Source organism: Neolamprologus brichardi, chromosome 18 (genome assembly GCF_056152115.1).
Source record: "Neolamprologus brichardi isolate AB-2024 chromosome 18, ASM5615211v1, whole genome shotgun sequence".
Lineage (NCBI taxonomy): Eukaryota > Metazoa > Chordata > Actinopteri > Cichliformes > Cichlidae > Neolamprologus > Neolamprologus brichardi.
This window is the reverse complement of record NC_142121.1, coordinates 11,222,378-11,507,323: the sequence shown is the minus strand read 5'-3', so window position 1 is coordinate 11,507,323 and position 284,946 is coordinate 11,222,378. Positions and strand designations below refer to the sequence as shown.

At 39.7% G+C, this 284,946-nt stretch overlaps 2 protein-coding genes across 5 annotated transcripts; one reads left to right on the top strand and one right to left on the bottom strand.

Moving 5' to 3' along the window:
• The first annotated feature begins 43,517 nt into the window (after window positions 1-43,517).
• Window positions 43,518-118,904, top strand: LOC102798007 (zinc finger E-box-binding homeobox 1-like). 2 transcript variants are annotated; one of them, XM_006807766.2, is made up of 8 exons: window positions 43,518-43,673; window positions 92,578-92,763; window positions 106,461-106,613; window positions 107,604-107,806; window positions 108,187-108,313; window positions 109,602-111,394; window positions 114,254-114,431; window positions 115,907-118,904. In XM_006807766.2, exons 1-8 carry the CDS (start codon window positions 43,616-43,618, stop codon window positions 116,611-116,613), a joined length of 3,405 nt encoding a protein of 1,134 aa, XP_006807829.2. In that variant the 5' UTR covers window positions 43,518-43,615; the 3' UTR covers window positions 116,614-118,904. The 2 variants fall into 2 exon arrangements, with proteins under 2 accessions (XP_006807829.2, XP_006807830.2); XM_006807767.3 differs by lacking the exon at window positions 43,518-43,673 and adding an exon at window positions 44,746-45,226.
• Window positions 118,905-164,405: 45,501 nt separating this feature from the next.
• Window positions 164,406-284,735, bottom strand: LOC102799097 (contactin-associated protein-like 4). Of its 3 annotated transcripts, none has more exons than XM_087831609.1 (24): window positions 284,576-284,735; window positions 243,716-243,826; window positions 229,351-229,544; window positions 224,029-224,176; window positions 222,222-222,428; window positions 215,673-215,848; window positions 215,390-215,536; window positions 212,692-212,959; window positions 211,229-211,378; window positions 210,764-210,935; window positions 198,877-198,983; window positions 196,550-196,669; window positions 194,831-195,031; window positions 193,323-193,485; window positions 191,830-191,957; window positions 190,959-191,129; window positions 187,112-187,330; window positions 182,120-182,359; window positions 180,043-180,267; window positions 178,547-178,680; window positions 174,484-174,571; window positions 167,819-168,037; window positions 166,575-166,646; window positions 164,406-165,539 (listed from the first exon to the last, which is right to left on the bottom strand). In XM_087831609.1, exons 1-24 carry the CDS (start codon window positions 284,658-284,660, stop codon window positions 165,343-165,345), a joined length of 3,942 nt encoding a protein of 1,313 aa, XP_087687735.1. In that variant the 5' UTR covers window positions 284,661-284,735; the 3' UTR covers window positions 164,406-165,342. The 3 variants fall into 3 exon arrangements, with proteins under 3 accessions (XP_087687735.1, XP_087687736.1, XP_087687737.1); XM_087831610.1 differs by lacking the exon at window positions 284,576-284,735 and adding an exon at window positions 249,707-249,796; XM_087831611.1 differs by lacking the exon at window positions 166,575-166,646.
• Between the last annotated feature and the right edge of the window lie 211 nt (window positions 284,736-284,946).

Sequence of the window (284,946 nt, the reverse complement as noted above, 5' to 3'; positions counted from 1 at the left end):
CAACCTGCGTGGTGCTGGACTGTGGGAGGAAAACCGAGTGTTGGAGATTACTGTTAAGTGAACAGAGTTTTGGGCAACATTACACTAAAGTCTTGAAAAAATATAATAACTCACCATAAAACTCAACCAAACTAATCACCTCAAAGCAACTTTGGCAGAGCGGAAGAGGAATTTAAACAAGAAATGGGAAGCGGAGAACAAAACCTGACATAGTAACTACCTCAACCTCATTTTTCACCTCTGAGATGGGAGATAACATGCTTGCTACAGTGCAGGAAGTTCATAAAGACTGCAGAACCTTCATCTGCCTGTTTGATTTATTAATCAGCATTGTTGAAAAGCTCCTTCTCTATCTCTCCTGTTCTTTGTGTTTCTGTATCAGACTGCTCCCTTTCTGTCATTTCAGCTCAGCGGAGCTCACATCAGCTTCTGGCCTTTGAAAGGCATTATACCTGCACTAAGGGGTATATGTTCTGTGGGAACTTGAGATTGACTTTATGCTTCTGTGTTTATGAGTAAATGATGATTAATTCATTTGTGTATTGCCATTCAAAATTTAAACTGCATGCAGATACCAGAACTGTAACTGAGATGTTAAAAGTATTTCACAAGTACAAGATATAAAACATAGAGGCTTTAGAGACAAGCAGAATAGGTGATCAGAGAAGTTAAGGCTGGGTTCTGAACACTATCCAATGTCCACTTGATGCTCCAAAAGACTTTATCAGGGGTGAAGTTTTCAGGACTCCGTGAAACCTCACTCAATACTAGAGTTAACTCAAAACAACCCATAAAAACTGCTGGGGTTGAATTCTTTGCTGAATACTTGTATTGTTTTGGTGCTATTTAAAGAAGATTTAATCAAACTAAATGGAACTAAATAACATAAGATTTGAAGAGGTTAACCCTACTCTAGTCCAACATTTGTACTTTTGTTTATGTCACATTAAAAAAAATTGAATTTGGAAAACATTCAAATTTCCATTTCTCTTCTCTTGGAATCAGCTGCAAAATCAGTTACACCTAAAAAATCTCACTGAATTAATTGAAAGTGATTTAAATGATCTGGAGCAAGCTGGGGTATTTTGCCTGGATATTAATACCCCTGGTTTTTGGCCTCTAACAATAACTTTTTGGGATTTTCCCTGGTTTTTTTCCCCTCTCACTCTCTCTCAGTCCTTCTGTCCCTTTCATTCTTCTGTGACGCTTCCTTGTGGGTCCACCTGTGGATGGAGTTTCCTTTTCCTGTACTTTCTCTCTCATCATCTAATCACTTGTGGTATTTAATGAAGGATTGGAGCTGCTGCTCTCCCTTGGATTGTTGTTAACATCAAGTTGGTAATTTGTGACGCTGAGAATTCAGTGAATAGTTTAAAAGATCGGCTTATAAAGTTCAAAGTTTCATTGACACAAACAAGCTTTCGGTCAGATTAGCAGCTAATTTCTTTCTTCAAGAAGTCCCCCGTACAGTAACAATTACAAATAATACTGTCTGTTTCAGGTGTTCACCTTTTTCTTCCAACTGATTAAAAAACAGTAAGAACGAGAAATATTTAGGGCCAAGCTGCTGATCTGGTGAACATTACAAGCCTGCCATGTCTGCACTGTGTATTATTAGGCCATGTTCATGTAGTCTGCACCATGTAATTATCTCAGCAGGCTGCTGACAAGAGGAGCCAAGATCTCTGTCCCATGTGGTGCAGATGTATTTATTTTTAAGACTGTGTTGTATCTTTAGGACTTTAGTAACAAAGGACAGAGACAAAGACTGTTTTAACGTCAGTTGAAGAAAACTTGAAAGCCCAAATTCTTCTTAAACTATTCTTACACTTTGCTCAATAATGCATCACATGATATCGACTCCCCTTTCTTCACTGTTTTATGCTGCTAGCTGCGAGCTTCTTTTTATTTATTTAGTCCATCTGGAAGCCATAATGAGATATTATCCAGTGTTTGAACCGTTTCAAAGTGTTGATTGCACTTTAAAAGCACATTTACTGGGTTTACAATAATGAAATCACTCAAATTTTTTGAGAGAGAGAGCTACAAATTTGAAGCAATAGGAAATGTGTGAAATAATTTGAAAGGTCCACTCTGTTTCTAAACATAATGGTAAATGGTCTGTATTTGTATAGCGCTTTACTTAGTCCCTATGGACCCCAAAGCGCTTTACACATTCAGTCATCCACACATTCACACACTGGTGATGGCAAGCTACATTGTAGCCACAGCTGCCCTGGGGCGCACTGACAGAGGCGAGGCTGCCGGACACTGGCGCCACCGTGCCCTCTGACCACCACCAGTAGGCAACGGGTGAAGTGTCTTCCCAAGGACACAACGACCAAGACTGTGGGAGCCGTGGCTCGAACCGGCAACCTTCCGATTACAAGACGAACTCTTGAGCCCCCTAAATTATGTTATTAATAAATCTTATTGATTGTAGCTGTAAGAGGTCAGTAAATAATTTATATATATATATATATATATATATATATATATATATATATATATATTAGGGGTGCAACGATACTCGTATCGATATCGAACCGTTCGATACAGTGCTTTCGGTTCGGTACGCATATGTATCGAACGATACAACATTTTTAATTTATTTTATCAACTTTCCTTCTGACGATGCTGTCTGTGTTGAGCGCTCAGTGGATCTGCGCTCGACAGTGCAGCCTAGGCGGAGTAGTCGAACACAGATTCACTGAGCGCAGGGCAAGCTAGCTAGACAAAAGTTAAGCTCGTTGCAACATGGCAAATTGAACCTCCCCCACCCTCATTCAGATCTGGCGTTTGGAACTATTTTGGTTTTCATGTGACGTATGACCCTGAAGGTAAGCGTGTCATGGACAAAAGTAAAACAGTATGTCGGATGTGCCAGCAATGCTCAATTGGTGGGAACTAGTGTGTTAGCGCAGTTAGCTCGTTAATGTGTTGACGTCTTCCAGCCCCACTCATGAGGTGATCCGCGGTAGCTCGTTAACGGAGATTTGCCGTGTTGTGACCTTAACGTCATTTCAGATTAACGCTGACAGCACTAGTGGGAACACAACCAATATGACTGCACATTTACTCCGACATCATCCTAGTGCAAAGACAAGTGGAAGCAGACAAAAACAAGCACGCATGCTACAAACTTTACCCGAGTCATTTAGACAGCCGTTAGCACATGATTCTCCTTATGGGGACCTGATATGTTTAATATGCTGCTGAGAATATAGCCCAGAAGAAGCGTATAGTATAGCTTTTATTTTGGAAAGAGACATTTCTCCATAATAAACTCTCTTTTCCAAAGATGAGTGATTCCTCAATCAGATACAGGGCTCGCAAAATCGCTAGCCCGACGTCCTGGGGCTTTTTTCCAGTCGGGCTACCAAAATCTATCTCTGCCCTGCCCGTCGGCCTATCGTAGGAAGGAAAAATATATGTCAATGCTTTTGCATTCTTTCGGAAATGTAGCTGGGTAATTATGTCATTGGCATCGGCCACTGTCAATATGTGACATACTGAAATCGCGTTTGAATTTGCGCTTGTTTTTTGCTTTCACTTTGCAATCGCGTGAACTGTGTATAGAAAGCTACAGTACTGATTGGTGAGTGATGATAATTTGCGCACCAATTCCTCTGACATCGTCTTATCAATCGTTAGCTTACTATGCAAACATGACAAGTGAAATCTCCTGCAGCTTAAACATGTGAGAGGTTGATCGCGCAGAGAATCGCTGAGCGTTATGTTAGTGCGTGTGTAAAAGCAGCAGGATATATATTTTAGTTCTGCTGAGCCAAATAAGACAGGTCAGGGTGAAGAAGTGACAGCCAAAGAAAAGCTTACCACAAAACGGAAAAGTTATGACAAATCAGACTATAAGGCAAAAATAAAGTGCAGCTTTATGGTTTCATGGACAAAAGAATTTCTGTGGCTGCAATATGACGAGCTAAATAACCAGGGGTGCACATAAGTGGTCCGCAGGTGCGCATTCGCTGTCAAAATAAAAACCCGCACAAGATAAGAAGTTGCAACGCGTGTTTGCGTACATAAGATTTTAAGGAAGAGGACAGACATTTGTTTAGAACTCTTAAAGATGTCGAAGAAGCTCCTTTAAGCAATTACTGTGATGTTCCTCCACCTCCAAAGAAATGTCAGAAGGAGTCCGAACCACAAAAGAAGCACGTATTCTCGGAAAAGTGGTTGCAGGAGGTGAGCTGGCTTCAAACAAATGATGAACGCACAGAGATGTGGTGCAGAATGTGCCGTGAAAATTTAATAAATGACAAATTAATAAAAAGGCATGAACATTTTTTTTGTATCGAAAAAATATCGAACCGTGACACCAAAGTATCGAACCGAACCGAACCGTGAATTTTGTTGTATCGTTGCACCCCTAATATATATATATATATATATATATATATATATATATATATATCTGTAGCACATGTCTCATACTATAATTTTCTTATGAAACTGGCAAAACAATCAAAAACCACAATCTGAGAGCTGCCTTGCTCTTGGACCTTTCACGGGAAACTAAATCCTAGCAATAGTGATTTGATTAACTGCAATGACCGGTGTAGAAAATTCCTTACGGAGTTCTTGATTTTATCAACACACAAAGGAAAAAGTTGGGCTCCAAAGTCAAACAACTTTTGATTTACGCAAGAGCGCTTTTCTTTAGTCTTTGTCTCATTCCTTGCACAGTGCATCCAAAACAAGCAGAGCCACCATACCATCTCCTTTTAATTCATCGAAAAAGGACACGAGGAAACAGTGATTGTAGAAACATTTATTCAAATCCCTCTGCGGCCCTTGTGTTTGGCAGTGGTCCTCGGGCTCTTGCCAACATGCAGACAGCGAACGTGTTAGCCTGCTTTTGAAAACAGATGATCAAAGATTTTCTGGTAAAAGTATAACAATTACATGTTTATCCCACACATTTTGTGTTTTACATTGTTCCCAGTGAGGCCTGAATAGGCATAGACATCATGTCAGATTCTGTGTTGCAACACTACTGCATGGAAATCTGTATTTTCATAGTTTAAAAAAAAATACATTTAATGTTAAGTATATGATACCGTACCGTGTATATTTATGTAGATTTAAAAAAAGCCCCCTGGCTTAACAGTGCAGTGGTTACACTGCATTAAGAGGGAGCAATAGGTTAACATCATGGGTGTTACTGTTTCTGTTTTGAGAGTAATGCCTCCTGCAGGATTTGAAAAACTCTGTAAAAAATTTGATAACTAAAGAAAAGCTGAGATGTTCTATTAGGAATTTTCTGAGAGGCTTAAATGGGCTTTTTATTGTTAGTGTGTTCAAAACCATTATGAAATCCATTTGACTTTTTTTTGGTTGCTCAAACAAAAGTGAATGAAATCATCAAACAAAGGAAAAGAACAAACTAACACTACTCAATCAATACTTAAAACAATACACATTTAGTGTTGCACTTGCACAAGCTTGAGCAACATCCTAAAGCTAAAGCCATAATTGTGGTTTAAGATGGAGTACAATAAAAAAAGCCATCAAAAAGGAGCTTTTAACATCATCTGTACACATGTAGAATTTAAAGACTTGCATATTTGCTTGTGCATATACTGTGCAGCAGTGGTGCTGCACATCATCATTGCAGAGATCAGTCCAGTGTGACCCAAATATCTAACTTTAGGCACCACATTTAAAACCTAAAGCTTCCTGAGTGTCAAGCAGAGTGGACCAGTGATTTGTACTGAATATCAAAGCAACAAGGTTCTGAGTCTCAACCCAGTTTGTGTGTGCATGTTCTTTGCCTTTCTGGCTTCTTTGACAGCCCAAAAACATGCATGCAATGAGGTTAATTAGTCATGCTAAATTGACTGTAGGTGTGAATGTGAGTGTGAATGGATGTGTTGCCCTGTGAGAGATTGGCAACCTGTCCATGGTGGAACCCAGCTTTCCCTATGACAGGTGGCATAGGCTCCCCTCGCCCCCTGTGACCCGGAATTAGGTAACTGGAAGTAAATGAATGGATAGATTTCCCAAACAGAATGGATGAAAGATTTGTTTCCAATCCTTTGTAGTTAAGCAATCAATACTAAACTCTTTTTTAGCGTTGATGTAATAAATAATAAACTTGAATTAAAACATGTTATTTCACTCTATCACTCATACTTAAAAATAACAATGAAAAAAAAACACAGAAAAATAGCCTGGTGTAAGCAGTGCGTTAGCAAGAGGATGTAGTTATCACCCAATGCTTGCAAGCTTGGTAAGCAAATTATATCAATACAATATATTGGTGTAACAAACTAAATACTTGAACATCACACACTAGAATTGGAGCACAAAGTTCTTGGGCTAGCTGATGATTTGCATTTTTAAATAATACAAAACTTACCCAGTTACGTGCCTGAGAGGTCAATTTCGGTGAGGCCCACTAAAACAGTACTGACCTAATTTCCACACACCTGTCACTAAATGTGGCTACATCCACTTGCACACAATTTAAATGGGTAAGTTATATAAAATTCCACCCTGCACGAAGCTGTTACAAGTAGAAAATTAGCCATAGATACAAAAAACGGCTTTGGTCCAAGCTGTAAACAAGTTTATTCCTACTGCTGAGAGTTACTCACTTTTTTGGATATAGCCTCAGGTGCCCGTTAAAAGAATTGCAGTTTTTGGCATACTTTTCAACCTCAGAGCACAAAAATTAGTTTATGTAAAGTTTACATCTACATCAGTATGAATTCAGCTTAAAGCCTTTTAATTTAGCTTGATATTGTGATTGAACTATAACTAGATTCTAGACCCTCACTTTCACTTTGTCAGTACATTTTTGCTGTTGTTATGATTATTTACATACTCCCACCGTCCATCTGTCACATCACAAGTAAAAGAAATAATGGGACGACATAAAGGCTTTTAGATGATTGTAAGTAACAGATCAACAGAGTGAAGCTTTATTTCACATTCAGATGTTAGTGCAGAAATGATCATGGATTACAAATTAGTAAAAGTGTTCAAATGTCTGGAGGTTTAGGTTGACCTTTTATGCAGTTTTGGGCTTTTCTTCCATGTCTTATTGCCATAAACTGTAACATTTGGTGGAATAATGTAATAACTTCATCTGCATACATTCTGTGCAAGAAAAATTACAAACTACATTCAAATAAAGCTGTTTGTGTGGACAAGATAACACAAATCTGGTGACAGTTAAGAGATAAAAGCTCAAGGGGAGAGAGAATACAGGGTTTATATCATATAATGAAGCTGAATAATCAGCTGTTTTGAATTTGTGTTGTTAAATAAATTTGGAAAGGGATAAAAAATCCTCAGGGGCAGCAAGATACCAGAATCCTTGCTTTTCACTTTTCACTTATTTTGGCAGCTTTTGTGTTGCGAGTCAGTCACGAGCGTCTCACCTGTACAGCGAGGAGCTTCTCTGGACTACATCTCCTATAAAAAATTAAACAGCACTTTTCTGAATAAGCAGACAGTGACTTAAGATGAATTTTTAAATGGATTACAAAGTGCGCCCTAAGGTGGCTGTGACTACGATGTAGTTTGCCATCACCAGTGTGTGAATGTGTGTGAATGGGTGGATGACTGGTTGTGTAAAGCGCTTTGGGGTCCTTGGGGACTAGTAAAGCGCTATACAAATAAAGGCCATTTACCATTTTAATGGAAACATACATTTCCAGAAAAATGTTGATATATTTTTTTTCTATGCTAATTTGAAAAATCTTTTGAGTCCTTGAATCTATATACAGCTGTCATGGTCTCGGTGTCTTAAGAGCTCATTTGTCAAATGATTTATGTTCTCCCTGTGACCCTGGATTAGATAAGCAGAAGAAGATGGATGGATTCATGTTGTGTCACATTTCCTGTTTTATTTTGGTAATGGACATGTAATGTGTTTTGTGTTGAGCTAACTTCCCCTGTCTCATTATACTGTATCTATATTGTCTTCATGTTGTCTCAGTCTCCTCTTGTTCATTGTTGTGTTGTCCCTCTGTGACATATGCATGGTTTGCATATGCCGGACTCTAAAGATATCCCCATGCCTAGATTAGAAGCTGGTGTTTTACACAGACAGTATGATTAATAATGAACAGAAAACAAAACAAATATCAAAAGTACACATACATAAGAAAAGAGGAAATTAATCCTATGAATTCAAATGTGCTTCAGAATAAAAGAATGTAACAACAGTTGAACTCGTTTTTAACCCTGTAAAGCCTGAACCATGAAATAACTACAAAATAGTTCAACTTTTTGACACAGGTATTTTTTAAACTTTAGACTCATTAAAAAAAATTAAATATCAATGTGCATGTATGAGTTTTAATTTAATTTTTTTTTTTTTTTACTTCAGCTGGCATTTTTGTGCAATTTATTGCTTGAAATTTTATTGTGCAATTTCTTCAGATTTCTCAGGGGGAAAATTCACACTAATAATGTAGAAGTCTCAAAAAAGTCATAAAAACTAATGTATTAAATATGATACACTTGGCATTTCAGCGTTATGGGAAATATTCATATAAGATACGCTTTAGATCTCTGGAGTAATTTCAGCGATTCAGTAAAATTATAAGAGCCATTAGTGTCATTTGTTTAATCCATACAATTAACCAAAAATCCATAAAATTTAGGAATTTCAGTGTGTCATTAACTTTCAGTCCCCAACAACAACTTCTGTTTTCTCTTAAGGGAAAGTAACTTTTCAGCCACTTACACCCGCTTTTCAGTGATTTAGTTTCTGAAAAGTGAATATTTTGCCTGTCTGCCCCCTAGTGGTTGTGAGGAGTCATTTTGCACACTTGCTTGGAATAAAAGCATTTAAATAATCTAAATACTAAATGTAAGCAAGTAAAGAACCCCTAACTATCCAAAGTACTGCATATATATTAAAATATTATATTATATTTGAAAAGACGGATTACTTCCTGTTTGAAAAACATACACACAACCTGAAAAGACTGCAACTAGAGACAGAGATTAATATAATGTAAAATAAATGGAGACACACACGACACACACATTCATTTTCAAATGCACAAATATCCATATTAAACACAACTAAACACAGACACAGCTTCCTTACTGCAGGGTGGCACCCCACCCATAGACTATTACCTGATTATACACACACACACACACACACACACACACACACACACACACACACACACACACACAAACACTTGTTTTTAATGTCCTTTCTCTCAACCTTTCCTTTCTGAATCAGGCCGATCACCCAAACATCAAAGGTTTTCTGCAGTGGGGATTCTTTTTGATTTTTGACTTCCTGTCGCCACATTTATCTTTAAAAATACATTATTTTAAACAACTGGAAAGCCCAAACTGATCCAATCACAGATGTGAAACCAGAAGGAACAAATTAACAATATTAATAAACTGGAAATGATAATGAAACTAAAGGAACAAACAAATAAAATGGTGCTTTTTGCATCATCTGGAAGATTAAACTCATTAAAGAAAAATAAAAGCACTAAATTAAAAAAAAATCTGTATGCAAATAGTTGATTTGCTGGGGACTATTTTCAGTAGCGGATAAACACACATCTGGGGAGAATTTCCTTGCGCATGATAATGCAGCATGTGGGACTAAATAAAAATAAACAACCTATTTGTTTATGCTTAGGATAATGTGACTGAGCTGCTCACTGATGTGTTTTAATCAGAGCCTGCCTCTCTGAGTTTAGAGACAACCACACCAGTTTGACGTATGTACCTCAATTATTTCAGTGGCATTTTCACTTTTCAGTGTCAAAATCCACTCATATGATTATTGCCTCTGACAGAAACAAACCATCCATGCTTGTTCTTAGTGTGTTTGAGATTTAAAGGGTTTTCTGGAGGACGAGCTCATTAGCCAAATGACATTATTAATAACTGATGGACAGATAGCCATGCCATTAGGTAATTTATCTCAGTAAAACATATCTGATGCTTATAATTCCTGCAGTGTTCACAGCTGTTTATTTCATACATATGTGCTAAACCTCAATTTTGTCTTTTTTTTTGCCATTTTATTCCTTGCTGTTGCTGCTGCTGCTGCTACCCAATTTGCCTACTGAGATCAGTAAAGTTTCATCTAATGTTATTTCTCAAACACACACAGCCCTGATGATAGCCATTTAAAATCCTTTTATCATTAAAAAAATCATCAGGCATTCAGATTATATGAGTCGACAATTACCTGAAATATGCACCCCTGCTGCTGGAAGGCACTTGGGTTAATAAAGGCTGATGTTCTTCGTATTGCAGATATGAGGTTCGGATCCATGAGGAGCAATAATGCTGTCTGCGCAGGAACATTATGTGGACTGTTTCCCAACCAGGTTTGATAGGTGGAGCTTTAAAAGACTGGGGTGCACAGGAGACGCCAGAAAATGGGCATAATCTAATAATCTATGCCAACACATGGCCGTCTCCACACACTTGTTACCCTGGAGCTGCAGTCGATACTGCTGAGCCAAAATCCCTGAGCTATTTAAAGAATATGCAATAGACTTCACAGGTTTTAACTATGTGTTATGCACACGTCACATCGCAACTAGCTGCATATTAAAATTTTGAGGGATTTTTATTTTTTTCCCTAGAAAACTCTGTTGTATCTATGTCTACAAAACAAAAAAATGTCAAGTTATGTATCATCCAATACAGTCATTGGTATCAAAGCTACATTAAAGCTAGTAAAGCTAGGTTCATGCTACAGCCGTTAAATCAGTCATTCCTAAAATGTGGGTCACAAAGGTACTCCAGGTGGTGCGAGGTAATAACAGATGTATAGTACATAGAGAAGTATGTACAGTTGCATATCTATATAAATGTATCTCTTTATATAAAAAGTTAAATAAAAGTGGAAATAGAAGGTTGTTAGTTTGTGATATTATTAATTACTCAAAATTTGCTGGCTTTTTATTAAAGTTTGTGTCCCAGTGACAGGTGTGTCACACTCAGGCCTTAATACTTTGCATATGACTGGATAGAATTAGCAATTTATAGCCAACAACGAATGTAGGTTATGTTTTTTGGATAAACCTTTCAAGGAAATACATAAATTTTTCTTGTATTTTAATTAAAGTGAATATTTAGGATTGGCTGGGCCTTGTGGGATTTTCTGGTTTTTAAGGGGCCGCAGCACTCTTGTCGTTGGGAATGACTGCTCTAAATGTTTACAGGAGACTAAACCTACCCCAGCTGATGATGGCAAGGGAGCACGTTACACCCAAGATGTTTCTGTTGAGTCTGTTGAAGTCTCAGACATGCTAACAACAGCACTTACAGCCAATTAGCAATTAACCTCTAGCTGGATCACCTGGAGATAAAAGCATGAAGGTTAATGCACCAGCCAATCAGATGATTTTAAACCTGAACGTGACGACAGTTCTAATCACTGCACCAGTGACACAGGATTGCATGTGTGAAAAGAAAAAAAACATTGTGGCATATTTAACCACTGTTGAACTTTCTATGCTAGATTATTTTATGGTAATCATGTGAAATTATTAGATAGTTACTGTAAACTGAATGTTTTTCAGAAGAATCTCAATTAACAATTAAAAGAATTGTATTTTTGTTCCAGCTCCTTATTTGTCTGAAAAGATCAAAGATCATGCACTAAAACAATATATCCTACATAGGCACACAGATGCCCCCCCCCCCACAAACACACACACACACACACACACAGGGTCACACCCCAGGCTGGCTTTAACAGGAAAAGCCAATCAACACAACACTGGCATTTTCTTCTCCATCAGCCTTGTGTGCATATGTGTGTGTTTGTGAATGTTTGGGTGTAGACTGAGAGGTCTGGAAATAATTAAGATAAGGGCAGGGGGAGGCTGACAGACAAGAATCCCTTTGCTATATTTAGCTGAGTGAGGTATTCAGAGACAAGTCACTTCTTCTGTTGCTGCTGAGGTGATTTTTTTTCTCTCTCTACCAACTGTATCAACAACTGTACCTGAAGTGATTCAATACAGTTTCCATCAGTGCACATAGTGAAAAAAAAGGTCGACACAGACTCCTGCATTAAACAAATGAGCAGATGAGATCAAACGTTACCCTCTGATACGACCTGAAGAGCTTAAAAAGTATCCCCAAAGTAAAGGTGTGTATTAATAGGGGCATCAGCTCTTTGATAGACAGCCACAGGGCCCTACCAGTCTAACACACATTGCTGTGTGATTAAACGTATTCTCGTTTTATTTGTATGTTAAAAACGTGGTAACTTGTGGTTTCTTTTGTGTAAAAAAGTGCATATATATTCTGAAAACAAAACAAAACCAGTGACCAACAGCCTGAAAAAAAATTCAAGGAGAAAGTTTCAATACTTTCTTGGGTTTTGTTTCTTTTGATCCTCTTATCCCTTTTGCATTTCAGTTTTTGCTTTAATTGTTGCACTTTATGTATTTTTTCTTTATTCATTCGTATTAAAGATCGTTTTTGCCTCTCTGCTTTGCATTTGTGTCCTTCCTCCAGCTATTTTTGACAAATCTGTTCTATTTTATTTACTGGAAAGGTTACTTGGCTTAACCACCATGTGTTATGGTAAGCCATAGATAATGTCATAGTGAAAAGCCCAAAAATGTAGCCCTCCTCCTCTGAAACATTTACACTCTACAAAACTGTCAAATCCTGACTGGACCATTCAGGACTCTATGTTTAGCATGAATGTTCTTATATGATTGTTTTTGTTTTGTTTTGTTTTTTTAAAGAAGACATTTTATAGAGTAGGTAGAGTCTTTCATTATAATAGCCACATTGCCTCAGAAGGTTTAAATTCTCACCTCTAATTAAAAAACATTGATGTTGAACTGCACTGCAGTTGCTGCTGTCAGCCCTTGTGTCTCTTCCTCTCACTCATTTAAACCTTAAAAGAGTAAGCCTGCAGCTGCTACGCTGAACACCAACACAGCTACTGTAAAATGCTTTGTGTAGTTCCATCCCAACAGTATTTTACTGAAACTTTTAGCTCCTACATTTCCAGTCCAGTCTTCCGCCCTCACCAAGTTGTTTGCTGCAGGCATGCTGAGTTCACTCCTGAGTGTCCCTATAAACTGTAGGGACTCTTTTCTACTTAATTCAGCACAATTCTGGTCTTTTTTAAAAAGAGGTTGCAGGTATTGTAATACATCATTGCTATCAGATATTGTGCACAGCAAAGCGTGTCTGAGTCTGTTTTGAGGAGCGGATCAACATGGAAATGGCGCGCCCTGAGGCATCGTAACCGGCACATCGTAAAGACAGACAACTCCGCCTCAGCAGCGTTGAAACTGAATATAAAAGAAACTGAGTGAACAGGGAGAAGATGAAGTAAACAGAGAGAGGTTATGGAAAAGATGGGAAGACAAGAAGACAGGTAGAGCTTGAAGGAAGAAGGGGAAAACAGACAGAGGCAGGAAAAAAATGCAGACAGGCTGTAGCTCAACACCAAATCCAGGTAGAGTTCATGTGTTTTCCGTCTGGGAAGAAAACTTTTATAATTTTAGTGTCTCTACAGTATAAAGAACAATATGCAGAAACAATAATAGTTAGATTATGTTTTCAAAATCATTGATTTGCAGACATGAATTTTTACCAGCTAATGAATGAGAAAAAGGCCAGGACCTCTTTCCAAGGCCCATTACAGCCCTATGTGTGTTTTTTTTTTTAATTGGCTTTGAGAAACTGTTGTCGACACGGCCAGACAGAATTTAATTGCATGATAGGTTGCTGGATACATTTCATTTCATTGTTACTTCTGATTACTCAACTATATCCCCAATTTAATCTGTAAATTTGCAGCAAATCTGCAAAAAAAGAAAAAAATGCCCACATACCTGTCTTTGCAATAGAGAAAGTCAGTGGAAAAACATTGAAAATAACTGCTGGAAAGAAGGTGAATATAGGAGATTTTCAATTTCCCAGTGAAAACATTAGTTTCCAGCCACACACTCACCTGGGAGCTGCAGGAAATGGGGAACGTTTCACATCAAGGCATGAGCCGAGAGTGGGGAATACAGCACAGGAAACGCAAAACTCAACCCCTTCCTGTCCAACTCTGAGTGTGTGTTAGTGTGTGCAAGTAAGGGAGAACACGATTATATCATAACCATCACATTTTTGGGTCTTTGTGTGAATAAACTGTATGACTACGACATACATTTTAAACACATCTGTGCAAAAACAGAGTTCTTTTCTTTTTTTAATGTTTTCACCAAAGCTTTTCATAAGAACCAACATGGTTGCGCGCTCATATTTCATTCACCATTCACAAGGGCAACAGAGGCAGGTATAACGGGCCATTTAATCTACAGCACACAGCTGCATCTTTCTAATGACCTGGAGAGGGAGCTGTTCTGGTTGCAAAAGCAAACCTGCTTATGTAGTAGTTGGATGGAAATACCCCCTTTGGTCCGTTTGAACTATGACCTCAATAAATTCTTTCCTCGGAAGTTCAAGGGTGTTATTTAATAAAATATTATGTTCATTTTGTAAATGATGGTCCTCATTAGAGTCAAAAAGGTAGATGAATATGGTTGGGCCTACCTTATGATGGAAAAGTTACTGTATGAGGGTGCATCATCCTTCAGTTTCACAGGTGCCTGCTCACACTGAGGCGTAAAAAAGGTACCGTACCCCCCCCGGCACCATACATTCGTTTGCAAACTTTTCTGACCGCTAATGGGGAAAAATATCAGTTTTTTCAGTTTTATGATTTCATTTTGTGTTATGAAACATTGCAATATTTTATAGGTACTGGTGAAGACTTTTATTGCCAATTTCTTTTAGGGTATGTTCCCTAATAAATACATGCAATGTAACCGCTGCATTTGGTGATTTTTTCCATCAATTACCATTTACCTCACCTGTTCTTTGGAGTCATCAAAGATTATACATTTCAAACAGGCTTCACGCACCTATAAATGTTTATAAAACCTCTGTGAGCCATCTAATCTTTTACACTGAGTAAGATCATATGGACTCATGAGGTTTCCATCCTAAGACAGCATTGTGCACATGTGCCAGTGTGAGAGCTGCAGGTATCACATGCCTGTAGGAAAGAAAAACATAGACATGTGGCTTTAATGTGGAGCAGGCCCGGAGCAGGGACCTCCATGCAGCCTGAGACCTTGAAAACACACCTCAGGATAGAAATCAGCATGGCACACACACATTCCTCCAGCCAGATATTTCAGATATGCATTGTGGTTTGACTTCAGCTCTTACCTGCAAGAGGCTGAGAAATGCAGCCAACAGTGCACAGGTCCTTTAATGATTTCAACATGGTTTCATTCCCACTCTTTGAGTAGACCTTGTAGGGCAATGAACAGAAATTCAAGGAATAGGAGCAGAATATCTAAAAGCCTACATCAAGATGCACAATTGTGTGCTAACCCAACACTTTAAAATGAATACAAGAAATTATTTCCATCTGTTCATCCTGAGGAACACTAGGATGCATGTTTGAAAGAGAAAAGTTTGTCTCTGTCCCGAGAGAGATCTGTTTTTCCTTGTCTGATCAAAACAATGGAGCAGTTATTTAAGAAGTGACAGGACTCCATGGATGTCTGTGCTATCAAACATATGCAATAGGATTACAAGAGGAAGTTGAATAGAAAAAAACTTTGATGAGACTGAGATTGTTCTGGGTCAAGGATTCAACAAAATGATAACATGACAGCATCACATAGATCTGTCGGCTACACATCAATGATGGGAATCTCCTCTTCTGCTACATTCCGAGGTCGCTCTACTGGACTGAGATCTGGTAACTGTGAAAGCAATTTGAGTACATGGAACTCATCGTCATGTTTAAGGTCATGAAGGACATGATCAGCAGCAGTAATCATGTAGCCTGTGGTCAGCTGGTACTAAGCTCAAAGACTGTGAGAAGATATTTCCCAAGAAAAGATAAGAAAAGAAAAGAAAAACAGTCCCAAGAAATCACACTACTATGAACAGCACGAACTCTAATCCCACTGATAGCGAGGAAGGATCCATGCTTTCATGTTGATTACTCCAAATTCTGATCGTACCATCTGAACATTGCAATAGAATTCGAGATATATCAGACAAGGACATTTTTTCCCCCAACTTTATCTTCTGTTGTCCAATTTTGGTTACCCCATGTGAATCGAGCTCCTAGTATCCTGTTCTTACGGGAGTGACACCTGGTCTTGCGTTGATGTACTCCATCTGTTTCAAGGTTCAACCTATTGTGCATTCAGAGACTCTTGTGCATCGCTTTTTTGTAATGAGTGGTTACTTAAGTTACTTTTCCTTCCTGATAGCTTAAAGCAGTGTGGCCTTTCTCTTTTGACCTCTAGTATCAACAAAGCATTTTTGCCACTCACTGGATATTTTCTTTTTCTGACATCTTCAAATGCCAGCATATCTGCAGTTTCTGAAATACTCCGACTAGAGCTGAGTTGGCGGATGTGACAGATTGCTAATGGTCAAAATAAAGTGAGATAATTCAATAACAGGATGTTAAAAATAAATTGAATCTGCACCTCAACATATAACAACTTGTGCATCACTTTGAAGTTAAAATGTTTGTGATGCAGTGCAACTGATCCATAATCATCAAGTGAGGAGAATATATTATTTATTGGTTTCCTGAACTAATATTTCTAAGTTAGAATTTAATGGAAGACACACTCCTTTATTTCATAGCTAATCGAAATGTAATTAGGTCAGTAAGGGCTACTACATCTAAAAGTTTAAGGATAAGCATTAGATTGTTTTGAGTCAGTTAGAGATGGTTCAGCATCTGCATCTGACTGGCAAATGTGGACTATAACAAAGAGACACTGAGAATGGATACAGTTGTTGCTATAAGTACACAACACAAGTTTAGGCATTAATATTTTAAGAATTGTGGTCCTTAGCTGAATCTCCATACCATAATTTTAGTTTTGGTGTCCAGGAAACCAAGAAGTGTTGCATACACAGAGAGTTTCTTTTAAAAACATTAGCTTAAAGGCATGCTACACTTGGAAAATACTAATAAAATGCTCCAGCAGGCTGGAATGACTGAATCATTTTATGACCCGTGTCCCTTCAACAGCAAGGGACAAAGTGCTGCAGCACATTAAAAAATCCATATAAATCCATCCAAATATCCAGTGCAGTAGATGCTTTGACCCAGAAATAAGAGACATGGTCTTTTTCTACAGAAAGAAAAGTTTGTCCAATTTACAGCAGGTTTCGTTATATTCAGGGATTAAGTGTGATACAGCAATAAGTGCAGTCAATTACAAAATAATGACCAGAAAAAAGCCTCAAAAAAAAAAAAGAACCAAAGTTTGATGAGTGGAAGTTGGCCGTAAGAAGTTTGTTACAAGTTTAGGATGCCATCAAGGAAAGGTCACTGTGACTAAAGGTGAGTGTGCCTCGTATAACGGGAACAACCTACACTTAACTTTTACAGCATGCGCTCTGTCTTACCTCTTAAATTTTTCCTTGAGTCTTCAAAACATCTTCAGTCCAACCTTAATATGGATCTTTGCAGAGCTATAATTAAAAGTTTTCACATTGTAGAGTCTCATTCTTTGTTAGTTAGCAAATGAAGATCCAGTGGTGAAAAGTGCAGCTGCTAATGCCATTTTGCTGGCTGCAAAGACAGTTAATGAGGCACCTGTGCTCCTATAATATCTTAAATATTGACCTGAGAAGGTCACAATCACTCAGATTCTATGTGGTTTGATCCCTTTTAATCTAGCGACACACTGCCCCCTTAGCAGACAGACACTATCAATAGGGCAAATGATTATAACGTGACTGAGATGAACTTTGAACTCATCATTGGTTCAACAGGAATGACTGATTGATATCAGGTGTGGTTAACTGCACAGCATTTGGGATTGTAGGATTTGATTAAAAGGGCATTTGGGAAGTGTGTGTGTAAGAAGGAGCAGGAAGCTACATGGTGGGACTGCATTCACCTTAGAAGGAGGGTGTCGTTCGCAGCTGGTTAGGGCTGCTGGGAATGAAGGCAGATAATGAAGGGGTCAGTGTTCCTGTATTAGGATGGGAGGCTTGTTGGGCTCCGGGTAGTAATGCATATGGGGCGCCGTTTGTAAAGTGAAACATGCTCAAATTAACGGCAACATTTTTCCACATTTAGCTCAAAACCTTACAAAAACATGGGGTTTTTTTAGTCATTTTTTCCATTATTTAGTAAAATATTTGTAACTTTTCATATTTAAAACACAATTTTAAATGCTAAATCTAAATATATTTAAATCTAAATCTAAATGTTAAATCTAAATATTGTATTTAAATCTAAATGTTAATTGTTAAATCTAAATGTTACAGAAAACTAAATATTTAGCCAACATGCAAATTTACTGTACGGCTCAACGGAAATACCAAAATAAAAGCTTTACAAAACCCTCCAGTGCAAAAGTGTGCCGGTAGTGGTCAGATTGTGTCTGCTCTCCAATGATGGTCATTTCTCATGAGCTGCTTCACTTCTTGCCTAGCAGCACGTCCAGCGATTTAGCTGAAAACATCAGAAGATCCGTTTTGTCAGCCATTCAAAGGTTCAGCAGTAGTGCACTCGCAGCTGCAGTCTCCACTTCACAATTGCTGCTAACATGAAATCAATTTGCACGTTAGCTTTAGTTTCCTGTAACATTTAGATTTAACGTTTAACATTTAGATTTAAATATAATATTTAGATTTAACGTTTAGATTTAACATTTAAAATTGTGTTTTAAATATGAAAAGTTTCAAATATTTTACTAAATGTTGTAAAAGATGACTCGAAAAAACATGTTTTTGTAAGGTTTTGAGCTGAATGTGGAAAAATGTTGCCGTTAATTTCAGCATGTTTCACTTTACAAACGGCGCCCCATAAATGCAACATACCATCATCAATGCTCCTTACTAGGCCTCGTCTGCTGCTTCCAAAATGCTGTCCTCATGCACTCAACACTTTTTTTATGTGGGAATTCATCTCTCTGACCATTTTTTAGTAATGTTAGGAAATGCTAAAAACTTGGGGGCGAGGTCTTGTATTTAACCAGGCAGGCAACATGTCCATCCTCCCCAGCTGCTATCTAACGTCTCCAGTTTAAAGTGTGACAGTTGTGAAATAAAGTGTGTTATCATACACAAATTTCTTGTGACAGTGTTTTGTTTTCAGTTCTCTGACAGGTCGCTGATTGTTACATTATGTTTTTGGTTAAAAATCCTCCCTACTATTAGTGTCCACCGTCCCTTAGTTTCTCCACCAGATACTCCCTTTGCTCAGCATGTCGTGTTTAAAAAAAACAAGCTGGTCGAGACTGGAATTCTTCACCGACTGACAAATGACGCCTTTTTTTTCTGTTAATGTGGTCTATGTTTAAAGCCTATAAGAGATTCAGTTTGATAAAACGTTCAACTCTGCTGCTCGAGTCCTCACTAAGACCAAAAAAGTGGACCACATCAGTCCAGTTCTGAGGTCTTTACACTGGCTGCCTGTCCGTCAGAAGATAGTTCTGATGCTGGTCTATAAAGCTCTGAATGGTTTAGAGCATCAGTGACCTCCTGACCCAGTGTGAACCTTCCAGATCCCTCAGGTCATCTGGATCCGTTTTTTTATCAGTTCCCAGAGTCAGAACCAGACACGGAGAAGCTGCATTCACCTTTTATGCTCCATATATCTGGACAAACTCCCAGAAAGCCTCAGATCAGCTGAAACACTCAGTTTATTTAAATCCAGGTTGAAGACTCACCTGTTCTCTGCTGCTTTTGAATAAAGCACTAAATCCGCACTGTTTTACTTGTAAGCTTAAATTTTAAAACTTACTCTTTTTTTTCATTTTAAATCATGCTTTTTATTTGTTTCTGTTTTTTAATGTCTCTGTGAAGCACTTTGAATCACCTTGCTGTTGAATTGTGCTTTAAAATAAACTTGCCTTGCCTTCAGATACTCTGATTGCGCCTCACCGTTTTTCCTGTGTTGGTTCAGCTAATGCTAGATTTTTTTTTACATTTGTATTTTTTAACAGCAGCGAACGAGCAGTTAAACTGTTAAATCTACCCTGTAAGACCGTTTCATACAGCTGTGTGAACACATCTTTTCAGGTATCTTGGCCGACTTTTTCACAATATACCCGCCCTATTATTTGCTCATCTCATAGCTGGCTCTATAATAGTAGTAGACAGCTTTGGCAGTATGTACAAAATAAGATACGGTTTAGCCAAACCTCCACAGTCTTATCGACCTGACAGCAGGGGAGAAATACCCAGCATGTGAGAAAGTGCAGTAATCATGAAGTCACCTCCGATTTTATTCTCAAGCTCTTGGAGTTTGACCAATCGTTTCTTCCTCTTTCCAGAAAGCACGGCATCAGGTGAACACATATGTTCAAGTCATCCGCTGACCTAACGTAGGTGTAAGGTTTCCTGCTGTTTGAAGCAAACACACACACACATTGAAGATTTCTCTCCATCCAGATGGAGATGATTAGTGTTTCTCCAGCCAGCAGGAAGTGAGCCATCATTTCAGGCTGACAGGTACATGGAAGGATCTCACCAGCTCTCTGCTCTGCCGTCCTGTTCGGACATCAGGTCTTTAATTCTTTACAGCATCCTGGCATTGACGCTGATCACATGGGTGATCAGCTGAAGGAGAACGGCATGCTTTATGGAGTCATTTCTGAGAAGATAGGATGTAGTCCAGCTGAAACAGCCTTTTTTTAAAACACATTTATCTGAGCAGTTCACTCACAATTGCCAAGTTTTACATCCATCCAGATCCCCACATGCCAGTAAAACATAATCTTTTGCTGCTCTGTCAGTGAAGCAGTCAGGGGTTATAGCCTAACTTTTCCACACATTGTTCCATCAGGACAATGGATTTAGTTCACATAACATCATAAATTAGAGATAGAACATGCCCAAATAGTAAAACTACAACACTGGCACGCATGCAATTGCTGCAGGAAATATAGAGACATACAAGAAACGAAATGAACTCTGGAAACAGATATCAGATACCTTTTGTACAGATACTTCTTCACACAGATCCACGCTTTGCCTCTCACACTCATGGTACACAGATTCTTACTTTACTCTTACCTTACTTTACTCTACATGTTTCCTACAGTATTGCAAACAGATGAATATATTTGGCCTTCAGTGTCATTAAATCCAGCACAGCCAATGAGCACCAGAGGATGAATCTCAATGAGTCGGTCATTCATATTTTCTATGTACCTAAACTCCTCCTTTAGATATTTTGTAGTATTGATTTTATTAAGCTGTTTTTTACTTTTTGCTTTTGGGTTAATATATATTTTTATGTTATCTTATTATGGAAAATTACTTATTGTAATTACTTAAATTATTGTACATGTTAATGTAATCCCTCAGTATCCAAAACCCACACAAACTAAAGTCATTAAAAAGTCTGGGCTTGAGTATTATTTCGTACTTACTGCTGTGTGGCTCCACTTCTTAGAAAGTCAAAGCATTCAGCTCCGAGACCAAAATACAAATACAAATTAATGTAACAAAATCACTCTGTAGAAGTGCTGAGGAGGAGCTTGTGTTAATACTGCTGTAAAAGTTACTTAACTGAATTAACATCACAATGACCAATGCAATTTGAATCAGATATAGTAACTATGAAAGTAATTTAAGGCAATAATCAAAATACTGGTTACATTTTTGGACATGCAGTTATAATACAGTAATATTCAGGCTACGTCCACACGTACCCGGGTATTTTTGAAAACGCAGATTTTTCTATACGTTTGCACCTTTCGTCCACACGTAAACGGCGTTTTTGGTCACTGAAAACGGAGATTTTTAAAAACTCAGTTTTTGCATTTACGTGTGGACGAGAAAAACGGAGAAAACGCAGCGTCAAAGGTGTGCGCCTTTTTTGACGTCACACTGTGCGCCACGTTATTGTTTCGGTGAAATGAATTTCTACAATACTGTTACTGTTAATTGTACTCTCTGCAGTGTTTAAATGCTTACATATACACGCAGTTACTGTCCCTCCACACATACGACTCGGTTCTGCTTCTATGCCCCAGCTTTGTTTACTATTTCCCACCGAGGCTTCTAGACTTCTGATTGGCCAACATTTCTACACGGATAGGAATATAGCGCCACCGGCTGCTTTGGCATGTTCCTAGCAGCGTTTTCCTTCATTTCTGCGTTTATGTGTGGACGGGATTATTTTTTAAAACGAAAAAGGAAAATCTCCGTTTTCAACGGACGTAGCCTCAGTCTCTCAAATAAATTTCAATGTATTTATCTAAAAGGAACAGACCATATTAATGGACATATATCAATGTAAATATGATGATTGGATGAAAAGCAATTCTTCAAAGGCGGTGCAAGAGTACGATGGAGGAGGTTTTCCTTTGGCTACACAGAATCCGTTTAGTTTACCTGTTTTAATTTGCACCTCGTCTCATCTGCCAGTAACATTGCATTGCTCTAAGCGACCCGAGTCTGTAACGTGAAGTGTTTCAAACTGTTCAAATAAGCCCAGAAATGTCCTATACAGGCTTTAAGTTTGTCCTCAGGTTTGACATTTTATCAATCAGTCTCACAGGGATTGCCAGTATTCCCTTGTAATATGATATTCAAACCCCTCTCAGATGTCATGAGGACAATATTGTTCATATTGTTTATAAGACAAACCACATAAATCCTCAAAAGTTATCATATTTCACAAGTTACATTTCTTTGATAAAGGAACTAAAATAGTTACATTAGTAACTGCATGATTATTTTGACAGTTCGGGACACTCTTGACTGTTTGGGTCACTAGTTCAGTGTGTTTGTATTCTACAGAGTGAAGCTTAATTTTAAAAAAAGGCAAATTAACTCACTGAGTACAATGTTATCATAACTTATATAGCGGAAGATATGAAGTAAAACATCAGTATTAATAACTCAGAGCTCATTCTTAAACACAGCCAGTTGCTCACTTTGTAATGTAATGTTGAAATATAGGTTTATGAATCTAATCCATTCTCCTAAAAGCTCTTCTTCATGTAAATGAACTGATCTGCAGCAACATGTTGACACATATAATATTACTTCTGCAGTTTAGTTGTTGTTCTGTAATCATTAATTTTGTCACAGACACTCCTGTGGCCATTAGGCAATGTCATTAAGAGAAAAAATATAACAGAGTTGAACAGAAAGGAGAAAGAGGGAGAGGACATAGAAAAAAAATCACGAACAAGCAGAACGAGTAATTTAGCAAAGATGAGCAGTGGGTGCATGTGTGTGTGTAGCGTAAACGCCAAATAATGTTTGTCACACCGGGTTAAGCAACTTCTAGCTTCCTTCCAAACATCTGACACCACAGATGGCTGAAAAAACAGGTGGTGCACACACACTCACGCGCACATCCTCTTCAGGAGGTCACAGCTGTCTCTTTGTATTAATTTGCCCGCGAATGCCAGTGTAAGATACAACGAACCCAAGGCAGAAGATAGAAGTAAAAGAATGAAGTGGGCTGCTCCTTTCATTACAGTATGCTAATTAGAAACCAAACCATTTGCGTGAATTACCTCATTAATCTGGAAAATGGGAATCTCCACCCACAGTTTGTTTGGGCACTCGTGAGCTGTCAAGCGTGTGCACTTCTTCCTCACAGACACAGATTACCTTTTTTCCACTTCTGTGCTCACAAGACTCAAAGTGGCAAACTGACCAGCAAGAAAGCGGTCAGAAGGAGGAGATATTACAAATGTCTGCTGCAGACAACCGGCGCAGGTGGAGGAGTGCTGGGTTATATGTATGAGTAGAGGACACAGGCTCTCAGTGTGTTAAAGTGTAGCTAACGATATTTTAAGGCACCATCGGCTTCATAACAATGTCACAGTGTTCACAGATGAAGATGCTGGTGTGAAAATCAAATATATACCCGACCCTTTAGTGGGACTGCTGCAGTGCTGCACAACACGTGATTAACTGAAACCACTGCCAGGAGAAGTGAATGACATTGATCATCTCATCATATGTGCTATATAAATGTTATATAAAATAAATTTATATATCTGCAGATTTAAGTTTCTACAAAGCACTTGTCTGCAAAATAAGCAGAAATGGGTTAAACATGTTTTAGCTACTCTCATCTCATAAATACATAAGCTATCCCACACTCATGCAAATGCTGCTTTTGACCAAACATGTCTCATACGTGCAAGATTCGCTCCACATTCAGGGAGGTTATTGCTTAAAAAATGTGAGAATTACATTTACAGTATGTAGGCCAGAATTGGACGAGCTAGTGTAACAGAGTTGTCTTTGGATGATGACATAAAGGTGTTTTTCTGTTTCTGTGCTAACTCCACAGTGTCCACAGTGCCAGAGGATTCAGCTCATAAATTAAATACATCCTCTGCCCAGACAGTGCTGACACCACATGCAACTGTGGTGGAAAACATGAGGTGTACTAGAGACTGAATAAAATCTGAAAACAAACATCAGCTTTCTGTTTTGCAGAAGGAGAAACAGCCACATCATCAGCTGGAAACTCAGGAAAAAGGCTTTAAAATCATGAAGCAAATCTGAACCAGAAAACACAGTACTTTATTTCAGAGTTGTATAGCCTAACAACTACTAGGGCAGGTCACTGCTGACCTTCAGGGTTTCCACATTATGACCACACTTTTCCTCCATTGTCACCACCAGACTGATGTTTTTGGCCTTCGGTCCCCTGTCTTGTCAGGCATTTGATTGATTGTCATGAAATTCAGTGCAGATGAATAATCGACAACAAAGGATGAATCTCAATGATTTTGGTGAAATATACAATTAATCCTATAAAATATGTCACCTTTCATAAACTTAAAGGTTTATTAGTTTATCCTTCTTCTCCGTCTCTTTCTTCTTCTTCTTCGACCGTTCCCTTTAGGGGTTACCACAGTGGCATCCATCTTGCTCTATCCCTAGCATCCTGCCTCTGTCACGCCAACCGTCTGTCCCACTTCACTACATCCATGAATCTTCCTTGTGGTCTTCCTCTTTTCTTCCTGCCCGGCAGCTCCATCTTCAAAACCTTTCAAAAATTAAAAATTCTGTGTTCACATTGTCATTGTAAGCTTGTTACCATGACAATGACAGCATTTAGCATGATTTTAGACTAAGGTTTAGAGCAATTTCCTATGCCAAAATTAATTGTTATATATACAGTGTTGGGAAGGTTACTTTTAAAATGTATTCCATTACAGAATACAGAATACATGCCCCAAAATGTATTCTGTAACGTATTCCGTTACGTTACTCAATGAGAGTAACGTATTCTGAATACTTTGGATTACTTAATATATTATCATGCTTTTTACAACTACATGAATGTACTATTGCTGTGAGTTATTACTGTTACTGAAGGTCTGCGGCTCCGAACCGTAGTAAAGGGACCTCTGGCTAATACGGTGGGTTCTGTGTCGGGCTCGTAGCCGAAAACTAGCTTTACTTTGTTGTCTGGGTCAACTTTGCTAGCGAGAGACAGAGAGAGCCGTTGAAAGGCTGCTCCAAAGGAACTTATTGTTTTTGGAGGAAAACACGAACACGGTGTACAGTCGAGTCTTAATAGCTTACTTACAACTGGGCTCGTCAGGCACTCTTCTTGGCTGCAGTGGTTATTATTATATTTACATGCTTCCAGCTCCCGTTTTTGCTCGATGACAGCTCGTACTTTTCCTTTTTCTCCCTCCCTCGCTCACAGACACATAACATGTATGGCAGTCCATTCTCCCTGCAGCACGGACTACACTGCCTATGATGCTACATTCTTTAGAGCTATGCCTGTAGCATTCTGCCTATTAGCTTAGCACAACAACAACAAAAAGGCCTCTCTCACCCAGGAAACACGCAGAGAGAGAGCGTCACCCTGTAACCATGGCAACCGTAACGCTGCCGCCTGGAACAACAGAACGTAGCTGTCAAACAAAACCCAAACAGTCCTGACCCGCCACAATATGAAACAGGGAAGTACCGCCGTGTAATCCATTTATTTCAACAAAGTAACTGTATTCTAAATACCACCTTTTTAAACGGTAACTGTAACGGAATACAGTTACTCACATTTTGTATTTTAAATACGTAACGGCGGTACATGTATTCCGTTACTCCCCAACACTGTATATATGATAATATAATCTCTCAAAAAACAAACAAACTAAGTCTTAAAGAGATCTGATTTGAGTCTCAAATTCAGGGCAGGATTTGAAAAGCTGCTAGTGTAACTGAATTGGGTGTGTAGAAAAAAAGTCTTCTGTTTAAAAGCTGATTATGATTATGTCTTCTATTTCTCTACAAAATACAACTAAACACAGAAAATAAAGTTCTTCAAATTTTTAATGATATGCCAATTTTAGTTAGAACTAAAAAGAAAATTACACAAGTGCTTGTGGCACTGGGCCTCTGCTCAGGATCATAGGGCAGCTAAAGCATTAATGTGATTGTTAACTTGTGGTAACAGTCAGCTATGGACTCCAGTGAAGCAAGTGAAAGAGCCAACTATTGCCTGTGAACCAGCACCTGTTATAAAAGTAACACAAGCGTACTTCCAGCTTGCAGTGTCCACTGTGTAATAAAATGACAGTTAATGGGATCGGTTGAGGTGAAATCTGTGGAGGAGGTGAATTAAAATGTTCAGATATGACTACAAAGAGTCACAGGAAGGTTTATCTGATACGGGACTGATGGTTCCACTCTGTGAACGGGTGGGTGGGGGAAAATGTTCTTCTTTGTGGTCACAGGGAACATTGCACCTGTAAAGAGAAAAGTGAATTCCATTAAATATCACATTTTGGATGTAAATGTCAAACAGTCACAAAAGTGAAACTGATAAGATTTTGACTTTAACAACAGGATGCTGATCCGAAGCAGACCTCTCAATCCTCCATGAACCTTTTCAGAAACACGAGCTTTTGGAGTCGATTTAGAAAGTCTGAAAACCCATAATTAGATTTAAACAGGCTATTATAACAATTTAATTTAAATAAATTGGCTTTACTGATTTTAGTTAACTAAATAAACTAAATCCAAATATTCAAATAAACACTTTAATTAACCAAAATGAAAATGCACTGAATGACTGAATTGGGGTAAAATACAACATACTGGAAAACACTTTTGTCAAGTCTGTTAATACAAACAGCCTGAAGAAGAGATGACTGTGTTTAATAGCACCGGGGTTTCCGACGAAGTGTCGAGTCATTACAGTAAGTTGTTGTGTTGAATGTGTTTTTCTAAACTGCTGAAATGTGACAAATACCACACGTATCATAATAACGAAAGCTAAAATGAATTCTGAAACCAGGTCTAGAAACTAACCAAAACTAAACTGAAATGAAAATGAAATTTAAAAGTAAATTGTAATATTAAAAAGAAGTACTGGAAAATATTACACTATAAAAACCTTGCAGAGATTACATGGAAGAGCAGCAAACTCTGTGTGTTTCACTGCAATCATGTCACTGACTTCTTTTCATTAAAAAAATACAATTTTCTCATTTACCCACCGTCACCTAAACATTTACACATCGCTGTCCCTTATAATGCTAAAGTCACATGTAACATTTTTGGTTTTGCAAAGGCCCGGTTTCCCTTTTCACCACAATCTGAATGATTAAAACGGCTGACCCAATCCTAGCCATGGTTCTTTTATGTTTATGTTTTATGTTTTTTTTCTGTCCTGTAAGCCATCATTTGCCTAATTCATTAAAAATGCCAGTGTGAGACGAGCCTCTTAAAAGCCCCCAAAGTGCAATTATCTGCAAATTAAATATGCTGTCGTGCTATTATCACAGCCATTTCTTCTGCCTCTCTGCATCTCCATTCATAATTTAATCCTTTATGCACTTCCCCTGTTCTAGGTGTTGCCAGCGCTCCTGGCAAGGTAGACATAGAAGGGCAAAAAGAAAAAGAAAAGCCAGGAGACATCCTGCAGGCCCGGAGATGGTGTCTGGCAATATTTTGGGTTAATTATGAGTTAAAGAGGTTGTTGGTCTTCTGGTGCTGTTTACATGTGGGTTGAGACTGAAACTAGAGAAAAAAGTTGGATGAAACAAAACACAAAGAGCAAAGGAGGACTTGCAAGCATTACTGTCTTTCCAGCTGAACTTTATAGAATTATTTCTCTACAACCAGACAGATACAACAGCATCACCTTACATTTTATTAGCATTTCACTAGCTGGGCCCACATCCTCGTTTTAGGTTTGACAGTGTTTTAGTAGGTAAAGGTGAATGCATGGACATGAATTGAGCTGCGGTTTGGGGAAGGCCTCGAAGGGGACTGGCGGCGGCTCCCGCGCCTGGCAGATCTCCGTGTACTAAATAGAAGTGAAGAAGTTAAAGAACTGAAAACAAGCAGGGAGGGTGGAAGGGTGGGGCACGTAAATGAGAATGAACAGCTTGCAGAACTGGGGGAACCTATGTAGATGACAACCGGAAGGAGCGTGTTTGGAGGCGTGGTCCCGCTCCTGAAATTCTGATGCATAATCTCCAATTGTCTTTTCAGCTATTATATGAGCCTACAAAGTGTACTGGCAGCCATAACTGCAGAGGCCAAATACAGTGCTAAACAATTTGGGTCCACGGTGATTTGCCCCTGGGGTAAAACTATTTAGAAGACAGAGGTGTCTCTGCCACTCCAATGACAGTATTGTTCTTATTCATATCGTCATATAGTCAGTCATATTTTCAGCTTTGTTGTATTCTTATTAAACACTTTATTACAACAGATGACTAGAAAGCACTATATTTCCAATTAAATGTTAGCAAATAAATAATGAAGCTCATTTCCAAACTTATTCTGAAATATGACTGCACGGTGTCCACATGTAGAAGACTGTGTGTTAGAGCATTTATAAGACTGACTGCAGTTCTGTAGGACAGCGGTCCCCAACCTTTTCTGCGCCACGGACCGGTTTATGTCGGACAATATTTTCACGGACCGGCCTTTAAGGTGTCGCGGATAAATACAACAAGATAAAACCAGTACCGGTACCAAAAAAAAGAAGATTTATTCATAGCACACAGTAAAAGACCCAGGGAAACTGTGTTTGCGATAAAAACGATAAAAAAAATAATGATAAAAACCCTGAAAACCATAAATTTCACACCCGAGCCTCAACTCTTGTGGCCTGGTACCAAACGACTCACGGACCAGTACCGGTCCGTGGCCCGGGGGTTGGGGACCACCGCTAACATCTGATCTTGCTCTTTTTACATTAAGTGAAATTCGTTTTTTGTTTTGTTTTTGTTGTTGTTGTTGTTTTTTAATCTAAAACAAGTTCTGTGTGTTTAAGATTCAATTTCCTGTATTTTGCTTCAGTGTGTGTGCACTAATGAACCATCGGAGATCACTTCACTAGTAGAGCTGCAAACACAGAGGACTTCCTCAAAGCTCCTGGAGAAAGATTCACTAAGAGCTCCTCGTGACCACTTTGAATTTGAATTCTAAGTCATAATAAATCTTTTGAATACTTATTTTACTCGGAAGTGCAGAAAATCAACACAACAGATAGTAAATCTTCATCTGCAGTAAGAGTTCATCACACACTGCTGGTGCTTTCACCCACTTTGAACGTGACCTGGAAGACTAAAGTGCTGTTCTAAAGTTGAGAGGAGCTGTTGCGGGTAGTGTGTGTGTGTGTGTGTATGTGTGTGTGTGTGTGTGTGGGGGGGGGGGGGGGGGGGGGGGGGGGTTAAGAGGTTTGAATATTAAAGTCAGCTTTTATCACATCACGCTACATACCTGTCTGATGTGTGAGATATGAAGCCCCTTTCACTGACTATCAAGTGTCAGAATGAATTTTGGGCTGAGTGGAGAAAACACAGCGAGTCAGTTTGATCTCGACAAAGTGCAATTAGTGTCAAAACAGTGAGGAGTGGAGGCTAGATGGCTTCTGCTGATCTGAGGGTGATGGCAGGGCGAAGCTGAGAGCAGGGGGGTGTTACCTCTGAGCTGATGAATCGTGCTCAGTGGATTCAAATACAGCAATTTAAGTGTGTTTACAAGTACCTATCAAGATCTAATGGGTGGAGGTAATGGAAATGACCCAAGCTGACTCTCTGTTGGTGAAAGCAATGTCAAAACTGTCTTAGCTTAGTTAGTACTGACAGATATAAACACTTCCTTTATAGAGCTGTATTTCTTCTATAACAGTCTTGGACAAGTTGTGTGTTATTTTGTGACATTTTAGCTTTCAGCATATAATTCATCGCCATGTTTGTTTGTCATCTTAACAGCACGTCACTGTGGATCAATGACAGCTCGTCCCACACTTCAGTCCACACTGAATTATCTCAAGAACTATGAGATAGACTTTCATGAGATTTAGTGTAAACATTAATTGCTCCTAAATATTGTTGCCTGTGACTCATAGCAACACGATCAGCTGACATGTAATAAAAGATTATTTACATTGACAATATGTTTGAATATGCAAATTATGTATTGTCCATTTTGAGTTAGCTTCCATACGTTTTCAGAACAATAGATGAAACTTTGCTGTGTCTGATGAGTCTCGATTTCTGCTGACATTCGTGCTAATGTCAGAATTTGGCATAAACAACGTGACAGCATGGATTCCTCCTGCCTTGTATCAATGATTCAGACTGGTGCCTGGTGGTGGTGTGATGGTTTCGGGGGATGTATTCTTGGCACATTTTGGGCGCCTTGGTACCAACTGAGCATTGTTTAAATGCCACAGCCTACCTCGGTATTGTTGCTGACCATGTCCTTCCCTTTATGACCACAGTGTACCATCTTCTGATGACTGCCTCCAACTCAAATACACTCTCCAGCTACCAGATCTCAATCCAGTAGAGCACCTTTCAAGCTTTCATGTCTATACAGACCAAAATCTCTGAGAAATGCTTCTTTGCCAGAAATAAGTAAATCTATTCTAAAGGCAAAAAGGCCCCAACTGGTGAAGAGCACCTAATGAGTGAGCTAGTGAGTTAAACATGTATTGTAAATAGCCATTCAAATTAATAAAAAGGAAAAAAAAGTGCAAAAAATTTAACAGATATCACCATAAACAATCCTCAGTTAATAACACAGTTGCATTAGCCTGTAGCTGAATAATTTGTTAACATCTGGGTAGAAAGTGAGACTGAAAAGATGACTGGATTTTTTTTCACAATTCAGATTTGTAGAAAAAATCTAATCATTGACATTAGACTAAAACTTAGCCATAAAAGATTACAGGCACTTGATGTTTATTCATCTTGCAACAAGTGAGGTCAGCCAGTAATTCTATTTACTGCATCAATAATAAATCAGGATGTTCTTTCCTTTCTTTGAACCCTTTCCTTTCCTTCCAGTAAATGTGAAAGTGTGACAAGCAGAAAGTCTGACTTTCATCTTCAATAATATCAAGTGGGATGAGTCACAGAGTGTGTCTGAGCAGTGACTTATCTGCTCAGACACTGAGCGCTGCTTTCTGTACCGTCATAGACTGAGGCAGAGGCAGGGTGAGATCATTGCTGGGACCCTAAGGGATGACTTTGGAATAATATATTAACCTCCTGAATTCTGGGAGAAAAAATTAAAAGGAACAAATACACAGAAGCACAAACAAATGTACAAAAAAAGAATCATTTAATGTGTCAGTGAAACGTGAAGAACCGAAGTCAGGGTAAAGATGTCACAGCTGTAATTCATTTCTATGGAAATTTCATAGATATGAGTGCATTTCACCAGAGTAAGTGGCTTAATTTGACATAGTTTTCATGCCTGTGTGCAAAGAGTATTTCATCTTCCCACGCATATGCCCACTGAGCTTATACTCGGTGTTAATGCAAGCTACTGCAGTGCAGCTGCGGCAAAAGGTCTAACATAGGGTGTGATTAAAATGCTGGCACAGGTGTCTTTGTGTACATTCATTGATATGGGACATTGCGCATTTGGACTCAGTAAAGACTTTACAATTAGATTGAAAATTACACAGCAAAGCGTTGACAGTGTGCTTTGTATAGCACACTGGGAAACAGCTGAAAAATAGAGCCCCCTCCCAAAAAATCACTGTCATTAAGTGTTAAGGTTCCAAAGCGTTTTGTCAGGTGTAAAAGGTCATCAATCTGTTTGAACACATGAGTGATTTTTCTTGTTTGTTTCACTTTTATTCATCAAATAGTCCTTTTTTGGACATTCTATACTTTATTAAATAGCACACCTGGTTGGCTGGGGCCTTTTTGTTTCCTCTGGGTGCTTCTGACTCCGAAGACATGCACATTAAGGTTAATTACTGATCCTAAATTAGCTGTAAATCTGGATGTGAATTTGACCGACTGTCTAGCTCTGCGATGGACTGATAACCTGTCCAGATGTGCCCCATTTCTCTCCCAGTATCAACTTGGTTAATTTCTAAACCGCCTGTAACACAACACCTCATTGGACAAGTGGTTAAAAATGGATGACAGATGGAAATTAATATATAATTTGCATACAATTTAAAGATTAATATCATTCTAAACAATGACAACGGAGTTTTTTTTTTTACTTTTTGGCATTTTATTTTTGTGGTGTCTTATAGTCATATGATAGCAGCATGCAGATTGGGGGGATGCAGCAGAACGAAAATCTTGCTAGCTCTAAAATAAGTGGGAGGAGTTGACCTCTAAGCCAGGAGGATGGTGGGCAATGACTGGCCATTAGTTGAAGGACATTGCGGTTCATGGTTGAAACATCCAATTAAGGTTGGAAACCACCTGATGATATCTTCACCTGGTTGAAAACTACAGTCACAAGCAAAGTTTTTGTGTTTCTACTTTCTCCTGTTTCCTCTGTTCCCCTGTCTTCATAATCATTTTTAGATTTGGACTACATGCATCATTGTTTATGTCCCACCTGGTCACTTCCTGTTTTATTTTGAAAGATTCTTGTGTGTCTTACCACAGCTTTACTTGTTGCTGCTTTATTCCCTTGCTTCAGTAGTTTCAACTGTATTTGATTCATTCATTCACTTGTTGCCTGTTTGCACCTGTGTCTCCGTTAACTCCTGCTTGTGGTCTGTGGTTGTTTCAGATCAGATTCTTTTTCTTACGTTTAACGTTTCTACTTTTCTGAATAACAGTCAAATAAAGGCTCACATTTTATTATATCACCTGGGTTGCTCTCCTGACTCCCTAGCAGGATGTTTTTTCCATTGATCAGAACATCAGAATTTATCTGTACAATGACAGCTTGTACCACTGACTGTGATCTATTGAGTGTTTTTCTATAGAGATGTTTCTAAACACATGGTTTGTGCATGTAGGCTTTTTTTTGTATTATTATTTATTGGTAATGTGTTTTTCCACATAGATAGAGAAGCTTTCTAGGGTCAACTGTAAATATCTTATGAAAATGGGTGAAATGGTGAGATGATTATAACAAATGTAAAGAATTGAAAGTGATTATTTCTGAGCTGAAGGACTTTTAGAGTGCAACATCCCTGTTAATAAGGTTAATGCAACCTGTGACAAGGGGCTGGATGGTAAACCTGATAAATATAGAGAGACAGAGAAAGTGTAGAGGAGCTTAGGTTTCCTTGCACAAAGCTCAAAATGGCCACTTTCATAATACTGTGGGCAGGACATTCAGCAAGAGCCTTTTGCTCCATATGGAGTCAGAAGGGCTTAATCACATGATTTCCATGTGTCCAGAGATGCGTGCTACAATAAATGAGGTCAGCCTCCAGGTATGGGCTTGAACAGCAGGCAGAGCCTCAGGATGAGCACTGCTTTACACACACACACATGCAATGAACGCAAACTAATGCACATGTAAAGGCCCACACAGTGGCACGCTAATACATGCACAAAAAACACAGACTGTCTGGCCCCAAAGAAAATGAAGTGATGCAAAATGACACGAGTCGCTCCCGCTTCCGCATGTGACTCATTACACTGGCTCTAAAGATTCACCATTATCTCTGCTGAGAGCAAGAAAACAGGCCAGGTTATCGCCACACACATCACCTGAAGTGCACATGAGTCTATTGATCACCAGTGTGATGTGAGGAGGACAGGAAATGAATGTTGTGGTGTTGATGTATTGTGTGTGTGTGCGTGTGTGTGTGTGTATTTGTAACCACAAAGCTGCACTGATCCATTTTTCGCTGCCAGAGGGCAGAAAAGCACAAGAGCACAACCCCAACACAGCATAAACAAATATGAGCAAGTTTTAAAGGTCTTAGCTAATGTGTTAGCAAACAATCAGCTCTTTTCACTGCAGACATGGAGCTTTAGTCTTAGTTATAATTTTAATTTTTGCTCCCTAACTCCTGAGAAAATTATCTGAATATCTGGCTCTGCGTTCACCAACTATAGCTTTGAACTCTGCTGGTCTACTTGTGCAGTGCTGCATAAGTCCATGTACAATGAGCAAATTATAAGACAGCAGGCCCCTCCTCATGGGATGGTAAAAGATTCCCCACCTTCCTACACAGAAGCTGGACTCTGAAACTAGAGAGAAGGTGAGAATGAGCAACAAGGATGTAGCTGTGTATTTGGGTTTGTTTAGTGTCTTTGTCTTAAAGCTTTTAATCTCCCTGTGATCTGCCTGCGTCTTTCATCGTTTGTGGTTTTTCTCACACTAGTTTTTTTCCTGCTGCTCTGTGGTCATTTGGAGTCCTTGGTGCCTTCTTTTCTCTTTCTGATTGTTTTTGCAATATCTTTGGAGTCATTTTGTGTCTATTTGTGTTTGCTTTATCGGTTTTCCAATAAGAAATGTTAATTTTAAACAGAGGCTTGTGTCTGGTAGGCCTTACCAGTAAATCTTCAGTGTGGGTGCACAGTGGTTTTAGAGCAATGCCACCTTACACGCATTGTTTGCAGAACTGAAAGGACCAAACCCTTGCTAATTCATCCAACCACTCATTTTCTGCTGCTGACCAGATGAGTGTAAATTGTGTAAATTATATGAGCTACTAAGGAGATGGTAGAGTCTTTAATAGCAAAAAAACAGTGAATCATTCAATTTTAAAAGCATTACTGACTGAATTTAAGCATATGTTAAGATTTTATTTGCATTGTTGTGCAGGTAATGATGGCATTTTTGTTATCAAATATTTGGGGCATTTTAATAAGTAAATGATAATGAATTATAATAATAATAATAATGGATTGCATTTATATAGCGCTTTTCATGGCACCCAAAGCGCTTTACAATTCCACTATTCATTCACTCTCACATTCACACACTGGTGGAGGCAATCTACAGTTGTAGCCACAGCTGCCCTGGGGCAGACTGACAGAATTGGCCATCAGACACTCCCAGTTATGCTCCCAATAATAACATTTGTATAATACATCATTATTCGAGCTATCTTGTTGAAAAGGAAAACAGGACCTGCTAAGCCTGCTAATATGCAGCCTATAAAACAAAATGGAAAAAGACCTACAAGTGGATTAAAGGTCTAAATTCAAATTTTACTTGGAGAAATTAATGCAAACATCTTCATTTTTATGTATTTGTATTTGAATAAACTGTGTGTTTGTGTGTTTCAAGATATTGTGGCATCTGAACCCATCATTTGTTTTCCTGATGATGTTTAAATAGTTGTGACATTGATGGAAAATATACAATAGCACAAACATAAACTCTACACATGCACACACACACACACACCTGGGTGAGCACTCAATAAACTGACCCTGGTTTACCTGTCTGTTGCCAAAACGCCCCTCAGACTTTGGCCTGTCAAACAAGCCCTTATCTCAGGTAACATGAGGAAATCTGACATGCGGGGGAGAAAGAATTTAAACTCTTAACTGTTTCAGTCAATGAATGATCAATAAAATGATGTTTTCTATTTCATGGAAAGCAAGTAATGAAGCTTTAGAAATACCCCAGGTTCCCTTCAACAGATTAATGAATCATTGAAAACGACCATTACAGCCATATCGCTCGGTAAAGACATTTATTACAAGGTTATATCTCCACCGAGGCTTCGAGAGGAAGCCTTTAATTAACCTTGTCATAAAGTTAACGTTTCTCAGCAGCTAGTTCCCTTTATTTCACGTTCATGCCCGACTCTTCATTCATAATGTAATGCAGCTTTGTAGTCTTTACAGCTTATCCTAAATGGAAAGACTGACCAAGAGATAGGATGAATAATCTTTGTCTCTCCTCCTGCCATATAAACTCTGCGTGAGGACTCACCATTATCATCTCCCCAGCTACTCATCGAGACGAGTGATTTGTACTCACATCACTCATCATGACAGAAAAATTACATTATTCATCTTTTGGACATGAAACCCCCTCAACAGTCCTGGACTGGAGGACAGTAGAGTCAAAGTTAATTGATTTCTTCTGAGGAAATGCTACATGTTTGGGTCGATTAACATATCAAAGACAGAGCTATGGAAAACCTTTGTCTTTTCTTACACTAACCTATGTACCACACATTAAAATAAAACATCAAGTAGTGAACAACAGACCTGCTTCAAAGATGAACCCTAAGAGGACCAACATGTGACGTTAGAATAAAATAGATCTGGCATCAAAGGCACCAATGTAGGTTTATTGCACAATTTTAGCCCCTGTTGTGTTGGTGTCAGCTTTTAACATTACCATTGCATTAGCATTTCAAAAGTGCTCCACAACTTTTAACCTCACTTCACATGTTTCCATTATTCACCATTAAAACCATTAAGGTTGTGTGGTATATATATAATTACTGTTATAATGATGGATGCAAGTGATCCAAAGGCTCAGGCTTCACACCTCTCTAAACACTTCATTCACACTTTCTGGTAGTTTATTTGTACATTTAAGCTCATCACACTGATCAGAGAAGATGCACCTTCAGACCTTCTTTTTGCAAGCAGCAGTCAAACAGAAAAAGTTTGTTTTGATTCAGATGGCGGATAAATTGAGGCCCACTATAAGACTGATAAGGATTTAAAAAAACAACAACTTTAAATGATTCAAATGTACTCTAATAAAATCAAAGAATACAAATATGGAGGTGGAAATGAGCAAAACAGGTCCACTTTAAACCTATACCAAATATAAAAATTCATGCTTCAAAAAATCCGTCTTACAGGTGAGGTCAACATGTCATTTTCTCGTTTATTAGGTTTTTTGCCTGCTACCTCCAAATCTGACTATGAATAAGCAAAAGATCAGAACTGAATGAACTTCTAAATATCTTTATTGAAAGTATACTTGTGACTTTATTCATACCTGGAGTGTACAATCTTTTCCCCCTGACTATACCAGCTAAAGGGCAAGTATTCCTAATCTATATTATTACCTCAGTGCAGAAAATTGTCCATGTGCAAACAGATGGTTAGTACTATAAGTGCTAACAGGTTTAGGCCTTAAATTCCTTGTATATCTCAGTGAGATCCACAGCCTCGTTAACCTTTAGCCTACCTGCAACCTGACAAAGGAAACTGCTGAGGAAGGAATAAAGAGACGTTTAGCCCGAAGGGTGAAATATTCTTCAAAGAACGATGCTCACTAGTTCACTGGCTGACTTCTCGTTGAGGCGGATTTTCCAGCAATATATACATGAATTTACTAGAGAGAAGAAAAGCTCAAAATCCCTTTGAGCCCAATATTCATGCCAGTCCCAAATTAACATTGAATAATGGCATCCGTATTCTCTTTTATTTTTCAGGCAGCAGGACATCAGTGGCCTGCAGAGACATGATGATGTAGCAGGGCAGGACTTCCTGGATAGCAGACAACTCTATACCAATTCACATCCCGCTAGTGGGACATTCTGTTGCTGATGTGGTAAAGGGTGTTTTAAACTGTTAAAAGGTTGAGTTCGCTAGCAGATCAGCGTTCCATCAAAACTTGGTGTCTAGTTGTATGAGGCACAGATCTTACACATCTGACTTTCTTTCTTTTAAGAATTCATGTCAGGTAAAAAAATCACCTCCTTCAATCTCTACAACCCGAGTTTTAAACAAAGGTCTGAAGAAATTTCAGAGGCTTTTTTTGGACTTTGCAGTTCTCCCCCCAGAGGGTATTTCATCTTGATAATAATAATGTACACTTTATTGATCCCGTGGGGAAATTACTTGCTTTTCAACCCCGGGGAGCAGTGTGTAGGGACGGTACCTTGCTCAGGGGTACCTCAGGGTAGCCGTTCAGTAGATTCTAACCCCAACCCACTGCTCATGGGGCAACCACTCCTCCTACTGAGCTATCCCCTGCCCGCTAATCTCCCCACGCATATGCCCATATGCCCACTGAGCATTTTGCTTTGTAGTAATCCTCGTGATTAGTAAGTTTTGTAGTAGTAAGAGGACAATAAATAACCCTTTTGCCTTAGAAGCTTGCATTTTATTTACACTCATTGACACTGACTACTGTCAGCAATACTTGGAATTCTTGCTCAAAAACACTTTGACATATCAACAGTAGGGGTTGGGAGTTAAAACACCAAGCCTATGATTAGTGAATCACTTAAACTGCAAATGCCGGACTTGTAAATAAGTTTGTGTACCATTTGAAAACTGCAACAAAGGTCAGTCTGTTTGCACAAATCTGCTAAAACCTAACATTTGTGCAAAACAAAATCTTTCCAAGCTGAGCCCAATCTGTGTTCTCCCTCTATTCACATGTCCTCCCAACATGATTATCTCCCACTTTAGTATTTGTATAATCTGGTTTGACATAGCAGGAAAAGTGGAGGAACCATGTAATTAATGATGATAAAGTCAGTGCACACAGTTTATTGTGATTGTTTATTAAGGGTAAGTTAGTCTGTCCCCATAGATGTTAAAAAATATTTATCTTTGGCCATGAATCTAAAATGTTTGAAAGGCACAAGTAGACTGTTTTTTAATTATTACAAATCCATTTGGATAATGTTAAGGCTTAAATCAGAGACATGGTCACTTTCTTTGACATACAGCGCATGCTGATATTGGTGTCTGTAGCTGATTGTTGTCTGCCGAGCTTCACCTCTGCTAATTAAATACACTGGAATTGATCTTTTTACCCTGTTCCCTTGGTGCTTTTTGGAGCATGGAAGTCTAAGACAAATAGTATGTCTACCATCGGTTTTGTGGAAAGATATAACATAGCATGCAATTGGTCTGTTACTTCAAAAATTAGCAGGCGTGTGTGTCCATTTATGGCACTCATATACTTTATGCAGCTTCCATTATCTCATACCTTAGCATTTTACCATCTACTCTAAGTGTAGTGACTTCTGGCTTTACAAAAACCCAATATGAAAAGTGCCATTAAATTGAGGCTTCACTCGAGAAAACGGATGTGATGGTGGCTACTTCCTTCTTTTATAGAGAGTCTATTATGATGCATTGTTCAGGGTTATGACAGAAAAACTGATGTAATGCAGACATTTTGATACACAACAGTAAAACATGTAAAAACTACATTTTCCTTTAGGTGCTTCGGTTTCTGAGTTTTTAGCTCATGGTTATACTAACATGCTTTACTGGAACACTCAGATTGACCCCATCCATTGTTAATGCTGCTAGTGTGGTTTTCCCACTATGACTAGTCACACTGTCCGCTGTCCAAAGGCTCATATTGCCTCCCAATTTCACTGGTAGTTGTTTAATTTCCAGTTTGAGGAGATTAAGGCACTTCAGCAGGAAACTAAAGCTATTGAGACACATTTAGTCTGTAAAATGAACAAAAGGAATGACACAAAGACTGATCACAAATTTGCAATTGCAAATTCAATCCTACAAGTAAAATGTATTATGCACCAATCTAGTAAAAATATGCAGTGCATGACAGAAAGGGGCACTTTAAAAGGGGATTTGTAGTCACGTGACATTTCCAACACTAAATACGTTACACTAATACACAAGTCTTTATTATTGCACTGAATTTTGCTTATGTAATCTGAGGAGGTTTATTTTTACACAAGGACCCCGGGGCACACCTGAACGCTTTTCTACAGTCTTTACAATACAGCTTTTCCTATTTTACTCAAGTGATGCTTTAAGTAGTGGTTCTTCAAACAAATACAGACATAGCAGCAAATTGAGTTATTTAACAGATGAAAAAGTATGACTTTCATACTCAGCAGTCATTCTCGACCACTATAATAGCCCTGCCTCTTTATCTGCTGCAGGGTTGTCAAGTACTGAATTGTATTTTGCATTCAGGGCAAAATCTCGACATTTACAAACATAAGTTCATGGAAATAGAAATCCTTTCCTTATCTTCAGGCAACTAATTTACAAGAAACTTTCATTAAAACAAACAAACAAGCAAAAATTCTACTTTATTATAGCACATAGAATATGTTGCTGTGAGCACTGAAGGTTAAGACTTCAGACTACCAAGTAACTGTGGTCTGTTGCAACTGCATATCAACTCTGTATTGTTGTTTTGATTGTTCTCGTGTTTAAATATTGTTTGTAACCGCTGTTTCCCTGTTATTCTCCTTCAGTCTAACTTGATCCACCGTCCTTCACACGCTGTCGGTACATCCAGAGGAACCTGACTGGTTGAGAGAGTCTTGGTGTTCAGCAGCACCTGGTATGTATGAACTGGAAACCTGATCGTCACCAGGTACAAGAATAGCTCGAGTGGACCTTAAAGGTCATTCCTCTGACCTGCTGCAAACTGTCTATGAACTTCTGTCTCTGCAGAGAAAACTCTTGCTCTACTTGCATTTTTTTTCAGCCATAATATTTCTTTTTCTTAGCTCACAGGTTTTGATTTTAATAACTAGTTGTTTTTAACTACAAGATGCTATAATTAATTAAATAAATAACAAGCACATTAATTTGGGTCAGGTTTACATAGTATTTTACTCTACATGTCTTGAAAGAAGATTACTATGACACTGTGCCGGGGTATGGTTTGTGGCTCAGCTGCAGGGGAGGGCTGGAACAGTGGGTTCAGGGTGCGGTGTCAGGGGAGGCTGACACACACCCGAGCTCCATCATCTGATCATGGCTCTTCTATAAAAGATGTGCCGGGACCTGAGGTGGACAAGTGTGTGTGTGCTACAAACAGGGCAGCTGGAAAGTTGCACAGTGAAAAACAGAGCAAAAAAAGCGTGTACAACTGTAAATGATGTTGGTGTCGGGTCTGTCATTTCCACAGACACACAAGACAGGGAGAGGAGAGTCTTCTTTTAGTGTAAATAAATATGGAGGTGTATTTGAGTTTATATAAATAAGATACAAGAAGTGGTCACAACAGGTGATGCAACTGAGTAAAACCCCATGAGTGTCCTCCCTTCGCCTCTCTTCATGCACTTGTCATAGGCTGACAGGAGCAAGAAAATCAGAAGAGATTAAATCAAAGTGCATTAGTGCTTCTTCCTATGAGGTATTAGCTTGCTGCCTTTAGGTGATAATCATCTGTCTTTGCAAAGGGGCTTGCAGATGCATAGCAACTGCATGCCTGGTGAAGCAGGTTAATTGGCAGGTCCTTTGTGACTTTGTGTAGAAGGGTATGAGATGATGAATTCACTGATATGGGCTGGCACTGAGATCAGATTAACTTTGCTGGCCTATGCTTTCCTTAGTAGTAGTACTAAATAAATACAATAAATAAATAAACTTTTGCATAATAGTTATGTGTTCATCTCAAAGTCAAATAATCAAAATATCAAAATAAAAATATATTCCCTCATTTTTTATATTTTGTTACCATGCAGCCAGTCTTTTCTATTCTTCTATTTTTAGGTGGTCTTGAACAAAAGCTCACTAGAATAGTTTTTCTTTCCTCATCGGCTGCTTTTTCATTCATTTTTAGTACAGTCCTTGCACCTGACTGCTTTCAGAGGAATCTCTGTTTTTGTATGTAAAGCACTTAACCTGTGGGATGAATCAGTGTAGTGTCTACAAATAACAGAAAACTTAGCAAATAGCCAATTTTAAATTCTATCTTTAGCAATTTTTTTATTATCAGACTTTTTTCCCGTTTCATGTAGTTGAATCTAAAGAAATGTCAACGATAACACAGTTTGGCAGACATAAAATAGTATACCTACAGCAACAAGGTGATTTTCAGCTATCAATGGAAAAATTGGCATATCCCAACATGGTATGAAGTTTGTCCTTAAAAAAATCATTACAAATTGTGCAACTGGAGGACATAAGAAAAACTGAAAGTCTAAGCAACTATCCATAGCAGATGAACAGTATCTGAAAGTTGTCTTCATTTGAAAATCTGAAAAAAGATGAAAAATACAGCAAAGACCTCATATGGAACCTCAGAGTTAAATCTGGTCCTTCATTTGATCTATCTACTTTTCTCTGAAGCATCATGAGAAATGCTCTGCAATACCATAAAACAGCAATTTCAGCATGAAAATAATCCCAAACACACTGTCAATGCACTAAAAGTATACCTGGATAGAAAAATACACAGTGGAACACTATCCTGAATCTCAATATTACAGAAGCACAGAATGAAACAAATTGCAGCCGACAGAGAAGAACTCTGGATGTCCTTCAAGAAGCCTGAAGAACTGATTTTAAAGACCACTTTAGGAAATTACAAGAAAGCTTAACTGAAAAAGTTCAGGCACCACTGAAGAATAAAGGTGCTCGTTAGAATTGCAAAAACTCAGTTTTCATCTTATATACTGCATTTCCATGTATGTTTGCAGATATTTCAATGTTTTACTGCACTTATTTCCCATCATCCCACAGCACATTACTGTTTTTATATACATATGCACATGCAAATGACATTACTGAAAAAGTCTCAGTCTACTATATTCTAACATATAACACATGCACTTACAACATGCTTCATTTATTGATTAGACTATAGTTTGCTTTATTATCTAAATCTGCAGTGTAACTACAGGTATCAAGCACATGCAATGAGCTAAAAAGTACAATGTTTACCAGGACTTTAAGAACACACTTTAAAAACACACCATGCAAGCTACACTGTTACAGTTAAATTTAAAAAGGTAAATTAGCTTCACCTCAGCAACACTGTAGACTATTTATAATGACACAACAATGTAATATACAGTAAATTATGGCTTCTGTGTGTCTCTGATAACACTACTAAAGTTGAATATGAAATACTCAGGAACTTTGAGTACTAATTTGAACTTGAGTATTTCCATTATCACCTACTACTCCAGTGTAACTATCAATTGTAACTAATCAACAATAAATTTGCCACTTTGCTGATAAAGTGTGAAAACTGAAACCCAGCTGACTTCTTAATTAATTAATTAGTTCATGGCTTTGACTTGTATGTTTCCCAGTGTTCCTCCAGCATTTCTTATCAGTGACTTATTGACACCCCCCTTAGCTCTTCTGTGTCGCCACGTTTCTACTTTTCCACCTGCAGAGAAACACCTTACTGCTACACTTTTCAATCTCCCACTCAGCAGTCAGGTGGGTGGCACAGCCAGCGTGCGAGCAGGACCCACTCTGACACAGCAGCAGTGTTAGCAGCAGCAGCAGCTGAGCTCCCAGCTCGCCCATGTGCGGCCAGTAGGAGGGGCCATGTGCTGAGGTGTTTGAGAAGGTGATGCCGTAAAAGCGGGCAGTCTGTCGCAAACCAGGTGTTTCTGCGAGGAAGAAGGTGATGTCGTAAAGTGGATGGGAGGGGTGAGGAAGAGAGGAGGTGGGGGGAGGCGGGAGAGACAGGAGGAGGAGGAGGGAGGGAGGTGACTTGCGAGCCGCTGCGTTTCAGACTCAGCGAGAGGATCATGGCGGATGGCCCCAGGTGTAAGCGCAGAAAACAGGCGAACCCGAGGAGGAGCAGCGGTAAGTCCAAACTCCGCCGTAACCGCTGCTGGTCGAGCCAGGCGGGCTGTCGATGAGCTGTCCGCCTCTTCTGGGGACTTTTGGAAGTTAGTTGGAGCACATTTCAGGGAGTTTTGGTTCGTATTAGTGCGTTCATATCCCAGTGTGGTGGTGTACCGTTATACCTGGCTGGCTTCTCTCTCTCCGCCTAGCGGTGCATGGGGCAAACCCGACTGAGTGAACCGTTATCTGCCTGCTAGAATAACCCGAGGAGCGCTTTTAGACTTGTTTGCATTTTCCACTTTGCTCTTTGTTTTTTCCACTTTTTTTTTGGTCAGTTTTGTAACGACGGCAGCACTTGGCGGCAGGTTGCGGGGCTTTCGCATAACAACGTGGCCCGCTGAGCGCAGCTTGTAGTTGAGAGTGTGAGCTTTTAGGGCGAGGTTGTTGCGGTGTTAGTTAGTTTCATGCTAACTTGCTGCTTGCTCGGTCCCCCCTGACGGAGCTAGTGGTCGCACTCCGTTGAAGATAACTTTACTTTATGGGTGTTGTTTTGATGGCCGGATGGTGGATCACGCTGTTGTGGTGGATTCATGGGACTTATTTATTTATTTATTTTTGTGCTGCTCCGGTGATGGCAAAGGCATGGGATGTTTATTTCAAGTCCACTTTACCCCTCCCTGCTCCAACTGCAAGTACACATGCTGTCTTACTTAAGGTAAGCGTGTATATTGTATTGTTTACTCTGCAGAAGTAGGTAGGTTTGCAGAAGAGTTTGTTTTCACGCGTGCATGCATTTTGTCTCCGTTTGAACCAGCGTACCTTTATTCATTTAGCATTTTCTCCTTATTCGGCTTGCTTTTTCTCGATTCCCTCGCAGATTGCTTCAATTACACGTTTTCGACTTTTGCTTCTTTTCCTGGTAAATTCGGGTTTGTTTACACGCCACAATACTGGAAATATATATTGTTTTTGCTGCTTTTTATGTATTAAAAGGAAATAATACGTAATTACCGGTTAGCTGCTTAGTGGTGTTTATACAGGATCGCGGGGATTTATCTCACATATCTCATTATGAAAACGATCTCATTCTTTTTACGAAGTAAAGAAAGTGTAAATAGAGTTTGGCTCCAAAGGACTGTCTAAATTTAACGTTATTACACCCACCTACATCCGGACTCCCTCATTGGCCAGTTCCTTACCTGTACTCTCCCCCTCTTTCGTTGCATCCACCAATAAAAAAAGTAAACCCATAAATATATATATTTTTGGATACCGTTATGAGGCATGGTGTGTCTGTGAGCCGAGGGGCTGGAAAGCACCTTTTTTCCCCCTCCTGCTGACGACACGACGGTGACTCTGCGCGTCTACACGGGAGCCATCATCATCATCACCATCATCATCATCATGTTTACCTGAACGCGGATAACGGGGCTGACCAATGGCCTATAAATAAACACAAATAACACCTGCGGCTCTCGACCGATCACGGAACAGGATCTGCTCGCCGTTTCCTAAAAGCTCTGCGTGTCGTGAGGAGCCAGAAAAACCGCTCCAAATGTCAACTTGTGCAGGTAGACGTGATTATTTAAATATTTATTTCTGGTACTTCTCACCGTGTGCACCATGCCAGCTTCGAATGGTTGCTCGTCTCCCCCTTTTTAAACAACCCCTCTTTATTCTGGCGGTGTTTATGTCATCGACACGTTTTTCTGACCCACTTGAACATGATTTATCCCCCTTTTATGTATTTTTTGTGGGACCGGTTGCCTCGTTTGTTCGAGTGCACCCCACAGCTCTCCGTGTGCGTGTCTGCTCTGGGAAATGAGCGGGGCATAAGGTGGCTATTCTTCCCCTATTCCTCACCATGTGCGATAACAGTGTTGATTATGTGGCTCACCGTCAAAACCTCCCGTGTCCATCCATTGTGCTGATAGTTCGTTATACAATTTCCCGAGCAGCGTACGGAAGGGAATGGCGGTCAGTACCATTACTGCAGTGAAGGCGGGGTTGCTGCTTTTTTTCTGGACCGGAGACAGCCAGGTACGCAAGGTGATGCAACACCTATAAAGGTGTATTTTCACCGATTTTCTCGTGGCGATCTCGGCGTTTAAGCCACGGTTTTTTGATGGGAATGCTTCTTAGCTCCTCATTTCTGTACATCCTCTAAAATTTGAGGTGAAACGAGCCTGTAACGTGAAAGGAGCGCATCCCGGTCCGTGTAATGGGGAGCACAATCAAGATGGCAAAAGGTGTTGTGATTCAGTGCGCAGCGCTTTCATGTGCTGCAGGTGAAACTCATCCGCCTTCTGCCTTTCGGTTCGTTTCCACCCTTCCTCTTTACACGTGCGTGTTTTCTTTTTCGTTTCCTGTTACCTTTTGATCCAGGTGACACACACGATGTTTATCCTCAGCTATCTTTTCGATTTTTAAAAGAGCTGATGTACCAAATATTAGCCTGTGCTAATGTACCATGACCTCCAACCGGTCGTCGTCACCGTGATGTAGCAACCAGCTGCTGATTTAATCAACTACAGTCCCTCAAAAGCTTCTTTCTTTGTCACGTTAAAATGCTCACCTTACCTGATACTCATATAAATGGACCCTTTATAATTAAATAAAGCTGGATTACTTCCTCATTCTTGGTCTTGCAGGTGATAACTCAGGTTGCTTAGGTAATTTTTTTAGATTTTACTCATTAAGGAGGATGACATCTTAATTAGGTATATGCAGATTCATGTTGTGATTAAATGCTTGTATATTTTCCCTATAAACTATCACATATTTACCAAAGATGCTTATTATAATTTCACTAATCTCCAGATAACATTTTCAAGTTGCTGACTTTGTACAATTGGAGTGGTTTATGTTTTTTTATGTTGTGTACATATCAGAAATATATGTGGCATTCTACAGTTATTGCATCAGGTAAGAATGAAAACAGAAGCATGTTTTTGATCGGTCAGATATGTATGTACAGGTTTTTGAGGAAGCAAGGAGATGATACACCTGTCAGATTCTGTCTGGTATGAATGTCCATTAGATGTCACTTACATCAGCAGCTGTAATTATTTGATCGATTGGGTTCTGATTGCTTTATTAAGTCCCCGGTCTACTTTATGTTTGGGAAGACAAGTAGATTTTTAGCATCCGTGCAACTGCTTTGTTATCACTTAGTCTGATTCTAGTGCAGAATCAGAGTAGGACAGAGCATTGTGTGTGACTCAGGTGTACCAAAGCTCCACTGCCACAAGTTTGATGTCTCTGTTTTGCAATAAACAACTGCCAGAAAAGCAGTAAGCTGTAAGTTTGTGTGTGTTTCTGGCACATTAAACAATTTGCCACAGCTTTCCAATCCCATCACTAGCTTGTTAATTTTTTTTTTTAAACGCTGTAGATCAGCAAATGCTTAACAATGATAACAATCTGTCAATTTTTGGTAAAGCACACAGTCTCTATACTACTGCAGCCCTATTGCTGTGCTCCACAAACAGTAGAGAGAGAACCTAGATTAAGCTTAAAAAGCAAAAGCAGTCATTTCAGATGCTGGAAATAGAGGCTGTTTACTTTTTATTAATAATATAACCTAATCAACTAAAAGAATATGAGAATGGTTCTTCGATTAATTTTCTGTCAGTAGAACAATCAGGTAATTGTTTATAGCTCTGCTCCTAACAACTCACATTTGCCTGGGTCTTGTCTGTCTTGTTCCCTTTAATTAAGTTTTTATAATGAATCATAACACATTTTACAGTTACACGTTAGGATGACTGAAATCACTGATAGCTGTATTGTACATTATTAGCCTAATATCTGCTTTGTTTATGTTTTAAGGGCCCATTTACGCCTTCATTTGTCTTCCTCTTGCTCGAAATCTCCAGTTTGATTTTTTGCATTTCTTTACTTTGGACAATTAGGTTTTACTGAACCAGAGCGCTTAGCAAAAACATTAGCAGATCGTTATCAGATGGAGCAGGTAATCTGTCACTGATGGAAGTCAAGTTGGCGATGATAGCGATCTGCTTCCAGGCCTTGTAATTTAAGCTAATCATTGACTGTGGTCTTTGCTGCAGTGCCTCCTCTGGAGCTAGTTAGGAGCCAAAAGATAAAAAAAGGACATAATTTGATTTGTCTTTTGGCTCATATTATTTATGTATGAGCAGCACAGAATGTCAGGTTTAACATCTTCACGTCTGCTTTTTGTCATTTTCTGGAGTTGTGCCTTCATCCATTAATAACAAGCCACATGGCAGTTTGCTTGAAAGAGCACGGGGTCTCATTTCCACTTGTCTCTGTGCTGTGATATTGTGCCACCCAACTTCAAATAGCATTGTTCTCGCCTATCTAAACAAACTAAACCCAACCTGTCTGGTTTTAATGATAGCTGGCAGAGAGCTGGCCTTCCTCTGCCTCTCAACATAAATGATTTTCCACCAGGCATCAGCAACTGTGAACATGTCAATGCAAAAGCCAAGCAAAGACCTCCAGTAACCCTCATTTTTTTCCAAGATGAAGTTAATCTGTTCATTTAGTGCACATAAAACATATATACTATTTTTTAAGTATATGATACAGATGCAGGAAAAAGAGCTCAAGCTAAAGTGTGAAGTTGTTTTTGCCATGCTAACTGTCTGCAGTACAACTGTAAATGGCAGGTGTGTGCCCTCCATGTGCCCTGCCTGTTGCTGCTGCTGCTTTGGTCACGGCTTCATCATCCAGCGCCTTTAAAGTGCTGCACTCTCAGCTGGGCTGTAATCTAACACTGCAATTTAGGGACTACAGGAATGTAGCCTGGTGTTAACATACCTTGACAGGATAAACACAGCGGCCTACTCCCAGGCTTGGATACTCATACTGTACGTAAAAGCGAGCCAGGACTCTGCCGTCACCACCGTCTGTACTCTGGAAGTGAGAGTTGTTCTTGGAGTGATTGCTGATGGGGTTGTTTTTGTTTAGGTTGCCATTTTGATTTCAGCTGTACCTCTAGAATTGATGTTGCGCTAATGCAAATATTCTTAGTCATAATCAATATTTAACTGGCAGATGCGCATTTGGAGAAATGACATGCAGCATTGCCAGTAGAATCAATGGTGCTGCAGTGACAGACAGCTTTCAGTGACTCTTCTCAGTGACTGCTCTTTAATATCAGGTCAACAAAACAGACTTTTCTTGGTGTGAATCAGTGAATGCTGGGCCTCTTTGATCAGGCTGCTGTTGTTTGATGTGTGGATGAATGGCATTTTCCTTCTCCCTCGTATTTATGAGCACTCCTCTCTAGTTGCCATGTTGCACTGTTAATGTCTTGCATGTTGTACCACCAAGCTTCACCTTATTGTGAAAGGACCATAGCTGCTATTTAATTGAGCTTATTATCTGAAATCACTGCTTGATATTTCACTGTGCAGGACTGTATTTTTGGTGCAAAGCAACACAGAATAGCTGCACACACACTTTTGTTACAGGAAGATGGGTTGCATATAAAAGTGGCAGCCTGGTTAATAGGCCTCTGTTATCTTTATATCTGAACTATATTCTTGAGGTCACCCTCAGGTGCTCCAGTTGCAGCTGTCTTTCACACAGTCCCACAGAGTCATGTGAGGCCTCAGAGGTAATGCTGAACATTTATTTGCAAGCTAACTGGCTGTTACACTCATTAGATTAGCTGGGTATCAAATGATTGACGTTATAATGGCTTATAATTGCATTTAGCAAATGGAATTACACAAAATCCAAGTTGTTTCTGTAATGCAACCCTGTATTTTTATCTGGACATGCTCCAGCCAATGCAGTTGTTGCATGTAAGGCTATTATTTTTAATATTACTTGAGTGTTATGTGAACACTTACTCGCACAGCCGCCTCTGCTATTTGTGAGGGAGATGAGCGCTTCAGAGGGAAGTGGTCTGACTGGTATTAGAAGTGGTTGTGGTCAACATTAGCTGTTAATTGATCTATGGCCAGTGATCATTGAAGTTACTTTCTCCTTGTGCTAAAAAGCCTGAAGCTGTGTGTGTGTGTGTGTGTTTCCTTTGCACAAATGGGGCTATGGAATGACAAAGCACTACAGGATGTCTTTAGCCGCTGAGCTTTAGCCCCTCCCTATCGCTTTTTATGGTCCGGAGGGGGAGGTGCATCAGGGCTAACTGATGCTGCTGCTGTGACTAATTGAGCTCTGTGTGTGTGTGCATTGTGTATTGTGGGGATGTTAGCATCAAGGTGGGAAGCTGCTACTTTCCTCCAGGCTTTGCATGACAACACAGACTTGCTTGTTTGGATTTACATGCATTAACAAAGTGCCTGTGAGGGAACATCAGCGGTTCCCGCTGAATGCTGTTGCTTCAATTAGATGACGTGTGCTGATAAAGGCACCTTGACAGATCAGGCACGGAAAGTGAAGGCAGCCGACTCAGTGTGGCCTAATCGAGGCGTGTGCATTAGATTTGAACGGCTGTTTAAGCTTTTAAGCTTTCTGAATTGTACAGTGTTTCTGTAGTGCTAGCTTTAAATCAGATAAAAGAGTCAGAGAGTTTATTAGGTTGAAGTTTGTATGGTGTGTCTGTTGGTAACAAATGTAAACATCAAAGTTAAATGTGAACACGTAGATGAGTTTATCACAGTCAGCAGGAGGAAACACAAATCACATCATGAAGGACAAAAAAAGCTGCCAAATCATGTGGGGTTACCATCTTTGGTGAACCTTTCTGAACAAGAGAGCTGCTGAACGTAGCTCTTTCTATGAATCGGTAAATATAAAACAATCAAACAACAACAAAAAAGCTAACACAGTCAGGGATTTGATAGCTATACTGTCAGTTTGCTTCATTTCAAGTCACTGTTACAATTATTGCTTTGGTTGTATTCATGTTTTATGCACATTAAAAAGCTGATCAGATACTATATTCGAACGAATGGCCCAAACAAGGAAAGTACTGGAAAGCTGATAGTTTTTAATGCTGTCTATCCGTGATCAGGTTAATAAAACACGAGTCCTTTTTGATAGATATCCAGCAGTGACTCATGTGCTCCACTTAGATTTGTGAAGTCAACACAGAAATCTGTTGAAGTAGCGCACCACGACCTTATCGGAAAGCAGAGCAGCTTCTCCACCTTTCAGCGGACGTTATTACCTCATCCTCTACATTTGTGTGTGACCGACATAAGAAACATTTTCTTTTGTAGCAGCTTCTTTTGATGCGTCGCATTCATGTAGCCTTACTGTACATGTGTGAAGGCTCTGAGGTAAACCCAATATAGCAGCAACAATCACAATCGACTTATTAGCTGTGCTGGCTTGACAGACGACTAAAAACATGACCCAGCCCAGCCGTGCCTGTTGTCATGCAGGTGTGAGCGCTTTGCCCCTGTAGCTCGTGAACACTCAACGTGAGACTTATTTTTAGTCAAGGTGAAAAGGAAATGGTGCGGCGCCCTCTGATTTAACATGAAACTGAGAGCAACTAATTGTGTCATTCAGGCTGCAAAGAGCAGAGTTGTCTAAATAAAGAAAAAAAAAAGAAAAAAAGATGCAGGCAAATTCTGTGTCCTTCACGGCGAGGTCAGAGGTCAGTGGAGCAGCCCTCAAGCTGTGTTATAGCAGACGGCGTATGCTGAGAGAAACTGGCAGCAGCGACCAGAATGAGGATGCTCAGAGTTTCGGTGTTAATTTCTTTCTGTTCTGCATGAAGATTACAAGGAAGTAGTCAAAGAAAAGGCTGTGAAAACTAAACTGTGCCTGTTTACTAACGTCATTTTGAAAGAGCTCGCTTTAAAATGTGATTTTGTAGGTGTCCATCATCAGTGCCACGGCGTTTCTGCATTAGCACTAAATAATACCTTCGTTCTGTTAGTTGCTACTGTAAAAGCTTCATTTACTTTAGCAGATTCTATATTCCTTTCAGTCATCCTGTGCTCCATGCTGCTGAAATCTTATCTCAAAACCCTCTCTGAGAAACAGTATTGATGATAATGTGCTGAGGAGGCTTTTATATTGAGACATTTGAAAAAGCAAGAGTGTAGTCATTATTCTTCCCAGAAAACAAAATGTTTTGAGAGGCACCAGAAAGCTCATTTTCTGCCGTGTCATATTAAAATAAGATTATAGTTAGGCCAAATCCTTCTGACTTTATAGCGCCGTTACAAATCGATGTTTTGAAGACAAAGTTTGCTCTCTGCCACCTACGCTCTAAACAAAGCCAAATGTGGAACCAGAACTGAAAATTACCTCCAGCGCCACCAGTGCATAAAATCTCGGAGGAACTGCCAAACTTCTTACAGGTGGTCTAACCCGTTTTCACAATTAACACGCTTTGCTGTTGCCTTTTTTTTGTTCCCTTTCTGCCACCTGAATATTCATGCATTCGAGAGGTTCCCCTAGCAGCTAAGACTTTAATCTTTACGGTGGGAGGGAGGCCGATCTTCTGCTGCTGCTGACCACAGCCTTAAAATAATGCATACGCGTTCATTTATAAGAGCGCTTTAATGCACTCAGATATTTAATGCATTAACTCTTTTGTGAGATTTTGTGGGTTATGTTTGTGTGTATGTGTGTGTGTGCAGGCAAGTGTGTTCAAAAGAAAGAGTCCCATTCAAAGTCCTGGGAGAGGGGGAGCACTTGTTTCGCACTCAGCCGGTGGGAAACTCCTCTCCTTCTCCTTTGGCGGTGGTACAATTTGCATACCCTGCCATCCTCCATTCTCTTTTCTTCTTCTGCCGGCGGAAAAGGAGAACAGAGGAAATCAGTGAACGCCGCCTCCAGGCAAAGTGCCGACCCGCAGGCGAGGGCGCCGTACAGTAGAGATTAAGCTGATTTGTAATTTTTTGCGTGTGCTGGTCACTGAAGTGGAGTGCCACCTGCCTGTGATAGGCTATACTCGCTTTGATTTACTGTTTAAAATTGGGACACTTCTCAAAGGTAAACCAAAAAGCGACAGGTGAGGGGAGGCTGGTGCAAAAAATGCACGCAGAGCTGAGAGCAGAGTAAAAGTGGAAATGAATAAACTAAAGTGCAGTAAAGTGCACAGCAGTGGAATCATTAAAAAAATAAGTTCACTTCTGACCTCCACATTTGACACAATACAGAACTAAAGAGTTTTTCTTCTCTTACTACCACTGAGTCATAGCAGCAAGCTGAGCTGTAGTGACTGTTTGAGTAATGAGCTGGTCAGCTGACTAAACATTAGACATACACCAATGAGTCAGGTTTTGTAATGCCAGATTTGCATTATGTATCTCCGCTCCAGAAGTGGAAAAAACCTTTCAGACACCATATTCTTTAGTTTGAATCTGAAATGTGCTTCCCTTTGTGTTTCTTTGCTTATTTGAGAGCAAATGTGAGTATTTTTTTACTTTCTGTCTGACGTCACTGTGATTAATTCCATTTCTGTTTTCATTCTTCATAGTAAGCCACTTCCATCCAAACCAAAAAAAGAAAACAATATAAAAAAAATAACTGTAGGAGTAGATGGGCGACATCCTGGCAGCGCTTCTGGTCTCAGGAGACATAAATCCAGAGCAGTGGACAGGTGGGTTAGGAATGGCCCGACTCATTAAAGACACTCCTGAGACTCAGAGGAGTGTCCCAGCAGTCCTGCTGTGCTGCTGCTGGGACTGGAAGAAAGATTGGAGAAGAGAAAGGCAAAGCTGAGCGATTTATTCTCACCTTTCACACTGCTGCTTGATTTTAGATCTTAGATCTTAGAAATATAGGCCTAAGTCTCCGGTGTTGACTCATAATTTTGAGTCTTCTTGTAGAAATGGGTGTTTTTAGGCTTATTGATTATAACACATGTCTGCTCGATCAACAGAAAGTTAATTGGAAACTAAACGACTCATATTTGTTTTCTTTTTGGAACAAAAATGCATTTGACAGTTTAGACTTCTCAAATCCAGAATGAAAATGTCTCTTTTTTTGTCATTTAATCTGAAAAGGCTTTGGTTTTGATCTGTTGTTGGGACAAAAGAAGCTGCTTGCAGGACACATCTTTCATTGGTTGTGTTGCCTGTAGTTTTTGTGGTTAAGCTAGTCTTTATTGTGGGGTTCACTCCCTTCCTTCACTTGCCACATAGGAGGCATAGAAGCTGAATAAGTTAGGAGAGAACAGAGGATTTGATTAGAGATGTGGATTGTGAACTCTGTCTCTCATCTGTTCCGTATCCCGTAGGCTTGATTTGCTGTCCGTGGAGCCAGCAGGATGATGTATGAAGCTTGTGAAAGCGAACACCAGAAGGTGGAACGCACCTCGCTTGCGCACACGATCTGAAAGTCTATTCAAATCTATTAGACTGTCATTGTAGATTTAGATTAGTTTGTTGATGCAGGAGAACATTAAGCGCCGTTCTTTTTAAATTATGCAAGCAAATTCACAGTCGAAAGAAAGAGAGAGCTGGAGTGGCTGAAAGAAAGGGAGTGTTGTTATTGAATTACAGGTGATGGCTGCTAATTGGGCCCTCCAGAGATTGTGTGTGTGTGTATGTGTGAGGCTCTAGGGATGGAGGGTTGATGAAGCTGTTAGGGTAAAGTGCGGGGCCCCTGTGTGCTCCCTGAATGCTGTGCTTGAGAGTCTGTCCCGTCCCTGCGGAGGAGTGCTAATGGAGGCCACACAGCCCTCATGAATTACTCCCAGACTGGAAGGATGAAGGGCCGATGGAGCTGGAGGTGACGCTGCCGTAATTGAGGTGGCTTGCTGCGTGAGAAGATCGCACGGGTTTTGATGGGCTGTAGGCAAGAAGCAACACGTTTGTACCGAAGCTGTGACAATAACCACATTAGCACTCTACAGTGGTTCTTGGCAGGGTGTCAGCGCTATCTGAAAGTCATACTCTGCAAGCATTTTATTTGAATATGTGTTTTCGCTGCCGTTATTGAATCACGCCATGATAGCGACTCCAGCCTATGGCGACTCTGTGACAGTTTTGCACAGATTTGGATTCTATTCCTGGCAGTAGCAGTGTTTGTGTCTTAATCTCCAAGTGCTTTGTGACAAATATAATTGAGGAATTTAATGAGCTTCCTCTCGTCACGCAGGCACACTGTAATTCCACACTCTTGGTCCACAGCTGCTATTTTTTTGTGCTACTTTGAAGCCTTGGGGAGCTCGGTGTGGTGTCACATGAAGCAGCTAGCCACCTCCAGACGTTTCTGGTAAGAGCGACCCTTCCCTGGCTCGTCAGAGCAAAAGAAGAACTGTCATCACCAGGTGTAGTCCAAAACTGGGATTCATCTGGAGGAGGAGACTAAGTTATATCGAAGATCCAAATAAAAGCAAGGGGATTTTCCACTAGCATACCAATTGTGGTAGTCATCGTTTTAACGGACTGATGAAAAAACAAAAAATTTAAAAAATGCAAAAATGACTCATCGAATGGTTGATAAATGTGCAAAATATTTCCTGGTTCGACCTTCTGGGATAGAAGTGAGTAAAAATACTTTCAAATATATATATTTAGGGTTTAGGATTGAAGGTTGTCAGCAAAGACACTTTTTAACATTAAGGGGCTTTTTTGATCAGCTTAACCAGTAGTAACTCTCTCCAGATGCAATCAGTTAAATTCAATTGATTTATATAGCGCTAAATCACAACAACATTTGTGTCAAGGCGCATTATATTGTAAGGTAAGGATCTTAATTTTGCAGTGATTGGACCCCTCAGGAGCAGAAATGAGCGCTACAGGAATGAACAGAGAATAAACATGAATATCTTCGTGCAGCATCCATACTTGATGAGGACATTTGGCGATAGTAGTTTTTAATCAAACGGCGCTTATAGTGTGATTTTGTGTCCCTCATTTGTGTCCCAGGCAGTAGCAGCTGAAATGTTTTGTATTTCATATCCTCGTGTAGATGTAGAGCTGAAACAATTTGTTCATCAGGTGGTTAACATGGAGCATATTCAGCTGCTCAGCTGTGAGGCTTTTGTTTGTTTCACAGGATATTCATTTTTGACATTTTATTGATCAAATTGATTCAGAAATTCAGCAGCAGCTGTTGTCTAGTTTCATGGTTGAATATTAATTCATAAAAAACTACAGGTCATTGGAGTAAAACTTGAGTAAAAATCGTCTCCTTCCTGTTTTTACTGCTTTTATTCTTTTCTGGATTTATGGTTATTTCCCGTTCGCTTTGTTTTTTTGGTGACCATTCGGGATATATAGGACACACAGTCTTCTCCGTTGCCGCTGAGAACGCTGCTGTGCTTACGCACTTATATTTCTGTTGATCAAAGCAGTTCTGGTGTCAGTGTTGCTGTTGCAGCGTGATTGCTGAGGTGTCAGCTGTTGAGTTGACAAGAGGTGGAGAGTGGAGCAACGACAGCGCAGGCTTTCTCATCTTTTTGTTTGCGTGTTTGTGTTGCTGTCTCTCTGTGGGATTTTGGCTTGCTTTGCGTTCACATAAGAAGACACGCTTGAGAAGGCCACCTTCATTGGCTTTAGAGTCTATATGTACAGTGCGCTCTGTGTGCAAACATTAAAAAATGGCTTTGAAGATGGAAGCTGTTAGCCATAAACATACATGTAGGTGTGATTTTGTGGGGTGTTTGCTTATAAAAATGTGTCACTGTAGCAGGACCTCTGTGTCCTCCCAGTGTTTCCCCTCTAATTTTGCTGCAGTATATATTGGGCTCATTGCATAAAACTGTAGTGAGCCTAGGATTATTTTGCAGCGGTGTCTTAATGCTGAGGTAAGGTGCTGGGAAGCTGTAACCTTTACACCTGTTGATCATGTGCTGTGAAGTATAAAAATCAGATGTCAAACCACAAAAGCATTCAGAATAGGTTGCAGTTTATACGAACACTATTAATGTCTATCAAAAGTGACAGTTTTAGGTGGAAAATGAGGCAATATTTAGTTTTTGGATCAAGTTTTTTTTCCATTAAATTTAAAATTTTAAAATTAATCTTAAAAATAGGCCATATTGCTTCAGATTAGCTCGTTTGGGTCCATATATATGTCCATAGATATGTACACTGTGTCCAGTTATTAGTCCAGTGAATGAGGTGGGAGGATTTATATTGTCAAGCAGTTGTGTGGGAAAGCAGTGCACCATTACAGGAATACTTGCCCCTGTAAAGCCTGAACTATGAATTAATTACCAGAAAATTCACATTTTTTGAAACTACAGTGTTTATTGAACCTTCTGAATAAAAAAAAAATGTATATATAATATCAATTTACATATGTGAGTTTTAACTTGTATCAACTTTTGCTGCATCTGGCGATTTTAAAAGTAAGTAGTTTTACATTGCATTAATCCATTAAATATTCCTATTGAAGTATCAGTAACAATCTTTCTTACTCTGGCAAAGATATTCTTGAAAAGTCACTTGTGGGTCACTGACTGACAGCAGCCATTTTGGATGACTCAATAAAAGAGCCTCTGCATGAATTACTGATCCCTGGTGGATTATCTGTGCACTGCATGTGTGTGATTGTGGGAATCAGGTTTTTCAGGAAAAAAGAAAATCATGCAGATAAAAAATGTAGAGGTCTCAATAACTCACATATCAAGGTTGATGCACTTGTTACAGGATTCAAATGTATGTTCCCGTCTTGCTCTAGTAAAAGCAGTATGTTGGGATGGCTCCACATCAGTGTAGACTTTAGGGAGACTCTCCCGCTGTTAAGAGAAGAGAGGTTATTTCCCATTTCCAGCATGAAGAGCAAGTAACACAGCCTCTACCAGCCAGAGGACATCTGATGGTGGTTAACCTCCTTCATTCCAACCCTAACAAAAGTGACAATAGGTAAATAATATACTTTTGCTAACTTGAGAGTAGAGCAGGGCGATATGACCAAAAATATTTATCACGATATACATTTGAAAATTTGCGATAACAATATAACTGACGATATAATTGACACTAGACAAAATACTTTACAACTCCACAACTTTATTAGTGCAAAAAACCCCATCAATGTATTTTCACTTAAACAAGCAGCTGTTTTTTTATGTGCATTAAAGTTATATAAAAATGTAACAGTGCAAATTCCTCGCTGACAGTTTAACCAAAAGGCATTTCCAGTGGAAACTGGCCGACATATCCTCAGCATAACCATGTATAATATCCACAAAACCTAAAAAGAGGTTATACACACACAATACGGTAATATTATGTTGAAGCACAGTACGTATCACTCTGCGAGGTGATACGTACTGTCGGAGCCGTAATGCTCCGACAATCCATCAAGCGGTGTTGCTTCGTAGCTTAGCAAAGTCGTACTGAAACATTTGACAGATTTTCGAGCGCCGTGTACATAAAATCGTTTCCAGGTCAGTAAACACAACCAGAGTTCATACATAAGGCACACGGGATTATAAGGGGCACTGTCGATTTTCAGAAAAATCAAAGGATTGATTTTAAGTGTGCCGTATTTTCCAAACAACACGGTAATAACGACGGCCCGCTAGCATGCTCTACCAAAAATAGTGCTTTGTTGTGTATCTGACGGACGAAAGCTAAACCAGCTCCACCACTGAAGCTGCAGCATTTTTACAAACCAATTCTGGTTCATCCGTTTCATTTAACGATCCGCTTTTGCTCTTCTCATTCTGCTTCACCGCCATGTGCGTATGTAAACATAGGCAGTGCGCATGCGCGTTTTACCCGTATTCTATCGCGATATTTCATTTTCCTATCGCTGCCCAAAAATTACACCGGTATTACCGTGAACGGTATGATATAGCCCAGCCCTACTTGAGAGTTGTTTTGTTTAAGAAAATCATTTTAAAAATTCTCCCAAAGCATGGCGAGCTGCTGGGCTTGAACAGAAACTGTGCTTTAAATGATGGGTTTCCTCATACAGACTGTTACGGGAATATCAAACTGACGATAGAAACCAAGCAAAATAAGTCGACACCTCCGGATTAGCTGCTGGCTTTTGGAAACTCAGCCCCTCTAGTCAATGGGTAAAAAGTTTAATTTCCTGCTTTCATCATGTACGAAACTTAAGCACAAGTCTGTCTGAGCTGCAGTTTTTCTTTTTGGGTTAGAGGTACGAGAGATTTAGCACAGGTGCAGCTCAGAGGCTGCAGCTTTCACGTCTTGACTTGATTTCATCCACACGGTTTGTTTTTCCTCTCTAGTCTCATGCAGCAGCCATCTTAATGTGAGCTCAGAGGTGCTTTGAGTTAATCTCACCAACCTTCAGTTAGTCTGCCTTCTCTAATTTGAAGAGGCAGAAAAGCCTTAAGACAAGCCCAAATACCACTTTTATAGGAAGCCATTATTAGTTTATTCTATTGAGCTTCATTATCTTTACAATGCTTAAATATATTTATATGTGTATTTTACTTTTACTCTGACAAAACAACAGTTCAGATGTGTCATCGTGTTCACTGATAAATGTTAAGTCGGTTTTTCAGGGATTAAAGATTGAAAAATTATCGGCAGATTAATAAAAATTATTACTTTAAACACTGGTTTCATTTTCGGCTGGATGATGATTTGACTTGAAAAACGCTGCTCCATTGAAAAAGGGAAAACAGTTTCTGTCACACTGCTTTCTCTCAGACTGAATCCACGTGAAGACTTGTTCTGTTTTTATTTGTGTACATAAAACCCTCAGATTCGTCAAGCAACCGAGCACCGAAATGCATCCAAACAACAGCTAAAAACAAGCGGAAACAAGGAAACTGAAGGATTTGCCGCCAGTGAACGTGTATGTGTGCTTTTGTGTGTGCGTGTGTGTGTACCCTTCCCAGCATGGCAGGTGTGCCTAGGCTTCAGCGCCATTACAAGTCTCATAAATACCACCTGACACCGTTACAGCAGGCAGGCTTCGATATAAAACTCTCCTCCTGTGGCGTGCAGCCCTTCAGCGCAATTATATTATACCACACTTCAGGGGAAGAAAGCTAGACTCCTGCCCAGTACCTCTTAACAGACCGAGCTGGTCTGAGTAAACATGCTTTCTCTCAAGTAGAGTCTTCGGACTGTTTTTTCCCCTCATTTCTTTAAAATGGCCTCATGAATTCATTAAACTTGACTTTTTAAAACAGGATACTTCTTGAATTTGCAGTGTCCCGTGCCACACTTTCTTATTTTTAACTCCAACCCTGTCCAAAACACATACTTAACTTTACTGCACACACTTCCAGAAGCACTGTGTGTAAATCCCATTCAGCCATGCTGGAAATCAACACTGTGCAGGCCTAGGTGTTTGGAATTTTTAAGTCTCTGAATCCATAAATTGTTAAAGAAATTCAAGTACATTATCAGTCAGAAGGTGTTATAATTCTAAATATTTGTCTGGCATTCGCTTTACGCAGCTCCATCTCTGCACTGTTTGTTGCTCTGCTACCTCGCCTGGATGGCATTTCAGTCGAATGGCGTTCTGAATGCGCTTGACATTTTGTTAAACTGCGTTCGGAAGGTCCTGCCTGTCCCTGTGTTTTCCTTCCCCTCCTCCCTGCATTGTGCGACTGGGTAAACAGGCAGGCACTCACGCACGCACACACAAACCTCACGCGTGTATCCTCACACACTACCTATACATCTGGGGAGTTTGCTTTGTGCGGCTGCAAGCTGAGGATTATGCCTTTGTCTTTACTGCCTACCACGCACGGAACAGCTTTGAGTTGTTTATTTTTGATGTTTTCCCTAAACACACCTGTAAAAGAAAAGTAGGGTAGCATCTCATTATGCTCTCCAAACAAAGCAGTATTTTCCACAGGCTATACAGGGAGGATCACTGCTCAGTCCTTCCTGTGTTCAGACATTAGCTGCAAATCGTAGGCAGAACTAAGTTTTAAAGCACCAAATTCGACTTATTGATCTGCTTGTGTGTACAATAATAGATCATCTAAGACACTTGAAATGTTCTCAGACAGTGCTGTGAGAACTGAGCCTTTCGAATTTACACTAAACACACACAATTGGAAACACTTTAATAAAGTACTTCCCATTCCATCTCCCTCCATCCGAGAGGTTCAGCTGAACTTGAAATCTAACAGTGGAAAGCATATGGGTGTCGTTGCCTCGCTTGATTTTACTAACACTCAAACATGAAGCTGTCCTCAGCAGTGCCAGCTTCTCTGGTGCCTGGGCACAGTCTCATCTCCCAGCTTGACGCGCCCCTCGCTGACAGCCGTTCAAACAGAGCTAGCTAACCGTCCGGCATCCAGACGGCAGCGGCTGGTCTTCATTTAGTTTGGACAGAACTCCCATGCCAGGCGAGGCTACGTGCCAGATTGCTGCCTGCAGAGCTTGCAATGGCTGCTGCCAACCCCTGACATACAGTAGATGGGCGGTGTTGTGCTGGCTGTGCCAAAAATACTCCGGGCTGATTAAGTAATATGATGTAAGATGGTGGGATGGTGTGAAGCAGCCTGCTGGATGTGAAAGATGGAGATATGGTTAGTAGGGAACGGATGATGGAGCTGGAGCTGCGTCCATTCTCCATCTGCACTGATTATGAGATTAGGCTGCCGACTAGATACACCGACCCATTCACCAGGGCTTAATCTGCGAGGAAGGTGGGACTGTGCAATAACACAGATGGACTAGTACAGTAGCTAAAGTGAAAATGCTTTGCTAGATGATATTTATATTATATTTTATATTGAAAATGTTCAAATTCAAATCTGTAAGAGTGGTTGTAGTTTGCAAAACAGGGTCTAGCCTGTTTAATAATCACATTTAAGTAAAGATCAAAACTGCTTTTTTCCCCCCCAATGTACAGATGTTTAAAATGGTAAATGGCCTGTATTTGTATAGCGCTTTTCTAGTCCCTAAGGACCCCAAAGCGCTTTACACAACCTGTCATCCACCCATTCACACACACATTCACATGTTTAACTACACATTTAATCCCTGAGATATCTCATATAAAAATAATTGGTGCCGTCATTTGTTTGTCTGTCAGAGCAGCTCTGACTGGTGTTTACAGCACCGTGTGCAGCATACGTAGAAGAATAGTATCACTGTTGAAGTCGAGTAAACTTTTTCACGGTAGGGTGATAACTAGTTGGGGGAGTTAATAAAAAGTGAACTCAGCATTTTCCATTTGCAACAAACCCCTGAATTAGCCAACTGCATGCTGATTAAGACTATCAGTAAATATATCAGGGGGAAAAAAAAGATTTGGATTACCCTCCAAATATCCAGTAACAGTTGAACAAAGAAACAGGAACAGTGCACATTAATCAGCAGAACCGTAAAACTGCCTGTGTTAGCCAAATGCCTCATTTTCAACGCTTGTCCCCTGGCCAGATGTTAACCTAGCCATTTTAACAACCTCCTTATGTTACTTTACACTTAAGGAATTGGTACGAAGCTAAACAAGCTCATTTCTCATCGAGAAGACTGGTTGCACGCTTATTCCAAAGCAAACATTTTGAGTGATGTTACCTTAACGTTGACCTTCATTTGCCCAGATATCTGAGGGCAGCGGTGTGATCCAAGAATATTTCTGACATGACAGCAATAGCCATGTGTGCTTCGGCATGCTTACCCTGAAGCTGAGGCCAGTCCCACACAATGACTGTCTCAGTGTTAATCTGGGCGCTTAGTTTAGCATAGCTTAGCCTAGTGAAGCACAGCACGGATACAGAAATTGCTTGCGGCAATACACCCCTCTACCCTAAAGGCTAGCTCTCACAGAGACACAGCTAAACACACAGATGTCATGTTTGCACATCATAGAGCTCAGATTTTGCTGATGCTAAGCAGCACTTTGTAACCAGCACAGTTCTCCGACCCATTTCCGAAGAAGTTTTGTGCCAGTGAGGGAGAGTGTGTGATTTGAATACTGAGCAGGTGAGAAGGAAAATGTTGGGAGAGCTAGTGGAGAGTACAAGATGACCACAGCAGTGCAGTGGTACCTGCTGGGGCATAAATCAGGCTCACAGATATTATTATGGATAAGATGGAAGTGTTTTTCCTGGTAAAACTCAGTGACCAATGTGAGGCAAGGAAGGACATGAATTATGAAGGCAGGACTTTTCCAAGTGTACAGACTAAAAGCAAGGTGAAGAGAAAAAAGATTTATGGCTTAACTGTAAAATAAGATCCTGAATATAAATACCTCATGATTCTTTTAGGCACCTGTGGTGAATCACACAGTGGAGGAGAAAATGTTCCTGTGCGTTGCGATATCAGCTGTGCTACAAGCTCGTCAGCCAGTCAAGAATAGCGATGGGTATCATTTAGGTTTTATCCGATACCGGTGCCAAACCAGTACTTTTGAAATGGTGCCGGTGCTTAACCTCCTAGGACCTTGCGTCCACATATGTGGACATCACATTTTGGGTTATTTAGACCAAAATACTCAATTTTGCTCTAGAAGGGCCCGATATCCACTTACGAGGACCCTCTACTGCTACTGTTCTATCAAAATTTTATATGAATATCCTCATATGTGGCTCTCATTTTTCTTAGAAACAAAAATTAGGTAAAAAAAAAAAAAATCTGGCAATTCTTTGTTTTTACATTCATAAGGTCTCAATCAGCCCAAATATCAAAGAGAAATTAAAAATGCATGCCGTGGAAGAGTTCGGGTCTTAGGAGGTTAAACAGTGCTTGAACCGGTGCTTAAAGAATGGAGAACGCAAATTTTGTCCAAAAAGCTCTCATGTTTTTATTTTTAGCAGTCTCTTTTTTTCTGCAAAATGATAACCAAGTTACCCTTTTCTGTTGATACAACATACCTCCTTGGGTTGGAACCGGTGCTTAAACAATGGAAAACACAAACTTTGTCCTAAAACCTCTCAGGTGTGCTCAGTGTGAGGTCTCGCAGCAAACTATCAAATACCGTGCATTTCTCGGCTTTTAAAAAAAACGCTATGCGTCGCCAAGTGTTTCATCAGATTCGAGGTGTTACCTCCTTTGCACAGTATCAGCTTAAAGCACTTGTTGCAGGCTGCTGAGTTTGCGTCTTTTGCTGTGAAGTACATCCAGACTTTGACCGCTTCGCCTTGGGCATTTTTAATCTGTAGCTCTGCTCTAAAAGAACGTACGTACCTGGGCCCGTCTACTATCCTTGGAAAGGTAAAATGATTGGCTAGAATCCAAAGTGTATGACATCTCAGGGAAAATAAAGCACCGAAATGTGCGCTGCTTTTCGGTCTTGTTACTACCGTTTATGTCAGAATCGGTGCCATAATGGCACCGGATACCGGTACCCATCCCTAGTCAAGAATAGGTTTGACAATATAAATATTTGCATTGCAGCATCTCCATGAGAACAGATGCTGGAGTTTTATTGATCAATGGTATGATTAGCTGCATGTTTCAGCAGTAGCTGGTTTGGCTATAGCTATAGGATATCCTTTGTCTTGCACCAGTAATACAATACCAAGGGCCTAATGGATATTAAATTTGTCCCTCTATAAATTGGAAATGAACCACACCATGTCTTACAAAACGGAAGGCATGGATTTAAAAACAGGCCATTTTGCAGGTAAAAGAGTCCTCCAGGTGGCACATGTTCAAGAAGCTGTCAACTGCAGATTTTCCCATTATATTTAATGGTAATTATTACCTTATAAATGTTTCTAATGCTGTGGCAGGCAGGGAGAAGAGCGCTATAGGCGATTGAAGACTTAATAGGTGAACCTTAATGACATTTTGAGTGCGATAACCCGCAGCAGTCTTAAAAGGAAAGGTCAGTGGAGACAGTATTAACATGTAAAGGAGAAACCAGCAGAAGTCAAGTGTTTTTCCATCCGTTGTGTTTTTACTTTCCGGTAGCCCTTTGTAGCTTTTCCAGACAGCCTCACATGAGGCCATAGATGACGGGCGGCTTGATTGAGAGGATATTAACCTTGCTGCACCTACCAGAGACTGAACAACCCCCCACTCACAGGGTAGAGTGACAGGAAAGATGGAAGCAAAAGAAAGGGGGCTGGGCTTTCTGTTAAAGGGTATAAGGAAGTACTGCACGGACAGTTTGAGGCACAATGAATTGCTCTTCTGGCACATGGAGGTTACAGGTCAGCAGCAGCTGCATAACTGCATCTCAACTGGAAGAAGAAGAGATTTTCCATCAAGGACACTTAAGCAGGTTGGGTGTTTGAGGGGTTAAACCAGCTGTTTGGGTTTCTCCCAACAACGTATCTCCACTCACAGTCCAATTCCTGATGGCTGTGCAAACTGGCAGACAGTAAAGAGAGAGACGGAGCATGAAGAGAAAGCTGCAGGAAAAAGCTTGTTTCCAAAGAGCTAGTGAAAGTATGAGCCAGTTGTGTTGTTGTACCAATGCATGTGCATAACAGAGCTTCATGCTTAACAGGCATTATGTACTTTTGTCGCGTTCCACATGCATTATTATCAGCATCAAATTCACATAAATGATTGTACAAAAGTACACTAAAAGAGTCATTTGTGATCACTGTGGATGCAGACCTGCCTGAAAGTACAAAGATGAATATCTCCTGGGCCAAGGAACAATAAATGATGCACAAGAATAGAAAATTATTTTAATGTGTGGCTGGCTTTGGATTTTTTTTCTCTTTTGTTTCGAGCAGGCAGAATTGCTCCATGGGAATTTTTTTTTTCCATTTTCATTCTTCTCCTGAATCCCTGCTGAGTCACACGTAATATTGTTGTTGTGTATTTGAGTTGTTGTAGTTTAGTTTTCAGTTACAAATCACGTATACTATTATACAAGCTATCGATTGAGTCTTTCTTTAAATTCATTCCAACACACGGACTCATCGAGACCTGCGCAATCAGTATTCTGCTTCTCCCAGCTGCGATGTGATGAACCGCTCTACAAATACTCCTCTTTTTGGAGTCTTTCGTTTCGGTTTTATTGTCATGGAAACGAGGACTGAAATGTGATTAGCTGTCGAAAGTGGCAGAAAAGTTTCACCTGACTTTACTGATATGAGACACGATTCATCACTCTGTTGTTCTCAGGGTGAATCCAGAGGTTGAGAGTCAGACACAAAAATTTGAAAAACACCGTGGGGTGAAACTACTGGGTCAAACACTAATGCTGAGCCTCGAATACACAGCGATGACCTAGATTTACTCTCACCAGTATCTGTCACTCCAGCAGAACAACAGAGGCTCCTACGGGATTGCAAAAACAAAGGACAAGTCCAGGGTACCTTCAATTCTTTATGAACGCGTCGTCTGCTACACAGCTGCCGGTTTGTTGTGTGTTTTGCTGATCATAATGCGGCAGCTGTATGGAAGGGAAACTGTTGGATATGCACATTTCATGAATCTGAGGCTGGAAAATAATAAAGTAGAGGACTTTCTCTTCATGTGCACCAGAGGCTGCATTACAGAAAGGTCCTATGACAAGTTAAGGTCATTCAGATACTCAAATCATTTCATTTCAGTGAATAAAGACTTTTATTCACAGTGTTTTGTCTTAACAATAACCTAATGTTAGGAAGAGTATGTTAGCTACAATACTGCTGGCCAAAAAACATTAAGAGAAAAGATCTTTATCCTCTGGAACGAAATGAGTGAGTGTGAGACCTCGGGATAAGAATCGTCCAGTGCACTGGAACAGCACGTGTCCAGGCTTATCAATTGCTTTTATCAATTCTGACATGTTTTTCTGGCACACTGGAAAACATGCAAGCCTCTGTTTTACTGTTTCTGCACTGTGTTCATACTCAGAGGTAATGAAACAATTAAATCAGTGCCAAAACCTGTGTGGGCCTAATTCTTTACAAACACAAAATTGATCAGGAATCGATTTGGGATTCGATAACGAATCTGGCCCTATTTCCAAGTCAGAATAATTGCTAATGGTTTGAAAGAAGCACTACCTACCAGGGGCGTCTGGTTAATGTATATAACCTGTGGCGATGGTGTAGTTCATCAGGTGCTGCAGGAGGTAAATTTGCCTTTTTATGTTTTTAAATCCAGATCTATGTGCGTTTATCATGGTAATGAGTGCTACTATGATAAAATCTGTACCACACACCCTTAGTGTCTGTGCAGCTTGCTAAAAGGAGGAATACCTTTGTGACGCTCTTCATAAAGATGAGGGTTTTGTCTGTATTTTTTCTGAAACCAATTATCCGACTTCACATCATCAGTGTTTGTCAGGGTAGCTGAGGTGAGAAAGCAGGCTGAGTTTAAATTTTTTAGTGTTTGTGCACTTTTCATGTGCACAGCCCTGAGCAATGCTATCAATGTCTCTCTGGGGAAACTAACTGGAAACATGCTATTATCCCCAAAAAATGTAGGCTTCATCATGTCTGTCTACTCTTTATGACAGGCGGCCTTTCACTCTGCCTTTGAGTGCAGCTATTTCGATCAGATATAAACACGTCTGACATCACTGGACAGCATGTCTCAGAAACTACTTTTGGCAGAGCATGAACTGGCTTTTAGTCACTACATCCTACTCTTGCTACATTTGCTTTGTTTGAAAGCACATGTACTCTTTGGATCAGTCGATGGTAGCTGTGTAGAGAAATTTTGGCCAATGTGGTGGGAGCAATAAAACAGGAGCGCTTTAGAAAGCCTGCGTATCATCCTCTGGCCCAGTGCATCCCTGCTGTTCAGTACATGCCAGCTTGATGTTTTCATTAGTACTAAAGTAAATACACATGGTCCCTGCTTAATGTTTGAAATTGTAATTCAATCTATGCTTAGGAATATTATAATTTCAACATTGTGACATTTGCGGGTGTCTTTCCAGCTCGTTTTGGCAGACGAACCCGACTGCTTGGGCTGGAATAAAAAAAAACCTCATGTAATGCAACAGTGTAAATTACATCTGTGCCGGTGCCACTGGGGAAGATTCCCCGGCGTCTGCTGGAAGATAAACTGATTTATATTCAAATGAATGGATTCAGCTCCAGCTCAACGCATTTCTGAATTTTAACCGCAAGCTAGCTGCCCAGCTTTCTTTTTTTCCTCAGTGAGTGTCATGTGGCTAAAGGCCATGCGCTTAGTTTCTCCACCCTCCCCAACACACTAACCTGTCCTGTCTCCTCCTACTCCGCCTGCAGCCTCCTCCTCCTTCCATGAGATGGCCTCTGCATGCTTTGTCACTGCTCGTTTCCAGTCAGTGGACGGCAACGGCTGGGTAGCGACCTTTCCGACCTCTTTAGAGCGAATGGACGCTGTGTGGCTCTGAGCTTGGCTGCGTCGTCTTCTTTCTGGCCTCTGGTCTTACACTAAAACGAGGCTGCTCATTGGGGGGTGGCAGAAGCTGTTGGTAACCATCAGCATGGTGGTCACCATCTGCACTTCATCAATGAGTGCACTCAATTAATTGTACTTAATATGTTTCAAATGTTTTTTATTGTATTGTAATTTCTCTACTAAGCAATGAAAGCTAAATGAGTGTGCTATTCATTAGTAAGAAAACCTGACACGGATGGTTTAAGAACAGCTACAAACAAGGAGGAAAGGTTTTTCATGCAAAAGTCTTTCAAGTCTTTAATATACAGAAATCACCAAGAACTAAGAAGTAAAACTACTTAATTATCGACACTGAAATGAAGATTATTTAACACAATTAAAACAAATTAAAAAATAGAGACAAGACAAGACAAAACAGTTGCATCACTGCAACACATAAATGTTGACATCAAAACTGTAATTTAAAGTCACATTTGATTAGCAATAAGTATTCAGTTCTGCACGCAAGTGACACTTTTTTGTGCTAAGTGAAGAAATCTGATTTGTAGTCATTAAATTAAATGTACTCATTTGTAATCCACTGCGTCCTGCTGTAGACGGTCGGTGACTGCGAAGTCCTGGGAAAGGACTGACCTCATTACCTCACAAGAAGGTCTTGTCAGTCCACCAAGCGGAATACAAATAATCAAGTCTGGCCTAATTAATCACCCGTATTGATCTGATGGTGCAGGGATCGGCAGAACACACGAAGAAAAATGATTTAAATGCCGATTCACTACTGAAAGATTGTCCTCGACATCCCTTATGTCCTTTGCTATTTCATCTAAACAGGGCTTATCTCTGCACCTTTCTACACCGCTTAAGCAAGATATAAATGTTGGACAGCAGTAATATGCTGGGTGGTTTTGCTCAAAGCGAGGCCTCTGTATTCCCTGACCTTCTCCTGCTCTGGGTGTCAAGGCTCATCAGCTCTGACGAATAATTAGCCTCAGCTCTGGAACTGTGTTTTCAGTAAACTCGTGGACTGGTATCTCCAGCTTGGGTTCTCTATGAGGAACCTATTTATCTGTCAGTCTGGTGGTCATACTTGTGTTACATTGTAGAGGGGGTCTTCTGGGTGAGTCAGGTTTTTATAGACAGAGTGTAGTGGAGAGGCGAGAGACTTGCAGCTCTCCAAGGAGCACAAAGCAAAAGAACGAGTATCACGATTCAGTATCATATTGTCATACTGACACATTAGTGTCTGGCACTGTTTACAGATTTTATTATCACATCCGGCTTGTTTTTCCAGAATCATTTCTTTTCCCAAGTAACAGGAGGATTTTTTTCCCTAAAATCTAATAATACATTTTTAACGACTCAGCATGAAGAACAGTTGAGAAAAAAAGTGCTGGGAGCTAAATGGAGCCAAGCCTGCAAGATAGTTCAGGCAAGTAACTCGAACTGTGCTGTGCCAAACACACTTACATGCTTCACCCCAGGAATACACTGTGATGTCTCAGATGCAGATTCGATTCCTTTGAAGAGAATCAAATCTAACCGGGAGCATTTCTACCTTTGGTCTTTTATTTTGGAAGTTGACTGGTTTCTTTATGCAGTTCCTGTTCCTGTGTGCGACTTCCTGCCAAGGTCTACTGGCACAAATAGACCTGCCCCTATTTTTAAAGGTGATGCAGAGTGGAGAGGTGCTTCTAGTACGCTGAAATTGCAGCCATCATCTTGAATAGGAGTGGTTTCAGTTGCTATATTGGACCCTAAAATGATCTGTCACCTAAAGGCGCTGGCGGATATTTAGTCATCATACATCATCACATGTACTATATTTGTGTATATAATAATGAGCTCAGAGGATAGAAACCAAACTAATTATAATCTACTTCTGCATTAGTTATTTTCACGCTTGAGTTGTCTGAACAGAATATAGTTTATTTTTTAATATAAGACATTTAAGAACATATATCACCTGATTCAGCATGTGATTGATCAACAATGCTTGTGCCGAGGCCTGTTCATAAACACTTTGTGTTGCCTTCTGGGGTGTTTTCAGGAATCCAGACGCCTCCAAAAACAAGTTAAACCAGGGAGAGCAGAGACTGCAATATGACATTCTATATCAAAGGTTATAATGGCTTTTAACAAGCAAGTTGTTTAAATTTGCCACATTAAACTGCACACTGCACTAAAGTGGAGGATGAGCCTTAACTCGCAGGCTATAAACGGTAATATAAAATGAAGAAGCAGCTTTCTGTAAGGAACCGGTTTACTGCGGGTCATGCAGCTCATGCACCGCGGTCTATTTGTGCTCATAATAAAACCAAAGAGTCACAGGCAGGTGATGTATGCATGATGTATAGCCCGCCATGAGCCTGAGCACTGTGAACGAGCATGCGCACACACGAGTCGTTTAACAGACCAAAAAGATTTAATGTCTTAGCCTCAGATCTCACGTCTGCCAAAGTGGAGACCTACATAAAATGGAATTACATAAAGAAAGAGAGAAGAAAGGAAAGTGCTAGTATGGCAGTTTTTCTTGCCATAGGCACACACGCGCGCACACACACACACACACACACACACACACACACACACACACACGTCTCCTCCCTCTCCCTCTCACTCAGTAGCAGCTGGGTTTCTTAGGTAAATTCAATCAGTTGCTCCCCGGTTGCTCTGGCTCTCATGCGGCCCCTATCATGGAAACTCAAGCTATCAGATTGATTTTCGCTCTCACAGTCGGCTTCCCCTCTGTTCTGCCTAGTGTATCAGGGATGGTCTGACTATTTGAGTAGATCCAGCAGAGCTGAAAGTCTTAGAAGCAGGTAACTTGGGGCTGCCTGCAGAAGTCATTAGAGCCCCTGCTTATCATCACTATTATTTTCGACTTATCTCACTTCCTACCATGTAGTAAGTCTGCATAGTCAGTCAGTCTTTCTGTGGCAGTGACAGCGGATGCTGTATGTGAGGGTTTCTCAGAGTAAAGCTTATGTAACCTCCCTTCTCTTTTATTCCCACGGGTGTGCTTCATAGACTACTAGAAAACAGGGACAGAGCGCCTCCTCTTAATCGCTTATTCTTGGCCAAGCAGCCTTGAGACACCACACACACACACACGTCTTCTTGAGCTATTTTCTGCCTGACTTCAGGTCCTGCCCTCAACCCTGTCCTCCAACTAAACCTCCGGATTCAGAAGATGATTAAAGAGATATTTCACCAAAATTCAATGTCTTGTTTCGCAGGCTGAATGTCAGACTAAAGGGTCAGGCAACATCACTCTGATCAGTTTTATATCCTCTTACTCATAGGTGGGTGATTGTAGCAGAGAACCTATCAGCTACAATGTTTGTCCTAAATAGTATTTTTAAAGGTGTCCTGAGACTTTAGTATAGGGACCTATAGTGGTGTCCCAGTGTTTGTCAGGCTGAGCTGAGAAGCTGTTCGGCTTATAAGAAAAAAAAAAATCCCAGTTTACTTAAAACAGTTTAATTGTTTTGATAATCTCAAATGGACAGATTTTCTTGAATTCCCAGACCTTTTGTGCTTGATGGTAATTTTTGCTGTTGTTTTCTGTCTCGAGTTAAATGTCAAAAATGTAATGTTTAAAATCATGTGTTTAAAAGGAAAAAATAATGGGTTTCAAGGCAGATCTGGGGCATGTAGGGCACATTTAATTAAAAAAAAGTAAACGGCTTTTATTTTAGAATAAAAATAATTGTTAGTCCTGTTATTTGAAGTCAGATATCAGAAAGCTGTCCAATTTGCAAAAAAAGGAGGGCTTTTATCTACACATTTCACTTTTCGCGGATGATTTACAAAAGGCCTGTTTTTTTTACAGAACACATTTTGACATGTCAGAGTAAGAAAAGTACAGATGTTAACAATGAAATTATTGTAACACTGTCATGGCTTACTGGGACACTTGAATGGAATAAAACCATTGTTAAAGTTTTTGTAACTCCTGTTATGACAAGTCAGAATGTCTGCTGTGAAAAAAGGCCTTTAAACAGGAAGAAATCCTCCCTGAAAGAGGCAGAAACTGGTTTCTGTACCCCATTAATAATGAATTAAGTAGCTGAAGCCAGAATTACACATGCTCATGTCTTATCAATATGTATGTTGTGTCTAAATAATTTACCAGAAGTGTTTGTGTCCTCAATTTTAGTCCACTGTTGAAAGTAATTCTGAAAAATGTAAGAAATCAGATTAGCAAAGCAGAAGTTACTTTGATAGACAGACACTGATCAGTTCTAGTTCCCTTAAAAACTTTGTGCTTTTCCTGTTTACTTATGTATATTAGTGAAACCACATTAAAACATAGAAATCTCAGTTGCTAGATAAGGACTTCTGTTGTAAAATATAACGTAAATTATTCACTGGTCTACTTGTCTTTTTCTGGCCCGCTCTTTAAAACAAATAAGTAAGAAGTGACCTTCCTGGAACCTGAGGGGAAATTTTCATCTTGTAGCTGACTAAATACAAAAACTTTAAAAAATATTTTATTTAAATGATAAAAAAGAAGCTATAAATCATATAACTTGACAAGCTGTGACGATTATCAGAGCAGTGGCTGATTAATCAGCTTGTTTCAGCTCTGCTGTGGTGCTTCACACAAACACATTTGGAAATGTGTCGTTTTTTCAGTTCGTTCATTCTTGTGCTTCATATTTAACAACTTTCAAGTTCTATATTTTTCATCTCAATTAGCAAACTGAAGTGAACTGTGTCTTTAGATAACATAGAAGATGAAGCCAACTTCCTGGTCTGACCTGCATCTTTTCCACTGGTCAGCAGGGGGCGACTCCTCTGGTTGCAAAAACACTTCTGATTGTATTGATATGTATGTGAAAATGGCTGTAAGAAGAAGAAGTAAGAAGTAAGACGACTTGTCACTCACAAGTCGTTAGTCAATGAGTGTGTGAAATTCAAAGCTTCATAACAGTATCTCACTAACCACATGGCTACAGCCATCTTTTATACTATGCTATGCTATGTTAAATAGACCTTTTGTTGTAACCTCACTACATTTAGTCAGAATTCATCTTGATGAAAGTGATTTCCTCTCCTTCCTCTGGACATTTTGGGATGTTGACATTTTTGTGACATTTTCTGGACCGAACAATTGAATGAAAATGTTGCTGCAGCTGTCTCATTAGTTGTGACCTTGTTAGCCTATGTCTGTTCTCATCACTGATTTAATTGCCACACAAGAGGTAAAACCCTTGAGTTCAGTGCACAAACAGTAGCTGTATGCAATAAATCACCTATGATAGATTACTGTATGAAACCATTTAATCCAGGTGTAGAGCTGGTATGGATGGCCTTCTGGCAAGGGAAGATTAGTGAGTGTGTGTGCCTCCTGATGCAGCAGATTAATGCATGTACTGTAGTATTAAATTAGATTTAAGCTCTCCGCTGCAGCCTCTGTAGTGAAGAAGAAGGGAAACGCCCTGCCAGAGAGGTTGTATGAGCGAGCACTCGTGTGTGTGTTTGTGTGTGTTAAAATAGAGAAAGTGTATGCACATGTGTGTGGGAGGTGGGAAATTTGAGTGAGTATGACAATGCAGGTTATATGTTGGACGACCTGCCTCATCTCTCACTCACTTTACTTCTCATGCACAAACACGCCAACAGGCTGCAGGCTGTTAGGTACTCATTGTTTTGAAGTGAGTACTCTTGTTTCTCCTCCCATGCATTTAAAAGAACTGGACCGGCAGCAGGGAGTTTCCAGCATGTGAGAAATCAGTCTGTGAGAGCTGAAAACAATTACACATGCTCATCTGTAGCTCTTGGTTTTTGATGAATCGATTTACTAATAAATCGATACCGTTGTTTTGCGGCATATCAGACTGTGTTTTTGTGAATGGATCCTGGTCATTGATCGTATTTTGAAAGAACTTAAACCATCTTCAGCTTCTTAGCTTCTTATGGAAGCAAAGGAGGAATTGAGGGATGTCATCAGAGTGGATGGATAGTTTCATCAACACAAGGAATTTTACCTAAACCATATCAAGTAAGGTGACATTCCTGCCAGTGGAATGGACCCTGATCATGGACTGCATATAAAAGATGAGCACAGCCCCCATGACCTCACCCATTTTGACAGCATTTGAATTGCTACCATATACGCTACCATATTTGGTTAGCATACTGCAGCTGTAAGCTATGTTGGTGCATCACACAGACATACAAACCCAGTTACAAGTGCGACATACTAGATTTTTACTCATCAAAACAGAAGCACAGCCTCTTTGTCATTACAGCTCAGTACATTTATATTACATTTGTACTGCGATGTTTAAGACTGCACTGAAACAACAAAAATAGAAGAGAGGATCAGCTGGGAAGCTGTTAGCAAGCATGCTATTGGATTATGTTTTGTAAAGCCACAGACCAGTCCAATACAGTGGGTGGGCACTGAAGCTTAGCCTGAGCCAGACTGGAAATCTGCAACAAAGGGACAAGAGAAAATACAGTATTTTTGTCAGCTTTCATATCAGATTCAGTCACATTAATGAGTTTATGATGGACCAGCAAGTGAGATTTAAGTGCAAGGTTTAATTTAATTTTGAGAAAGGGGGAGCATTGTTGTTGCTTTGCTACCAGCAGATAGATATGCTGAAGTATCATCACTGAAGCAGAAGACTGAAAACAACAGTAGAAATGTCCCAGAGATGTAATCATCAATTATTACTTCTTTCTGAATTTAGGATTGAAAAAGAAAAGGAGCAAAATGTCAGTTTGGTGTTCTTGTGCAGTTAAAAGTACCTGGACAGCATTTCTAAAAGCTCTGGCCTGGATCTAGTTTGCCCAACTCATCTCCATAATACACAGTCCTGCAGATACTTTATTCACTTCGTTGTTATATCAGTTAAACCAAAATGTTGATGCCTTGTGTGGCTAAAACAGAAAGCATCTGCTGATTTAAGGAGTGAAGGCAGAGCAGAGCTGAGAGTAGAGGACTGGGTATATAGAGGAAGACTCGAGGGGGGAGGTACTAAGGTAAACAGGAAGTGACCACTCACCACGCAAACCCCCCACTTCCCAATATGTCGCTTCCTGAATGTGAAGGGCTGCTTATTGTAAGCGCGTTCAGGTTACATTTGTCACAAATGGTGAATGCGCACATCTGTAGCAAAAGTGTGCGTTGGTTGGAGTGTATGTGTGATATGTAGGTCAAAGCTGTGTTTATACTGTATATTTAAATGCATGTATTGGAGTGAATTCCCAACCGCGTCATGTTAGCGTGTGACCCAGTTGTTGTCAGGGTGAGTTAAATCCTGCTGAATGTACACCCGTCAAACAGTCTGGACTCTGAGTTTGTTAGGCAGGCAGCGGTAAGCTAGTATGGCAGGTGAATGTCAGGCACGCATCTAGGCTGTGGATCACTTTTTACCGACTTACAGGCTCAGTGGGACTTGGGGCAAATCTCCAAATCCAGCTTTGCTTTCACTGTGAAGCTGCACTTACAAAAGCACAGTTTCTTTTGTCTTGCATCCCCCCCCCCGTAGGATCAGAGGTCAGAAGGCCGGGTCACATGCGGAAAAACGCCTTCAGTCTGGCGTCAGAAAAGACCTTTCAGTTGAAAACCTTCAGTTATTAAGCGTATTGTTTCACCTCTCTATGTGACACATTCACACGAGAAGAGAGTTTGACTTGACGGTGAGGAACAGGCTCTTTGTGCTTTCCTGCACCATTAATTCAACTGTTGTCTATCTTCAGCGGCTATTTTACTACAATCCCAGACTCCCAAAGTTCTCAAAGTGTTCTCAAATATCAAAAAAATACATTAAAATAATCATTTTCATTTTAAACAGAAATAATACTTATGAGCTTCCTTATTTAGAAACATTAAAGAGATGCTAAAGCTTCTGCTTTAGGTCATTTATAGTAATTTATTTAACCTATTTACATAGGTTGGTATACTTTTTAAATAATTATTTTGTTTATTATTTGCATGCATCAGTGGAAGGCTGTTGAATGAAGATATTTGCCCAAAACATACACAATAAAAGAAGAGTCAACAAGCACATAGGCCACGTTTTATTGTGTTGATATAAACTGTATTTATGTTTACTTGATGTATGAGTCCTTTGGTCCATGGGACTGATCTTTAAAAGTGTTTCCCAGTCTAGTGTAGAAACTCTGTCTCTTCTCGGGTCTTCTGCCTTTTTTGCAGTGCAGTCTTATGATCATCTAACTGTTGCTTAATATGTTTCGGCTTAGCTCGGGGCTGTTGGTATTGTTTGGAGAATGTGACTCAGCTGAACACTGTGGCATAATAACGCCAGTATAACAAATAGAGTTTTGGAGGGTTAATTGCAGATTGCAAAAAATAAATTTTCAATATGTTTGATGATGTTGATGGTGCACAGCTGTCAGTTTTGAGGTGGATTTGAGTAGCTCTGTGTCATAACATGGAACACTTTATTAAGTGTTTTTAAATAGACAGTTTTATTCTGAAAATAAATGGAAATTTCTATTAAAGAAACATTCCGAATATGCTTTTTACGCTGTATGCACATCATAGTTATTGCCTTTTTGCGGTTTGTGAAATGTCCTTTAAATAGCAACACTAGTTCGTCTCAGGCGGTTTCCATCTGAGTTGCGTCATTAGGTTTGCCGGTTCCACATTTCAAAGCATTCTTTGTAAAACAAGAAGATGACTTGCTGTTGTTGACTCTGGCCTTCTGTAAACAGAGTGCTTATTTACTGCTTTTTTTTTTACTTGTTGATTTCATTTTTTATTAAAGCTAATCTGACCTAACAGTGACACTCAGACACAGATTGCTCAAATGACATTCTTGACTTGAAGCCTCACTTTAGGGAGACTGATGACACTGGAAGACTTTTATCTAAAATCTTCCTCCAGAGCAGCTTTGGTGCATACCTCATCACCCATTAGTGTTGATATGACTCACCGATGAACTGTACTTGATTAGACAGATTATGATGTAGAGCAGAGGTGCAGTCAAACTGCTGGTTTTTCCAGGCAGCTATAGCAGCACTGAGATCTGAGCTGAGAATGTTACGTAATGCCCCGGTGCACTGCCACCCCCTGTGGAGCATGACTCATTACACACATACACTGCAGAAATTCAGCATGTACCACTGGGCAGCTCATTAGCCTGATGCATATTAAAATTCACGATTTGATCATTCACATTTGTCATCATTTCATTTTATTTGTATCATTTATTTGTATTATTTATGTACGGTTGTGTTGGTGTGTATATGTAATGCACGTATACCACCCAGTGATTTATTCCACAGCTACCCTAAATTAAAAATATTGGTAATTACCAAAAATCCAACAGTAAGCACAAGCTTTTTAATCATAATTATATTTGTTATGCTAAAATATAATTATTGTTGTTGTCAATGAATTTTCTAATTTAGTGTTTAAAAAAAAAAGGCAGAACAGAAAAATTAACTTTAGTGGTTTCATTAATTTCTGACTTCTCAGAGAAGTCCAGCCCAGTGGATTTAGTTTGTTATTTACTTAAATAATAGCACAATAGCAATATAACTTTTGGTTTCTACTGGGTTTACATATGTTAGCATGTTTTGTTCTTCTGCTGTGTTTGCTGTGTCTGACAAACAGCTTCTAGGTACATTACCAACACCTCCTGGCAGTAGTAGTGTATTGCACCAGGTGGCAGTAAAAACAAATACAAATCTTTATTTTAAGATAAAGACATATATTAATCACTCTTATAGCTGGCATGCATTGGACAAAAAAGTATAACAACTAATACTACTTGTCCTTGGTAACTGCTTTCTGTGTGCACACCCCAAGTTAGTTAGGTATAGTTAGATATATAGTTGTGCCTGTGATTCCTAAACAGTTAATGTACTTTTGTTAAACCTGTTAAATTAAAGCTAAATATCTGCACTTCATTCACAACTTGATTGTTTGCGCGCTACCACAGTGGATTTGAAATCAGCGGCAAACTTACAAAAATAATTTCATTGTCTGAATACTTAAATGTAACTGTAGACACAGATGATGACCCAAAAAGATTTACTTGTGCTCAATGTTCCAGTTGTCCATGTTTGAATTTTACACTTATAATCACACAGTCTGAATCTGCCTGGGCCAATTTAATCAGCCACATTTGTTTATATCTAAATTTTAATATTCCTTTACATATATATTTGTCACATAAATGCACATAGTGGACTGAAAGACTATTTTTATTTGTTTATTTATTTTAACCAGTAAGTGAAACTTTTGAGATTTAGAATATCCTTTATTATTATCCTGTTAGCCTCTGTTTTCTTCTGAGGCCAAGATAGCTCTTATTAAATTACCATATCTTTTGATAAAGAGTGATAAAGTGATAAAGGGGAGCTCCCAGAAAAAAACAAAAAACCCCAGGGCCTTCTTGGTGTGAGGACTAATCAAAAACTGAGTCACCAGTTTAATTGATCTCACTGCACACCACCCCAAATATGGAACTGTGTTCAAGCACAACAATATTAAACAATTTTAAACAAATGTATTAATACGTTTCTTAACTACTAAAGTCCTCCAATGCTTTATTTAAATTACGATCATGTGTTGCTTCCGTCAGTCACTAGTGAGATATACTTTACAATAAATGTAGCTTCAGGTGGAAATGACATCACCCATGGTTTGTACCACATAAGCCACCCAACATCATCTCGGAAGATTACGAGATTAAGGTATAAGAGTCACTCGAAGTCGGTATTTGTCTTCTTTATGAAGAGTGTGCAAGTTTTCTAAATGCCAAATATTCAAAATGCACTCTGAAAAACGGTAACGTGGTTACGATTAGAGTTATGAATCATTTGTTATGGCTAAACTTGTTATTTGGGATTTTATCTCTTTTGTGAGTTTGTACCTCTTGTATGATTAATGTGAATGTTAGAATTTGATTTTGGTCGAGTACTTGACTTTTTTTTTTAAAAGGCTTTTTCCGATATGACATTGGATTTTAAGCTCCGTCCTCTAGTTTGCTGTTAGAACATGGTGCAGTTGACTGATAACAGCACTGCGAGTTTTCTGTTATTGGATATGATGTATTACACTTTTCATTTCCACATGAATTATGGGCTAGGAGCTGTATACTCAGGTACATATAATCAGTTTTGTCAGGAGCTTAATGGATCACAGTGATAATGAGAAACTTTGGTTGGACACAAAGTAATGGTTGACCATTGACTGCTATTTTTTACCAGTAATAAGGACAGACTATGCATCTTACGTTTTTTCATTGGTCAATTTTTTTCATATTGTTCTAATTTAACAGTTAAAAGGACTAACATCCCATACCAAGGTTTCTTCATGGATTAAATCTCCTTACGCATCCTGATTTCCTCAAACGTTCTCAAACAGAATCTCATAGCCACGCAACCAAAGCATTTCTACGTGCTTTAGATCTCTGCTGTGACACTGAAATGTGAATTTCTCATAGATTTTCCTTTGCCTCCAGAGTGCAATGAAACTTTTAAAATCAATCGCTCACACTTCACACTCATGGAGCTCTGCTAAAAGGTCTACCTTGTAAAGAGGATCCTTGATCTCAGTGGGACTAACCTAGATTCGTGATGATTCTCTCACTCAGAAAGACAAGAAGAGGTAGATCAGGTAGTCAACTCTCACTCCCTCACTCTCTGAACATTTTCAGTACCCTGCTAAGACTGTAAGACTGGTAAATAGTAGATAAAAAAACTGGTACTTTCCTTTTTTATGCATTCATTAAGTTGTTCTGTCTGTGGCGAGATATTGTGTCCATCTTTAAATACTGAAATTAATTTTGAAGTTTTGATTATGTATGTTACAAACCAGATTTGTACTGTTGCAGACACATTTCTTTCTCTACTGGTCAGATATCTTGAAAACAGTGTACTAGAAAGAGCTAGTGCTATTTCCAAGGTGAAGGAAGGTCACATCAAATACTGATTTGATTTAGCTGTTTTCCATTTACTGCACTTTGTATGATGTTAACTACAGCTTTTGCCAACAGCACGCTCAACCTGAATCATAGTTTTTTTTCTCTGTTATATTGTAAGGACTTAGCATTAGGGTCCTGAGAAGATGCTAGCATTTTCTAGCATATATATTTTAAGTTGGGGTGTCGCACGTCCCTACACAGGCCAGAAACAACCCTCTAAGTTGTTTACTCAGCTTTACTGGATGGTTTGTGGATTGTGCAGAGAAAGAGGGTATTATTTTGGACATATGTCACCATAAACCATAATTGTGTTGCAAGTTCATGATATATCATCAAGAATGGAGAGTGTTCGTAGAACATGAATCTTAACAAAGACATAACCAATAATCTGCCATACCACACCAAAATAAGAGAGGATAGGCTGATGTGATCTTCAGTAAAAGTTTTTGCAATGACAGAAGACTGATTTAATCTTCAATTAAGGTGAGGCTGGTGATAATCTGTTTTGTTCTCTGAAGCTATGTAAATATTTTTTAATTTACTTGTATTTTATGGAACATGTAGAAGTCTTTTTCTTGTAGGTTACGCAATAGTTTTACTGGTACAACCCAATTGAGATTGAGTCACACTGTGAACTTTTTTGGCTTCTGAAATGGAGAATGCTAGAAAAAGTTTGAGAACCACTGGGTTAGAAGATGCTATGCTATACAGAGCCCAGCCATCATTACTTTAGCTTATCATAAAGACTGAAAGCACAGGTAATAGATATGCAATAGTTTCTACAATAGTAAGTGGTAAATTGAGAATTCAGAATCATGCAAATGTCATTTTATGGATATGTTAAAGGAAGGTAGTGCACGTGACTTATTTGGTTCAATGTGAAATTAGATTTAGGACACAGTGTCAGAAAAGTAGCCGTTTACCAAAACTAGTCAAGCCTTCTAAATATGAGCTCAGCCTATATCCCATTTAAACTCCCAGGCTGTTCTCTCTGTGTAAGCTGTAGGCCTTGTGCCGAATACAGAGGTCGTGCAGCTTTTCTTTACTTCGTGCTTACTGAGTAACCAACTTGTCAAAGAAAGAGAAAAATGTCTGATTGAGCACCTGGGCAGTGCAGGAAGCAGCTGGACAGTCCTGATTACTCTACATAGACGTTCTCATGCACAGTTCTCAATGCAGGTTAGCCCTCAGTGACTTATAGAGATTCACTGAATGGTTATTAATCACACCCAAGCCCTTAAAGGTTGCCTCCCTCTCTCCGTCACAGTAATAAACACACATATACGAACATACACGTGGCATATGCTCTATCTCTTTTGGGGGGAGGAGGGTGGGAGAGTCCCTGGCTTGTGACTTACATTGCTGGCTGGAGCCAGAGGGGCTTTCCTGAGTATGTGTGTGGAGCTGCTGCGTTTAGCGTTGTACAGCGCATGCTTGTCCAGAGGTTGTCAGCTGTGTTAAAGCAAGGTGGGCATGGAAACTCGCCGTTGTGTGCCAGGGAAATACGCGACCGCGCCTCACCTCCATCTGTCTGTGTCGATGACGCAGCCACAGTCTTACCTCATGATGCCCGTCTTTAACAGAGACTTCAGGAACATGACTCAGTGCTACATAGTTAACTACTTCCAGTCATAAAGTGATGACTGTTTTGACTTTGCTATAACCACTTTGTAGCCTGGAGCCCTTATAGGCATGCAGCATGCTGAAAACCAGACAAAGCACTTCATGTTCATTCTTTTCAGTAAACAAAGTCAGGAAAATAACAACCTCTTTTCAGCAAGAGTTGATGGGATTTATAGAAATGGTACCTTATAAATGATACAAGTAGCATTTCTTTCTTCTATTCAGTCTTTCCTTTGCTGCAGATTTCATTGCTGAAATGTTATGGCTATAAATTGTTGCAAAATAAAATGAAATATTGGCAGTTAGCCCAAAGCTTAGCTTGGTTTATTCTACTAGCAGTCCAAAAATGGCAACTTTTACTGCTTGGTCAAGCAATAAAAGTTGTTCCTTATGCTAGAAGTGTTGCTGGAGCTTCAGTCTGTTTAGATTTTATGTTCCTCTTCGTGCATCTTGGAAGTTAAGTGTAACCATGCCAGAACCCGGTACTCTGAGCAAACGTGCTGTTCAAAAACCAGGATTTGTAGAAACAAAGTAGTACTTGGAGTCCTATAGAAGTCTGTGGGAAAACAGCTTTGTGGCTTCACCTCTGTGAACACTTTTTTGCTGATCTCAAATACTCGTTTTGAATTCTACTGAATAAAAAAGTAAGTCTGTTTTGTAAGTCTTGGCCGTTTGACTCTGTGGTACTTTCATTGGCTAGCAACTCTTGAATGTCAGACCTGCCCCTTATTGTCATATTCGTTCTTTTGCAACCAAGATGGCGGCGTCAGAATCGCTCATCTCGAGGCTTCAGAACAGGATTTCAGAAAGCAGTGGATGATTTCACGATAGCTACGTGCATCTGTTATGCGGTCTAATCTTTTATAGCAGGGGTCGGATGATTGGACAAAAATAATCAGCTATCAGATTACAGTCGGGTCCATCACGATTTGTGGGCTGTCTTTTTTTTTTGGGGGGGGGGGGGGGGGGGGGGTTGCCTGATTTTCGTATTTGCATTTGCTAATTGCTAACTTAATTCAGTAAGTAATTTATCAACAGCAACGCCTGAATAGTGCACCAAGGCGTGTTTCCTTTTTGTTGTGGTGAGCTGGATGATACTGTTGAGCTTCTCATTATGAATGACTCGCATTGCTGTGGAGATAAAATAACAGAGATGACAAGATAGGTGTGCATGCTAGGATCTAGGCAGGCCAGCTGCATGTTGCAGCTTTCCAACACACGCCACTGAATGTTATAAATTAAGAACCCTGAGCATTTATTTATTGGAAAAAATAATTTTATATAGGTATCTTCTATGTCATCCTCATTTAGAGTTTAAATATAGATTGTCTCTCACATAAACTACCATAGTTGTCGACTACAAAGGAAAGAAAATGTGTGACTGCACCTTTAAGTGGGCTGCCTCTCTCTGCAGCTGCTCACCATGTTAAAGTCTGGTCACATCTAGTAGCAGACAGGCAGCTTTAGTGATGTACACTCCTCTTTGGCTGTCTCACACACACACACACACACACACACACACACACACACACACACACACGCACACACACACACACAGTGGGGTAATTGTCTGTTAGAGGTTTGGCAAAGATCCCAAGCTGCACAGCTGCACTGGGTCAATACACACACACACATGCACACACCCACCAAGCAAACTAGCTGCGGTTTTGTCACAGTGTGATGTTTTGCTCACACATCTTTCTTTAGTTGGGACTTTTTTAAAAAGTGATTTTTTTTTTTCATTCATCCCCAGTAGTACTTACTCAGCTGGAGTCTTTAGTCTTTAGTCATGTGTTGACAATAATGAGTAATATAGTAGTATTCAACTTAAATATATGCCAAGACACATTGATTCATTTGTTTAGCTAAGGGAAGATCTAAAGACGGAGTGGGTCAGTCAGTTTATGACTGTTCCAGACTCAAATGTTTTGGGGTCTGCGATTTTGTGGGCTGCAGTGACCGTTTAAACCAATAAAGATATGGTGTCTGGTAACCTCTGTACAAACGATCCTTTGGATTTTTCTCTAGTATCATTATGAGGTTGATGTGTGTGGTTTTAGTGAAACTGATCAAAGTTTTTTACAGACATTCATGTCCCCTCAGAATGAATTGTAATATGTAACAGAAGCCTTCTCCTAGAAAAATGACCTCACAGGTCAATCGAGCAAGCTTTTATTACAACCTCTAATTTAGTTTTAGCGTTAATTGACAGCTAGTGGCTGTGTGAATACGTGCAAGTACAATGAGCTCTGATGTTATCACCTTTAGACTTTAGTAACCTAGAAAATGGGAATTTCTCATAGTTGTTTGACAGCATAAGGAGGGATTTTCACCTGCAGTAGAACTCGATTAAATTTTCCCTAATCCTAACTTAGTAATCAAACTTATACCAGCCAAACAGCGAGTGAAAACGAAAATAAATTGAGTGAAACTGAAACTGAAGAATAGCTTCAGACATGAGTCAGGCATGAATGCACATTTACAGTGGAAATGACCCTATTTATCATATCAGAAGTCCTTACAAGAGTTATTTCAGGAAGGATCATTTAATTAGAGGACTTGTTAAACAACGTAACTTAGTTAGTACAGCCTCACATACATGCACATACTTATATAGTACTGATAAATAGCATAGTACTGATAAATCACATATGCAGACTGATAGTAGTCTATTTCTAGCTTTTGCTCTCCCTCCCCCTTCTGTCCCTGCACAGCAGCTGACCTTTAACCCAGATACCAGACCATGTGGTCCACTTCGGGTTATGTTGTGGTGTGTCAGGCAAACATGATTTCCTCTCCATGGTCACGTGTCTTGATGTGGGTTTGGCTGCCTGATGCTAAAACTGAGGAAATCAGTTGCTGATCACTCAGTGAACAGTTGATGTTTTTTGCTTTGCGTATGTTTTCCATAAAGCAAATGTTGGGAGAAATTTTTCATTTACTATTTTTTCAGTTGCTGAACGATAAATAGAAGGCTTTGTATAAAGGGCAGTAGCTGTGGCTACTGCAGTAGCATTAAATGGATACATAATTTAAAAATGCAAACATAAATTCCAAGATATTATAAATTCCAACCTGTGACATGTTGTTTCCACATCTTTGTGTGTACCTCACTGTGCCAGCAGAGTGCTATTGAAATTAAAGTTGGTCTTTTTATTCAGTGGTGGCACGCAGTCCTTGCTGTTATTGAATATAGGCCATAATATCAATATATGACTCTTAACCTGTTTCATATATATCTTACAACAACGTGTAAGCTTAGAAAATGTGCTTGAATAAGGTGAGAAAGGATGAAAACCTTGCACTTGCTCTCCACATTATTATTACCTATTTATTAATTCACTGATGTTAAGCTAAGCTGAATCATATGGTACATAAAGTTGATATTTTAAGTAAAATATGTGGCCTTCTGCAAAGAGTCCATTGCATTTTATAAAGAAAAATGATTTCATTCATGAACAGAAAGAAAGCAGGAAAAAAAATCATGTATTTTTGTGCTAGTTTTTAAACTCAAAGTGGCAGAAAACAAAATCAGAAAAAAACATTAGTTTGGAGTAGTAATGAAGGAGCCTGTTATGAAACAGATTTAATCAGAGAGATGGATGGCAGGAAGGGAGGAATGCTTTTGTCTAGACTTTTCTCTTCCTCTCTTAGCCGGCCTCTCCTCTTCACAGAGCTCCAGATGGGGGATTAACAGTTCACTTGACGCATTGTCATGATGATGTGGACAGGTCTCTGTGTCTCTCTCTTTCTCCTACACAATAACCCTCTCTGGCTTACCTATTATGTTTTTGTCTGTCCTGCTCTGCTCAGTGCTGCCCCCTGTCCGTTGACTTTGTAACAAAACTATGTAAAATACAGCAGAGGAGGAACAGGGTCTGCAAGAATTATGAGTCTCAGGATCATTTGTATTCAGGGCGTGCTCCGCTCAGCTGCTGTTTGGTTATAGGTTTTCATTAAGGTGTCTTCAGAGCAATAGTTGGACCACAGTGAAAGGCAGGTCTGCCTTTCAACATTGCATAAGGATGTAAACGTCTCACATCACAAATCGTTAAACTAATCATATTCAACCACACACATCATGCAGATTTAAGGTGCTGAGTTCAGCTTTCTCAGTGCAGAGTTGTACCTCCTTTAAAGTTTGTTGTGTTCTTATTTCATCTTTGGTAAATACCCAAAAATTATTTGGGCAAACAGGGAAAAGTGTATTAAAGTGTACCTTAATTACATGAAATGAGACATGTCTGTTACGGCAGCACTTCGAGACGGTACCTGACAGAGAGGGTGTTTTTCTTTTTCTTTTTTTAAATTTTTATCAGTGCAATTAAATGAACGTCGACAAGATCACTCCTCTCCATATCAGGGATGTGCACTGAGAGCTACTCGACTTTTCTGTCAGCTGTATTTTATTTGATCCCCTCCCACCTCAAACCGCTCTCACTTGACTGTGAGAGTGTTGCAGACTTGTGACAGTGTCGCTTTATCTGACAGAGTGTGCACTGGATCTCATTTACATTCATTTGCATCCGTTTTCTATTTCTGTTGTTTAATGGTGATTGACAAACAGTCACCATTAAACAAGCACAAGTGCTCCCCTTCTGGCAGTAATAATGAATTACATTCTCCCAGAGGTGCACACATAGCCACGATGGAGCCACAGAAGGAGCCCTGCGTGGGGGTTTAACCTTACTGTGACCTAGCATCGCTCATCACTGAGTTAGCGTGCTAACTAGACACCAGAAACAAAGTACAGAGTTAGATTTAGGAATGCAGTTTAAGAAACTACATTTTCATCTGCTAATGCACATGATTTGTCACCTTCACCATGGTGCTCCCAAGATTAATTCTGTTAAATTCAACGCGCTGACTAAAATCCAGGAAAAAGAATTTATGTGTGTGATGCTTAAGCAGTTTTATCAGGGGCTCAGCTGCTCGCGCTTCCCTCCAGCCAGTTCTGTTAAGAATCCCTAACCATTTTGCAACAGGCAGCCTCTGGTGTGTAGGAAAGAAGAAGAGCTTTCTGTTATCGGAACTGTCACAAGCCTGCCTGGTTAATAATGTGACTTGTTGTTTAAATGAAGAGAGACACAGTTTGTTGACTTTTTATGTAGGAACTTGCTGCCTACGGTGGTGTGTTTACGCTGAATGCCTGCGGTGTGGTACTTAAACACATTATTAATCTGCATCTAGCCAAACCACAGTGGTTCACCTAAAATACCATTAAGGTTTTTGGTCACACTGTATAAGACTAATCATATTTTGATGCCAAGATTAGATTAAATAACAACAATGTGTTTAAAGTTGCTGAGGTTGAGGTCAGGAAAGAAAGCATTCTTTTTATAAGACTGAGCGGCAAGACAGCAGGTAGCTAAACCGACATTTTTTTTTTATAAATAATTTTAAATTTGGTAACAGTTTTGTCTGTTTAACTTGGACGACCGCTAAAAAAATTTTTTAGGACCAAAGAGCTAGACCTGCATTGACATGCTAATAACTGCAGTGTCTTCAGTGGCCACTAGAGGCTGGTTCAGTCAGTCCCGATAGACTCCTATGTTAAAATTAGGGGTGGGTTTTTATAATCGATTTATCGATTAAAATCGATTCTGGCTTGGATAACGTAAAATCGATTCATTAAAATCCTGAATCGATTTTTTAATATAAATTTATTTTGCCCGAAATGCCAGAATCTCTGGTGAAATCTCACAAAATTTCAACAACCACCAAACAGCTAAGACAGTAAATGAGAGCAGGAACACGGATTCTGCACAAAGACTTAAACACACAGCGCGACCCGCGGATCAGAATCAGTTAGATGTCGCCTTTCTCACGGTCGGGCTGAAAGCCGACAGCTCGCTGATTCTGATCTGTCGGCGGTTCAGCGCTTTGTGTTCACGCCCTTTATGCGCTGATTCTGAAGCTGTTAGTTTGATGTCTCTCCAAACAATATTGACCGAACCAGCAGCAAAAGAAGATCCAAACTACGCTTCACATAAACATCATCATGTATTCACTCTGACTTTTCCTGTTTTGCTTCGACCACAGCTCTCTACCTCTCTCTCTCTGTACTGTTTTCTGCATTATTCGGTTGCTTGTTACGCACAAGACTACCGTTGTTCACAGCGCTGTCGGCCGACGTTTTTTTTCCCGTTTTATATACTTCCGAAAAGAAAACCTAATTTCTGCCGTTCAATACTGAACAAATTTAAACTTTTTTAAAATTATGCAAAATGCAAAACGCTCAGCTGTGTCTCTAATAAAACCGCTGTAACTTCAGAGGTAATGTTCATGTGTTGATTAATGGTTTTCTTTCGTTTTTGATGTACTGCAGAATATTTTTATAAAATCCCAGGCCAGGAAAATCGCCTTCATGTTTTTCTGTGTTTTATCCTCAGCTACTTTGACACAAAGGCAGTCTTGCGTGTGTCAGCTTCCTTTTTATAGATACAAAAATATGTAAATGTACTGATCTGAATTATAATATTTCTGACTGTCAAAATTTCCCAGATTCAAATCGAAGTGAATCGAATCGAATCGAATTAAATTGAATCGTGGATCGAATCGATTCGGGACCTTGTGAATCGGAATTGAATCGATTCTAGAAATCAGTGACGATACCCAGCCCTAGTTAAAATGTCCACCTTAACAGCATTAAAAATGTATCGCCTTGAGGCGACATTTGTTGTGATTTGGCGCTATATAAATAAAATTGAATTGAATTGAATTGAATTGAATTTGTGCTGTTGGTACCTTTTGGAGCATTTTACTTGCATTATTTCACAAATAATATACCCTCATGTCCAGTATGAGGTATATCCATGAAGCTTCTGCTTTGTTTTTAAAATCGTATTTTTTATTTCTTTGGTCTTTTACTTCATTTTTCACCCCACCGTCTTGTCACAAGTCCTCAACCATTGGTTGACGTCCATGTTTTATATATTGTTGAGACACTTGAGTAATGTGAATGGGAAGTGAAGTGCTACGAGTAATAAACTCATGATGAGCTCTTGGTGATGAAGTGGGACTACAGCTCAGTGTTGGGTGTAATGCGTTACTAAGTAACGCGTTACTGTAATTAAATTACTTTTCCACTGAAAAAGTAGAGTAACTAATTACTGTTCATTTTTAAGTATTTTAATTACAGTTACTTACAATGTACTTGCGTTACATTGTAAAATAATTAAACTCGCTGAATATCATTATTTAATTTCAATAATTTGTCTTCTAAACGTAAAAGTAAACTCTGCCGCTTTAACGTCGCTGTAGTGCACGTGCGCGTCATTTCGCGCCAGTTTGCTGCATAGTCGTATTCTAAAGCGGAAGATGTCGGACTCAGCTGAAGCGAGTGGCTTTTCTGAAACAAGCAGACAAGAATATTACAGTAATATGTAAGCTATGTCCTGGGAGAAAAAACTATCTACTGAAGCGCCTGACACGAGAGCATAGACGAACACGTCTGAGTGATCCTTGTTCATCATCCACGGATAACACCGCGGCAACTCCTGCTAAGTAGGCAAAACCTGATTTTACTTCAGCAGCACAGAAAGCGTCTGAAGGTGAGCTTAAAAAAGTGATTGCAGGCTACATTGTGGAAGAGATGCTACCGCGGCGTACTGTAGAGTCTCCGTCTTTAAAAAAATTTATTTATTATTTAAAGAGTTTAATTTCTATTGTTTGCCCACTCAAGGTTTATAGGGATTTTAAGAAGTATTTAGTTAAATGACTTATTTAGTAAATAAGTTACTTTTCTGACACAGTAATTAGATAAGTATTTTAAATACAATATTGACGAAGTATTTAGTAATTAATTTCTTTTTTAAAGTAACTTACCCAACACTGCTATAGCTACACAATAGTGACACACAGCTTAACTGACCACCCGAACACTAAAAAAAACTCAGTGATAAATCGAACACAGGAAATGGGCACTGCAGTTTATTTATAAACAGCTTCAATGAATTTTAACAGTGATCACTTTCACACTTTGATGCTTTCACTATCCAGAAACCATTTCCCACAGAATAACCGGTCGCGACAGATGGCCGCCCTCCCTGAGCCTAGTTTAAAAGGAGCTTTTTTTCTCCCTGCTGTTGGAGTGTTTGCTCATAGCACATCACTGGATCATTTGGTTTTTCTCTTTTTTGAACAAAGATACAAATCCGTGTATACATACAAAGCTCCAGCTTGCATGTTGAGTCCAAACATGGGTGTTTGTAGGTTTTACCGACTCTGTTTGCGTTTTAGACTATTGGTCAGATAGATATGTCTTTAAATCTTTTACTAAGTGTTTACTAACCCGAGGATTTAAATAATTACAGATATAGTTGAGGTCACCAGCTTCATCACAGTGTACAGATGAGATATTTATTCATTTTTGTTGTTGCTCTGCTCATCACAGATACACGATGCCATATGAAAATTATTCCTGTATTGCTTTTTAACGTAAACACATTCAAGGATTTCTAACACCAACCTTTAAAATGTTTTGAGTACTCGTATTTCCATCATTTGGTTGGTGTTACATCATAAACTGAAGCGCCAGCAAATGTTTTTTATGACTCTCCAGCCTCTTACATCGATCCAGACAGGCATCGACCTCACACCATAAACACACAGACAGGGCTTTGCATTCACAGCTCTGCTCGTCTGCCTGGAGCAGCGACTGAATTGTCTCCAGAAAGCACCACCTCACTTCTTGAGGGGTGGTGTTGGAGTCTATGTGTGTTTAAATAAAGCGTGTGAGCTCAGTAGGTGTCATAGGCTAAATGTAGGTGGGTATCAGTAGGTGTGTGTGATCTGGTGTGCAGTGTTTGCATGCAAAGAGGTATGAGGTAACGGCACAACCTGAACTATACATGTAGAGCTTGTCTTGTGGTTGAAGACGTGCGTGCATTTTTTATGTGTGTGTGTGTGTGCACCTGTCACCTGTGAACAAACAGCCCGAGCTCTTCTCCTCATTAGGCGTCTTCAGCACCTCTGCAGAGACGTACATCTTCCCTGTGGAGCGCACACACTTACACGCAGCTTTATTCACTTATATACACACTCTCGTGTGCTCGCTCACGCTCGTTTGTGTTTTCATGCTGACAGTTAAAAAGCCACTGCAGCATATTTCGCTCATCATCACTTACTTGTATGCATCCGTGTCTCGAGCATCTACAGCTTTGTGTTAAATCCCCCCCGCACACTTCTCGCTCTTAAGTTCATTCAGATCGGTCCAGTTGGTCCGTTTTTCACGCCGAGCTTCCATTAAGAAGTCGTATCCTACAGACAAACTCACCGACTGCAGCGCAGTGTGAAATAGATTTGCTTTCAGAGGCTGGTAAACAAGTGATTATTTTTACCCTCGGCTGCCATTTGTCCTTTTTTAATATCGTCTCCTCGTATTTGGAGATGAAAATTGCACGTGCATGAAGTCGATGGTTTATTTTTGTTGATGCAGGTTTTAGGGCAGCAACGAGTTTGAGGATCAGATTTCAGGATTTAAAGATTAAGATATGATAATATAGTCTGTTAAAAAGGTTTCTGCAGTGTTCACAGAGAGAAGGCACTAAAACCTCAAATAAAATACATTTGTTTTGTCACATTTAATACAAACATGTTCAAAATAATGGATTTCTTTCTGTATTCAGTGGGCATTGACATTTTATTGTGTTTTATGTTAGCAGTGTGGGGACATCTCATTGACATAATGCTTTCCCTAGCCACTTACCCTAACCGTAATCATCAAAAATGAATGCCTAACCCTAAACCTAACCATAACCTAATTGTAACTCTGTCACTAAAACCACATTTTGAGTCTCAAAAATGCCTTCAAACTTGTGGGGACCGGGATTTTGGTCCCACAAATATAGTAAACTTCCAATTTTTGGTCCCCACAAAGATCTTAATACCCGTCCACATATACACACACACACACAGTCATTTCACTTATGAATGCGTTTCACAGATTTTACAGGCTTAACTTGAAGGTCAAAATATTACAGTCAGTGCTTTCCTGGAAAAACAAGAGTCAGGTGCTGCTATAGCTTACCTGGTTGAGCAGGTGACCCACATACACGGAGGCGGAGAGGCTGCAGGGGCCAGGGTTTGATTTTGCCTCAGACCGTTTCCTGCATGCGTGTCCCCCTTGTTCCCTCCCTTGTGTCTAATTCAATAAATGCTAAAAACAAAAGAGTGAACAGACAAGAAAATACAGCATATTCTTCAGAGGCAGAGTCAGGGTTTCATATCAGGGAGTGATGCGTTTCCTGCTGGATAGCAGGGTTAAGCTGGGCATACACTGTGCGATTTTTTCAGTCGCGTTATTCAGCTTCTGCTCAAACTGCACGATTGACTCGCAGGGGTTAGAAGTTCATAGGTCACGATGCAGGGTCTCACACTATACGGCCCAATGCTCTGATGCGACCTGAGTGCTCACACTGTGCGTCCAGAAAATGAAGGTTATAACAGAAATTCTGTCGCTCGCTCTCCCTCTCTGTCTTTCACACCACCGCCATCAACTTTGCTAAATCTCTCATGAAAAACATTGATCAGGCAGCTGTGTAGATCCAACTATTTTCACGGTTGTTGTGGTTGTGATAATTTTGTGAGGCCACATGGAAAAGGCTCGGATGAGCTTGCCATAGTTCTACAAGTTGTGCCTCCATCACTTGTGTCCAGATCACACGCTGCACTGCCGTGCTACTCCGTCTTTTTCGCTGACATTTGTGTTTACGCGTGCGCAGTGTGAGAAGTTGCGCTGACAGCCTCACGACGGTTGCGAGGGTTTGAAATCCTCGCGACCAATCGATTGATGATCGGGAGCTGGTCGTGAGGTGTTAATCGCTTCTCGTTACCCCACGTATACTACACGATGCATGACGCACGATGAAGGCCAAAAACGGTCGCACGACTCAAAAATCGGCTCAAAATGGGCCAAAAAATGCACAGTGTGAGCCCAGCATTATGTCTATACAGGATCACAGGTGCTTGCAGTAAAAATGAAGTAGATGATTTAATGTCAGCATGGCCTGTTATGTAATTTTGCAACACATACATTTCAACTTTCTGTTTTGTTACACACAAACTAGAAGCATAAGTTGAATTCAAGAAGTTTCTTTTATGATGTGAAATGTATGAATGGGAGACATTAAGGGGGCACATAGAGGCTTTTCCCCCATGCAGCTCAGATGCTAATCACACTGAAGTTAATTGCCTTTATTCTGTTCACCACATGTGAATCAAACACTGATTACAGCAACAGGGTGCTGGCTTTTCAGTGCTGGGGTTGAACAACAAGTTGTTATCAAGTGGTTAGATCATTTCAAAACACTAAATCTTTTTTTTTCCTTGCAGTGACAAACTTCAACAATGGCTTGGAGGCCAGCTCAGACTCCGATGACGAGGACAAGCTACACATTGTGGAGGAGGACAGCCTGCAGGAGCCTGAGGTTACAGATGCTGATGGAACCACATCGCTGGACAGCCATGACCATGACGCCACCGTAACAGTATTACCCCACAACGGGTCCTGGAATGGAGGTGAGGCACGAGCCATGAGGAATGTGTGTTTAGCACGGTAACAGGTGCTTTTCAGGGTGTTTTCACACCTGCAGTGTTTAGTTTGTTTGAATCAAACTCGGGTGCGGACCAAAACAACTGCATCGAGACCTTTTGGAGGATGTGGCGGAGGATGTAGGTGTAGCGGTTCTTTAATAACGTGAATGTGATCTGAACCAGCTACCACATGTACGTCGCAAATTTAAGGTAAAAAACTTCCTGTAGCTTTGTATGCTTTGTTTTTTGGGATGCAGAAAGGTATTATATATCTGTACGGGCTAAAATAGCTCTAAAATTAATATTAATATAAGTTCTCCACCTTCTGTTTACTTTTGTTGCTCTGACCCCAGACACATCTGGCCAGTGAGCACTGAACATTCTCACGTGGTTTGTAGTGACGCATTTTTGTTTGCTTAGAGTTTATTTGGGTTTTAGAAGCCAAATGATGGGGAAAAGCTGGAAAAAAGTTATAAACTGACTATTAAACTATTAGTATGTAGGTGAGATTAAACACAGGTACCAGGTCCAAAGTGTTTCTAGGAGCCAATCTTGCCACTTAGCAGCCATCTTCAAAAACCTCCGATTAGATAATTTAGATAATACATTAAAAATCCTTTTATTTCATTGGTCACTGCATTTTATTTCAGTTCACTCTCTGATTGGCATTTCTTTCTCTCATAATTTCTCTGTTTATATTTATACATCTTAAGACTGATCTTATTATGTTTTAAACTGGGACAGTTTCCTGGGCATGCTTGCGCTTTCTTAGCATCTCATCCAGGAGATGCTCGCTACACCCACGGTCTTATACAAGCTGTTTCCACACAGATGTGTAGCACTTCACGGGAAATACGTTAGACGTTTACTCAGCTGTATCTTGGTAAGAGTAGTTCATGGTGGTTTCAGTATAATTCTCTGTAATTCATGCAGCCTTTCTGCAGAATTGAATCAACAAATCTTGACCCCAAATGCCTTGAAGTCAATTATCACACTGGAGGGTAACAGCCAGTATTTTTCACAAAAATGTCTTTAGGGCTGGCATGTGTAATTTGTCCTTATTGCTGTTGTAAGTGAAGCTTAAAAGGTGCATTAATACAGCAACGGGTCCGCTCAGTACTCATATTTATGTAATCAAGTGTTGGCTTCTGTGTTTCAGGAGATACTGTATATTAGCGCAGGTGGGGAGATTACCCACCCAACTGTTAGCAAGTAAATCCAAATCAGAGCAGCAGTAGCGTTATGTTCACTGACTTTGTTGTGGATCATTGTGGAGAAGAACTGTACTAACTTAAGCACATACGTAGTGCTTTTATTGAATTAAGTGATCTGAAGGGGGCACACACATGAACACAGGAACCAAGCAACCTGCATGCGGTGCTGGTGGGAGTAAAATCTGGAGGCATGAGTCAGCTGAACACGATCACAGCTCAGTGTGGCGTGCCTTTTTCAGATCAGGAGAGAAGTAAAGAGTAGTAAAGAGTAACCAGAAACCAAGAATTTATAGCAGCGAGAGAGAGGATGCAAATGAGGAAAGAGATATATAAATAAGGAGGGGAAGTAAGCTCGTCTGAGGAATAGACATGTTTCTGTAACGCCCTCATTAATCCTTAATCTAGCCGGCAGTCTTGCAGAGGTTTCTCTCTATAATCTCCAGTTCTCACATCCAGCAAACTTTAATAAATCCCATCTACTCCCGAACTGGCAAAGATTCCTTTTAATAATACAATGCTCTGCCTAAGGGCGGTTCTTTACATGCAGTTTATGCTGCATCTTCTGTGCTTGAACATTTTTGTCAGTGCTGTAATACTTAAAGCAACATCTTATTCCCACATTTTCTGTAACCTTTTGCTTTTTTGAAAACAATTTTAACCTCAAAAATTGGCCCTTTGCGTTTTAACATTTTCACTTATTAACTTGTTACGTATAATACAGATAAGTGGTATCCATTTCCATATGCTGCTTTACACACGGCATGCCGCATACTGTAAACACAGTAGATGCTCACGTGTGATTTCAGCTGAGATTAAAGTGACGGCTGGTGAAGTGAGACTCAGAGGGAAACTCTAACCCAGTCGGAGATTTTCAGAATGTTTTGCTACGCTGATAAAATGTGTTGATTGCAAGTAGATCAATTGTAAAAATGGTCAATGGTAAATGGCCTGCATTTGTATAGCGCTTTACTCAGTCCCTAAGGACCCCAAAGCGCTTTACACTACATTCAGTCATTCACCCATTCACACACACATTCACACACTGGCAATGGCAAGCTACGTTGTAGCCACAGCTGCCCTGGGGCGCACTGACAGAGGCGAGGCTGCCGGACACTGGCGCCACTGGGCCCTCCGACCACCACCAGTAGACAAACATGGGGTTAGTATCTTGCCCAAGGATATTTGGCATGCAGCCAACCAATGTGGTAATAATATTAGGGATGAGTATTCAGATGTTTAATCAGTCATTTCTTGAAGAAAGTCTGCTGTATTTCAAGCTTTGCACATCAACTTGTTCTTTGCTTTAGCATCTAAAATGTGGAAAATACCTAAAAAAAAAAAAACCCTACAAGGGTTTTTAGGTCTAACGGCCCATCTAGTGAGTTGTGAGAATTTCCAAAATAATCTAGGGAGCTTGGAAAGAAAAGCAACTGGACTGGAGTGTGATGTGTGTTTGTATGTATCTTAATGTAATTAACTAACAGAAGTTCAAAGCAACAAGCAACTATATATAAAATATAAACTTTACCGCTCTGTGCATTCAATCACAAGATTAAAATTTCCTGCAGCATTATTCTCTTGTGTTGTTTGGAACTGTGTTGGGTTTTTCTGTTTCTGTTTTTTATTTTCTTTATAGATCTAATAATGTCTCTGATTGGAGTTGGTGGCACTCGGGGATATTTTTTTGCAGAAGGATCATATGACCTGTGAAATGCCCCATTTTATGTGAGCACGCACAGCGCCTGAAGCAGAAAGTCCGGTTTAGAAAAGGATGTTAAAAACCACCACCGTCATACCCATTATCTCCAACTGGGGTTTCAAGTTTTGTAATGCAGCAAAGGGAAAGAAAACCTGGTTATGTTGAGCTTTGTTCATAGAATACCCCTCAGAACAGCAACTGAGCTCTAAAAAAGTGTTTTATGGAGCACAGGCTCACCGGGACCAAGTGTTGCTAGTGTTGCTGATTGTTACAAGCCACACATCCTCTGCAATTCCTACAAGAATAGCAGCAGCACAAACAAGGAGCTGTGTTGAAGAAGGTTTTGACAGTACAAAAATTGGGTGTGCGTTTATGTTATATATTGCCTATTTACTGTATGGATGAATTTTTATTCATGTTGGAAATGTACTGGCACATTTTCAACCATTTTCTAGTAGTACTAACAAAGAAGATCCTTACTTACTAACCTTTGTGCCATCTCATTTTGACAGATGCAAAATAAATTCTGTCAGTGTGTATTTAATGCTTTATTTAGCTTAAGCGATCAAATCTTGAAATCTGAGCAGATTCGTGTATTTTTTGCTTGAAAACAGACTGCCTCCTTGGACTGCACCTTGAAATCAAATAGAAATGGTGCAAATATGCACCTGTAACTGCATACAGAGACCTTAAATGTTACACCTTGCGGTTTCGTAATTAGCCTTGGAGAGATACATTCGGTTGCATTTAACTTTTACGGACATAAGTGGATTTTTATGGTACCATTGTTTCTGATGGTATACAACCCACATGTATAAGCTAACCAATCAGCATGAGAGCCTGTGTTGCAGATCTGCATGCATTTGTCCTTCCTTTTTAAATCACAGAGCCTGTATCCACTAGGTATCCATCACACAATCTGATATGTTCAGATATTGAGGTTCTACTTCCAAGATTTCATTAGCACCATCTTGCAGTGTGACATGTAGAAAGACAGCCATATTGCTGATAGAGACCTGTTGTATAAGATTGTTTGTCTGTACATCTCATCTCTCTCTTTGATCGGATTAGTTCATCCTCCTCCGAGCCTCGGGGAACGCCTGTTCGCCCGCCACAGCCAGATGTTCTGCTCTTTCTGTCTCGCACTTGTAGGTCGGCCTGTATAACACCACATCCTAAAGGCTAATCTAACTATGACACACACACACATCCACCAACACATCCACTCTCTCCTCCCTCTGAATCGAATTTCTCCCTCTCTATCCCTCTTTGATAAAACACAGAGACAAGCTTCATCATCATTCCTTGTCATCTTTCTCCTCTGACTGGTGTCTGACTGCTTATCTGTTCTCCAAACAATAAGTGCTCACTGATGGGTGACGTGCCAGAAACATCTTGAATTTCTTTCTGGTGACAAAATGTACATTAAAATGTAAAAAAAGAGCATTTTTTAAATATCCTTTCATGTCATCACTGTGTGTCTATAAATTAGATAAACACTAGACGCAGTGTAAGTGAAAGCCCCGCCCACTGGAGGGGAAAAGAGTTGTTAACAGATATGCTGCAGAGTGCTAAAATACTAATAACATGTTTCAAGGTGGCTCAAAATATTAGTGACGTTCACATATTAGGCTACGTTCACACTGCAGGCGAAAGCGTATCAAATCCGACTTTTTTGACCCTATGCGACCCATACCCGATCATGGTATGACAGTTTGAACACCACAAATCCAATATTTTCTAATATCACTTTCGTATGTGGTACTGAATCCGATACATATCCGATGTTTTAGAAAGCGACTGCTGTTTGAACGGTCATGTCACATTAAATCCGTCTTTTACGTCACTGGCACAAGACAGACGCCAATTATCAACGCCGGAGAAGACATCGCGAACGCTTCCTGGCCATCCAGTGAAACTGTTGGGAAGACAATGTTGGAGAAATGTGAACATTTTATTTGTACTGTATAATCTGCAGATTCTGACAGAAATTTCCAACTATCCTTTGAAGCACCGCTCCTCTCTAAAACAGCAATAAGGATCATTATTAGGTTATCTACATTATTATGTAAATAACAAAATAACTTAAAGCAAAAATTGGGAAACGTAAAGTCCGAAGTCTTTATATTAAGGCCATCAGTCAAACAATACTGTTTGCTCTGGGTCTAAACAGCGCGTTGTGTGTGACGTCTTCTTTTGCGCATGCGGGCCGCTTTGAGCGTTCACACTAGAGCGCGTTTGCTGTCACATTTTATTTGTAGTGTGAACGAGCAGACAACAAATCGGATTTGATCAAAAAAATTGTAATTGACCATTAAGACCTGCAGTGTGAACGTAGCCTTAGATTTGTCAGTGACAACATTTAGCTTAAGCTAAATAGACAGTCAGGATCTCAGTGTTTTCCTGTTCTTCCTGCTGATGTGTCACACCTTTCAGTCAGGACTGCTGGAGTAAAGGAAGAATTTTCTTTCTTAATTATATTTTGAAGTATGAATCTGTTCCTTCCACATGCATACGAGGACAGCATGAGGCAAGGAGAGATCAGCAAGACCCGCACAGTACAGAGGATATGACAGTAGTGACAACAGACATTAACCATGTCAGATACAGCATAAAAAGAAGAGTTGCGATGGTGGTGGGTTGCTAAGTGGCTTGCAGATGCATAGCAAATGTGGGCAGGCAACAACGCCACGTTCCCTATGTCAGACTTTAACAGGCTCTGTCTGTAGGCTCTTGCAGTTGACCCTTTGCTGCATTAATATTAATTAGGAAAGACCAAATTATATAATCACCTCATTCTAATTTAAATATTGTGCTCATTTACATAAATGAATAATTGATTGAATATTATAAAATCAGCTTATCACTTCAGTTCTACAGTGCTATTTCTATAATTCAAACGACATAAAAACAAGACATTTGGTTTATATATTAGTGGAATAACAGCTTAATGAGTTCCCTCATTAACACTGCTGAGATGGTGTGTGACTGTGTGGAGTTGAGTCAGCTGAACTGCTTGTTGTTTCCCTTTGCAGACAGGGTTTTTGTGCGCCGCACGTCCGCTGGGAACCGCGGAACAGGTTTAGTCATATCAGATGATTCACATCTGATGCAGTCAACAGTTTTGGACCTAAAGTTGCTCATCCATCCACTTCCTGCCGTCCTTCTTCCTACTCCGAAGTTCTGAAGTTTCACCAGCTGCAGGAAGCGCAGACAGAAATAGACTTTCTAGAGACTTTGTGTTTATTTTATTTTTTTAATTGGTTTCCACTCCACATTCAGGCAGCATGGCAAAGCTCTTTAAAACTCTTTAAACCTCAGGATACCCCGAAGTAAGTAAGTTTGCAGGATCAGCGCTTACCCGTGCTCGCACACTTTCAAAAACATACCTCAGGATCCAAACAAAACAGCAAAGGTGTCACAAGCTTTAACGAGCAGAAGCAGAACCAACTCTGCATTCAACAGCCGAAGTTGATTGGCTTGTGTTTACGCCGATTCTCAATGCCCTTTTAATCCTCGATTCCTCTCAAACAGCTCAGCCTACGCAAGCATCTGCCTTCATCTCGACAGCAGTTAGTTACAGCCAAGCAGGAAATACTAAAACCATGGAGACGGCGAGAATGTGACACTCAGAGATATTGCTCTCAAGGCTTGTTTCATTGTTCCTGAATAAAGCCTTACATGGTGTGAGCAGTGCTCATGAGTGCTGCTCACACCATGCTTTATTTCTCTCCCTCTTTCTCTCAGCTCTATCCTTTCTCCTCTGTACTCACTACTTTTCTGCAGTCACTGATCCCTTCTCATTTCTTTGTATTTTTCTGCCAGGCTTTCGTCTTGCTTTCTCTTGCTTTTGTTTCCCTTCTTCTTCGGCTGAGCATCCAACTACAGATATTGTAGGAAAGCCTCCCCACAGTGTTTGAAGTGATAGGTGGTGCTCTGACTTTGGATATTATTAATTATCCATGGAGGTTTTCCTACGCTTGTTGTTGTTCAGTAAAGCTCAACTTTTTGGGACAAGCTAAAACTTCTAAGCCTTATTCTCACAATAAACTAGCACGTCAGGTGAAATAATACATTCACTTATTAGCCTGACATCACAATAGTACATATGATTGTACACCCAGACTACATAGCAAAGGTTTAATAGGTTTGGACTGTTCTTATACAGCAGTTTTCCACTCAAATACTACTACAAGTCACGTTTATGCAGGTCTGAATGTTTACTGTCTATCTAACTGTCACACATATACTCAGACAGCCCACTCTACCACCTGATCTGCAGCCTGTATATTTATTTAAACAGGTCTGCATCAAATATTCACAGTAGTGCGGGGTTTGATTGGTATTTTAGAGGGCTTTACAGAGAATAATGATGGAAATACATGTGATACTGTTACCACTGGGCCTGACTTTAAAATTTCCAGGCATACACATTTGTGTTCATGATCACCAGCTTTGACTGTGAGCACAGAAGCAGCACACACCTTTGTATTCAAAGCTTCTGTTTGAAAAGGGCAGCCAATCAGAGTGATTTAATTTATTTATTAATTTCTGGTAATAAAAAGGTGTGTTTGGTTAGCTAAAGCGACTTTTTTTTAAATACCTAGATTTGTACACTTTTCTTAATAAAATCGAACTTTTTTCATAGCTTTAGATAAACACTTTGGTTAAAGATTGCAATGTGAGAAAAACATGCAGCGCTGAGCAGAGAGAGACTTCATTTATTGACTGAATGGTCTGTTTTTTTCACCTTTGACCGGTCCTGTCAGGTGCCTTTTTGTTGTAATAAGGTAGGATGGTGAACTTGTATATGTAGTTATGCACTAGTTCTCTTGACTTTACAGTAAGAAGAGTTTTTAAATAGAATAAATGTGCCATTAACAATTACATTTTATATCTTAAAAATGCTCAGTTTGCAAAACCTTGACAGTTTAAACAAGGAAAGCATCAGCAGAGGTGGTGATAGTAGTAATAGTAGTAGTATGTTCTTTGGGGTCTTTCATCTAAAACTAGTCTTGATATAAAAGTATAATATAACGGATTGAATTGACTCGTGCTTTCACGGCAGTACCTGTTATTTTTCAACTGCACCTGCGATAGAAAGCAGCCTGTTCACTCCTTTAGAAAAACATTAACAAACCAGGAAGGAGTTACATATTTAGTGTGTGCAGAGGAGCTCTGACGGTGTTGGAGGGAAGTCATGGAAAAGTCATGAAATGTTGCAGCGCTGTAAGGCCACGGTGGGAACCCTTCAAAGCCTTCGCGTGATATTTTTGGATAGTCTGACTTTGAGTCCTTTCTTTCCTCCCCGTCTGAGGCGAAAGGAGAAAGAACGGAGAGCAGCTGGTGTTGAATTGGTCCTCTGGTGAGAGATTAGTGTGCGCTACTCCCCCTGCAGTCTAGGCCGCACTGCAGCTCCAATCCATCCTGCCTTATAAATTCACCACGGACTCACAGTGACAGGTTCTGGCAAGGTATACGAGTGCTGTGTGCAGAGAGTGCATGTGCCTGTGAATAACTCGGCTGGCGTAAGTATGCAAGTGTATGTGTGTGTTTGCGTGTGTGCGAACCACATGATTTCCTGTTTTCATTCCATTCTGATATTCCACATGTGTGTGTTGCAGGGTCCTGGTTGTCATTACAGCATGTATGTTTTTTTGTGAGGCATGTGAAGTGTAATTGTAGAGTGTGGTGGGAAAATATGCAGAGAGGTGTATCAAGTGAGGGGGGGATTGGAAGGAAGGGGTGATGGAGGGAAATAAAGTAAGTGAAGGAGGGACGAAGATGAAGTTAGATTAAAGAAATGGTGGGGAGGGGAGAGATTGAGGAAGCAAGCAGTCGGTAAGGTGGTTGAAGAGAAGGAAGAGGAAGAGACAAAGACAGAAAGGGAGAGGAGGAAGCTCATTTAAAAAGAAAACATGACAGCAATGCAGCCAAGTGTAGTGAGCTGAAAATAGAACATGTTTGTTTCTTCTCTTATGAATGGCAAACGAACAAAGAATAGTATTGCAGCTTAAACCTTTTTAATCCATAAACATGTATCTGTTAATCAAGTAGTCGTTTAACAGAAAGTGACATCCTTTCTCAATTAAATCTTTAAGACCTGCAACTTTCTGCAGCTTAGGGACAGTTGGAAATAATCTTATCGTGCCTGTAAAGTTCTCTAAATAATGACTTTAGTAAATAAGTAGTCTCAGCTTGCTAAACCTGCCATTTTCCAAGCTGTTGTTCGCTTACTCTTTAGCAGGGTCTTTATTTTTGGTAACCTCTGCAAAACGGTTTCAGCCAGAGCCAAATGAAAGTACCCAACACTGCACTGCATTTTGTTAACTACCGCCATGAATAGGGGTTTTGTGGAGTTCAGCATAGAGAGATATATTTGTTCATCAAATGATTGGAAATAAGATTCTGCCACATATGTAATCAGACTTGTTGCCTCTGTGGCAGGTGGACACATGCTTACATGCATAAGAACGATGCACAAGTCGTTTATGGAAGCTGTGACACTTTTGACTGTTTAATAGTTGAACAATTAGAAAACTGTGAATTGCATCTGATGAATACGGCACATTAATCCGGCAGGAACTCGTCAGCTGTTGCAGTCAACCTTGACACAGTATTATAGTAAAAGCCCCCAAAATCATCATGGAAATGGCTTAATGGAGCTGCTTTGTGTAACTAGAAGTATTTATGTTTAAAATCAGAGTCAGAGTCAACCTGTGTCCTTGATTTTACTGACACAAAGGTCTGCAGTCAGTCAAGGTCAGCATTTTCACATTCATCTCTGCACTTTCCTAAATGGAGACTGTTTTCAAAGAGCTCAGCTTTCAAATGCCAGGGGGCCAAAATGTGTTTTTAGCTTGCTTAGTGAGGGCATATTCTAGAACGGATATAAGAGACTCCTCTGCTCTGCTCTTCTTGAAGTCTTTTTCATGTTTTCCTTTTAGTTGAGGTTCCTTCTTTTTCGAGGAGTGAAGTTTTTCCCTTTTTTCATCGAAGAGTTTAAAGACAGACGGTGCTGAATGCTGTACATGTTAGTGAGCTACATAAATAAACTGAAGGAAGGACTAAGATAAGGAGAAAACGACGATATAAGAGGCTATAAGAGAAAGGAATGAGCAAAGAGAGGTGGGGAAGGAAGCTTGAAGGGTAGATGAGCGAGTCTCAGAGGGGGAAAAGAGATTTGGAAAGCTTTTGGATGAGATCATGGGAAGTAAAGATCTGTGTGTTTAATATGAGGCTTAACAGGGCTCGGCCTGGGCCCGCCTATTCTTTATAAAGGCGTACACACACACAGTTCAGCATAGACCCCTCCTTTCTTTTTCTTTTTATGACTGGTTCTGTGATTGCAGATCCTGCTGACTACACGCACACACAGCTGCACCTGTCCCTGACACGGCTCAGCAGGAAGAGGCGTGGCCTTTCCTGCTGATTCTGCCTGCATTTAAAATACTTGAGCACCATGACAACACTGGTCACAGTTTCACCTCACTGCTTTCTCTTATCAGTGTTTTTATACTCAGAAAGTGAAGTAAGCGCTCTGCCTAAGTTCCTCTTCTACACTTGTTATGATATTTGCACTTAGCACAGCATCCGATCTGATCAAGGGAAGAGCGGCAAGAGTCTTTGTCTCAGAGGGATGAAATCCTGCTTAGAGCAATATGCACACAAAAAATGCTGTAACTGCAAAAAAAATCAAGAATAAAACCCTGACTGAACTCTAAAATAAAGAAAATCACTGTATACTGTACAGTATATACTATGCATCCATTTACCAGTGCACTGCTCAAAGGAATATTCAGCCACACACATTCATGCATTTGTATCTTGCCTAAAGTTATTCTACCTGCTGACTGTAGAAGTCAGGAATCAAACAACTGGCTATTTAAATGAGTAGATAATCTGCTTATTATGCATGCCTTCACATTAGACTCACTTTCACCACTCTACCAGTTTTACAGAGGAGTTTAGTGCACTTAAACAAGTAAATCAGATGGGGCTGGGGGTTAGTGGAAAAATAAATCATGCCATCAGCATTATCTCAGATTGGTGTTGAGACTTCAATTACTTAACGGGGACCTTGTGTTATAAACAGGCGGTGCAGCGTTACTCTGTTTCTTCTGCAGTCTGAAGTGTTATCTGCATGGCTGTCTAGTTTAACTGTATGCTGTGAATGATCGTGGATGGAAAAAATAAGACGAGTGTTGGAAAATGTGTCACAGTCTTCGCATATTGAAGAAAAAAAAGGCAAAAAAAATAGGAATGAGGAAGCCTTTGATCCTAAACTGATTTCTTCAATTAAGTGGCTTGGCCCTCTTTGCCATTTCTTTGATGGTGCTCTGCAAACATTTGAAGTAACAGGTAACAGCAAATTATTACTTGCATTCAGGTCACCATCTTTTCAAAATGCACTTGATATAAAATTGCACGCAGTGCTTTTTTGAAGCACTTGTAGATGGCAAGTTTGCCTGAGCATATTCATTGCTGTCTGTTTTGTTCCATGTCGGCTACTTAAGGTTAATTTGAATAGAGGAGTGTGTTTGGTTTAATGAGAGGGAGTGTTTGGGTAGAGGACAGACTGTCAGTGTGGTGCCACTGTTACGTCCCTGACTCATTTCCCTCTGAAGTGCCACGTTTGAATCACGCCCAGGGCTGTAATTATTCTTTGTAAGGCTCATTATGGTTGCAGGGAAACATACTGTCTGTGTCTGTGCAGCAAACCAGCTGTTCCAAGTGAACTGAAACATCGCTAACAGTTCAGCTGCTGCAGCTATAGATGATTAAAGATATATAAATATTAGCAGGTATGCAGGAAGCAAGGGTTTCTGTTTTTAATATTGTCCTAAGTAACATGACAGTATAGCATCACAGTACGGTTTAGTCTGTCTAATATTTGTCTCAAAATTAATTTTTAAAAGTTCAGTATAATAAGGTTTGATTTTATTTCATCTTAGCGAACGGTATGTGCTGGGACTTTGTAGTAGAGTGTTAATTCTAATTACTTCAAGTGTGTTTAGTTTATTTTTCCAATATTTAAATATGATAACATTTACAGATACATACTGTATGTTTGGTCAGCATTACAGTCGCGTGGCACAGTTTTTCACTGGACTGCATACTCGCGTCGGAGCTTTCTAATTATGTCCTTACTGCTTCTATATTCATTAGGAGGGTAAGAAGCTATCAAGTGCTTCTAATCAAATGCTCTTGATTAACGGATCATCAGCAAGTGTGACCGCCTGGATACAAGCAGATGTTTTAGCAGTTTGCTGGTCTGAAGCAAATTCGTGCCAATGTCAAGATGCAAATAAACAGCAAAAAGCCCAAGAGCTATGTCGCAGACATTGACATTTACCATGCTAACTGAGGTCTGCAAAGTTCTTGACTGTACGGTTAGAGAAACATGAATGTGTATGGTTTTTTTTGGAGGTTTGCCAAGAGAAAGCCATCCCCTTCTCGTTTACGTTTGCAAAGTTGCATGTGAACAGACCACTCCTGGAACACTGTCCTTTGGATATACAAGCCCAAGATGGAGATATTTGGCCTGAATGTACAGTGCCACATTGATGAAAGTCAAACACAGCATATCAGCACAAACATCTCATACCAACTGTCAAACACAGGGGTGGAGGGGTGATAATTTAGGGTGGTTTTACAGCCACGGGACTTCGGCCCCAGCAGTCATTGAGTCAACTCTGTGTACCAAAGAATTCTAGAGCCAAATGTGAGGCCATCTGTCCAGCAGCTAAAGCTTGGATGAAACTGGGTCATGCAACAGGATGATCTTATGTACACTACATCGTAATGGCTGAAAAAGAAAAGAATCAAGGGACTCAAAACTCAACCTGAATGATGTAACAGGAACTTATGAGACCTGTGCATAAACAAATGCCCACAAACCTCAATGAACTGAAGGAATGTTGTAAAGAAGAGTGGGCCCAAATTCCTCCACAATGACGGAGAGACTGATAAAGTCATACAATAAATGATCCCTTCAAGTTACAGCTGCTAAAACAAGCTGCTGAATACATGAGTCTCCATAGTTTTCCACAACATTGTAGCTAAAACTTCCCAAATTCAGAATCTTCTGATTTTAGGGATCTCTGAACGTTGTTAGCAGAACTAGTCCAGGTTTCTTTAAGAATAATTTTTGTCAGCTATACCATTTTTAAATTCCATCCATCCATCCATTCGCTTCCGCTTATCCTTTTCAGGGTTGCGGGGGGCGCTGGAGCCTATCCCAGCTGTCATAGGGCGAGAGGCAGGGTACACCCTGGACAGGTCGCCAGTCTGTTGCAGGGCCAACACACAGGGACAGACAACCATTCGCGCTCACTTTCATTCGCACATTCACACCTAGTGACAATTTGGATTTTCCAATTAACCTATCCCCACAAGTTGCATGTCTTTGGACGGTGGGAGGAAGCCGGAGTACCCGGAGAGAACCCACGCAAACACGGGGAGAACATGCAAACTCCACACAGAAAGACCCCGGCCTGATGTTGGAATTGAACTCAGGACCTTCTTGCTGTGCGGCAACAGTGCTAACCACCGTGCTGCCAAAATTGCCCAACAAATATTTTTTGAGAATACAAAGTGCACAACAGGATAGCTCAAGTGATGAGCCTGTTATCAAATCATTTACAAGTTATATGGCGCCCTCTAGTGGTGGTAGTTCAAGCATTAGCTCATAGAAGGGATTCCTCACAGAGAAAATAAGTCGTTCTTTGTGTACAGCAACACTAACCTTTGTGCATTTGTGTTTTTAGTGAAGGAGGAGTGTGCATCAGAGGAAGAAGAGGAGGTGGAGAAGGATGCTCTAGTGGAGGAGATTCTCCAGCAGGGAGACACAGCCATCATCTATCCTGAAGCCCCCGAGGACGAGCAGAGTCCGACAGAGACGGGAGGAGCCGATGAAAACGGTAACACGCCAACATCACATATTATACTGATTGTCATGATGCAGATGTTCAGGTATTACTATTGCTGTGTCAAAATTTCAAATTCTTTGCTGTCAAGTACTACAAATTTGCAACTTCTTCCTGCTCAGCATTCTGGAGTTCATAGCATGCTATACTCAGCTTAGTACTCGCCTCAGAAGTGAGCAGTAAATAAGTGGGATTGTGAATTGTTTGAAAAGCTGACAGGTAAACTAGTTGTTGGGGTGGATAACAAACGGCTGTATTTTCAGAGCTTTTATTTCACACACTGAAAATCTCAGAACACATTTTCTTGATAATGGACCTCTGAGGTTATAATAAAAGATAAAATCAGAAAAGTGAGATATTGTCACACAAATCTGCCATTTACAGTAGAGACACTAAGGTTCAAACTCCAAAGTATAACCACTAAACTCAAGTGTTGAGTGCTCCACTAGCAGCTGGTGAAGTTGAGGATAAAGTTGAGATAGCACAGGTCAAAGAACATTACTTACTTGGAGGAAGCTCTGAATGTTCTGGAGCATGAGAAAGGCATAAATGCTGAAATAATAACAGTAGCTGGCTTGTTATAGCTTTAAGGGAGATTTAAGGGCAAAGACAATAGTAAAACTTATACAGTCGAGAGGTTTTATGAAGGGCAGGTTATTCTCAGGCCTTCATACAGAGAGTGGGGAAACTATTTTGCTTATATCCAAAATATTTCGTTTATGTGTTGGACTTAACACAAAAAATGTTTGGGAAAACCAGAGGTAGATGCACTGTAATGTCACTTTTTCCCTCCATCCAGCTGGCTAGTTACTGTATGGAGAGTTGTGGATGCTGGAGAGCAAAGTTAAGGAAATGAGCTAACCAACATCAGAAAGGTGTAGGAGGAGGAGGAGCTGTTTGACTGTCCGACATGCTCTTCATATGAAGTGTAAGAAAAAAAAATCATCAGCTATCATCCACGTTTCCCTTTTGCTTCCACCGCAGGAACACCTGATTCTTTTTCCCAGTTGCACACTTGCCCCTACTGCTCCCGGGGCTACAAACGCAACGCCTCACTGAAGGAACACATCAAGTATCGCCACGAGACCAGTGAGGATAACTACAGCTGCTCGCACTGCAGCTACACCTTTACCTATCGCTCGCAGCTGGAGAGGCACATGAGCCACCACAGGGGCTCCAGAGAGCAGGTAACACCTCTTAGCATGAGAACCGAAGACGCAATGCGCCAAACTAAGATTGAAATCAGGTCTGATACGTGAAACTGTTACCCAGACTCAAATCTCTGCCTCAGGATCACTAGGATGAACATTTTGTCACGTTGTTCAACTTTAATTCACTGATATTTCTTTTTCGGTTTTAAAATTTTGTGCGCTTTGATTTATTATGCATGAGATTCGGTCTGTTACGTAAGCAAAAACACGTCCCCAGTGCTCCTTTCAAACCTTCGAGCTACAGTTTTCGAAAATGTTAAAGCTTTCACACAGAATTCCTATGAAATATTCATCTGATATTAAAAGAACTGAACGACACAGAACAATAATGGAGACATTCTTCTTTTCTGACTCAGCGTCACGTTTCGCAGTCAACAGGAGGATCGGTAGGAACAGGTGGAACTCGCAAGTTCAAGTGCACCGAGTGTTCCAAGGCCTTCAAATACAAACACCACCTGAAGGAGCACCTGCGCATTCACAGCGGTGAGCTGCTGCACACATGCACAGTCTGCTACAACCTGTGTAGCCGTTCCAAACTGCAGGCCTCTCTAATCATCGAACATTTGTCTGCAATTACCGCATTTACAACTGACTAATAATTTTCATTAAATGTACACATTAACCGACTGAAAATTTTAGGTTGTTTTTTTCGTTCGTGTATTTAATTGGCACTGTGTATGTTAATGGACACCAGATTTCAGGTGTTCCATTAAAGCTGGTTAATATAGAGCATTTCCTTAGTGCACTTGGTAAGCTATGTCAATAACATAAGGCCTGGATGCCAGAATTGGCTCAGAATGGGCTGCTGGACGGCTTTGGAAAATATGTAGGAGGACAAACAAGTTTTACAGCTTTCCCTGCTGGTAAAGTTCCCCCACAACCATATATACTACAAAGAAAATATTTAAGTAAGAGTTAAACAGTTAAATTACAGAAAAGTTTAGTTAAAAAAAGACCATTTTCATCAATCAACCAAATCTTTATGTTTTATAAATACAGGACAGTCTGGGCAGTGAACTTCATTGTGTAGAAAAACGGAGAAGTGGTGTTAAAATTGCACTTCTTTATCTTATATTAAGATATCTCAGGGGTTACATGTGTAGTTAAACGTCTTTACATCGACAGAAAGTGACGTTTCACTCGTGCGGCCCACTTAAGATTAGAGTGGGCTGTGTGTGGGCCTCGATGAGTTTGGCATCCCTGCTGTAGACACACTAATGCAGTTTGTCCAAATATGACATCATGAGGCCTCTAGTGCAAAATTGGTCAGTATATTTTTTTTAATAAAGTCTCATAAAAGTGCTTGTTTTATCAGTCGGGGGCTTTAAAGTTTTTTTGGATCTGTGCTGCTGTTTAAATTTTTTTTTTTTACCCCATCCCTGTTTCTTCAAAAGGGAACATAGGAATGTGTTTTGATGAATTGATCTAGTTAAGTGAAGGTTGCACTAACCTACTGCATCATTTTGCTACAGATTGGTAATGGATATCCGCTCCAGTTGCCATACCAAAGGAAGTTTAAATGCCCTGCTTTCCTTAAAGAAGGAAGTTAATACCCTTTACATATAACAAGTATTTTTAAATGGTTTTATGGCCGGAGTGTTTTTCTGCTGTAATGAATCAATTTGTCAATTCTGTAAGTTGGGCTCAGTATCAAACCCCAACACATTTCAAAAGAAGTTACTAAAAAATTTGAATTGTTTTTGGTTTTTTATGTTTCGAATCTTCTCTTTGAAAGTTTTGTCATTTCTCTCTCGCCCTCTGATACTTTTAGGTGAGAAACCATACGAATGCTCAAACTGCAAGAAGCGGTTCTCCCACTCAGGCTCCTACAGCTCCCACATCAGTAGCAAAAAGTGTGTGGGTGCTACGCCCCCCAACGGTGTTGCTCGAACATCGATTAAGTCCCCCCCGGCCCCTGCACAGACGAGACCTGTTGTGATCGCTCCAGCTCGTGTGGTTCTTAAAGACAAGACTGAAAGCAAACCCCTCCAGGAGCAGCTGCCTGTCACCCAGATCAAATCAGAACCTGTGGAAATTGAGTGCAAGCCTGTAACGGCGGCACCGGCGACTTCAGCCGGCAGTAACGGCGTGGTGAACGGAGGAACAGCGCAGCCGACTGTGGTCCCAGCTGCAACCCTGCCTCAGGGTGTGGCTATGGTTGTGCCAACAGTAGGTCTGATGTCGCCCATCAGTATCAATCTTAATGACTTGCAGAATGTGCTCAAGGTGGCGATGGATGGAAATGTGCTCAGGCAGGTGCTGGGTTCAGCCAATGGGGTGGTGACGCAGGGGAAGCAGGGAATTGTGGTCCACCAGCCGCAGCAACAGATCATCAGCCTTCCCGCCTTCGTGGATCACGACGGTACCACGAAGATCATCATCAACTACAGCATTAGCCCTGCTGCTGCCACAACTGCCACCGCCCAGCCTACACCGCTTGTTGTCAAAAATAACCCTACTCTGCCTCCTACTATCACGACTGTGGCCGCTGCAGCTCCCACTCCAACCACAACAACTAAACCCCAAACCCAAGAGGCGGCCGACCTTACGATTATCAAGAAAGAACCGGAAACAGTCCCCATCGCAGATGTGGAGAAGGAGGCATCCACGCAGACAGAAAAGGCAACCGATAAAACTTCAGAAGCAGCTCAGAAGCCAAAGCCCAACAGCACCAGTACATGTTTACTTTGCGATGACTGTCCTGACAATCTGGAGGCGCTGCATCTCCTCCAGCATCGCAAAGCAGCCAACGGAGAGGCCGTCGACTCTGCTGCTTTGGACCCGTCTTTCGCCGCCTTGCTAAACGAGGCAGGGGTGACCCTGGAGGAGCCGCCTGTCGTCGATCTCCTCTCACTTCTTAAGACCTACTTTGCCTCCAACGCCAATCCCAGTGATGAGGAGCTGACAAAGATCTCAGAGTCTGTCAGTATCCCAGTGGATGTGGTTAGAAAGTGGTTTATCAAGATGAACTCGGGGAAAAGTGTGAGCAAGCGCCACAATGATGCAACCGCAGTTTCTAAAGACACTGAAGCCACAAATTCCAGCTCAGAGGTCACTGTGAATCAGAACGAAAAGGAAGAAGACAATACAATCAAGGAGGTATCCAACAAAGCCTCGTCAGACTCTCGCAGCGCCTCCCCATCAGACTCTGAATCACTCAACAACGAGGACCTTGTCATCGTTAAAAGTGAGCCAGAAGACCCGGAAGCTTCTGACTCCCAGGCGGAACCTCTGGACCTCTCTCTTCCTAAACAGATCGCAACAGAATCGGAAAATAAAATGACTACACCTCCCGCCAAGCAGCAAGAACAGCCTCTGAACCTGACCTGCTTAAGGAAGGAGGAGCTCGAGGGTCGAACCATCTACGTGACCACACCTCAGACCGGAAGACCTGTTAACATCGTCACTGCCGCACAGCTTCCTACCTTAGTTGCCATCGCTGGTCAGGGCTGCCTCAACGCCACCACAAAGCGCACCATCCTCATCCCCCAGCTCACGTATACCTACGCCACTACAGCTGGCAACGCCACTGGAGCAAAGACTGTTGTTCTCAATGGTCATAAGGTTAGTAATGCAAAACAGTTACTTCTTATATCTTTTTTATTTATACAATGTGATTATTTTTTCTTATTATAAAGGTTTTATATCTTTTATTTGATCACTGTGTGATCACCAGTCACCAGGAATTAGCAACTCAAATGAATGGATTTGAATTAATTTGCTTGTGCTGAATAACTGAGAAAGAACTGAAACTTTTCAAGTACTCGCCATTCAAGTCACATTATGAAAGTACTTTGAGAGCGAGACATGCTGCTTGTGTAGTCTGTCATCCAACATCAGAATAAATGGGAAGCTGATCATTGCAGCGAGTGATAACCATGTTATATGTAAAAAAAAGTTAGCAAGAAGTTTCTAATTAGAGCTCTGTTTGATTCCCTAAAGTGAATGGTTGTCATGCACGCCTACTTTGAAGTACTGAAGCAAAGAGTATGTGTCTATTTGTACTGAGACAAATCCAGTACCTGGAGAGTCGACTATACATAAGTCTTAATTACAAAAAACCCCAAAAACACTGAAGTGGAAGAGGTATAAAAACCTTGTTGTTGCAGCTTGCAGTTTTTATTGGTTAGTTAGTTCTTCAAATTTCTATACGACTTTCCCAGAGTCTAACTTGACACTGCACTATTTGTTTTATGTAACTAAAATTTTCCCCTTTAACTGGAAATTTTAAAAAAGGAGAAAATTCTCACTTTTCACCAGTCCAGAATTGATTATTTCTTTTTTAAATCAAGTTTCTTTGCAGGGAGTAAGGGTTGTTTCCTTTTACACTGAAACAAACTACTTACAAACTAAGCATCTATAGATTACTGGAAAGACCAACATGCTATCTTTAGGTGCCTTTTGCTGTGGAAAGTACCAGAGTTAACCCAAATTAAAAAGCATCCTGTTAGTGTCAGTCCTTCAACACAAAAAAACTGAAGAAATGTGCGTCAAGAGAAATAGAAAATTCCAAAAGCCTGAGACATGCTGAGTTCAGCAGTCAAACTGAGAATCGGTAGTCAAGCCACAAAGCAGTCATAAAAGTCTGCAAGAAGACATTATATGCTATATAAGAAACAGCAACAAACATTAGTTACTTGAGCTGGAGCCGGTCAGAGTCAGAATGTACCAGACATCGTTAGCATTGCGGTTGCCACTTACGATGACCTGGAGTCATTATTTTACCAGTAATGACTCATTCGTTTTAGGTAATTCTCTGATTCCATTAACTTGAACTGTTCCTATCTACTTCACCAATACCATTAGCTCAGTTTCAATCGATGGCAGTAGCCCCGTGAACTCATTAAACATTTCAATAACATCCTGTCCTCATTACATGTGATGACTTTGTAGAACACCCAAACTGCCTTTGAGTAATACGATATCCTCAAACCAAATTTACTTAAACATGAAACCTCGTGTCTGTGGAGCTGCTGATAGAGACCATCTGGACAGTGCACCGCAGCATGAATTTCATCAGTAGATGTGGGTCGAACTATCCAGTTCAGTTCAATTCAGTTTTATTTATATAGCAAAAAAATCACAACAGCAGTTGCTTCAAGGCACTTTATTTTGTAAGGTAAAGACGCTAATATAATAGAGAGAAAATGTCCAAAATCAAACGACCCCCTGTGAGTGATCACATGGCAACAGTGGAGAGGATAAATTTCCTTTTAAGAGGAAAAATCTCCAACAGAACCACGTTCAGGGCCAAGCAGCCATTGACTTAAATTAGCAAAGGGGAGACTTAGCAGCTCAGTTAATCCAGCACATCCATATCTTTAAACCTTAATGATTATCCAGATGATTGAGTTAGGGGGGACGAGTTCTTATGAAGGGAAAAACTATCCAAAGAGCTCAAATACGAGGCTGTTATATGTGCAAGGCTGTAAACATGCATTTTAAATGTGAGTCTTAAGGTATCGACTTGCTTTTGTAGCCAGCCTATAGTGTCACCTAGAGGATTTTTTATGTTTGCACTCGGGTCTTAGCTTCACATTTCCACTAGGGGTGGGGGGAAAAATCGATACTGTGTAGTATCGTGATATTTGTTTGCTAATAATGTATCGATACAGGGACAGCAGAAATCGATATTTTGTTACAAAAAGATTTTTGTGCTCTGACTTCAGAGCATGTTGATCCTTTTTCTGAGCAAGAATCCTGACATTCCTTCACTGTCCAAATGTGTTTAACTTTTTTTTGGCAGCAATAAACATGACAGTTTACTTATTTTAATGTAAGACATGTTTTATTTTAATTAAGTTTAAAACTTTTTTATTTAATGTAAAATTATATTTTGTTTTAATTTACTTTCAAATTCTTCAGTTGCTGAAGGGGCTGCATAGTTTTCATAAATTGCATAGTTCAGAATAGCTATAATTGTACCAGATGGTTGCGTTCAGTTAAGTTGGACTAGACTGTAATACAAACCGTTCAGTTTGTCAACAATAAAACTGAAATGAGAGAAAGACTGAGTGTGAGACTTTGTTATTAGATAAAATGAATATTGATAAAGTTTATGTACAGAATCTGAATATCGCAAAATATTAAAAAAAAATTGCAATAATATCGTATCGTGCGTTAAGTATTGTGATAATATCGTATCGTGGGATGTATGGTGATTCCCACCTCTAATTTCCACCCATGATTGTTGCTGCTTAATTCTCAGTAAGTTAGAGTATTCACACTAGGAGAATTATCTACCTCTAAAGTGAAGAGCTTCACTGCAGACTCTCAGGAAAACATTTTCAAGAACAACTCAGTCAAAGAATGAGCTCTTCACATACCTGTCGCACAATATTTATGGTGAAATAGCTTTCCTGAAGGGTAGGATGGGAGAGTAAATAATGTGACTCCAACATACTTTAATTCTGTTTACAACAGGAGAAGCGTTTGGAGAGCAGCTCCGAGGGTGTTTCCACAGTGGAGGAGCAGAACGACTCCGATTCAGCCGTGGCGATGAAGAAGCGGCGGCTAGAAAATGGCGTCTACCCCTGTGATCTTTGTTCCAAGGTCTTCCAGAAGGGCAGCTCCCTGCTCAGGCACAAATATGAACACACAGGTACGTCTTGTTTAAGTGAATTTTTCAGCTTTAGTCTATTAAGCAGGATTTCTGTTACTTCTCAAAAGAGTTCTACTTTTGAAGGCTGTGTTTTTACGTGTGACATCATCCCTCGTTAACTACGCTGCACTCTGAGACTTTTATGGGACACCTGGCCTGTAAATGTCTCAGTTGTCATCAGTGCTTATAGACACGTAACTCGTGCGGTGAATTAAAAAGGATATTTTCCTAGTAGCTCCAGGTAGCATCATATTGGCATGTGGTTTTATTCAAATCTGTTAGCGGTTATCTTTACACTGCACTACTGTGTTTTGGTTCAGCCTTGACATCATCCACTTTAAAAAAAAGAAAGAAAACATCCTTATACTTACAAATTGGCCGTACTCTTATAACATATGAGCTTTGTTAGTGAGATTTTCTTTTGGCAGGGGATGTTAAAAACTTTTAAATGCTATACTCTAAAGACACTTTAAAGTCTGTTTCATAATGTGTGGCTTTGATCATTTTGTGTAAGTTTTAATGAGTATGGGTATGTCAGCAATTACTTTTCCAGGTGCTGAGAGTTCTGAATACTTAAAACAAACATTGGCTCCCAAGCTTTTTTTGCTTGTTAACAATTTAAACTTCTGATTCCCTGATTTGAGCAAATTAAATATACATACATATATATATATTTGTGTAATTCTCCCAATGGATTGTAAAGTATCAGGTTATTTTTTCATAGTTAATTGTTTTGCCTTTAGGCGTTTTGTTGTATTTCCAAAATGTTTTTGCTAGAACAAACTCCAACTGATATTTAGTATAATATGGCTCCCAATGAAGAAATGCTAGAAATATTCACATTTTTGGAACTGGCGCTAGTAAATCTTAAAGTTAAACATTCAGTTGTTTGGGAAATAAAGCAGCAGTTTCTGTCTGTTTTTAATTTAAAGGTGCAATGCATATAATTAACATGAGCCCTTAGGTTCATCATGTAAATTAACTAGATTTAGTCATGCGTGTTAATCTTTATCTGTAGTGCATCTGGAGATTGATGGCAGTGACAGCCGCTGCCAGCAGCTGTCTGCTTCCCTCACTGCAGAGTACCTTTAATGCATCTGGGTTTGTGTTAAAGTGACCTGTGATTTGGCTGCAGTCTTATTTACCTGTCCAGTGTAAACCTCAGATTTGAATTGTTCAAACCTGCTTATGTTTATTTGAATGAACACGCAAGCTTGATTGATGGCAGGGCATGTTTGCTGTCATTGCCTTCAAGAAGATCATAATGGCAAAGGCAAGTTTATTTATATAGTGCATTTCATTACAAGTATAAAAGCGTGCCACAGGCAGTGAAACAACAAAATAATAAATAATAATAAAACAAATCAAACCAAAATAAGGAACACTTGCTTTGAATATTTTTTTCTATACTCTGTTACACTTATGTAGACAAAGAAGCACAGTTCCTCTCTAACGCGCTCTGGTTTCATCTGCAGGAAAACGACCCCACGAGTGCAACATCTGCAAGAAGGCTTTCAAACACAAACACCACCTGATCGAACACTCGAGGCTGCACTCCGGTGAGAAACCTTACCAGTGCGACAAGTGCGGGAAGCGTTTCTCTCACTCAGGCTCGTACTCCCAGCACATGAATCACCGCTACTCCTATTGCAAGAAGGACGGGCCAAATTCGGGCTCCGGCTCGGGGCCGCCCAGGGATCAGTCAGAGCTCGGCAGCCCAAGCGCCAGGCTGCAGTCAGACAGCCGGACCACGACCCCGCCCTCCCAAATGGACTCAGACGAGAGGGAGAGCGAGGAAGAGGAAGACGAGGCCATCTGCATGGACGACATACGGGTGGTGCAGGTGGACGACGGCGAGTGCGAGATCTACGAGGGTAACTTTGACGACGATGATGAGGAGGAAGAGGGAGAGGAATTAGCAGAGGAAGAGGCGACAGCAGAAGAAGAAGAGACTGAAAAAGAGAAGGAGCAGGAGGAGTTTGCCTGTGACGTAGTAGAAGTGGAGCTGGGAGATGACCACATGGAGGACGCCGAGATGGAGGAAAGAACCGAAGAAAAGGAGGAATCAGCAAGTGTGGATGCAGAGAAAGCGGCAGACTGTGAAGTCAATACAGACAGCAGCATCAGGGATGGGACAGGAAACACCGAAACAACAGAGGAAGCGGTGACAGACACCAAATGAAGGAAGAAAATTCTTCGGGACAGTTTGAGTGTGTCGGTCATTGAAGTCGGGTAATCTTAGACAAAAACCACATCTTGCCATCAGAAGAAAGTCACGGCAGTTGCCTGATCTTAACGGTCCACTACTGTGTACAAAAACCCAGGTGTGCCTGAACTTGAAAAAAGAAAAAAAAGAAATCGAAAAAAAGAAAAAACGTGACTTTTTCTTTGTGAAAATGAAATATCAGTGTTTAAAATTGTTTATAGAAGTACAGATTTTAAAGTAGAACTCACCCATCAACTCATTAGACTTGTTACTGAGACATCCCAGGTTGCTTTGTTTTGTTTCTTTTCATTCAATCAGTGTTAACTAATCGTGTTCTTGTTTGAAAACCTTTTAACCTTTAAAGATGAGAAAGATTTCTATACCTTTTTATTGCCAATGAAGTTTCCTAAAATCAGTATTTTATTGAGTTCTACGAACAAAAACCTCTGCACTACAGTATTCCTGGTTTACCTATGGATACATGCCTCATGCATTGTATGCCCTTCAGTGTTATATATGTACACTAGCTAGCGAAATGTTGTTTGTGTTAGTGTTACTCTTTGCTAGCTAGCATTACTGTTGATTTCAGTTTGACTGTTAGCCTTAAGGAAAACAAAGTATTCTTGGGGGGGGTTGGGGGGTGGGACGGGGAGTCCGGGATGAGAATGCGGCTTCTGTACGCCATAACCAAATTTGTCCTATCAGGGAAGGCAGAGTCACAACCTCAAAGCCAGCATGGCGCGCCTTTGTTTTGCTGCTCAGCACTGCCCGAACGGGTGGAGTCTCCAGGTGAAGACATAAAAGCAGACTCCGACCTCGTGGCTCGGCTGTGGATCCAAAACAGACGCGCCTGTTCTTACCAAGCTTCTCCTTTTTTTGGTTGACTTTAGTTCTCAGCGAGTGTTTCAGTATTATCGGCTTATATATGAAGTCAAACTGTACGTGAAGGATCGGGGCTTTTTTTCCTGCTCCACCCCAATGCCTCCAGCCTTATGCAAGACCTGTGTGCTGTTAAAAGTGCCATTGAACAGTGTTATTATTTTTTTTCCTCACACATGTAGCCAGTATTATGTCCCTCTGTTACTTACACAGGAGCCATGTTGACTAATGTTTGTTGACTTGCACAGAACAGCAGATTTGTCACAGCAACAAAGAAGGACACTTGAGAAACAGTATTTGGGCTGTTTTGTCTGTAAAAAGACAGACCCCTTGTCCAAATAGCCCACTTGGGGGTCACGTCTTGTTTTATTTTATCTGCCAAACTAAAAGCTAGAATTATTTAGTTTACAACGATTGTTTTTCAAAAAGACAAGTTAAAGCCAGAGAATGTTTAGCACTTTTCTATCAGTAAATTAAATCTACACGCATGTCTAAAAGTTCTGCTTTTGTTCCTGGTACTTAAAATTGCATATTTGCTCTTGACTAAAACTTTTTTGTTATGAATTACTAACTCATCAGGATCCAATGGCTGCAGCTTGTAGGTCCAAAGTCTGAGGTTTAGAGCAGTGTTTTTAAAATGCCTTCTAATGTAAGATAATCAGTTTCCAACTTTCGAACTGCATAAATCCAAATTTCTAAGAACCCCTCAACACTCAAACTCAGTAATGTGCCTCACCAGGTCGGCTCAGGAAGAGATAAACCCGACCAAACCCACAAAAGTTTAAAGTATAAAACAATGATAGAGAGACTCAGTAAGTTAGTCTCACTTGTGCACTTATTATTTTCAGATGATGATTAAAAGAAACAAATTCATTGTGGCAAGCTGTCCCGCACTTGAGGTAACAAGCGTTAGTGAATGTGGTCTCTGTTGAAGAGTTTTGCTTTGGTTTTACCAGACAGTGTTTATAGTATTAATCTGTTTTACTTTTTTTTTGTTTTAAAAGTATGTCCTCTGTATGTTTTTGTCAACAATGGCAGTATTAGAACCCTTTTCACAGATTAAAAAAAATATACCTGTTTAGTTTTTAGAAGACTTTTTTATATTTATGTGTCTTATTTTTATATTTTCTTTTATGGTTATTTATTACACATTGTAGTGTACATTACTGTAGTTTGAATTGATACAATAATATATTTTAGTATGAAAAATAATCTCGAGACAAACAAAAAAAAAAATCCCAAAATGTGGTTCTGGGAAATGAAGTTTGTTTTAACAAAAAATGAAAAAAAGAAAGACATTAAAGGAAAAAAACCCTAAAAATATAAAACATGTATTCTGTAAACTTGACTTCTGTTTTAAGCTAAAAAGAAAAAGAAAAAAAAAACAGGAATGAAGTGACAAATAGAAACTGTTACATGTGCATCCGCTCTTTGCGTCGTTATAAAGCTACTGAATTCTAAAACTTCTAAAAAGCATGAGTCGTCGCCGTTTAAATGAAGGATCTTGTTATGAAGACGTTACTCCTCCCCTTTTTAAATTTTTTTTTTATTTTGAAGCCAAACTTCCAACGTCCCGTCACCCTGTTTTCCGTTCTGTGCCAACTTGTTCCATTGTACTGTTGAAGGCTGCATATTGTTTGTCCTCTCCGCACCCTTTGTAAATCCACTGTCTTTTTGTATTGTTTTTATTTTAGGTTTGCTCCATTTCTATGACTCCCCATCACAATAAAATGTAAGACAGCAATTCAAACTGACTGGATTGTTTTGTTAGTCATCTGATGGAAATTTTCTGTAAGGTCTTTTCCTCAGAAGGTTTCAAAGTGCAAATATTTATATGAATAAGTCGTGTGTTTATCAAGCAGCTACTGTACATTAAAAGGTGAGAATTTAATATTTCAGTATATCAGTGTTATTCAAACTAATGTGGAGCCCTTACACCAAGGATGTCAAACTCATTTTAATGTCTGTAGACTTTACAAATCAAGATTTTTTTTTTGTAGAATATGAATCAAAATGAGGGGCTGAACACATAAGCTCAGCAGAAAAGTCTGCTGAAGCATTAAGATAAGACAAGAAAGCCCTTTTCCCATAGACTTAGATTGAACTGAAATGTTTTTTGCAGCCACATCTATCGCCATCTGCTGGCCTTCAGATAGGATGCAGGTTCAAGGCTTAACTTTTCTGACCTGGAAGCTGCATCCATATTGTAATACTGTATAGTAGAAGCACAAAATCATGCCTGATATATTTTGAGGAATGATATGAGTGGGAAAAGTCCAAAAATGACACTCCATTACTTTATGTATGCAAGAGGACTTTTTTTTCTTTTTTACATAATCCGCATAATTGAAAATCAGCAGCTACTTAAATCTTCTTTTACACGCATGTTATCAATCCACATCAGAGGTTATAGTTCAGCTGCAAGAACTCAATCAACTCATTACAGACTCTACAGATTACAGGTGTCTAACGACTTGATAGACAGTAAAATGCTGAGCATACGAATAATCTTGGAGTAAAGAAGACTCGGGACATTCAGAATTTATTCACATATCTCTGTAATCAATCACATGTAACTGGGATAATAAGTAAGCCACTTATACAAGTGTGGATGCTTTAAACTTCACTGTCGTCTAACCTAAAAGTGGTAGTGGAAGACATCCTGTAACTTTTGAATCGAGCTATCTGCAAAGAGATGTTTTAATGTATAATGTATGTAAAACAAAAAAAGTAGTGTAATAGTTTTTGGTACCGATTCAAAACAGCGTAAAATACTCAAAATGAGGGAGTTTTTTCTGTTTTGTTTTGATATCCTAAATCTAAATGAAGACGTATCACCAGGTGGCGCTGTGAGACCAGGAAACATTTTTACAATGCCAGAAAGCCCACAGGGCTGCAGACCACAATATCTCCTGAGATCAGCCAATCATAAACTATTGAGTTATGAGCCATTATTATTAAAAACATCACGTGTTCTTTGAGTGGTAAGAAGAATTGCAATCTATGAGTATAAATCCATGCAATCTAACAATTATCTTACTCACCCATGAGCAAATGACAGATTATATGCATGGCTGGTTCCAGCTTTAATGTACAATTAGAGGGGGAAAATGCAGTGGGGATTATGAGGACGCAAAGCAACAAAAAGAGTTTTCTAACAGCATTTTGAACGCTTGAAGAGGATGATTAGACAGCATATAAGCAGCTGTTATTAGACAAACCTCCCCCAGTATCCAGGTTATTATGAAAATAAACACTAATAATAGACTTTTACTCCAAGTGTGCACTTTTAGTTATAAATGGAGTTAATCAAGCTTTTATAAATATTCATGACACACCCGATTGTTGTTCTTACTGTAGTTCAGTTGCTGTGTGCATCATGAGGGGAGTCAAAACTCAGCAGCAGTTGTTCTATATTCAGAGTCCATTTTTAGTTTTTTGTAGGAACTAGTGATTTCACATCAGACATGACATAACAACAGAGAGAGGGGATGCAAGATGGAAGTTGATATGGTGAAGCAACCTTGTGATTAAATCTGATGCTTGCTTTTTGCTTTGTGGGGTTTTTTTGTAAGCTTGTTTGCAAATGGAAACATAATCAGCCTGACATATAGACGAGTTTCCTGGGTTTGGGTTGTTGTCAGGATTTGGAAACACATACATTGTATTAATACCTTATTATTACCAAGGATTTCAGCAGTTTAGTTAACCAGGGGTTTGATTTGGTACCCTATACCAGGGGTGTCTAATCCAGGCTGGTGTCCTGCAGGTTTTAGACGTGTCCTTGATCCAACACAGCTGATTTAAATGGTTAAATTACCTCCTCAAAATGTTCTGCACTTCTCCAGAGGCCTGCTAATGAACTAATTATTTGATTCAGCTGTGTTGACCCAGGGTGATATCTAACACCTGCAGGACACCGGCCCTTGAGGCGGACACCCCTGACCTATACTGTTGTGTTATAGGCACTGTGTGTTGTCATATTTCTCTTTCTTTGTGCTCATTAATGCCACTTTAATGCATGTGTGATTTAGTTTAATTTTTATTAAGACTTTGCCTTTTTTGTTGTTGTTTCTTCTTCGTCTTCTTTTTCTTTTAAAGTCATTTTGTATCTCTGGTTGTTTTTATTCATTTCCAACAGTTAGCATGAAGCATTTCAGATCTCTCTGAAGCTGTTTTTCATCCTTTTGTGGTTATTTTCCTCAGTTTTTTGTTGATTCACACTTTTGCTTTTTTAGGTTGTTTGTGCATTAGCATCACTTTTTTAGCGTGTGTGTGTGTTTCTCTCTTTGGTTAAGTGCATCACTTTGTCTCTGTAGTTTTGCATCTTGTTGTGGTTATTTTATGTCACTTTCGGTTGCTTGCTGCAATTTTATAAACATTTTGAAATGTCTTTACAAGCCCAAATTCAGATAAGCTGCACACATCCATCCACCAATCAATCATCAGGTACACAGAAGGCATTTTGTATTTGTCAGAGGTAACAGCTGCCGTTACATTAAATTACAACCAGTAGGTGGCAGTAGAGGACTTGCCTGCCGTGGTTGGTTTATAGTTCTGGTTTGTTAAAAATCAGTGAGGGCAATAGCGGAACAAAAGCTAAAATATTTTTCATCTTAAGGGAAAATTGCTGCCTTAGAGGTCAATGAGGTAAGCCTGATACTTGTATATGTTTAATCTCATGTCAGACTGAGCCTTTTAGCTCCTATTAGGAGAGATGAGTATTAAATCTTAAGGGCTAAAAATTATTTCAATTTTTTTGTGCAACAATCTGCCTCACTCTACTTCCACCAGGCTGTTTATTTTAAAACCAAACAAAATGTTTACTGATATCTTTTTTCATGTGTGCACACTTTTCTTTCTTCAGTGTTGCTTTGTCACATGCAGAAAGATATTTTTGTTTATTTCCAATTTTTATCCACAAGCACTGAAAATAACGAGATTGCTATTTAAAACTCTCGAGTCACTCCTCATTTCTTTGGATTTTACTCTAAAAACAGACTTTAAGTTATAATGGGCTATAGTTTAATTGAATGATGAATGTTTATTAAGCTGCTTAACAATTTTACTTTTAGCAAACCATAAAAGAGCCACTTAAGAGATGACCCAGTGTTGTGTCCACAGATAATGCAACACTGTTAACATACAACTTAGCAAAAAAAAAAAAACCCAAAACAACAATTTTAATTATGTCTTTAGGCGCTGCTACTTGCAGCTTGCCACCAAAACATCCAATATATTCCCATTTCTTTGGCTGAACCTGCAACAAATGGCAAAGATAACACAGTTTGACAGGCATAAAATAATATATTTGCACAAACAAGGTGATTCCCAGCTATTAGCTGAAAATGTGTCATCTCTCAGAATGATGTGCAGTGTATCCCTCCAAAAAAAGAGGAAACCAAACAAGTGAAGGAAAAAGGAAGAAATGGTGGCTCTAAAAACTCCCTACAACAGATGAAGATTACCTGAGAGTCATGTCCCAAAGTAACAAGACGAAATAAAAGCAAATTCCTGACAAATCCATCTCCAGGTTATCCATCTGCTGTTCACTGAAGCTTCTTCACAAATGTCTCAGTGGAAGAGTGGCTGTCAAAAAGGCACTCTTCAGGAAGGGAAACTGGGGAGAAAAGGCTGAGATTACACAATTAATCCAAATTTAAAATGTTTGATCAGATTCTCATCAATGTTTATGTAGGAGATCAGGAGAGAGGTACAACAGTGAGGGTCTACAGTCACTGGTAAAACACAGTGGAGTCTCAAAGTCATGGTTTGGAGCGGTGTTGCCTGTGATGTATGTCATTCTGAAAGTAGAAAAGCTTTGTCAGATTTTGATCAACCATGCAATACCATCTAAAAAACGTCTGACTGATAATGCTTCATTTTAAGCATGCCGATGATCTCAGACACACTGTGAAAAGGCATAGTTAGATACAAAAACACACAATGGAACACTATCAGTCATGGATTGGCCTCCCCAGAGCCCAGATTTCGACATTATTGAAGCAGTGTGTGATCATCTTGACAGAGAACAGAACAAAAGAAGGCCAACATCCAAAGATGAGCTTTGAATATTCTTCAACAAGCCTAATGCACTATTCTTGAAGACTACTTGGATAAATTGCAAAAAGCTTGCCTGAGAGAGCTCAGGTTGAGTTGAAGAATAAAGGCGGTCATACCAAATACTCACTTTCATCCTTTTACAAATTGTTTTTGTCTTATATGTATTGCATTTCCATGAATGTTTCCATATGTTTTAAATAAATTGCTGCACATCTGCACATGTTTCCATTTTCCTAGCAAAATATTAGGTAGTTAATGACTTTTGCGCAGTATTGTGGCTACATATATGTTACCTTTTGAGATGCGTCTTTGCCATCACCTTCTTACTCAGGAGGTCTGACTTTAGGTCCCGAGTGATTAATTGCCAGCAGTTTTTATGCTGGCTTAATGTTAGAGAATACCAAATGAAGCCAGTTCTGGTTAATATCACATAAAGGTAAAACATTTGGGGTTGTTATTGCATTATATGTTGTTAGTAGCTTTTAAGGTTACCATCAGCATAATGTTTACTAGTATGAAAACACATAACCACTGAACAAAGTATAAACACAGTTTTAGCATTTGTAACAAGCTGCTTGAAAGTCAAATGAAAATTCATAAAGTTTTGATGGTTTTGTGCACAGACCTCTGCTGCCAGAGACATGTTGCCCCTGAGCAATATGGCAGCCGCTGTGACATTACTGCAGTGACGAGCATCGACCAATGTGTTATCTACGTGTTTATCACTGAAGGAAGAAGATAAAAATGCACTCACAGCCCAAAAACTAATGTTCCCTGCTGCACGTCTACACTGCAGATGAAATTTCTGAATGTCTTGACCCTGTAAGGTAGTCTGTAAAATTTCAATTTTTATTCATAGAAAATGTGGTTGGCAGGCAAAAACTAAAAGTAAAAGTTAAGTTTAGAAAAAAAGAGTCATGTACAAAAGCTCTGAGCTGAGAGTGCAGTGCTTCAGCATGCATGCGCGATCGCTAACAGTTTTTAATTAGCTTTCCTTCAACTTTGTGCTCTTAGAACTGAATTATGCTTGTGTATTGGACGCTACTGTGCAGGTCCACCACATACTGTAATAAATAATCAGATATTTTAATGGGATAACGGTCACTTACAACTGTAGGTTACTCAGCGCTTTAAGCGTCGTTGAATATCGATAATCTATGAAGTAAAGGAGAGTCATTTGTCTTCGGGCATTTTTTGTGCAGTAAGTAACACATCTCTTCTCACACAGATGTTCAGCAGCAACAACATATTCAGCTCATCTACAAACCAAACGAGTCGGTGGCTGCCGGAGCGCAACAAAGCCCAAACAACATCAGAGCTGTAATAACCGGTAGTAATTAAAGCTCATTTCACGCCGCTGCAGTTTGTGATGCTGCGCACACCGGGCTATTTGTCAAAATTAGCTCAAAAGCAGAGAAGCACATCACACCTGTCAATCAATGAGCAACCTTTCTGGCTGCCCTGATGCTGACGAAGGCTGTGGTGCTGAAATAAGTTGATGACTGATGGAGCTGTTTTTTTAATGACAAACCTGACGCACTCCACTTTAAAAACACTCCACCTTGAGAATTTAATCCACGAAGAATACAGGAACCATTAAAAGATTAAAGGTAAAATACAAGTGCAGGCGCGCTTCCAGCATTTCCAACCTCTTCTTCAGTTACTTTCTTAAAAAAAGATCAGTAGCATGTGCTGAATACAGGAACTTCATTTAGCTGACTGCATGCTCAGTGCTTTCATGATAGAACAGCTGGGAAAGTTTTTTTTTTTTTTTTTTGGAGGGGGGGGGGGGGGGGTTACTTTAAGCTTAATGTTTTAGTCTTTGAGTTGGTCATGATCGGTACTCTAAACAACTGTTAAATGTGTAAAAATGAATGGGATCAAGCAATTTCCTGCACTGATGCGAATAAAATCAGAGCTTATGGCTGTTATATAGAAATTAAAACTCTTATTTTGTCCTTGTGTCTTCATTTCAATACAAAACCATAATAATTGCTCCAACCAAACCAAAAAAACAGAAAATTGGAATTTTAACAGAACGACAGGGAAGAGATCGTGCATTCCAGAGCAGCTGCTTTTCGTTTCAGTCGTTCTTTTCATTTAACAAAAAAATGAAAAGGAAGATACTAAATTTTTGTCACCATCAGAAATCCTGTTATTCAGCTTTTAACTCTTGTTATAATACAAACTGCAATAAAGACTTGATGGATGATTGATGAAGTGAAATATGACTAATTGCTGCATGGCTTTCAAATGAAAGTCTTTAAATTGGTGAAATTATTCACGGTGATGAATGCAGATGCGGTTTCAGTCTCGGGAGGTGACGGCAGACAGATGGAGGAGAATCCATCAGAAGTAAATGAAAGCTATTCATGTGGCAAGCTCATATGAGTGGGAGATCTGCAACCTTTATGTTTCTTGCAATATAATACATAACGGGGGGAGGCTAAAAAAAAGGCGAAAGCTTGAAATTTGCACAGTACATACTCTACATCTCATCATTTTGCGTTCATTTATGTTCAGAGCAGTCTCTCGCCCACAGCTCAGTGTTGGAAATGTGTCATTTTCTTTTCAGCTTTTGAGGGCATCATTGGAACTGTGAAGATTTGCAGCCATTTGAATTGAATTAGATTATATGCAGCACAGAATAACAAAAATGTCCTTTTTTGCAGCGTATTGGTGCATCGTCGGTGGTAACAGTGGTCATTTGTAGTTTGTTTTAAATTCACAAATAAATAAGTCTACACTGAACAACATTTTGAATATTCATGTCGCGGCTCCGAGCTCGTCAACCGGTCCTTTATGTGTGGAGTGTGCATATTCACCCTGTGCTTGCGTGGGTTCTTTAGGTACAGTAGAAAAACCTCCTTGTTAGGTTAACTGGTGAGTCTAACTTGGTAGTAGGCGTGTTAGCCCTGTGACAGACTGGTAACAAATCAAGAACCCGCCTCTTGCCCTATTACAGCTTGGATGGGCTCCAGGATGAGTTTAGAATTTTTAAAGACGCGGTTCTTGTGCCTTCTATCGTACATTTATCAGCATTAACATCTAAAAAGGCAAGTTCAAAATGCAGTTTTGATCCAAATTTCCAATAAAACCAGAGGTTCATTGCCTTTTAAACCTGCAATCTTTCAGCTTAACCCCACATGCTTCTTTTAACCAGCTGACATACTGGGGGTTTTGAAGCAATATCATCTCTCACCTAGCATAAATCATTAAATCAAGCTCTGGTGGGTTTTTCAGGCGCATAATTTATTTATTTGAGAACTTCTTGACACCACAATAAAAAAAAGGGACAAAGAGTCTGTATGTGAGAACCCCATGTTATCAGTAGAGCTGACTATCATTCCTGATATGGAACTTTATTTTGATTTGCTGGTCAAAACCATATGCCGTTCAATAAACCATAAAAGCTGAATTTCATCACTGAGTGGGAAAACTGAAACAGCCACAAAGTGGATGGACATTTGGGTTATCTTTATATTCTCCTGTGGATTTGTCTTATAGTTTTTCTTTATGGGTTTTTATTAAAAACGTTTTCTGCACAAATGTACCACTCTGTGCAGTTTCATTTCTAATAAAGACCCCAGAAGAGTAACAGGTTTTCGAGCAGGGAGCAGTGTCGGTAGTCGTTCGTGCGCGATGGCAGATGCCTGCAGAGCTCGGTCTTGTTGAATGACTTTGTTCCCGGCCATAAAAGCAACCAAGCAAGGAGAATCTGTGTCTGCCACGAGCCCCTTTGCAGCTGCACTGTGTCTAGCTTTTTCCCAGCTTGCTTTCTCTCCAATTGAATCTCTCTGTGCTGCAGACACCACCTCTACTTTTGTGTAGGTGTCTAATCGATGCCCACGCACTAAGCAACACACTCAGGTGGGACGGTACAACAGAAGATCTTAAATCTTGAAAGCAACAAGCAGAAAACGGTGCATGGAGAGCAAACAACAAATAGAAAAATATTATTCTCTATTCTGCAAGAACACAGGGGCACAGACTTTGTGGTTTCTGTCTACAGTACAAACAAAATGTACTTCTCAGCAAGATTATAAGCATAAAAAATGTGGAGACTTACAATAAATGTTACATAAGATTCGTGAAAGTTTGTGACCACAGTTACTTCAGGTTGATTAAAAATAGCTGAGAAAGACTGGATTCATTCAAAACTGTACCACAAATCTGAAGTACAAGTACTCACAGAGCTGATATGGGAGACTAGGATCAGTAATCTTCACGGATGAAGACTCCAAAACATTGCACAGAGCTTTGGAAAATCTGAAATTCTAATGTTCTTCTGTTCAAATATGTCGCTCATGAAAATAATCTGACAGGGTGTACCCCGCCTCTCGCCCTATGACAGCTGGGATAGGCTCCAGCGCCCCCCGCAACCCTAAGGATGAGCAGAAGCAAATGGATGGAGATATATATATATATATATATATATAGACAAATAGCCTTTCTCTGAGCATCACAGCTCTTCAGGCATTTCTTTTACACTCTATATGGATCATAGACAGATTCATCTACTTTAAATGTGTTTAAATGTGTTCTGAATAATCTCAGCTTCAGACGTGAATATCGTCTTTTCTTTGGTACATTTTTAAATGAATAAGATTAGATTTTAAAGTCAGTCTACTGAGGTATAAGGAAACCATAAATTTGCAACTATATTGCATTTTGCCTCTTTTAGTTCACCATGTTGGTTTCGCGTCATATTCTTTAATGGTCTGCTCTGTATTTAGTGTCTCCTCTGTCCCCATGTCTCTCCCCATGTTTCTTTTCAGTATCTCCGTTCTTGCTAGTGTCTTGTGTTTGTTGTAGTCACTCCTTGTTTTAATTGGTAATTGTTTTTCCTTATATGCAGTTTGTGTCATTGTATTTTGTCTTTGGGCATTTTTGAATTATCCCTTTTTCCAGGGACTCATTCATCCACTGTATAGTGTTTGTTACTGTGCCAAGACATAATTTGTGAACGGTCCCTTCATAATTTGTCTGTGTGTAGAACACAATAAATATTACATTATGGTTCAAACATGAAAGCCTTTCTTGAAATGTGAGGGTCTGGCAACAGATGTTAATTGATTGAGGATTAAAACAACCATGAGCTAATACTACAAATGAATGCTAATTGAAAGATGCACTGTCAAGAATTTAATGTTTTGCATGAAATTCTAGATCACAAAAAAAAGTTAAGTCAGGAATCTGTCCATATGTAGTTGAAACGGGAAAGAACGATGAGGGGACGAACAGACTTAGCAGATATTTACTGTGACTTTCTGAGTGTCATCCTGTGTGTGATCCTGCTTTTAGCACCAAGAGGAAAGTGAGCCACCAAATCAAGTCCAGTATCTGATAACGGCACACTTGTCAGCGATCAGAATAGGATTATTGATCCCGTAACATTTGACAACTTTACTTCTGTCAGAGAGAGACAGGAATACAGGCTGATAAAGACTCAGCGACTTCAACTAAGATACATTTAGCCAAATAAAAGGCAGGAGAATGAGACAGAAATCCACATACACCTGAAAGTCAGCTGGATGACCTCCTCAACCTTTTATTTAATGTGCATTATGCACACACAGTACAACCAAGAACAGAAAAATATAACCACTAAGAGAGACAAGTGTAGAAATCCAATTAAAGACTGTATTTTTCACATAGGCTTTTGTCCAGCTGAAACAGGACTGGGGCAGTTTAACATCTCAGGTCATTACACACAGTTACAGCATGTCCTCGGGGAAGAAGGTGCACACCGCCCTATTTCAGCTTCCTCTCATTCCACGATGGACATAGAACTCAGAGTTTACATTAAATTAAGAGAAGCCGAGAACAGGTAATGAACATTGCTTTACATCTAAAGTATACACAAATTTAAGTGTATAAAGACTATTCTATTCTACTCAGGTACAAAAACCAATTGCAATAAAGCATCTTGTCCTGTCCCTGTTGCTAATTACCATAGGCTAATCATGGTTCATTTCATTTTCAAATAGCAGTTTTTTATAGTTGTCTTACTGCATTGTGTTTTATTACCGCTCTCAACACTTAGGCTACGTACACGGGTATTTTTGAAAACGGAGATTTTTGGTTTTCGTTTTAAAAAATAATCCCGTCCACACATAAACGCAGAAATGAAGGAAAACGCTGCTAGGAACACGCCAAAGCAACAGGTGGCGATATATTCCTAACCGTGCAGAAATGTTGACCAATCAGAAGTCTAGAAGCCTCGGTGGGAAAAAGTAAACAAAGCTGGGGCATAGAAGCAGAACCATGTGTGGAGGGACAGTAACTGTGTGTGTATATGTAAGCATTTAAACCAGTGGTTCTTAACCTGGGTTCGATCGAACCCTAGGGGTTCGGTGAGTCGGTCTCAGGGGTTCGGCAGAGCCTCCGCCATGACATGCACGGCTCATTTTGTGCACCAGTAAAAACATATCTATGTCTTGAATTGGAAAAAAATCACATTTTATTTTTCACTAAAGAGGGGTTCAGTGAATGCGCATATGAAACGGGTGGGGTTCGGTACCTCCAACAAGGTTAAGAACCACTGATTTAAACACTGCAGAGAGTACAATTAACAGTAACAGTATTGTAGAAATTAATTTCACCGAAACAATAACGTGGCGCACAGTGTGACGTCAAAAAAGGCGCACATCTTTGACGCTGCGTTTTCTGCGTTTTTCTCGTCCACACGTAAATGCAAATGCCGGAGTTTTTAGAAATCTCCGTTTTCAGTGACCGAAAACGCCGTTTACGTGTGGACGAAAGGTGCAAACGTATAGAAAAATCTGCGTTTTCAAAAATACCCGGGTACGTGTGGACATAGCCTTAATCAGACACTTCTGAAATTTAATTTTTAATATGCAGTATATGCATGTTCATGTTCAAAGCAAAGTAATACCTCTATCATCAGTTATGACCATTGACTGTAGAAAACATGGACGATGCGACAGCGCCCCAAAAATGAAGCCAAAACGTCTCTATCGCCCCCTGGTGTCTGGCTGCAGTATAGGTCATAAACCCCGACTCCTCCATGTTAGCGGATGGGACTGGGGTCAGACTAAAATAAATTAATTCTCCTTAGATAATTTTTTTCCAAAGATTTTTTTTTGTTTTCAATAGTTCTCATTATGCTGATTGATGTTCAAGGGGTCTCCTTTCCCATAAGTTTGATTCTAATTCCTACCGCGGTGATGTTAAATTGGGGTGAAACGTCATCATAAGAGCTTTGACGGACAGCTGTAATCACGGAGAAACTTGCGTATCTCTGTTCGCGAATAGCAAATAGAGCGTAGGCTCTGAGAGGACGCCCAGCGTTTACGCTACGAAAACACGACCGAGTGTTTTAACCTGACAGTCTGAGGTGTTCTTCAGAAAACTGGACTACCCGACAGAAGGACCCGAGGCCCCGCTGCACTTTTTCGGTAAGTTAAACGTGTTTGTAAGCTAATCCATAACTACCGTCCTTAGCTAGCTCCTGAGACCTAGCTAGCTATAATGAGCACTCGGCTGTCAGGATTCGTTTAGCTGTGCAGGTGAATGAATTTACTAAAGAAATCAGCTTTATTTCAATTTTGAGGGATATAATTTATATCTGAGTTTGATGGTTCTGTTGTCTTTGTGATTACAGGAGCTGCCCTCAGATTCAGACCTCAGCCCCATCGAGTGACAGCAGACAGATCATCCAACATTCATAACATTCACATGTTAACTGCAAAATGAACTGATGAAAACAGTACAAAGGTTAAAGTACCACATGTGCTGTCAGTGAAAGCTGCAGCTGTTTTATTTATAAAGTTAAAGACAAAAAACAAAAGGATTAATCACTCATGTAACTGTGTCACTATATATCAGCATTAACAGGACCTCAGTTTGGTGTTTCAGAAAGCTGCTGATCTCAGACCTGCACAGCTTCCGTTTCAAACACTTGATGTACTCAGCTGCATGAAGAGCATATGAGATTTTGTCTAACACAATTAAACAAAACCTGATGAAGGTCAAAGGTCGTCACTTGTATGTTGAACTATAATCTTGTCATCTGGAATTTTTTCAGTTTTTTTTTTTTCTACAGTCAATGGTTATGACACTGTGCAGCCCCATGCAGCTTCACAGCCAATAACAACATGCAGGGTGTGAGGGCAGGGCTCCATGAAAACCTATCTGCCAGACTGCTTTATTGTCTTCATCTCTTTTCTCTGCTTTGTGTGTTGAATGTATGAACAGCTGCAGATCTCTCTACCTCAAACAAACACACACAGTAAACAATATCTCCATTTGCACAAAATCCAGTGATGTGGCAACAATCTTTAAGATTCTGGAGGCATGTTTGTCATTTCTACAAGTAACTGCGGTGAAACAGTCAGAAACCGTGTTTTGCATCTTTTTTTAAAAAAAAATTTGTTCATGCTGAAGCTGATCCTTGTGAACATTAACTGCCTGGTTCATTCAAACATTACTGCTGTGGAAACAAAAAAGAGGTTTCAAGTTTTGTGTTTAGTAACCCCAGTAATTAAAGAGATTTTAATTTTAATTGCTAATGTAAACAGTGTTTAAAAAAATCTATTCACCAACCACTTCCCTAGGTTTATATTTTCAGTTGCTCAGATATCTAATGAGCCGACCACATGGCAGCAAATGCTGAAGTTCAAACTGAGCGTCAGAATGAGGAATAAAGGGGATTTGAGTGATTTTGAACATTGCATGGTTGCTGGTGCCAGGCTGGCCTGAGTATTTCAGAAATTGCTGATCAACTTGGGCTTTCCCACACAACCATTTCCGGTTTACAGAGAATGGTCCAAAAAAGAGAAAATATCCAGTGAAAATGCTTTGTTGATGCCAGAGGGCATAGGAGAATGACCAAAATGCTTCAAGCTGATATGAGGCAACAGTAAATGAGGCTAAAATTCATATAATTGGGCAATAAAAGGTTGGAAAAGCCTTGCCTGCTCTGATGAGTCTACTGTGACATTTAGATGGTCGGGTCAGAATTTGGTGTAAACAACACGAAAACATGGATCCATCTTACCTTTTGTCATAGTCCTGGACGGGTCAGGTTTTTACTGTTTAGTTCTTTTCTACTGACCTGTCGATTCCTGAAGTGATGGGCAGGTCCTGTTGGGCCCCACACATTAGTCCATTTCCTGCGCTTCAGTCCATTCATCTGTTACTCAATTGCATGTCAGCCTGACAGTGTTTCAGGAGCAGCTCGAGCCATTTCTCTACACTAGATTGTCATCACTGGTTGCAGAGCCAGTCTAGGTTATCTGAAGCTGTTGGTCCCTCCCTGTGGAAACCTTCCTTGTTGTCTCCAAGCTGGTCTGCATTTCTTCTGTTAAATTTACTTTCTTGTCAACTGTGATGGAATCAGCCACACATGAGTAAAATCAGTCTATTCATTCACTTCATTAGTTTGGTTTGCAGTTATTTCAGTAATGTAATTCATTAACGTCTTTACTTAAACCTAACAGTGATATTATGAATCACACACATAGTAGCATTGTGTGGTTTTCAAAAAAAAAAAAGTTTTCTGTTATACTATTTATGTTTCTCTTTCTTTGAGTTACCTGGGGTCCATTCTTCGTACCTCGCTAAGTAAGTTAGCTGGATTTGATTGTTGACGATTTCGCGTGATCTTGGATCGTTCGGTTCTCCGAAGCTCATCCGGGACTTGCTGTCATAGCAACAGATCCGTAAGCGTAAACCTGCTTGGGAGCAGGCTTACTTTATGTAAACAGGATTAGATCGCGGCCACTCAGGTATGTCCGCTTCATTTATACGAAAGCAACAGCGATATTTTTCCACTGTTTTTCCATAAATAAATATTATCAATGTAACTAAAGATAATGCAGTATTTGATTCTTTTATTGATTTCATACAGATACATACATTTCCTAAAAAAAAGGGAAATGTACTATTAATCATTCTATTTCATGTATTTGATTATTTCAGATGTAATTCATATTTTAGAGTAGTAATAGTAAATTACTTCATGTAATCAAGATGAGAGACCACGGCTATAAAAGCGAAGGTGGATTTGGGAAGTCTGTCGCATCCATGTCCTGTCCGTTTGTATGTGAGCAACCCATTGCGGAAGGTGCAAAATTGATAAGGAGAGCATTCAACCCTAGGGCCAGCTCCTCTGCCGGGGTGTGACGAGGGGGTGCAGGACCACCACCTGTCTTTTTTTGCTCTGCCCTTTTCTTGGTTGCTGTTATAAACAAACAAACAGATTATTTCAGGGTCTCTTTTCAAGAGACTAAAAGCAATATAAATGATAAATATTACCATTCTGTAGAATATTCTTATATTTCACTTTTACTTGTTCCCATGTTCTAGTGCAGGGGTGTCGAACTCCAGGCCTCGAGGGCCGGTGTCCTGCAGGTTTTAGATGTTTCCTTGATCCAACACAGCTGATTTAAATGGCTAAATTACCTCCTCAACATGTCCTGAGGTTCTCCAGAGGCCTGATAATGAACTGATCACTTGATTCAGGTGTGTTGACCCAGGGTGAGATCTAAAACCTGCAGGACACCGGCCCTCGAGGCCTGGAGTTCGACACCCCCGTTCTAGTGGGTCCTGTTGTGGCTCTAATGTGAAAGAGGATATAATGTAATATAATATAATAAATTACTTACGAGTTTAATTTGTCAGCAACTTTCTGCCAGCCCTCTCCTTGCTTTTGCAGCCTTTGCAGTGTTCCCTTGCGTTTTAATTAAACTCTGAAACTCCTGAAATCCCTCAATCAAGAGTTCTTGTTCTGCTGCCAAAAAATACTGAGCGCGCTCCTTCGACATTTTCGCCGACCAATCAAAGGGTTGCCGATCAATGTTTCTACTATCGATGCGTAGCCCCTTTTAAGCCACCCAGTGATCTCACGTTACTTCATCCAGCTGTACTAATCGTCAACAACAGGTGTGTTCGGAGAACCGGAATAGCGAGCTCAAAGTTGGCGCGATGATTTGATCTTGGATGTCATTTGATCTTGGATGTAGTAAGCGAGGTACGAAGAACGGACCCCTGGTTTTGGGAGGTGGCTGTTTCCTGTCTGGGCAAAAGGCGTGGCCAAGAGCTGAGGACTTTGCAAACACAATGCCGGCTCAGCAGGACCAACCAAGTGTGTTTTATGTTTACTTATGTTATGTTGTGCTTAGTTAGTATTGGTGTTTGTTTTTGTTCCCCCCTATTGTGTGTAAATGGTTTGGCCAAACCACTATAAAGGTTACCCTCCTATGTCTTTGTTTTTAGGTCAGTTTGTGAGTTGTGTCTGCTTTGTTTGGTTACGTTTCTGGAAGTTACTGTTTGAGTAGAGTTATATTTAGTTGACCTCTTTTATGGGCCCGCTAGCTAGAACAATTAAAATATATTTTTAACTTTGTCCTTTTGAACTTTTTAGGGGATTAAAATAAAAAAAGCTAATTTTTGAAGACATTTTCCTGTGTCCTCTATGCCTTTGCTGCTTGGTCTCTCACATTCACCCTCCAGTTCAGTTTTATGTATATAGTGCCAGATCACACCAACAGTTCCCTCAAGGCACTTTATATTGTAAGGTACAACCTAATTGGTCTCGCTCCCATTCTACTTTTAAATATGGGAAGCACAAGTATGCCTGCAGTGTGACAGTAAAATGCTTTGTTGGGATGATATGATACAATGAGGTCTTCAAGATAACATGGGTCCTTATTATGCAACACCTTTTGAGGAGAAGAATTTTTAATGTGATTCTGAATTTAAAAGGGTGCCACTAAAGAGAAGCCAGTGCAGGAGAAATATGCTCTCTTTTTAGTCCCTGTCAGTACTCTTGTGGCAGGACTTTGGGTCAATTGAAGGCTTTCCAGGGAGTTTTTAGGACATCCTGATAATAATGAATTACAAAAGTCCAACCTAAAAGTATTAAAGGCATGAACTAGTTTTTGCAGCACTCTGACACATGATGTTTCTAATTTTAAATATATTGCACAAATACAAGAAAGAAATATTTTATTATTATGTGCACTCAAGGCAGTCCAAGGTGGTGTCATCCAGAGTAAGCATCTGGTTAGATACCATATTTCTAAGATTTTGGGGGCCAAGCACAATAACCTAAATTTAGAGCTCTCTGCCCAAGGAGCCTTATTGGATCTAAACTGTCTGTCTCAAAGTGGTTTCTTGAACATGACAGTAAGTTCACTGTTCTCAAATGGCCTGCACAGTCATCAGATCTCAGTCCAGTAGAGCACCTTTGGAACGTGGTGGAATGTGGGATTGCCATCATGGATGTGCAGATGACAAATCTGCAGAAGCTGTGTGAGACTATCATACGAATAAGGAACATCAACAACAACAACAAATCTCTGAGGAATCTTTGAATCTATGCCACAAATAAAGTTCTGAGGACGGAGAGTCAACCTGGTACTAGCAAGTTTTATCTAAAAGTGTCCAGTGAGTGTATATATCAGAGCTAAACAGCACTTTGCAGTTCTTTCAAACAATCATTAATATGTGTGAGAGTCATTAATGGAAACCTTTTTGGAAGTTGTAGTCTCTAAAACATTTTAGTCTTTAAGTCATTAGCAGTGTGAGTAGAATATACAGGTCTTTCCCTGCTGACGCGCCACCTCATTAGTCCTCACTTTTCTCCTTCAGTTCTTTCCTTTAATATTTTAATTTCACCACCAACTCTTTGCTTTAACCTGCATCCTCTGATCTCTTGTTTGCTTTTTGTTGACTTCCAGTCCAGTGACGTCTCCAAATTTTCTTCCACGTCTGTAGTCGTCAGGTAGTCAGGTAGTCATAGTGGAAAGCAACTGGGCATCACAGTATAATCTCTGCTGCCAGTGCTCCCTGTCACAGTTCATCTGATACTCAGAGGGAAAGTCCAGTCCTTGGAGGAAGGTGGATTTAAGTGTTTTGTGTCTCAATCTGTCCTGTAAATGGAGTTAAGGTCAGGACAGGAAGTAATAAATTTCAGTTGTGAAAGTTGAGAGAAATGCTGTCACTCGGGAAAAGTTTAAAATTAAACTGAAATCAATCCATAGACTAGTAATGAAGTGAAATGCATTTAAGTGAATAAATGCTTACGTCTGAAAGTCATTAAATAAATTTAACCTTGTGTGATAATTGTTTTTGAGCAGTTTTATCCATTTTTTTAGCACAGATTTGGTTTAGATTTTTCTCCTAAGCAGAATTACAAACTGTATTAATAAGTATACTTAATGTTTCCAGCACCCTTTGCACAGTGAGCTACTTATGGATTGGATAAAAAACGGATAAGAGAAGCAGAAAAGTATGACAGAAATTTACAAAATAGACTCATCTTTTACTTTTTTTTTTCTGTAGGACCCAGAATGAGTGAATGACAACATCATGAAAGCCTTCTTCCTGTAGACTTTTACAGAACCTTTTTGCAGCCACAGTGATTGTCATCATACAACCTTCTGATAGAATGCAGGTTTAACCCTTTAAAACCTGAACCATGAAATAACTGGCAGAAATCTTTAATATGTTGATAATTCAGTGTTTGTTGAACCTTTAGACAAAAATTTAAAAATATATCAAATTTTAATCTGCATATGAGTTTGAGTCATTAAAAATGTGTCATGCAATTTATATCATTTTTTGAAGGGTAAAAAAAGTCACGCTGATGATGTAGAAGTCTCAAAAACTCACAAAATGCATGTACGAAATACGATACGCTTATTTTTAAAGGGTCAAAGCACCTTCGCATTATTTCATTTTTCCAACCAAGAGAAGCTACGTCCATCTTTTATACTGATTTATTAATCTCACTGAAACACTACAGTCTTCAGAGGAGTGGACCACAGCACTAATTTCCCATTCAGTCTACTACCAATACCTTGACTGTGGGTTTGTGCTGATAATGCTGATACCAGCTTTAAATTAATAAGTTTTAATCCTCACTAAGAAGAAGAAAATTTTAATTATTTTCTGTGCAAGAAAACATCAGGCTCACTTTAAACAGCTTTTAGATCCATGATAAATCTAATAAAAATCTGAGTCATTTATGTAATATATTTGCACTAGTCTCCATCCATCCCATCCATTCGCTTCTGCTTATCCTTTTCAGGGTCGTGGGGGGCGCTGGAGCCTATCCCGGCTGTCATAGGGCGAGAGGCGGGTACACCCTGGACAGGTCACCAGTCTGTCGCAGGGCTAACACACAGGGACAGACAACCATTTGCACTCACATTCACTCGCACATTCACACCTAATGACAATTTGGATTTTTCCAATTAACCTATCCCCACAAGCTGCATGTCTTTGGACGGTGGGAGGAAGCCGGAGTACCCGGAGGGAACCCACACAAACACGGGGAGGACATGCAAACTCCACACAGAAAGACCCCGGCCTGATGTTGGAATTGAACTCAGGACCTTCTTGCTGTGCGGCAACAGTGCTAACCACCGTGCACTAGTCTCATTTTGGTTAAAAGTAATAAACAGTTACTTTAGTTTTATTGCTTTACACACATCATGTTTGGAGGTCCAACAGAGTGTTTGTAATTGTGTTACTAAAAGTATAATAAAATCCTCCCAACATTCCTCTAACTTCTGCCTTATGTAACACCTCTGTGTTGAGTGAGGGAGAAGGCGACTTTTCACTTCTGTCAGTTCACTCTGTCCTTAATTAAGTTTAAAAAAAAAGTGAAAAAAAACTTTCACAAAACTCTACACAGAAGCTGATGTTGTAACAGACGTGAAATATCTCTAAACTATCGCTGCTTTGCTTAGGCTAGCTTCCTCCGTGCTATCTAGGTCTGCTGTTGGCTGCTGCTGTCGCATGGCAAAGTAAACACAGCACAACAGAACTGAATGTATCGGGCCGAGGCTCGATTCATATTCCTCGAGGTCCAGCGAACCTCTTTGGGTTTATATCAAGGTGTTATCGAATCCAAACATCGATCTCTAATCCACAGACATCTGCATTTACACACACACACAGGATGAAAATAAAGCTTCTTTGTCGCAGCTGTTAATAAGCCACTTCTCATGTAAAGTAATGGGGCTTGTGTGTCTGACCCCCTCTGTACATGTTATCAGCATGTCTGAATCCACCATGCTGCCTTTCTGAGATGCATAAACCCTTAAACCAGTGAGAAGAAATGAGCGAAGCTGCTGAAGCATGAAGTGCCAGCAGAGCCGACAGCACTGCAGACTCCTCTACATTTTAAACAGGAAGATGACAAAGTCCTTACGCAGGCTAAACATGCTGGAAAAGGTAAAGTTCTCATACCAGCTGAAAGTCATTCTAATATCTTGTTGAGAGGCCCATCAAGTGGAGAGTGTTTCTTAAGGCTCTATCAAACATCTCTCAACCTTGGGCTATATTTGTCTTCTGACCTTTCTGCCCAGCTCCAGGCTAGATTCTCTGTCCAGTCCCTCTTCACTGAATGTCATCATCCCAACTTCAGAAGCAGCTCTCAGTGGGACAGAAAAATCTGTAGTGGAAAATGACCTTGAAGTTTTAGGATATTCAAAATATCTCAAATTATGAACATGACGTGGCCTTCTCTTTTCAGAGACTTCTCTTCTTTCTCTAAGAGCTCTTGTTTGTGATTTATGAGAGCCTGTGACAGAGACAATATTTTCTTTGCAATATAGGCATGAAAAATGGGAAACTGAGGTTTGTTGCTGCTTTAGGCTGCACATATATCTGTTTTCACCAGACCATTTACTGTGATTTAAAAAAAAAAAAGAAATAACCAGAAAAAAAAATGAAAATAACTTTGGTAGGGAAAATTGTGCTGTTGGGCCCACAAAATTGTTTTCTATGTTGCCAATTAGTTACATTTAAAATACAACTTTACAACAGCCCATATTAAAAATTAGTCATCTAGGTCCACCAATTGACTATGTGCACGTTAGCATATGCTACTTCCGGTGCGGAAACTCCTGTGGGGAGCTTTGTTTCCGGTGTCCTATTCACGTCCTGTTTACGGTCCAAAACAAGTTAAGCAAATGAATGAATCAAGCGGCGATTTACATTTCTATAGATGTCTTGGGCATTTACCCAATATATCTGTAAATGATGTTCATCGACTTGTCGATATTTTTTCCCCGCGCCTCAGAGCAAATGAGAAAAGTGATTCAAATGTTATATTTCTCAGCTGTCCCTCATTTATCGCGGGTGTTATGTTCTATAACCAGCGATAGGTGAAATCAAGTAGCCAATTTTATTGGCTACTTGATTTGATTGATGCAGCGATTCTGTACTGTACAGGAGAGACGGCACGGAGGAGATCGTCTGCAGCAATCAGGACGCAGGACACAATGTGATGTAAAATAAGCATGCAAACTTGCACTAAAAAAATCTGCGAAACAGCGAGGTGAAAGGTGAACCGCGTTATAGCGAGGGACCGCTGTAATTTTGAAAGGAAGTCACAAGATACCCTTCATAAATGCTAATGTATGGAAACCCTTACCAGCAGTCATTCATTTTTTGTGTGGCTTTTTTCACGGTTTGTTAACATGCTGTGTAGGTGTGTACTTGACTAGCTGATATCGACATAACGGGGGAAACATCTGGTTTGACTATTCTTCACCTGTAGTTTGAATGCTGAACATTTGCCTGTTTAAATCATAAGACCAGTCACTATACAGAGATACTTCTGAATGTGGACGATGTGTCTTCTGATTCTGTAATGTAGTTCTGCTTGTGTTGAGTGATGTAAACAACTGATCGATCGAAACTCTTTAAACGTCAAAATTGATCATTAGATTTTTTATGACACAGCAGTGGTGAGTGTTCTCACCTCTGCTCTTTGTAACTTAACGCAATCTTTCCGTTTTTGAGTTTTGGACATGATTTTGGAGTATATCTTCGCAGTAGCGATTGACCGCAAAGTAAAGCTACCGGAAATGTACAACCCTACATCCGGTCTCAAACCAGGAAGTTAGCATTTTCTCGTGCACAGGGTCAATACTCCTTTTATGAGCTCATACTCACAGCTAATAAAGAGTTCACAACCACCGTTTTCTGATGGGAATGCAGTGATCCTGGTCATCAAACCAACCTTACAGTCATTCCAGGATCCTGCTTCAGTCTCATCACCATCTCTTACCCTGTAAAACTATCAGTCAGCTTCATCTGCAAGTGTGGATAAAGCTCATCTCAGGGAACAAAACCAATTAGTGTGACAGTAGGGCGCAGAGCTATGCCTCAAGTGTCAAAACTCTTTGTTTTGCGGTCATGTTAAGAAAAATATAATCTCACCCACTGACCCATGTCAGACGGAGAGAAAGCTTTACAGGACACCACACAGTTGTTGAGATTCATTTCTCCCCAGGCTCTACAAATCAGAACGTGCACCGCCTTGATTGTGTTTCCAGAAGCGTTGTTTGCTGGTTTATCTCAGTGCTTAAAGCATGAATTTTTTTTTAGGTTTTACTGGCAATTTTCAAACAGAAAGAGTCCCAGAGAGAATGTAAAAATCACAGCAGAATGACCGGCAGAGAGACCAGACACACATGACTCTTGTGAAACTTAATTTCCTTTAGCAGCACGTGTCTGCTATTTGAATATGAAATCAGTTGTATTGTTCTCTGATGAGGTATTTAGCTCTGTAGCATTTAGAAAGCACACGTTTCCACTTTTGATTCCATTTGGCAAATACGGGTACCTAGTGTGATTTGTTTTTTTAAACTGGCAAAGCAGTGCAAACACGCAAATCAGAAAACTCAAGTATGGCAGCCACTGTCTTTGAATCATTTCATCAGCGCTTATTGTCAAACAAAAACAAATAATAAAATCTTTCCAATTACAAAATTCCAAGAGCCCTCAAAGGATATCCAGCATTCGAAACAGCGGATGGTTAATGGAGCATGAAGCCTTTATACGTTTACCGTTTAACACACAGCAACGTTTTTGAGATCAGCAACTTACCTAACTTTAAACTACCTGAGAGATTTTTGCATTTCTGCTGTAGGTGCTATCGTTACATTGTAACTGAATGAAAGGACAAGTGTCACCATTAGGCTGTGTGCAGGCAGGATGAGGACCCAAACGCAAACTCACGGGAAAACAGGACTGAACTCAAAATACAGCTTTATTGCTGACAGAAGATAAAGGCGATACAAAATAACATGAAACTAAACTGGGAAGAAGAAGGAACTGACTCACGAGGAAACACACGGAGGGGCACACATGAGGGAGAACGTGACACAGAACTGAGGGAGACGTGGACATAAATACACAGAGGGTTAACGAGGGAAGTGTGAGCACACGGGGAACACAGCTGACACAGATAATCGTAACGAGACAGGGCAGGCGTGAACACAACATGACGCATACTGACGAGAGACTGTCAAAGTAAAACAGGAAGTACAAAGAGGTTCAGACGGGAGGAGAGAGAGCGAGAGAAGACATAACAGTCTGGGGAAAACATTGAATGAAACACAAGGAGGGGAGACAAGGGCTGTATCTCAATAAAGGGTCTGCAGCCTCAAAGTACGCAGCCTCAACGGTCCTCAAGGGCCGCGTACTCAAAGACCGCTAAGGCCGGAAGTGCGAGGCTTGTGAAATGGGACGGTCTAGACCAGTGTTGCCAACTTAGCGACCTTGTCGCTATATTTAGCGAGTTTTCAGACCCCCTTAGCGACTTTTTTTCTAAAAAGCGACTAGCGACAAATCTGGCGACTTTTTCTGGTGTTATTGGAGACTTATTTATGACGTCTTTTTGACGTGAAAGCGTGTATTGCTCTTACTCTCAACAAGCAGCGGTGCTGCCGTGGGCACCTCGCCCGTGCCAAAGCGCTCACAGGTGGAGGATAGTCCTCCCCCAACTGCTATCAGGGCAGGAGATGTTCACACCTGTGCATCCGAACTGCAAATGAATCGCGCATGAGCGAAGCCGCTGCTCCCGCACTGACTGTAACGCAGTCAGTTCTTCTTTTACTGTTATGCTGTTTTGTGGATCAGGTTTAAAACAAACACACACACACACACAAAGTAACTCCACCAGAGTGCCTATTTCAGGTCACTTTTGCCGGTCCAAGCCCGGATAAAGGAGCAGGGTTGGAATTGAGACATTACAAAAAAACAATTATTGCTAAAATAAATTTAATTCGTAGTTCTAAATAAACTCTAAATGCATTTAGGACGTTTTTTTACTCACTTTATGTCTCTTCCACGATGTTATTTCTCTCTCCAACAACGTAGGTTACAATTATATTAGCATGACCAATTATGCAAATTAGGCAATGACGTCATTTAGCGACTTCTAGCGACTTTTAGGACAGCCAATAGCGATTTTTCTTACTGGGGAGTTGGCAACACTGGTCTAGACTCCGTTGCGCTGCCCAGGTTGCCTAGCAACCATGATACTAACAACTGGAAACGTTTCATACAGCTTTGTTTGACAGAAATGAAGGAGAAAATCTTTTGTTCATTTGTTTGTTTGTTTCTACATGAGCTTTGATCATTCTCTGTAAGATTAAGCTCAGCTATTGAACGGCGTATATTTTAAAGTCAAGGCTTTAAAACCAAGTTAGTACAAACGTCACTAATGTCACATAACTTTGCCGACATGTGGCCAACAGTAATGTTTTAATATTCTTCGTTATTAAACATTTGCACATAAATAAGTGACATAATATTCAGTTTACTCTTAGGGCGCCCCTCATCCGCGTTTTTTTCCCGGCAAAATTATCCACACCCACGCCGCGCTATGCATTCTGGGATATGTTGGGCCACGAAGTCTACACCGCCACGTCCTTAAAATTCAGGGAAATGAAGGACGCATTTGAGGGCCGCATTTCGAGCAGCCTTCGTCGCGTCGCTGTGACGTAATCGGCCTTAAAATGCGTCCTTTAAGGCTGCCCACCCTGAATTGGGATACACAGAGGGGCACACAGGGGGTAAGTCACAAGGGGAAATCAAATAAGGAACAACTTAACAGAGCAACCCAGGAACCATGGCCTAAATAAAGAACAAAATGCAAAAATACATGAAAACTAAGAATGCTGGGCCAACATGGCCCAGGATCATGACAACAAGAGAACAAAAAAAGAAGTGGCCAGATGAAAAAGATAGCAGAACAAAAAGATAAATGCAGACACAAACTTCTGAAGAAATCCTTGGGTATAAAACAAAAGTTTGCCAATTGGAGAAAAATTAAAGAAGAGACATAGCTGGAGAGAAAAAAAAGAATCAAGATTATTTCACCTTGAGTGCCTTTCAAAGGCTTTCTCAGCACATAATGCTTTCTCCTCCTCATCTCAACATCCAGAAATTTTTCACCCATGTTTTCACTTTACTTTTGTCGCTGTAGAAGTGCCATTAAATGGATGAGATTGATTCTTGATTTATTGTCTCCATTGCTTACAAAATGACAGCGTTTCAAATTCTTCACTGTAACACTACCATTTGGAGCACACTTTTGACAAAGCATATTTATTAGACAACAGTAAATTAATGTATTGTCTATGCTTTTCAGGGTTAAAATAAATACTCGTTGATCTGATGTATTTATTCACACCATCTTCGTCAGGCTAATTACTTTTATTGTAAAAACATAATGGCTTTATAAATGTCAAGGTTTGGCACAAGCAGGACACAAATGCAGGACTTTATGGATCAAGACAGTGCATTTATTTACAGCAAGAATAACAACAGAGATGACAATAACCCATAGTTCCCTCTTTGGTGTCTATGTACATTTCTGCCCAGCTCTCTCCACAATACTCCTGGAAACAAGAGACACTACAGTAAGTACATTCCCAAGACAATCGGCCGACAGAAACACTTTCACTTCAGGAGCAGGAGAACGGAGTGTGTTCATCGTACAATGATCCCACACCAACAACCGCTCAGCTACTCTCTTAAGTAGTGCTCGTTTGATGAGGCTCACTCGATGAGGCTGATCAGCATCAGGTGACTGTGATTACTCCAGGTGTGGCTGGCTCCAAGGTGGGAAAATCTCCAGGCCTGGTGTAGCAGCCTCCCCGCCCACACACACACACATGTACAACCTGTACACAGGGAAACGAGGGACCAGGAGCAGACAACACCAAACAATCAACGCCAGAAAATCCCAAGAATCTAATTGACTTTGAATATCCTCTAAACCGAAAACACATTCTAAAACCTAAACACCCAGGGCCCTGACATTAAATTAATCTAAGGAAGGTTTCGTCATTGTTCAGATATGAGGTTTCTGAGTTTGTCTGTTAATAATAAATAAATAAATATATCACATGCCTGCTTCGGCGCTCCTTTGACAACATAACATTTGCAGACTGAAATGAAGACTGAACACACATGTGTGTGTAAAGAACAGAAAAGCAGACTAACACTTAAATGCAGCCAGATGAGTGATTACAGATCTTGGTTACTGAACTTACACATAAGCTTTGTTTTAATAATAATAAAAGATGTAGGCTTGTTTTCCCATAAAAAAACACAACTGTGTTTTAATCTGATCCATTTCTTCTTGGAGGGACTGCCTGCACTTGCCTATTTGTAACAATCACTGCACAGCCCTGCTGAAAAATTAGTCTGCAGTAGATTAAATAAGGAGGATAAAGTATGGTATGTTTTCAGGGCAGGCCTACCTCCATCCATGGGAGCATACTAAGCATACAAACCCCAAAATTTCCTTTTTGAATTTCCCATAACTGCCTCGTCCATCTCCCCATCTTACCATCCATCTTCCTTCTATCTTAAAAAAGTTTGAAGTGTTTTATTTCTTTTTTCCTCCCTTTTGACTTTCATTGTTTTACAGCAGCTGTGAAAGGTTGACATGAAAATAGCATCACATTAATCATTTTTCATGTTTGAATATCAATTTTTAATATATGTAATAGCTGTTATCTTTATTGTGTACGCTGCAGTCTGGACAGTGTGAAACTTTATATTGACATGTGTTTTAAATAAGTTGATATTGGGAAACCAAAACAGGGTGTAGACCCCCTCCCCTCCAGTAGCAAAGACACTTTGTCTAACGATCGTGAACCAGCCTCTTCACATACCAGTGACATGGTAGGGATTGTTTTTTTTTTTAAGCACATAATGCAAAGTCATGTGGCGCGTTGTTTGATGGGAGGATATCCCAGCTTAGAGATGCTGCTGCACTGTTAATTATGTTGTCTTATTTGTATGTTAACAGTAGCTGCTCTTACTTTGGCTTCATCAGGGGAGTGGGCTACACCTCCACAGAGCTTTATTTTCTGGTGTTACCATACAGAACCAAAGCAGGAATATTAGTGTTTACTCTTTATAGAGCATGCTACATCTTAATTTCCAGGAAGGGAAGGAAATTTGATTTGGCTCAAGAAAAAGGGCTCAAGATGGCTCAGGTCATGTGGTTCTTTGACAGAATTACATCATATTTGTTTGTTTTTGTTTGTTTTTAAAATGTGCTATATAAATAAATTGAATTAGGATTTGCTTTATACATGCGCAAATTCTTGAAAGACAACCAACAGGCCTCAGGCTACCCGTTACATATCAGAGACTACAAGACTACCAAGTGATTTGATTAGACCCTCAAAAGATTAAATTACAAAGTTGCCAAGCTTTGTTTAAATAGTTTTTTGGGGAAGTTTGATCAGCAAAATAAACACAAAGCAAACTAGTCTGTGAGCCTGATGAAATTTGCAAGTTAATGTTTTCAGAGAAATATAAAGTCAAATATTTATCCTTATCAGATTTGGATGTGGTATGCAGAGCACCTCTGAATGAGAGCACCTTGATCACTGACAGAGTGCGTTCATAGCTGCATTTACTGCATATGACCATCTCAAATTATTAAGCGATCTAGATTAGCGTCAGGATGGTGTTCTATTATGCTACAGATGGCTTGATCTATGTCACTAGAGGGGAAGATAGCAACATATCTAGGGGAGGTTACAAATGAGTTCACCATGACAGTATAACCGTGGATCCCACTCCGGAATCAGGCCTTCCCAGACCACAAGCCCCTGTTTATCCCAGACCCATAATGCCCAGTCAGCACAACTCTGATTGTTCTGAAGATAACAGCTGGCTCATGAGGGTGCCCCAGGAACACTGATGGTATGGGGAGATGCTTGGGATCCAGCAGTTCAATATTTCATGCACCTCTCTGCGGACATAAGGCTGCGATAACAACGCTACCACATGGTTGGGCCCGTATGCTGAGAAAGAGGAGAAAATTATAAAACCCAATGCCAACGTGCCCGCAGGAGCCATGCAAATGAGCAGCGTGCCAACCACATCTTGAGGCAGAGTACCGCGTGGGAGCATGGCAAGAGAGTCGGGCAAAATGAAAGCCCTGAATCCCCGTCACTCAGAAATGCTGCTCTACTTTGTGAATTGGCTCAATTGCAAGACCAGGTGAAGGAGATTGACAGCAACAGAGATTTTGTTAGCCGCAAGGTTGCTGAAAACATGTCAACTAAGCGGGCAAAAAGCTCAACTAAACGAGGTTCAGAGGCTTAAAGTCAACGATGAGAATCTTATGGTGAAAAACAGGATTGGTTGAGATAGTGGAAGCTGCTGCTGAGTGGCACCTGGACAAGCTGTAGTTACATGGTCTGCCTTACACCATTTTTAATTCACTTATATACTGTGTGGTTTTTACACACGCACGCACGCACACACAGTCTCATTTTTGATAACTATGAATAATGGAGGTCATGCTAGTGTGTGATTAAAAGGGCTAGTTTTTGATGCTCATGAAATTTATGGTTGGTCTAAAATTGCATCTTGCACAGCAACTCCTTGTGAGCTTTATAGGCCATTAAGTGGTGTTCAGAGCTTGTTGAGCATATGTTTGTGAAAAAAAACAACCTACAGATCAACTGAGGTTTTCGCCATTTTTATTTGTGGTAATTCTATTAATTAGATTTTCTATAACTAGTAAAAGAAATTGCTAAGAATATTCAAAACTACAACACAAAACTCAAAAACCTGTGATCAAGACTGACGACACTAGAAATTACATGTAATCTGTATTTAGTTTGTGGCTAAAAGCATCAAATCTCAATAAATCACTTTAAGGGGAGAGAGGAGAGCTGTTCAAACTGAAGTGATAGTGAGACCATCAATATAGAGCCTGGCAACTGATGTTACCGTGGCCTCACCATGCAATTTGGAGTGGAGGCCTCAAGCTAAAACGTCATTCTTTGCCACTTCATTTGATTGTGTGGGCTACTTGTGTCAGAATTATACTTGTAACTTTGATAATGGCCCGCACAATGATGGACTGCAGGCTGCAGCATCTATCGATATGCAGTTCACACAGAAAAACACATTTACTTTAGGAGTGAAAACATTCATTTACCAGCTATCACTGCCTCCAATTTAAAGTTCATTAAGTCTCAGTGGAAGTAATTTGGGAACAAGGTTGTATCCAACGATAGATTAAGGAACATGTTTTAGACTGGTTCAGGGTTTATACCTGGGATGGACTCCTGTCCCCCTTGACCATGAAGTGAATGGATGTTTACTTGAATACTGAGTGACAAATTATTTATGAGCTCCTGGAGCCAGGCCAAGGCACGCAGACAGCTGTGGGTGGTCACTGAGTGGACACGGTAACAAGCTGCAAGTCAATGGTTTTCTGGGAAGAGGTAGCGATGACCTAACAGCTGAATGCAAAACCAATTGCTTGAACATTTAAAGTCATGATTAATAGCTGCACTAAAAACACCAGTAATCAGGAAATGGTTCTCTATTTCTCATGCTGCCTTCTGGATTCTGATGAATCAAAGACTGTTATACAGTAGAAAAACAGAACTATATAAATAAGAAGTACAAAATCATGTGTTGATCCATGTTTTGATGTTGGGGCTGCAGACTATTGAGAAGGTCTGGGATTTGGAACACAAATATACCAGCAAACAGCAAACTTGATGTAAGGTTCCTGGGAAATGAGCAAATTATCACCTGAAAACAAACTGCTGCTATACAGACCGATTGTGCTTCATTGGCAAAGGTGGAGCAGATGGGGAAAAAAGAAGTGGAAAAACAGAAGTGCCAGTGGTGTTATAGTCTAAATGACTTCATTGCTTGACAGAGCAAACACATTTGGCCATATGTTGGGTGACGCAAAAAGCACAGTGATGGGAGGAAACTTACAAGTAACATTCAGTGGAGCATGTAAGGGTCTGGCCATACACTGTCAGCAGCACACCGGCTGATCGAGCAGCAAAGTGTGCATGCAGTAATATTTAAGAATAAAAAAGTGTTTTAATAGTTGTTTTAAACACAAATCAGCTTCCAAAGAATTAAAGTACTGATACTCCAAAATTAGCCATTAACCAAAAGCAAAAGACTGAGTCACATGTTTACTTATCCCCAGGATCCTTTAATAATAACTGTATCTGCATTTGATGTGTGTTTTTGTAATGCTGGAGACTGAGGTATTTTTGTTTTTTAAATTCAGTTACTCTAACATGGCAGTTAGGGTAAGTGGTCACATGAAGCTAGTTAAACGTGGTTACTTGGTGAATCAGGGTTTCACCAAACCCGCAGCTACATGAAAGAGGGGCCAATGGTAGAATCTGACCAGTCAGACATGGGTAAAGGTCAGCACTGATTTTACAAGCGACACAATGGAACAAATAATAAATAATTAGCAAGGAATACAGACCATTGCAGAGTAAAGCAGCAGTCTGTGACAGAGAAAGGGAGTTTTAGCAGTATACTGTGGTCAGTGAAATCACAGTAGACATAGAGGGTCGATGTAATGAGTAACTTCACTGTGCAGGGTAGTGTTCATGTTAGCTCTTACCAATTCAGCCTACTACAAAAATAAAGATTTTCTTTCCCCCGGTGGTCTAATTTCCCATTTTACCAGTGACTGTAGTTGTGGGCAGAGAGGTAGAACAGGAGTAGAGTGTTAAAATGAAAAGAAATTATTAGTGATGTGTCCTGTGTGTCGAAGCGTCGAATCGTGTGTCGGGTAATCTCGGGGGCGTGTCTGTGAAGCGCGTATCGAGGCTTGCTTTGATTACGTATGCAGTGACGTTCGAGGCCTCGCGGGCAGTCCGTACCACGTGACTGATTCAGGGACTGGTTCACCGGTTCGCGCCAGATTCGAAATAAAATGGGCAGAAAAACACAGCTGATTTCCCATCACACTGTGTTGTGGAATTGGATTACGTACGTGTTACATAGTTACTTGAGCATTTCTTCTTCGATGGAACCAGGAAGGAAGAGATTTTTTATTTTATTTTATCTCTCCTAATAAAGTATGCACACAGTAATAAATATCACAAATGATAAGCACCATAATATAAGTAAACAACACTACAGATCCTATAATCTGATTTCTGTCTTTTAGTTTATTAAAAAGTGAAGCGCCAAATACTAGTTTGTGTCATTATCCAGATGTACATAAGCATGATTACACAGGTACTAGCGGGTTTTGATTATCGATTAAAATCGATTCTAGCTTGGATAACGTGATATAGATTCATTAAAATCCTGAATCGATTATTAATATAAATATTACTACATTTCAACCACCACCAAACAGCTAAAACAATAAATGAGAGCAGGTACACCAATTCTGCACAAAGACGTAAACACAAAGCGTCGACGCATCAGAATCAGTGAGATGTCGCCTTTCTCACCAGACAGCACGGACACGGTCGGGGCTGAAAGCCGACAGCTCACTGATTCTAATCTAAGGCATCTGCTGTGATGCTTACACATTAGATAAAGTCTCGAAAGTGTCAGCTTTCTTTTTATAGTTATAAAAATATGCAAATGTACTAATCTATGATCTGAATTATACTATTGACTGACTGTCTGAGGCTAACAGTTACACAATCATACCAAAACTCTGTCCTGATAGTTTCCACTTTCTCTTTTGTATCACACATACTGAGACAATATTCGGGATAAATAACCAAGAAAACAATTTATTTATTCAGTTTAGAGGTTTACACATCATTATAATCACAGAGCCCGCTTCACTTGAATTGTCCACTTGATGGCGCAGTAGAGCAAATGAATCATCACAATGCTTCGAACCATGAGTCGACCAATTGGGTGGAAAGCTTCAGTTCATCATGAGGCTTCATCTCACCATCACTAGAAATTATAAAAGAAAGGTCAAAAGTCTAAAATACACACTTTAGTGCTTCAGATAGGAAGTCATCAAAAAGCTTGTTTTTGTTCAAATGATAGGACGTACTGTATCGAGCCTTCGAAGCGTGTGTCCAGAAATCCAGTCTTTTACAAAGCATGTATCGAGGCTCAGGACACTGTTGAAGGATAGATACATGGTCATTTGTTATTTGTCTTAAATGAAAAATGTTGTAACTGTAGAATTTTATTTAAAAATCCTTAGACTTCTTAGTGAAGCACTAAAAGACAATAATAGTGAAGTACTGTAGCTCCCCAACATTGTCATTACATGAGTTTGCCAACCCACACTAAAGCTTCAACTAACTTTGGAAGGGCACATAAATGACACACTTTGTAGACCAGAGCACCAACTACAGGTGTGGGTTCCAATTAGCAATCAATAAATGAGGCACCGCTTGTTCCTTCCATATATGGCTAATACAGATACAAATCCCCTTAAATGTGTAAAATTTGTTTTATAACAATGATTAAATCTTAGAACTCAGTTCAGAAATTATAAAGGTAACAAAGATATGTTTCAATGTTCTCAAGCTTTTCTAAATATATTTGCTTAATTGAACTTAATATTCTTGTAACCACCACTTTCATACAGTCATGTGTTCTAAAACTTGTGTTAAATCACGGCAAACTGCAAAAAATGCTTTAAAAAGCATTGCAGCTACAATCTGTATCTGTATTAGCCATATATGGAAGGAACAAGCGGTGCCTCATTTATTGATTGCTAATTGGAAGCCACACCTGTAGTTGGTGCTCTGGTCTACAAAGTGTGTCATTTATGTGCCCTTCCAAAGTTAGTTGAAGCTTTAGTGCGGGTTGGCAAACTCATGTAATGAGTAGGTTGTGACAAATCACCGTGTTCAGACTGTTTAGCTGCCTGTACACAAAAAGGCTTGTGCAACAAGTTGTTTCTGTGAACGTATCAAACATTTGCTATTAAAGCACAACAGATACAGGCAGTGAACATTTTAATTTAAGTAAATAATGCAAAGAGCTTGCAAACTGTAGCTTGCCTCCACCAGTGTGTGAATGGGTGGATGACTGGGTGTGTAAAGCGCTTTGGGGTCCCTAGAGGGGACTAGTAAAAGCGCTATACAAATACAGGCCATTTACCATTTACAAAGTGTGTGCACTGTTTTACAACTGCTGACCTCATCTAATTGTATCACATGTCTGCAGGGGTGTGCAAATCCAAATATCAGTGGTAATGGTGCAAAGTAATTATCAAAACCATTATGGCTAACAGAGCTTTTATTTTCCGGTAACCTAGTAAATACTCCAATAGTCTGTCAGTCCATGACAGCATTGTAAATACTCTTCAAAAGCCTCCACTCTGCTGCTTATTGCTTCTGCACTTGTTTACCATGGAAGCATTGCACAAAGAATCTATGCTAAAATCTTTTTCTTTTTTGGGGGGGGGGAATGCAAGACACCTGATCTGACATGTCATTCACTTAGCTCAACATTTTAATGCATGCAATACTATCCTGCAGATATGGGTGTGTTTTCTAAAAACTAATTTCAACAGTTCCCAGTGGGGAAATTAAACTGTAGCCGTCAGCTCGTTCTTACCTATGCGGCTTCCTATGTGAGCACACAAATGAGCAGGGAGGGGAGCCTTCAGTTTAAATGGTTCGGTTTGCAAATACATTATTCATGTTCATCCAGCAAACACTAATATATTTTACCTGTCGCTATTTTTAATTCATTATATTGAGACTTTTTTCCCCACTTGCCTTAAACTTGGTGAACGAATTCTGGGATATGTTGTGATATTTCTTAGAGGCAGTTGTCTCCTCACACTACAAGCCCTGAATGGCACTAATGATTCCTCAAGCAATAAAATCACCCTCACTTTAGCAGAGAATATTCCCCGAGGGGTTACCAAACAGGGGAAAATTGCAAATGTCAGTTTGTGGCAAAACTGTTTGACAGGTGAAAAGGCATTCACAGTAATGAGCAGCTTACATCACCCACAGCGCACTTTTTTTCCCCATTCAATTTCTGATGGCCAGTATGGTTGCTCTTATAAAATTTTAAGATGACTGAATTTTATAATTAAAAATGTTACTTGTTCTAAACGGATTACTGAAGTCTCCAAACTGGCAGAGCTTCTTAACGATGTCTGTCTGCCAACAAATTGGTGCTGTAACACTCATGAACTGGCATGGGAATTCTATCACTTCAACCAAATAGGTGAGGTGTCAAGATCAGTATCCAGCTTATTGGAAGTGATTAAGAACAACTAAAAATTTGTAAATGGGATGCTGCCAGAAAGCGTAAATTGCTGATGGAAAAGCAGAGGGAATGGGAGGGAGCCTGCTAAGCTGTAAATGGCCTTCTCATTGTGAGGTAACAACAAAATAGGATGTCAGGATGTAGGTGTAAACATCCAACACCTTCTGACATTGGTCCCAATACTTTGTGTCTAAAAAAAAAAATGCAATAAAATGTAATAAACTGTGTATTTGACCACTCCTAAAACAGTTTTCATTGTGTATTCTAAGTTGTTGGAGCATCAGATGATGTTGTGTTTTCATTGGTTTTTTTTGGTGTTTTTTTTTTTTTTTGTTTTGGGGGGGTCGTCTTGTCTCCGGGTAAGAGAAAGTGATTCACAGTGGATCATTTAAAGGGAGACAAATGTCATTAATGCAAATGATGTGACTCAACGAGCAAAAAAAAAATAAAAATGGTAAAAGCAACAAGCCCTCATTTGAATGTTCGAAACGTAGATTACGAACAAGGTATTTTGCAGGTGTGATGGGGTTAAAAATTGTGGCCCATGGAAACTGGGAGAGCTGGCTCCATGGCTGATCATTAAGTGGGGAAGCTAGGGTGAACGCTAATAATGTTAATTCACTACAGCCTGTCAGCACACATATTTACTTTAAACTACAAATAGCCTCTTTGATACTATTGAAAGTTTGAGACTGGGGGATCCATGACAGGGATGGACAAATATGTCCATCTGAATCAGTAATAACACTAGCTATTTGGCCACATGGTCACATGCTAGCTTTGTTTTGCTCTTCCGATCAAATTTTTAACAGACAAGTGCAAATACATTCAGAGCACTGAGTTAGCATAGATGATTAACTAGCTAGCTAATCGACAAACAGGAAGAAAAAAAGCTTTGCTTTCAAAACATCCCTCAAAGTTCAAAGTGAGCTTTCTGCTAATTAGGAAAGTAACAGAAAGACGCCTGAAATCATAAAATACTCATTCTATCAGGGTTTCTAACAATTGGGACACAGACTTGAGGCCACGCCCTCCCTGCTGCTCTCTGGGGAGGGCGTGGCCAGAGAATGCTTCAAATAAATGGCGCCCATTTTTTTTAAACCACTCTCAATCCTTCCTGTTTGACCCACTCCTGCCACTTGCCAGGATTTTATTTCTTTTTTTGGGGTAGGTACTAGTATCAAATTATGTTTTACACCTCACTTTGTAAACTGTCATATCATATAGAATATAAACATTGAAACTGGGTATCCCAAAGCTGCTTTTTTTCAGACTAGGACCCAAGAAATAAAGTACTCATTTTAATGCACATACACTAAATTGTCTAAATGATATAGAGCTATTCACACAAGGGTCCAAATTTTACAGACGCTAACAAGGAGGTGTTTGAATGAAATTAAGTTGTCCTTATTTGTTGGGTATGAGAAATCAGAGTGATGCTGCTTCATGCTCTGGGTGGGCTGATAATGAGAAGGACAAACTCTGCCATCTAATTGCTCACCTGATTGAATTCAAACTCCAGAGTGAGGAACTTTCACACAGAGTCTCAGATTATAAACTGTAGGTGGGCTGGATAATTAACTGTAGAGAGGAGCTCCTTTTCCTCCAGCAGAGCATTATGACAAAACACTAGGGGCTCTACTACTCCTGACTACTATTTAATGAGACAGCCACATCTAAGGTAATGGTCCTGAAGTTTCTAGGGGAAACATTTAACCAAATAACTAACTAGAGGTCCACATACTATCTTTTTATGGAGTTTAAGTGGCTCTTATAGCTTTCATGTGTGGCTATAGTTTGCTCTGAGAAGACTCTGTAAAAATCAGCTAAGTGGATCATCATTGGAACCTCTTTCTGTCTGAACACAAAGAACTAAACTGTCCCAGGCCATGAAAAGGACTAAGTGTGCAAAGAAACTCCACAGACTGAAACCTAAAGCACATGTGGCAAGAAATGCAATGCATTACAGAGTACAAACCAGTACTCCAAGACTGCAGCAGTGATGCCTCATTAGAAGATGTGCTAACCAGCTTCTGCAACTGACCTCGGTGATATTAAGAACATTTTGAAGTTAGCTTAAGAAAACAGCTAGACCAGACAACATGCCTGGTTAGGTGCTCAAATGTTAACTGGCACATGTTTTGACATTTTCAAAACATCCCTGAGCACAACAGTTCGTGTTTGCCTCAATTTCATCCCAGTGTCCAAGAAACCAACTATGTCCTGTCTCAACAACACTGGCACCTGCCCAGGGCTCTGTGCTCGACCCATTGTTCACATCCTTAAGGCGATGAAAATGATTAACTTCAGGAGGAACTCTGCCACCCTACTTTACTCCATATCAACTGTTCTGCCGTCGAGATCGTCAGCAGTGCAAAATTTCTCGGAGTACACCTGGTAGTGACAAAGGGGGACATTACATTACATTACATTACAATACATTACAATACATATGTGGACATAAAATTGAGGCTGTAAAGGGGTGTATGAGGCCACTTCACCAACCCCTACCCTCCAACCTCTGGATAACCCACATGCCCCATGGCCCTATGTATATAGTGATGTATCATGAGCCATTAGGATTGTAGTGACAATAAAAAGGAAGGGTGGGTCACTGCACAGCAAGCAACAGCCCTACCCTCTGTTGCCTATGTGACCACCTGCTTGGCATACAGAGAGTGGAGAGTACAGCCGACCACCTCCACTAAATAATTGAATTGATCACTGGGGAGCAGTGATACACTGATTGTACTAAGATAAATCTGAGTGCCTGTAATATCCATCATAATGGAGCTGCTAACTAAAAAGTAGTCTGATGTGAGTGGTGTACTGTTGAATAGGTGTGATCCCTGAGAGTAGAGTGATATGAACACCAATTATCACTGAGACAAACAATACAGCAGTACTTTTGAAGAACGTCTAGACTGCCAGTTCCTTTGACTCACTGCTGTACTGAGCCTGTCAATTTCTGGATTAAATACCAGGTTAAAGTCACCTGTTAGAGTGTTAGAGTGATCCCAAAACGAGGTAGTGAAAGGATGAAAGGAGGGAGGGTCATATATACAAGCAATATATAATTTATCTATTCAAAATATGAATCTAAGTATCATAAATATATCTTCTGTATCTGTTACATTGTTGCTACAGTGAAGTTTCTATTTCTGTGAATGTGGCTGCACCTGTTTTGTTTTGAGTTGTAGCAGGCTGAGTAAGAGGGACGTGTGGGGAGTTGAGTGTGCGTGCAAATGTTTTGGACAAACTAAGTTTCCTGTAGAAAGAAAATGTGCCTGTAAGGCATTTAACCCATTAACAAGTGTTAGCCTATTTTCTTGGAACCGGCCCCTCGTACATTCCGTGTGGCAAACCTCAATGCGTTCAGTTTTCCTAAATTAACTTGAGTGTGAATGTTCACTAAAGGGGAGTGTGTCTTTTATAGCTGCGTATGTGTCTGTAAATCACAGCACTGAAGGCAAAGCAAACATAACGCTGAGTGCTGAAAGGTGAAAAGAGATGACAAGCAGTGTTGGTCAAGTTACTTGAAAAAAGTAATCAGTAATTAATTACTGATTACTTTTTTGGGGGAGTAATCAGTACTGATTACTCCCCCAAAAAAGTAATCCCGTTACTTTACTGATTACTTATTTTCGAAAGTAATTAATTACTTAGTTACTTAGTTACTTTTTAAAAACATGATTTACAACCTGAATAGGTGATAAAGCGATAGATCTTTCAGCCCAATTCTACTTTTTCTACATAATCCATCATACAAAATGTAATCAAATGGAAAAGTCTCTTTTTAAAACTTGTTTTGTTAGTTTTAATCTTTTAACTTTATGCATGAAGCAAAATTTTAATTATATGCACCATTCTCTGACTGGAAGAAATTAGTTTAACATTTAAACCTATTTTCTGCACATTCCAGCACATAATAAATAAATATATATATATATATATATATATATATATATATATATATATATATATATGTGTGTGTGTGTGTGTGTGTGTGTGTGTGTGTGTGTGTGTGTGTGTGTGTGTGTTTACACTCACTCTTTCAGATGCAAGGAAAATACAGCAGAAAATAAATAACATCAAAGACTAGCGGTCCTGTTGCTCTATTTTCACCTGTAAAGCAGGAGTAGAGTAGGCGGAGGTTTATCCTGGTGCAGGTGTGCCGCAGCGTTCAGTGGAAGGATACCGCAGTTTCTCTGTGAGTTTCTCATTACGTCGTAGCTACTCGGTGTTTGCTTGGAAGTTTAGGGGTTTTTTTTCGCTGTAAAAAGAAGTTTTCTTCCCACGCACAGCGGACACTAATGTTTTTGTCACTTTTTATGTAATCAAACTCAAAATAAGGTCAGTACTTCCACGCTTTAAACGCTGCACGCTCATACTCTCTCCCGCACTCGATATATGATCCATTGTTGATCTGCACACAGCTGTTGTCACTAACATCGCACTCGCTTACGTCACTGTCATGAGACATTCTCGCAAGAAAATCACGGTTTTAGTAACGCAGTAACGCAGAGTTCCAACGGGAAAGTAACGGTAATCTAATTACCGTTTTTGCAATAGTAATCCCTTACTTGCAGGGTTTAGATTTCCATTTGTACTATATTGTTGTCAGAATATGGATCATTTTACAATAAATAATAATTGTATAAGCAAATTACATAGACAACCATTTTCAGTTCATATTCAGACTAAGAGGTTTTGGATTTATTTATTTTTTTAATAAAATGTTTAAGCTGTAGCCAGATGTTCCATCTAGTCATGACTAACAATTTAAATTCATCTTATGGAAAAGGGAAAAATGTAACTGTAAGACCTGCAAGACATTTGATAGTTAAAACAATATTACGAAGAGTTATCTGGCCTGCTGTCTCAACTCCCCTTTCAACCTAGCAAGGAGGTTCTGTTCCTCAGCGTGCATTTCTGGGCCATTATCACAGGTGTGGATTTCAGCATGTGAAAGATCAAACTTGTCACAATCATCTAAATCCACCTCAGCCTTACAGTTGCCTTCTAGCGTTTGAATACATTTATGTGAAGTATAAAAATATTATTTTCAGTTTCCTTGTGGCAGACTCCTGCTCCTGAACAAATCCTGCTCCGGGCCATGTTCAGTTATAGTCTAGTAAATGTCTTTACATCCTTTTGGTGTCTGGTTTAGGTTCATTTCCCCCCGTTTCCACCATTGGTAACTCCCCAGCTACTTGTCAACCCAGCCCACTTGCCAACCGCCAATAATACTTACAAGAAGAAGAAGAACTCAGCCCACTGGATCCTAGTCTTGCACGGTGATTTAGAGGCTTGTATATCAGCTGGCGCTTGTAGAAAGTTATCTGACTTTTGTTTAAGGTCCTTGTGTTTGCAACATTCCTGGTTTCTTGTGTTCTGCATCTGTATCTTGTTCAGTTGTGATTTTAGGTTTAACTTTCCTTAAAGGTTCAGAATTCAGAAAATAAGTGTATTTACCTGACGTTCAATACCTGTTTTCCAGTGACCTATTTCTTTTGCAGAGCCAGTCCTGCTTTGATACCTTTTCAAGACACAGACTACAACTCAACCTGTGTCAAAATGTGGCCATTATATATACTGCACCACTAAAGATGAGAGAATATTTATCATTTAAATTCCAATTAGGTTTTTTTTTATATATATACCTGTTGAATTTTATTTTCCTTCACTATATCTTTGATGTCAAAACTAGTGCGAAATATTTCAGGTATTAGCTTCACATCTGGTCTCTTATTACAACCACTGATGGTAAATGATCTGAGGCAGCAGAATCATCATGTAACTCCAGATGTCTGAGACCTTTAAACAGGCAGAAAGAAGATATGGCTCCTCACAGAGAATCACTTTGGCATGCTCTGCTCCTCGATGCTTCACAGCTTTACATATTTCCCTAAACTCTGGGCTCTAAAACTGCTCATGTTAACAGGAATCAGCCATCAGAGGGATTCTCAAACTACTGAAAGCTAGCCAACGGTTAAAGGTTAAGTGCAGTTTAAATGTATTCAGTGCTAACGAATAAAATAAACTCTGGAAACCGTCAATTACTGTTTTACAATGTAATTTTTAATTAACCTTATTAAATATATGTTAAATAAATTCTAATGTCACACTCCTGCAATACTACATAAAAAAAAGGTTTACTTTGCAGCACATGGCACGGTGGTTAGCACTGTTGCCGCACAGCAAGAAGGTCCTGAGTTAATTTCCACTATCAGGCCGGGGTCTTTCTGTGTGGAGTTTGCATGTTCTCCCTGTGTTTGCGTGGGTTCCCTCCGGGTACTCCGGCTTCCTCCCACCGTCCAAAGATATGCAGCTTGTGGGGATAGGTTAATTGGATAATCCAAATTGCCACTAGGTGTGAATGTGCGAGTGAATGTGAGTGCGAATGGTTGTCTGTCCCTGTGTGTTGGCCCTGCGACAGACTGGCGACCTGTCCAGGGTGTACCCCGCCTCTCGCCCTATGACAGCTGGGATAGGCTCCAGCGCCCCCCGCGACCCTGAAAAGGATAAGCGGAAGCGAATGGATGGATGGGGACTTACTTTGTATTTACCGTATTCCATATATTGCCTAATATAATTTTGGGAAATGCATGCAAAATAAATTTGTAATTCTAATTTACATGCTACATCCTAGGAAAATAACAGGTAAACTTTGGATATGGGTTGCACACTAACACCTTTACTACAACAAACTTTGGTGGAGCCATGTTTGCAGTGAGTGTGGACTCTAAACCAATCTTCTGCTCACCTCACTTGTGCACTGAGATTTAACCTTCTCCACTTGGGGCAACAACTCGTCACTGACCTGTAGTGAGCACTCCATCATGGTCTCAGTCTTCTGACTTTTGCATTCTCATTGAAGCCTCTTCACACTCTGTAAACTGCCTAAGTGCTTGGAGGGCACTGCAGGACCCATATTATCTGCAAAAAGCAGCGATGTGATCCTGAGGCCACACTCCAGTACGCCACATGTACCTCAAAATTTACCATGAACTACAGCACATAAATGTATTTCCTTGTTTCACCGAATTCAATAAATCTTACATTAACATTGTAACACCTTGTCCAACTTTAGGTATAATTAATGACAATAGTAATCATACCTATTGTCCAAAAAAGTGCAAGAAAAAACAGCTTAAACTCAGAGGAAGTGTTAACCATACGATATCTTTTTGGCCAATATTTTGTTTCTATTGAACCAAAGTCCTTCTTTTATTCTGTGAATTTTTCTTTTAGAAAAAAAAAACAAAAAACCTGAAGAAAAATTTAATTCTGATAATATTAAATTTTCCTTTCTGTGTGCAGTTTGCATGTTCTGCCCGTTCTTCGTAGGTTATCTGCGGAAACTCCAACTTCCTCCCAGAGTTTAAAGACATGCAATTGGTGCAGTTAGGTTAATTGATGTTTCTAAATTGCCCATAGGTGTGAATGTGAGTGTGGATTGTTGTATGTCTCCCAGTGTTGGCTCTGCAACAGATTGGCAACCTTTCCAAAGTGATATTGATACATCTCCTGTGTAAACCTAAAATTTACAGCACTCAGAGAGAGCACGTGTGTCGAGTGAGGAGCTGGTATCGTGGATCTAAGACGCTGTTGCTGCTGTGGAGGCCTTCTGTGTGTCAGGAGGACGCAGGCCTCAGTGCAGGCCTGTGGTCTCCACTCCCTATAGTTTTTCAAACTGGAGGTAAACACAATGGTCTCTTCGATGCGTTCCATCAACCCAAAGTGTTTGGTTTTTGCTGTGTGTTTACTTGTGCCTCTGTCAGTGCGCCCCAGGGTGGCTGTGGCTACAATGTAGCTTGCCATCACCAGTGTGTGAATGTGTGTGTGAATGGGTGGATGACTGGATATGTAAAGCGCTTTGGGGTCCTTAGGGACTAGTAAAGCGCTATATAAATACAGGCCATTTACCATTTACCATTTGTGTAAACATTTGGTTTACTTTTATCAGCTTACACACCAGTTGATTGGAAATGGTCATTTAAGCTGCATCTGCATTAAAATGAAGCTTAGGAGTCACACATCTGTCTGCCTTCCAGGTGTTGGGGGATAATCTAAGCTTGACATCACTTCCACTTTCCCACGCTGTCAAGCTTATTGTGACATCACTGGTGTAGTCCAATTATCTTCTGCTGGCCCTCTTCTGGCCAACCAGCCTTCGCTCCTCTGACTTTAGATCTTACTGCATATCTGTCATTCTTTCTCCACCATCAGCGTCTAGACTCAAGGATTTGTGCAGGACACCCCAATCACTGCCGGGATGGGCTATCGGAGTCTAACCACTTTACTAGACTTTGTTGGCCTGAACACATCTCACTTGTACTCCTATGTGTTAAAAGTGAGTGCAGCAAAAATGATCTGCAGCATAGGGACCACTTATCGACTCCAGCATAAAGTTCATAGTGAGTAGACTGCAATACAGGAGAACGCAGTGTCTGTCATTAGTGTTGACAAAAGTACATTTTAAGACAAAATACACAAGGAGAGTGAGTTTAAAGTTTGAACAACTTCTGTCATTAAAATCTCATCTGAGGTTTTGGATCTCACAGAGACTGTGGCGTGTATTTGGGAAGCAGCTGCTGTTGAGCTTCCCTCTGTTTCTCATCCTTCTATCAGCAGTCCTCTTTCCACATGAGCTGGATTAACACATGGAAGGATTGGCTTCATTTTCAAGTGTTAATATCAGAATGAGTTTTCATTATAACCATGGGTGCTTGGCAGTGTCTCCCAGATTATCTTTGTCTGATTCTTCTCATCTCCCTCTGCTTTATATCGAATCACAATCCACCTGTCAGCTCAAGGCAGATTAGCATTTCCAAAACACATTAACTGCCTCTGCGTGTACGGAGCGAGGTGACAGACAGACGCACTGTTAGAGAGTCGGTGTCGCTGTCGGTGTTAAAAGCTTCACTGTTCAAAGACATTAAGGGAGCTGAGTGAGGAAGCTCCCAGCAGGCACTATGCAGCAGGGAGGGGAAAACTTTTAAGTGGAGGCAGCAAAGTGAGGAGGATGCAAAGACTTTTTAAGTAAACTGCACATGTGATAGCAGTCTAGCAGTGATCAAGGTTTTTATTTGCGTTTCCTCTTAGTGCTGTCTTTTTATGATTAAAGGGGCCCTATTATACAAATTTGCAGCTCCTTTTTTAAAATTCTTGGACCTACTAAAGCTTTGCATGATTAACAGTTTGAAATAGACATCCTGTCTGAAATGAGGTGTTTTAACTACTTTAAACTGACTTTCTTTTGATTTCCTCAATCCATCTTATACTACTCCTCCAATTCAAGATCCCAGAGCCTATTTCAGCTGCCATAGTGACCTCACCTCATGACTGTGGGAGGAAGTCAGAGTACCTGAAAAGAATATAAAACCTGCACACAGAAAAGCCCCAGTCGGGATTCAAACCCAGGGCTTGTGAGGACACGGTGCTAACCACTACACCACCATGCTGCCCACACTTTTGGATTCCTGTTGCTCATAAACAGAAAATTTGAACAGCAGGGCATCTATGCTCATCACTACTGTATGTGATGACCATATAAGGGATTTCCCCCATCTTTGTTGTCACACAGAGCACAGAGTAGAAAACTGCCTCAAACCTACTCTGTGCAGAAGTCTGAACTGTGAGTTTTTGTCTCTCAGAGACAGATGTTTCAGTCTTTGGCAGCCGTGTTTAATGTGAGAATCCATCAAAATAACACCATGTATATGATCATATATGTGAAAATAACTATAAGCCTAAAAAGATGTTCTTTAAAGAATAAGCTGAAAGTCTAATTGTGGCTTACATCTGTCACACCTTTACTATAACAGATACAAACATATATAAAGGTTTGTATAAATCAATCCAGAAAATTTACAGGGATGAAGTCACAGTATTATGAAGTATCCAGTGAAGTTAGTAAGGCTTCTATTAATGCTTTTTCTTTTTTTCATGAGGAATTTCTTGAGCTACACTGAACAAAAGAACTGATTTCCATCCCGTCGTAGAAGGTTAGCTGACTCAGCACATCCGTTTTAAAATTTCTGAATTAAAGTGTCAGACTGAAATTATATAAAAATCATCTGACTTTGATAACTGTTCACACGATATGAACTTACATATCAATTAGAGAATGTATTTTTAGGGTCATAATATTAAGACTTGAAGAAAAAAAAAAACACATTTCCCAGAGAAAAATGTACTACTGTACTTTAGCTAGAGAGAGTTCGTCATTCCCGCTCTGGTTATATAACCAACCACATCCCAGGACTGCAGCCCTGACACACGGCTGCTCCCCTATCTGTCTCTCTCTTTCGGTGAACTGACGTTATAAATAAACAAACGAGACAGCCAATAGATGACAGCCATACAAACCATGACTGTTTTGCTGCACAAAAGATTTAAAAAATATAATAAAATAAAAAGAGTGGCTGTGTTTTGGACCTTCATATTTCTCAGAATTAATTAGAACCATATTCTGTACCAAGATGTGGATACTGGAGCGGAAAAAAATCAAAGCTACTGATCCTACAGTTGGAAAAACTCAGCAAACTAATCAGACACACTGCCATGTATAACATAGCAAATAGTCAGTGTCACAATGTAATTAAATAAATCTTTAGCAAACTAGTCAATTTTTATCTCTTGCTTAAATGATAATTGAAAAATTGGTGACCAGGCACGTCTATAGTGCACAACCTGTACTGATGGTGTAACAAGTTGGGAAATCTTTTTAGTTCTGGTTTGGTCTCATAAAAAGATATTTGGCTCTTTTGCTGCTCAATGTTCCATTACATTACACACGGAGCCTGATGTTTGAGCCGGTGTTCTGGCAAAACACCCTACTTATCAAGCTGTCCTACTTGTTGTTACTGCGCACAACTCAAAACGGCCATATTTTAGGTGTTAATACTACACGCCTATTATTTGATCCTACCCTGATCTCGTGCATGTGAAAAAGGTTAGTATTATATATTTTACTTTATTACAGTGGATACTTGTTTTCCTTAAGCTGTTGTCAGTTTGTTAACTTTTCAAGCTAACATGCATTTTGTTTTTTTGTGAAAAAATACTCCAGTTTGGAGTCTCAATTAAAGTCATATTTCAGGTCTTGATTTAGTACTTCTAAACTTCTGTAAACTGGCGTACAGCTTAAATCAGGGGTCCCCAATCCCAGTCCACGAGGGCCGGTGTCTCTGCAGGTTTTAGATCTCACCCTGGGTCAGCACACCTGAATCACATGATTAGGTCATTACCAGGCCTCTGGAGAACTTCAAGACATGTTGAGAAGATAATTTATCCATTTAAATCAGCTGTGATGGATCAAGGACACATCTAAAACCTGCAGGGACACCGGCCCTCATGGACTGGGATTGGGGACCCTGGCTTAAACCTTGTCCTACCTAAATAAATAAAAGCAGTGTGATTTGGCCATCAGAACGTCCTACCGTCCTATGTACGATGGAGGTATAAACCATGTAAGATAGCATATACGTTACAATTAATTTACGTTACAGTAATTTATGTTACAGTAGGATGTCTTGACAAAGTAGGACGTTTTGTCAGGACACCGGTACCACAGTGGGCCTTTTTTGTGAATACAGCTGCCTACTGACACCAAAGATGATGCTTTGAGTGGTGAGCGTGAACACAAAGCTTTGGGCCTAATGGCTGAACAGTGAGTGAAAAAACCTACAACGGACCATCACCTGAATCACTAAGACGATAACAACCTTTGTGGTAACATTGCTTTCTTATTGTCAGGATACACATTTTCCGTCAACAGTGATCAAACTCATAACTTTGGAATGTGTTTGTGTGATGAGGAATAATTTCTACGGATGTAATTCGCATATACTGTATATTTAGACCACTGACCTCACAAACGTTAATGAAAACTCGAGAAGGGGTTAAAAACAGCCAGTTACTGGGAAGAATAGCTGGAAACATGAAAAAGGTAAATATAAAATATCCATGGATGGCTTTTGTTGGATCATTTGAAATGCAGGCAAATGTCTCGCAGGCAGTTTGGAGTTCATCCCCATCTTTCTCCAGGTGAAATCCAAACAGAAGACAGCTTCACACTCTCCCTGCCCATGCACAATAAAAATACTGTTACCTCCATTATTTCCAACATTTCAACATTAGCCAGATTGTTACAAAGACATTATTCAGTGTTTCACATTGCTGAATATTTACAGTTGCTTGAACAAGTATATCAACACCCTTAAAGTCCAGCGCTGTTGCATCAGTGTATTCACATTTTACATTAAGCAACAGAAAGACAACACTGTGAAAATTGTTCTTCTTTGCTTTTCACATGCTGCAGAGCCACTTCTGTCATAGAAGTGTCTGAGTGGCTCTCGAGTGCACTGCAAAGTCCCAAGGCGTGTCAAGATGCGTCTGTCTGCAGCTTCGGGTCCAAAAGCCCAGCAGTGCATCGGGTCATCGGGCCTCCAGTTAAATGAAATACTCCTTTGGGTTTTCAGTGGAGAGATTCTGGGAGTCAGCCTGGTTGTTAAAAGGAAAGTCTTGGCTGTCCTCCTGTTTGACTCCCTTCACTTCCTTGCTACGATATGTATCCTTCCTCCGGTAGAGGAATCTGGCCGTTATCGCCAGTGCAGTCACAATCACAAAGATGACTACTGCAATGACACCTGTAAGGTAAAAGGATTTTGTAGCATATCAGATATCAACTTTCAGATTTCAATGTGGTTGAATGTTCTGACGTTATTGTAGCTGATGTATGCATTGGAAGCAAACTCTTCCCCTCGTAGTACCATCTCTAAATTTTTTGATTATCTTGCTAATCGCACTTTAGAGAACATTAAACACCAGTTTAAATCTTTGGAAGCCATCGCGCTCTTCTGCTCTGTTGAGCACATTTGGGAATACGAGAGCAGGCTCCATTTAATTGGCATTCCAGAATCCATCTGAAATCAATTTCATACTACGTTACATTATAAAGTGACCAGAGGTTTTAAGATAAGAGCAGAAAAAGTTTTCCCATCAGCAAATCATCCCTACATTGGTTTAATTAGATGGGCTGCCCTTTGTGTACTGGATGGTTTAATGGACAGTTTTAAATGACTTTTCTCTGAGTCTCACCTTTTCTATCTGCACAATTATAGATTGAACCTTTTCAGTCTTCACTTTGAATCAATCCGTGCTGGCAGAGCAGCAAAGTTTTAAATGAGTTTTAAATGGACTCCTGCCTGGCAGACCACTTTACTCTTTCTTGGAGTTCAACCTCTCTCCACAACTTGATTCGCTTGAACTCATCACTTTTTTTAAAAAAATAAAATGGCACCAGTAAAGCACATGAAATTTCATTATTTTTAGTCAAGGGCAATACGATTGACATGATAAAACAACCATTTTCCACTGTAGCAGTGCGGGTGTCCAATTTTCCACCACAAATAACACGGACACTGATGTCAGCAGTTCTATCTTTAAAGCAATTTTGTTGTTGCTTAAAAAAAAATCACCAACAAATCACAGATGCAGGCCAGTTTCTGTTTGCTGTCATTCTCCTCACACAAAAATAACCAAACCTCTGCTGAAAATGTTGCACAAATCTCTTGAAATGTAGGTAACGAGGTGTAACTGCCTGCACACCAGCACTGCACGGGTGGAAAATGGCAATAAGTAAAGACCAGTGAAGAAGATACAAAGGTAAAGCAGTTTAGTACCTCCAATTAGGGCCGAGTCAATCCTGATGGAATTGACTAAGGGTACACCTGAACCCACTGAACCAGACTGGTCTACAGGAGAGAGAGAGGAGAAAAGAAAAAGGTGGAGAAAGCTAAGGACAAGAATGTGAAAAACCAAAGGACTCCAAGAATAAAAACAAGGAAGAACAGCCAAAATTATTCACACCAGAAGAAAGAAGCACAACATGAGGCAAAATTAGAATAAAGAAAGAAATGAGATCAAATCAGAGTCAAAAATGAAAAGCAGAGACTCAAAAAAACCCCAACCCATCAGATCAGGGAAGATTACTTCAGCTCTACAAGTGACTGCTGTAAAGCATTGCAAACTGGATTAGAAAGAACCCAAAGGATGGAAATCCTAAACGAATCTCCTGTGTCTCAAACTCATTAAATCATCAGTCATACTCCCAAAACAAGAAGCATACTTCACGTAATTAAAAAGCCGTTTCTGAGCTGGAAGAGCAGCTTTCATTCAGTTTCAGTGCAAAAATGAAAGACAGCAGGAAATATATGCCACCCTAATCACAGAATCAACTCCAAATCCCATTGGCCAGATTGGTTTTTGCATTACGTGGCATCATAGTTTTTGTAATAAATTTGCCTGTGTACTATTGTAGTGCAATCAATTACACTGGCCTTCAACGTTTGTCCTGAGAAATAAATATTTTGATATTATGATGATGAAATGCATTGTTGACGTAGCTCCTGTGGAGTTGAAGTGCTGGCATAAGCAAAAAAGATGGTACGTTTTCATTTAAAGGCTTTATACTTGACACGCTAACTCAGAGATGCATGAAAGTGTCTCAGTTACGACACTGCACAGTCACTGCTATCAGCTGTACTGGGTGCAGCTTATATTCTGCCAAACTGGCCGGCTCAGTTTAGATGTCTACTTAAGATGCAAACTGGAACAAATCCCTTCTTCTAAAACTGTATCTATTGATAAAATATTAAAATAAATATAAAAATGCACATCAGGAGAAAGGTTGGAGAACAATAACTGTAAAAAAATGGAATAAAGTACAAGGTGTTACTGTTATTCCAGTGTGTTCCAGTGATTTTCCACACAGTGGTTCTAGTTTTGAAACTAAGATGTGACATTTTTATTTTATTTTTTGCAAGAAAACATGTAGATGTTCAGCCAAAACTTTTAACTTTTAACATATTTATATTTTCAAAGATTATACCATAAAAACAAGTCAGATGTCTCCTCCTTTTCTCACCTGACAGGTGGTGTGTGTTCTCAGCTGAATAGGAATTGGCAGAAGCTGCGGAGCCGCAGTTGGACTGAGCTAAAGGGCCAGTGATGATGACGGGGCTGGAGTTGGGGCGGAGCAGAGCTTCTTTCAGAGGACTGATGGTGTTAAAGTGGACAACTGACAGGCAGCCTGTAAAACCGAGGGAAGCCAACCTGGATAGGTCTGCATCCAGGTCATCAGACTCTGGAGAGAGAAAATGAGCAAGATAGAAAATGTGTAGTGAGCAGTGAGGATCCAAAGGCAGGGCACGGGAGTTGACCTCAAAGAGCAAATAACAAAAGTAGTAAATAACCCCCTATTTGTGAAGGAAGAAACACTGTCAATACACACAGTGACTGAACAGAGGTTTGTAGATGGGTATGAAAACAGACTAATGACTTGCACGGGAGAAACAGGATGTAAATAAAACATAAACATAATAAATTACTGACAAGACACAAGAGGAGAAAAAAGGGAGGGGTGAAGAGTTCAGATGTAAAACAAAAGAAGAAAAACCGGAAGAAACTGAGACACAATAAAAATGAAGAGAAGGAAATAAGGAAGAAACAATACAACTTATCGAAGGCAAACAAAACATTATGTACAACAAAACACTGCATATATCAAAACGAACACCAACATTCATGCACAAACTACAGTAGCTGAGTGGGCCATTAGTAATAATTATATTTATAAAGATAAAGTAACATTCAGGATGCAGATTTTATAATGAAGTACATTATTTGCTGTATAATCTTCCAATTAAATATTATGAATGCATGTACCATTGTTCATTAGTAATAGCGAAGCCAGTTTTCTGAGGGTTAACAGGGACACATTTATTAGTTAAATCCGTGTCTATGGAAACTGCCACACACTGAATAATTTCAGCATGCAGAAGTGCAGATGCAATGTGATCTGATTATACGTCCAGGCTTGGCTTTTCCAGTCTCGGCAATCACAAGGTGACAGGCGGCGTACAACCTGGACAGGTTGCTAGTGTGTTGCTGCGATCATCTGATTATCATGCACACACCATTTTAAAAGTACAGAAATCTTCCATTTATATACTGGCAGCATGCAGACAGACGGGCAGATTGCACTTTTCTCCCTGGTTGATTTTAGCAATATGCTTACTTGAACTCTGTTAAGCGAATCAGTTTTGTTGATTGCATTACTGCTTATCTGTTGGTGAATTGTATGCTCACCAGCAAGACACAAATTGCTGCTCAATCCTGAAAGTCCCAATTTCCAGGGCTCAACATAAAGTTCCATTCATGTTATAGTGACCGCCTTGTAAAAATGCTCATATTTACATTGACATCTATTTAAAAGCCATGTCTACAACAACAATTTTGGTTGTTACAGCTAGTTGCTCCCTTAGTCAAACCATAGGATGGATCTTTTTGTTGACCAACACTGGCACTTTTGACAGGTGAATAAGTGGTTGCCACTTATTCAGGTCACAAAACTGGACTTTAAAAAACAACAACAAACCTTTAGAGCATTTTTAATGCAAGTATCTGATGAATAATATGCTTTGCAATGTGGTTAGCTTAGCTATGGCCTATTTGTAACTTCAACCTCTCCCAGTCTGTTGTGGCTCTGACAAATATGGGGAAAGTGTGACATGATCCATTGAATTGATCATGTTTTTATTCAAGTTTTTATGGTTTAGATTTTTGTATTAGTGTCTTCTTCTTGTGTTCCCTTTTGTATCAAGTTTCTAGTGAGTTTCCTTGTCGGTGTTAATTTGTTCTTTTGTCATTTCCTGTCTTATTTGGATAATTTTCTTGCATCTTGTTTTGTGTTTCACTATCTCTTCTGACTCACTGTCTTGACTGTCTTCACCTGTTGCTCGTTACCCTCCTGTATCAAATCCTTAGTCAGTTTCCTGTGATTAATTCTGTCTTTGTCCTTGTATTTATTGTGCCATTCTGCTCAGTGTAACTTTCTCTGTTACAGTCCTGTCTAATCATTATGGCTTAATGCTTTGCTATCCCTTCCATCTTTCCCTGTTTTTTTTTTTTTAAGGAAAATGAGATCTTTTAATGTCTCATCTGAGATGTTGTCTTTGTTTTATAGAAGTTTTATCGAATCTGTGATGTCTTTTTGTATCGCTGCCTGGTTTGGTAACCTGATGGTGAAGAATAAGAATCGGTTGGGACTTCTGGTAAAAACTGCTAGCAAAATTTCAGGGCGCTGACAAGATGGACTTTTGGCCATTTACAATAGAAATGTGCTTAGAAAGGCTCGTTCTATTATTAATTGTTTGAACCATCCACTTCACAGTGAGTTTGAGTTGTTGGCTTCCGGACGCCGTTTTAGAGTACCTGTGAGGAAGACTAAAAGACTCCAGGTCTCTTTTCTCCCTACTGCATCTTGTCTCCTCAATGGCAAATAACTGTCCTAGGACTTTCTATCACTATTATTGTCATTATTATTTTATAGTATTGTTCTGTTTATTTATATCCTGCTGCTAAACTAATTTCCCCTTGTGGGACAATAAAGAAATTGAATTTAATTGAATTGTTTGATTGGGTATTTATTTGGGACTTGTAGTTTGTGGACCTGATCATCAGTATTAAAAGCCTGCTTTTTGTTGTGTACGATGTACACAAACTGCAGTTTATGATGCTGTGAATCTGAAGTTAAAGCACCAAAACTGATTGCGACAAATCAATAGGTGGCATGTCCATCTTTCATATACAATCATATGATCATCAGCATAAACTCAGTCACCTCTGTTATAGCAGACAGTCAGTTATTCTGCTTTCAGTCTGCAACCATCACATTATGAGAGACTCTCCAGCATTATCTCTTGATTTTATTGACTTAAATCCCTCCATCATTCACCTCTGCTCCCTCACAGCAGTGTAAACAGCAGCTGTGGAAGCCCACATTAATGCTGGAAGCAGCTGCATCACTATCTGTTCAGATGACTGAGAGGTGACTGTGGTTTTTACCAGCATACATCTGCATGCTGATGAGAGCAGCAGGAGACACTGCTGCAGCCTGTAAGCTCCTCTCAGCTGATGCCCCCCCTCTACTTCCAGGTCCATTAGTTAGGCTGATGGATGACACGGTTGAAGGCAAGTGACAGAGAATCTACTTTCCTGATGTTTTCCTGATCTGACTCTCTGCCTCCTCTAGTTCGACTGCAGGGTAACATGCTGACATGACAGTATGAAAACATGGTGTGCTGTACTAAGGTCTATTACAATATACAGTACTGGTGCTTTACCTCTTTTGTTCTTAAATGTAGTTGCTGTAATTGACCAAGATTTTCCTCTACACCAACATTAGCTAGATAAATGAAGAAATTAAGATCACACTCACTACTTACATCCTACTAAAGTGGTTCCTTTGAAAACCAGTTTATTTATATTTTTAAAATTCATTTTCTTTCATGATATATCTTAAGAGTACTTATGCAAATCTCTGATACATGGAAGGAAATTGTGTATTTTTCTATTTTTGTTCCACTGTTAGTTGTTCTTTTTATTAAAGAGCTGTGACTGCGGCCTGTGGTCTCCCAGACTCTTATTCACAGTTTATATCTTAGTCCATCTTTCATGGAGGCACCGAGGGAAAAAAATGACTGGATTTTAAAAACAATTTAAAAACTGTAATCACACCAACACTGTTTCAAGTCTCTGCCTATGACTGGACTGGAAGTGGGAAAAAGCAATACACTAAAGAAACAGCTGATTCCCATTTAAAAGTTTAAAACTTATGTGGAAGAAGCACATTCAAGTAGTCAGAATGAGACCTCCAGGGATGAGCAGTGCTGGAGCAGTCCAAAGGGACACAAGATCTGCACTATAGAGATGATATAATTATATTATATAATAATAACTATTATTTTTCTTTTTCAGTTTATCTAGAAAAAACAGCTGGCTCATTTGGGAGGGACTCAGAGTAGAGCTGCAACTCCTCCACATTGAAAGAGGCCAGCTGTGGTGGTTCAGACATTTGATTAGGAGTCCTCTTGGGGGTGAGGTGTTCCAGGTATGTCCTACAGGAAGGAGGAGGAGGACATGCCAGAGATAACATCTCTCAGCCTGGGAACACTTACGTAGGTCATTTTTATGCTCACTGCATCGCTTGTGTCACGTGATGCGTATATGTAAGAGACATAAAGACACACAGAGGAAGATGTTGCATCTGTCTGAAAACGTGAGTTTGTGTAAAGAAATTTGCAAAAAAAGGCTGCTGCCCCGGCAACATAGCCCCAGATAAACAGCAGAAAACGGATAATGTGTGTATGTGTTAGTCCCCGTAGGGAAATTGCTCCTCTGCATTTAACCCATTCACCCAGTGAAGCAGTGGGCAGCCACCAATGCAGTGCCCGGGGAGCAGTGTGTAGGGACGGTACCTTGCTCAGGGGTACCTCAGGGCAGCTGTTCAGTGGAGTCAAACCCCCGACCTTCCGATCATGGGGCAACCACTCTACCTACTGAGCTATCCCTGCCCTCAATCCCTGCCATGAATGGATGGATGGATTTATCAACACTAGGAACTTAAATCTTAAATTAAGGCAGAAATGTGCCGGTCCCATTTATGATACAGTTTAGATCAATCCAGCTCGATTAAATCCAGTCCTAATCACAGGAAGCTAAAAACAAAAACTTGCAATTATTTCTTTGTTTCTGCTCTATAAATCTGGAAAGACTGTTCCTCTTAGATGATAGCACAGTTTTAAGGAAAATGCATTTCAACTCAGCTGGGTTGAGCAGCTGAGTTGAGTGCGTGGTGATGGCACGATAAACTTGCCTTTACTGTTGTGGACAGCAAAGAAAGATTTTCATTGCACAGGCAAACGTTTCTTGCAGGGAAACATGTACTGTGTATAATACAACTTTGAAACTTGAAATGTATTGTGCCAAGCTTGTTTTTTTGTATACACAGCAGTATATATGCAGATAAGTTTCTTTCTTCCTGTTAAAAATTAACTTTAAAGGTTCTACAGGTGGGGTGTTAAACGTACGGCCAATTTCGTATTTCGATTATTAATGGATCGTCAGTATGTGGGAGCCGAATCCTCAACCTGGCTGAGAATCCACACAGGCAGGGGTGGGGCTTTATTTTGATGGGCACACCATGCAGCCACTCACATGCAAAGATAGACTGGAACCATAGCATGGGGGAAAAGGAAGGGGGCAGACGTTCTGAAGTCGGATTTAAACATGAGCATGTTGGGAAAAAGTGAAGAAACGAGCGGAAACTTAAAATAAGAAGCATCTAGCTGCATTTCAATGATATTGAGTATCTGAGTGTCTAAATGAGCGTCACAGGTCTGAATGTGTGCTTGAAGCCATTTATAATTCTTGTTTGATGTGCTGCTCACCACAAAGAAACACAACAAAAAAGACATTTTGGACGTTTAACTATATTTTCAGTTTTAAGTTTTACAGTTTTTCCCAGTGATAAAAAACCTCCCTTTTTCATACTACACAAAGTAATTAAGCAATAAACAGTTAACTTGTTGAAACCCAATGGGGGACAAGAGGGAGAACATCTGGTTTAATGGGATGTACCGCCAGATCTGTTATTTAAATATAGACATGTGTGGGATCCACAGAAACATCAGAATCTCAGCTAAAAGCTCATGTATAGGAATTTATTTTATTTATGTCTTAATCACATTATTTTATTGTATAATGCCTTGGTGCCACTGGATTTTAACAAGTCTCACACTCATACATTAAGACAAATGGTGGGGGTGTAGTAAGGAAGTTTGGGGAAGCAGACAACTCCACAGGAAGTCTCTTCAAGGACTCTGGGAGGTAGCAAGGGAGCGTGAACCTTAAGGCGTGAAACAGCTGTGCACTGCCTTTTGTTACTGAAGGTGAGACTCTGCTGACCGTCTGCCCCGTGGTCATGTAGGCTCTCCACAAGCTTGTTTGTCTGTTCTTTGTGTGTTTGGATTAAAGAAGGTTAGGTACTGCTCATCGCTCGTCTGCAGGCTTTATTTAAATGGAAAAACTTCCACAACACTCACAAAATCATTTGAGCGACCACCAAACAGCTAAAATAGCAAATGATTATGATTAAAAAGCAGGTAAACAGATCCCCCCCCCGGCAAACAAAGAAACAAAACCTGGACAATCCAGGCAATGAGTTACCAGAACATTTTCTGCCATTTTACACTTTATTTTTTCAATTTAAGTCCAAGGAGTCGTGCTAACAGGTTTCTTTCTTTGTCACAGCAGCGTTTTCTTTATCATGCACACAAACAGTTAAATATGTAAGTTTTTTACACCGACAGAAAGGGGAGCTTCACTGGCCTGCTTAAGATCAAAGTGGGCTATATGTGGCCTAAAATGAGAAAAATCTGCAACTCCATCTGAATATCAGAAAAAGTTGTTGCTAAGGTCCAAGATTGTAGCGTGCCTCCCCAAAACCCAGAAACTACTTAAAATATCTTTTGTTTACTTCTTGACTCGACATTTCTGAGCACTCAGTACTAAGATGAAAATATCCCTTTGTCCAGCTAACAGCTCTGGTTCCATTTATCACAGTCAGTTTTTCTAAGAAAGCTCACGCTGAGAGTCAGGCACCAAACTTCTCAGAGCTATTATCAAATGAATGTGAGTCTGAGTGCTCCCTAACTACCTTCTCTCTTCTTTTACCGTGTCCTCACTCACCGTGCACTCTGCCCAACACCAGCGACTTGATTGCATTAAATTCCCCGTCAGATGTCAGGTTGAAGTCTTCTCTGGCATTTTGGTCAATCTGAAATAAATAAATAAATAAATAAATTGGCTTTTGTTCAACCTTTAATTTGTAAATTAGAATACAACACAGGATAATTTAAGACAAATAAAAGCACAGAAAATTAAAAGATCTGAATACAAATTGATGATTAAAAAAACAAAAGGAAAGTTTATGAAATATTAGAACAATTAAGAAAAATGAAAACTGAAAGTTGAAAGTGCATCAACTAGGACATGAACAGCTGGAAGTGGAATAAGATCAAATTAAAAATTTAAAATGCCCTAGGCATAAAAACGAGCAGCATATTACATTGTTCTGTGAGCTATTCTAGTTATTAGACGCAGTGAGTTTTACTTTCGTGCCAGTCATTACTTTTCTGTCAGCGGTGACGTGAATCTGGCGCTCCATCCTTTTTAAATTTGATTATTTTTTTTTTTTTTTAAATGTTCAGCTTTCCCTTTATCTCAACAGCTCAAAGGGAGGAATGAACAACAGAGTCCAAACTTGCAGTTAAAAACATTCAGTCATCCAGAATGAAATTCACCACTGGAGATTATTTTAATTAGAGCAGCTCCACAGAGAATATCTCGCCATGTGGCCGTGAAGAAGAAAACCTAGTCGAAATCATAACTGAAGTTTCCATCAAAGGGGAAAAAAAAGAAAAACTTTTGTAAGTCATTATAAATGCTGATTACTTCAACAAGACATCTACTGTTTGAAGTAACATTTACTTGAGGTCATAGTTACACTTCTTTATCTTAAAGCTCCAGAATGGTGTATTTACAAGACCTATTAGGAGAAATGGAAAAAGCATTCATAATGATCTTTGGTTCAGGCCCAGAACAGCTTCATGAGTGAGGGGAGAGGGGAGGATTAACAGATGGATGTTATTATGGTGAGGAGAGGTGAACGTGGCGCAAATCTGTAAGATTTACCGGTTGATCTACGTTGCTTCCCAGACCACGGCCACAAGTTGTCACCAAAAGAATGAGGTCATAGATACAAGTGGTGGAAATGAGCTTTTTCTCATGGGTGACAAAGTTCTTCCTTAGAGATGAGCTAAAGAGCTCAGTTATTGAGAAAGGGCTTAGATTAGAGCTGCTACTCCTGCACATCGACAAAGGAGCCAGCTGAGGTGGACCAGGGATTTCTTACTGGGAGGAGGCTCGAGGACAGACCCAAGACACCTACCCAGATGTTCCCCCAGAGAATGGGACGACAGGGCATCTTTGCTTAAACTGCAGACGACCCAGATGCAGACGTGGATAAGCGACTAAAAATAGAGTGCTAAACAGACCAAAAACAAATAAAATACTAGCTCTGACCTTTCACATTTTTATATTGAAATTAGGGCACATACAAGGCTAAAGAAGAGGGGTGATTTATTGCAATGAATCACATATCTTATGTATTTACACCATTCTGCTTGCTTCTTTCTGCTGCTCTCTTATCTGTAAGAGGTCACCACAGCAGGGTATTATTTATTTATTTACTTTTACACTCAATGCCCTTCCTAATGCAACCCTCCAAGGTGTTTTTTAAAGGTGTGAGGAAATATGATGAGCTGTAGGTGAAACTGTAATTGGGTACTTATGTTAAAGTGTACATAGAAGTTTTTGCCAATCCATTACACGCATTGTATAAAAAAATAAGTTGGTGTGAATGAAAGTGAGTGTACTAGGAATCCAAAATTGCCATTAATAGATTAACTAGAAAGATAAGAACTGCATTTAACCTTGATATTAATCAACTTAATGAATAGATTGAGTAATGAGGATCATTTACAAGGTCTAAAATACAACAGATGTGCAGTTCCCTCAAACCATATTTTTAATTCAGTAGATAGACATTCACACAGAGTAAAGAAACATACTACGTCCCTGTAGTCAAATTTTAGTGAAAAATAGACACAAATAAACTTTACACCGACTCAAACACCGTCTCTCCAACCCAACCTGTAAATTGCTTGCAATAATTGCTGACATTAAATTGTGGAGGCAAGTGAAAAAAATGACTGAAGTTGCTATTAAACATGCTTAGAATTAAATAATGAAAACTCAAAGACAAGCAGGAAGTCAGGGAGGTAGGCACTTTAACTAGCTGCTTTGGATACCTATGCAGGGAGAGGCTGATAAAACAATTACTGGTTAAGAAAGCGCCCCAATTGGGTTTGCAGTTTGCAGTTCTACTGATATGAAATAAGCTCTAGGTACATTTTTATAGCCTTAAAACTGATATCACTGAAATTACAGTAGGTTTCCACATATTATAACCTAGATTGGTTCTATTGAACAGGAAGTACCTTTTGCAGTCAGGTCCCTTGTGTTTACACAAAGAACTTTATCTTGCTGTCTCTGACAAACTTTGATGTACTATTTTAAGGATCTAATGGAGTGTGTCAGTAAACCTAAAGGAAACTAAACACTGGGCCATCTGATAAGAGCGCAGAAAGAGAGGGCATGATGTATTAGCAGCCCAGGGTGATTTAGTTTTTCATTTTTCATTCGCTCAGGGCGAGAGGATATGACGGTGTCCAATTGTGAGACCACTTTAGAGAGTCTATGCTGCTGGCCATCAAGATGCAGCTGGGTGACAATCGATGAAGGTCACCTGATGTTCCCGAAGCATGTTGTAACAATATAATGACTCAAGGTGATGGAAACCGGTAAGATGAGATGCAACTCATATTTCACTGGACTCTTGACAAACTGCATCAAGACAAGGTCACCTTATATTTCATCTCAGAGTGTTGATAATTATAGAGACGTCCAGGCTGCTGGCTCCCAGTTAGATTAAGTTTACCTCATATATCATCTGAGGCTGTTGTTAACAAGATGTTAACGCTGTTCATGAGATTTAGATATTTTGAGGTTGATCCATATTTCACCCAGAGCTGTTTTAATGTGTAGTTCATCCCTGCTATCCTTCCATAGCTCTGCAGTAATAACTGGAGCTTCCTCGAACTAAATGAACACAGGGATTATTGAGCCTTCCTGAAGCGACATGATGCGACCGGATCAAATGGAAAATAATTTCGGTTAAAAAGTAAAAAACTTTTTAACAAATGGCAACTCGTTTCAGACAAATCATTTTAAACTGCTAAATCTGCCACATGTTTGTGGGAAACATCTGTGCTATACATTTTATGTCAGTGGTTTATTTTCCATGTTATGACTGATGGTGAAGGAAGTAAAGAAGGAGCCTATGCACAGCTGTGAAGTTATCGTATCTGTGACAAATAGAATCTGTGTGCGTGGCATGTTTGAATAATAACATACAGATAGAAAATATTAAATACAGAAGATGACATTTAAGTATTTATATTTTCTTATTTTTGGGGTCTATATCTTGAAACTGAATGGAAATGACTTAATTACAGGGGCTGGGAGCACATTAACTTTTGGACCATAAACGAAACAACATCCAATGCTCTTTACTGTATAAGTGTCGGGGTTAATAGACTCAGGTTAATAAAAGCAAAAGTAAGTCAGGGTTTCCCGATACGGACGGGTAAGTTGTAATAGGACCTATTCACACTGGGCTAATGGAGTTTGTTTTAAAACAGTGAGAGCACAGTGGCATATCTGGGAAAAAATGCTCACGCAGGAACTGCAAAACATTCAATCATTCTTTAAAATAATTTGATTGATCAGAGCACAGTGCTCTTTGTCCCCATCTGGTGGTGAAAAAAACATTGTAACCTTTTATTTTAAAGTGGAAGTCTTAAAAAAAGTTGAAACGGCAGAAATTACACTCTCTGTCACTTCAAAGCTGTTAAAATTGAACAGTATTGTTATTTTGTGTGTAAGGTGAGATACTCCTCACTATTTTCTACTCACTCGTGCAGTCCCTGCTTTTGTAGTCTCTTGAAGATTTAAGGAAGCACATATCACCTTGTCGTATACTGTATGCATGTATTGTATAGTGTATATTGCACATAACCTAAGTAAAACCATAAATGTAGTTATACAGTATTTGTGTTCTTTTCCTCACCTGCACAGACACAGAGTCTGTCAGCCTCCTGATGGAGACGGTGTGCAGCTGTCCGTTGGCGAGGCTCCTCACTTTGCTCCTCAGCACTTCGGTGTCTCTGCTGCTGTCCAGCTTGTATCTCACCTCCAGCTTATCTTAATCACACAAACACACAAAGTTTTTCCACGTTAAACTTCTTTCTTTCTCTTGACGAAAACATCCGTGTGTTCTATAACCTTTACGAAAAAAACACCCTTAAGAAGAATAACCTTAGATTCGCATCTTTCGGATTCATCACTGAGTTAATAAAGCTTTCCATTTTAAGAGGATTAAGAGGTAATTCCCTATCAATAACAAAACTCTAAATCTAATTAATTTTCCTAATATACAGAGCATTCGGAGCGGATTTATATAAAGCAACGTTATTTCTTTGGGGCTTTTAAGATTAAAACCAAGGATATGAAATTATACATTGTCCTTCAAACACATCCATGTTATCAGGATAATATTTTTCAATTATAAATAATCCCATAAGAAACACTTCATAATCATGATTCACTGTGTTCATCTTTTAATTAGGTGTATTTACCAAAAAGGAATAATTACTTGATGTAATAAAGCTCATTCCCGTAGCTGCCGTTTCTGATAACGTGGTTTATGTTAAGTTCTTGAAAGCAAGACTTAAGTGATTAACAATGAATATCTATCATTTTGGCTGAAGAATGTTTAAGTGCAGCAAAGGAAATAAGCAGAACAAGAGAGAGCTCTTAAGGATTTCACTGGACACGTTTAAGCACATTTACCTGTCAACTCCCCGGTCAGCATGAAGCCTTAATAACTCAGAAAGCCGACAGACTACAGGACATTAACAGCAGGAAAAAAAAACATTTATAGCTAACCAAGCAGCATAGTGCCAATTTTATTGCTGGATGCTGAAAATGCCATTCATCACCCAAACTCTTATTCCTGCAGCCCTTTTTCAAAGACAAAACAGCTGGACGTGTTAAAAGGCAGTAGAGTAGACAGTAGTAGAGTAGACAGGGATCCAGAGAGAGGATAGATCTGACAGATTCTTATAGATCTTCTGAAGCTGCTAAGTAGAGGAGGAGGAGAAGACTGAGAGAAGCAGGAGAGGGCAGAGCCTGATATGTGGAAAAGATGACGGGAAAGGGGAAAGACTGAGAGGTGAGGAGAACTTATATATATACAGGGTGAAAGTCTCTGTTTTTTTACGTTCCCCCACAAAATATTTTGGTTTAGGTTTGAAAATGTGTTGGATTTAAAAGAAGTGACATCCATAATGAAGGAAAAGATGGATCATTATCAGGAAAGAATTACAGAAAGATATTTAGAGGGTGAAACAGTTGGTTCATAAATAACAGAAGACATTCAACCTCAAGTCTGAAGGACGAAGAGGAGAGAGACCAAATTGAACATGGAGAAGAAGAAATGCAAACAGAAGCCCTCTTAAATTTGTCATCAGGTATGTCTTACTGTAAGACAGGTGTTCTCCTCACCATGTTTATTGATGAGCACAGCCAGGTATTCTCTGTAGTAGGAGCTGACGTAGAGCAGCAGAGCTGGACTCTGGTTCGTCCTGAAGCTCAGGGAGACGTTTTCTCCTCTGAGCGTCATGTCAGAGTAGATGGAGGATGGCAGAGCGCTGCTGTTCCTGCTCATCTCGTAGGGCTCCTTGAAGGTGTAGCTGACAGATGTTCCTGACTTGAAGCTGGCTGACACCTCTGGAAGAAAGCGGCCACAGAAAGGTTATAGCACCTACCTACCTCTATTATTGTTATTATCTTTTTTTTTAGCCATGTTATTGCTGACATTTTTCATAGATTCCACTAAAAAAGTGGGAACAAATTATACAAGATACAATTTAAAATAGGTTCTCTGCTAAGCTGCTATGTTTAGACACAGCACTGATTAAGCTCTTGAGCTAGCTGCCTTTTATTTATGCCTGTATGATTCGTTGGTTAGTGTGAAGTACCTAAAGAAACAAACAAAAAAAAAAATTCTTTTGAAAATGGTGGGTACAAGGACTGGACTAAAAAAAAAAGTTAAAAAGCAGCCAATGTCCAAAGAAGAACTTTGAAAGATTTTTAGAAAGTCTGGAGAACCTCTGATCATGACCACTTAAAAAAACTACAAAAATGTCTGGCTCATTGCAAGCGAGAAGTGAGGGATGGCTCAAGACGTTTGCACACATTTGCATGTACATGAGCAGATCATTGGATTAAATAGATCCTGTGTTGTTTTTCCTCTGATAGAAATGACAAAATGTACAATTGACATATCTAAGGTTGCCTCTCAGTTTCAATATTCAGTTGCTACTGGTTATTCAAATACTCTTTAAGTTAACAATTTCACATAGCCTAAATAGTTTTTAACACCATAAGAATGTTCTGAAAAAATACTGGAGCAGGAAGAAAAACAAATACTAAAGTTTGGCTTCAACTTTAAATACAGTTGTATCTGTTCTCTATTCAACTAATGAATCAAAGCAATTAAACACACTTGTGGAACGTCAGCAGGCTGAAGAGAGAAGGTGCCAGCAGCGGGAATGAAAGAGGGGTGGAGAGTCCTCTTAACCCGCTGAACTCAGTGAAATGTTTGTACCCAGACATAGAGTTCAATGTGAAGATGCATCATTAATGCAATGAATTTACATCAAACCAAAATACTTTGAGTACTTTTTAACGAGTGTCAACTGCAGAAAAACGATTCTGTGAAACAATATAGATGAATACCTTAACCTTAACATCCACTCTGAATATTTGTATTTATTTTTATTACCATATCCAATTTATTTTGAGTTTCATTATTATGATAATTCGTCCTATTATAGTTCACTTTACAAAAATAGAAAACTTTGTCTGTATGTTCTACCTGACTTCACAGGGATGTAAACACAGAGTTGATTCTCGGGCTCGAGGACTCCTCCAGCAGCAACCACAAGCTGACACATAATCACAGCTTTAACCTTAGCTTGTGGGATATAAGAGCTTATGAAATTAAATGTAAAGCCGAGGAAAGATGTCAGACACATTGAGTGGCTCTGTGCAGCATGTGTGTTTATAACAGGTCTCCTATAGAGACGTCAAGGCAGGTGGAACCATTAATGTTGCTCAGTTCAGAAGAAAACACGACCTTTTAATGGCTTCAGCTTTTCAAAGACTGAAACACTTTGTGAGAATTGTGTCAAGAGAATGTAAACACTTCCTGTCACTTCCTGTTGTCTGACTTGTTGATGTTACTTTTATTTATTTATTTATTTTGAAAACTTCCCTGTTGAGTTTTGCTGAGAAGATGAACTTTTTAACAGAAACTCTGTAAAAACTTCCAAGATGTGCCAGTTTTCTAGTTTATCATCATCATCTGTGAGGCATACTCGCTCTCTTCCACTCCACTACACTAAGAACTTCAAGGATTTCTACCACGTACTTCTTTATAGGTATTTGATAACGTTGCAAGTGAAATAATTTGAGGATATTTGTTACTGCCTGTGACGATGAGCTCCTTCAGCTAAACGACATCTTTACAGCATCCAGACATTTTTAAAGTACGACTCTCGCTACACTGTGTGTGTACCTGTTTGGCAGAAGACTCCGGTGTACGCTGACAGGTTACAGTCACAGTGGAAGCCATTAGCTCTCTCCACACAGCGGCCATGGTTCTGGCAGAGCGAGCCGTAGCTGCTGCAGTGACCCGGGCAGCCGGGTTGAACGCCCGGTGTTATCTTCGCCCTCTCCTCCAGGTCCAGAGTGACGCCGTTCAGCTGCAGAGAGCGGATACAGCCGCGGAAGCCCTTCTGCCTGGATGCTGTGCCTCCTGAAATCACAAAAGTTAAGCGCCATTATCTTTACTTTCCACCCTTCTGTGTAGAGATCTTCCCGAGGGGTTGAAATGGTTATATTGCTGATATCACAAGCAATCAAGGCCAAAGCGTGCTCCCCGAGAACAATGATGCAACATCGATTTCTGTGTCTGTCTTCTTTCAGGCTCAGGCTTTGTTTTATTCTAAGTGCGCTGACAAGCCAGTATGTTTTTATTTCTCCTCCTCCTGTCATCTGTAGCAGATCCACATGTCGCCTCTGCTTCCCCAGAGGCTTCAAACTGTCAACACTATTTCTATGAAATGACACAATGATGAAAACACAATGAGGCAACAAGCTGTAGCTGGAAGGCTGATTTAAAGGTATAACTTTTGTCAGTCTGTCTATATAACATCCTTCCAGCTGCTGACTGTGTGTTTGGCAGCCTTGATGAATTACTGTCTGAACCAGTGTCTGGTTGTATGTCTGAATTTGTAGGGGGGGAGCAGGAAGGCAGATTACTAGACTTTGCGTTGCTCATTCTTTCCACACTTACCTTACTTGCACACAAACAGTGGAGAAAAATCAAAAATGCATGTCCACTTTTGCAAACATGCATCCCATCCTTTCAAATGTGATGGCACAGCCAGAGTTCAAACCCGACAAACTCCCACTTCTGCAAAGATCGGGGCTCGATCGTTACTGTCCTCAGAGCACAGACGAGGCAAAGCTTTGCTCTGCGTGTTCAAAGCTGACAGCTTCCTATTGTTTAGCAGCAGGAGCTTTTCACACCAATAAATCAGAGCTCTGCTAGACTCCTCTCTCTCCTCTGATGTAAGCCAACAAACTGCATATGGTTGAAACAGGCAGTTTAGCCAAAGCAACGCGAGTGCAGAGGTAAATATTCCCTAAAAGCTTTTCAAAATGACAGTTACTCTAAATGATTTACTAAAATCTCTGTGTTGACAGTGAGACATTATACTGATACTAGTATAAAGAACATGATATATTTCCTGGCGAACATCAGAGATAAAGCAATGATTTGGAGAGAAAATTTTACAGAATGAGAAAAAACTTTTTTTTTTAAAATGAGAAATAAGAGCATGTAATTAAAATGATGAATGTTGTTTCAAGCATGTTTTGGGTAACTCAAAGGTAACAAGAAACTACACATGACAATGAAAACGCGTGTCTGAAAAGCAAAACCATCAGAATTTGGACCCTAACAGAAACTGAAGGCGATGCTTGGTGAGATCATTCCTCAATGAATGATTAGTGAATGACTTGTGGAGCTAAAAAAGACAGATGGAGATCAACGCAAGCATCATCAGTAAGAATATAAAATAACGATTGTGCTCTTTTCACAAGATCATAGTGGCGAGTACATGCTGCAGCTGAAGCAAACAGTATGTGACCACTGGGGAGTAAGTGGGAAAGAATTAGTGGGATCAAAGCAATCATCAAAGGTTGTGTAGGTGGCTCAAAATACAAAGATCCCTCAAGCTGCTGGCTCAGGAAATGTGGTGAGGATGAATTCAAACGCTGTAGCACAGTAAGCTCTATGTGAATGATGTCAGGCTTATAAAATAAATACACTGATGCAATACAGGCAGGCCAGAGGCACACGCCATACATTTGCAAGGCTCTAAATATTTATTACAGTGCACTTTTTTTGGACTTAATCATTGAACTTTGGCTTCATATCACATTAGCAGTGATGCTAAATGAATGTCAGTCTTCTACGCAGTTCAAACCCTTAACAGAGCTTTCATTTTTGCATCATATCAACTGGATCCATATAGAATGCATGACTTTTTTTGATTAATGTAATAACTTTAACAATTCATAAATTGAGCATCACTTTAGTGGAATAAAGTACTTGATGGATCTTTATTCCAACCCATATCAGCTGATACGATTTTTCATATTGTACTGGCAAATCTCATACTGTATGAAGCATCTTATTGAAGCTGCTTCAACTTGCATACACAGGTTGCTTTTCCACTGTTTTTGCTTCTGCACAAATTTGTGTTTAAGGGCAGGAAGGTCCCAAATTCATACTGTCGGGTTAACAAATATAAAGACGATTTAATTGTGGGGCAATATTTCAGCAAATCAAACTGAGATACACTAAATTTTCTATTAAGCAAAACAGGTATACAGATCCTGGTCACGACACCACTCGCAGCAAGCAAAACACAAATTTACGGACACAGCGCACCAATAAACTATAGCTTATCTATTCAAAGCAGGCAATACAACAAGTGATGTGAAATGTCCCTTGGAATGAATGGAAAAATCTTTCACTTGAAACTGCTGTGCGCAACTATTTTACACCAACAAACGGCAATAAAGAAAAATGGAAAAGCAATCCTATGGCTGACAGGAGGCAATAACATGGGCTATTAATCGAAACAATGTAATTTGCTGCCTTATAAAGCAGTGCAAGGAATAATTAAGGCTCATAAATACACTGTTCATGGAACTATGGGTTATGAATTTAAAGGAGACAACTCTGTGTCTTATTAAATCATAGCTAAGTAGATGGGCTAATACATCTGTGCGGTGCACCTGGTGAGACTTGATTTATTCAAAAGGCACAAAAGCATTATAAATCCAAACTATAGGGACCTGGCAGGATTATGATTTATTAAAAAGTGAGTACAGCATTGTTGTGGCTAATGCTTACATAATTTCTGAGCTGATACGAATAGTTATTATACAGTCGTTTATAGATTTTGAAGAATACGGGTGGAAATTCCTCATGCCTGTTCATCAAATCTAAAAAATAAATAAATAAATAAAGTCACCTTGTGAAATGACACCAACACGTTTTCATTCAAACACTCCTTCATACTTAGCGCAGTGTACTTTCCTGATAATTTGGAGGTAAACATACACGGCTTTAGGCTGCCAGTGGCGACCTGCTGGCTATTCAGAGTGGATTATCGGCTAAGCACACTGAGCAAATCAATATTCACCTCAATCTCCCTGCTGCTGCAGCTGCCGCCTTCATCCAATCTCATCAGTGTTTGGTAGTTTGTTTTCCTTCCAGTGCGCGTTTACTGATATGAAGTGACATGCATAATATTTACACAATGATAAAACCCGATAATACACAATGGATTTTCAGTTTTTTGTTGGATTTTTTTGTCCCTGCAGAGCTACAAACAGACTCTGAGGTCAAACAAATAATTTCAATGGAACGAAGGGATGAAGTTGAGATAACGAGTTTGAAGTTAAAGAATTTTAGTGAGCTGGTTGTTGATTTGCACAAACTTCTCACAAATAACTTCAGATTCATTTGTTTATTAAGAATTTGTGCACCACACTCTTTATCATGCCACTGCTCCCTGAGGAATGCGTATTCAGTGGTCAAAACCATCGCCTCAGCAGACTGATACTCGGTAGAGCTGGCATTTAGTCAATAACAGTTTAGCACTTGCATAGCTATAGAATATTTCTCTTCCTTTTCCAGCACGTTTCAGGAGACAGGACCTCCTAATTGTATTGTCTTTTAGATGTCACTGGTTTATGCTGTAGCTCTGTGAGTGACGATGTAGTAGAAGACCCAAAGAATAAATGTGCAGATGCTGCACCTTTTATATCCAATACAGCTGAACAAACACAGGGTTCAGCAGCAGCAGCAGATTAAGTTACTGCTGCACAATGTTTGACATCCTACATAAAACCACTTTAAGAAAACTCCTTTATACCATCTATAACATCTACACACAAATCAGACTCATGCATTGTGTCTGCAGATGCTGAAAATAAGCACCTGGATTGATTGCTGAGGAAATGTTGTTTTTGTTTATTTTTTATTCTGAGACAATACAGCAGTATGACTCCAATCTTTCCAGCAAGATTATCAGTGTCAAATCTAACACTACTCATGTTTCCCGACTTCTATTAAGACACATGACTTCTCTTTCATACTCAGATTTTTGTTGGTGTTGCTGAACAATTTCCTTCCCACAGTAGACAAATAATATTTAAAGCTTACTGTCCGGCATATTGATTTTGTTTAATATTGGTTGCTCTGCTCCCTTTTTTTTGTTTACCCTTCTCCCAGTTTCTGATCAGTAGCAATATGGAGCTTTTTTTAAGGATAGATCCAGCCCAAGCATTATGCATATTTAATAAAGACTTTTGCAGTAATGTGCTATGGCAGTGAAGTATAAAGGAAACAATGCTGACTTCAGGTTTTCACAAAAATGTAACACTTTTTGTAATTTCATTCAACATATTCAGGGTTTTCTGTGCATTTGAGTGAGAAATCACAGAAATCACTGCAAACGTAGCAGATTTTACCTTTTAATTAGGGTACTCTTTAATTAATTTTCTTTTTCTTTTCTATTCATTGACTCATCTGTGGTAAATAAGCATGACCTGAGACATCTGATAGCAGTCAACTCCCAAATGACTGAATCCAGACGGCTCCTGAATTTATTAACTGTTCAGTTCCAAAAGCCTCAATAAACAAGCACTGAACTTGTCAATGTTTCATAGAATCCTGTCTAATGGGAACCTTTTTCTTTAACCCCTGAAAGGCACAAAAAAGACTAATTTGACTAAAATTTCTATAATTACGAAGCTGACAGTTACTGAGATCCTGAAAGAAATGGCTTTGAATCATCCAGAACTAAGACTAATGAGGTGAAAATTTACACAAAGAAAGAGTCATGTTTATACTTCAGACATAAATCTACAAGTTACATGAAATATTCTTACTTCTTGAGGATCTGAATATTGGATCTCTACTCACCTATGAACAGCTGGCTGTTGAGCTGCAGGTGGAAGTGTCCGTCAGCTGGCGCCTCCTGTGTGGCGACAGGAAGTTCATCCAGTCGAAGCGACGCTTCCTTGACGTTCCGCTCGGCTCGGACTCGATGCCACCGGTTGTCATTCAGTGGGAAGCTCGACTCGACACGAACCTCCAACGGGCCGTTACCAACATCAAAGGAGAAAACCACCTGAGTGGAGGCTTGACAAAGGAGAATGGATAGCATGTGAGGCAAAGGGGTAGTATAAAAATGTTATTGTTTCATAGGAAATGGTTTAATTAGACATCATATTAAGTTATTCTGCTCTCTGGCGAAGCACTGTCAATAAATTGATAATAATCTTGTAATCATTAAGATCATGCAGTTTCTTAGCTGTAGCAGTGAAACAATTCCTTATGCTTAAAATAACCCATTTCTAGTTTATAATCTTAAAAAACAACAACAAAAGTCTGAAAATAATGAGCTCAACTTTTGTTTGAGGCAATGTCTCTTCATTGCTGTTGCTGCTGTCGAGAAAAGAATGAAGATTTCAGTCATCGCTTCTTGCAAAGACACAACGTGGCAGACCCAACGTCAGCATTTAATTTATGCAAACAATGAACATTCACTGTGACTCAATTAATGGGAAATCTACATCTCTGTTGAAACCTCTATTTACTTTGACAACACAGGTGTTCCCTCGCCAAGTGCAGCTATAATCAATCCTTACATGTTTCCACAGAGCTCCAACACTCAGTCTAAAACCTGCCAATGGCAAGAGTGGGAACAGAGATGGGAGTTTTAACAAGCAGGTTTGACTCGAGTGTCTGGAGACAAAACAAGAAGACATCAGGGATGCAGAGCTCTACGGAATGAAGTTTAATTACTCCCCCACAACAAAAACAACAAACACCAAAGCCAACAAAGCTCCTAAAGAAGCAAACTGGGAACAGTTCTCACAGGATAACAAACAAGAGAAAGCTAATTCAGGTTGTGTACTGAATACCTGGAAGAAATAGACCATCATCTGATTGTTGAGAGCACCATGAAAAGAAACAAACAGAGTTAAACAACAGGATTGTTAGGGCAAGTCAGGCTTTTTCAGATTCCCTGCTGTGCTTCTTAGACTTAAGTTCAGCCAGTGATACTTTTAAATAATGATCTGAACAGGTGTCAAATACCAGGACATGGTGTCCCAGCAGGATGCCGTATTAATCACGCTGATCAGAAGTAATTCACTTCACCTGTCAGTGGTTTGTGGTTGATTATGTAAGTAAGCTTTAAAACGTCTTTTATGTATTACGATTTATAGTCCTGCTGTATTTTCCACATCAGGCTCCTCATTATGTGTTACTGTTTTTTTGTTTTGTTTTGTTTTAGGACTGACCAGAGGTGGGTGTCTTGCTGCAGCACACTCTGGAGTGCTTGTTACGGCAAAAGCACTGAAGCAAAGGACATTTTGCGGGGCAGAAACCTGAGGCACGCTGCAAGAAACTTGAGCTGTACAGCAAGACAACAACAATATTCACTTTGGGATTTAGGAGCTGCCATGAATAATGAATGAAGCAGTTTAAGGAGTTAAGACCTCCATGATTATTGCAAATTACCAAAGTAAAAAAAACACAAAACCCTTTGTTAAGAGATGTATTCTGAAACACTTCTTCAGCAGAGAATCAGAGAGGAGAAACACACAGATTTTCTTGCTAGCAAGGGCAGCCTCCAGAGCTCACACACACACACAGAGTGAGGCTCCAAGATTCGCAAATGAGAGACTGCCCCGGTCTTTATTTATACTTCATTGGGTGCTTGTGTGGTGTGTGTGTGTGTGTGTCAGAGTGTGACCCCATAAACGACTTCCCTTAACCTGCTGGTCTTGAAAGTCCATCCACAGTTCATCTATATGTAAAAAAGGCACTTAGACTAAAACTGACATAGCTACGTTAATCCTACCGTAAAACAATAAGACAAGGTACAACCTTTCCCATGCTCCTAGGATGTGGGGGTGAACGCCAGAACACCCTGGAATGTTACAGACCTCCTAGGATGAGACATTCTTTCAATATGCCACCAACTATATACTTCTAAACACAAATGATTACATGCAGTATTCTATCATATCATTAAAAGACTATACTGACTACTAAGTGCAATTTTCCTTTGACACCCTTCTATAAAATAAGTTCAGTAAATCAGTAAATCAGATTCATTGCATTCTACTGTGTATTACAAAATCCCAAACATAACACAGCACTTACAGTATGCAGAGAGATATTGTTCATTTTATACCAGAATTAAATGTAGAAAAATGAAACCTTCAAGTGCAAAGGTTGTAGCATTTTGCAGGTGTTTTTTTGTGATACTGCTGCTTTTAAGGAGGATCTGAGTTTTCCTCAGAGATCCGGATTCATGACTCAGGACCAGAGCCAGCACCAGCACCAGCACCAACACCATGAGGTGCAGCCCTTCTTCAGCACCACAGACAGCGACTCTGTGCTCAACTGGCTGAATACAATTCTGCAGATGCTCTGCTCTGTTCTCTTTGTCCTCTCTAACAAAGGGTAATGATTTAGGAGACCACAGACGAAGCAAGCTACCATTCTTCATGTTTTACTGGTGGAAGGTGAGGATGTATCACTATGGGAGCACAAGAGCAAGATGAAGCAGTGTCCCAGCATCCTGCAGTAACCTCATTTAGAAATTGTTCTCTATCTCCAGCTACAGTGTAACCAGGCGATCTGAGGCAGCTGGAAACAGAGCAGCAGTATTCAGAGCTGGAACAACCACGCTGACTATGATTTCCCCGAGGAGAGATGCTGTTGGTTAGCTACCCCGTATTAGATTTCTACGTGTGTCTCTTAAATCCCATTTCTTATACAACTTCCTTTAAAATGCATACACAACATGAGGTCAGCAACAAGCTCTACACGTGAGGTTAACGAAACCCCAAAAGTACCTACAGATTAGTCTAACAGCTGATTCAAGCCTGTCCAAATGACACACGCATTGACTGCCATAATCGTATAAAGAAAAGGAGACCTTGTTGAGTAATACAGCTATACTAAACTGCACAATCTGTGGTAGGTGGTAAGCATACATCCAACACTAAGGAACAATTCCATGGCACCCATAAACTAAATCATACTGTGCTGGTTATTACTGTCATAATATAAATGGCCAACAGTAGTGACCATAAATGTGTGCATTGCATAAGAGACAAGAATTAATGGAGGGTGAGGGTGAAAATGCCCCCAAGAGTTCATAAAACAACTGTAAAATTAAAAGCAATGGTGCACAAAAAAACAAAAAAGAATCGCAGGGGTAATTATGAGTTCCCTTTTACGGGTTGAGTCTTATTCACATTTATGTTGTGTGGTGAATGCAGCGCCGTGGGTCGGCATTTATCATCAGTGTAGGTGTACGACTGTGAAATGCATTCAACTGCGGCCTGTGGGGGAAGAAAATGTGATCATAAAATAACAAATAATGCAGCTTAAAGCATAATAAAATACTGGAAACACAAAAGCAGCACTGAAAGAAAATGCTAAAGAAATCAGTCTTTTGATTAAAAAAAAACTAAACGAGAATGAAGAGTTCAATGTTGTCACCCTCTTCTGTGGGACCCACAGACTATTACAAACACTTTACTCCTAACAGAGAAAAATAACGAGGACACGAGCATTTGGTAAGATCCACAAATAGAAATAAAAGATTTAGAACTATGGCACACAAATATTTTGATACATAAAAATAAAAACTTGTGCTTTCATACTGTAAAAAGAAGAAAAAAACTCCACTCCTTTTATCTGTGTTTGATTTGGACTCTGTGTTTAGCCTCCAGCTCTTACTCACAGCTCAGTTCAATCCGGATGAAGTCTTTGATGCCCAGGTTTTCCAGAAATACACCGGAGGAGGCCATGGTTTTAAACAGGAAGGAGATATCTGCGCTCAGCTCTCCGTGGAAAGTAGGAAAGTGGAGGTACGATGTCTCCTTGTCGAAAAACGCAGCATTCCAAAAATTCCCTAAAACAATATATAAATAAACAAAAGTCACCTTCAGCATTTAGAAGTCACATCAAAAGAAACAAGCCAACCTGTTAAACTATCTTAAGCTAATTGTAAATCTCACATTTGAACTGGAACATGTAATTTAAGAACACCAGAGAACATTTTAATAGTGCAAAGAGAGAATCAGGTTCAATTTCACTGCACTGTTATTGAAACAATACTTAAATTGAGTTTGACATCATATAAAGGTAAAAGAATGTGAGTTAACACAGTTATCACTAAGCTTTTCTGTAACATGCTCCAGCTTAATCCTAAACCATGGACAGTATCACTCATCTAGACTAGCTTTGCATGATTCATGATTAAAAATAAGCTCTGTAGTATGCAGCCCCCCAGTACATCCTCATTATTTACCCGAAACAAGCTGATTAGCTCCCTACCTTTAAGCCATCTTTCTTCAGACTGGCTGGCCCTCATAAACAGACCTTATCTTTTGAAATGTCGGCCATGTTTAATTTAAGTATCCGCCAAGTAAGCGGTGCTTAACACATTTATCAGATCACCTGATAAGGTTTATGGCACAGCTGCCCTAAATTAAACAATCTCTTCAATCGAAATGATTGATGATAAAATGAGAGAATAAAGACAAAGTAATACGAGTTTTCATAAATTAAATGGAGGTAAATGGGTAACCGAAACCCATAGGGGGTCTTACGATCGCCGTGACACTGCAGTGGTCCCACCCTGTACACAGCCTCTGATCCTGGCCTCTGTATGTCACCCAACACCAGAGACCTGACAGGTAGGCTCTCCTTATGGGTGAGCAGGCCTGAGTCTTCAGTCCTGGAGGAAAAAAATGCATATGAACAAAACACGAGGGGCAAAGTAGAAAAATCAGGATTAATGTAATAGAAAAGGTGTGAAGACAATAAACAAATACAGGATGACAAACCGTAATCTACATTCACTTAGTATTCATTTATAGATTTATTGGTTTGTGTGTTTTAATGTTACATCTCTCTTGCAATAATATTACATGATGTGACGGTCTGACGCAAACATTGCAGAGTGTAGGTGCAATCTCTTGGGGACCTATTTATTTCAAAACCAATTTATAGCCCTCCTGCCAGTCAAAACTTTATCCTTGGCAGTTATTCTAACAGGTAGCCCCAAATGAAGAAATCCCCTGTCCATTTATGCTCCCATTTTGCTTCCTGCACTTTGGATAATCTGCTGGTTATCATGCTTCCTCTAGAAATTTGAGTAAAGAAATACATCTGGGACTCAGAGTGAAGAGCAAAGACAGCACTTTGGGAATCTGATGAAATATTGAGGGGCAGAAGTAACAGCTCCGGTCGGTAAAAATAGAGTTAGATTTGCACAAACAGCTTGGACTGGGAAATGACGGAAGGAAGTGAAGCATGGCAGGATTGGTTACAACAGGAGGACAGGTTAGAGCTGTTTTTGTTTCTTCCTCTGCTCCATTTATCCCCGCTGATTTAGTGTTTGCTAAACCACCAAAGTTACAAGTCAGGTGGGGCAAGTCAATCATGTTTCATATCCTGAATAAGAGGTTAAAGTTGGAGAGATGCACTCTGTGTGTATTTCCTGTAATTACTTACTTCAGCCAAGCTGTCTTTGACTTTTTTCATTTTCACCACTCATCTTGTTGCAGACAGAATGCTTTCTGGCTGCTTTTCAGGTGTCAATGGACCTTTTTTTTCCTCCACTAATTTTTAACCACATATGTTCACCAGGAGCAGAAACAGATGTTTCTTTTTGGCGAATAAAGAGTTGTTACTTTTTTTAAATCAGTTTTCTATTTTCGAATAAAATAATTTCTGTAAAATTTTTACTGTCATTTAAAATAAATGAACAATTTTTGTTGCATTTGGCAGATGTAAGCACACTCAACTGCTTTACCCATTAAAAAGGAAGTAGACTGATATGAGCTATTATTTGACTCTAAGGGAAGAGGGTGACCCCTGTATTTTTTGTAAACAAATGCATATACAGTATCATGGTCTTTTGTTATTCTCCTGGATTTACTTGTGTTTTTCATTTTTCCTGTGTAATTATTACACAGTGCTTACTGGGCCATGGAATAAGGCCTAGCATCACTGATATTCACTTCACATTAGCTAAAAATGACAGCTCATAGTAGATGCATATGTAGAGAAAAATGTGTGTATTCATTAAGGTCAGTACCACTCCATGCGGTCAGCATCACAGTTGCAGTAGTGTTGTAGATCGACACAGTCGCCCTGCAGGCCGCAGGCACACTGCTGGCTGCCCGGTTGAGCTCCACCCCAATAAGTCTGAACTCGACCTGCACCGGGTCCGCCGAACCACCAGCTGAGTGGAGAGCCCTCTGAAACACAAATGTACACCAAAACCAACGTGAACAACTTCTGATAAGTCAGCTTCATAAATCCGAGTTTTATCTTGAGAGGATATTGTGCTATGAAAAGCTGAAGCTGCAAATATTTAAATTTCCTAAATGTGTGCAACCTAAATTACAGTCAGACATGCAGTAACCTATACATTAGTAGTAGAAACCTGCCAAGTAAAGACTAAAATGAGCAAAAAATACAGCAAAAGTGAAACCACCTAATCTAAATTGTGTGTTTTCTGTGTGCTTAAGGTCATTAAAATTGTCTAATATGCGTGTAATACAAACAAACTGTATTCATTTCTTTTTTAAAAATACATCTTATTAAGACTTCTCTCCACTATACCGTGTGCATAAATACTACCTAGATAAGCTTGCTCACTGTCGCTCTCACATCACGTACTGCTCTTATCTTGCGATGCTGATGTAGAGAGTGACCTTTTTATTGTAAGTCACTTACAACAAAACTTTTAACTAAATGCCAGAGGGACATAACACAACACCGCCACTCACTTAATTCTTGCAGTTCTCTTTCCTCATTTCATGCCCTGTTTTCCCCGAACAGTGCTTTCTAGCTAGATGTCTTTCCTGCCCCCAGACAGGCGATGGACAGAGGATTATAAATGCATAATGAGTACCAAAGGAGCTAATACTAAGCACGCAGTGCTCCGCTGCACTTTTTCTCTGTATGCTGCTTGGTTACCAAAAGGATTAAAGATAAATGTTGGCTGACAAACATGAATGGTTTCCAGTTAGATATAAAGGCTGTTCTTTGTAGTTTAGCTCAGTCTAACTGGCTGTGTTTGGGTCAATTAAAGAGTTTCAGGACCGTGAAAAAACATCGAAAAGAAAAACGCAGTCAAAATAATTGGGCTTAATTCTCGAATGTAAAAGAAGGAGACATGTAAACACAATCCATTAGTCTGACTCACTGGTAAACAGGAAGAAAATCCTGATGCTGATTAAGTTTGCAGCAATGAGCATAGCAATCATTTTGTTTTCTCTAGTGGAGCGGGGAAGACGTGCGGAGCTGCGGGGTGTTTGATTGCTTTCTTGAGAGCTTTGTTTTTGTACAAAATGATATATGCCTCTTATAACTCTTAAGAAATTTGATTCAGTGAGTCACTGCTTGAATATTTTACTATCCTAAAGATGATTATTTGCTTTGCTGTCATTTTCTGTGAGTAAATCTTTTTTTGCTCTTGGTGGTAAACAAATCTAAAAAGGCAAAGTCAGCACACGTTCACATTTTTGTACTTCTTCTTGTTTCATCAGCTGAGCAGTTGCATTGCTTTTGTTTGTTTTTTTTAAACAAGGGTCTCACCTGGGGTGTTGAGGAGACGGGACTTTTTGCAGTGATAAGACAGTTCCTGTTCACAGTGCTCCGACTGCTTAATAACAGCCAACAGCTGCTCTTCCTCAGACGAGTAGTCAAAGTGGATTGAATACTGGTTTACGCCTGTAAATGGTCGGAGTCTGGTCAGTTCTGTGTTGTTGTGCTGGATCACCATCCATGTGTTCTCCTCTGCAGACAGAGATATACAGGCATGATTGATGCCAATTACACCACAAGGTGAAAGAGAATCAAAATAAAGGAAACTTTTTCCTCCATTTCTTCTCCTCTTTTAGGTTCAAAGAGTGGCTTTTTTAAAACAAGCTTTATTTAACCAAGGTAATCCAAAAGACATAAACAACAGGGACACAGTATGAATCAAAAAAGAACAAGCTGAGGTCGGGCACAGTGGAAACACCAGGTTAACAAGGCTTAAAATAATTAAGTTGATAACAAATAATGTAAAACTAGCAGCAAGGCACCAGAAACAGGAGACTAAGAAAAAATAAGGAATTAACTAAATGGAGAATCACAGAGACGAGATGAAAAAAGGCACTAGACTAAAGCACAAAGAAACTTTCTCACAAGGAAAGTAACAAAAGTCTAGAAACAGTACAAAAACCAAAACCATCCTTCTTCCGCTTTATCCAGGGCCGGGTCGCGGGTGCAGCAGCCTAAGCAGACAAGCCCAGACCTCCCTCTCCCCAGCCACCTCCTCCAGCTCATCCGGGGGAACACCAAGGCGTTCCCAGGCCAGCCGAGAGATATAATCTCTCCAGCGTGTCCTGGGTCTGCCCCGGGGCCTCCTCCCGGTGGGACATGCCCAGAACACCTCACCCAATAGGCACCCAGGAGGCATCATTGTCAGATGCCCGAACCACCTCAGCTGGCTCCTTTTGATGTGGAGGAGCAGCGGCTCTACTCTGAGCCCCTCCCGGACGGCTAAACTTCTCACCCTATCTCTAGAGGCCAGCCACCATTCGGATGAAGCTCATTTCCGCCGCTTGTATCCGCAAACTCGCTCTTTCGGTCACTACCCACAGCTTGTGGCCATAGGTGAGGGTAGGGATGTAGATTGACCGGTAAATTAAGAGCTTCGCTTTTACACTCAGCTCTCTCTTCACCATATATATATATATATATATATATATATATATATATATATATATATATATATATATATATATATATATATATATCTCACACTACAAACTGCAGTCAGTGTCTGTTACGAGGAATCCCAGCCCCACTGAAAGCCAAAGCCCCACTCACGGCACTTGAGTCTGACTTCTCAAATGCTAGTATAGATGAATGTGAACATCTATTCTAGCTTGGCTGTTTGCCGTATATGTTTGTAATGTTCAGTTTCCACCTTCTTCTACACTAAAAATCACTAAATAAGTTTTTCTGTAGTTAAATAAAAAGCATGGAATTGAAACCATATCAATAGATGGATAGAGACTAGGAGTCTAGACAGAAAAAGTGCTGATAGAGACTGACTGGAATATCTATATAATAATGAACAAGAAAAACAAGTTCTGTAGTATCATAACAGAAATAATACAAACATCAGAAAAAAGACAAGGGGGTGTGTAAGGTGCATTAAAAACAGTTAATTGCACATAAATAATGACACTCATGTAAATGTTAATACAAGCAAATGTTGACTGATGATGGTAGTAAAGGGGGCTGTAAGTGTGGTTGTGTCACCTGTCATGTTGCAGTAGACCAGCTGCGGCTTGATTGGTCCGCTGCCGTCCACGTCGATATAAAAATGTCCCGATGTGTTGCCATTGTGTTTGTATGCCTCACAGGACTGTTCGTACACAGCTGGAAGGAAAATAATGAGATCAACAACGTCAACATGCTGGCCCATGGGAGCTGCCAGGGGATGGAGATCAAAACTATGGAGGATTAGGGGTTCTGCTTCGTACGTACGTATCGCCACTGAATCAATGTCATATGATCAGAGTGAAGAAAATAATCAGAGGTTCTCATGAACTAAAGTTATATCCAGCCGGAGACAATGTGGGAATACACAGTGAATAAATAAACTTCTGTTCCGTCTCCTTCGTTTTATGCTTGAGCCCATAAAACAACACCCATATCTAAACACTTCACCTGTTTATCTCTTTTCCTCAACTCAAAGAAAATACTTTTATTTATCAGGATTAAAAAAGGCTTACACAAAAATCTCTTTACAAGTCTTGAGGATCTAACTTGAGATAACTGGCACAGAACTAGAAGCAGGGATCGCCCTCTTTCCTTTTAATCACGCACCATCAAAAAGTGAGAAGTTTCCTGGACAGGCATCCCAGTAAGCTCTTAAATCTAAAACGCCGCTTAGTTGTCCAAAGAAAAACTCTTTGTTCTGTCACAAGTACCAATTTGCATCACCACCACCAACAAAGGGAAAAATCCATGTCACTGTAATTGTAGCGGCCTCAGAATCACGAGTTTTGTAAACACTAGAGCTGAAGCTACCAGCTCGACAGGTCATTTGATGCTGCTTTAAAACCCCTCACGTGAACGATGGGGAGCAAGATGAGACTATTATGTAGATGAAAGCAGCACAACACACTATTAAGGGGGATCTGTCTTTTAATAAATAATAATGTCATAAAACAATAAAAAGGGAAGAAAAATGAACTGTCTGCAAGTTTTCAGTTATTATACTGTAAGTCATCCCGTTACATTATGTACAAGGTAATTAATTATCGGAATTAAATGTTCTTTTTCTCTTACAATTTTTCTTCCAGTTTAATTTAATTAAAGCAAAGTTTCATCTGTCAAAACTATCGCACTGTCTTTTCATTAAAATGCTTTTGGTTTTGACGAAATGGGAGACTAATTATGCCACATCAAGGCGACGTTAACGGGGTTGTCACATTTGTGATTTGTGACAACTTGTTTTTTTTTTACTTTGTCTTCTGTTTGTTGTTTTTTTTGTTTTATTTCAAACATGTAAATATATAATAATAAATCACCTGCCATATTTTACACAATCAAAGAGTCCAAAACATTAGGACATTTTGCTTAATAACTAGTTTAACACTAGGCTAAAAGGATGTGCTTCACATCTCAGACTGAAAGTTTGGACCTTGTTTTTCACCTTTGGCCAAGACTCCCACAAATTGTATTACATGATAAGGTATAGGTAATGCAACAAGATGAAAGGAAACTAAAACAGTGTCGGATTAGGAACAGGTAAAAAAAAGGAAGTGGTTATGATGGATAAAAGCATTAATCACATTTGTTCAACCTCAAGGATGCACACACTCACGTCTTCTGATGAGTAACATGTATTTTTGAATAATTTTATTTAGAAAAGCAAAACACTCATTTTAGAAGGTGAAAACTATGAACTAAGACAGAAGTTCACAGTGCGATTAAAAACTAAAAGGATATGTACAGTAGCGAAGCATAAATATGATGACTAAATCCTGAAGCCATGTTTACTTTTAATAGGTTTATTTGTTTCTTACGGTTATTATCTGTTGAGGTGAATTAAACACAAAGAAAGCAGGGAAGCTAGTTAAATTCCTCAGCAGGGGAGTACTGGATGGCACCGGGTAGAGTGGTTACTATTGTCAAAGGTCCCACGTGTCCTTTTTCTTGTGTGTCCATGTTCTCCTTGTGCCTGTGAGTTCTCTGATTGTATTCCTTCCACAGCATACAAAACATGCACATTAGGTTAACTGGTGATTCTAAATTGACTGCAGGCATGAATGTATGCATTTATGTATTTTTCATGCAACAGACTATCAGCCTGTTGCTGGGACAGGATCCTGGATGGGTTTTCCCTATCCATCTATACATGGATGGCATACTTGAGTATGGTTTTCAGGACGAGCTATAAGTGAGACCTTTGTGTCATACACAGATTTACCCGAGATACAGTTTTGAATCAAAAATGAATGCTGTAAAATAAAGATTTATGAAGCTATTCTTTTAAATTTTACAAATTCTATTTGTGGCTGTTATGACTTAAATCTGCTTGGATCTAAGGGGTTCTCCCTGCTTGAAAGGTGACTCACAGCTGTGGCAGGTCGCTCCACTGTAGCCACTGTCAGAGCAGTTGCAGTGAAAGACAGTCCAGGACTGACTGCAGGGACCGCCGTGTTCACAAGGACTGGGAGAACACCTGAAACACACCGAGGGAGAGAAAAGTCGAGAAGATTATGAAATGGCACCTTGCTGGATGTTTGTGTGGGAGACAGCTAAACGTCTCAAAGGTCACAAAGCAAAAAAAAAAAAAAAATGTATAAATTGTTATATAAACATACATACTGTGACAGCAGATTTGAAAACATCCATTTGTTTTTTGGCAGCTTGAACACTAGGAACCAATTTTAACTGCTAAAAACCTTTCAAACGGGACAAAAGCAGTTGATGCCAAAACATACCTTTCATCTGTTATTGTCAAGAGCATCCAACTTTGTTTTGTTTGAAACAGCTGCTGAAGCATCTTTTATGTTTTAGCCGAGTCACTTATCGTACAATGAGCGAGCAGACTCGAGCTATTTATGAACACTTTGACGGGAAAACCGACTGCCAGGATCAACTCTTTGACCTTTTGGAATTACTTAATGGTGCAGATGATACTAGGTAATTTTGATTGGCCAAAATGCTTTCAAACTCTCAGTATACTCAGTGTACTCTCAAAGCACTTGAAATTGTTTTCACAATGACTCTGTTATATAAAGCTCTTTTGTTAAATGGACAGAAAGCATTTCAAATGTTTACTCAAGCATGTCACTCACTTCATGGTCAAATGTGTGTAGGAGGGTCAGGGAAAAAATGCAGAAAATATTTCACTTCGAATATTTGCAGGAGGTTCTATTTTCCTTCTATTTAACTTATTGTGGGAGGCTGATGAAGTGGGGGGAAAATTAATACAACATCTTTTGTAACATTCCAAAACAATTCAGCTGAAAGCTCATTTAGTAAAAGACAAAATATCATTTCTTTGCTTTTCACATACTTTCCTTCTGAGAGAAAGCATGCGCAACTGAGTTTAATATTTCTTTCCATAGATTACAACAGGTTTTATATGAACTGACAGTTATATAGACCTTTTCTAGTAACATATAACATTCAAAGCACTTTACCCTTCAAGCTATATTCACCAATTAACACACCCTTGTACGCATCACTGCAATTTGGGGTTCCGTGTTTTGACTGAGGGTAGTATGCATGCAGGATGGATGAGCCAGGAGTCAACTCTCTGACCTTCCAATTAGAAGAAAACAAGCTCTATCTCTTGAGCCATAACTGCCAAAAATCCTTTAATTCAATCTGCATCCTTAATTTTGCAAAAATAATTCAAGGCTGGAAAAACATTTCCTCCCGAAAGTCGAAAAGCAGATACTTTTCTTTCAGACAGATTTTTGTGATTTGGTTACTAAACATGTGTTGACAAGACTATAGTAAGTCGAGCAATGCAGACTCTATACTGCTATACTGTGGTAAAGAGGTAATCATTAAGGCATAGCTGGTCCATACACATTCCTTCCCTTACCTACAGTATGGCCACAACTTTGGGTGGAACAAATAAGCTCACAGTGTCAGGGGTTCATGTAGTCTGATCCTTAGAATCCGAATATATGCTGCATTACGTTAAATGGAGACAAATGAGGTGGTTTGAGCATTTAACTAGGATCCCTTTTGTTTCACAGCTGGCTTGAGAAACACCTTAGTGTTCTTCTGGAGGAAATGTAGGTGGTAGCTGGAGAGAGGTGAGTGCTGCCCACAGAAATGACTTTGGACAGAGGGTGATTGTACAAGTGTGTGCATACAAATAATAAAAGAAACCCCAAAATAAATATTATAACTACATAAAATCTCAATTGTCCCAAGGGATTCAACTCCACCATCTTGAACTGCAGCTGTTAATGTGCATATGTGAGCTCAGCACCATCTGAGGCAGCTTCTGGTTGGAGGGGCCCTCCAGGTTGCAGCAGATCTACAGAGCAGAGCAAGCATTACTGTCGCCAGCTGCAGTTCAAGACAATGAATTTAAGATTTGAAATAGCTGAAAAACACGAAGAACTGCCACAGCAGCATATTTGTCACACTTACATATTTCAGATCATCAAAGAAATCTTAATTTTAGACAACGATAACCCAAGTAAATAAAAAATCCTACTTTTAAATGAACATTTCATTGATTAAAGGAGAAAAGCCTACCTGGTACTGTGTGAAAAAGTAATTGTCCCTGTTGTGAAATCATGGATTATATGTGAATAACCACATTTTCAGTTCAGTTTCACTTAACACACTCAGGCCTGATTATTGGCAGACCTGTTGAATCAAGAAATCACTTGAATAAAACCGGTCTGACAAAGTGAAGCAGGCTAAAAGAGCTCAAAAAGCAACACATCATGCTAGTCACTGACATCTATCAGTCTGGAAAGGGTTACAGAGCCATTTCTAAGGTTTTGGGACTCCAGTGAACCAGGGTGAGAGCCATTATCCACAATTTAATTTTGGTAGGCCAATCACTCCTGGGAAGGTTTATCACTGTTCCAAGAGTACATCGCCAACTCATCAAGGAGGTCACAAAAGACTCTAGAACAACATTCAAGTACCACAGGCTTCACATGTGTCAGTTGAGGTCAGAGTTTATGATTCAGCAATAAGAAAGAGACTGGGAAAAAATGGCATCCACAGGAGAGTTCAGGGAGAAAACCACTGCTGACCAAAAAGGCTTGTGTAGACTCGTGACTCTGACTGACGATACAAAAGTTAAACTTTTTGGAAGGTGCGTTTCCCGTTACATCAGATGTAAAAGTAGGCTGGGAAAACATTTCAGACAAGGAACATCGTACAGGAATATAAGAGTAAAATATGGTGATGGCAGTGTAATGGTCTGGGGCTGCTTTGCTGCCTCAGGACCAGGAAGACTTGCTGTAGTAAATGAAACTATGAATTGTGCTGTCTACCAAAACATCCTGAAGGAGAATGTCCGGCCATCTGTTCGTGACCTCAAGCTGAAGCACACTTGGGTTCTGCTGCAGAACAATGATCCAAAACACACCAGCAAGTCCACCTCGGAAGGCTTAAGAAAAACAAAACTAGGACCTAGTCAAAGACCTCACCTGAATCCTATCGAGATGCTGTGGCACAAACTTAAAAATGCCGTTCACACTCGAAAACCCTCCGATGTGGCTGAATTACAACATTTCTGTAAAAGACTCGTTGCCAGTTATCACAAACACTGGATTGCAGTTGTTGCTGCCCAACCAGTTATTAGGTCAAGGGGGCAGTCACTTTTTCACACAGAACCATCCAGGTTTGGATTTCTTTCCCCCTTAATAACAAGCACCTTCATTTAGAAACTGCACATTGTGTTTACTTGTGTTATCTTTGTCTAATATTTATGTTTCTGATTATCTGAAACATTTAAGTATGATAAATACAAAAAATGGTAAATCAAGAAGGTGGAAAACACTTTTTCATGCCACTGTATATGCCCATAGGGAAACACCAGATGACAAGGGCCAGACTGAGCTGGATATTAGCAACTGAACTTTCAAATGAGAGTAAGTTTAAAAATACATATATAAGGGTGGCAGTCAATATACCTGTGTGAGGTGGGTGTGAGAAATGCTAACAAATTTTGTTTAAAAAAATGTAAGCATAAAAACAACAAAATGAAAAAGAAAAAAATTAGGTGTTCAGCCTTTAAAAGAAAGATAAATAACCAGGCCTGGTCAGGTCTTTAATGTTTTGCTTTATCGTGCTTTTGCTGTAGCTGCTCCAAAGTTGTGGAATGATCTGCGCTTGCACATTAGAGAGGCCTCTTCTCTTTCTGAGTTTAAAACTCTTCTTAAAACATATTTATTTGATGAAGCCTTTGTTTAAGGGGGTTGACTCAATTTTGTTTTAACATGTTTTATTTTGTTTTAGTTATTTATTTTATTTTATCTTATTTTTATTTTTACTTTGCTTATGCTATTTGCATATGTACAGCACTTTGTGAACTCTGGTTTTATGTTAAAGTGCTTTATAAATAAAGATGGTATGGTATGCGGATTTGCACAATTATAATAATTGCACAAATCATTTCACTCAAAAGGAAAGATATTCTCTCAATTGGGTTAGTTTTTTCTTTTTTTTCTAATAAACACTCAGCTCCACTCTGACAGGGATAATAAATAAAGACATGACGTGCACAACTTTGGGTAGAACAAATAAGCTCTCAGGGGTCAGGGGTCCATGTATGCAACAATATAGATAGAATGACAGAAATGTTGGAACAAGGGGCGGATTTTTCATATAACTAAAGACATCTAGATGCAGATTGCTGCATGCTGCCATTTTGTCTTGGAAATTTTTGTTAATGAAGTTTATGATGATCATGAAGGTGGTGACAGAGATGAAGACTTAGATGAAATGGAAAAAGTACAGGAAGAAAGAAAGCACAATTTAACTTCTACCCTTCCTAACTGAAATGTCCCAAGCATCATTTGGCACCAATGCAGACACAAAACATCCACTACTCCCCCAGTGCACACACAGGCACATGCCTGCCCTGCACATATATTACGACATAACAGCCTCTGGCAAACACTTTCTGCTTGAGAAATGCACTGTCACAGACAGATAATTGCAGATAGATGACCAACAAAGTTGTCTACAGACTGCAAACAACCTCATATAAAACACTTCCATCCTCTGCATTCATACTTGGCCCTAAGGCATTCAGGGATTGTCTTTACTCAGTAAACCAGGGTCCAGAAGCCCACTACCTCACAGAGCCTCATGAGCCACATGACCATTTTAACATACCAAAACCAAACTCCACAGAGATTCCCATCTTTTCTCAGACTGTGTTTTTATTGGCGGTCAATAAAAACTTTAAAATGTGTTTCAACCAATTCTTGTTTTTAGTCTGGCCCAAAATATGTTTTGCCAGTACTCAGTAAAATGCCTGTTTACTAATTACAGGGATTATTTTTCACTCAATCCAAGTATTTTCAATTATAATGAGAAAAAGAAGAATTTACTGAAAACCCTTTGTCTTTTGTGGCCTCAGAATCTCATCTCTGCTTTTTGTGGATGATGTGATTCTGTTGGCTTCATCAGTTGGTCACCTCTAGTATGCACTGAAGCAGTTCACAGCTGAGTGTGAAGCGGCAGGTATAAGAGGTATCTCCAAGTATCTCTGAGTCTGAGGCCTTGGTTCTCAGCCAGAAAAGGGTGGAGTGCCCACTCTGGGACAGGGATGAAATGCCCTCATTGAAGAACGATATTGGGAGCAGGACATTTACAGACAGATTGGGCTGCGTGTCCAGTGATGCCAATGCTGTACTGGTCTGCTGTGGTGAACAGAAAGCTGAGCATAAAAGCAAAGCTGTCATTTTACCAGTCCATCTATGTCCTTACCCTCACCTCACCTGGTCATGACGTCTGTGTAGTGACTGAAAAAATAAGACTGTGGAAACAAGAAATTAGCTTTCTCTAAAGGCCTCTTCCTTAGAGATTGGGTGAGAAGTTCAGTCACACATGAGGGACTTGGAGTAAAGCCACTACTCCTCCACATTCAAACGGAGCCAGCTCAGCTGATTCTGGCACCTGGCTAGAATGCCTCCTGGGTGAGGTGCTGCAGGCATGTCCCACCGGGAGGAGGCCCCAGGGTAGACCCAGGACACATGGCAGAGATTACTTCTTCAGGCTGGCCTGAGAACGCTTTTGTGTTCTCCCGGATGAGCTGGAGAGGAGGTTTGGGCTTCTCTGTTCAGGCTGCTGCCCCCATGACCATGCAAGAAAACAATTAATGTATACACAGCAAATCGCTCTAATATACAATATTTTTCCCCAATATTAAAAATACTTAGAGGAGACGTTTACAGTATATTGATCATTTTATTGCAGTGCTAACACTCCCTGGTTTCACTATAACTATCATCACTATGATAATGAAACACACAAGTGCCCTGAAGAAGCACACCATATCTCCTTTCTTATGTGTTAAGCTGAAATTGGCTGGCAGCTCTGGTTTAAAAAAGGTCTTCAGTTGATGTTGAGCTCTTTATGGGCTTTCGTTCCTTTGTACTATTAATAAAGCACTTCCTTACACCTTCCTTAAAATAGTATTATTAGCCACAGCAAACTGCTTTGCTGCTGGCAGAGCTGTTTGCTTTTGACACCAAAACGCACACACATACAATAACACATAGAGTATACAGTAATAACCTGCTCTGAAGTATGACCACCACATTAAAGCCGTGTTGCCGAGTCCATTTTCCACCTGACTTTACAGTACGATATATCCCACGAGGCCAAAATTCAATCAGCAGGATTACAGTGAGGGAACATATGGTTGATTATTTTTTCCTGTCTTTATTGGAAAACAGATTTTGTTTACAGTTTTGTTCCAGTGAGCAGTCAGATCTGCGGAAGAACTGTATTCTACTGAATAATAATGATAATAATAATAACAATAATACAGGAACAGCACAACATTTAATTAAAATCATCCAAGCAGACGCTCCTTATCTGGCAAGGGTGTGTGGTTTGTACAATATTTGTGGGTATGCTTTACATTCAGTTCACTGTATTTGCAGGAGGAGTGTTTGTGCTACTGTGTGTGTGAGTGTGTGTGTGTGTTTGTTCCTGTTCCCTAGAGGCTTTTATAATTGTTGTAATTGTCTCATTAATTGTACTGCTATTTGGTGTGCCAACAAAACAATAAATGAGTGGTTCTGCTTTCCCTCCTTCCCTCCCTCATCTGTGTCTCTCCTCCTCCGAGGCCCCAACTCTGAATCTAAACTGTCACTGATGACATAAAGCACATGCTTGCGCGTAATTGTATCATCTTTCCATCAATTATTGAAAATATGTATCATGAGGTGCAAAATAGCTCTCGGTTCAGTTCTTTTCAGTTTAACTCAAAGTTGCATTAGCCTCGTAATAGGTAATAAATATTCTGATTCTGGTAGTTCATCTCAGCGCTGCAGAAATTTATGGCATCTTTTAGCTCATTATTCTTCCCTAATGTTAGTTCATTCTCAGTGTTCTCATCAGCATTGTTTTAATTACAAGCAGCTTAAACTGAATGGAAATGATCTGTTTTTATTGCTCCCATTCATATTGAACTCAAAGGAAAATTTCAACATATCTTAGGAAATCAAAGGATATCTTATTGTGGTGTACCCGCAATAAGATATCCTAGATAGCATGTGAAACTGGTTGACTGGTAATGTTAACATGCAAATTATTTGCTAATTTCATTTTTGGGGCCATTTGCTTGGAGTCAGTGTCAGTGGGAGAAGCTTTCACGTCTTCCCTGAGATGATGCAAATGACATGTAGTTCATGTAACTCGACATTTTTACCCGCACTGCATTAATTACATGGCTCAAGCAAGGATCAAAAAACTAAAAGTGGGAAGAAAGCCAGAAACAACCTATTCTGGACAGAAGAACAATAATGCATTCCATAACCGATGGCGTTAACAGCATGCTAACTTCAAATGTAAAAATTCACTTATAGGTACACTACTGAATTTTAACCTCTTAAGCCCCAAGGGGGTTTCTGAGTTTCCTGCTCGAAAATGTAATGCCCAAATTTAATTGATTATTTCTCTGCAATTACAAACTCTGTCCTTACAATCTTGGTATCAAAACACTTGGGAAATTTCATCAGAGGTATAAATATTGAATCAGATATTACTGTGTCAAAGTTACTGAGACTGAAACACAGAAAAAGTAAGTAGATTTTATCCTTGCCTAATTATTTTTTTTAATTTTTAGCATATAACCCTTTGAAAAATATGCCTCAGATCACATTTGGTTCCAGAAACTCAGTAACCAACATATAAACATCATCTGTGCAAAGATTTACGTTTCTAAAGTGAAACAGTGAAAAATTAGCCCTGTCAATACATGAATATCCAGATGTTGTACAAAAATGTCGAATTTTGGCACACAATTGGACACCATGCCAGTTGATTTTTTTAGGTATTTAAGAGCAGAAATTAATAAATTTTATTAACAGGCCTAAAAGTGCTTTTTTTAAATATATTTTTGAAGAACTAACCACACATTTACATGGTAATGGCCCTTTTCTGCCGTGCGCATAGAGCGTTTGATTGGCCTCTGGCCCTTTAAACTCCGAGGGGCTGTAACTTTGGTTTCTTTTGGTCAATTTGCATGATTGACACCTCTTTTTAATCGTTTGAGCCAATAGATTCACAGTAATGATGCCACGTTCACGTCACTTCAACCAATCAGACGTTGTGATGCCAAAACCCACGTGGGCCCAAATTTACTGCATGTGGCGTCTGTTCAGTCACGTGTCTGTAGGTGGGTCTAAAATGGAGGTTGTTGACGGAAAACTGCTCTGATGCGGCTAGGTAGGCATGGTAACTACTGTTAATCATGTGGCTACCGGCGAAAATAACAGAGGAAATCGGGACGGTAAGCCAATTTCTGTCTTAATTCAGTGAATTTTGGTCTGATCCTGGAAGATAACCAGCCTATCTTTAGCCGGTTGGATCGGTTTTGTTTGTTTAGCGGACTTCTGCGCATTTAGGTAACTTCTAGTTTAATTACGGCTTATTTTCGGTGTGTTTGGTGGTTTTAGAAATGGTTTATATGAAATTTTAGCTGAGATTCTGAGGTTTCTGTGGATACCACACATGTCTGGACTTATATTTCTCAACCCGCGTTATAACCGATTAAACGTGATCTCCTCCTTTTTGCCCCCAGTACCGGGGTCGGGGGGCTTAAGTGGTTAATCTCTAAAAAGTTTTATATGTAATATAGTTCACTAAAAAAAACACCTTTAGGAGTGACCTTGATTAAAAAAGAACATTTTCACACGAGGAGTTTCTGTAGTAGATATTATCACTGGGGTGTTGTAATTGACTGGTTAGATTGATTTAATAATGGATGTGTACTGGATGTGCTATCAGCAAGCTGTTGGTCATATATTGAATTTGATTGGTCCACTGCCTAAATTAGTTTAAAGCTCAAGAAAAAAACTATATTGGCAAGGAAAAAAAATGTCACAGCACCTATTTTACATCACTGGTTTCCACCGATCATTTCCTCTTAATAACTGTGTGAGTGTGAGTGCTTGCTTGGCATTGCTTGTATGACTCCTGAATGGAGAAATGTCTCCTTCTAAGCAATAAAAAAAACAATAAAAGTATTAAAAATATATCTAAAAAAACAGTCTTCCACACCATTGTGTTTCTTATTTGACACAACATGACTGGAAGCCTTTTTTTTTTAGCTTTCTGTCTACTTAATCTATATAAATATATAATTATAATATAAATATATGATTTTAGCAAGCCCCTTTTTTTAATAAGAAATTGCTTATTATATTTCTTGACAACAGCTGCAACCCTGCTAAATGCCATCACATTCTTATTATGCTGTATGAGGTAAATGCCTTAAATTGCCTTTTATATTTTGCATTACTTGCACTAAATTATTATAACTGTTTGCTTTTTCAGCAGATAACACCTGTTGTCACTAGGATGGCCAAGTGATTTAGGTATCGCACTGTTATGAGCGCTTCTTCTTGTGGCTCTCGGTCTCACGCCTGGTACAGTAAAGGCCATAAACTAAAGTTCCACTTGATAAATGGTCCTGTCACGTTACTGTAATAGAGAGTTCTGCTTGACAAAGCATGTATGAAGTTCAGCGGGGGCTTTTTTTCAATTAAATTATAAAGAGATGAAACAAGTGGTCTTACAACCTCTGGCAAAATTACAGAATCACCACATGTGGAAGATGTTCATTTAGATGTTTTACTTTGTAGCAAATAAACGAATGACATAGCTGATCATCTATGTATGTGTGTATGTATGTGTGTGTGTGTGTGTGTGTGTGTGTGTATGTGTATATGTATATATATATATATATATATATATATATATTTCTTATCTAATTCAGGGTCACTGGAGTCTGTCCCAGCTGTCATGGAGATAGCCCCAATACCCAGAGAGAACATATAGACTTTAGGGGCCTGGCCATACAGTGGATTCAAACCCAGGACCTTACTGTGAGACAACAGTGCTATCCATTCTACCACCATGCTGCTTTTCACCAATTGCAAACATGAAAAGGTCTACAAGAAGAAGAATGAACAAATAATCTGGGACATAATCACATAATCTGCAAAACAGCAGTGTCTATGTTGATGTGCCTTGTGCGATGTACTGTGCTTTGTCTGGTCAGTAACAAACAAAAGACACTATAGACTGTAAATGCAGTCTCTAAACAGTCTGGTTTGACTTTCTTGACTTAATTGAAATTAAAGTGTTGTTAAGACAGGCGGATTTAATGATTAGCGGATTTAATAAATAACAGCAGTTTCTTAAATTCTCATAAAGATATGCCCTAAAAGCTGCGAGGATGCCTGAGTGGTTAAGGTCTTAGACTTTAGATCCAATAGGCACCAACCCTCGTGGGTTCAAACACAACTTCTGGTAAGCAAGTCTCTTTGGCCAATCTAATAGATACTTACATAGTTGACACTAGTAATTGCGCATATTTTAAGTCAATAATGGAAAACAAGTCATTCTTGTTCTGACTCAGAACAAAAAGTGGTTAGAGTAAAAACAAGTGATGGGAATAAATGAAAGAATGAACGATCTTTTTTCATATATTAATCTTTATATAAAGTCAGTTCTGATAAGACAAGCGTGGTACCCTCATTAAGTTTGGCATTTAAAATGAGAGACCTGAGTGATTAAGGTGCAATAGCCTCGTGGGTTCGAACCCCACTTCTGTGTGTTCTCATTATCAAATGTACCGTGTGATGCATAGTCCTCATGGGTTTAAATGCTATATTGGTATAGACGCTTTTTGGGGGCAGATATAAATCAAATCAACATGCAATCAATTAGGCCTTGTTTACATAGCACTTCTCAGACAAATCAGATGCTATTGAAAGAGCTTTTCAAGTGATTAGGATGCCCTCCTACAACAGTCATGTTTCTGATTCATGTTTTAGATTAAATCAGGCTTATAACTGTCCACTTTTCTTCTTAGTGAAGTGAACATATCATGCATTAACAAAACACACAGTTCTTTGTGCAATCTGTCTTGGCATATTTATTTTCAGTGTTGCTCAGTTGCTCCTAAATTCCAACCAAACACTGGCCCAGTCCCATCTCCACCTAAAGTCTAATCACTAAGGCCTAATCACTTAATCCTCACAGACTTAACTGACTCAAGAAGCAATTGACATAAGACCTTAAGGGTTCAAATCACACCTCTGGTATAAGTACAAAATCTCATGCAGTTATACTTATATGTGGTATAGAAAACACAATGTGTTCCTAAGATTTAAATAGGCTACTGGTACCCATATTATAGTAATACAGATTCCAATTCTTTGAGCCTATCTCAGCGAAACAAACTGCTAAGGAAAAGGTTTGAGTCAAACGTGCAGTCTTGGTATTTTTTCTTCTAATCATGCAAGTATGTAAGTACATAATACCCTTGAAGTGGAATTTAAAAGAACAATGTGTCATGCCACATTGGTTGTAAAAAAAGAGACAGTATTATGGTTTTAAAATACATTTTTACCAAACTACTAAAACTTTCCATGGTTGGCTTTTACCTGATATTCTTGCCAGGAAAGTGGTTATGAAGGCAACACAGTTAAGATGCAATGAACAATCTTTGTGGGGTAAAATCAGACAGAATTATTTTGAAATAGAACATTTTGGTCCCTATTCCTACCAGAAAATGTCACAGTCAGCACTGCAATTTGTACACCAAAGCTTCACGGTGATTTATTCTATGAATAACTGCTTTACTTGTAACAGACTGCATTCTGACAGAAATATTTCCAGATTATCATTTTTCATATCTCTAATAAATTTCAGAGGGCTGCATCAGAGCTAAGAGAAAACACTAATGTGCCTTAACAAACAGCAGAGTTTTTGAAAGCTGACCTGTCAGTGATTCCACAAATGTCAATCTGCAGGTTGCTGTAGTTTCCAAGTTGCTTTTCCTGCACTTTAATCAGGTCCAGGTTTTGATTGTCCACAGTAAACAAACGCATGCAGCCCTGGAAGACATCAAACAGGTCTCTGCACTTCTGACTGCCATCTTCAACTGGACAACCTGAACAGAAGAGAATCACAGCAGATGGCAAGAGTTAATAAAATAAAAGTGCACTAAAAAACAAATACAACAGATTTGTAGAGATGAACTGAGATGTGTGTTGTATGTGGAAAACCCCCCTAAAACATTGCTGTATTGTGATGCAGACTGTGACTGTAACTGACTAACTAATGCACTGTGGACAGATAATTCTATATATTTTTTTGGTTTATTACAAAGTTTCTACATTTTATGCTCACTGATGCTTGAGTGGGTATAATTGCATGGAATGACACAGCTGAACTGTGTCTTACCGCCGAAGAAGAGGTGACTTTCTATAGTGACAGGAAACGATGGGCTGGCTTGAGAGCTGTCTCTTTCCTCTTTATCCACTGTGATGGTTAGACGACCTCGTCTGGAATTCAGCTCCACTGAATGCCACTGACCGTCATTCAGAGAAGCACCTGGAAAGCAAACATCCATTAACACACCGCTCAAAATAAAATCTTTCCCATGTACCATGGTTGCACATCAAGCCTGCGACAGATGTTGGGAACACTTTTTTTCCCCACATGGAAACCAAGCGTGGGTAGCAAAGACCAAATTATATATCCTATCATATACTGTCTACTACACAAATACATCTAATTTACACATATACCACTTTTCTTCTTGGAAACAGCTTGTAAATCATTTCTTTTTATAAAACATAATGTTATAAACTGATTGTTTCCTTGAAGATACCAGCTCATCACTTCACATGTGCCACAGAGGGGAAGGGCCATATCTAACACATCGATTGCAGCAAGTGAGCTTCCCACTTCCTACATCCTCTGAGTGATCGACTTGTATCAAGTACAGGCGGCACTGTGCCAGCCCTGTGGATCTGTATGTTATTAGGAGTTAAGGGAATAAATCAATATCTCATTATCTCCACTGTTTTCCTTACTTGCACTTCTTTGCTCAAGAAGACATCCTAATCATCCTACAAAGCCATTTGCTGTTTGTAACATTGCTGAGTGACCAGAGGTTTAAAAATTAGGACAATGCAGAGCATAAATATTACATCTAAACATTTCAAAGCATGAAATGCAAAAATATTTGTCAGAAAAAGATTGTCTCATGTTTCTACATGACCTGAGATCATCTTTTTTCTCCATGTGCCATTAATAGGTCAGGCTGTTGAAGGATACTTTTGTCTGTCTTAGTTGCTTTTTCAAAACCTAAATTAAAACAGCAAACATTTGTATATCAACACTGACGTCTGATCAATGCGACTCACCTTCTGTTCACATTGTTTCCCTTTTCCCTGTAACTTGTTTTGTGTGACTAGTAATGAACAAGATAAATACAGCTAAGTAGTGTCTGGAGACATTCTGCTACAGTTGTGTCCTTGTGTTGATCACACTGCACATTTGTCACCCTAGAAACTACATGCCAGCCATGCATTGCCCACTGATCACAATTACCTACCATTATTACAGGATATAACAAAAATAAATAAAAAAATCAGTGTGAAAAACAATAATTGTTAAATTTATTGTGCTAGAACTGGGTAGGGATTATTCTTCAAGGTATCTGGTCATTTTATGTCTTTTTACTGATATGAAGTTTAAGTCTAAATACTTGAAATTAGATGGACAGAAGTCATAGCTCACTGCTCTTCAAAGTGCAGTGAGTGTGGAAAAATAATGATTTGACATTTGTGTGAGCAGTTCTACTAACTTTTCTGTGGATCTGTGGATCTGAAGGTGCTTGGGATTTGCTTTAGACTGACCTGCACTGAGCTCCAGCAGCGCCCTGCCGCTTTTATGGATCTGTAGCTGGAGTCTGGCCTCACTCAGGTACAACCAGACCACGCCTCCTTGTTGAGGGAGTTCAAAACTAAGCAGAAGCCCCTTCTTATTCCAAGTCCTGAACTGAAAGCCTATAGATACACCCCCTGATGAAGACATTGTAGTCCCCGGTAACTGAAGGAAGCTCTCAGGCCCAGTGAACGTCACCGCAACAGAAACTGGCTCAGCACACGAAAAGGTGACATTGCCCTGAGAGGGAAACACGCAGAATGGAGAGAAAGAGGAGGTGTGACAGAAAAAAAGATACTATAGAGATAAAACAACATAAAACATGAATATTAATCAGCTACAGAGGGCGTGCTGATCTGACCTCATGTCTCCGTGATCTCATCAGCAAGTCTCCTTAAAGAGGACATTGGTATTACCATAATGATAACAGCAGAGCTTAGGATAAGATTAGAAAAGCAAACTCTAAAATGCCAAAGTCACCTAGTGTGGAGGTAAAAGAGATAAAAAAAAAAAAAAATGGAAATAAAATGAAGAGAGCATAGAGCATGGCCAGTACTGCAATATCTGATATCTCTGTTACAGTCCATTGTTTTGAGTAGTGGTAATGACGCGGGGTTCACCGCTCAAGCTGCGGCAGTAATTTATTATAGTCCCGACTCTCTGCTGGGAATTTCAGTCTGCTATCTTTACAATGCTCTGGAAACACAGATGACATCTAAAAGCCCTTTGTGGTGCAGTTAAAGTGATGTACAATTATTCATGTTGGAGTGGGCTTTGCTGCTGCACAACACAAAGTAAAGTTACCTTAAAAACCCTCAAAAGCCTTCAGCATCGGTGCACCATTCTTCCTCCATTTACACTCTTATTTTCTTCTTATTATTGTCTCCTCAAAGAGCTGTAAGAAGACCCATTTAGTGCCTGTAGCAGATTAGACCACAGCTTTGCAGTTAGTACCTTAAGAGCTGCAGGACCACTCAAATCTTCAGCCATGCGTGTAAATCTTTGAACCTGTTTACCAAGAATTCATGTTTCTTTCTGCTGTTTGGCCCTATACTGTAATGACAGAGCACATATTACTTCATCACAAGCACTTTACAGCTCCCAGATGAGCTTGATCCACTCATTGCAAATGCATAAAACTCTAAAGGCCATAACTCCCACAATGACGAGGCATAAGTGAGTCTAACCACACAACACTGCTTTGTCTTGGCTTCATTAACCAGCTCAGTAGGTCCTTAAGCACAAGCACATGGTTCAACCAGCACAGCTTACAAAGCTTGAAAATTTAAAGATAGCCTATATTTACAGTGATGGAAAAAAAGAAAGTAAACCCTTTTTAATTCTAAAGGTTTACATATCAGGACATAATTTTAAAAATCTCAAAAGTCTCAAAATCACGTGAAGACAACCTCAGATGAACAGTGCCCCGCATATTGCAACATGTCAGTATTTATTTAACAAAAATTCAAAATGCAGGAATATGTCGTTAGAAGTTCCATAACCATAGATTGCAGCCAGGTCCTAATCAAATTAATGAATTAATTAATCATCATCAAAGGGGACCAAAGGGGAGATGTGAGGCCATAATGCACATTTTGCAAAGACACAACAAAGCATATCAGCACAAACACCTCATACCACCTGTCAAGCATGGTGGTGGAAGGTGATGATTTGGGCTTGTTGGATCATAAAGTCAACCATGAACTCTGCTTTCTGGTCATGCACCAAGAAAATGAACCCGAGAACACAATGACCTCAACCTGACTAACATGTTGTGGTACGACCTTAATAGAGCTGTGTATAAAGCCTTTCATCATTTTAACAGCAGAAATGAATCTGCTGAACACACTTTTTTGAGGTGTAGTTTGAAAATAAACAGTAAAATGGTATTTGGATGGTCATAATGACATGATAACTGACACTTTTCACCTTAGTTTCAATGAAATATGATTATATCAATGTATTAAAAACATAATAAAACGATTCTATTTCTTTAAACATTTCAGCAGGTTTAAATTATTCATAGTTTAAAGAAAGACAAAATTAGGTCAAGGGTAGCTTTTTTTCAGGTGTGCTCTGATTCTTACTTGGCTGGCAGAAGCAACACTACTGGGCTGAACCTATGTGAAAGCTGCTGGGAAGGGAGCTGTCATGCAGGGTCCATAGTTCTATGCATAGCTCACTGTTAAAGACTTGGACTAACATCAGCTGGTTATGGTGCAGACTGATGCAAATGCTCTAAAGTCTTCAGTTTGAAGACTTTAGAGTTGGTAGAACGGTTGATGTAATGTCCTTACTTTTATCTTTGATATTTGTCTCTACAGTTGAATAAAGCCACTAAAATGGCCCCAAAAACAGAAACCTGGTGTTCACCGCATGATGTATAAACACAAATACTGCAGTGCCTTAAAGGATCATTTAACATACATGCAAATTTTGCGAGGCCGCTGTCTGCAGTGTGCCTGTATGAAATTGGTGAAAAACCTTGCTTTTATGGGGAGAAGCCAACATGCATGTTTTCAGTTTTCCCCCTTTCTTAAAGTCCTTTTCTTAAAAACAAAATACAGTTTTCACTGAACCGTCTACTGTAATGAAGGAGAAAAAGGCCCTCAAATCATTAAAAAAGTCAGGTTGTGTTTAAATTGTGTCACACAGGTTAAAATTACTTACCGAAATAGTAACTTGTTGTTTTTTGTTTTTAGCTAGTTCTATCAGGTTGTGGCCATTATACAGCAGATTTTCCAGGCACCCGTTGAAGTTCTTCTTGGAGGTTACTGGTTTCTGAGAGACTTCACTCTGAACTGCCCCCAAACTCAGCTGTATGAAAACAATGATACACAAATAAACTGATTATTTTAAAAGAAGGAAACATAATATCTGCAACTCATCTTTTGCACTTTTGTTTGCACAAAAGGTAGAAGCTAAATTTAATCCTTTCTGTGTTTGAAAATACCTGTTCAATGCTCCAGTGGTTGAAGTCTGCAGGGATTTGAACCCTCTCTGTGTGTTTGTCCACAGTGAGGTTTAGGTGAGAGCCACGCCGCTCCACTGCTACATGATGCCAGTGCTGATCATCCAACAGGCTGCCAAGGGAAACAAGGCGCTGGGGTTCATTGGATGAAGTCCTGCCTGTAAAAGGGGTCAAGGAAAACAAAACAGCACTTAGGAGGACAAGGATTATTTCTGATTTGACCGTTTTACTCAGGATCCCACTGAGAGGTTCATACAAAGGTCTGTATGAACCTCTATTCTCCATGATGTCTACTGCATACTAGCGTCTAATGCCAAACTAATAATAATGCCTAATCTGAAAGACCACAGTGGAAACATGGCGAGAAATAAATTAATCATAGAAGAGCACCACCAGGTCTCAATTAGTGGATAGATTTTTGCATCCCCCAAAGAACTGCAAGAGAAACTTTCTGCCGAGAGGAGAAACGTTAGAAAGAGCTGAACACGGTCAGTCATTAAAAATGTATAAGAAACCGTTTAGAGACAGACAATTCCAACTTCAGAGAGAGAAACACAAAGTTTGGAGAATGATGGACAAACGTGTCTTTGAGCCAACGGGAAAAAAAAGAAGACAAGCTCTGATGCTTTGTCTGTCCTGTTAATGCAACTATTGGAATGAGTCTTTTTATTACAGTCTGGACAAATAGAAAGAGACAGCTCAATCAATATAAGAGGACGGATGGCACGGCTTAAAGACAAATAGGTTCTCTTTATAGGCATTGATTAATGCAGCCCTTATTATGTTGTGAGCAGCAGGAAAGAGAGGAACTGGACCTTATGATAGAGTGTGACAGATGATTTGATTGAAGCTTGAATAACAAGAGAAAACTGGCATCACTATGAAAGATGAAAGGGCAAACAAAGAGAAAATAAAGGAATATTAATAAATACAGTCTTGCCCTCTCTTCCATTATTTGTTACTTTTTCTTCCCTTTTCACTGTGACTCCCATCCCATCCTTATCTCATCTCCCTTTTAGCAGTACAGAGCTCATAAGGGGGAACAAAATAAGATTTTTTTTTCTAAAGCAGCAAAAAGAATTAGATGATGACTACCAATGCGTTGAATTTTTGAAGAAAGTAAGAAAAATCATGCTGCAAAATTCTATGCTATTCTTAAATGTTTTGAGCTCCATTTTTATTTAAATTGTGATACAGGGGTCATCAGAAATCAATAGGTTACTTCCTGATGGGAGCAAGAATGCACACAGCAAATATTAACAAGGACCAGGTCACCAGATATAAAAAATTCAAAGTTTAGGGTGATGGAGGCAAAGAAGAAAGGTCATGGAGTCTTAAAAAAAAAGTAAACGTCACTATACGCATTATGTTTTATTGTGTGACATATTATCATGAAGCCCAGAAAATCAGGCTGTGGTGATGAATAAGAGCAAGGAAAATCTTTGGATAAATAACTGAAAAAAATGACAATGACTATGGCATATTTTATTAATGACAAAGAGGGTCAGACAGGATGTGTTTACCTCTTTTTCACAGCATTTGCTGAACACTTGCTGCAGACTAAGTCTATATGATGTGTTGTTGACTGTACCTTATTATGCAGGAAGATGTTTTTCTTCAGGAGCAGCTGTCAATGTATTCGACTCCAAACATATTTTGCAAACTTTGGGATACCAAATAGTTCTCAGCCTGGTAAGGTATTAGGAAACTCTCATGGGGTTTAAAATTGAGTCGAGAGGACTTGGGCAGTCATTACAGGGTGCAAATGGTCCATACATATTCTAACGTCACCCGTTTCTGCAAATCTGTTCTTCTGCGTTAAAGGGGTAAACAAGTATCCAAACATGTTAAAAAGATGTCTTACGGCTTACATCATGTACTGGAGCTTGAAAAAAGAACAATCACTATGTTTGTTTTCCTAAACTGACAAAAGTAAGAGACAAAGACTGAACTGAGTCCAGTCAAAGCCACACCTTTATATGGTATTTACAGGTTTATAGTAGATAAATATAAAGCAGCAGTAATAATAAATCGTGAACAGCAGTCACAAATGTTAAAATAATCTTTCAAATGCCTGTAAACTGACTCCTAGACTGAATTTATAACTAGAGGCTGAAAACATCTCCGTATATCGGTGTGGTATTTATAAATGAAAATTAAAACTGTGAAGAAGAGACAAGGGAAACACTGTTCAACCTTGTTATCAGTGTTGCAGTTGCATCGCTGGCCTGCCAGAGAGTACTTCCCATTTGGCAAACATGTTTGGACTGTCACAAACACAACAACAAGCTGATCTGAGTAAAGTGGGAGAGAATCTGGGGAAATCTGTTTCTTTTGTATTTTTTAGGTAAATATGGCCTAATATCTAGAATAATAGTAGTATTTTGATTTAATGTTTTTAAGTCTGTTTAAGACATAAAAAGTCTGTTTTTTAAAAACAGACTTTTTCATTAATTCATTACCGTATTTCCCGGACTACAAAGCGCACCTGAATATTAGCCGCACAAGCTAAAATCAGGGGAAAATCCAGTTTTGTACATACATTAGCTGCACCTGACTAAAAGCCGCAGGTGTTTCAATGTTGACTTATCATATGTAAGAGAATATGCACAAAGGGAATTGTCAGGAAAGAGATGGCTGTTTGGAGACACACCCCTTTTATTAATATTTTGAAAAACAAGTTAGGGGTACATATTTGCATAACTTTTTAGGTATATGTACAAGTAGTGGTAATTACAAGTACGAAACATGTACTGTGCTTCATAAATGAGTAACAAATGTAGTACATAACAATAACCTACAGCACACCAGAAAAATGGATTCGGGCTACCTTTTAGGCTCAGGTGCAGTGACACGGCTTTAACAAGAAGAAACGTCAGTCATTCACCACCATCTTTCTCTTCTTCCTGCGCACTAAAACCACCAAAGTCCTCTTCTCCAGTGTCGGATACGAACAGCCTGAGGATGGCTTCGTCATCCACTCTCAGCTTCTCTCCTTCGTTGTCACTTTCAAAACCAAAGAAATCCTCGTTGTCAGTGTCAGAGTCGAACACCCTCTGAAGGGCCATGGCGCTGTCCTCCTCTCCATCATGCAGCAGTCCAGCCCTTCGAAATCCGTTGGTGATCGTGGATGTTTTCACACTTTTCCACGCTGTCAGATTCCACCGGTGGAGTTGAGCATAACTTGCTTTTCGCAAGTTTATCGCCGCTCGTCATCCATGCCTCCCGCTGAACGCATAGCGCTACTTAGAAGTTTGTTTTTCGCGCTACTTGTACGGCACTATGTTGCCTGGCGGATGGACATGTGACCAACATACCACTCTTGAACCCCGATACTGTGTGTCTGATCACGTGCCCTTCCGCCAGGCAACGTAGTGCCGTACAACAGCGGAACAAACAAAACAAATAGTCTTACGATATGACCAAAAAGCCGCACCTGACTAAAAGCCGCAGGGTTCAAAGCTTGTGCAAAAAGTAGCGGCTTATAGCCCGACAATTACGGTAATTCATTTTAAATCATGAAATATGCAGAAAAAATAGCATGGGGTGAAGGATCTATTGCTATTCAGGTTGTGTATCATGTTTTTAAAAAGTAACAAAGTCATGAAGTAATTACTTTTGAAAATAAGTAATCAGCAAAGTAACAGGATTACTTTCTTGGAGAAGTAATTAGTAACTAATTACTATTTTCAAGTAACTGACCAACACTGGTTATGGCACAAATTTCCCTTCTGTTTTCCAGAACAGTGTTTCTGTTTCCTGTGTCGGCTGTTACTTAGTTTTGCCTCATAAAGTAAAACTGCCTCTGCTCCAGGAGGGGGGCAGACCTGGATGTGTTAGTCATAGTATACTAAAGCAGACCGTGTGTGAGCTCAGGGTCACTGCACACAGCAGATGAACTAAATTACACAATATGTAACCCAAAAAGCATATGTAGGGCTAAACTGGGCAAGGACGAGGAAGAAAAACAGAAAAATGATGGGCGAGACAGCTATAATGAGACAGAAAGATGAAGGGCACTCAACCAAAAAAAACAAAAACATTATATATTGTATACACAGTATTGTTGTGAGGGGGAAACAGAATATATGAGACACAAAGATAACAGTTTTTAGAGGCAGATAGCCTCTTGTGATGTCGGAAATGTAAGGAGCAGGAGATCTAAGGAGATAAACAGTAATCAAAAAGAAAACAGAAAATATTTAGAAACTGGCAAAAGCAGAAAAAAGAAAGATTAAAGACAAGAAACCCTGTCATTTTAGCAAATTGGCTTTGATTTCATTCAGCTCTCATCTCTCTTTATGATAAAAGCATTTTTTTTCCTTTTTGAGAAGGACAGTTGCTGATATAACTTCTGAAGTTACAGTGAAGCTGCTGTTTGAGCATGTTTAACATAGCGTGAAAAATCTTATTTTCACCATGGACGCCCACATACATCTGTGATTACTGGCAATTAATGGTTGACTACAGTCTATGAAGTCCCACTTAGGTATTCAATAACTTTTGGAGTCTGTGATTAGAGATGAGAGATCTTTGTGCTGCCTCTAAATTCCAACGTACAGACTTGAACCTGAACTCCCAAAACAATTTACAGCGCTCCTTACTGGGAGAAACTCCCACTCATGACGCAGTGGAACCCGTTTCACCTGAATCCCCAGCTCTACTCAGAATACACCCATAACACCTATGACAGTGTAGTCACTGTGGGGCGATCGTGGCTCAAGAGTTGGCCATTCGTCTTGTAATCAGAAGGTTGGCGGTTCGAGCCCAAGCTCTGACAGTCTCGGTCGTTGTGTCCTTGGGCAAGACACTTCACCCGTTACCTACTGGTAGTGGTCAGAGGGCCCGGTGGCGCCAGTGTCCGGAAGCCTCGCCTCTGTCAGTGCGCCCCAGGGTGGCTGTGGCTACAATGTAGCTTGCCATCACCAGTGTGTGAGTGTGTGAATGGGTGGATGACTGAATATGTAAAGCACTTTGGGGTCCTTAGGGACTAGTAAAGCTCTATACAAATACAGGCCATTTACCATTTACCTCATAGTCCAATATCACAGCCAAGTATGCTGACAGCACAGCAGTAGTGGGCCTGATCTCAAGTAATGATGAATCTGCCTAGTGGGATGAGATCAACCACCTGCCTTTCTGGTGTAAGAAGAACAATCTTGAGCTGAACACTTGTAGGCCAAGGTGATCATTGTGAGAAATATCAGGAAACAGGAGAAACGCTTCCATCATCAAAGCAAAAATGGAGGGGCTGGATAACTTTATATAGCTTGGTGTTCTCCCAGGACCTGTCATTAACACCCCAGTGAGGAAAGTCCATCACACGTCTACTTTATCACCTTAGATAATTAAAGGACTCCAAACACCCACCAGGGCAGCATGGTGGTGCAGTGGTTAAAACTCTTGCCTCACAGCAAGTTTGAATCCACCTGGCTGGGGTCTCTTTGTGTTTGTGTGGTTTCTCTCTGAGTACTCTTGTGTTTTTTTTTTTTTAACTCATAGTCCAAAGACATGCACTTAGTAGGGTTAGGTTATGATGATTCTAAATTGCCAATAGGTGAGAGTGAGAATTACTGCCCTATCACTATGGATTACACTTGTGTATGCAAGAAATTTGAGTACACAGTTTTGAAATTATGCTAGTTTTTAATTTAATTGGCTGCAAGGTTATTCCTTTTGTCTGTTAAAAAAGCACTGACATATTTAAGGATAAGCTCATGGACACAAAGGTGTATTTAGCTGCTAATGGAAAAGGGAAAGGTGTTCAGAGGTTCGTGAAATGGAGCAAGAGACAGAAAACTGATAGATGGATAACGTACTTCAGCAACCAGATGGGCTTCCCGATGAGAGATGTGCCATATGGTGATGATTCAGCATGGCAGCCAGACAAACTCTGCTTTAACCCCATTTACACACACACACGCACACACACACACCTGCCGTGCATCAACTCTCGCAGAGTCCAGCCCTAACACATGCTACACTGAACGGGAGCCATCCATCATGGCTGTAACTAGACAGAGACGCAAAAGCAGAATTTGGAGCCAAGATTTAAACCAATCAGGTGCCAGCATACATGCCATCGATCTGATCCACCGAAAGCCAATCCTAGTAATTTTAGAGGTTTTTATATTGTCCTCAACCTTTAAACAGATGTTCTGCACTAACACACACAAGTGACTTACAAATACAAAAATACTTTCTATCGTAACAAGTACAATAAGCTGTCAGATTGGGACATATTTTAAATTTAAAGAAATTTAAATGCGAGACATAACAATATAAGCCAGTAAACTTTTCATATAATAAAGGTGTTCTTGGTTTTGATACTTCCAATTCAGTTATATTTCTGTAGATCTGGTTAACAACTCATCTCAACGTGCTTCTTATTTTAAAGACTTTACAGTATTATTTTCTATCAACTTTTCAGCTGATGAAAATAGTATTCATACTGAAATCTCAGCCATACCCAAGTATATTATTAACGGGTGTAAATGTTCTTGATATCAGTTAATAGATCTGTGTGTTTACCTTGTCTCAGCAGCAGTAGTAGCTTTCCTCTCTCTAACTCCAGACTGAGGCTGAGTCCTTCCTGTCCCTCTGCCTGCAGCAGTGTCCCAGAATTCCTCAGGGCTTTAAACTTCAGAGTGACAACATCTCTGGATGTCCGCTTAAGCCCAGAAGTCAACCAGTACAACAGACCGCTGCTGCCACCATCAAAGCTAACCACATCAGAGGCTGAAAATGAAAGAAAACATCAGTAGAGAACTCAGGACTTTATGTTCAGAAGTCTGTGCTGTAAAGGAAGGGAGCAATCAGATCGAGACATAAGCTCAACTATAATCATGCACCTGACTTGACCAGCTCAAACTGTGATTGTTCTTTCACTGTTAAGGAATATAGCCCTCACATTTTACTAGCCAATAAGAAATGATGTGTTTTAAATGTATGCATTACACACAATCTTACGAGGGTAACACAAAAACGCAAGTGTATCACTGCTTGCTGACATGTAAAAAAGGCTGAATGCAACTACTTTGTAACAAGATAACTTACAGGAAAATTCACCACCTTGTATTTTTTTAAAAACAGATGTATAAAACAGCCTTTTCCCCAAAAGGTTTGTATACTCTACACATTTAACTGTCAGCATGACTAAAGTAGTTAAGCTGTGAAAGCAGAAGTGACATGTGGTAATTTTTGTTTTCAATGCAAACAGCGGATAGATCCACTAAAGAAACTGTGAGATACCTGATGTTTATTCAGAGAAAAAATCTGTGTTTTGAAATGTGAAGCTGCAAAAGTTGACACGCATGGCTGAAAACTAAATTTTGTGATGTGGGCTTGCTATCACTTTAATTAATTCAGTTAATCTGTGAAATCTGCAAAACGAAAAGTAGAGCCAACTAAATTGTTATCACAGTACGTTTTCTGGCTTATGTGAGGAACGCGTGAAACGGATGGTTGTCGAGGTTGATTACAGAGGTGAAAATTAAAAACGTGAGCGAGGGAAACAATAGCTGGCAGGCGTCATGGTGTATTTAAAAAACACACACACACAACAAAATGTTACAATATCAAGAAGGGTGATAATTGATGTGCTAACATCTTGGTTGTAAAAACAATAAAAACCAAGAACACGACGCGACGCGACATAATGAAGTGTGAAACTTGGAAAACAAGACACGTTGAAGTATTCAGAGGATACAGAACAACACATACTTAGAGTAATGGTGAAAAAACTTTTTGAAGCCAAATATAATTTTTTTTCTGTAAACACAGAATTTCTTTTAATTCAAGATACATTATTAAAAACGCCACAATATTTCTTGTTAATTAGAGGCTAGAAAAAACTTTGCATTTCATTTCTTTTGAAAACCTTCTCTCCAGACTTTTCAGTCATTCCACTAATTTATCTTTGTTACTTTTACTTCAGTTTCTTTTAATAACTGTGATAAATTTATAGCCCTTGGATATGATTAAACATAGCTTTAACACACAGTGAATAAATAGCTTAGAATATATCAATAATCTAATAATGCTAAGTGGCTCTGCTAGTGTTTATAAATGATCCCTATTCTTACAATTCTAATTACATTAGTTTTATATTTCTGCTTTGTACACTTACTCATTTCACTTACTTGGTTATTTGAGTTAAATACTTTTGACCTGTGTAGTTTTGTTATGTCGTCTTAGAAAGCTTCAATTCTTTAATACAATTAAGAAAGAAAGTATTAAAATGAATGAATAAAGTTATTTGATCTGAATCTGATTTGATTTGATCTCCTTACAAATCTGTAAAGATTTTCATTTGTCTAGTAAAGAATATACGACTTACTATAAGGACATCCATAGGTCTCCAGCCGGAGTCCAATCCGACCGTTTGGATTCCAGTCCAGAGGAATGAGACGGATAAAGCGGGCGATTGCCGGCTGCTGCAGCTTGTAGTGGACCACACTGTCTGCGTTACTGTTACCTGGAAAAGACTAAAATCACAGACAAAAGATTATGTGCTGCACGGTCCTTACATGAAAAAGCTGTAATTTACTTTTCAGCATATAGATTGATTGGTCTCTGTGGTTTGTGTTTACATCCCCTTCAGTTTGGCTTATCCTTTTTGTTCATTTTCACGGCAGATTTTTGCATCATTAACTATTAACTTTCTGCACATATATATATACATATATAAAAATTATACATATACATATTACTCAACTCCTAATTCTAAGTAACGTCTTTTATTGCATAGTTTTGGCTTTTGTTTTTCCATGCTTTAATGAAAGTTTCTTTTTGGAATTCTAGACTGCATCTTTGCTGCTTGGTTTGCCACAGGGACTCTCTTCTCTCTTCCTGTGTATCAGTCTGCTGTGTAAACACTCTTACAATGGTTTGGATTTTGAATTGCTTTGTGCGATTGGGAGTCAGCTCCCACTTTTACTTTGTTATATAGACCAGCGGTCCCCAACCTTTTTTGCGCCACGGATCAGTTTATGCCTTTAAGGTGTCGCGGATAAATACAACTAAATAAAACTAGTACCGGTACCGAAAAAAGAAGATTTATTCATAACACACGTGAAAAGACCAAGGAAAACCGAGTTAACGATAAAAATGATAACAAAATAACGCTGAAAACCGATAAAAACCCTACCGGTGACTACTTTTACTGTTTTAAATCTGGTATGCAACATTTGCAGTGCATCTCTGGGTCTATCTGCATCCATCATCACCAAAGAGCATTAGCATATAATAATACAGGTGTGCAAATACAGTGAATATCAATCATTTTAACAAGACTAAGTCAACAGCCTCCTCTGCTGACACAATTGTGACCATGAACAAAAGGCTAACATCAGCATGCTAACATGCTTACGGTGACAAATGACATAATATCTATCATAATGACAAAACTTCTAGGTGCAACAGATGCATTGAACAAAGTGAGATTCAAGTATTTCTTTAAGATATGTTTTTGGCCTGAAGTTTTAATAGGTATAGTTAGAAATCAAGACAAATCACCCACACAGTATGAATCCTAACCTCCAGTCCACCTGACAGCTCAGGCAAGATCAAATTTGGTGGAATTTAGGGGGAATTTAAATCCAGGGTCTCTTCCCTGTACCCTGTCTCCCATTGACTTCAGAGCATTTCACCGAGTATAAAGGTTATAAAGCTGGGCTGTATGTAACTAAAAGACACACCACATTAAGCATCGGGTATCTGATTTCTGACCAAGCGGTGCAAGTCCAAAGCTAGGAAGATTATGATGGACCTCTCCCATTCCAACAATGGACTCTTCTCACTGTTGAGGTCTGGGAAGCGCTTCCGCTCCCTTAAGGCCAAAACAGAGATAATGAGGAGGAGCTTCTTCCCCCAGGCTATTCGGGCCCTGAACCAGGTGTAGGACTGGACTCTCCCACACATCACATCACAACACGCACCACCACACATTTCCTATAATCCTATAATTCCTATAATTTATAATCTCTTTCTGCTATTTGCACATTTTTTACTGTAAATTTCTAAGTTAATTTGTAAATTTTGTAGTAACCTGTAAATTGTAAATACTGTAAAACTTTTTTTCTGTCATTTAATGGTCGGGAATTGTACAGCTACAAGCATTTCACCCCCATGTCATACTGTGTATGGTTGTGTGTGTGTGACAAATAAAATTTGAATTTGAATTTGAATTTAAGTACAAAAATGCATAGTGTTGAAGAGATCCTTAGAACTGCAGTGAAAATATAACCTGTAAAAACTGTAGCTGTTTTGTGTTTTTTGGTGCCAAGACCCAATAAATGTTTCTGGAACATCTGAGTCTGAGAACTTGCATCGTCTTTGTGCAATGATGACACTTGTCTCATCAAAATTTCCATAATAGTTCATCACTTTCATAACCACAACTGTCTGTATAAAATTTCATTTCAATCACTCAGATGATGATTGGATTTTTCACACAAAACTGAGGAAATGAACAAATAAAAAAAAGTTAATGGTATTTTGCTCTGATGTTGCTTTGGATTAACAATAAACAGCCTGCCTTTAAAAATGTGAACAGAAAATTGTTTCCTTCTTACTCCGGGCTGGGTGACAAATGGCTTAATTTGGTTTATTCTATTTATTTTTTTTACAGCCATTCCATCTGGCAATCTATCATAATTACATGCATCCTGTGAAGTTGACACGCAGGTTAACTGGCTCCCGCACTACTGAAAAAAAAGCTTATACACATAATTAACTCATTAACTTAAGAGAGTTGGATCTGCTTATATGGTGAAACGAAGAATGATGTGTAACTTTAATAGTGTTTAAATCTGTATGTTTGTGCCTGGATACTGCTCATGTTTTTAAAATAAAAGCTTCATCTGTTGTTTCCGCTAAAAGGAACAAATTGGCTGCAGTGCTGCGCACACACACACACACACACACACACACACACACTGATACACGATTCCAGCAAGCACACCAACATATTATAGTATATAAAATTAGCAGCATATGTGAACTGACAGTACTGTACCGTGGACCCTAGGAGCTGTGTATGCTTGGGTTATGAGGAGGCCTTATTTTTAGACCAAGCAGCTGAACACAGTTTTTCATCTCAGCTGATGAACCAGAAGAGCATTCAGCCCAACAAAGCCCAGACTTCGTGGATAGAGCAGCATCTCATTTACTTTAACAGTCAGAGAAGAGAAAGCCCTGGAAGAGTCCTTGAACACAAACACTCATTGTTCATTCACTTGACATGGACAGGTGCACTAAGACTGCCTCTATGTTAGGCAACTTAGGTGTACAATTATATCTTATTATTAATAATAATTATTATTATTATTAACTTATATGAATGGGCATTCTATCATTTACTCAAGACAGCTTAAAACTCTTGATTCATATAATTTTATTTATACAAAAGAGCCAAGACAAGAGAGAGAAAGCTGCCAAAGGAAGGTGATTGTCATTGTCTCTCGAGTATCTAACACGTTCTCATCCCAACAGGTAAAATACAGAGGATTTGCCACAGTCGTCTGTGTTTTACCTGTTTGGAATGAGAGCGAGTTGGAATGAATCTATAAATGTGTTTTACTTGTGAAATGAAAATAATAAACCTAACAAAGCATTATGTGCGTTAAATCTGTTCACTTTCAGATCCTGAATCAGTTTGGAAAACACTACGTGATGGCCCCAACACGAAGCTATTTTATTGTTGAATTATCAGAAATACTTTGATGCATTTGTGTTGGAATGGACAGCTGGATCCTGTGCTCTAAGCATCTCTTACCGCCGCGAGCGGGTTTATATTGGAGTCAATTGACAACCCAGAATGTTTCAAACAGACGAGGAAGGGTACCTTTTGCATCACTATGAGACGCCTAGGGGTGTGACAATGATATGCGTTGGGAATGATAACAGGCTGTTTAGTTCTCATTTGGGTCCAAGTCTAATTTCTTCTCTTTGTCTTCTGGGTTTTCTTCTGCTTTTCTCCTTGTCTCTCTTTTTGAGTAACCACTGTCTTACTTTGTAGAGTTACTTGCCGTGCTTACCCCATGTGCCTCCGGGAACAATACTACAATTTTAATATATTCCCCTTAGTTTCCCTTTCTCATGGAAAGAAAGATACAACTCTGCCAGAAAAAGCAGCACCAAAAAGTGGTGTGGTTGTCCTCAACTTTTTCTCTGACAAGCTCTCTAAGCCCGGCTGACTAACTCACAAAAGTTCAGAAACACTTTGAAATGTGACTGGGATTGTGCAGAGTTTATGTAGAGCATCAGATCAACATGTTTTTAAGCTGTGAAGAGCTGTCCTCTACTCTCTCTCACAGAAGATCCTTAGCGCTGAGATTAACTCAATTCTTTTCACAGGAGGAAATTGCCACGGCTCGACTCGTAATCGAAAGCTTCTCTCTGCAGCACTGTAACAAATGCGGCTTCACCCCGGATAAATGGTCATGCTCACAGTGGAGCAGTATACCATATTTTGCATGTGTACTAGACTACTGGATTTGACATTAAAGCCACTGGAGACATATTTACAATGGGCTCACTGTTCTTACAGGATTTTTTTCATGTGTTTTTACAGATCACAAAAACTGAAAACTACTGAGTATCCCTCTAATACTGACCCATATTTTCAAGTGCAACTGTAAGTCTGACAAGACACTTGCAAAGGGAAAACAACGAAGCAATGTGCTATGAGGGAATGCCTCACTGCTTCTTCAGTCCTAAAGAAGCAACTGACTCGTTGACAGTCAAGATTTAAACTAACACACAATGTGTGATTTATGTAGCATTACCATTCCTATAGCTGGGATTTATTTATCCCAAAGACTGCAGTATTTTATTTAATGTTCAAAGTCAGGCAAGAGACACAGCTTCTGAACCTTGTAGAAAGAAGTTAAAAAGTAAAGTATAAAACTATAGCCAGTAGCTGTGTTACTTAGCTTATAATGGAGACTGAAGGAAGCTAAAAACTGTGTGATGTTTGTAGTGTGCAAGTATCACAAAAATGTAATTTCTATTCAAAAATCGAATACAGAAAACAATCCATAGTGTTAAGTTATTAAAAAAAATAAAATTACATTATCAAAACTATTATAACATCCTTTGAAGTTTTTAAAGTCACCCTCATGTCCATACCATACATCAAGTGAAAGGACAGGTGAGACTCAATATGTGCATATATAAAGGCGTCCTTGAATTGAATTTAAAACAAAGTTGTAGTTTTCTTCAGTTTAGCATTCAGAAAGCCTTTAGATTAAATTGCACAGCCTCGGTCTCCTTGTCTCACTTGTGTCCGTCAACAGCAGCTTAAGTGTTTTGGCAACAGGTCAGCATAGTCAGCAGAGCCCTTTCATTGGTTCATCCATTATTAATGAAGAGTCAAAGGGCTTCTGATGACTGTGATTATCTCTGCAGGACTGACTGATTCGTGCAAATCAGCTCTACGAAACACCAAATCATCTCCAAATATGACAGGAAAATTAGCTGCAATCAATATGATTATTTTTTCAGTGTAATGACGCTTGTACATTTCTACTTGTGTAGTTTTAAAGGTATTTTTGCCATATAAGCTTTCGTTATACCTGTTTAAATTATGAAAATCATTAAAAACACTTCTATAGTCTTCAGTTTGTTGTTTGGGACTACTAGTGCTCTGTAGACTCACCCCAATACTGTCCTCCTGTCTGTACTGCCTCCAGTTGTGCCCCGTGTCACTGAACATCAGCAGGTAAGACGTTAGCCAATCAGAGCTGCCATACCGGCCCTGTGTGGCGACAGCTGTGATCTTGGTCCGCTCACCCAAGTCAACCTCGAGCCACTGATATCGGTCTGAAATAATAGGTGACCAACCTCCAGCTCCTGCAGAGACACAAAAATGATAAAAGCAAAAGATTGAAGGAAATTTATTACATTTCAACCTTTGAGGTGTAGAAAGTAATAAACTTTCTTCTGTGTGTGTGTGTGTGTGTGTGTATACATCTGTGTTTGTGTGTCAGTGTGCGAGAACATGACAGATTAAAGAATAGCTTGACCTTTAAGTCATGTTTAGTTGTTCCAGACGCACAAATGCATTGTAAAAAATACTGTTAGCAGTTTGAAACTAATTTCTGTGCAGTGGCTGAACACACTGTCTCTAGGTTGTTCTTAACTTATTTTACTCAAACAGATAACTTTTTCAGTGCAGAAAATGTCATTTAAATGGGTCAAGGACCTCAGACTGCTGCTCCTTTATTACAGAGAATGTTTCCTAATAGCCATTAAAACTCAATACATGTTGGAATTTCATCACAAGTCTTTTTGGTCTTCATAAGTTACAAACTTTCACTTTCAGACTTTAAAGTTTTTCATTTGTGTCTCTCGTTTGTCCTTGGTTGAGTTGTTTTGCAGATATCCTTACCTTCACACTTTCTAACCGTACACACACACACACACACACACATGCAAGTAAACCATAAATCACGACTCCCCATTTCTAATATTGTACGATAACAGATGGAGTGCAATGTGGTACTCTATTGTCGTACACACAGTATAACTGTACCGGATATTAAATCTGAATAGATATAGAATGTTATGTTATAAAAAACCCATTAAATGTAATTACAATTAGGTTACATTATTGTCTCCCGTAGGAGGAAATTGTGATTGTGTTGTCTTGAACTGAAAAACTTGCTGCTTCAAACTAAACCAAACAAACAAAGAAACACTTTAATGAACGCACACCTGCAGGAGCTATGTTAGAAGCTTATATTAACCTTTGCAAATGTGAATGTAACACTAATTATTACTTCTCATACCTTTACACATAGAAAATGACGACTAATGCAGCTGCTGTCATTGCTTCACCCTGACTTAATAAGAAAGGCATTAAGATTTGGGCAATAAACAATTCACAAAAAGCATTATGCAAATAACATAGTTTCAAATAATACTTGCAATTTAGTGCACCAGCTAAAAGGCCACCATCCAAATCTACTTAAATAATTTAAGCTGATTACCTAATAATAACATTAGCAGGCTACTCAACAACCACCCTTAAATTTATCAGTCATTATGCGTGTAAACAAAATATAATAATAACATTTTTTTAAACTATGCCATGATTTCCAAATGAAGGTGTTTATCTTTAAATATTGCGATATTTATTTTGTTTGTTTAAATTGAGTGTCTGTCTAATCTGTCGAATTATGCTACTATTACCGTAGTTATTATCATTATTATTACAAATTTTTGTGACTGTGACGTCCCCACGAAGGAGGTCTAGGGGTGTGAGTGTGGGGACCGGTAACAAATGGGAACGGAACGCAATGAAAAGGAAACCAGACAGAGGTGTTCAGCACATAATATGGCTTTATTACAAATAATCTTAACATAAAGAGCTGGCAAAGCCGTTTTACCAATAATGCCAAAGAAGCAAAGGAAGCAGTCGCAGCAACAAAGGAAAAAAACTACCAAACAAATAAAGGAGGCACTTCCCACTTAACTCCTCACCACGGGGAAACGCTTCCGGGGCCCACAGGCCCGTCTACTCACTCAACATAAAACCACGGGCAGGACAAATATGCAGTGGGACCTTTCCAACACCTAGAAAGACAGTGTAGAGCCACAAGGGAAAACCACCCCACACACAGTTCATCCCCAGCCCATATAATCTCTGAGAGGTGATTGCTGGCTGGGTCCAGGTGCCAAACGAGGGTAATGAACAGCAGGTGCGTCGTGGAGAGAGGGCAGAGTGAAAGAGGGACAGAGGGGTGGGAGGAGCAAGAGAGGCGGAGACAGAGAGAGAACACCACACCCACACAAAGCCAATATCAAGAGGAGGCCCTGCTAGGGCTGTAACAGTGACGTTATCACTAAAGTTAATGCAGTTCATCTTGAGAGGCATGTGCATGTCTTAACAAAATCCAGTGGTAACCCATGCAGAGGTTGAGATATTTTGTCTGAATCAAATCAATCAAATCCAACAGGCTTATCATCCACTACTCTTTGTGTAGCACTGTCTTTAAATGCCTTCTCGGCAGCTGCACACGCAATAGGGGGTACAATCCAAGCTTCAAAATGTCTTGCGTCTTTTTTAACCTCACTGCTACGATATTTTGCCCTTTACAAACAACCGCACATTGCTGTGAAGTCTCTATTATCATTTCTCAGAAAAAGTATCGCCAATAAGAGGCTGCAGTTCTATACACTGATGAGTTGCCGGACCATTTGTATCCTGTCCCCAAATATTGCAGTGCTAAGAAGCTGTGGTGTGAGCTATTGATTCGTTTTTAAGTTTGCCTGCAAGACTGCAGCCGTTGCTATATAAAATATCATCAATAAAGGGTTGTGGTGCCAAGCATTGATTAGTTTTACAGCAGCTGTGCAGGTTCCTTTTCCGTATTACACATCACCAATAAAGAGCGGTGTGGTAGCATATTGATTAGATGTTTTCTAGATCAATAGGTTGAAAAAGGAAAAGCAAACCAAACAAAAGGCAGAGCTTTGAAAAAGTTATTTTATTCAAACATTATATACATTTAGTTTTGTTCATTTGGCTAGCAGCACTGTGTCTCACTCCAAAACACTGTCACTGTAAGTGGCGGTGGTGCAAGCTATTGATTGGCAATACACCAGCTTATTGTAATTAAATGTATCTGTGTTTTCTGATGCAGTGACAACAGTTAGGAGAGAAAGAAGAAGCCAGAATCTGTGTTTGTGTGCGAGTGTGCAAAAGTGCTGTGTCAGGCCAAAGAGATGCCTCAGAGCTCAAACACCAGATGGTCAATTCTGAAAGTGGAGAGTGCTGACCCGAGCCCCACTGAGCACACACACACACGCACTTTTCATCACTTCAGAGGTCTTTGTCATGATGCGCATTTATTTCCTATGGAATTATTGTAACACTAATCACATTTACCATAAACAGCATCTCACTTTAAATTTTAATTGTTTCTTTTTTTTTTTTTTGATTGTGTGGACCAAATTTTTGCAGCCAAGCAGAAAAGATCCGCACAATGTGGGCAGGTAAACAGGTGTCCCACATGACGAGACGCCAAATGTACACAACCACTAATACTATAAAGAAAATCGAGGAGGAAATTCTGCACATTTGATGGTGTAGAGGTAATAATCACAGTTGGATGCCATGTGTAACTCTAAACACCAGAAAGCTTTTCTCTGTCATGGACCCTGAGTTATTTTGCCCGAGTTTTGAGTTCTTATATTAATACTTGGACTTTGTTTTCTTTTTTTGCTGTTTTGACTTCTTTTTGAGTTTTGTTTTCTTTTTATGTAGCTGGTATTCCCTGGCTAGTTTCCTCATGATTACATTCTCTGTTTAGTCTTTAAATTGTAGTTTTTGTCCTTAAATTTCTGTTTATGGTCAGATTTATAGTTTATATTTAATTCCTTGAGTTTCCCTGTTTCTTGTTAAATTTGCATCTCTGTGTCAGATGTTGTCCTGTTAAGTTACTTCCTGTTTTACTGGTACACAGTAGCTGTTATTTTCTGTGTCTTTTTCCTGGGTTTTTTTTTTTTTTTTTGTCAACCTTGATTAGTTTCAGTGGAGTCTAATTATCCTTCTGTGTCCCATCTTCCTGATTACCTATTTTGTATTTAAGCCCTCAGTTTGCATCCATTCTTTGCTGTGTTGCATTGTGTAGTCTGCGCATTTGTTTCTTGTTTGTTCCTGTAGTGCATTCCTTGGACTTCTAGTGATCCTTGTAATCTTTGTGTACTTTTTTTTGTTTCCCTTAGAATTTAATCATCCTTGATAAATGTCTTTATTTGTATTCTGAACTCTGACTTTCTGCATTTGGGTGCACATTCACACCCACTTACACTTGTGTACAAAGGCAGCTGGCAGAAATCAATTAGAGAAACTGTCTTGTCCAAATAACATAAAGACCTGGATGAACATGTTTAACCATAGTTACTCATTACTTTGCATTACTTGAGCTCAAGAGACAGACAACTTCTTTATTTTTAAGATGATTGTGCGATTAAAAAGTTTGATTCTACTGACTGATGATAATTATGTGTAATTATGCATTTGGTACTCCAAATTGTCACGTTACTTTACTGAGATAAACAAGCTGTTTCCATCGAACTGCTAGGCAGAGTCAGTAAGTTGGGATTTACAGTCTGGGCCGCCCAAATTCCCATAGTACCAGCAACAAAATGGTCATAAGCCATCTTGACAGTCTACAAAGGATAGTTAGCTTGGGTGTGCAGACTTTCATGGCCCAACAGTTTGACTGAATTGTCAAGAATTTTCCCAGAACTGAGACAGAATTTGCATTCATCAGTCAACTGAAGCCTTACTTCCAGCATGCAGGCATTGCTAAGCTTTTCCAGGACACTGAGCAGTGTCATTTCTAAATAAATGTACTTTATAGACTCACCATACTTCCAGATCTCCACAAGACACGTCACATGCGATTCAAGCCCATGCCATTTTCAAAAGTAAATTAAAAATATACTAAATGTAAGAAAATAAATAAATACATGATAAATGAATAGTCAAGGGGGGAAACCTACAAGTGTACAACTGTAGACATGTGGCAGATGTAAACATTAGTGCCACCATTCATCATTTTGGTTTTAATATGTTCAAAAAGAACCAAATGTGTGTGGCACCAGGCCCGGCAGAAATCTAAAAGAACTAGTATCGTGGCTGCTGGAAGCTGATCTTAAAAGAGCTAAAGGCCAAAGCTAATAAGCACTTGACTCAGACATGTCCAGTGACAGCAGGACTGTGAGGGGCAGACACTCCTGACCTTTACTCGTGTTGATAATGCTGTGGAGGCAAAGAGAAAGAGATCAGAGACAAAACTGAGACAAAGAGACGCTGCAAAGATTTACTATGTCCTGTCAGATAAAACAACCCCGTCTCCATAAAAGATGGAGCACTGTAAACTGTACAAACAGAACACAAACCATTGGTAAAACTAGCATAACAACACCAGGATATGTTTTTTAAATATGTACTTATTTCAACTTGATTCAAACCAACAGAGATTCAAAGCACTGAAATGTTCTTCACTTCTATCTATTCATGTAGTAGAATTAGAAATCAGTTCCAACACCTAAAGAAACAATGATACAAAGATACAGTTTGACCTAAAGTGTAAAACCAGCTGTAGCACAACAGTTGCTGTCCTAGAAAATCAACACATTGAATTGAATTTTACATTTTTCCATTTTGCACATTTATACACTTCACAAGTACTTGTTAGGAATACTCATTGAATCAAATGGACACCAGAGAACTTGCACTTTGCACTTCCCCACAAAACAACAGCTCTGCCACAAGTTGATGGTCAGAAGATGCTATAATTGTAGACCTAAATCAGAAGACAAGAGTCTCAGTCATATGGGATTTTTATTTGTGCTTACATTGTTCTTTTGTAACTTTTTGGTTAAGTTATGGTGAAAAAACAACAGTTTACTACCCATTCAAACTGAAAATTCTTACTTTTTATTATTATTTTATTATGTTTTAATAGACAAAAGGTACAGCTATTAAGTGATGCGTCTGTGGCTGTCCTGCTTAATTGCACTGAGGTGTTTCCAGGCTGTCCTGGGTGCATATACTCAAAACTTCTCACCTAGATGATGTCCAAACCGAAACCGCTCCTTTTGACATGGAAGAGTAGCCACTCTATTTTGACCTCTTCTTAAATGACTAAGCTCTCCTAATAAATTCCACCACAAGCGTCTGGCACAGTCTTCCACAAGCATCCTTTAGTCACTACCCACAGGTTGTCACCATAAGTTAGGATAGGAATGCAGACAACTGGTAAATCAACAGCTACAGCTCACCAACATTAGTGCAGGTGCTACACTAGTCCATTTGTTAATAACCCTCTCCTAGCGTCGCACCTCATAAACAATACCCCTAGACGTGTAAAATTCTCCACATGGGGCTGTAACTCATTCCCAGTGGGCACTCCAGCCTTTCCCTACCTGAGGCCTCAGAAGCTGAGGCTTCACTCTTCTGGACAGAGATTTCTGATGCTGTGCCAAAAATGCCAATTACAGCTGGATAGTGTTGTGACAACAACACTGCCTTAGGAAGAAGACAATGAATGTTCCCCAAGCCTACATTGGAACCTAAGCGAGAGATATATTGTCATCCATCGCCAGTTTCCGCTCATCCACAGGATGAAAGACTTGCATGAAAGGCAGATGATTAAATTGTGCAGCTGTCAAAAGTCATTTACATGTTACGAACAACACCAGCTGAATATTTTTGCCCCCATTTCAGACGGTGAGAGACTCCTATTGAATAGAGTGCATTATAACAGTGAAAAGAAATACAAACCACCACCCACTGCAAACTCGATTATAGTTTGGCGTTTTTGACATTGTCAGCTTTTGGACAATGTCAAAAAAGCCAAATATACAGGCTCCATTTATAGGTAGAATTCATGGCACTGCTGTAAGGGATTGTATTATACTGCACAGGCAATTCCAATTAAATGCTTGGTGAATTAACTCATCTTTTGTGCTTTCTGTTAGCGTAATGTATACTGACTAAAAACTTTCTGGGTTATGCTACCAGTTAATTGGGGTTCATTAAAAGCAGTTGAACTAACTGACCATTATCTTTATTCTCCCTAATTGGCTGCAAATTAAATTGAAAATTGGTTTCTAGAAAACTTTATCCTAATTTTCCCCAGAAAGTCCCCAAATAATCATATATAGTATAAGTCGTACTTTGTTTTTTTCTGGAAAATTCTTCTCCACAAAGACTTAATACAAACTAATGTGAGACAGGTTTGTCCTCTCACTTAATCCCTGATACTAAAGTGATCCAGTAAACCTGTAAAGACTGACACCTGAAACCAACTCAATTTGTCCCGTTACTAGAGCATTAAGGAGTGTATGTAATAGGTGAAGAGAAAAGCTGCTCAGGCTGCACAGTTGCCCTTCTGCTTTACTGCTGAAGGGAGACCAAGCTTGACATGAAGCCACTGCAGACAGAAGCACAGCTACAAGAAGCAGATAGATGGATAAGCAAAGAAAGGGCCACTGAATCATTAATAATGCACCGAAATTCCACCTGACAGGTACAGAAGACAGACAGGAACATACGGAGATAGACATGAGCAAAATGAAAAGTCAAAAGTTGAAAGGAGAGACAGGAAGAGGCAAGCTGTTACCTTAAGAGACAGGCAGCACAGTGAACAGACAACACTACAGACAGACAGGGAGCTGAATGGGAAAGACAGGCCTGGAATGAAGGTTAATCATTTACATGAGAATAGCAAGCCTGGATGGTAATTTCAGCAGCCTGATGACATGTCAGACGAACAGAAGGGCTAATGGGCTCGATGTAGCAGCAGCAGGCTGGGAAACATTGGATATCTCCTGCAGGGAAACTCCAGCCTATTTCCCCTCAAGCTTCAAGTGTAATACTGGAACTTTGAACAATGAACAATGAACACACACACACACTCGCACACAGAGACAGGCGTAAATCAGTACTTGATTAGTTGGCAATTCGTAAACACAACAGGTTTCCAATTAAAGTTAAATTCGCATTTTAAATCAAATTCACTAAGAAAGTGATTACAGTGGCACAATAAGTCTTAACGTCTATTCCAGCATAATTGCAGCAGCTTTACTGATAATTGTCAGCGCTGCCCGAGAAAAGAACACGAACACTGCTATTAACATTTGGCAAGAAGATGTGGCTGACGAAATTAGTTTTTACTGATGAAAATGTGGCTGCAGACGGAGTGAAACTAATGACTACACCAGAAAACAGACTGCAAAGAAAAGGAGACAACTTCTAAGAAGCTCATTTAAAACACGGAAAGCAGATGGATGGGAAAGGGGGGAAAAATTGTACAAGGATAAAAAAAAGAGGCTTATGTGAGAAATGAGCGATAAACTATAAGAACGGGAAATCAAAATGAAGGAAGATCTAAACAGAGAGGTGGGGAGCCCAGAATAGTGAGTGATTTATCCCACAGGTTTTGGTAAGACAGACATTTATCTTCAACGAGCCTCTTGCCAGAGCTTTTCAGGCTTTTCTGCACCCAGATGTAAAAATACAGTGACTGCAAAAAATATTGAGTGCGCCACCTTTCAAAAGAATCTGCCATCTATATAAAAACGAGAATGTGTATATCGCTCTGAAGCGATACACAACATATAAACACATTTATCACTGCTTAGCTGAGCTTTTTGTGCGATAAAACTATGTGGCAAACAATAACATCGTCATTTCAGACGTGGTTTTTATTTGTTCAGCAAGTCTGCCAAGCACACTTCACGTCTCAACCGAGTCCCACAAAGTGGCAAAAAATGGCTGAATCCAGTAACGCATATGCTCATCCTGCATTTGCACATTGATTTCATCATGAACTCAAACCTGCGCCGAGAGCGAGCATGTGCAAGAAGCCAAGAGTGCTTGAACACCACGTGTTTCACAAAGAGACAAAGGGGACGTCATTTAAATTTATATCAGCTATTTTTTCAGTTGTTTTTTTTTTAATGAGCAGAGACAGAAATTTTAAATGTACCTATGTGTTCCCGTGTATTTCATATCTCATATATTTCTGCCAGTTTGAACACAAAGGCCTGACATTGTTTGAAAATGGAAAGTTCGTGTAATAAGTTATACATTAGATTTTTATTCTCTGAAGAAAAAGAAAAATGTAACAGTGCACTGAAATAGTTTCATAAACCACTGGCCACAAATAACTCTACACAGTACATTTTGGATATATGCTCAAGCAACAATGTCTCCAAGCTGTTTTACAATTTATGGCTAGGTTTTAAAGTTAAGCATTAGCAACCACTGTTGTCATTGCTGGAGTCAAGCAAGCCAAGCAAATCAATGATGTAGTCAAGCAGTAGAGCACCTGCTCTATACCTGCTGAGCTACAGCCATCTCTAATAACGAAAAGTCTTTGAAGTTAAAGTCCAAATTTAATAATACATGCATTTATATGCAAAAGGTATTTCAGGGCTTTGATAATCTCTGTTCATTTAGTGAGTAAATGAACTGAAAGGGAAGCTGCTCCTCTGAGAACAGCTACAGCAGGCAGAGTTTTTGCAGCATCAGCAGCCGCAGAAGCAGCAGTAGGAGTTGAAAATGAGACGGAGGCGTTCATTAATTCATCGATTTACTCAGCAAACAGCCGGGATCGTGTGGGCTTTGCACCGTTAATACAGCTGGGAAGGAAATGTGACACACACGGCTCTCCTGATCTGCCACTACAACTCGATTTGAAAAATGCAGTACTGGAATGACAGCTGAAGCTGATTTATGATGCCATCAGCAGCACAGTGGCCATTCATTACACTCCTACTCCTAATGTCTACGTTTTTGCAGCTTGACGGGATTTTTACTGATTATTTTTTACAGTTATGATCCGCGAATATTGGGTATGACCTGACGTTCATGGCACTGAATTTGTCATTAATTAGTATTTTTAATTAATCAAGAATCTGGCCGCTTGAGGGAGCAATACTGATAAATTATTAGCATGTAGAGTGGCTTTTCCTTGGCTAAATGCTAAGCCGTGCTCAAAACAAATCGTTAAGTTAATCTGTCTGCATTTTGGCACTGAACAAGTAGAACACACTCATGTCCTGAAAGTACTTTAGCTTTGAATTCAAAAGTGAAGTTTTAAACATTAAAGAGTTAGTGTAAATATTAAATATATGTCTATTATAGATTAAAATTGATGACGTGGAGTTATTGGCATAATTACCAAGGCTGTGACCCTGGAGAAGGCGCCACATTGAATGAAACAGGACAAATATGTAGAGTTCTTATTTGGTTAGGTTTGTGCAAAAAAACTACTTGGTTACATTAAGGCACAGATCATATCAACTCTAATGTGTTTTACAGCATCATGGGCCGCAGGTTCTAACTATGAATGACGCAGTGAATGACAGTGGGATTATGGTGGATTTTTCCCCCACACAGAAATGTGGGTGTTTCTCTCTATTGGCTCATTAAAGCTGCTGCTTCATCACTTGCAAAGCCAACAAACCATGTCCTTAACACTTCTTCAGAGATGCCCTTCATAAAAAGCAGGATGTTGCAAACAGCACCCTTACTGCTGTTAAATTGCACTGCAATTTAACAAGTTGAAATAAAAGGCGGTAGGGAAGCTGATGTAGTCTATATAATCAAATATGTGGTTGGTTCTCAGTAGTCATTCAAGTTTTTATTTTTTGTTTTGGATTTTTTTTGTTGGGATAGGTTAATTGAACAATCTAAATTGCCCATAGGTGTGAATGCGGGAGTGAATGTGAGTGTGACTGGTTGTCTGTCTCTGTGTGTTAGCCCTGCGACAGACTGGTGACCTGTCCAGGGTGTACCCCGCCTCTCGCCCTATGACAGCTGGGATAGGCTCTAGCGCCCCCCGCGACCCTGAAAAGGATAAGCGGAAGCGAATGGATGGATGGATTTTTTGTGTGATTCTGTTGTAAAATCTGATATACAAAATATTTTAAGTTTTTCTTTTATTTAGTTAGTGGTAGTTTTCACATTGAAACAGCAGTGGTATAATGGTGGCATAATCAAAGATGTATGGAATAGGAAACAGATCATCCCCCCCCAACAGTGTCCTGTTTGCAGTCACAGGTCACAGTCAATATCTTTTTACTGCAGAGTGTTTCAGGATGTTAAAATCAGAGGGGGATACATTTTTATCCCCACCGGGCTTAAAAAATCCTTTAGTTGAAGCAGGGACGTGTAGACCCGGTCAAATTACACCCTGGTTTCATCCCAGAATAAACTCACAAATAGCTCCAGCCACAAAAACTGAAAAAAAGTCCTTTGATTGCTGTTTACCTCCTGCAGTCTTTATTCACAAATCAGTCAAAAGTCAGTGACATCACTTCCACTACTACCAATAAGAACAACATAGTGGGGAAAAAGGTCTTTTTCAGAACATGCCAATAACAGGAAAAGCACAGGCAGTTCATTAACCAAAATTATGCTCTATGTAAGGATGCCAGTAAGTCGTAGCAGTGTGACAGTGTGCCAAAAAGCACAATAGCAGACTTGGCAAACTGTAGCAAGTAAATGGTATCCATTACTAATTTAAGTTTGGTCTTTTTATGGTAATGATAAACTGATATACTTAATCACATTGAGGAAAATAAAAAAATATAAGGTGGTAGATCTTTTTTTTCCATTCTAGATTGTCTTTCATCTTGAGAGTCATTGTTTCTAGTTCCTATTTTACTTTTTCTGCCTGTGATCTTGAACACTGCAGTGTATACCCTGGACATTTCGCCAATCCGACGCAGGGCTAATACGGAGAGACAGGGGACCTTCTTGCTGTGAGGCAACAGTTCTAACCGTACTAATTTTTATTAGGAATTTTATTTTGAAAGTAATTCTTGACTCTTCATGCCTTTATCCACTCACACCTGTGATATCCTGATTGCTTCTATCCTTTATTTCTCTGTCAGCCCTACATCATCTTGTCTCCCTCCCCCTGTCTCTCTCAGCCTTGCTGTCAACCTGCTCACCCATCCGTGGTTGCCTTTATGTTTCTTCTTTTGAGTTGTGTTACCATTTGGATTTGATTTTAAACCCGTTAAGTTTTTCACTTTGTTCTCCAGTAAATTTTATTAACACTATCTCCAGCTGATTTTCCAGACTGTCGGGGTGTCTGCATTTGTTACCTCATTTTAACTTCCTGTCACCTTTTCTCTATGACTTGCCAAAATCTCTACACTTTTCAAACCATCATTTATGCAATACAATGAAAAGAGAACTTGATTTGTCATTAACCTAAAGTTAAGCAACATTTCAGAGCAAAGTTGTTGACTTGTAAGACAGGAGAACAAATTGGCAACAGCCTCGGCTGTAGCACAATTTTTCCATGCTCGGATTCTTTGTTTCCCAGGTGGTTGAAATCATTCAGATCCAGATTAAACCCATCTCACCCTCCCAGATGATTTAGAGCTTTGATGTCAGGATAAAACACTGAAGCCTGCTCCCTGCAGAACGCTCCACAACAAACCACAATCTTCATTTTGTCAAAGCTTCACATCAGCATCCAACACAAGATTCCCTGCTGGGTTTTCATGCTGGACAAACAAACACCACACAGCAATCCTTCTAGTATCAGCATCCAATACAAATGGCATCAACAGAGAATAAAGGCAAAGCAACTGGTGCGTATTCTTCTTTCTTATAAATTATTCTGATCCTCTGTCTACCTCTAAACTAGTCACCAGTGAGCTGTCTGTTTGTCTAGGTAAATCAAGTAAGGAAAAAAATCCTGTTTGGTGTTTTGTGCTTTGAGACCAGAACTTCACAAAAGTATTTCTTCAGCTGATCTCCACTGCAGCAGAGCAACGCCTCTGTTTTAAAATGCTATTCCCCACTCAAGAAGCATCACACCAACAAACAGATCCACAAGATCATTTGCATCATTGCATTTACATTTAAGAAATGTTGTGTTTTAAATCACATTTAACTCTCTGTCTCTCAAGCAAGTTTCTACTACTGTGTGTATATAAAAAATATTGTTGTACACACTATATTTAAACATGCTTGAATAAAATAAATAATAAGGATTAGAAAAACCTGGCCAGTATTCATCTGTAGTGAGATTATCAGTAAGTTATCAGTAGGGCTGGGTATCATTTCTACAACTGATTCAATACTGATTCACAAGGTCCTGATTTAATTCAATTCAATTTAATTTTGACTCAGAAATATTATAATTATGATAATTTGTCTTGGATATGTAGTGTCAAAATAACCCTTCACATCTTGTATATTAAAAATATTTAATTCAAACGTATTTGAATATTTCTCTGCAATGACATATTCAGTGTAAACTTGGTATAAAAACAAAGCTGACACTTATGAGACTTCATCAGAGGTACAAACGTCACAGCAGATGCCTTTGTGTCAGTGTGACTGAGGATAAAACACTGAAAAATATGAAGGAGATTTTCCTGGCCAGGAAATTTTCTTTCTTGTTGGAGGTTATTAAAAAAGCAACAAACAAAAACAGCACCCAACAACACTGTACAAACATTTGACTGGTGCACAATAAGCAAGCAAATAATGCAGAATAGGGATTTTTGATGGGAAACAGTTCTTGAAGTACACAGAGAGAGCTGTGCAGGAAGTGGGATTTTATTGTGTTAGAAGCAAAATAGCCAAAGTAACAGGAAATTCATGACAATGTTTTCCAAACGTGAAGCGTAGATTTGATCTTCTTATGCTGCTGGTTCAGTGAATTTTGGTCGGAGAGTAACGAAACCTGCAGTTTTAGAATCTGTGAGATGTTGGCTTTCAGTACCTGCCGGCATGTGTGCGTACCTGCTGTCGTGTGAATCTGTTTACCTGCTCTTTAATCCTTTGCTGTTTTAACTGTTTGGTTGTTGTGATCAAAATAAGCCCCAACAAATTCAGCATCCTGGATGAACAGGACTCCACTCACCTTCGCACCATTCCAGGAAATTCAACTGAGCCAGGCTCCCAAAAGAAACCTGCATCTCCACTGGCCGGTCCCCCAACTTTACAAAGAAACCAAACTTCTTGAGCTTCTCCATGGCCTCCTGCACTGCCTTGCACTACACAGCCAGGCTGTTCCACAGCCGATCCTGCCTTTCTCAGTTCAGGTATATTAACTATAGTGGGGGCAATTTAAACAGGCATGTAGATGTTGAAAAGAACAACTTCAGTGTATTTACTTTATTTATTAATAAACTCGATTATCTTTTCTCAAAATGTAAATGAGCCCTTTCATCATTTTTCATGCATCTCCTGACTGCATAGAAGATTTAACAGATTTAATCTCTAATCTGACCACTCTCCCCCAACACAAAATCTTGAATAATCGGGCCCCATCATATCTTCAAGACAGCAAAGACAAACATCATGGTTCATTTACCATTTATCTATACGTAAGGAAACTTTTTGACAAAGCATGTGAAATACCTCCAGCACTTTGAACACTGCATTCAAATCCGCAGCCAAAGTCCTACTCATTAAACACAACAGGTATCTGTGAATGACACACTCCCCAACAACAGTAAAACCTCACCGTCTCTTCTGTTGAGTTTGGCAAAGCCTGGCGCATGGCTGGTGGACAGCTGTGAAGAGCTCCTGAAGGATGATGGAGGCAGGCTGGAGACCAGTGGGCTGTCACACACCTCTGTCACCGATAAAAAAAAAAAAAAGCAGAAAAAACATGCAAGGTTAGAACTTCATACAAAATATTGTGAAAAGTCCAATCTTTGTTGTTTAAAATACTCAAAAAGATTCAGAAGAGGTTGTATGCTTGTGCTTTCAAAATCTTCTGCACTACAGACGAAATGGAAATGAAGGAAACTATGAAGAGGTGTGCATCATGACCGATATGTGACCTATCACGTACCTTTAAATCGTATTTCTAAATCATGTAGCAAATGAATGGTTACTCTCAGTTCACTGCCCTTTTGTTGGCATATGCGTTGTTAGTCCTAGATTAAATAAATATTAACTTAAAATTAATGTTCGTATTCCTTTACATTTACATGTGTTTCCTCAAAATAATACTCGGTAGCTGTTGTAATCATCTTTGTAACACAGTTTTGGTAATGCAAACAGGTCTGATTCTGGACCAACTGAAGAACGTGGAGTATCATCAGCTTTTCTAAATACACTGATGGGTGATGAAATGCTTCTCCCACTAAAAATGTTAGGTCCAGATGAACAGAATCAACTTTTTGGGACTGACACTAATGTTATGCTCTTCTTTTCAGCTTCTTGGGAGTTTTTCTGGTTTCCTAAGGTTTAAATTTGCCCTGAGAGAATCTCACATTAACTACTGATTATTTTTCTGAGTTAACTTCTAACAATTGGACATCAGAATGGGTTTTGACCAGTCTCTCAGAAACTCTAAATCCTTTGGGTTTCTTGGCTGCTGCTTGGCAACTTGAAGCTCCAGCTCACTCTGCAGATTTTCTATAGGATTGCGAGCTAGACAGGTGCTCGGCCACTTCATGAGCTTAATGTGCGTCTTCTTTAGCCACTCCTTCATTGACTTGGAAGTATTAATTTTGGATCATGATTATGCTGGATGTCCTATTAAAGACACATCTTAAGTGATCTGGCTGCGGGAAGATTTTACGATGCAAGTTGTGCCCTCAATGCAGTGAAGTCATTCTGTACGCTTGGAAACATTATGCTTTCTGTTTTCTGGTGTGCTTGCATGTAAGAATAGCAATTTTTAGGTCATACTCAGCATTTCTCTTCCTACAAGTACAGCGGGTTGAGTTGATGCCAAAGGGCTCAATTTTGGTTTCATCAGAGCACATCACTTTCTTACAAGACTTTTCTGAGTCATTTAGGCGTTCATCTGAAGGAGTCAGAATTCAGACTCTGTTGCAGGAGATCAAATATTTATTTATGCAAGTCAATGTATAACTTTTTGCTGGATTTTTAGTTGATATTCTGTCTCTCTCGGTTAAAATTAAACTACCATAAATACTGCTGACTCTTCATTTTTCTGTAAGAGAGCAAACTCACAAACAGGGGATAAACTAATAATCATTTCCCCCACTGAATTATAAACTAACATACTATACAATAAAAGACAATGTGTGTAATGAATGTTTGTTTTGAGATTACCTTTAGTCTGAACAGTGCATCATGCCGCCCAGACAAATTTTGTGACTATTCGCTAAAGCAAACTTTTTTTTTCTTTGTCTCATTAAGATACCACAGAGTGCTTGGAGGTGTTATCAGCTGTAAGTTCAATGTCAGAACATGCCTGTCACATTCATCTCCAGTCTCTCACTGAACCAATCAAAATCTTAAAAGAGATTACAGATTACAGTCTCTAAGCTCATCTTCGGAGTCGAAGACGCATCTGTGTGATTCATATAACAGAGATAAACAACAGAAACCATGCTGAGGATATCACAGTATCAGGTGCAATTGGAGATGGATCAGCCTACATCTCTTATAATGTGTAAAAACCACTGAATTGTTATAAACAGCAGGAGAGGAGCTTCAAATGATCGCCTTTTCAGGATCAAAGACATGCTGTGTTGCTCTCAACTTGATCGCTGTGCATTTTGATTTATGCAGTATGGCTGAGGGGCTTTTAATGCCTTCAGACAACACTTGGAGAAGCAAACAGTCCTTAAAATTGAAAGGCTAACATCTAATGAGTGTTTCATACGACAGCTATTCATCAATCCTATCGACTCTGAGTATAACAACATGAGTGGCAGAGTGGAGTCTAATCATTGAGAAGCAGGTTTAATGTTCCCTGGGTTGAAACAGGTCTTTCAGCTGTAATGGCCTCATATTAGATGAATGAACAGTCTAATAATGTCCAGTTGGATGAGTAAATGGTGTAATTCTGCCTCGATAGATAAATGAATGTTGCAATCATGTCGCCTTGTGGAGATGAATGACATCCTGAGTGACTCATTACAGGCTGGATACTGATGTGGATGAATCGGTGTTGTCAAAAGAAACCTTGGTTTACAGATGACGTCCTGCAATCAAAACATCACATCACTAATGATGAATAGATCATTTGATTGTTTGCTTGTTTATGCATATATTATTTCATCTCATTATTTGTAGATAATGATTTTTTACAGACTTAATTCTGACAGTTAATTGAAGCTAAGATGAGCAGAAAAAACAAAACAAAACAAACAAAAAAGCCAGAATTTGAAAAACAGACAGCTTTCCATCTCCTGCAGCTCTCCTTCTGTTCTCAGCCTCTCCCACCAGACAAGTAGGAGGCTTTGCGCTAAAATTAAGCTAGTCCCGATGTTGGTTTCACCCTGAATTTAAACCCTGCTGTCCCAAGTAAAATCTTCTACTTAACTCTTTGCAACACCCGATGCTGGTCATCTCATCTGGTCTGGAGAAAACAGTGGAGAGCTAAAGTCTCCCTTCATGGACCTGTCTAAAGCCTGAAAACAGCCCAGAGCCTACCCCAGATTAAAAGCAGTAAAACTGAATATATGGAGTAACAATTTATTAACCAAGAAATCAACACACAATACAAATTAAATTTTAGTTTTACGAGATTGTCGTTGGTCTGCACGGCGTAATCGTATCTCACAGACATACACACAGATTCAGCCCCATAAATATTCATCGTTTTCCTCTCGAGCTGCAAACATAAGCTAAAGCCAAACTAACACCTCCTCCCTCTAAATCCTCTCTGTTAATGGATGTTGTTCTCCACCACTGAGACAAGAGCCAATTACGATGATTCACGCAGCAGTCCAATCTGGGCCCACAACTCTGACAACAAGGCTTTAGTTTCGATTACTCTGTCAACATCAGCGCACTTCATCTCAACAACACAAGGTCTTCATCCGCCCTCCCAATATTCACCAAGGCCCAGTGCTTTTACTTGTTGATGAGAAATACCAAACCATTTAAATGAGTGAGTGACATAGATTTCATAATATCCATATTCAACAGACTCTATATGGACAAAAAAAATGGGTACGTAAAGTATGTGTTTACAAATATTCGTGAAAGAATTGGCTATTCGAAAGAGCTCACCGAGTTCAAGCATGGTACTGTGATAGGATCCCAAAGTTACAACTAGTCAATCTGTAAAATTTCTTCCCCCCTAGATATTCCACGATTAACCGTACGAGACATTATTGTAAACTGGTGTGTTTAGGAACTGCCACTAAACAGCAGAAAGTTGTGCTGTCTGCCGACTCAGTAACTGAAGAGGTCCAAGCCTGCTCTGGCATTAACATCAAAACAACAAGTGTCCATATAATATATTTCACTTTGTAGGTAGAAAGTCAATTTAATAAACCAGTTAATTTTTATCATAGTTTTCATCAGCGGCCTTTTCTAAAGAAAACAAGTTGATAATTGAATGAAAACTAAAAAAGAAGGACAAAGACTATGACAAAATGTATTGAGATTTTTGTCACGAATAAAAAGGAAAATGAAATTTGTTCTGCACGTTTAAATCAGAACTAGTTAAGTTATGTAGAAAGGTAGGACGTGTTTGGAAAGTAGCCAATTACAAGTAATTTCCTTGTGCAGTAAGGTTAGACACACACATCTGATCTGCTGCAGACAAACAGGGTGGGACGGGGAGTGCAGCTAACTCCCATGCTCCCTGTTTCTCAGGAAAATGTGACAGAAGGGAAATGTGTTTCATTTGATGTCAATGAAAATAAGATACCCCAAAAGTTGATTCTGTTCATCTGGACGTAGCGATTTCACTGGGAGAAACGTTTCATCACTCATCCAAGTGACTTCTTCAGTCTCAGCTGACTGCAGGTTTCCCCAGTCTTATAAATAGTACATTTGCATAATGACTGAAACCAGCCCACTGAAGGGACAATGGGCTGGGAGGTCAGTTCCTTAATCTTAATTATGCAAAGTCTCATGACCATTGATCAACAGCAACTGACCAAAACCCACTGATAAATGGCCATAAGTACTATTCACAGAGTTGGGGAATGGCTGCAATCACAGCATTGTAAGATGGCGAAAGACGCACCCTTAGGCCCCCTCCTCAATTCAGAGATGGTCTTTCCCTTTTCACGTGTTCATAAGATTGTGGAAACCTGGACTCAGCTGAGACTGAAGAAGTCACTTGGATGAGTGACGAAACATTTCTCCCACAAAACGCTACGTCCAGATGAACAGAATTAACTTTTGGAGATTTACTTACCTGGATGATTGAGCATGCATCAAGACGAAAATAAGATACCTTGTAAACCGTGTTGAACGGATAAAACTTCTACACTTCATATATTAGTCAACTGAATCAACTTTAGATTTAGTCTTCTACAATCTTGGGATTTAGTTGACTAAAACTAGAATAAAAGCCTATGACTCAAACTAAATCAATATTTGCCGTCAAAATGAACACTGGCAGGTAGATTTAGTAAATGACATATTGTAGAAATTTTTTAAAAAGGCACATGTCTTAACTTATTGAATGGCTGTTTTGAAAGTAAGAGGTTATTTTTCTTTTCATAATGATCCATTACAATAAGTGGACCAAATTAATAACAAAATATAGGACTTTGGTGCTTGAAACATAATATGGCTAATAGTACTTTTAACAACACTCAATTATCTGGGGGTAGCTTTTAAAATTAATGTGTCATTTAACCCTGACTGCTCCTGTAGCCGGTGTCTGAGTGAACTGTTTTTCTCAGTGAAATTTTGGTTTGAGGAAAAACTTCACAAACAAGCTGTTTTGCCAAATTAGCAGGGATCTGCTTTCATTGTGGAAACGAGTCTAAGCATGCCTGAAGCCAGTTGGCCAGACATTTTCTGAATGTTTTCTGCTGCTTTCTCAGTCAGTCATAGTAACAAGTATAGTAATAATTACAGTGCTGTGAAAAAACTATATTCTGCTCATTTCAAATTCTATATTTCTATCTTTGAACTATATTAGGCCAGCTTTGTAAAACGTTTTTTTATGTTAGTCTTGGGTTCATCCACTGTTTGACAAAGATCCCCTCGTTTTAAAAGCCAGCTTTTTCCTTAATGGCTGCCACTCATAAACAGAAGGTCTGAGCAGCTTGTTGGGCTACTGAGCTCACAGACAGATATCACCTGAGATTAGGGATGGGTATCGTTTAGGTTTTATCTGATACCAGTGCCAAACCGGTACTTTTGAAACGGTGCCGGTGCTTAAACGGTGCTCAAACCGGTGCTTAAAGAATGGAGAACACAAAATTGGTCCAAAAACCTCTCATGTTTAGCTGTTTTTTTTTGTAAAAAGATAACAATGTTAGCATTTTCTGCAGCTATGGGGCATATATGGTATCACTCTTGGCTGGAAGCAGTGCTTAATCAATGGAAAAAACACAAACTTTGTCCAAAAACCTCTCATGTTTAACTGTTTTCCACTTTTTCTTTGGTCATTTTAGCCTTTTTGGCCAGGGTGAAGGGAGTATCTGCCATCAAACAAGAAGACAGCCGCATGTAACTACGATGGTGTTTGCTAGTTCACCTTACATGCATTAATGTAATAACGTGGTTAGCCTACTCAACGTAAATTACACACGAACAACATTAAGCGACTCACGCAGAGAAGAACGGCTGCTGCTGCCATCATCATCCGTCATCATTTCTGCTACACTGGCAGGGCTCCGGGTCGATAACAGGCGTCACACCCAGTGTTGCCAACTCCCCAGTAAGAAAAATCGCTATTGGCTGTCCTAAAAGTCGCTAGAAGTCGCTAAATGACGTCATTGCCTAATTTGCATAATTGGTCATGCTAATATAATTGTAACCTACGTTGTTGGAGAGAGAAATAACATCGTGGAAGAGACATAAAGTGAGTAAAAAAACGTCCTAAATGCATTTAGAGTTTATTTAGAACTACGAATTAAATTTATTTTAGCAATAATTGTTTTTTTGTAATGTCTCAATTCCAACCCTGCTCCTTTATCCGGGCTTGGACCGGCAAAAGTGACCTGAAATAGGCACTCTGGTGGAGTTATTTTGTGTGTGTGTGTGTGTGTGTGTGTGTTTGTTTTAAACCTGATCCACAAAACAGCATAACAGTAAAAGAAGAACTGACTGCGTTACAGTCAGTGCGGGAGCAGCGGCTTCGCTCATGCGCGATTCATTTGCAGTTCGGATGCACAGGTGTGAACATCTCCTGCCCTGATAGCAGTTGGGGGAGGACTATCCTCCACCTGTGAGCGCTTTGGCACAGGCGAGGTGCCCACGGCAGCACCGCTGCTTGTTGAGAGTAAGAGCAATACACGCTTTCACGTCAAAAAGACGTCATAAATAAGTCTCCAATAACACCAGAAAAAGTCGCCAGATTTGTCGCTAGTCGCTTTTTAGAAAAAAAGTCGCTAAGGGGGTCTGAAAACTCGCTAAATATAGCGACAAAGTCGCTAAGTTGGCAACACTGGTCACACCCGCAGTAGATGTGCACGGTGTGAGGTCTCGCAGCAAGCTATCAAATACGGCGCTTTTCTCGGCTTTAAAAAAAACGCTATGCGTCGCCAGGTGTTTCATCGGATTCGAGGTGTTACCTCCTTTGCACAGTATCACAGTATCACCTTAAAGCACTTGTTGCAGGCTGCTGAGTTTGCATATTTTTCTGTGAAGTACAGCCAGACTTTTGACCGCTTGGCCTTGGCCATTTTTAATCTGTAGCTCTGCTCTAAAAGAACGTACGCACCTGGACCCGCCTACTATCCTCAGAAACGTAAAATGATTGGCTAGAATCTAAAGCGTATCACAGCTCAGGGAAAAAAAGCACCGAAATGTGCGCTGCTTTTCGGTCTGGTTACTACCGTTTATGACAGAACACCGATACCCATCCCTACCTGAGATGACCAGAATAAGCACATCACCTCTCTTTGTTGACATACAGATCAAATATTTAATAAAAAAAACGAATAACAACTGGGTTTAACATGCAGCCTTGAGCTCATAAGACATGAATTGCAAAGTACTGACCTCAGAGTTTGCAATTTCCTGTTTTACACACAGTTATTTTCATAATTCTGTGGACAGTATCTGATTTGATTGAACATTCATACATATTTATACCACCCAGCTATTCAACAATCATTAGAAGATGTCTCTTTTGTCCTCTGAAATTTTCCCCTTTTGTCTCACTCATCCAGATCTGGCACTGGCACACACTTGTGGGTGTTGGGAGAGCTCTCAGTATGAAAAGCAGGTGAATTACAGTAGTCTGAAGAGGTGAGATGAGAGGGACGGCTCTACAACGCGGAGTGCTGCGATCCCTGAGGAGATAATGTGTGGCGAGAGCACAGCCTCGCTGAAGTAACACTCAAGAGGGAGACTCTCAAGAGGGAGTTTAAAAACACTTGGCCAGTTTTCTTCAGCGGCGCTGTGGCATTTAAGAGCCGACATCCTTGACAGTGTGACCAGTAGAGCACAAACAAAGACAGCTCAGAGGAAAATGGAGCTAAATGTTGAATACCTGCTGGCCTCTGCGGCCAGCGAACCTCAACACTGACCCTGGCTGTGTTGGACAGAGAGCCTTTCTGAATATTAAACTGCTGCACCCTCCTGAAAACAAGCACACCCCCTGTCTTGGTGTTAGCCTCAACATTTAATTGAGGGTAGACTCGCATAATAACACATCTCCCCTGACATTTACATTTTAGACTTCCAGGAGTGTGGAGTTAAAGGTGTGTGAGCCATAAAACACTCAACAGCAAATAGCTGAACACATTTTTATGACATTAGATGGCCTATTATGGTGAACAACACCAGGGAAACGAGAGTGATCCAGGTTGCAGATATTTGCCTTTTTAGCCTATAAAAATATATAGGAATTATAGGAGAAAATATCAAGGTGTAAAATAACACAATTCACTTATCTAACACAGATGAGAAAAGCAGCTCTTTTTGCCTGAGGTGACAATAATAAAAGAAGGAAAGCTCCCACTGTAATGCAGAACTCCACTGACAAAAAAAACTATTATGTTGACACTTGAGTGATGGGACAATAAGTTTCATCTCAATAAAATATCCTTCCATCATCCGAAAGTTTAATCATTTCTGGTACCTGAGTTAGATTTAGGAGTATGAGAGTTAAACTCCGCCTGTCCATTCATCCACAGCGTCAGTTTTATTATTCAGGGTGAATAAACTGTGAATCTGACAGCAGTAAAAAGTCTCAAAAGATTAAAAAAATTCTCTGGAGTGCCAAGGCCTCGGCGTTGCCAAGTACAATTAATCACCACTGACTGACAGGCACACTAATACTTGGCACTGAAGAGACAAGGAGGGAGATCACGGCTCATTCACCTGCATTGTCCACTTCTTTACTGTTTTACTGAATAGAAAGTGCCCACAGAGTGCGTGACAAAGCTGAGGACCTTGAATACCGATGAGCTCCATCCATCACCTCAGCAAACAGAAGGTGCTGCACTTCAGAGCTCTATAAGCCCCACAAACCCAAAGTTCAGTGCCTGTCAGTATGAGCGGAGCCAACTTATTTAGCCGTTCAAAGCACGTAGCAGTAAGCAGGATAATGAGGCTCCAGCGATGGCTGTTTTTGCTCCAGAGCGCTAACAATCATCCTCAAGCAGAAAACGTCAATGTTTATTTTACTAATCTGCACTACTTCTGCCTCGAGCTTGACCCAAAGAGGCTGAACCTGGGTGTAGCGGTGAAATAAAAAATGATGCGTATTCAAGTTTACCTTTTTCCTTTTGACTCAACACTACTTTGTGGGAAACGAATAAAACAAGAAGAGACAATAAAAATCACAGAACTGACCCGAGAAAAGAGCAAAAACACTACTAGGAGGGTCAGAGTAAACTGCATTCCAGTTTAGCTGAACTATTCTACACAGCAGAACACATCCATGCATTCGCTTTTGTTGCCCAATAAACAGTTAACATCCCAAAGACCAGTGTTGGTCAAGTTACTTGAAAAAAGTAATCAGTAATTAATTACTGATTACTTCCCCAAAAAAGTAATCCCGTTACTTTACTGATTACTTATTTTCAAAAGTAATTAATTACTTAGTTACTTAGTTACTTAGTTACTTTTTAAAAACATGATTTACAACCTGAATAGGTGATAAAGCGATAGATCTTTCAGCCCAATTCTACTTTTTCTACATAATCCATCATACAAAATGTAATCAAATGGAAAAGTCTCTTTTTAAAACTTGTTTTGTTAGTTTTAATCTTTTAACTTTATGCATGAAGCAAAATTTTAACTATATGCACCATTCTCTGACTGGAAGAAATTAGTTCAACATTTAAACCTATTTTCTGCACATTCCAGCACATAATATATATATATATATATATATATATATATATATATATATATATATATATATAATATAAATATATATATATATATTTGTGTGTGTGTTTACACTCACTCTTTCTGATGCAAGTAAAACACAGCAGAAAATAAATAAAGTCAAGACTAGCGGTCCTTTTGCTCTATTTTCACCTGTAAAGCAGGAGTAGAGTAGGCGGAGGTTTATCCTGGTGCAGGTGTGCCGCAGCGGTCAGTGGAAGGATACCGCAGTTTCTCTGTGAGTTTCTCTTTACGTCGTAGCTACTCGGTGCTTGCTTGGAAGTTTAGGGGGGGGGGGTTTTCGCTGTAAAAAGAAGTTTTCTTCCCACGCACAGCGGACACTAATGTTTTTGTCACTTTTTACGGAATCAAACTCAAAATAAGGTCAGTACTTCCACGCTTTAAACGCTGCACGCTCATACTCTCTCCCGCACTCGATATATGATCCATTGTTGATCTGCACACAGCTGTTGTCACTAACATCGCACTCGCTTACGTCACTGTCATGAGACATTCTCGCAAGAAAATCACGGTTTTAGTAACGCAGTAACGCAGCGTTCCTACGGGAAAGTAACGGTAATCTAATTACCGTTTTTGCAATAGTAATCCCTTACTTTACTCGTTACTTGAAAAAAGTAATCGGATTACAGTAACGCGTTACAAGTAACGCGTTACTGCCCATCTCTGCCAAAGACAAACCATTTTCTTCAATGTAACAGAAATTAGCCCCAAATTTGCTTTCTTGAGAAATCACTACCTCTGACTATGGATTGACAAATTCATTGACTATACTACTGGCACCACCTTTGACTAATTGCTATTGTTTCTGCTATTTTACCCCTTCCCTTCTATCTCTTGTTGTTGCTCTCCTGTTTGCTTTTCCCTGCCAGCCTCACCAGCTCCATGCCATCCCTCCCTCTGTTTAGTTTACCCAGTCTGCCATAGCCTGCCAGCTTTTTCTCCAGCCTCTCCAGCCTCTCCAGCTCTTCTTCCTCAATCTTTAACAAAGCCTTGCTCAACTATTTGCCTGTCTAGTTCCCAGTTCACCCTGTGGGTCCACAAAGTTGTTTCTTAACCAGTTATTTTTACAGCTAGCTTTACAGCTTTTTGCATCACTGAAATAAAATGTATATATATGCATGTCTTCGAAATAACAGAGTATTTGGAATCATCACTGAATGTATTTCATGTCTGTGCACTTGTGAATTAGGCTGCACATGAGCTTTTATGATTTTTTTTTCTCACCAAAACAGCTGTAGGACATTGTTTTGTTGGGGTTATACATTTCTTCACAGATCTGAACCAGAGCATCACTGAGCTCCTGGACAGTTTGAGGTGCAACTTGGAAGTTTTGAAAAACATGAGGTGTCAGGATCAGTCTGTAGTATCACTTCTTTAATCCTCCAGGATCTGCCTGCATACTCTTGCCACATGAGGCTGGGCACTGTCCTGTACCAGGAGGAACCCAGGACCCACTGCACCAGCATAGAATCTGACAATAGGTCCAAGGACTTCATTGTGATACGTAACGGCCGTCAGGGTGCCATTGTCTAATCTGTAGATGTCTATATGTTCCTCCATGGATATGCCTCCTAATAGCATGACTGACCTCACCACCAAAACAGTTGCTTGAAGTTCGAGGCACCAAAACATTCTCCATAGCATCTCTAGAACTGCGGTGGTGGTCAGAGGGCCCGGTGGCGCCAGTGTCCGGCAACCTCGCCTCTGTCAGTGCGCCCCAGGGTGGCTGTGGCTACAATGTAGCTTGCCATCACCAGTGTGTGAATGTGTGTGTGAATGGGTGGATGACTGGTTGTGTAAAGCGCTTTGGGGTCCTTAGGGACTACAAAAGCGCTATATAAATACAGGCCATTTACCATTTAGAACTATTCCTATTTCCTATCTGTCCTGTGGGCTCAGGGTGAACCTGCTCTCATCTGTGAAAAAGTGGTGGACCTGCCACTTCTGGTATTCTATGGCAAATGTCACTCAGGTTCCAAGGTGCCAGGCAGTGAGCACAGGACCCAGTAGACATCGGGCCCTGAGGCCACCCTCATATAGTCTGATTCTGATTGCGTGGTCAGAGATATTCACACCAGTGGCCTGCTGGAGATCATTTTGTAGGACTTCAACATTGGTCATCCTGTCTGTCTTTGCACAAAGGACCAGACACTGGTCCTCTTGATGTGTTAAGGATCTTCTGCAGCCCTGTCCAGCCCTTCGAGAGTAACCACCTGCCACTTGGAATCTCCTCCATGCTCTTGAGACTGTGCTGAGGGACTCAACAAACATTCCTCATTGTTGTCTCTCTAGTCCACCTATTGTTAATGCTAACAAATAAAAACTACAACTCAAAAATCCAAGTAAAATGAAAGTGAATCCAAATTAAAATGAAGTAAAAACTCAAATGTCCATTTGATAGTTTAGAATTATGTTTAGATTCAAACAGTTTCCGATTGAAATGTATATTTTCAGGTCTCTTCACACTGTTCTCAGTCTCCTCAGTATACACTTTATTGTTTCCCTGTCACTTGTCAGGCTGTCTTGATACTTTCCACAGTTAAGTGTTCCAGCTGTTCAAAGTTGTATTTCCCATTTCATCTTCCTAGCTAAGGTTGCTCATTTTCTTATCTCTGCCTCAGTTTCTTCTCTCGCGTGTATTCCTACTTCCTGGTCTAGTTCTTGTTGTGTATTGCATTGCTTTTTTGCACCATTTCCCTCATTTGTTTGCCTTGTTGAGTGACCTCCCAACATGACAAATAAGGGCCTTTTAATGAGCTAATAGAATGACATTTGAAGCAGGCAAATGATACTTCTCTATATTGTTGACTCTACAGCTCCTCAGTTTCTTTGAATCTCATGAATGTCTAATTTTTTTACTAAATCCACTGATGGCAGTTTACTAAAACAAACTGAATTGTGCATGTTTTCTGGGGTAAATAAGTCTTCAAAATGTTTTCTTCTATGTTTGCTTGTAAAAAAAAAAAAAAAAAAACAATTAAAAAAAAAATCCAAACGCAAATTTAATCATGTTAAATAGGAGCATCTCATTTTTTTGGTTTCAATTGATTCCATATTCTTAAAATAAAGAGATAATGTTCACTTAAATAAATGAAAGGCAGACATGGCTACTGTAGCAACTAGACCGGAAAATGGAGAAAAACAAAATAATGATTTCATTAAAAAAAAAAAAAAATCGGTGACAGCTTACATATGCCCTAAAGATGAACAGTAAACGAAAAATACACTAACAGTTCTTTTCTTTTTTTTTCATTTACAAATTATGTAAGATTCATATTCCGGCCTTGATAGACAGAACAAGCTGATTAAAACTGTTGAATTATTCAACAGCAGCCAATATCTGTTCTAAAGCTGCCTGTGGCCCGACTTGTTAATTGATTAATTGAAATGCAGAGCAGTGTAGTGTGCTAACTAATACCCTGAAGGTAAGGACATGGCAGGAGCGCTCCTCTCCTGGTTTAATTAGCATTGCTTTGACACATAATTAATAGCACAAGATGAGAGAAGCTGATCAGGCTTTAGACCAGCATATGGCACCTACCGTGCCACCTACAGTACAGCCGCACTGTAGCTACAAATGCCCAAAATAAGTAATTCAGTGCAGTTTGTACAAGTGTTCTACAGGATTTTACATAATTTGGGGTACTGCATTCTACCATAGCCTTCTACAAATTACTGTATTACATTTATGCTGGCAGACACACCAGGAACCAGGAAGACAGAATTTTTATGCAGATTATAGTAAAGAAAAAATGACAGTATAGCACAGTGGATGGGAAAGCAGACTTTGATAACCTGCCCCGCACCACAAGGGAACCAGACACAGTCTTTTTTACTTATTCTGCAATTTGAGCAGGAAAGACAAATAACACAAAATACTGATAAGATGGAAATGGGGGGGGGGGGGATGGACTCTATTCTCTGCAGCAAGAATGAAGCAGAATCAGTAGAAATGCTGAACACACTCATTCACAACACAAAGCTCTCTTTCATGGTATGGTTCTCATTTTTGTCCAGCTACTTAAAATGTTCGTCCCACGATGTCCACAGTCTGAATTACAGACGTAAATGTTAAAAATAAATGACAACAAATTTTAACGATGACAGGAAGTTGGTATTTGTATCATATGACCGAAAATAAAACCTATTAGGTCAAAAACATTTCGTATAGCAGTGCATAATCTAGAGGCAGTTCTTGTAAACAAGATTGCTTTTGGCTAAGAGAAGATCAATACCATCTCTGTACTGTATATGAGGCTGGCAGCGGATTAGTGGTGTACTCACAATGGCTTCTGTTGCCTTGTACTACTCCTGAGCATGAATGACCCCCTCCCCACTCCCCGGCTGGTCCACTCTCACACTGTGCTTAATGATTTGGGCCAAAGTGTGCTTCAGTTTGTCTCAGAGTTTCAGCGCCTCACTCTTGTGCTTCCTCTCTATATTGTTCACCTTTTAAAAGTGCTCTTATTTGCAGAGCTGAATGAGTTTATAATATGTATTTTGTTGCTTAACTGTGGTAATTTTTGAAAATGGTGATGCACTGTATTAATTTATTAACTGACACAGTGATGGAGAGTCATGCTTAGGCACCATTACCAATCATTCGGGATGGGAATCGAGAATCGAGTAGTCCAATTCCTTGGAATCGTTAGTCTGCCTGCCTATCGATCCCGATTATCGGTTCTTGCACTCTCGCTATGATCAGCTGATTTCAGTTCATGTGTCAGAGTAGGGAAATAGTGGCGCAGTTTACAGCATGGATATGGGCATTACTTTTATTTTTATTGCACAAAAGGATGAGGGCGGGATGGCAAAATGGAGATTGATCCAGGAGAAAAACAACTGAATCATACTGTTAACACAACTTCGGCTCTTCGCACGCACCTGCAGAGACAGCATGCTAACGCTGAAACAGCCATAAAACACAGAGTAATGTTAAGCCTGAGTGAATGCTTATCCCCGCCCACCACTGTGATAAAGTGAGCCTCCATTTGTGGATGAAGCTAGCTGCTGCTAAACTTCAACAGGTAATAAACTGATAAGCATTCAGGCAGTCAGCAGTCTACCTTATAAAAAGTAGAATCACTGTGGCAATTGCTTTAAAGTCTCTTTGTGCTGGTTTTCATCTTTGATTTGTGCTCTCGGCTTTGTGTTCATACTTAAATGCTATGAGAAAGATCACGTGTGTCATCATGATAGGGATTTGTGTTGGTGTGTGGGGTTGTAACCTCAGGTTTATATTGTGTTTATTATATTGTGTTTCAATTAATTTTACAGAGTAACATGACATTCACTTAATGAGTAGTATTTACACCCAGGATGAATGTCTTTATTCTGGGTGTAAATAAGTAATGTACTGCGTTACTACTAAGAAAAGTGAAAACTTTTTTACATTACTTTTTTGAGTAATAACCCCAACACTGATCACAGCAAAGACGTTAAATACCTCCAAACATTCAACCATGCAGCATGTAATTAATTTGCATGAATGTAATGTCTTTGATACGCTGCTTAGAGATGGTGGTGACTCTCAAAGTGGAGCCAATGGGAATCACTAAGGAATTGAAACGATAAGGGATATGACAGTATCGATAATGGAATCACTTATTTCTTATCAATTCCCATCCCTAACCCATCACACTACAGTTACGGCACGCAGTAAATATAGTAACATTTTATTTATGTAGCACTTTTTAAGACAAAGATCACAAAGTGCTTCACAACAAAATGACAGATGGCAGCAGTCAAAAAAGGTAGCTTTGGGGGTCAAACGTGCTTTCGTACAGTAGAGGTTACCCAGTATAAGGATGCACTAGCTTAGCTTAGTATGGAGACTTCAAGGAAATGGCTAGGCTAGCTCTGTCCAAGAGCAACAAAATATACCTGCGAACAACTCTTGAGTGAGTTTTACAGGTGTTTTGCAGGCTTTGTTGGCCAGTTCTGGATAAAGCTGGTAGCTGATTTCAGTCAAATCATATTCCCAGATGACATACCATTCCTTTGCATAACAACATGTACACCAGTCAACAAGCCCTCCATATAAACAACCACTTCAGCCATCCCTCTGTACTATCTGAAACAACATATGGAAACCTTATTGAAACTTTACATATTGAATATTTTTCTTGTTTTGGATACAGTTGAAATTCCACCCTTCGGACCAGGTAACATCACAGTGAACACTCCAGAGTCTTGTTAAAGTAGTGGTTAGATACTGAAAAGTGGCATGAGGTGATAATTTGTCTTTGAATGTATTTATTTATATGCATGCAAGGGGTGCATTCAGGCTAAAACTGCTAAGCTTCTCATTAACCAATAAACACTCTATGCTAATTTTAGATCTTTTTCCTGGTCTGATCAGCTTAAATCATAAGTATAATCAGCCCCGTAATGGCCTTCTCCTTTGGTGTCAATAGACGTGTCAACATCATAATACAGCCCACACAAACTGCCCACAGGCAGTCTGCATTATAACATATCACTGCCTTTTAAGGAAGAGAACAATCGTCCTCCTTTTTGAGACATGCCACAATGAATAATGACATGAGAGTCTTGCGGGATACAGGATTCAACCAAATGAAGCGGCCACAATGACAAAGCAACATTTAAAATCTATTCATCTTTAAATAGCAGGGTTTATCGTACTTGAACTACTGCACAGAAGAGTTGAAAGACACTGCTGAGAAACGGGATTTTCTCGAGGGTTCAGATCAACCGCAGCTGAAACCCAAAGCATTCACTCACTGTGAATCATAATGCCAGAATTATGCAGATTTAGAGGGAATGCTGCAGGCAAAATCACTCGTACTGATGGCTCCGGGGGGAAATGTGTATAATAAAAAATCTACTAATCCGTCAGCTGCAGTAAGTAAATGATTTGAATATATTTGACTCTTAATTGAAAACATCAACACATCTACAGAGAAAGAAAAATTTAATTTGTCTCTAGCATTCAGGCAAAAGGATCCCAGATATTTGTATCACCGAGGCATCTTATTTTAAAAGTGAGACATTAAACTGAATGACACACTCTGGATTTAAAAGGAAAAATGAAAAAGCAATTTTCTCATTAGAGTTAATGATGCTTAAAGAACATACTCAGCACAGGCCACTGATCTATAGTGTTGTCCATTATGCTAAAACTCTAACCACATAAAGCCCAAGTATACTTAAGAAACAGTTAATCCACCAACTGTACTCAAGATTAAAACAACCTGATGACAGACGCGATGCAAACTCCTGGACTGTACTAGGAACTGAGGTAAATGACCTTTAGGATTCACTTTTATACAATAGATATAATTTCCCTTTTAACCCTTACCACAAAGGGTGTAGTTTTACTCAATATTGTGAAAAGTATTTCTGCTGTATCACTCAACTAAACTCTCTAAACAGGTCAACAAGTACTGACAGTTAGTTTTCCACAAATTGCATCACCAGTGTTCCACATATCTAAGAGGAGAAAAAATCGATTTGCCAGTTTAAACTTCTCTCTCAAATTTTGAAAGTTCAGCATCTCAAGTTTCCCTCCCTGCAGGCCTACTAGGTTGTTGTTGTGGCTGTCCTCTAGGTCATTCGGTGGTCTCTTTTGTGGTTGGACACACTAACATCGTCTTGGACTGCAGCTTGGATGACATTTCTTTTCCTGCATTGGACTTCGATAGGACGGGCAGTTTAACAAAATAAGGACCAGAATGGGGATTACAGTCCTCAGCTACAATCCAAGACAGTGAAGTAGTCCATCAGCACTTCAGCAGGAAACTCACTGTAGAGGCAGTTGATTACTGTATATGTTGGAAAGTACTTGGCCATGTACCGAAGCTCCTCAGCCATGAAATCAATGCCACGAAACTTCCTGCATACAGATTTTGTTATTAGGTGGTATGCCACTTCAAGGCTGAGTTGCTATGATTCCTAAATGCTTCCACTTTACAATAAAGCCCCTCTATGGCATGATTTTTTTAATGCTATGAGGGTACCAAAATGTCACAGTTTTCTGTATATACAGTGGTCCCTCGTTTATCGCGGGAGTTACGTTTTAAAAATAACCCACAATAGGTGAAAGTACCCAGATTTATAGAATAAAACCAAAGATCAAACCCTGTTTTCAGGTCCATAACATGGGAATAGAGCAGATGCAAGACAATTTAACATTAATGAATCAATGGTACTGAAGTACAGGAAGCAAGAAGAATGAGTTCAGTAACGTTTGACTTATCTGACTCTTTTGTTTCGCCTAATGCATCTTATAATCCGGTGTGCCTTATGGTCCGAAAAATACGGTAACTTCTAACTTCCTTTAGCATATCCAGAAGTCCAACTTTTTGTGCGATGGTTAGCATCTTCCTTTGCCCTCTGGGTGCTACCGCAGGTGTCTTTGAGGGTGCAAGACGTTTCGTCGACAGTGTTGTGTTTGTTGGGGAGAAAACTTACAAACATACAGTCACACTGCTAGCGATTGAAGAGTTATGTAAATTTGACAAGCTGAATGCATCCTGTACTGTACAGGAGACACGGCACGAGATTGACTGACAGTGGTCTGCAGCCGATCAGGACGCAGAACAAAATGCGCTGTAAAAAAAAAAAAAAAAAAAAAAAAAAAAAAAAGCATAACATAATTGCGCACACACACACAAAAAAAAAAATCAGCAAAACAGCGAGGCAGCGAAAGGTGAACTGCGTTATAGTAAGGGACCACTGTATTTATGTTTAGCACCAACACCTGTACAGTGTCTTAAAAGCACTGATATTGGGATTTGGTGCTGTATAAATAAAAACTGAATGGAATTGAATAAAATTAAGGGAAAACAAAACTATTTATTACACAATCTCATTTTTATTTTAGCAAACATCAAGTTATTTTTTTTATAAGCACTTAATCCAACAACTTTATAACTGTAATCATCATTATGTTCCTCGAACCGGTTTCTGGGTTCCACTCTTACCTACTGTCACTCCCATAAAGTTCACTGTCCTCACTGAGGGGATGACCCTAACTGTACAAGAGTACACACACATAGCACCTTTCTACTCTACTGAAGCACTCAAAGCACTTTATACAACATGCGTCATTCTCATACTCATTTTCTTATCTATTTTCTAGCATACTCATTTCCTAGTTATTTGCACATGCTAGTGCTTTCTATTTAACATTCACACTCCAGTGCAATTAGTATCTTGCCCCTAGGATAAGTGGCATACAGACTGGAGCAGCCAGGACTTGAACTACCACAATTGCAATTAGTAGGTGACCTGCTCTACCTCCTACACAACAGCCACCCCCAAACACAGAGGTTGTCCTGAAGATCCTGATCCCTGCTCAAATGCACCTGATTCAAAAGATCAACTGGGTAGTAAATGTCCCAGCTTCTTGATAACAAGATGATCATTTGAATAAGTGTCCTTTTGCAGGGAAGCACCTAAAAGCCTAAAATAAATGGTCTCAAGGACCTGAGTTTAGAAGCACTGCTTTAGCAATTTTGCCCCAAGAAATAATCCCCACTCCGGGTCGGAGATGAATTCCTGCCCCAAGTGGAGGAGTTCAAGTTTCGAGGTCTTGTTCGCGAGTGATGGGAGAAGGGAGCCGGAGATCGACAGACGGATTGGTGCTGCGGCCGCAGTGATGCGGATGCTGCACCGGTCCGTCGTGGTGAAGAGAGAGCTGAGTGTAAAAGCGAAGCTCTCAATTTACCGGTCGATCTGCGTCCCTTCGCTCACCTATGGCCACGAGCTGTGGGTAGTGACCGAAAGAACGAGATCGCGGTTGCCCTGAGGTAGCATGTACATGCACATTTTTAATATAAAGTTCTAGTTTATATAAACTTATATAAGCTTAAACCTATAAACTTCAACCAAAGACAAATTTCTGCACTTTATTATTATTTTTTATTTAAATTTAAGCACGTATAAAAATCTTTCTAATCTTCATTTTACTGAACTCCGATGCATCTTAGATCATCACATTTTTAAAAAAGTGATATAAAATAAACATTTTAAGAGACAGTGTAATAACAAAAATTGTGGTTTGTTGGAGAGGAATATCACTTAGAGTCTTATCCTATTACATCACTTTGCTTGAATTCAGTGAATTGTTTAGAATGACGTGTTTTTTTCCACAAATGTTTGTAAAGTCACACTACATGGTTATGTGCATTATTTTTACCACTGCAGCACAGTCAGGCGCTGGGTCTGTGATCCAGCATTTTGAATTCATTCTGTATTTTTGTTTTCCTATATTATATTGAAAATATGTTAAGTTCTGATGTTGCTATTATCATTTAGGATTTTTGTGAGTCCCCCCCCATGTCCCTTTGTGTGAGTCTGTTCTTGTCTTCTAATATTTAACCCCCAAAAAAAATTTTGGGGGGGTTATTTTATTACAAAAGTAATAAATGTTGAGCTCATAAAAGAGGTCAAAGAAACAAAACTGAACTCAGGCAAAGACTGCAAACTTAACAAACCAAATGACTGCCCGCACAAACATAACTGACCTCCACGAAATGACATACAATGCGTTTATATAATGGCTGATCAGACCATTGTGACACACGAGGGGTAACTAAACAAAACACAATCATAAATCACAGAACAATGCAGCACAATCTAGTTTGTTAATAAACTAAACACTAAAGGAGAAAATCAAAACCCATTAAACCCTAAACTCAATTTAATTAAATACAAATACTTTGTTTTTAAATTAAAGAAAACACGCATTCTCCCCTTCAGTAGGAAGTGGTGGTGTGGTCCAATTATCCCTCTTTGCATTTAATGGTTTCAAACCCTGGCTGCCATCATTTGTCCAGCAACTCCCAAAGATGATGGCAGGTAAGAAATAAAAAGACAAAGGTTAGTAAAAAATCAAAGTAATGAAGTGGTATGAATACATTGTGCGCACTTACAAATAGAACAAATGTATCCAAACCAATCAATACATTTAGTAACACACTTTAGTTTTCAATATGTTCAAATGAAGAAATGAAGAGTTACTGAGTGTGGCCCCAGGTTTGGCCATCACAATGCTCCTGCGCAAAATCGTGTTCATAGTCGTCATAGTCATTTCTAGTATTTCCAGTTTAGCCCTTGCCACTGTTAATGTTTTGTTTTGCACTCGTCTCATCAGCCCAAATAAAGGCTTGCTTTTCACACACACACACACACACACACACATCTGATCCTGACAGCAAGAGGAAGAATCCTCAGGTGGGGAAAAAGTGATCTAATCAAAAAGCAAACAGGGCAAAGAATGCATTCTCCAAGCTGAGAAACTTGATATTTACTACACAGCCACCCTGCCTTTCTGTGCACACTTTGCCACTAGTCAGAACAAGACTCTTATCTCTTCGTGACCAAAACTCTAGCGGCCAGTGCAACACAAAAAAGAAAAAAAAATGACCTCAGACAATGTTCTACTTATTGCTAATGTCAGAGTTTTATATAAGGTGCACAACAGCTACGTTTTCTCTGCCTGTGCACAGCCTCTTCATACCTCAACTAAAACACAGAAAGCACTGCAGTCACAGCACCTCTTCAGTTTTACTTTACAGCCATCCCCCCCGGGGAGTCGTTAGAACAGCAAGTGCTCTTCAAAAAAAACTTCTTTGCAGATAATTTGATGTTCTCAAATGTCCTCTGCCTCTCGAGCACTCAGCTTTTTCAAGGGCTTGGGGAAAAAGAGAATACTTTGATTTCTTTGACTAGGGAAGAGATTTGGTCCAAAGTTGTGACCAGTGCAGCAGAGCTTTCAGACTTTATAGGACAATGTAAGTGTGGGCAGCAGAGGATCCAAATGCAGACAGACTCAAGTTCACCACTGCTCAGAAATAATAAATAACTGAGAGACCATGGTTGCTTTTTGAATCCATAGCAAGCTGAAAAATCCAAAACTCAGAGAAGTACACACATAAAATGTTAAACCACCCATTTGACACCAAATAAGCACTTGAGTTCCTCCTCAGAAAAATGCTCATCCAGGTGATGATGATTGTAATTACGGAGCAGAGGGCTGTAGATGGCATCACTCAAGAGCAGTACCACGCACATTTGTTCTGTGCCTGCCTTAGATTTAATCTTTCACTCCAGCTTGAAGTGTTTTATCTTTGTGTTGATAATGCGTTTCACCGAAATTGAATTTTTTGTTTCCTGGTATGTCTGAATGAAATTTATCACACAGCTGCAATATGAGCGATCGAGACTTGAAAACTTCCTGCAGCTACTCTCAACTCCCTGAAGACTGAGAGAAATAACAGACTCCACTGTCGGTCCAAAAATCTGCTTGTATAAAAGTTCTAATTCTTTTCAGGAAACCATAAAATCCTGCAGAAATACTGAGGCACAAAATGTAGCTGTTAGGTTTAGTGACACAATGGTTGTCCACTCTAAATAATGACGTCTAATCACTTATTGCTCACTTATGGCTTTGTCACATTAGAGTTAAAATAAGACTGAAAACTCTTCAAACAGTAAAAATTGGTGGTCGCATGGTGATTGCACTGAATAGGCAACCTCCAAACAATCATGGCCGGACTTGAACAAACCGCAGTCAGTCTTAGACAGATTGGCGAAGGTTTGAAAAGAATTCCCATTTAAATTATAAATGCAGACAGATTGCCAACACATTGTAATCAGTCTGCATAAATGAGTACAACTCATCTGTGATGTGCTTCTTTGCAGCAAGGGACTTGACTCAGCTGGTTGCCAACTAGTTGTAGTGTAGTTATATTCCCATATAAAAGCAAGTGAGGTTCTGGCTGGACTCTGAATGTAAGTAGTTAATGTGAGTTTCTATTTTAATGGGTACATCTGTGTATTTTGACAGCAAAAAAAAAATTTTGATTTCTGACAATTTACCACAGTTATTATCACTGCAAAGTGTTAGCAGCTTTATCGTTGTCTTAATGCACCAGTGTTACTTTGAAGACAACAGCAGACATCTTCTCCATCTTCAAAGCAAACATTTCAAAGGCAACAAGACTGCAAGTTCATTGCACATGTTTGCAGTAATTTTGTTAATGTCACAGGCTCTAACCACTGTTTTCTCTTGTGTGACTATCACATTTGTGAATGTTATGGCTATAGTCAAAAAACATCTGTCAGTGAGTCTGGCTTAATCGTGGGCAGTGTATAGGCAGTTTTGTAAGTCACGAGGAAGCCTAGTTTGAGGCATTTCAGTATTTCTTCTTCTGCAACTTTTACTGTATTACTGCAGCAAGATAATAGATTCCAATCATATCAACGTAATAAGTGGAGAATAATACAATTATGTTAGTACCTCTACGTGAAATATTTCTCATGTGATATATTATAATACAAAATATAAATCTTACCATTTGTATATTTTATTATGTTTTGTATAATAGTTGCTTAATAGCATATACATGCCATGTCTTTACCAGCTCAAGTATCTGCAGCAGCTGCTCAACCAAAACCGAGATGGATATGACTTCTCCTCCTTAAATTAAAATGGCAGAATTTCTTACGTAAAAAAGTGATTTCATTTTTTCCAAATAATAGATCTGTCTACCTATTAAATAGTGTAAATGGTAAATGGATATTGGATATTTTAATTCGGGCTCACATGGTTAACAGGTAAAGTATACTCCACACACTGAGGCAGATGCAGAGACAAATCGTCTGCATCTGGCTGTTAGCTGTGACAACTACTAGATAGACTTTTGCCAGCTAAAAAATTCTCAGGTTGTCTACAGACCTACTTCACAAGGCTGTGTTAATGGAAAACAACCCTCATTAGCAGCCTGGTGGTCGTGGGGTTTGTAATACACTTGCAGAAACTCTGGATTCATCCATCATTCACCTCTTCTGTTGGTTATATTTAGAAATAAATTGTATTATAAATATTATATTCTATTAAAGTTATATTTATTAAGATCGGGTAAGCTGTCCAGAAGCACTTGAAGGTGGTCGCCCCAAAAGTATTACTTGACATGTGTTGAATAGGTTGCTAATGCTAAGCTTGGGGTATTATAATACTTTGAGTAGACTAGCCCAGAATGTGAAGCTAACTAGATCCCAAAGAGGCGGTGAAGGGAGAAACCATTAACTATCTTCTACTGCAGCACAACCTGGTCTTTACTTGAAATGCAGTATTCTTTGGTGACCTCATTAGAAAGAAGATACAGAGAGAAACAGTAATATTCTCAGTCTGAAAGCGGTTCAGTCTTCAGATAACTTATATGGCTGGATCTACTTTTTTATGTCCAGGCTTTAATATTTATACCAGTGCAGTCTTGGCAAACACACACAAAGTTGCAGGGTCTGCAAAAACAGAGCTGAACATGAAAACCCAGGCACACTCTACTAAAAGCCAGCAGGGGATTAAATTATAGAGACATTTGACAATATGACTACAGAGAGACAGGAATGTACTAAGGTCTGAGCAAAGCTATCCTCTCATTCTACCAATGTCTTCTTTTTCGCCTCCGTGTTCTTTACTTCACCTCTCTTGACCCTCCTACTTCCCACCTGATGTTATACTTATTTTTCCCTTTTTTTCTTGCTCTTCTCCCCTTTTCTACATATCTTGACCCTCCTTCCCTAGTTTCTGTCATAACTGCTGCTATCCTCCCTGTCATTGTCCTCCTCCTTCGTCTCCTGAAGTCAAGTCAGCTCATCTTATTGAAGTGAGGGGGTGCATCCAGAAAGCAGATGGTGACACATACACACATACAGCAAAATCAGTGAGGGATAAAATGGGAAAGGCGGAGCAAAATGTCACTGCAGTTGTGAGAAACACAGAGGGAATACTCCATCCAGACAGCCTGCAGACTCTGACCCCTAAAGTTTATCCTTCCACACTTTATAAAGCTCTCCCCACTTCTCATTCCTCCTCTTTCTCACTGCCCATCTCTTCATTTTGTCCTCTTCTGTTTCACCTCAAAGTGCTTAGTTCTAATTTACCGCTGTCTTATTGTGTTGAAATTCAGCCTCACCCTTCTGTCTTTAATGGCCACTGACTCAGCTCTGTCCTCCTCTCTAATACAAACTGACTGGCCGTGCTTCTTCTCATCAGCAGTCGCTGCAGAATATCAGAGCAGGCTGCAGAGCTGTGGTCATGCAGTACTGACTTCATAAAAAATACACAGCAGTGGCAGCATTAAGCTGTGATCAGCATCTATTTTTGGAACGAGGGCGAATTAGGAGCGCGAGGCATGAAGTTACTATATGTAATGACGCTGAACACACATTCGCTAATTAGCCTTGCAAAAGTGGAGAATAATGCAGAAGTCATAAGTACCATTTTAACGGACGAACACGCTGGAATTCAAGGTGAAACCTGTTCTGCAAAAGGGAAAGACATATGAAAATGTGACATTAAAAATTCTCATAGCGGTCTGTGTCTCCAGAGCTCAGTGACACCACCTGTCTCCTTCTGCGACTCGATGTTGAGCCAGTTTTTCATCATTTTTTTTACTGGGCTCAAGTAAGGGTAAAGGCAATGACACAACTGTCACAGAGTAGTTGTTCATTTTCCAGCTTGCTAGTAGTGGAGGGTTAACATAAATGATGACAATAACTAATCATAGAACAATACTTTGAAATGTCTAGAGAAGCTTCTGTATATGTTGTTACTCTAGTACACTAGACAAATTTATTTTATGCATTCTTATTATTGGGTCCATAAGGACATTTATAGTTTTCATGAGTTGTAAGTATTAATTTCTAGGAATATAACAATAATTAATTCACACTGAGTCACATTTGGCCTTAAAAGCCTTTTCACACTGTTTCCATTCCTTGGCTTTTTAATAGCGAACCTTCCACCGAGACCATTTTTATTGAGGCTTTGGCAAATAGTAGATGGATCGACTGAAGGACCACGTACATCTAAGGTCCTGTGTCTGGTCTTTGCTGACACAGGACCTGAGCTGGGTTCAGCTGCTGTTCATCTGCTGTAGGTAGTTTTGTAGGCCGGCTACTTCTTCTTTTGTTCTCATCTTGTCCAGTTTCCCCAAATGTTTCAAGGACACACTGCACACAGTGCTGACATATGCAAAAGCTCTTTGGGAATCACCTTTTTTGTGCAAAAATACAAATATTGTGCTCTTGCAACAGACTCCTAGTAACAAATTTCCTAAAGATATTTAAAACTGGTTCTTTGCCAAGATGTCTGTTTTGTGTATACAGTGGTTCTCTGCTTCATCCATGGCCTTTCTGATTCTTGAATGTTTCATAGGTCAGTGTTAAGTGGCTTAACAAGAACAACAAATCCTCTGAAAACAATAAAAAATAAAAATGAGTGTAAAAGCACAAAAAAAAAAATCCTGGATAATGTGGGAGAAGTATTGCTTAAGACCACTTAATAAAATGACAAGAAAGTCTGGCTCCTTGGGAGCAAAATATAAAAAAAATGAAGAGTGGCACAAGATTTTGGAAATAACTGTAGATGTAAGCTATTATTTAATAGTATGGTTGTATTGTTGTTGCTCTAAGCATCACCAACGCACGTTGGTTAAACTGTTGGTCATGCTTGTATTTAGGTCTCTGTCTTCTTACACGCATAAATACATGTTTTTTTAAACATATGCAAACATTTTCAAAACTTTATGCAAAGTTACCTGACAGCGGTAATGAATGAAATGAAGGGAAAACGTCTGCACCGCCGTGGCAGAAGGACAGACCTCAGTAGAAGTAGCACTTCCAGAAGACTATTAAAGTGACAACAAGTTCTCTGGGATGATGATTACCTCACAAGATAAATGGTTTCATTGTTTTTGGGAGCCAGGTTTCTTCTTATGAGTGGCCTTGGAATAAAAAATAAACCCATCCACCATGTCCTAATGTCAAATGACTGCACTTTAATCCTCTGTCAGGTCCTCACTTACTGGTTCTTATGATATTAAATCCAGATTCATGGCTGGTGGTTTCTCGCTTCCTCTGTAACCTTGACTCCATCATACCCCATTCATGACTCTATATTGCACAAATTTCCATAAATGACCATTAAGAATCCATGACAAGGTTTTATTCTCAGCCACTTTTTCAATATTCATATGTTTATGTTCTTCTCTGTGCAAACAAGCAGCTCATTGAGAAGCAGTAAATTCCCCTGAGACAGGACTGTGACACACCTGAAATATGCTGCTGAGTCTACACCATCCTCTGCATTTTCATTATCGTATTAATACTAAAAGAGATACGGTATACTTTTACATTTACAACTCCCTAATATTCCCCTAGAGCCTCCACAGCCTAAATGACCCCTTTTTTTGAAAATCTTTCATTAATTTAATCTACCAATCAGCATTCAATATCTGAGTACTTATCTGCATAAATTACCACACCATGCTGTCTTTAATTTGATGTAATTAGCAACAACACTAGTGCCAAGATAACTAAAGCATAATAGACTCTTTTTTGGTGTCTACCTCAGTTTAGCATGATCAATCCACAGAATGGCAGCAGGTGGTAAAAAATAAAATAAAAATGCACGACCAGATTGAATATGAATGAACATTACCTCCACTTTCCCAGGAGTCTGCTTCACATGACAAAACGTCTGACTCCCAAATAGCTTTTCAAACTGACTTTGAAGCTACGACAGGAGAGGACACCTTTCCTTCTCTCAGCAGGCAGAAAGTAAACTGACAGCTAATAACAGCTTCAGGTTGAAAACTTCTCTCCTTGAGGACACAGAGAAACCAGTGAGTCACCATCACTTAAATGCCAAGGAAAAATGCAAATGAGCGCGCACACACACACACGTAAAGTAGGAGTGTGGTGGTATTATCTGTCATTAGGCTAGGATTAAAGTCATTTAGTGTTCTTGAGATTATCTGTCATTAGGCTATGATTATAGCGCACACTCCAGTGGCTCTAAATCAGCTCTGCGGGGAGATAAATACCTCAAGAAAGACTGATGAGACTGAGAAGTAGAAGGCAAGCACAAGACTGGGAACATACCTGAAGATGATAGCTGGGAAAGTGAGAGCAATCATCAGTCTTTCATGTGTGGATGATGAGTAATATGATTAATGACTGACTAGATAAGAAAAAACTATTTCAGAGGCGGCTAAGAAAGATAGTGTCACGTTAATAAATAATAGGGTGTGTGTTATCATAGCTGACCCATCTATTGATCGAAAGCTGACTCCATATTTCTTCCCACTGTTCCCACACCACCTACATGATCCAGAGCTGAAAGTCCAGAGATGAGGAAGAGTACAATTATGTTTACAACTCCCAGCTGTGACTACAAGCTACAATATGTTTCCATTCATAATGTTACACTGCCTAAAATGATAAGACCCACAGTCAAATGGGACCAACTTGTCCATGAGTATTTGGACAGTGACCCGACTTTCATTATTTTGCCTCTACACACCACTGTGGTGGTGTGTAGAATCCAACAGCCAGAATGCGACTAAAATGAAGACCTTTGGATTTAATTCAAGTGTTTTAACAAAAGTATCATGTTGAATGTTTTGGAGTTACAGTTACATTTTAGTTCCCTATTTATCAAGAAATTAATTTAGCACAGAAATGCACCCTTCATTTTTTTTTTTGCCTGAGTAGATACTTTGTTTCATCCAACTCATTTTTCGAAAGTTTCTACAATGTTATGTCCTCAGTCGCCATTTTCAAGCCTTATTTAATACAATGTGACCAAACGTGACACATTTAACCCACGTCTTTTGTCCTGCCGTCCTTCTCTCACCCCAACGGTCGGGGTCCCTGAGCCTGGTTCTGCCGGAGGTTTCTTCCTGTAAAAAAGGAGTTTTTCTTTCCCACTGTTGCCAAAGTGCTTGCTCATAGGGGGTCATATGATTGTTGGGATTTTCTCTGTATGTATTATTGTAGGGTCTACCTTATAATATAAAGCGCCTTGAGGTGACTGTTGTTGTGATTTGGCGCTGTGTAAATAAAATTGAATTGAATTACAAGTGACCAATCTGCAGCAAGTCTAAGATGTAGTACCAGATAAATTATCTAACATTCAGTAAATAAGCACATATTAAGATTTTGTTTATTATCAATAATCATGCTATTTAAAAAAAAAAATTACATTAACTGAAAGATGGTAGCTATAGTGAAGAAAGAACAAAACATCAGAAACCCTCAGTAAATACAATATTGCCTTTCAATTTACTGTGATAAACAGATTCAGCCAGACCTTGCCCGTGGCACTGAAACGAATGCCTTGTGGAGTGAAGTCATGGACAATTATTAGATGAATGATGAACAATAGTGGGGACTCTCTAGGGAATAAAAGGCTGAAGGACAACTTGGGCTACTGGACTGAGAAAGCCATGGGCTGTTTTTTTCGCCTCTGGTTGTGGCTCTTAATCCATTTACAGGGAATCAACTTTGACAGTAGATTTAGATAGCCTTTAAAATCATTACTTATATTTTTAGCTGTTCTCTTCCTTCTTGGAAAGCTGTTTCTTTCATTTGTTCACCTTGCTCATTCAATCATTTTGCACGAGTTTGAGTCTGTTGTATAATATTCCAAACAGCCCAGCTCGTATCTACATATTCACCCTCTAATCCGGTTGTATAAATACATATTGAGGAATTTTAAGGTTTATTATATCCTCTGCTTTCTAACTAATTCTGCACTTAAGCGGCCATTTAGCAAGCATTTAGACCGTGAATACACCGCAATCTTAAGCCTCAGCTCGAGGAAGCAAAGGCAGGGAGTGTCCTCTTATCCTAGGAGAAACATTAGCGCATTTAGCAGAAGGTCAGAAGTGTCTCCTTCACTTCAGGCAGCTACATCTTCATATTAATGTGCTTACATAAACCTTAACCTCATGTTTGCTTAAAACACCTCGGGCCAATATAATTAATTTAAACCTACCCCGAGAAGAGAAACATGCATAAATTATTATATGCACCTACTCACTGAAACACTCATCAACCAGATGGACTACACCATGGTCATCACAGGAAATAGCAGATTGAAACTGTCTTTAAAGGTCACACCAGCGACTTTACTCAAGATGTTTAGTTTGGTTGCCATTCTGTGGAAGGTGAACTTTCTGTGGTCTATAGTTGTATAATTTCTGAAATGAGCCAAAGCAAGAATTAACATCTGAATATCTTGGTTGCTTTATTTCAGTCATAGTTTGGATAAAGAAGAATTTCCAGGAAGTGCAACAGATAAATTGATCTCTTTTTCAGAATGGAAACATGCAAAAGTGTTACAATCCCTGGGTGTTTTGAGTTTTGTTTAAGTTTTGCATTTCTAAGGCTACGTTCATACTGCAGGCGAAAGCGCATCAAATCCGATTTTTTTGACCCTATGCGACCCATATCCGATCATGGTATGACAGTGTGAACGGCACAAATCCGATATTTTCAAATCCGATCTGGGTCACTTTCGTATGTGGTACTGAATCTGATACATATCCGATGTTTTAGAAAGCGACTGCTGTTTGAACGGTCATGTCACATTAAATCCGTCTCTTACGTCACTGACACAAGACAGACGCCAATTATCAGCTCCGGAGAAGCGCCAGATAAGACATGGTGAACGCTTCCTGGCCATCCAGTGTAGATGTCAGTGAAACTGTTGGGAAGACAACGTTGGAGAAACGTGAACATTTTATTTGTACTGTATAATCTGCAGATTCTGACAGAAATCTGCAACTATCCTTTGAAGCACCGCTCCTCTCTAAAACAGCAATAAGGATAATTATTAGGTTATCTACATTATTATGTAAATAACAAAATAACTTAAAGCAAAAATTGGGAAACGTCAAGTCCGAAGTCTTTATATTAAGGGCCATCAGTCAAACAATACTGTTTGCTCTGGGTCTAAACAGCACGTTGTGTGTGACGTCTTCTTTTGCGCATGCGGGCCGCTTTGAGCGTTCACACTAGAGCGCGTTTGCTGTCGCATTTTATTTGTAGTGTGAACAAGCAGACAAAAAAAAATCGGATTTGATCAAAAAATCGGAATTGAGCATTAAGACCTGCAGTGTGAACGTAGCCTTAGTTTCTCTGTTTATTGATAGTCTAAAGGTTTGTTTCACATCTAGTTTACTTCTGGGTTTTAGTTTATTTTGTGTTCCTTGAATTCCTTTTGTTCCCATGTCTGGTCTAGCTCCATTTGTGTTTTTGTGTTGCAATCCCTTGTGCCGAGTTAGGTGTTATTCCTCAGTGTCTTGTTCTTTGTTCTTGTTTTCTCATTTGTGTTCTTTTTTATCAGTTAAGGTTGTTTCGTATTCCTTCTTTGACCTGTCATTCTTCCCTTGTGTTCCCATGCCTTGTCTAGTTTTCGCCTTTCTTTGATTCTGTGTTTAGTAATTTCCTGATTAATTTTGATGGTCTTGTGCTTGGTATTGAGAGTTTTGCCTCCCCTGTCTCATTAATCCTGATTTGCTTCCTTATGTGTTCCTTTGCATCCCCATCTCATCTTTGTCCTATTGTCTTTCCATGTTCCCCTATCTAGTCTTCCTGTTCTGCTCTATGTTAGCTCGTGTTTCCTGTTCAGGTGTGTCTTCCAGCTTTCCTGTGCTGACCAGTGCTTCCTGTGACTCATGTCATTTACTTCCTCGCCTCATCATGTTTATAATTTCCAGTTGTGTTCCCCACCTGTTTCTCCACCTAGTGGTCCCTTTAATTTATATTATGTGTTTCTGAAGCTGCAGCATTAAAGCTATTATGTGAGTTCACACCTGGCTTCTCAAACTCTCCATTTGGGTCTGCAACCTGTTCAGCGCACAGCACTAGATGATAAAAGGTTGTTATGAGTGTGTTCGTGTAGAAATGTCTCTGACTCTAAAATTATGCTTTTGTAATGGATATTTATTAGCTGTTGTAGTAGACTCAACGCAGTTTGCCAACTGATCAAAACTTTCATATAACGAGTCATGTTTATTGAACTGGGTTATAGTTCTTCCATTTCGCTGTTTTCAAAGGAGCTTGCAAAGAAAAGCGTCTGGACTTCTTTAAGTTGCTTGAAGACGTTTCACCTCTCATCCGAGAAGTTTCTTCAGTTCTAAGGTCAAATGGTGGGGAGTTTCACACCTTGGCTCAGGCGATTAGAGGATCATCAGGGGGTCCTTTTGTCCCTCTGTGGGGGGATACTCCCACTAGGTTTAAATCTGGGACTCTCCACCATTTTACCTTAGAACTGAAGAAGCTTCTCGAATGAGAGGTGAAACATCTTCAAGCAACTTAAAGAAGTCCAGACGCTTTTCTTTGCAAGCTCCTTTGTCTACGATGACCTGGATGACTGAGAACCTTCACAGACATTTGGCTGTTTGTTAGATTTAGGTAACAAGCCCCTTCATTACGTATAAGACAAAAAGTCACGTTGTATAGATGTCTAAAGGGAAAACACCCTTCAGCCCCCTTAGTCTTACACATCACTTTCCAGGTAAGTTAAATATCACAAATTTCATGTTTCTACATTATAGTTCTGTTACAGTGCTATGCAGTCAAACAGTGTCAGAGACACATTCACGCTACAGCTAATTTAGAATAACCAATTAATCCAACACCGGCCATGTCTTTGGGGTAGATGGAAACCAGAGTACCCAGGGAGAACATCACACAGAACCACCAAGCTCCGTGTTAAGGTTAAATATCCGTGCTTGAATTGAAATATGTTTACCAGATGTTTGAAAACCAACTTTTTTTAGATTTTATCCTATCAGAAAATAAACTACTTAAGTAGTTTGCCTGAATTTTGAACCTGATCCTTATAATAACTGCTTTTGGTTGACTGGACATTAGACACTGAACAGTGTCCAGTGGAATTTATTTACTAATTACAGATGGCTTGTACTGCATCTGCTGAAACCACACCCAGCTTTGAATAATACAGGCTTTTGTGTTTCATTATTAGTACACAACAGCCATGGGGAAATCAAGGCCAGCGGATCAATAACAGAGTTTACCACAGTTGTATACATTCCTCAGTTGGTTTGTCCTTTGGCAAGCTGCTAATAAATCTCTGGATATGGGTACAACACTGTTTAGTTGTGTTGTTCACAGCTGCTAACAGTAACAGATGCACCATGTAATTAAATAACCAAACCGAATATATCTCACATGTACCAGAGCTTTGCTCTGATAAAAAACTGTTATCCACAAAATGCAATAGTCCAAGAAATCTGAGGGGTTTTTTCAAACACTGGCAAGTTATTATGTCCCAATAAAACATCAAAATTAATTAAACAAGCCTCTAATTAATCTAGAAATATATTCAGGGCTGTGCCATACTTCCTGCATTGTGCTTAAGGACACACAAAATAAAACTGAACAAAGTGAAACATGAAAACTTTCTAAGGGTACAATTAGATCAAAGAGATAACGAGAGCGGTCCGTGCCTGAGTACCTACTCTGTTATTGATAATGTTATTCAAGGACATGTATAATTGTGGGATTGGGAATCTCTTTTTTACAGTGTTTTTCAGCCACTTTGGTCAAAATAGCTGACAGTAGTTTGCAGCAAATTCAAGGGCCACTCTAACTCCAACCTGCAGGAGGTGGAGTTCATTCATGGGCCACTACAGTATGTTGACCCAAACAAGGCTGCAAAATAGAGCAAGGGCAATTGTGCCAACTGCAGTTCAAGTTCACTCACAGAATGAGAAACTCTCTTGATAACAAACTCACATTATTGCTTGGCTCGATATTTGTTATAAATAAAATATTTGCAAGGAAAGACAAAAACTCAAACAGTGACTAATAAACAACAATTTTGCTGTTTTGTTTCAATTTCACCACTCTGATAAACCTGCTGTCTACTGCTTTGACATAAAGTGCCAAAAATAGCATTAATTGTCACCTGGCCATTGATGGAAACAAAACTGAAGAGAATGATTCCAAAAACACGATGACATTTGTTTTAGTATTGTGAGTTTCTCAAAAGCCACTGGCACTGGAGATAACAGATGGTAAAAATTTGGGTTTATGAAACTGGGAAGAAAAAATGACTGCCTTGCGTGGAGAATTGAAAAGTGTCTGGAGCAAAGAGGAGAGGTACACAAAAATTACACAAACAGAAAAATGCATTAATCCTACTAACACATACACACATGCAATGAAGCTCATGAAGACCAAATAGTATTTTAAGCATGCATTTCTGTTACCATCATCTTGTCCGGTTCACTTAGTAGGTTAAGAAGTGATACATAGACTAGTGAACTAGTATTTTTGGAGATTGATTGAATCATAGCAGGGGTGAACAGAATGATGCAGGAGGGTCAGATGAGTGGAGACTAATAGATTATTGAGTTTCTTGTTTCTGATGTGTGAGGGAGGTCGCATCATGACACACATCTGGTTACATGGGAAAAACTCATTATCTAATAGAATATTGCTGTTGTGTGAGGTGTGACTGGTGGATGAAAGTTTTGGGGATTTACTGATGCATTTTCTTTTGGTACCACTTTGAACCTGCCAATTAGTTGTGTTGATCTATTATTCTAAAAGAGTATGCTTAGACAACTTCTAAAAAGAGGCCTTCATATTTTTTGATTTTTAACAGTGCGCTGAGATTTTTTGTTTGGCAATTTTCTCTTTTTCAAGCAGGCCTGCAAGATCGGAATCGAAAGCGCTACACGACATGTTGAACAATCGCAAGTGAGCTTCTCCAAAATTAAAATGGGCTCAGGAGAAAGCCACTTATTTGGGACAATCAGAAAACAAGTCCCTGTCAAAAAGGATTCAGCGAGGTAATCCAGTCTAAACTCTTTTTCTTTTTTGAAATGGCGTCATTGCTGGCAGTAGAAACTTATTGCATCACGAGAGGTTCTACTGTCATCAAATAAAAAATGGGGACTGACTGGACGGACAAAAGCTTGACTGACTTGACACCAGTATGCAAAATTGCACCTCCACCCAGAGTGACAAAAGGGTGGATGTATGTATGTATGTTTCTTTTTACAGGAGCAGAAAGATGACAGCAGCAGGTTGCATGAGCTTTTGGGCCGTGCTGACTCAACCTTTTAATTGCCACTTTCTGTGACTTTGTGAATTTACCAGCAGTGTGTTATTCATGACCTTATTGTTTACAGTGCAGAGGTCACTGTGAGAAAGTGTGCATACAGACGCGCTGCGCTAACATCTACATCACTTTTTCCACAGCAGAGGGTTAATCGTGGGATCTAATCACATGATTTACAGCAGGACACACCACTGGCTAATGTTTTTTTCTTACGACAGGGCCTGGAGTGAAACTACTCCAGGGGAGAAGCCCTGGGAACTTTTAAGAGACAGTGCACAACTTTATTGAGCATCTCTAATTGTGCTAAGCTGACAGAGGGCAAAAGAGGGTTTTACGGGGAAGTTTTCATATTTAAATTGCAGAGACTGTGACATGAGGGATATGGAAGGAGAGACTGAGGTGCAAATGTAGACCATGACCAGGAGAGAAGGCTTCAAGAGGACCAGTGAGAAGCAGGGACCATCTGCAGGACAGCTGACAAACGACAGTGGGCTGCACCACTGGGCTTCCAAAGGATTGTCACGAGGAGATTTTGAACAGCAAAATCTTAAAATAAAATGAAAGAGTTTCAACGTTGACGTTGAGGAAGACAACTAAGGTGTACGAGAGTTTCGACGTTGACGTTGAGGAAGACAACTAAGGTGTACGACGTGCTCTGCCTTAAATCTACAGCCGCGTTGGAACAGAAACTGTGGGATGAAGAGAGCGTGCCAAGCTCCAAAGGTGACAGCGCAAGGAAGATCAGCGTTGGAATTATGACTCTATAAATGGCACAGACACCAGGAGCCATGACCGTGACTGAGAATGACCACCTAATGCTGTTTCACTTTGCCATGCAAAGTACTTTGACACTCTGGAGAGGACCTTTCCTCTGTATCATTGTTGTTTCCATTTGCATGTGAGAGCTTAGATTGTGGGGATGATTAAAGATGAACAAAGGGTGGTGGGAGAACAGTGAAGTGAGGATACACAGTGTGAAACTTATTGAAAGTTTACAATAATGTTGATGTGATAAACAGAATGTCAGGAAAGAAATTCTGGTATTAATGTGATTCTTGATTTAAGAATCAAAGGGTGGGATTGTATGGGAATTTCTTTTACTTATGTATTAATCACATTATTTTATTGTATAATGCCTTGGTGCCACTGGATTTTAACAACTCTCCACTCCACAGGAAGAGTCTTGTCTCTTCGAGGACTCTGGGAGGGAGCAAGGGAGTGTGAACCTTAAGGTGTGAGACAGCTGTGTACTGCCTTTTGTTCCTGAAGAAGGTATTTAACTGAGAGCCATGCTAGGCTCAGTGAGACTCTGCTGACCGTCTGCCCCGCGGTCATGTAGACTCTCCACAAGCTTGGTTTTCTGTTCTTTGTGTGTTTGGATTAAAGAATGTTAGCTACCGCTCACCGCTCGTCTGCAGGCTTTATTTAAATGGAAAACTTCCACAACAATATGCAGAAGGCTGATGTGACAGAGAAAAATGTAAGGGACCGGGTGAGGTGGAGGCAGATGATCTGCTGTGGCAAGTCCTAAAGGAAGAAGCTAAAAGAAGACAAACTGTCAAATTACAGAATAAAAGACAGCTGTAGAAACAGCTGTGGAAATTGTTTGCAGTAATTGTGTCAGTTAATCGGGGACTACAGCTCAAATTTATCTAAGTACCTCACAGACTCATCCAGATATGATTAAAAGTAATAGTGTTTCAGTTGTTTACCTTCGAGATTTGATTCACTATGGCGATAGTGAGAAGGAAAAACTCTCTTAACAGGAAGAAACTTCTGACAGAACAGGGCTCAGAGAGCGGCGGCCATCTGCCGTGACCGGCTGGGGGTGAGGGGAAGGAGACAGGACAAAAGACATGCTGCGGTAGAGAGCCATCCATCCATCCATCCATCTTCATCCGCTTTATCCGAGGCCGGGTCGCGGGGGCAGCAGCCTAAGCAAAGAGGCCCAGACCTCCCTTTCCCCAGCCACCTCCTCCAGCTTATCCGGGGGAACACCAAGGCGTTCCCAGGCCAGCCGAGAGATATAATCTCTCCAGCGTGTCCTGGGTCTGCCCCGGGGCCTCCTCCCGGTGGGACATGCCTGGAACACCTCACCCAGGAGGCGCCCAGGGGGCATCCTTGTCAGATGCCCAAACCACCTCAGCTGGCTCCTTTCGATGTGGAGCAGCAGCGGCTCTACTCTGAGCCCCGCCCGGATGGCCGAACTTCTCACCCTATCTCTAAGGGAGAGGCCAGCCACACTTCGGAGGAAGCTCATTTCCGCCGCTTGTATCCGCGATCTCGTTCTTTCGGTCACTACCCACAGCTCGTGGCCATAGGTGAGGGTAGGGACGTAGATCGACCGGTAAATTGAGAGCTTCGCTTTTACACTCAGCTCCCTCTTCACCACGACGGACCGGTGCAGCGTCTGCATTACTGCAGCTGCAGCCCCAATCCGTCTGTCGATCTCCGGCTCCCTTCTCCCATCACTCGCGAACAAGACCCCGAGATACTTGAACTCCTCCACTTGGGGCAGGACCTCATCCCCGACCCGGAGTGGGCACTCCACCCTTTTCCGGCTGAGAATCATGGCCTCAGATTTGGAGGTGCTGATCCTCATTCCCGCTGCTTCACACTCGGCTGCGAACCGCTCCAGTGCGATCTGGAGGCCATCACCCGATGAAGCCAACAGAACCACATCATCCGCAAAGATCAGAGATGAGATTCTGAGGCCACCAAAGCGAAAGCCCTCCGCCACTTGGCTGTGCCTAGAAATCCTGTCCATAAAAATTATGAACAGAACCGGTGACAAAGGGCAGCCCTGGCGGAGCCCATCACCCACCGGGAACGAGTCCGACTTATTGCCGGCAATGCGAACCAAGCTCTTGCAACGGTTGTATAGGGATCGAATGGCCCGTAGCAATGGGCCAGACACCCCATACTCCCGCAACACCTCCCACAGGACACCCCGAGGGACACGGTCGAATGCCTTCTCCAAGTCCACAAAACACATGTAGACTGGTTGGGCAAACTCCCATGCACCCTCAAGTATCCTCAAGAGGATGAAGAGCTGGTCCAGTGTTCCGCGACCAGGACGAAAACCGCATTGTTCCTCCTGCATCCGAGGTTCGACTAGCAGATGAACTCTCCTTTCCAGCACCCTGGCATAGACTTTCCTGGGGAGGCTGAGGAGTGTGATCGCCCTGTAGTTGGAACACACCCTCCGGTCTCCCTTCTTAAAGATGGGGTAGAGAGCCAGAGATTAATAATTACTCATAATTAAGTGCAGAGCGATGTATAAACACATGGTGAGTGAAAAGAGGTCAGAAAAGGAGAAATGCTCAGTGCACCATGGGGAGCCCCCAGCAGCCTAGGTCTATTGCAGCATAACTTAGGGTAGATTCAGGGTCACCTGATCCAGCCATAACTATAAGCTTTGTCACAAAGGAAAGTTTGAAGCCTAATCTTAAAAGTAGAGAGGGTGCCTATCTTCCAAATCCAAGCTGGGAGCTGGTTCCACAGAAGAGGCCTGAAAGCTGACTCCCATGCTGCTTTTAAATATCCTGGGAAGCACAAGTAACCCTGCAGTCTGAGAGCAAAGTGCTCTGTGGGGATGATATGGCCGTATGAGTTCTTTAAGATAAGATGGGGCCTGATTATTCGAGACCTTAAATGTAAGGAGCAGAATTCTCAATTCAATTCTAGATTTGACAGCAAGCCAATGAAGAGAAGCCAATATTGGGAAAATATAAAAAATATTTTTAAAAACAATTTTGGTACCAAGAATCAATTTATTGGTTTGGAATCATACGAAATCAAAAGTAATGAAGACGTTTCAGCGCCTGATGTTGTTATGCGAGACAGATTTTGTGGTTTGAATGAAACCTTTTAGTAATACGTTCGGTCTCTGCTGAGACTGCACCGACCTGCCCTTCACTGCTCTACTTTCACAAACGAGGTTTTTCAAAACACACAGAACTCTGTCACGCTGTTAATATCAAAAGGTGATTAAATGCGCAGTGACTTTGCGGCCCTGCTGTTTCACACACTCACTTTCTTGAATCTCATCACACAAAACCCAGCGCTCTACTCCTCCGGCTAACAAGTCATTGGAGCACCATCTGTGGCTGTTAAAATATGTATTTCTACTTTGTTGTCATTTAGTACCTCAGCCATAATGAACAGTGAACCGTCTCCAGGGCTGGTGGAGATGTAGATATAAGGCTAAGTCTAAAACCTGCAGCTGGTGTTCTCTCTCCCCCCTCCACCCCTGCAGTCTTAACTTATTACGCTGCTGTGGTTTATGGTCCATGCAAGATGAGTGTGCTGCTGGGTCAGGCTGTGCGACACAAACCGAGAGAGACAGGCAGAGAAAGAGAAAGTGGGGCCAAAACAATTTAAAGCTGGACCAACAGAAAATTGATATATTTCTATCTACTGATAAGAGAAATGCTGTAAAAAGGCTGTTTTTTTTTACAACATGAGAGAAATGGTAGTGGGAGGAACAAAAGCACAAGGAATGAGTTTTCAGAAATGACCCAAAAAAGGAGTGTGTCAGGAGAAAGAGTACAAATAGTGAGCAAAATAAAGTGATGTGGCCATGACGCTGACAAAATAAGCAGTTGGGGAAATCAAAAGAGGAAGGAAGTGACACGATACAAGCAGCCGTTCTATTCAGATGCAGCTGCAGAGCAAAGACCCAGGTAATGGGGAGCACAGCGAGATGGCATTATAGAGAGAAGTGGAGCGAGAAGACAAAAAAAGGAAATCTGCTGTATAGAGACGAAGCTGACAGCAAACAGGAGGACAAAGAGAGAGAGAGAACAGAAATGAGCAGAGACATGAGTGCATTTAAGCAAGAGAAGAGAGGCGCAGCGGGAGGAAAAGGAGCAGAAAGGATATGATACGGTGGAACAGCTGAGGAAATTAAGCTATTTTGGTGAAGCTGTAGTGTATAGTGGATCTGATAACTTGACATCACCTGCGCCCCCTCATCCATCCAGCTACAGAAGAAAGAAAGAATCTGTCTGCAAACCCCTCTCTTTACTGTCTTTCAGCTGACAATCTTTCCATCAAACTGCAGCAGAACCACAAATAATGGTGCAGATTGCTTCCTTTGTCACTTTTATGGTAATGTGCCACATTATCATAAAGATGTGTCACAAAGTGTCACAGAGAGGGCTACAAGGATGCAGACTGCAAGAATGAAATACTGAAAATGGACAAAGACGATGGTGTTGGTTCTTCAGCTAATAAAAGTCAAGGAAGAGAATGAAAAAGAAGAAATGAAAAGAATGAACAAATAGAGCATCTGGTCTCATATCAGGGAGGTGTGGAAAAGGAGAATAAAACCACGGAGAGAACTTTTACATCTGTTTCAGTTAAAAATTGCAATGTCTTATTACACATAAAGATTCACATCAATTCGTCTCCATTTTCCTCTTTTTTCGTGAACTCCAGCGAAATGTGGACGATCTCAGAGCTGCCTCCACGTTTACAGATGACCTGAGCTATAAAATAACTGCTCAGTTAGATAAAGAAGTTGCGGAATCAAATTGTCTCTCCGATCTGCGTTCCACATTTTTCTCTCTCCCACACCTGGCTCCTGTCAGATGTGCGTGTGTGTACGAACAGACGTGGCTCAGTTCCAGGAAGATCGTCACGGTGTACTGAACGCCAAATTAACTATGAAGTAACAATGTGATTTTACAGCATGCACAAAGCAAATTAACTGCCGTCTTCAGCTTAGATTAAAATACATATGTTGATACCCCTCCAGAGCAGCACCGTCCCCGTTTACGTGGCCAAGCTCCCTCAGAGGAAATATTTTACCATGAATAAAATGTGAGGATTAAATATTTAATATCGGAAAGGTGAAAATCTGCATTGTAAATAAGGTCGACTTCACTTTATGTGTGTAATATTGATGCTGATAGAGTTTCAGTAAACAAGAGGAGATCTGATCCCTCTTACTACAGTGAACCACTTCGGTACAGTGATGCGCAACAGAGGCGCGCCAATTCTCAGAGCAGCACCACATTTTCCTCATCAGCACAACAAGTTCACCAAACAACAGACTCAACACATTTGCACACAGTACAGAGACAAGAAACTTTGATTTCCCAAAAAGAAATTAAACACTGCTCTGTGCGGTCTGCGCTGCCCGCACTCCCCGCATATCCTCCGGGAAAAGTAAGACGCACACAGCCGGCTCACCTTCTCCGGTTGTCCCGTAAGAGATGGAGAGAAGCAGGGCGACGTGAGCGATAATCCAAGCGACTCTTTTAGTCCCCAGATCCATGATGAAGCGGCAGGAGGCTGCAGAGAAGCCCGGCGGCTGCTGGAGGAGAGACGGTCGACCTCTCCTCTCCAGCTACAAGAGAGATCTCCTCAAGCGCGAGGCAAGCGAGGAGGAGGAGGACGGGGCAGAGAGAAAATAAGAGAGGGAGAGAGGTGGCTGAAGTGTGTTGTGCAGTCCCGTCCAATTTATCAGAACTTAAATATTTCTGGATGTTTCAGTCAAAGATAAATGTTCTCAGGTTTTAGGCATAGCCTATAAACAAACAGGTCACAGATGCAGACTATTC

What these genes read in the sequence shown, in the direction of transcription:
- LOC102799097 (XM_087831609.1), bottom strand. Translation starts at nt 284,660, where the DNA reads ATGGATCTGGGGACTAAAAGAGTCGCTTGGATTATCGCTCACGTCGCC. An exon ending in CAACAGCCAGCTGTTCATAG is followed by an intron (nt 182,360 to 187,111) that starts GTGAGTAGAGAT and finishes TTGTGATTTCAG; the next exon opens with GAGGCACAGCATCCAGGCAG. An exon ending in CGGAGTCTTCTGCCAAACAG is followed by an intron (nt 180,268 to 182,119) that starts GTACACACACAG and finishes GCTTTCTTCCAG; the next exon opens with AGGTGTCAGCCAGCTTCAAG.
- LOC102798007 (XM_006807766.2), top strand. Translation starts at nt 43,616, where the DNA reads ATGGCGGATGGCCCCAGGTGTAAGCGCAGAAAACAGGCGAACCCGAGG. An exon ending in GAACCCGAGGAGGAGCAGCG is followed by an intron (nt 43,674 to 92,577) that starts GTAAGTCCAAAC and finishes TTTTCCTTGCAG; the next exon opens with TGACAAACTTCAACAATGGC. An exon ending in TTGTTCTCAATGGTCATAAG is followed by an intron (nt 111,395 to 114,253) that starts GTTAGTAATGCA and finishes TGTTTACAACAG; the next exon opens with GAGAAGCGTTTGGAGAGCAG.